Here is a 287396-nt window from a genome sequence, read left to right as displayed (position 1 = left end):
TCCATTCCCTGCTGCAGGGAAAGAGCAAATTAGCCAAGATGGTGTGGTCAGGCTCTCTCACCCCACGGCCTCTTGCTCTTGCCCCACGCTTTGTGAATAATGGTTGTGTAACAGCTGGGGGCACTGACACCACTGCGTGTGTGCGTCACGAAGTACTCGCTCGGCCACGGGCTACTGCTGTTCTGTAAGCATATATAAGCTTCCCCTGGAAAGCCCTAGCAGGCTATGCTGTGTGATATTCCAGCTGCTGCCAGGGCTGTGTCAGCCAGGAGAGAATAAACGTGTCTGCAGTTTCTACAGCTCCTTGAGTCTCCTTCTAGCTTCTTAGCTTTCGCCTTGCCTACCCTGGGCTCAACGAACAATGCTCACAGCAAGACACAGCGAGACAATTGGCATCGCGAACAGGATCAGCAAGACACCTTGCTTGACGATATCAGTGGGGCTGGGGTCATTTCCCCATTTCTCAGATGAGGAAACTGAGGCTCGGATGCTCCAAGGCCTCACAGGGAAGGTGTGTGCCTATGCCCACAGCAGAAGTCAGTCTTCTGTTCCAGCACTCTCCTGTGGCCTTCCTCCATGCCCACTGCTCTCACTCCCGCTCCAGCGCCCTCTGCTCCCCATCCAGGCCCCAGCAGCAAAGGGAGCAACAGCAGAGCTGTGAGTTGCTGCCGGGAGCAAAGAAACTCAGGGCAGCCATACCAACTTCCGGGGCTGGGCCTCCCAACTTCTTCACAAGTTCCCCAGGAAGAGTCCCCTGGAATGGGGTGCCGGGAACAAACTTTATAAAATTCTCCACAAGCAGCCAAGCGGAACCTATTTTCCCTCACAATGCAATTAACGGCACCAACATTTACAAAATATGATTACAAGCGCTTTGGTTAAGTAGAGGAAAGTATATTAGATAGCAGCGAGGGGTTGATCTTAATGTGCGTTTTTTCGAGAGACTTGCATTTTCTTTGTGCAAATAAAGAGTCCCTAAATTCTCCATAGGCACTAAAATCAATGCAGTGGAACCATGATAACAAACACGGGCTCCACTTTTTGCTACATCCCCCAATTAATTAAGCCTTTCACGGGCATGTAATTAGGAACATTAGCAAGTCATAAAATTGCCGTGAGTCTTTAAATTATGTGCTGGCCCTTAGCAATTTGTTTTTAATTCCTTCTGAAGACAATGGCACTGCGGGGCCCAATACATCTTCCGAGCGGCCTCCTGTGCGCTCCTTTATTGAGGGAGGGCCGGTCTGCCGGGGGCTCCCCTCCAGGCAGCCGGGGTGCCCCAACTTCGTTCCCGAGCCCTGGAGTGCTGTGAGACTCCACTTTCTTCCCCTCTTCTTCCCCACACCCCTTTGATTCTCCTGCATCCCGCCCTCCGCACCTTTCCTCCCTTTCCTCTCTTCCTTTTGACCTCTTTCCCTCCTGCGCCTCCTCCTTCATAGCTTTCTTCTCTCTCCTGCATCTCTTCTTCCCTGCTCCAGCTTCCAGCCCCCACCCCAGCCCCAGGCACCTCCGCCCCATTCCCATCCACCTTGTAAAGGACCCTCAGAGGCCACATCTAGCCTGACCTGCCACCTCTGATCTGATTTGTGGCATCGGTTACACTCCTTGGGAGCCAAACACCGAAGCAATCCAGAGGTGTTGGAGGAATGAGGGGCAGGGGTTATGACCCCGCTCCCAACACCCTTCCTCCTCCGAAGGCAGGGAAAGTGGGAGGCCTAGCAGAGGGCCATGGCGTCTGGCCTTGCTGGCAAATGCCCCTGAGAGGGTCTCCACTGGCTTTTCACTCCTCTGCCAGGAACCCTGTGACCCGACGGAGTCGGAGAGCACTGCTCCCCAGCCCTGCACCACCCAGAGTTCCCTGCCCTTCAGATCGTTTCCCTCCCAAGCTTATATCCACCAGCTCCAGGACTTAGGGGAATTAGGTCTCTGGGTTCAGGGCTTCTAAACCCAGCCTTGCTCATACATCCTCTACCCAAACCTTCCTTTTCTGCCAACTAGAGGTTTCTAAGTTATAATCAACATCCACCAGAAGATAACGTGGGGCCTGGTTAGCAACTCCCCAGGTCCACTGGCACAGTCCAAGCCTTCTCCAAGGTTTGCTGAAATCTGGGGAGAGAAGGACTGACATCTGGCTGGGCTCCCTCCTCCTGCCTCCATACTATCAGCATCCTCTCCCAACTCCTGGAGATCACAAGGCTTCTGGGGTATCTTGGAATCCCCAAGGTTTACAATTAGGAGGAATATTACGAAAGAGCAAGTGAGGACCACACCGAGCAAGGGACTGGGGACAAGAGACCTGCTCGCTCAGCAGTCAACCACCGCGAGCATCTCTGGTTCACGGCTTCCATGGGGTCAGTGGCTCCTCTGCGTCTCAATCTCTTGTCAGCTTCTGCTCTCACTGTAACCTAGCTCTGTTTTGTTTTGTTTTATAGTGCTGTGTGGCATGCAGAATCCCAGTTCCGCAACCAGGGATGGAACCTGCAGTCCCCCAGTGGAAGCACAGAGTTTCAACCACTGGACCACCAAGGAAGTCCCCCAGAACTAGATTTTTCTTACCGCATTTCTCCAGTGTGATGGACATTACTAGTGCTCGATGGTATTGGGTTCTGCTTGCCTTCTGGATGAGATTGTATTCCTGGCCCCAGTGAGGTTAAGCAAGGCTGTGAAACTTACATGGGCCAATGCAATGTGAGCAGAAGGAGTAGGTGTCCCTTCTGTGTGTGTGTGTGTTAGTTGCTCAGTTGTGTCCAACTCTTTGCGATCCCATGGACTGTAGCCCGCCAGGCTCCTCTGTCCATGGAATTCTCCAGGCAGGAATACTGGAGTGGGTTGCCATTTCCTCCTCCAGGGGATCTTCCTGACCTAGGGACTGAACCCAGGTCTCCTGCATTGCAGGGCGATTCTTTACCATCTGAGCCACGAGGGAAGCCCATATGTGTCCCTTCTGGGTAGAAGCATTTTGGAGCTGATCTTTAATTCTGCGTGTCTTCTTCCCCGGTCCCCCACGGAAGCACTTGCTGATATGGAGGTGCCCTGGTGGCACTGGCTTGAAATGCTCAATCCACATCTGGCGGCAGCTGCTCCGGAGAACTGCCCCGACCCAGCAAAGAATTCACATGAGCAAAAAGTAGATCTTTGTCATGTTAATCCCCTGAGATTCAGGTGATATCTGTTACCACAGTGTAACTGAGCCAGTCCTGACAAATTCGCCAATAAAGAGCCTCTGGCAGGTCCAGCTAGGACCAGACCTAAGGTCTAGTGGGGAGATTAGCTGTCTTTGGGTCAAATGCATACCTTGCCTCAATCGAGGAAAACAGTTCTTCAATTTATGTTACTCATACTCAACAAAATAAGCATGTAACTTATTAGCAAGGCTGTCAGTGGGCTGACCCCTGCCCACCATCCAGCCACATTTCCTGCCACTCCCAGCCCTGCTCCACATCTCAGGCCCAGAGACACTGAGTATCTCCTTCTTCCCTCAGTATATGAAGCCAGCTCTTTGTACTTGCTGTTTCCTTTGCCTAAAATGCTTTTCCATTCACACCTCCTCCTGAGGAGATTCTGATTTTTATCTTTTATATATCTACCTATCATCTATTTATTTATTTGGCTGCATCAAGTCTCACTTGCATCACACGGGATGTTTTATGGCAGCTCTCAGGCTCAGTAGTTGGGGCGGGCTGGCTTAGTTGCCCCGTGGCATGTGGGATCTTAGTTCCCCGACCAGGGACTGAACCTGTGTCCCCTGCATTGCAAGGTGGATTCTTAACCCCCGGGACGACCAGGGAAATCCTCTACTGATATTTAGAGTCCCAGGTCAAGGCTTAGAGCTTCTTTGAAGTCTTCTGTGGTTATTCACAATCCATACCCTTCATGGCACTCTGCACATCTTCTGTCGTAGACTGCTCACGTGGACTTCTACTCATTTGCTTATAAGTCCATGTGCCCGGTCCTCCCTGGACAGTAAGGCCCTCCTAGCACCTCAGGCCTCCGCTCCCTCCCACACATTACTGCCAACAACCAGCTCAACGAAGCCAGCGTTTCTTGATGGCCTACCACTGTCCCGCACCCTCTACACACCATACCCAGCTGTTATCATCTTCAGTACTTCAGTACTTCAATGCATCCTCCAGAACCTCTCCATCCCACGCCTCCCCTCGTGTGTCACCCTGTGTGCACACTCAGTCATGTCTGACTCTTTGCAACTGTAGCCCACCAGGCTCCTCTGCTCATGGGATTTTCCAGGCAGGAATACCGGAGTGGTTTCCCATTTCCCCCTCCAGGGGATCTTCCAGACTCAGGGATCAAATCCAAGTCTCCTGCATTGACAGGTGGATTCTTTACCACTGAGCCACCTGAGAAGCCTACATTTCCCCTGAGGGTCCCGCAGTTTCTCAGTCATACTCTGTCCAATGAATAATGAAATGAATGAATGAATGAATAGGTGAATTCTGACTTACACATACAGAGGGCAGGTCTTCATGGAACACATCCATGAAAGCCCACCTCTTCCCCGAGTCATATGTGCCTGCTTTAAAAACTGCCCAGGTTGCTGTGCACTGGTCTGGGGTGTTTGGTTGTTTTTTTCCCTGGGATTTTCTTTAACTGAATTTCTAAACTTCACATAACAAAGTTGAACCACTTCAAAGCGAACAATTCAGAGGATTTGGTACAGTCATACATCAGCTCTATCCAGGCCCCAAACATTTTTCAGAACCCCAGAAGGAAACCTTGTACCCTAAAGGGTTCAAAGCAGTCACTTCACCGTGGACCTTCCCTGATAGCTCAATTGGTAAAGAATCAATCTGCAATGCAGGAGACCCTGGTTTGATTCCTGGGTTGGGAAGATCCCCTGGAGAAGGGATAGGCTACTCACTTCAGTATTCTTGGGCTTCCCTCGTGGCTCAGCTGGTAAAGAATTCACCTGCAATTCAGGAGACCTAGGTTCGATCCCTGGGTTGGGAAGATACCCTGGAGAAAGGAAAAGCTACCCTTTTCAGTATTCTCACCTGGAGAATTCCATGGACTTTATAGTCCATTGGGTCACAAAGAGTTGGACATGACAGTGACTTTCACTTTCAGAAGGAAACCTAGTACCCTAAAGGGTACAAAGCAGTCACTGCACAGTGGACCCTTCCTACCTGGGCACCTTTAAGCCAGGGAGTCTGGGATGGGCAGGGGTGTCCCCAAGGGGAAGGACATGAATTCTCCACCCCCAGCCCCCTACAGTGGTCACACGCAGGCATTTCCTGACCCGAGCCAGCAGCCTCTGAGACTTTCCAGACTTCCTGCCCCAAGCAGGGCCCACTGGCTAGCTCAATACCAAGGCAGGTGGGGTGTCCCAGGAACCCAGAGCCCAGGGCTCTGCTGGGCCCATTTCCAGGCAGCTGCATTCCCTCAGGATGGGGAGCCTGGCGAGCAGAGTCTAACCTTGAGTAAGTGTTTTCTCGTTGTCATCCGCAGATCTAACTCTGAGTCTGCCGAGAATACTCGGCAGGGACATATATTACACCTAGAGCTTTTTATCTAGCACATGTGACCCTGCCCATCATGAGCTGTACATTTTATTCTCACTGGTGGGACAAAAACCACCTCCTACTGCAGCATATATCAAGGGGAAGAATGTTGAACTTTCTTTGCATTAATATAAATAGCTGTTTAGGCCTCATTCCCCAGCCCAGGACCCTCTGCGCACCTGTCCTTCATCTACTCTATTTGGCATCTGGTTCAAGTTTGGTTTATTTAGAGCCCAGGTCGGCAGGCTTTTACATATTAAAGGTGCATTTTAAAAGAGCATTTTCTATTCTAATTTGGGGGAGCCAAGCTCTTTAGGGCTTTCGGGAGCGGTGTCCACCTGATTTACATTTCCCCCTCTGAGCGGAGCCACTGAGGCACATTAGAATGTAAATAATAGTGATGGATACATGTATCTTTAAAGATCCATTTTCACTCCAATTTTTTCTCTCTTTGTGGGGAGGGGACCAGCCAGGGAGGAATGGAAGTACCCAGACTGTTGGGGCAGAGGAAAGAAAGAAGAGGAGGGAAGGATGCAATGGGTTTCTTGGAAAGGCTGGTCCCGGGGAGGAAAGGTTGCAGTTCAGAGGACTGGGGGTGGGAGTCGGGGCAGGGTTTCTGCAAGATGGCAGACAGCAAGCCTGGCAGGACCAATCCCTTCTTTGTCTTGGGAGAGGCTACTGCATTGCAGTTAGGCCAATCTTCCAATACTGGCTCCAATGTGACTTTGCAAAATTCACTTCACCTCTCCAAGCCTGAGTATACCTCTTAGGCTGTGGAGATCAGCATAACTATCCCCTCTAGGGCTGGCATGGGGAATGCATAAGACGACAGCTATAAAACACAGGGTCCCAAGCATGCAGTCGGTGAGCAACTTAAAACATATCAGCTATTGTTTATTATTGTTTTCCTTGTAAATTTTGTCTATCCCAAGACCTAGGGCCCTGAACATGGTAGACACTTGATTGGTGTGTATGAGTTGGACTGCCCATTCATTCAATGTTGAACATTTTACCTGGGGGATTCCCGGGTAGCCCAGTGGTTAAAACATTGCATGTTCACTGCCAAGGGCATGTGTTCAATCTCTGGTGGAGGAACCAAGATCCCATAAGAGGTGTGGTGTGGCCAAAAAAAAGGAAAATGTATCTGGCACCAACTCTGGGCTATGGACTTGGCCCAAGGCCCTGGAGAAAGATGACTGAGGCCTGGTCCCTCACCTCTATCCACCTGCCACTCTCACCAGAGCTCCCATCTAACTACCTCTTCAGGTCCCCATCTGAGTGATGCTCTCTCTTGCTTTCAATGCCCTGGGTCCAGGACCTCTTCTCTCCTATTCGTTTCTAGAATAAGTCTCATTCACCTCTTCCAGGAAGCCTTCCCAGCTCCCCATGCTAGATGAGGTGCACCCTTCCCATCACTTCCCTCCACCGCACTGCTAACCACGCTCTGTGATAACCCTTTCATGGGTCCAGATGCCATACGGAGCGTGAGTTCCAGGGGCAGAGAGAAAGATTGTCTTATCATCATTCTATTCCCAGACTCACAGTAGGTGCTCAACAAATGTTTGCTAAATGAAATGATGAATTTGATGCTTTCAAGGGAATCACAGTCTCAGCAGAGGCAGACCTGTGTACAAGTTGTTACAGGGCAAGATGAGCTTGGAAGGGGCAGCTGGGTGAGTCCAGAGGGCTTCCCAGAGGAGGTGGCAGTGAAGAAGGGCCTCGAAGAATAAGGAAGGGCTGGGACTTCCCTGCCACCTCCCAAGGCTGCAGGCATGGGTTTGATTTCTGGTCAGGAAACGAAGATCCCACATGCCGTGAAGCAACTAAGCCCACATGAACACAACTACAGAGCCTCTGTGCCGAAACTAAGATCCCACACAGCCAAAAATAAATAAATAGATTATCTAAAAAAAGAAGAAGAAAAACCACAGGGGATAAAGTCTGGGGCCCTTGCTCATGAGCCATCTTTGGGGATGAAGGGTCAGTGGAGACAGGGGACAAAAAGCAGGAGAGGGGAGGAGAAAGCAAAGAGAATACGTTTGGGTGCTGGAGGTGCTCTGGATCCAGAGAAACAGGAAATTAGGGGGAGGGAGTGGGAAATTGGAGCTGGGACAGCAGGGGAAACGGGGATACAGAACGGGTGGAGGCCAGTGAGCCTGCCTGGGAGGAGAGGAGAAAGAATCAGGAGGCGGGGGGGGGGAGGCCAGGAGGCAGGGAAGGCGATGAAGACGTTCTTTCATCTTCTTCCTGGAGGGAAGGGTCGGGCTGTGATAGGGGGAATGACGGAAAGTCTCATTGGAGCTGTTGGTCTGAAAGAATTTGTCTTCGGAACAAGCTTTTTATCAGTCAGCTCTAAAGATCAGGATTCCTCAGAGGCCTCTCCGTCTTCCTCTCTCTCCGTCTCTGCGTCTTACCCTCCTTGGCCAGCTCGCTCAGTCTCCTGGCGCAGCTCACGTCCCCTTTTTTCTGCCGCTGTCTGTCTCTGTCTGTGCTTTTCCCTGCTCCTGAGACCCTCGCCATCTCTCTGTGCTGGCCAGGCAGCTGGCTGACAGCAGGGCAGGCCCTCCTCAGACGCTCAAGGGGGCCCTGGGGCCCAGAGGGCCTCGGGCAGAGCCTAGGGCCAAGGCCGTGGGTCTCCTTTGGGCAAGTCAGGGGCGCTCTCTGGACGTCTGTTTCCTCCTCTATAAATGGACAGGGGCGGATGCCGTGACCCCGAAGAAAACTGAAGTAGTGGGTGGGTGGGAGTGACAGTCCTCCAGGTGGGGACAGCCTTGGGGCGGTCCAGGAAGGGGACACCTCAGGGGGTCTTTACCTTCCTTTATCAAACCAGGTGCTGGGATGGGGGCCTTCCCAGAGGCCTACAGGTGTGTGCTGACTGACACCCAGACCTCACCAAGGGAGGGGAAGGGAGAGGCTGCGCCTGTGATGGGGGTGGGGATGGGGGGCGCTCATCAGGGCTACATTAAGACCTTTAGGGGACTTCCCTGGTGCTCCAGTGGTTAAGACCCCTGTGCTGTCAATGCAGGGGTCATGAGTTCAATGCCTGGTGGGGGAACTAAGATCCCACAGGCTGGGCAGTGTGACCAAAACATTAAAAAAAAGAAAGAAAGAAACTTTAGGTGGGCCTCCCCAAATGTAATTAAAAAACCCACCAATTCAATGATAAATAGGTATAAGGAAGGCCAACAAATGTCTGATTCTCCCATATTACTATGGGCTTTCTAAGGAATATTTTCTTTCCAAAATCATATTTAGGTGGCCCCACTTGGCTGATGCTCTCAGCCCACCTGGTGTTTGACCCAGCACAACCCACCAGGACATTTCAAACCTAGAAATTGTGGGTGCGCCAAGGGCACAGCCACAAAACCCCTGTTCAAGCTACACTTCAGACAGTGAGGTGGGCGCCGAGGGCGACAGGCCTCTTTCCTGGGGAAGATGCATTCTGGCCAGGCTAGGGGCCCTGAGTCCCTGGGAGGAAATGGGGGGACAGCCTGGGTGCCATGGGGGCCCTGGCCCCTGCCACATACCCCCTCCTCCCTCCCAAGTCAAAGCTATTTTTCTCATCATGGCCAGTTGTCCAGGTGTGACTCTCACCCACCCTGTGTCCACAGCAAAGGCAGGTTTGAGAAGAAAGAAGGGATGTGGTCCTGACACCCTCCACCCCTTGGCCCCACCAGCAGGCCTTGGAGGGGGGATAGCAGGAGCTGGCGTGGAAGGAGTTAAAGAAAAAATACTCCTAACACTCGATAAAGATGGTAAGGTGGACTGGATTCAGGACCATCACAGTCAGCAGAGGGACCGCTGTGTGGGATTTTGTGAGGATTTGGGGCTCAGCTCCAGATACAGCATCAGCAAGTGGGACTTTGTAACCAAAGAAGCCAGGTGCGGGGTGGGGGGTCAGTGGACGGAAAACTACTAAGAGGAAACGTCAGGGATAAGGAGGGGTTATCAACTCACCAGGATTCATGCTGCATTCATGCTGCAGACAGGCCAGGGCAATCCGACACCCCCTGAGGAAGGTAGAGGGATGAGGACCCAATCAGATATGGGGAGGGGGGAAGGGGGACTCTTGACAAACTGACTTAACCGTGTGTGTGTGTGTGTGTGTGTGTGTGTGTGTGTGTGTATGTGTGTGTTCGCGCGCGCATGCGTGCTCTGTCATGTCTAACTCTGCGACCCCATGGACTGTAGCCTCCAGGCTCCTTTGTCCATGGAATTTTTCAGGCAAGAATACTGGAGTGGGTTCTTGCTAAAAGTGGGCTTTACAAAGAAGTGCGCAGATGAACCTAGGAGAAGTTTTGGGAGCCTGAATACGGTTTGGAAGAGCAGAGAGTGTCTGACAAGGGGAGGGGGAGCCTCTCGCTGGGAGCACCACCTGGGTGGAGTGTTGACAGTACACCCGGGATCTCCCTGTTAGGGGAAGCACACTGACTGAAACCCCGCCCACCCTGCCCAGGCGGCATGGTAACCATTTGCCTGAGCTATTTCACTACGTCCTGGTAGGGAACACGAAACTAACAAGCCACCGCCAACCAACCGGAAGAGTTCGGGAAAGGTCCAAGGGAGGCACCACGTGTCAGACCTCCTCCCAGAATCCTCCTTGCTGGCGTCCATCTTGGCTGAGCGATGCGTGTGCCTCCGGGAAGGACCCTGAGTCACAATGATTGGCCAGAGACAACCCGGAAACTAATCTCATCCCCATAAAACCTGAGACTGTGAGCCACATGCCAGAGCAGTTCTCCTGGATTCCCTTGCCCTCCTGCTGTCCGTCTGGGCGCCCCTTCCCAATAAAGTCTCTTGCTTTGTCAGCAAGAGTGTGTCTCCTCGGACAATTCGTTTCTGAGTGTTAGACAAGAGCCCACTCTTGGGCCCTGGAAGGGGTTCCCTTCCTGCAACATCCCCACCTGAGTGGAGGAGTCTCAGCTCCATGTTTCCCCGGGGAACACTGAGGTGTATGCCAGTGTCACATGGTGATCGAGGGGAACCCAGGCCAAATCCAACATGGCACGAAGGGTGTTGGCTGGAAGGCCAGAAGCGGGGAAGGTGGCGGCCTGGACCACTGCCTTTTTCCACTTGCCTCTCCTGGAGTGATACCGTTTTACGTTCCCATCACCCGCATCCAAGATAACCTGGCTTTTATCTGCACCCTGGCTGATGGCCTGCAGCCCTCTCATCTCCCACCCCTGGTGTTAATGCTAAAATGTTAATGATTTGGTTTTCTTTTTTGGAAGGGATAGGGCCTGGGGTCAGGGGTTTACTTTGAACCACCAGGAGCTTTCTTCTTCCAGTTATGACTCTGGGCTCCGGGCCCCCAATCCAGGAGGGTCTGTGACCTGGGGAAGAGGGCGAAGGGGGATGAGCAAAGGGTGGCCTGGGTGTCAGGCCCAGGAGGCAGCTCCAGAAGCCCCGCCCCTGGGTCAGGGACTCTAAGCCACCTCTAAGGTACCCACCCTCCAGAGCTTGGGGATGACCCTCTAAGGGCACCCAGGTCCTCTTGCTGTGCCCAGCCCTGCTTTTTCCAGGCACCCTGGGATGGGAGGGGGCCGGGCCCTGGGAGGAGCAGGGAGCGGCCAGGCAATGTGTACAGAGAGGCCTCAATTTCACAGGGCTTGCTCCTGAGCGAGTTTCGCATAAAAGGATTAAGGCGAGAGGAAGTGCAGAGGAAATGGGGTGTTGGACACCTTGTTAAACGGGCTGTCAGGGCTCCCCAAGCGTGGGTGCTAACTCTATTCCCTGCCTCCGCCGGGCGCAAGCCAGGCCATCACCTGAGCGATCAAAGAGAGAGGCTGGACCAGCCAGAGAAGGGAGGCCCAGACCAGCAGCCCCTGAGCCACTCCCAGCGCCGCCCTGCACCCCCCCGACCCCGCCCAGCACCCCTCTTCCTTCAGGCCTCACTCCTCGAGGGAATTCCACTGACCCAGGGAGAAGGGGAAATGAAAGCTCAAAACCTCTTCTCACCTGGGCCTGGAGAGGGCTCCGCCCCTGGGATTAAAGCACAGCACGTTTGAGGGTACGAGGGGCTGGGGGCTGGGGGCTTTGGACCTAATGATGATCATTTCCTCCCTTATCTTAACACTGAGGAACATTCTTTTTCCTGAGCTCAGAGAATTGGCTCCGGTTGTGAACGACTCTGATTGGATCAGCACTCTTCCTGAAAAGATAAGGGGGTTATCGGGATGGGGGGCGGATACTTCCTCAGGGAGAAGAGCTTCGTGAGGACCTGAGATGGGTGAGGGGGACGTGCTGTGGGGAGGGGGCACCCCGTGGCCCGCGGGCACAGGCAGCTCCTGCAGCAGTGCAGGGCAACCCTGCCTTTGTCTGTGTCTGTCCCCTGCCCTGTTTGGACTGCCTTCTGCCCACCCAAGCTGATTCCTACTCATCCTGGTTTAGGGTTCACAGCCCTGGTTGAAGCTTTAGGTCACCTGGAAGATACTGAAAACTTAGCCAAGGCCAGAATGGACTTGAGACAGATGAAACCAGAATCTCTGCTTTGGTGGGAGGTGGGGGGGGCTCAGGTATTGGTATGGTTTTCAAAACCCTCGTGGTGAGTCTCAAATGCCACCACAGTTAAGAGATGCTTGTCCAGACTTCCCTGGTGGTCCAATAATTAAGACTGCGCTTCTAATGGAGAGGGAGTGACTTTGATCCCCGGTCAGGAACTAAGGTCAAGTTGGCTTCGAGGTGTGGCCTGAAAAAAGAAAGAGAGAGAAAAAGAGATGCTTGTCCAAGGAGCTTTCACTCAGGATTCCAGCCTGGGTTAAGCGCCCACCCGCTCTGTTTCCTCCGCTCCCTGGGGCATATCTTCACGAGCCACACCCACCAAATGGTGGTTCTCTGTTTACTTGTCTGTCTAGACCCCCCACCCCAGACTGTGAGCATCTGATTGTCGGGGCAGGGGCCACTCACCATTGTCCCCTGGGGCTTCTTCATCCTGCACGTGGCAGGCAGTGTAAACCCAGCCCAGACGGCGGGAACCCGGAAGCAGGACTTTGTCATCTTTCTATCTCTGCTCCCTGTCGCAGCGGCGGATTAGTGCCCGACAAAGCGACACCTGTGTGTTGACTGAATGATGGTCAATTTCTCCCCTTGGAGGTGTGGGGATGTGGGAAGACTTAGCAGACACACCCTCACCTTGGCTATGATTGGAGGGAGTGAGGGCTTCAGGACAACCGCTCCTCTGATCCCACCATCACCCCCATCACCCAGTGACTTTTATTTCTTTACTTATATAGACATTTTTCTTTTCTTAATAGTTATTTATTTGGGGCTGCTCTGGGTCTTGGTTGCTGTGCTTGGGCTTTTCCTAGTTGTGGCGAGCAGGGGCCACTCTCTAGTTGCCGTGCACAGGCTTTCGAGTGTGGGCTCAGTAGTTGTGGCTCAGGGAGTTCGTTGTCCTGCAGCTTGTGGAATCTTCCCAGACCCAGGGATTGAACTCGTGTCCCCTGCCTAGGCAGGCAGATTCTTAACCACTGGACCACAAGAGAAATCCCCCGATTGACTTTTAAATGTTTTCAGTTGGGGGAAGTGAGAGTTCGGGTCTGTAAAGGGTGGTGGTGGTTTAGTTGCTAAGTTGTGTCCAACTCTTGCGACCCCATGGACTATATAACCCGTCAGGCTCCTCTGCTCGTGGGATTCTCCAGGCCAGAATACTGGAGTGGGTTGCCATTTCCTTCTTCCAGGGGGTCTTCCAGACCCAGGGATCAAACCCGGGTCTCCTGCATTGCAGATGGATTCTTTACCGACTGACCCACCAGGGAAGCTCTGTAAAGGACCAGACAGTAATTACTTTAAGCTACACCAGCTGTTCTGTCCCGGTCACAACTACTCTGCCGTGACAGCTCAGAAGCAGCCACAAACCATACATAAGTGAACGGACACGGCCATGTTCCAATTGTACCTTATTTAGGGATGCTGAAATTTGAATTTCATATAATTTTTATGTGTCATGAAATTTCTTCTTCTGATTTTTTTTAACCTTTAAAAAAAGTCGTTCTCAGCTTGTGGCCCTACAAAAACAGGGTTGGGCTGACAGGATTTCACCAACGGGCTGTCATTTGCAGATTCCTGATGTCTATGATACCGTCGGTCAACGTCCAAGCTTAGAGTGGAACACTGCTGTCCACCCAGCCAGTCCCTGAGTCTCCCAGGGACCTGGGCCCTGCTCACTGCCACTCAATAAGACAGAGGTGTGTGTGAGGGGACCCGATCCTGTTAGGCATGGGGGGGCGGGAGCGTGAAGCCGATGCATCCCAGAGACATGCTGATGAGTAATGCGGTTTCACTTCAGGTCATTTCCTAAAAGTCAGTTCCACTTTGCACGTGAGGACGAGAGCAGGGAGCTTCAGAACCCACTCTTGGGGCCTCCAAATTAAAAGCCAAATAGGATGTAGCTTTTGCCTCAGCTGCGTCTTCATCTGTCAAGAGCAGTTATCTTCATCGTCCGCCGCTGGGGCTGTTACTGTCACTCACCCCTGCCCGGCACCCGCCTCATTGTCTCCTCCACTTGGCGCACCCCAGCGAGGGGACGGGTCCATTCATGGGCCCAAGACAAGATCCCGCTGGCTATTCCAACCAGGAGAGAGGTGAGATTGGGGGCCCCAGAGGGAGGACCCACCCAGCTGGGTCTTTAGAGAAACCTGCCACTGCTGGTTCAAACTTCTAGCCAGAGCCTTGCTACGTGGGGCATGGGCCAGACTCTGGGAGTTTCTCTCTGAGGAAAGGGCTGGGAATTCTGTATAATGGCCCAGCTATCTTAGAGAAAAGTGACATAGTCCGATACCCCAAAACTGCCAACTCCAGGACCTTGGGAAGAGATTGAAAGGAAGATGGGAAAATGGATGGGAACCCAGAGAGCAAGGGGCTCTGAGTCACACCCTCAGTCTGAGTCGTGGCTCAGACCTTTAGCTGCTGTGTGACCTTGGGCCAATCACTTCACCTCTCTGAGTTTCAGCTTCTTCAAGCAGGACCGTCTTACCAGCCATGTGCCTCTCAGAATTGGACAAGAAGCCTAGGAGAGCATCATGGGGGCCCCAAAGAGCCACCACTATTCAGGGCTGTGAGTCAGTGTTTCGGGGACAGCCTGGGAGCGGTGGGTAGGACCCCCGAAGTGAAGGGGACCACCCTACTCTCCTCCCACAGTCGTTTAGGGAGGGGCCTTGGAAGCCGTCTTAGACTGTTTCTTTGTCTCCTTCCGAGAACCAGAACTGTCAGACGAATTGGTATCAAAAAAAAGGTACTCTGTAATCAGAAGACTTGGGTTAAGATTCATCTCCTCACTGCTATGATCTCTGGCAAATGAGGCTCAGGATTCTCGTCTGTGAAATGGAAATAACATGTCACTGGGCTGCAGGGGGCAAGTCCTTGCTGCGAGTGTGTTAAGTCACTCAGCCGTGTCCAACCCTTTGAGACCCTATGGACTGTCACCCTCCAGGCTCCTCTGTCCATGGGGATTCTCCAGGCAAGAATACTGGAGTGGGTTGCCATGCCCCCTCCAGGGGATCTTCGAACCTGCATCTCTTGGATTACAGGCGGATTCTTTACCCACTGAGCCACCTGGGAAGCCCGGCAAGTCCTTAGGAGGGTGAAAGTGCTTTGCTCACCTAGTGGGCTGCACACGAAGTCACACAGACTTGTGTGTCCCCTTCTCCTTCCAGCCAGTCATGGGGGTCCCCCCCAACCCTACTGACACTCCCACCCCACCCCATCCCACCCCGGGCCTTTTGTCAATGCCGGAGCCTGTCCTAGATGCCCTCCACTTGATTCTCTGGAGAATGGAGATGTCTTCCCTTTGACTCAAACCATCTCTGGGATGCCCTCACCCCCTGAGTCAGACCAGGATGAAGCTTCCAGCCCTGCTCTCTCCCCACCCAATGGCCCTGGCCTGTCACCTTGGACCTCAGCCCAAGTCATCCAAGGTCTTGAAGGTGGCCTCCCTGCCTTTCTGTATGAGAGTTTCAGGCCCCAGGTCCCACACTCCAAGTTGGGGTGCCCCCCCAAGACAACCATGCCCTGCACACAGTAGGTGCTCAGGAAATGTCAGCTGACCAACTGAAGGCGTATTTTCTCAGCCTTTGATATAACCTTGTTGAGAGCAAGTGAAAGTGAAAGTCCCTCAGCCGTGTCTGACTCTTTGTGACCCCATGGACTATACAGTCCGTGGAATTCTCCAGGCCAGAATACTGGAGTGGGTAGCCTTTCCCTTCTCCAAGGGGTCTTCCCAATCCAGGGATCGAACCCAGGTCTCCCACACTGCAGGCAGATTCTTTATCAGCTAAGCCACAAGGGAAGCCCAAGAATACTGGAGTGGGTACCCTATCCCTTCTCCAGCAGATCTTCCTGACCCAGGAACGAACTGGAGTCTCCTGCATTGCAGGAGGATTCTTTACCAACTGAGCTATCAGGGAAGCCCCAAGAGGGCCATAATCGCCTTGCTCTTGGGGGGCCAGCAGGATTGAGATGCCATTAGGGGTTCAGGAATGAAGATGTGGGATGGAATGACTCAGGATCAGTAAAATAATGGTCCTTCTAATGATGGGTTGAAGATAGGGATTTTCAGGCCCTGCTTCTCTAAGGGGACGTGCAAGAGATATGTTGTCTCCCCCACTCCTTTTTTTTAATCGCAAGTTTATTTTTTATTTCTATTTATTTATTTATTTATTTTTGGCTGCTATGGATCTTCGTTGTGGTGCTCAGGCTTCTCACTGTGGTGACTTCTCTTGTTGCAGAGCATCAGCTCTAGAACCCTGGCTCAAGAGTTGCGGTACACTGGCTTAGTTGCCTGGCAGCTTGTGGGATCTCCCTTGACCCAGGATGGAACCCTTATCCTTTGCATTCGCAGGCAGATTCTTAACCACTGGACCCCCAGGGAAATCCTATTGTTTCCCTTGAATGGGATTTTTTCATTCATTCATGCACTCAGCAAGCCCTCCATCCCTACCATGTGTAGCCTCCCTGGCTGTTAAAAATCAGCACATTTTCTTGGAGGAGAATGAATGTGAGTGGAGGTGGGGAGTGCAGAGAGGCAGGTGGGGGGCTGGCTCTTTCCAGGGGTGTTCAGCAGTGAAGTCAGGTGCTGCGGTTGACAGTGAGAGGAGGGGGGCCTGGCCTGAGGCTCCCTAACCCAGCTCCCACCCTCCACCCTGGCAGTGGGGCAGTGGGAAGAGGACTGGTCAGGGGGCCCCTTGGCACCTAGCTCCAGAAACCCAATGATGCTGGGGTAGGGAGGGAGGGATTTGATCTGAGTTGACCCCTTTAAGGCCTGGAGATAGGAGGGAATGTAATTTAGGTTTTTTTAAAAAAAACAAAACACCTTTGTGACTGAGGGTTCTCAACTGGAACAGCCCGACAGCTGGGCCCAAAGCCAGGAGGTAGGGCAACAGGCAGGTCCTGAGATCTGGTGACCCTTTGATGCCCTCAGGAAGGTTTTGGGCAGGGGAAGGGGGCACTGCTGCTCCCACCACTCCACCCCTACCCTGGCCAGCCTCCTGAGCTCCACCGTGTCTCTCTTCCTCCAGCCTCGAGTCTCATTACTCTGGGGTGTCAAAAAAGAAAGGGCCTAGGTGCAGAAACTTCCTGCAGGGGAGGGGTGGTGAGCATTCACTGCATGCAGCAGCTCAGCCTCTGTGCCTACTGCCCTCGACCCCTGCCAGGCAGCCCCAGGCCTGTTCAGTGCCAGCGAGAGGTACTGAAGATGCCAGGACAATGGAGCAGGGCCCGTCCACTGTGACCTCAGCAGAGCACAGAAACTGCTCGAGATGATGTGGACAGGGCCTCAGTGGCGACATCCATGGGCGCTGTACAGGCTCAGAGATGGGAACAGTTCCCTCTGCCTGGAGCCAGAAGGAAGAGGGCAATCCAGCAGGGTCTTGATGGTTGAATAGGAGTTTGCCAGGCAGAGAGATTGTGGGAAGGAACCTTGGCAGAGGCAAAGCAAGCAGGGGTGAGGGAAGCTGGGCTTGAGAAACAGAGGCTGCGCTGTAGGAGTGGAGCCAAATGCCCGTGTTTGAAGTCCAGCTCCACTTTCTAGCTGTGTGCCTTTGGGTGGTTTGCTTGACCTCCGTGTATCTCCATGTCCTCATCTGTTAACGGGTGCTGATAACAGCTATGGTTGCCTGTAATACTATTTACCACTCTTGACCATCTCCCTTTCCAGGCACAGGTAGGGGTTATCCGTTCCTGGCCACGCTGTGGTTAGAACTGGCTGTGCCAGGTCTTAGATGTGGCACGAGGGGTCTTCCATCTTCACTGCCACACGTGAACTTCTTAGTTTCAACATGGGAACTCTTAGTTCCCTGACCAGGGATCAAACCCAGGTTCCCCTGAATTGGGAGCTCAGAGTCTTAGCCATTGGAGCACCGGGGAAGTCCCAGGAGTACCGTTCCCAGGCCCGGATGTTTCATGGTCAGCGGGAGGGTCTCTAGAGCTCTGGAGTTTGCTTTCTGGCATGATGCAGCGCCCAAAGACGTTAGAGAGGCGACCGACCAAATGGCCCGAGTCTCTAAGTCTCTCCGATGAGCAGACGCTGGCCACGCACACTGGACACGTACTTTACCAGACAACCTTGGTTATTGGAGTCACTGACACTCGGGCGGCGTTTGTCCCCCCTGCGTAACGTGGCCCGTGCTGACTGAGGGTCATGACCGGGCTGCCGTGAGCTAGGACAGGTAAAGCACGGCACCCACAGCTTTGGCACTTCACGTTCTGCACCTGTGAGCTACTCGTGCTGTCATGTTTGTTAGGGAGGTGGGGGGGGTGGCCATGCGAAAGAGTAAGATGGGAAGCAGAGCCTGCTCGTGAAGCATCTTGAACACAAGGCTCAGAAGCTCGGGACAGAAGCCAGCAGAGAAGCAATAATGATTTTTTTAAACAGAAGAATGACATGCTTTACAGACAGTTCAGTCCAGCGCTTGGCAATTGGCAGGCCTTTAGTAAACACTTCTTGAATGAATGAATGAATGGATGGAGGGATGAATGGAGTTTGGAGGAAAAGGGACCCACGAGGACATCAACTCAGCACCCACGTATCCCATGGAGAGGTTTGGACTCAGAGCAGGTGCCAGGCCACTGGAGGGGGACCCACAGCCAGGCACCAGGCTTCCGAGTCCTCCCCCACTCGCCCACCCCCACCCCTACCCAGGCAGGCAGCTCCGTAGGCACCGAGGCTGGTGTGCAGCGTACAACACCGCCTCATAACTCAATGTGTTTATGATGAAGCGGAGCGGTTGTTTGGGAAGACAGCCACTCTGACACCCACCAGCCCCTAGGGCCGATGCTGAGATTTCTCCTCCACCATCCCCTGCTTAACACGCCAGCTCTCTCTCCCACACTCCGCTCCCCACGCCCCCATCGATGGCACTGATCTCTCCCCACCTCGACCGACACACACACCCCCCCTCCACCTGCCTCTCCAGAGCTGCAGCCGGGAGGAAATTTATTGCCGCCCCAGACTGCTATGGGCAAATACTAATAAAATGCTGTTTTGCTGCAATTTGTTTAATTGGCCACAGAAGAGACGTCTGGAGCACGTGCAGGCTCTGCCTGCACCCGCGCGCCTGGCTGGTTCACACATGCTCTCTGCTCTCTGCGCCTGGTTGCTCCTGGCTGTGACCACTGAGGATGGGACATTGGGGAAAAGGGGGATTGAGGAAGAGGGGAGGCCAAAGGAGGCCGCTGGACTGGAGAAGGCAGGAAGGCGCCCACCTCTAGCAGCTCGTCTAACACTTTCCCAAGTCCTTTTGCTCTCCCACAGCCCCCCGAGATCCTGATCAGCCAGGCTGCCTGAATTCAAATCCTCCCACCTCCTCTTCTTTGCTCTGTGCCCTGAGGGGCTTCCATGGTGGCTCAGACAGTAAAGAATCTGCCTGCAAAGCAGAAGATCTGAGTTCGATCCCTAGGTCTGGAAGATCCCCTGCAGAAGGAAAAGACAGCTTTTCCTGTGGGAGCCGCCGGGTTGAGAGGAGCGTGGCCTTCTCCTCTCCCCGCCATGGCGTGTGCTCGTCCACTGATATCAGTGTACTCCAAAAAGGGGGAGTCCTCTGGCAAAAATGTCACTTTGCCTGCTGTGTTCAAGGTTCCCATTCGACCCGACGTTGTTAACTTTGTTCACACCAACTTGCGCAAAAACAACAGACAGCCCTATGCTGTTAGTGAATTAGCAGGTCATCAAACCAGTGCTGAGTCTTGGGGTACCAGCAGAGCTGTGGCTCAAATTCCTAGGGTTCGAGGTGGCAGGACTCACCGTTCCAGTCAGGGCGCTTTTGGAAATATGTGTCGTGGGGGCCGCATGTTTGCGCCAACCAAGACCTGGCGACGTTGGCACCGCAGAGTGAATACAACGCAGAAGCGATATGCCATCTGCTCTGCACTGGCTGCCTCAGCCTTACCGGTGCTGGTCATGTCTAAAGGTCATTGTACAGAGGAAGTTCCTGAACTTCCTTTGGTGGTGGAAGATAAAGTTGAAGGCTACAAGAAGACCAAGGAGGCTGTGTTGCTTCTGAAGAAACTTAAGGCCTGGAATGATATCAAAAAGGTCTATGACTCTCAGTGAATGAGAGCTGGCAAAGGCAAGATGAGAAACCGTTGCCGTATCCAGCGCAGGGGACCCTGCATCATCTATAATGAGGACAATGGTATCATCAAGGCCTTCAGAAGCATCCCTGGAATTACTCTGCTTAATGTAAGCAAGCTGAACATTTTGAAACTTGCTCCTGGTGGTTATGTGGGACGTTTCTGCATTTGGACTGAAAGTGCTTTCCGAAAGTTAGATGAGCTGTATGGCACTTGGTGTAAAGCAGCCTCCCTCAAGAGTAACTACAACCTCCCCATGCACAAGATGCTCAATACAGACCTTAGCAGAATCTTGAAAAGCCCAGAAATCCAAAGAGCACTCCGAGCACCACGCAAGAAGATTCATCGCAGAGTCCTGAAGAAGAATCCACTGAAAAACCTGAGAATCATGTTGAAGCTTAATCCATATGCAAAGACCATGCGCAGGAACACCATTCTTCGACAGGCCAGGAATCACAAAATCCGCATGGATAAGGCAGCAGCAGCAGTAGAAGCCAAATCAGATCAGAAAGGGGTTCAGGGCAAGAAACCTGTGGTGGGAAACAAAGAAAAGAAGGCTGTTGGCAATAAGAAGCTGAAGAAGCCTGTGGTGGGAAAAAATGCTGCAGGGACCAAGAAACCAGCAGCTGAAAAGAAGCCCACAGGAAAGAAACCCACCTCAGAGGAAAAGAAGGCTGCTGCTTAAACTTAAATTTGTTTATTCCGTAAATGCCGAATCATTTGGGACAGCTGATTTTGAATAAAGAAAAGCTTGAACAAAGAGGCAATGAAAAAAAAAAAAGAAGGAAAAGACAACCTGCTCCGGTATTCTCGCCCGGGGAATCCATGGACAGAGGAGCCTGGCAGACTACAGTCCATGGGGTCGCAAATAATCAGACAAGACTGTGACTCTCTGAGGCAAGCTGCAGAACCTCTCGGAGCCTCCAGCTTCCTCATCTGTAAAACGGGAGTGATGATAACAGCATTCTGAGGATTAGATGAACAAATCCATACCCCAAACCCCTCAGAACAATGCCTGGCTTGTAGGAAGCACAGAATCAATGTTAGGAATCTAGACTGCTTGGGTTCTAATCCCAGCTCTCCCATGTGCCAGCAGTGGGCAAGTTATCTAACCACGTTGTAGCTCAGTTTCCCCATCTGCGAAATGGGAATAACCATCACAACTGCCTTATAGAGTTGTGCAAAGGTTTAAAAGTTAATGGTTGTACAGGGATTAGAACAGAGCGTGGCACATGGCAAGAGCCCAGATGTGTGAGCTCTTACTCAACAGCCCGTGGCAGTATGGGCAGCTCAGTACTCTGGCTAGCATGTTTGGGAAGACTTGGAACCCCATGTTCCTTCACTGGAGGGAATTGTAGAGTGAGGACGAGTCCCCAGAGATAGGAATTCCCAAAGGCAGAAAGTTGGAGCTGGTTCGCAGCTAGCTGGCCTGGCTGACAAGGTAGGGGAAGATCCTATCTCCCAGGGGTTGGGGAGGGAAATGACCTGGCTGCAGCTTCCCAGACGGAGCCCTGGGGCTGGGCTGCTGCTCGTGGGGTCAGCTCAGCCTTCCAGCTGCTCCCCTCTTGGCCCCTGGCACCCACACCCTGGCAGCAGGCACCCTGCCACTCGCCAGATGGCACCAGGCAAGGCTGGAGCCTGGGGGTGGGCGACAGGGTTAGGCCAGGCTGTAGGCTAGGGCACCCAGGTCTTAGGACAGATGGTTGTGTCTGTCCCCAGCGCAGGATGCTGGGGGCAGGTTGCAGCAGCCCCCTGCTCCTGACAAAGCTGGGCTTCAAGATTTCCCCAGGATGTGGCCAGAAGAGTGAGAGATGGGAGTTGGGAGTCCCCAGGTGGGTCCCTTTTCTTCTTTGAGTCTGTTCCTCATCTCGGAGAGAAGAAGTCACCGAGGTGATTTATCTGATTACTCAGGTGAAATGGTTAACCCGAAACCTGGAGCCCAAGAAGTCCTCTGTGTCTGTATTACGACTGCTATTGCTTCACAGTAGGGCAGAGGTTAAAATTGTGAACTTGGGGGTCAGACAGCCTGAGTTCAAATTCTGACTCTGCCGCTTTGCAGCTGTGTGACCCTGGGCAAGGGACTTAACCTCTCTGCATCTCCTTTGCCGTCTCTAAATGGGCTAGTGATAGACGGTGGTTGTTGTGAGGGTTAAATAAAACAGGATTGAACCCTTACTTTGTGCCCTGCCAGGTATGTGCCATTTTGCTCCGCTTTTCAGATGACAAAACTGAGAGGGGTGGAGACCCTCACCCAAGATCCCATCACCAGGTAAGTGGCAGGCTGGTGGCATTTCCAGTCCCTGTGTCCAGTGCCCTGTATCTAATCCCGTGTGTGTTCAGTCGCTTCAGTCACGTCCGACTCTTTGCAGCCCCACGGACTATAGCCCGCCTGACTCTCCTCCGTCCATGGGATTCTCCAGGCAAGAATACTGGAACGGGTTGCCACGCGCTCCTCCAGGGGATCTTCTTGACCCAGCGATCGAACCCACGTCTCCTGTGTCTTCTGCATTGCATGCAGATTTTTTAGCGCTGAGCCATGGGGGAAGCCCTTATCTAATCCTGCTACTGCTAAGTCGTTTCAGTCGTGTCTGACTCTGTGCGACCCCATAGACGGCAGCCCACTAGGCTCCTCCATCCCTGGGATTCTCCAGGCAAGAACACTGGAGTGGGTTGCCATTTCCTTCTCCAATGCATGAAAGTGGAAAGTGAAAGTGAAGTCGCTCAGTCGTGTCTGACTCTTAGCGACCCCATGGACTGCAGCCTACCAGGCTCCTCCATCCATGGGATTTTCCGGGCAACAGTACTGGAGTGGGGTGCCATTTCCCCCTTAAACGAGGTTCCCTGTTGCTGGCTGACTGATGCCCATGCCATGCATACACTCATGCACAGGCATGTTCTAGGTGTTTCTGGTAACCTCGGTTCAGCTGGCTGAGGAACATTTGTCCGGAGAAAATTTGCCCCTCCTGAAGAAACCCGTCACCCTGGTACCCAATTCACACGATCGGTTATACAGCACTGTACTGTACATCACGCTGCTTTTACTCTTGTTTCCGGGCTTGAGATAAAGGCACTGCGCTACTGTACTCCACACGTTCTGTAAAGCACACAGAAGCACGAGCACTTGTAAAGGACACACGTATGTGACAGTGTATGCCAGGCACGTGAACTAACACGTGATTGGACAAGCGAGCACACGTCTGCATCTTTGAAAGTTCGCAACTTGAAGGTTCGTATGTAGGGGACTTATTGAACCTCACTTTCCTTATCTGTAAAATGGGGATGACGATGAGAGTACCTGCCTCAGAGGTGTGTCATCAGGGTTAAAAATGAGTTAATATTGGGACTTCCATGGCAGTCCAGCAGTTAAGACTTCAGGCTTCCAATGAAGGGGGCAAGGGTTCAATCTCTTGGGGAACTAAGACCCCACATATCCTGTGGCCAAAAACAAACAAAACTCTATGCCTGTGATAATAGTTACACAACTCTGTGAATACACCAAAAATCATTGAGTCGTGTAAGTAAAAAGTAAGTTGTATGGTATGTAAATTATAACTCAAAAACTTCTCTAAAAGATTGCTAAAAAAACAAAGAACAAAGAGTTAATGCCTGTGAAGTCCAGGAAACAGGGCATAACCCACAGGCGGTCCACCCATCTGGGCCACTCGATTGCTCCTGCCCCGTAGCAGTTTCTGTTAGTCCTATTCTGGGCTTCCTGTTGGCCCGCCCCTACCCTGGCACACGGCAGGCAGGCAGCCATTCAGTGCTTGTTGGTTTGTTGGCCAGATGAGTGGCTGTGTGGGGCCCGGCCTGCCAGACTGGACGGCTCTCAGGACAGCATTCCCAGCCCAGCCTCTGCGGCCCCCGGTCCTCCTGGCTCACTGGGGATGGTGTCATTTGCAGCCCCATAGAAAGCCCCACCCTACTCTGCCCTGGTGAGCGGGTCTTCCCCACTGCAGCCTTGGCCCTGGTGCTCTGTGCTGCCCTCCCTTCTAGACTCTTCCCGCAGCCTCCTCCCTGCAGCCTCCCTGCCTCTGACTGCTCCCCTCTCCGATACAGGCATAATCTCCAAGCATGGCTCCACTCCTGCTCTCTGGCCTGTCAAGGCCCTTCCCCATGAGATGAGGGGCTTCTCAAAGCCGGTTATACTCAAATTGTACAGAAGAGAAAACAGGACTTCCCTGATAGTTCAATGGTTAAGAATCTGCCGGCCAATGCAGGGGACACAGGTTCAATCCCTAGTCCGGGAAGATGCCACATGCCGTGGGCCAACTAAGCCCAAAGCTATTGAACCTCTGCGCTCTGGAGTCTGTGCCCCGCAACAAGAGAAGCCACCACAGCGAGAAGCCCTCATACCGCAACGAGGAGTAGCCCCAGCTCACTGCAACTAAAGCTCACACACAGCAGCGAAGACCCGGTGTGGTCAAAAGTAAAATTAAAAAAATTTTTTTAAAAACATAATTCTGTAAAGCAATTATCCTTCAATTAAAAAAAACAAATTATTTCACAATTTAAAATAAATAAATAAAAAGAGAAAACAGAGGCTCCACCAGGGGGGATGGTACCCCCTCTCACAGTCCTGAGTGAAGGCCGCCAGGAGAGCCAGGAATGCAAGAAGGAGGGGAGGAGGGGACGCCCATCAGTCCAGGCCTGGGACTGAACAGATGTGTCCTAGGTCTTGTCCCCAGCCAGGAACATTCCCAGGTTCTCTTCGCCCTCACCCAGTCTCAGGCATTAAATGGCAGGGGAGGAGGGGGAGGGCGGAGCCTGCCCTCCTGGCTCTGCAGAACCCGGTGCAGCCAGCTGTGGCAAGCAACAGCTGGATACACACACCGGGACGCTCGGTCCCACGCCCTCTGCCAGGCTGGGCTGTTGGAGGGCAGGGGGAGAGCCTGGATCTGGGCAGCCACTGGGGAGGGCAGTGTGGCTGCTTTTGAGGCTCAGGGGGAGAGGTGGAAAGGGGAACGGGAAGCCAGAGGAGCGCTCAGCCAGCCCTAGAGCCCCAGGTGTCCTCCAGGAGGCCCCCAGGACTCAGGCAACCCCACCCTGGCTCGTGGGTTCTGTAGAGGTGGCCCTGATTGGGAAACTTGTCCCTACTCTGCCTCACTGGGGAGTGGGCTGAGGCAGCAGGAGAGAGACAGGAGTTCACGAGACAGGTCCCAAGAATGAATGGGAAAGGTAATCATTAAGAACAACCCAGGCTGTAACAGCAAACATCTGGAAACAACAGAAGAATTAACGTATAAATTGTGAAATGGCATAAGATACCATGCATGCATTGCATTGGAGAAGGAAATGGCATCCCACTCCAGTATTCTTGCCTGGAGAATCCCAGGGATGGGGGAGTCTGGTGGGCTGCTGTCTATGGGGTCACACAGAGTCGGACACGACTGAAGTGACAGCAGCAGCAGCAACCATGCATGCATGGAGAATGACCCAATGTGGGTGATTCTCCATAGATAATGTTTAGTTTTGTTTTTTTAAAAGGAAGTCACAAAAGAATCCATAAAGTCTGGTTCAAAAATATACAAAATTATATCATATGTTATTTAGGAATTGTCCATATGTGATAAAACTAGAAAGAAAACACAAACAAAAGTTTAAACACTGGTTGCCTCTGGAGAAGAAACTTCGTGTGGGATGTTGCTGCTGTTCAGTCACCAAGCTGTGTGTGTCTCTTTGCGACCCCATGGATTGTAGCACACCAGGCTCCTCTGTCCTTCAGTATTTCCCAGAATTGGCTCAAATTCATGTCCACTGAGTCAGTGGTACTCTCTAACCATCTCCTCCTCTGCCGCCCCCTTCTCCTTTTGCCTTCAGTCTAGCCCAGCGTGATGTGATGGGAACTCAACAAGCTTTGAAAGCTTTGGAAATGAACTCTTCTTAAACTGGGATGTGAGTGAGTACAGGGTGACTCTTTTATTATTATTACCATCATTCAAACAGCATATGTATGTTATTTACATGTTCTTTTGTACAAACAGTGTACTTCACTTTAAAAATGAAAGTTAAAGGTTTAAACCATATATCAAAACTATCAAAACATTAAAGAACAATTAACAAAGTGAAAAAAAGAAGAAAAACCCGGGGGGGGGAGGGGCTCCACGATCCCTTTAAGTCCCTCTGAGGAGTTCAAGGGAACCGGGAAGAGCAGAGAAGCTGTCAAACACTTGTTCCTTCGCAAGTACGGCCTCCACTGAAGGGAGCTCAGAGTCTACTGGAGGAGACAGACAGAAATCAAGTTCACAGGCAATTCCCAGTCCATATTTTTTAAAAATAATTTTTATTTACTTATTCATTTGTTTGGCTGTGCTGGGTCTTTGGTGCTGCAACTTTCTCTAGTTGCGGTGAGCAGGGGCTACTCTCTAATTGTTGCACTCAGACTTTTCACTGAGGTGAAAAGCAAGCTTCTCTTGCTGCTGAGCACAGATTCCAGGGTGTGAAGCTTTCAAGAGCTGTGGCTCCCAGGCTCTAGAGCACAGGCTCAGTTGTGGTGCGTGAATTTATTGCTCCGTGGCATATGGGATCTTCCGAGATCAAGGATCAGACCCCTGTCTCCTGTACTGGCAGGCAGATTCTTTACCACTGAGCCACCAGGGAAGCCCCCAGTCCATGTTTTGAGGGCTACGATAAACGCGTGCAAACGCTCGTGTGGAAAAGCAGGCACCTAACTGGCAGGGGTCCAAAGAGGCTTCCTGGAGGAAGTGACCCCAGATTGAGACCTGGAGGATGAGGAGTGTGCCATAAAAGGAATCAGGGCAGAAAGGGGTGTTCCTAACACAGAAGAGTATGAGCTAAGGCCCAGAGCAGGGTGAGGGGGGCATTCCGAGGAACCTAGAGTCCAGTGTGGCCTGGAATGGCTGGAGATACAAGAACAGTGGGCCAGAGCCAGCTCTTGGAGCGTTAAGATGTTTGAACTTCATATGAAGGCCTTGGAGGCCCTGAAGGGTTTAAACGGAGGAAGGACAAGCTCCAGTTTACGTTTGAAGAAGAACACTGTGACTGCAACTGGAGAGCAGACTGGAGGCAGGGAGGCCAGGAAGGAGGCTGTTGCAGTAGTTCAAGATGGGCTGGATCTAAAAGAGATGTGTAAGACACAGAACTGGTGGGACCTGGCAATGACTGGCTGGTGTGGTGGGAGAATAGGAGGTGCCAAGGGGAAGGTTCAGGTATCTGCTAGGCCCAGTTATGGCTGTGGTTTCGGTCACCAAATATGGGACAGCAGGGTATGAGCAGGGCTGGCTGATAGGAATGGAGCAGAATCTGGGTTCAACTTCCCTTGTGGCTCAGCTGGTAAAGAATCCACCTGCAATGCGGGAGACCTGGGTTCCATCCCTGGGTTGGGAAGATCCCCCGGAGAGGGGAAAGGGTACCCCACTCCAGCATTCTGGCCTGGAGAATTCCATGGACTCTATAGTCCCTGGGGTTGCAAAGAGTCGGACACGACTGAGCAACTTTCACTTTTGGTCCTGGAGAGGGTGAGGTGCCAGCCCCTCCCATTGTCCCTGTGCCCTGCAGTTATCCCCAGTGGTTCCTCCTTGCCCTGTGCTCCAAGCACCAGGTCCGAATCTGAGCACTGGCTTGCCCAGCATGCTCAGCACGTCAGCAGGTAGGGAAAACACAGAAATAGCCAGCCACCTGGCTCTTGCCCTCCAGGCCCTTCCAGTCAGCAGGGGAGCTGGGCCACGTGCACAGATGGTGGCAACACAGGTCTGGTCCGAGTCAGAACTTGACTGCTTTTGACCGAGGCTGTCTGCAAGGGCAGTAAATGATTAAGGGCCACGCGAGTGGTGCAGATGGAACGGCCTCCACGGCTCAGAGAGGAGGGGAAGCCCTCCAGGATAGGGGTTCGGGGATGCAGAGGGGCAGAGCTGCCGGGCGACTCCAAGCCAGGGGAGTGAATTCAACGTCTCTAACCTGGATGACTTTGGCCAAAGGGATGTATCTGTCTGGGCCTCTGTTTGCTCAACTATAAAATGGCAACAAGATACAAAGATCAAGCTTTCTATTCCCTAGGCAGTGTGAGATCAACAGGGTTATTGTTTCGTTGTTGTTCAGTCACTAAGTCATCTCCGACTCTTTTCGACCCTATGGATTGTAGCCTGCCAGTGACCTCTGTCCAGAGGATTCTCCAGTCAACAATACTGGAGTGGGTCATCATTTGGTTAGTGGACCCAAACCATCTCTGGCAATGTTAGGGGGCTGAGGTCCACTCTGCCCTGGTCATAGGGTTTGTTCTGGAAGCCAGTGCTTTTAGGATCAAGCAGACCAGGGACTCACTTCCCTGGTGATCCAAGTGTGGAGTTGGGACTCCACACTTCCAAAGCAGGGGGTTTAATCCCTGGTTGGGGAACTAGGATTCCACATATTTGGGGGGAATGGCCCAAAATAGTAATAATAAAATAAAAATAAAATAATAAAAATAGAATCAAGCAGACCAGAGTTCAAATCCTGGTTCTGCTATTTTTCTGGCTGGGCACCTTTTGGGAAGGGACATAACCTGTCCAGGCCTTGGTGTCTGTAAGACGCAATGGATGCTCCTGCATCCCGGGTGAATGAGATCACCATCCAAGTCAGGGAAGGGACCCAGCATTGGTACCCACTGTCATGATGGCACCAAATCTCTGGGACAAGCTCACGTGGGGCCCCAGATGGCCCAGGGCCCTGGCTATTCTTCACCACACACCTCCCCGACCACACAAGAGGTCATCGTCAGCCCCTGTTTTGCCATCCTGCTTGGTGGGGGAGGGGGCCCCAAGTCCCCAGCAGCTCGGGCCCAGATAACACACAAGCCAATGGGGACCCTGTGGAAACTTCCCAGATAAACGCTGCCGCCCCAGATAACCAGGGCCTATCAGCCTCTCATCTTGTTCTCCAAACCTCGCTGCTGGTGATAAAGGGATTGTGCAGGACCGCACCTGCCCGGGCCCAGGAGGGAGCTTCTCACAGCGGTTTTTTTCCCTCCTACTCTTATTAACAACAAATGTTTGGCTCCTTCCAGGACAGACCAGACCTCTGGCCGCCAAAGTCTCCCGGTTCAGCTTCCCCTCCCTGCTCACATCTTTGCAAAAGGACCTTTTGTCCCCTCTTTCCACAGATGAAGGCGTTGAAGATGAGATTAGACAGTGACTGGTGAACGAGTTTTGTTTAGGGGTCTGCACACGTGGGATGTCCTCTGATAGCACTTACTATGGATGAGGTGGGCTTCCCAGGTGGTAAAGAACCTGCCTGGCGAGGCAGGAGACATAAGAGACGTGGGTTCGATCCCTGGGTCGGGAAGCTCCCCTGGAGGAGGGCATGGCAACCCATGCCAGTATTCTTGCCTGGAGAATCCCATGGACAGAGGAGCCTGGCAGTGGGCTACAGTCCATGGGGTCGCAGAGAGTTGGACACGACTGAAGCGACTTAGCACGCACGCATGGAAGAAGTAGAGCTCATCAGATCCAATGGAAAGGATTACTGTCTTCTTTTGTTTCCATTTCGCCAGTAAAACAACTGAGGCTTAGGTCACAGACACAACTGGAAATAAATCTGGAACTGAAGCCCAGGGCTGAAGACACCAAACCCTTGCCCTCTGCACCCTGTGCCCAGAGTCTGCCCTGAAACTGGCTGTTTCTGGGGCCCAGAAAGGCAGCCGGTCTCCTGGGCACAAGCAAAAAAGTCTGAGCCACGACTGGAAGCTGGCTTTGGGCCAGTGCTGCAGTGCCAGGCTAGAACCTGGGCCTCGTGGAGCCTCGCTGGCCGCCTGACTCTCAGGTCTTCACATCCCAGGGCAGAAGTAGCCTTGGAGGTCCAGTAGAGCAAGGGTCTGGTGGGACAGATGGCGAAAGGGAGGCAAAGAGATGGGGCGTGATGTGCCCAAGGTGATCCGGTGAGTGAGTGCTTGGTTAGCAGATTTTAGCTTCCTGTCATCCCCACTCACTGATTTTACAGATGAGGAAACTGAGGCGCCAAGAGGGGGAATGACTTACAAAAGGCTCCATAGGTAATTAAAACAGAGCTGGGAATCGAATCAATCTGCAGCGCAAGGCTGTCTTCACTCTCCCATGTTAGTCATGCATGACCAGGTACAGACGCTTACACGAAAGCACAGCTACAGGCTCTCCTGGACGGAGACTCAGATGCACAAGTAAGGGGCCACCCAGGTGAAACCAAGACTCACCCACATTTCCAAGTATGCACGCTCAGGCTGACACTCTCACGACACTGTGTGGGACCCACTGTCCACCTCCCTGCCCCAGGACCTGGAGGTGACACTGCTGACTTGTTCTCACTCTATCCTCCTCTCTCACCCCCCCCACCCCACTCCTGCCAGACCCCCCACCTCCAGAACAGTGCCAAGCCAAAGAGCTCCATGCTGGGCTTAAAAAGGGCACTTAATTTTTCATTCTTAAACGCTGAGATGCTCTTGTCTTCCAGCTTCGCCCAAACCCCTTGGTGGAGATGGATGGGGGCGCGGAACACAGTTATCAGAAAGATTAAGCCGGGACTTGTCATTTTTTTATATCACGGAGAGCAGTCAGCCCTACGAGTGATGTCCTCCACTCCGCCAGGATGAGTCCAAAACCTTTAGTGCCAGTAGTAAAAAAGACTATAAAAAACACCATTGGAGAAAGGGTAATGATGAAATTTAACTGCTCCCGATCACACACCTGGGGTCCGCTCGCCGTGGACCCGGGGGTTCGGCCACATCATCCTTTACTGCTGTGTCCTTGTCTGGGAGTTTAAGGTCCTTCCACTGCACCAGAACACTGTCCACTGCTGGGACCCTGGGGCCTGTGTGTCCCACCCGCCCTCCCTGGCCAGGAGCACAGAGAGGGAGGGAGCAGGACCCGCTCAGTCTTGGGAGGCCCTAGGGACCATTGAGCTGGCAAAGGGGGCTTCCCTGGTGGCTCAGCTGGTAAAGAATCTGCCTGCAACGTGGGAGACCTGGGTTGGATCCCTGGGTTGGGAAGATCCCTGGAGAAGAGAAGGGCTATGCACTCCAGTATCCTGACCTGGAGATTTCCATGGACTGTATAGTTCATGGAGTCGCAGAGTTAGACACGACTGAGGGACTTTCAGTTTGTGACACTTGTGAGATGGCAGAGGCGGTCTTGGGCTGGATTTCTCAGGAGTCCCCCTGAACCACAGCTGCTGTTGAAAACTGGTGAGAGGCGAGGCTGTGGTGGGCTCTGATTTAATTTCCTTCCTTTCTTCTTTCCCAGCTCCCTCTCTTTTCCTCCATCTCACTTTTATGTGCCAAGGACTGTGTTACATCCAACATGGGTACCAGGGTCTTCCATGGCTCTTAGGACACAGGAAGACTCCACTCACCTAATTTCTAGTGATCCCTTACTCCCGTCCCCCTTGCCCCACGACCCCATGCATGCAGCCCCTTTATCCCTCCTAATGCTCTGTTCTAGTGTATCGAAGTGCTTCCAAATAAGTTGCTCTTTCCAGCCTCTGAGCTTTCGTGCACGCTGTTCCCTCTGCCTGGAATACACCTTGGTTGACTCCTACTCTTCTGCCGGTCCCAGCTGTAACTTCCTCCAGGAAGCCCTCCAGGCTGTTCTCCTAGTGCGCCTTAGGCTTCCCTACCAAGAGCCCCTTTGGCTTCCCCCTTTGCCCTGCAAGCCATGTCCCATCACAGTGTATTGTCATTGCTTATTTCACTGTAAGGTCTGTGATTCTGAGTTTGAGGATTTAGTGGTGAACAAAACACACACGATCTCTGGATCGTGGAGCTCCTTCGTGGAGCTTATATTCCAGGGGAAGTGAGGGGAACGGGACCATCTGTCTTGTTCAAACTTTGTGGACTTGTCATTAAGATGAGATTGAGTTTAAGCCTCAAAAGGTTGGTATCATCCAGACTGCACAGCCAAGAGCCCTTGGGTCACCTAGTTGAAGAACAGCAGGACCGAGGTTCAAGGCCAGATCCGACGGGCACCCAAGCCATGGGGTCTCCATTGCACAATTCTGCCTCCTCTCGCTCACCCCACTCAGACCTCAATGGCCTCCTTGGCATGCCGGACACGCACTTGCCTCTGAGCCTTGTCCACGCTGTTCCCTTGGCCCGGAATACTCTTCCTGCAGAAAACTTTAGGCTCACCCGCTCACCTCCCTCGAGTCTTTGCTCAAATGTCTTCTTCTCAATAAGATCTTCCCTGATACAAGTGCACACACACACACACACACTCTTATGCCCTCCCACCATCCTCTGCATCTTACCTGTTGTGTCTACCTGACTAGCATGTTAGTTCCTTCGGACAGGAATTTTGCTGATTCTGTTCGTTCTTATACCTCTAGTGCCTATAATAGGTGCTTAGGAGACTCTTGTTTAGGTGGATGGTTGGGTGGATGTGCAGATGGATGGAAGAGATCCAAAGCTGAGTAAGGCTGAGTCCCAGCCCTGAAAGTCCTTGAAGTCCAGCCAATGGAGAGGGACTGTTTCCTGAGTGAGTTCAGTTCAGTTGCTCAGTCGTGTCTGACTCTTTGCGACCCTATGTACTGCAGCATGCCAGGCTTCCCTGTCCATCACCAACTCCCAGAGTTTACTCAAACTCACGTCCATTGAGTCGATGATGCCATCCAATCATCTCATCTTCTGTTGTCCCCTGCCATCAATCTTTCCCAGCATCAGGGTCTTTTCAAATGAATCAGTTCTTTGCATCAGGTGGCCAAAGTGTTGGAGCTTCAACTTCAGCATCACTCCTTCCAATGAATATTCAGGACTGATTTCCTTTAGGATGGACTGGTTGGATCCCTTTGCTGTCTAAGGGACTCTCAAGAGTCTCCTTCAACACCACAGTTCAAAAGCATCAATTCTTCAGTGCTCAGTTTTCTTTATAGTCCAACTCTCACATCCATACATGACTACTGGAAAAACCATAGCTTTGACTAGACAGACATTTGTTGACAGAGTAATGTCTCTGCTTTTTAATATGCTATCTACGTTGGTCATAAATTTTCTTCCAAGGAGCAAGCATCTTTTAACTTCATGGCTGCAGTCACCACCTGAAGTGATTGTGGAGCCCAAAAAGATAAAGTCTGTCACTGTTTCCATTGTTTCCCCATCTATTTGCCATGAAGTGATGCCATGATCTTAGATTTCTGAATGTTCAATTTTAAGCCAACTTTTTCACTCTCCTCTTTCACTTTCATCAAGAGGCTCTTTAGTTCTTCTTTCCTTTCTGCCCTAAGTGTGGTATCATCTGCATATCTGAGGTTATTGATATTTATCCCAGCCATCTTGATTCCAGCTTGTGCTTCATCCAGTCCAGCATTTCTCATGATGTACTCTGCATATAAGTTAAATAAGCTGGGTGACAATATACAGCCTTGACGGACTCCTTTCCCGATTTGGAACCAGTCAGTTGTTCCATGTCCAGTTCTAACTGTTGCTTCCTGACCTGCGCACAGATTTCTCAGGAGGCAGGTCAGGTGGTCTGGTACCCACATCTCTCAGAATTTTCCACAGTTTGTTGTGATCCACACAGTCAAAGGCTTTGGCATAGTCAATAAAGCAGAAATAGATGTTTTTCTGGAACTCTCTTGCTTTTTCAATGATCCAATGGATGTTGGTAATTTGATCTCTGGTTCCTCTGCCTTTTCTAAATCCAGCTTGAACATCTGGAAGTTCATGGCTCACGTACTGTTGAAGCCTGGCTCGGAGAATTTTAACCATTACTTTGATAGCATGTGAGATGAGTGCAATTGTGTAGTAGTTTGAGAATTCTTTGGCATTACCTCTCTTTGGGATTGGAATGAAAAGTGACCTTTTCCAGTCCTGTGGCCACTGCTGAGTTTTCCAAATTTGCTGGCATATTGAGTGCAGCACTTTCACAGCATCATCAAATAACTCAACTGGAATTCCATCATCTCCACTAGCTTTGTTCATAATGATGCTTCCTAAGGCCCACTTGACTTCGCACTCCAGGATGTCTGGCCCTAGGTGGTTATCTGGGTCATGAAGATCTTTTTTGTATACTTCTTCTGTGTATTTTTGCCACCTCTTCTTAATATCTTCTGCTTCTGTTAGGTCCATACAATTTCTGTCCTTTATCTAGCCCATCTTTGCATGAAATGTTCCCTTGGTGTCTCTAACTTTCTTGAAGAGATCTCTAGTCTTTCCCATTCTATTGTTTTCCTCTATTTCTTTGCACTGATTGCTGAGGAAAGTTTTCTTATCTTTCCTTGCTATTCTTTGGAACTTTGCATTCAAATGGGTATGTCTTTCGTTTTCTCCTTTACCTTTCCCGTCTCTTTTCACAGCTATTTGTAAGGACTCCTCAGACAACCATTTTGCCTTTTTGCATTTCTTTTTCTAGGAGATGGTCTCGATATCTGCCTCCTGTACAACGTCATGAACCTCTGTCCATAGTTCTTCATGCACTCTGCTACTGCTACTGCTAAGTCACTTCAGTCTTGTCTGACTCTTAGTGACCCCATGGACCGCAGCCTACCAGGCTCCTCCATCCATGGGATTTTCCAGGCAAGAATATTGGAGTCTATCAGATCTAATCCCTTGAATCTATTTCTCACTTCCACCGTATAATCGTAAGGAATTTGATTCAGGTCATACCTGAATGGTCTAGTGGTTTTCCCTGCATTCTTCAATTTAAGTCTGAATTTGGCAATAAGGAGCTCATGGTCTGAGCCACAGTCAGCTCCTGGTCTTGTTTTTGCTGACTGTACAGAGTTTCTCCACCTTTGGCTGCAGAGTGAGGGGTGTCTAGTAGAGGCACGCGCAGAGAAGGAGCCGCACGGCCCGCACTCGCCCTCCCGCCTCAGGGCAGGGCCCTCTCCTGACGCTGCACCTCTCGGACGCCCAGGCTGAGGGCTGCAGGCAAACAGCGCTCCGGTTGGCCCAGGGTGGGCACACTGGGAGGCGCTGTGTGAGCCGGGCCCTGGCGCATCCCTGGCTCTGTATCTCTCTGTTCTGGAGCCCCGCTGGGGGAGCTGGGGGAGCTGGGGGAACAAATAGAGGAAATGGAGCTTCCCGACCACAGAGCCTGCAAAGGTCTGTTCCCAGGGCCCAGGTGGCTCGAATACCAATCCAAGACCCCACCCTTGTGAAGGGGCTAATTAGGAGGTTGGGATTAACAGATACATACTAATATGTCTAAAATAGATAACCAAGGACCTGCCGTACAGCCCAGAGAGCCATACTCAATATCTTGTAAAAATCTATGATTAAAAAGAATCTTAAAAAGAATGTATATATTTATTTAAATATATAAATATATTCCTATTTATTCAAATATATTCCTATTTATTATATATATAAACATATTTATAAATGTGTAGATATATTTATGTATTTATAATTTCAATATTTTTATATTTACAGTCATATTTGATGCTTTTGGACTGTGGTGTTGGAGAAAACTCTTGAGAGTCCCTTGGACTGCAAGGAGATCCAACCAGTCTGTCCTAAAGGAAATCAGTCCTGAGTATTCATTGGAAAGAGTGATGCTGAAGCTGAAACTCCAATACTTTGGCCACATGATGCAAAGAGCTGACTCATTTGAAAAGACCCTGATGCTGGGAAAGATTGAGGGCAGGAGGAGAAGGGGACAATGGAGGATAAGATGGTTGGATGGCATCACCGACTCGATGGACATGGGTTTGGGTGAACTCTGGGAGTTGGTGATGGATAGGGAGGCCTGGCGTGCTGTGGTTCATGGGGTCACAAAGAGTCGGACACAACTGAGTGACTGAATTGAACTGAATATTTATAAACTTACATTTATACATATATATTATTTATTTAAATATCTAAATGTGTTCCTATATATTTCAATATATTCCTATTTATTTAAAATACATATATTAAATATAGACATTCTTTTTTAGATTCTTTTTCATCATAGATTATTGCAAGATATTGAGTAGAGTTCCCTGAGCTATGTAGTAGGTCCTTGTTGGTTATCTATTTTATATATATTAATGTGTATATGTTAATCCCAAACTCCGAATTTATCCCTTCTCAGGGGTGGGATCTTGGACTGACATTCGAGCCTCCTGGGCCCTGGGAACAGACCTTTGCAGGCACTGTGGGCCCAGGAGTTCCATTTCCCTACTTCCCTGGTGGCTCAGTCAGTAAAGAATCTGCCTGCAACGCAGGACATGCCTTAGTGACTAAACCACCACCATATATGTATAAATATATAACTGAGTCACTTTGCTGCACACTTGCAACTAACCCAACATTGTAAATCAACTGTATCTCAAAAAAAATCCCCGCAAAATAAAATCATAACATGAGGGGAAAAAAGACCCCACCCCGACCTGCCAAGGGACCTTGAGCAGGTCACCTTCTCTCTCAGAGCTCTAGTGTTTTCTCTCCCATAAAATGAGGAGATTTGAACACATGAATTGCTCCAAATATTTTCAAGTATGAGGATCCGCTTCAAAATATTTTTATTGAAGCATCATGTACATACAGAAAAATACACACATCGTATGTGATGATAATGATATTTCACAAAGTAAACATGTTCATGTGACCAACACCCTGATCGAGTGGTAAACATTATCAGCTCCCCAGCAGCCTCCTTGGGGCCCTTCCCAGTTCCTATCTCCCTCAAAGGCAAAGATTCTCCTGCGAAGATAACCCTATAGATTAAGTTTTGCCTATTTTTGAACAACTCATGAATCTCCTTTTTAAAAAACCTTTTGGAGTATGTGCTGCTTCCCTTGTAGTTCAGCTGGTAAAGACTTTTTATTTTGTATTAGAATATAGCTGATTAACAATGTTGTGATAGTTTCAGGTGGACAGCAAAAGGACTCAGGCATACATAAACATGTATCCATTCTCTCCCAAACTCCCCTCCCATCCAGGCTGCCACATAACGTTGAGCAGAGTTCCCTGTGCTATACAGGAGGTCCTTGTCGGGAATTCATTTTAAGTACAGCAGAGTGTCCATATTCATTCCAAATTCCCTATCTATCCCTTCCCCTCGTCACAAGGATCCCTTCTTAACCTTACAAAACACTTTTGATTTCAGTACCTATGGTAGCCAGCCTCTGAGATAACCCCCAATGATGCTTACCAGCTTGCTGGTATTCACACCCTGAATAGTTCCCTCCAGCATCGAAGCAGGTGGTCTTAATGATCAATAGAGTATGGCAGAAGTGACAATGTTTGGCTTCTGGGCCAGGTTATAAAGTGCACTGTGGCTCTGCCTTGCTCTATTGAATCACCAGCTCCGAGGAAGCTAGCTCCTGTGTTATGGCGATCTTGTGGAGAGCTCCCCTTGAAGAGGAACAGAGGCCTCCCACCCACAGCCAGCACCAACGCCAGTCATATGAGTGTGTCACGTGGGAAGCAGATCTTCCAGCTCCGGCGTAGCCTGCGGAGGGCTGTAGCCCAGGCTAACATATGATTTAACTTCATGAGAGATCCTAAACCAGAATTGCTGGCCAAGTCACTCCTGAATCCCTGACCCATGGTAACTGTGAAAGCTAATAAGTATTTGTTATTATTTTAAGCTACTAATTGTGGGGGTATAATTAGTTCATAGCAAAAGATAAGTAATATGGTATTCATTAATTGAGCAAATACCTAATGAGCCAAACCTCTTAGGCTTTCAGGAACCCTTTGAAGGAATCCTCCTTTAAAATTGCTTCTCTGGTGGCTCAGATGGTAAAGAATCTGCCTGAAATGCAGGAAACAGGTTTGATCCCTGGGCTGGGAAGATGCCCTGGAGAAGAGAATGGCAATCCACTCCAGTGTTCTTGCCTGGAGTATTCCAGGAACAGAAGGGCCTGGCAGGCTACAGTCCCTGGGATCGCAAAGAGTCAGACATGACTAAGTGACTAACACTTTTAAAATTATCTTAACAGTGGACTTTCCTGATGGTCCAGTGGTTGAGAATCTGCCTGCCAATGCAGGGGACACGGGTTGGATCCCTAGTCTGGAAAGATTCCACATGCCAAGGGGCACCTAAGCCCATGCACAACTACTGAGCCAGTGCTCCAGAGCCCATGCTCTGCAACAAGAGAAGTCACTGCAATGAAAAACCCATGTCCTGTAACAAGGCGTAGCCCCAACAGCTAGAGAAAGCCCCAAAGCAGCAATGAAGAAGACCCAGCGCAGCCAAAAAAAAAAAAATGATCTTAGTAGTATCTATTCACACTTGAATAAAGGGCCTTCCTTTTGATGCATGACAAACGCATGGTCAGACCCAAGACTGCAATGACCTCAAGGGTCTGAGGCCCCCAGGACTGGGCCTGGGCTGGGAGCTACCACTGACTCAACTCATTCCCATAGCTCTTTTCCTGCTACAACTCCCGAACCAGAGACTTTCAGGAAGCCACCCCCCAGTTCCAGCTCCCTCTACATTGTTTGGTGGTAGAACATGATCAAGAGGACCCCAAGCTTTGGTCTGAAGCAGTCCTGTGGCCAAAGCCTGGTGGCACCTCTTCCAAACCTGGGTGACCTCACACAGGCAGCTGTACTTCTCTGAATACAGATGCCTTGCTCATAGGTGGCTGGATAAAGCAGAAATAGCACGTGCCTCATCACGGTGACACTTTGGGTACCCTCAAGAGGCACGGCAGCTGTCGTGATCATCAAACCACAGACTGGGGACTCCCCTGGTGGTCCAGTGGCTAAGACTCTGTGCTCCCAATGTGGGCAGCCCGGGTTCAATCCCTGGCCAGGGAACTAGAGCCCACATGTCGCAACTAAGAGTTCGCATGCCAGCAACTAAGACCTAGCATAGCCAAGATAAATAAAATGTTAAAAAACCCAAAACAGACCATCGGGTGCTCCCAGGGGTGTCAGAGGACTGTTGTCTCCCTCTGGCCTCAGCTGACATTTGGTCCTATTTGGCTGCCCCATGTGCTCACACCCTCCTGGCTCATCGGATCCTGGGCAGCGAGTCTATGGGGCCAGGTGAGCATATGGCCTGGTGACCGAACTTGGTTGGAGACCGGTCTGCTTCCTCTCCCTCGTTAGCGTTGCCCGGGGGGCCTGCTCTCTCCTTAGCAGAGGCCTGGATGACGAAGGCCACAGCCTATTAATTGCGGTGACAGTGATAAAGGAAGAGGGGGAGGCTGCTATTTGTCTTGCCCGTAACCTCTCGCATCATTCCAAGATGAATGAAAACTCATTTTCTGCTTTGATTCGGTCTAATTTCCCTGGGCCCCCTGGGCCTGGTTGGGGGAAGGGACTCACAAGCCCCTGCTGAGCAGGAATGGTGGGGAGGAGGGGGAGGGTTCGGAGGTCACAGAGGGAGGAGGACAGCCTCCATCCACTAGGGAGCAAGGACATGCAGAGGGAGTGGTGTGGGCATTCGTTCATGAGGCACCAAGGATATGGGGCCTGTCCAGGTGATAACTGATTGAATTCTCAATCCTGGAAGAAGGGACTCTGCTGCCCATTTCATGGATGAGCCAGTAGTGGTGGTAGAGAGAAAGGGGCTTAGGATACGGAGCAGGGCCCCTGGGCACAGGTCTTTCTGTGTCCCCCATTTCTTTGATTATAGGAAATAGCCTTCATTCTGCCTTCTCTGAGTTCCAATGGATAGGTTCAAGCAGTTGTTAATTAGGGAAGGGAGGGGATGCAAGACCAGGGGAAACAGCCAAGAGCATCCTTGAGACAAGGTCCTGGTTCCCTGTCAACAGATAGACACAACAATATCTTTAGATATTTTGTAGATACTGAAACCCCCTCCAGGAGGGAGAAATATGGCATGCTGCCCACAAGCATGTAGACTCCAGAGCTGATGGTCCTGAAGGTTGATGATGCAGATGCCTACTTACCTCACCATCAACTCATCAGAAGAATGTCCATGAGCTGATCATGGCTTCTTTGAACAATTACTATAAAACTTGTCACTGTCTTCTACAAGTTGGGACACACAGTTTTGAAGGCATTAGTCCCTATGGCCCCTTTGCCTGGTAAAGCAATAGAGCTATCCTTTTCTACTTCACCTAAAACTCTGTCTCTGAGATTTGATTCAGCACCAGTGTACAGAGAAGCTGAACTTTGGGCATCGCTTAAACAAGGTCAGACAGCTAGTGAGGGCCATCTTCCACTACCTGATGAAGTATGTCCTGCTGATCATTCCATTCTACAGATGGGGACACTGAGACTCAGAGAGGCTCATGGCTAGCCACCTGGCAGAGCTGGGATACACAGCTGTATCCTGTTCACTCCAGAGCCCAGCACTTCACCATGACCCTGGCCTGCCACAAAGCAGATTCATCAGAGAGGGTCTGTCCAGTGCCATCACCAGCTCTTCCCTGTCACGCACCACATCACCTTCTACCTGGATGAATGAAGGACTTCATCTGAACAGAAGGTCCTAGACGGGAAGGACCATCCAGGTGGGGGTGCATTCTCCACTGGGGACAGAAGCAGACAAGGAGGAAAAAGGATGGAGGGTGGACCTTTTTTCCCATCAAAGAGCAGAGACAGACTGAGGCCTTCTTGGAATAGCTACTTTCTTTTCTGTAATATGGAGCTAATAATGCCTGTGTCCCAGGTCCATGGGGTGGCTGGAGAGGGGATGATGAGAATGTGTGAGAAGGCGCTTCACACCTGGTACTTCCTCTCTGTTTGTGGAAAGGGAGAGGGAACCAGTAGCCCCCAGCGGTTTAAGCTGCTTTATCCCAGATCAATTAACCATATGTGTGGGGGTCACCTGTCTGTGAGTCCCTGCACCCACCTGCCTGGTCGCTTGCTGCATCCCAGTGTCCCCTCTGATGGTCCAGAAGTCCGACGAGGCCCAGAGAGTAAGAGGGGCCTGGGTCCCCCGACCTGTCTGCTAAAACGGCCTTATGGCCCCAGCAAGCCATGTGGACTGTGAAGAAGATGGGAGATGCCCGCTTGGTCTGCTTCACAGCAGAAACTCAGGAAAGTATTTTGAACATCTATGCGCTTCCCCTGTAGCTCAGTCGGTAAAGAATCTGTCTGCAGTACAGGAGACCCAGGTTCAATCCCTGGGTTGGGAAGATCCCCTGGAGAAGGAAATGGCAACCCAATCCAGTATCCTTGCCTGGAAAATCTCATGGACACAGGAGCCTGGTGGGCTGCAGTCCACGGGGTTGCAAAGAGTCAGGCACGGCTGAGAGACTAACACTTACTTACTTACTTACATACAACATCCTTTCGGGGCTTTGGGGCAAAAGGTGGAGAGGTTGCCATTGGGAGGAAGTTTTAGATGGTGTGATACGTGAATCAGAGTGTGGGTTCTGCAGTCAGGCAACCTGGTTTGAATGCTCTGCCACTGACTACATACTGTGTGACCTTGGGTAAGTTACTTCGCCTCACTTCCCTTACCTGTAAAATGGGATAATAATGATATCTCTGTCGTATGATTATCAGTCAGCTTAGGTAAAGCACTTAGAGCAGTGTTGAGTACAGGTCAGCGTCTGGTTGGTGTTCTGACGGGCGGCAGCCGAGAAGGTCTAGTCTGGGGTTGGGATGGCCATGAGAAATGAGGCAGCTGACTCCACTTGAGTCCGCCTCCCCCACCTCCTCCAACAAAGTCCTCCCATCTGGCCTGGATCTGAATTGCAAATGGCCTTCCCTTTCCCACCACTCAGGCTCCAGCTCCAGCTGGAGACAGAGGAGTCCAGTGAAGACAAGTCTCTGCCCTGCCGCAGGCCAGTAGCCTGGCTTTGTCTCGAAGGGTCTGCAGGCGGAGCCCTCAGACCGGGGCCCAGTTAGGACCACCTGGCCTGGCGTTCAAGGCCTTCACAGTCTGCTTCCTCCTTCTGTCTCTGCTTTTGTAAGAAATCTCTGCTCTTTCTTTCCCCTTCCCCCTATCTCCAGGCTCAGCTCCATCTTCCACTACCTGATGGGGTATGTCCTGATGGGGTATGTCCCCATCATCCCATTCTACAGATGGGGACACTGAGACTCAGAGAGGCTCATGGCTAGCCACCTGGCGGAGCTGGGATGCACAACCTTACCTTATTCACTCTAGAGCCCAGCACTTCACCATGACCCTGGCCTGCCACAAAGCAGATTCTACAAAGCATAAAGGAGAAATGCCTTCTCCGGAAGTCAGGGAGCCAGGAACTGTAACGAAGGTGTGAAGGTCACTTATTCACTGATTTGGTATTTACCAAGCACCTACTTGGTGCTGGGCGCTCAGAGACAATAGTGATGTCACGAGACTAGCATCAATGATAACAGAAACATAATGACTGTAATAATGTCATAGGTGCTGGCATTTCCTGAGCTCCTGCTATGGACTCAGCACTGAGCTAGCTGTTTTGTATGCAGAGCTCCAATCCTCACCGTAGTCCTACAAGATGATTCTATTATTTTTTTTTTTAATTTATTGAAGTATAGTTGATTTACACTGTTGTGTTAATTTCTGCTATATAGCGAAGTGGTTCAGTTGTACATATATATACATATTGTTTCTCATGTTCTTTTCCATTATGGTTTATCACGGGGTATCGAACATAGCCCCCTGTGCTATAGGATCTTGTTTATTCATCCTATATGTAAGAGTTTGCATCTGCTAACCCCAAACTCCCCATCCTTCCCTCCCCCACCCACCCTCCCCCTTGGCAACCGCAAGTCTGTCCTCAATGTTTGTGAGTCTCTTTCTGTTTTGTAGACATATTCATCTGTGTCATTTTAGTCCACATGTAAGTGATACCATATGATGCTTGTCTTTCTGACTTGCCTGTCTTAGTATGATAAGGCCCATCCATGTTGCTGCAAACAGCATTATTTCATTATTTTTCTTTTTTATGGCTGAGTAATATTTCATTATATATAGTATATTCCTGCATATATTTATATATGCATATATATAGGTGCATACTTATACATACAAATATATATCATGAATATATATATGAATGGATGAGTCAACCAAGGCTCAGAGAGCTCGGGTGTCTAAGGTCACACAGATTTCATGCACCCGAGTGAGCATTGAGCCCTGGCCTGTCTAGGATAACAATAACAATGATGGTGATCACTGCCTTGCATATGTTGAGTTCTTTCTGTGTACCAGACAACCGTCTGCTGAACTCTCAAAATGACAGCATAACATTGAGGAGGAGTGACAAGTTTAGACTCATTAAGCTGCTTCATTCACCTGCTTCCAGGCTTACTGGGAGTAGAAGGCCTGGCCTCAGTCTCTTCCTGCAAAATCATGAGCAGCCCACAGGGTTAGGAGGCCTGGGTTCAATGAGGATCTATAAAGTGGGAAAATACTACCCAACTCACAGGATGGTGGTGAACATCTGGAACATTCCTTATTAGGTAGGATTAACATTTTCTAGCCTGAGAATGGGCCTCCCAGCCAAGGTATCTATCACAGGTCCCAAAGCATCCTGTCCTCCTCCCTCCTTGGCCCCCACCTTCACCCCTTGTGGGGCCCTCTGTCCCTCCCCACCCCCGGAAGCTCAGCCACTTCTGCAAGGGAGTATCTGCTGGATTTTATTTTCTTCCACCAAGTTGTGGGTGGGGACATAGCAGAGACATTTGGGGTTTCAGGTAACGGAAGACTCTGAATTTTAAGAGAAAAACGTGGGAGGGGAGGAGAGAGAAGAGAAGAAAAAGAGAGATACCAAGAAGGAAAGACATGAGATGAAACAGCAGAACAAAACAAAAAGACCAGAACCAGAGCACCAAGAAACCGACGGACAAAACATAGAAAGAAAGATGGAGACGAAACAGAGAAAGGGCTAAAAAGAGAGAAGTAGCCAAAGCTGGAAAGATGCTGCCAGAGAAAAAGTGGGTCAAAGAGAAGGGTCCCTCAAGCAGATGGGCAAGGACAGGGACAAAGCCACCTGCCTTGGCCCCCAGCTGAGCTAGGCTTTCAGGCTCCAGCATCCTGCTGCCGAGAGAGAAAAGCCTCTTCTCCCACATTCGAATGAATTTGATATTCAATCAATGAAGATTAACTCACCGAAGGTAAGGGAGGGGGGTTTTACATCCGTGAGGAAGTCAAATACGATTATGCAGATGAGAAAATTATCCTGAGATGAGGCGCATCTCATATATGATAATTCCGGGAAAGGCTGGACTCCCACCCTGATTAGCATATCTTCAAGACCAGACCGGGATGGGGGAGGCGAGGATCCAGAGATGGGCATTGCACTGACCAGGAATCCCACTAAGAGAAGTTGGTCAACGCTGTCAGCTCCCTAACATCCTTTTCTGGAAAAGAAGACCCTCAGCTTCTGTCAGGGAAGACCTTAATGAGAGCTTTGACCCCGCAGTGTCCTTTGAAACTCTTTGGACCTCAGCTTGCTCTTGAAAGAAAAGAGCATTCTAGAGCAGGTCTTTTTGAACTTTAGAATGAGTGCAGATCACCTGGAGATGCAGCCTCTGATCCAGTGGGTCTGGAGTGAGGGCCTGCATTTCTTTTTAAAAAAATATATGATTTTTAAATATTTATTATTTTATTTTTTTATTTGGCTGAGCCACGGCATAGTTGGGGCATTCAGGGTCTTCCATCCTCATTGCTATATGCAGGATCTCTAGTTGTGGCATTCGAATTCTTAGTTGTGGCATGTGGGATCTTAAGTTCCCTGACCGGGGATCGAACCCAGTGCCCCTGCTTTGGGAGTGTGGAGTCTTAGCCACTGGACCAGCAGACAAGTCCCAGCGTCTGTGTTTCTAACCACCCCCCAGGTGACGCCAATACTGCTGCTCCACACACCACACCTTTAGAGGGTCCAGCTTAGTGGTGTTCACCCTGGTGGCATGTCAGGGTCACTTGGGGAGCATTTAAAAAACTGGCCAATGCCTAGGGTCCACAGCAGACCAATTAAATAAGAATCTCCTGGAGAAGAGCCTGGGCACTGGTGTTTTTTAAAAGATGATTCTAATGTGCAGTCGGGGTAGGGAACCTCTGGCCTAAATGAAGACTAGGATTGTAAGAAGGTCATGGATCTATTCTGAATCTCCAGGGACCATCATGCTCCCAGACTCTCAGAAGCCACAGATGTGGGTGGGGCCGTGGAAGAGGAGGTGAGTAACCCGGAGTGGGGCTGAGGACACTGCCCTGGGCCCGCTGGAGAGCCTTGATGGTAACTACCCAAACCAGCCTTTGTGTACTAAGTACTATACCTACTCAATACAACACGTATATTCTCTACTACATATACTCTTGTGTATATACACATGTGTTCTCTCCAGCCCTTGAGTGGAGACATTATCATTTCCATTTGACAGAGAAGGAAATTAGGCTCAGAGAGGCAAAGCGAGTTTCCCAGGATTGTAGAGTCAGGACTTGAGCCTGTCTAATTCTGACCCCCAAGGCCCACACTCTTTCCATTCTAGCCATGCCTCCCACTCCCTGGATCACCTTCCCCAAGGAAGTTAGTAGCTGATCCCCGGTCCGTAAAGCCTGACGGAGCCGGTGAAGGAGGCATCCCCCCTCTGCCTGCTGTGCCTGAAGTCGGCTGTCCTCATGTGGCGGAGGGGAGTAAGTAAGGACTTGGAAGTCAACAGCCCTGGGTTCAAATCCTTCTCTGATAGCTGTGTGACCATTAGGGAGTCATTACCTTTTCTGAGTGACAGACAGGCTCCTCCTTGGCCAGATGGGATGGCGTGGAGTAGACACATGGAGACAGAATAGAATGGAAGCTGGTTGAGCCAAGCCTCAAAGTTTCTAGAACTCGTGGCTCTTCACTCCCACCCTCAGAAGCTCTAGAGCCAGAGCCTTGGCCCAGTGACCACAAGCCCCTCCTCCAACACGGACAGGGGCCCAGTGCCTCCCAAGTGATGTTTCAGGGCCCAACGAGGCCTGGCTGAGTTGTGTCTGGTCTGGTAAGCACTGTCCCCATGATATAGATGGCTGTGACTGGACCTTCTGCCCAGGAGCCCACCAGGGCAGGTCTCCTCTGCCTCCCCAGGGAAACTTGGGGTGCAGCCCCCAGCATCTTCTCCAAATCAGATGTGCTATTACCTGTTGGTAAGCAGGGGTGGGGGAACCCTTGAGTTCCTCCCTGTAAAGAGAGGCACTGGGCTTGGGAACCTTCCAGCACCAGACGGCTTTCCCTTCCTTTCCCAGGAATTTGCCTCAAAGAAGCATCCCATGTCCATGGCCGCTGAGTAGGGTTGTATTCACACCAAGGGCAGAGTAGGGCAGGAATCCAGCCTCTGATTGGCTCACCAACCTGTGCTTCTCTTGCTAATTGTCACCGAAACACCCTGTGCGTCACTGGGGAAGAACTTAACATCAGTGAGCCTCAGTCTCCTGGTCTGTAAAATGGAGCTTTAATGGCGCTGCACGAAGGTTCATCCCCTGCCCACCTCCCTCTGGTTTTGTGTCCCTACAACCTCCTCTCACTGCCAACCCCACCCAGCACCCTGGCCCCAGCCCTTCTAACAAACAGCAATCTGGAGTGGGGGATGCCCTGGGTCGCCGTCAGTGGGGGCCCCAGTCCCCATTCTGTTTCAATCTTCACACAGCTACCCAGGATCTCCCCTGGCAGCCAGGACAAGTGGAGATGTGAGCGAGGAGAGAAGGAGAGAAAGGGAAGGAAAGGGGCCACAGAGGGGGACTTGGAAGCTGTCGGCATGCTCTCGGGTCTCTGTCTCCTGTGCCCACTGCCCTGTACTGCCTCTCTCCATGTGTGCTGGGTGCTTGTCTGGGCAGCCGTGTGTGCGTGTGAGTGCATCACAGTGGCTTCATGCCTGAGCATGTCGTAGATCTCTGTGTGTCTCTTGCTCTGTGTGTCTATGTATCTCTGTTCCTGGTGTGTGTGTGGGTCTGGATATGTGTGTTGGTTGGGTGGCTCTGTGAATGTGTGTGTCTGAATGGGAGTATATTGTGATGTGTGTGCACACAAGTGTGTTTGAGCAAGTGTGTGTCAGTATGTGTGGGTGTGAGTCTGCATGTCTGTGTGGGTGCACATCATGGTGGCTGTGAGGATCTGAGTGTGTGTCCAGTGAGAGTAGATTAGTGTAGAGGATGAGCGTCTGGCTGGGGTGCATCAGTGTCTGTGTGTGCGTATCTCTTTGTAGGCATCGGTGTGGGTGTGCATCAGTGTGTACACACTATCTATGTGTCTAGGTGGGCGTGTATCTGTGTGTGGTAGGGTGTGAATATCTGAATGTGTGTCTTGGAGGGTTCCTGAGTTTGCCCGCACATCACCACGTGTATCTGCTTATCCATATACATGGTGTAGGGTATGAGTGTGTGTGTGTGTGTGAGTGGGGTGTATCAGTATGGAGGGGCTCTATATCCTATGTGAGACTGAGTTGCTGTATAGCAGAGTGTGGGACATGCATATCTGTGTGTGTCTGTGTGGGTGCAGCACTGTATGGAGTGTGTGTGTGTGCCCTTGGGTAACAGCATATCTCATATGCTCATGTGTGGGTCTGAATGAGTGTGTTGCCGTGTGTGGTCGTGTGTGTATCTGTGCATGAATCACTGTGGAAGTGTCTGAGTATCCATTTCTGGAAAGTAAAGGGTGTTTATCTTCGTGTCTGAATGGGGCGTATCAGTGTGTGTGACTGTCTGCGTACGTGTCTCTAGATCTGCGTATCTTGTGGGTCTGCACCTCTCCAGCTTGGCTGGGCCCAGGCACCGTAAATCCATCAACTCCACATGATTTTGTCAATCCTGACAGCTAACTTCAACATGACGACAAATCTGGCCCCAGAGGATATTAAGCAAAGACACATGAGCCTATAATTTTCTGCTTCCACGTGTGAGATGCTATAATAATCAAAAGAAAATGAGTTTCTAACTACCCCAGCTCTTTGTGCTGTTGCCTTCATGCCGGCTGCACTAATTGAATCACCCGGCACCACTGTATCAATGGTAACTTGGGTATTGGGGGGTAATCAGGCGTGTGGGGGGGACCAGCTTGGTGAGGTGAGGGGGCTTTTGTGAAGGTCCCATCTGCCTTGTGTGCCAAAGCCGCCCGCCGCCCGTTCGCATTTGGCTGGACAAGGGAGCGACGGAAGGGCAGCCCCCACCCAGAGGAGGGTGTGGGAGGGGATGCCTGCGGGAGGGGGCACCTATGCCCAGATGCTGTGGCTCTGGCCCCTTGGTCCCAGAAGGGGAGCTGTGCGAAAATAAAAAGGATCTAAACTTTGGAGATTGGCCTGTTGTGGTTGTTTAGTGGCTAAGTCATATCCGACCCTTTGTGAGCCCATGGACTGTAGCCCACCAGGCTCCTCTGTCCATGGGATTTCCCAGCAAGAATACTGGAGAGGCCATTTCCTTCTCCAGGGGATCTTCCTGACCCAGGTGTTGAACGTGTGTCTCCTGTGTTGGCAAGGCAGATTCTTTACCACTGAGCCACCCGGGAAACCCTGGAGATTGGCCTCCCTGGGTTCAAGCCTGGCTGAAAGTCCTTCTGTCATCTGTCCTCTGAGGCGGTTTCCTCATGTAGAAAACGGGATGACCATCTAACTCACAGGGATAAGGGAGAACACACAGATTAGGCACAGAGGAGGTGTTTGGGAGTCGTGACTATTTTTGTTGTTATCAATGTTTACAGCACTTTATCGTGCCTTAGCATCACGGTATGAGACAGGGCTGGTTATCCCATTCTACATCTGGAAAAACTGAGACTCAGAGACGTGAAACCTGATCACTTGAGACACAGCTCTCTCTATATACAGTTGTAGGGTCTGAAGCAGGGTGTGTGTGTGTGTGTGTGTGTGTGTGTTTTCAAAGAGGAAGGAAAATAGTTCCTGGTGGCTTCTGTAGGGCCCCCACCCAACAGTCCTGTGACTCAATAAAAATAATAATCAAGGAGTCCCCTGGTAGTCCAGTGTTTAAGGATACACTTTCCAATGCAGAAGACACAGATTCAATGCTTGGTTGGGGCACTAAGATCCCACATGCCACTAGGCAACTAAGGCGAACTAGAAAAGCCTTCACTCCACAACAAGGACCCAGTACAGCCACACACACACACAAAAAAACCCACTATAATAAATTAATTAATTAAAAAAATAGTTGTTCACTCTTGTATAGCACTTACCATGGGCCGTTTACTGTGTATTAACTCCTATAACCCTCATCCTGAGTTTGTGAGGTAGAAAGGCAAGTACCCTGTTTATGGATGAGAAGACTAAGGTACAGAGAGGCTGAGTAACTTTCCCAAAGTCACATGGGTGGCAGGTGGTAGAACTGGGCTTCAAGAAAGTCTGTCTTCAGAGTCTTCACTTTAATCCACCACTTGCTCTTCTTAAAGATCCAGCTACGCTCCCACCCTCTCTTTTGTTCCTCAGTCTTCTAAACCAAATCCTTCATTTGCCTCCAAGCAACATACCTCTTTACCCAACCAAGGGCACATTCCCCCTGAAACGAGCCTCCAGAGTGGGATGGAAATGTCCCCATCCCCAAACCCACCGTGCGTCCCCACATCAAGGTGGGAGATCACCCCACACCAAGGTGGGAGACCACCCCACACCAAGGTGGGAGATCACCCCACACCAAGGTGGGAGATCACTCCACACCAAGGTGGGAGATCACCCCACACCAAGGTGGGAGATCACCCCACACCAAGGTGGGAGATCACCCCACGCCACTCTTCGGCGTGGGCCCCGCTTCCAGTCCGACAGCAAGCTGTCACCAAGCAGCTGCTCTGTACCTAGGCAGGGAACCGTGGGGAGGAGAGGAGGGCTTACAAAGAGGAAATTACTATAACTATATTTCTGTACAGCCTTTCAGCTTCCTTGGTGGTGCAGGTGGTAAAGAATCTGCCTGTAGTGCAGGAGACCTGGGTTTGATCCCTGGGTCAGGAAGATGCCCTGGAGAAGGAAATGGCTACCCACTCCAGCGTTCTTGCCTGAAAAATTACATGGACAGAGGAGCCTTGCAGGCTTGGCGGGCTACAGTCCATGGGGGTCACAAAAAGTTGACGCAACTAAAATTTTTACTTTTACTCTTTGCAAAGCTACGAATAATAGAAAACAAACAGACTTTGGAGCCAGGAAGGTCTGGGTTCTGATTTTAGCACTGTCATTGACTGTCTGGTGGCCCTTGGGCTTGTTACAGAATATCTGTGACTCAATTTTCTCAACCATAAAATGGGAACATTTCTCCCAAAATATCAAGAACAATGCAAAAATATCTGCTCTTATCACCCCCATTTTACACTTTACTGGAGACCATAGACAGTGCAATAAGACAAGAAAAAGAAAAAAAGACACACAGATTGGAAAAGAAAAAAGGAAAACCATCTTTATTCACAGACATGATCATCTTCACAGAAAACTCTAAGGAATCAACTCTCTCCACCAGAAAAAAAAAAAAAAGCTACTGGAGCTAATGAATTTAGCAAAGTTGAAGGATACAAGGCCAATATACAAAACCAAGTGTATTTGACATGCTAACAATAAACAATTAGAAATTGAAATTAAAATGGGGACATTAATCCCATCTCACAAGGCTGCTAGAAGGGATAAAATGAGATAATATTTATCTTGAGGCATCTAGCTCACCTACTTTCTCATAACTTTGTTTGGAGGTGGAAAGAGAAAGGCTGGTAGAGAATCTCACCTAACAAGCATCCCCTCCTATCTGCACCATGACTGGGAGGGAATGTTTCTGATATGTCCTTAGTAGTTATGCCAATTACAAATTTTAGGGCCTTGTTGATCTATAAATCTGGGAAATTGGGGGTGGAAAGGTGGCTCATCAAAATCTTGGGGCTCCTGGGAAATATATTGCCATGCATATGTGAGCATTGTCCATCAGGTGGTTTGCCCAGAGGAGGAACTGAGGAACCACAGCCTGTGTGCACTCTGCCTCCTATCCCTCCTTCTGCCCTTCTCATCTTTCTGCTAATCAACATTTCTACTGAGCCAGGCCCAGGATGTCCAATGCAACCCAGATAAATCTTAGGTCAGTCTCAGTCTTGATGATACCCAAAAGGAGCCCTAAGAGCTTCCAAAAGCACTGATTGGCAATGAAGTCTTTACCAAACCCTTTTGGACAAGCAGCAAAGTGGAGAAGAAAATCACATCACATACGACATACAGCAAAACTCTCTCAAAAATCCTTTTTTAGCTCTGTCTTTCCCCAAAGTCTTGTAGGTCGCTGTATCTCACACCCCTTTTTTCCTTTGTCTCTTCTAAAATTTCAGTTCTACTCTTTTTTCCCTCCACCACATGCCAACTGCATTGATTCTAGTCTGATCCAGCTTTTACTGCTAATAACTTTATGCTGTTTTTGGGGTGGGAACTTTATAGATGTGCCTATCATCTGATCAGCTCAGACGTGGGAATGTGGGGGGTGGACAGTAAGTGCTTTAAAGGTAAAGTACACCATAACATTTTGTTTCCTGCTCATCAGAAGCCTTCAAATGTCTCACAGCCTTGCAGGGGGAAGATGAATTTAAATGGTTATACCATACACAGTGACACTTTCTGTGGGATAGGTCCAGCACCCAACATGTGCAAAGAGATGGCCTGATCCATTTTGGGGCATGCGCCCAAGAGGAGGTGGCACTGATCCAGCACTTGGAAGGACAGCTCGGCATTCATCTGATGGGAGGACGGAAAAGAAAGGGGAAAGGAATGGGCATTATGCCTCATCTCCTGGTACATGGCGTCCGTTAACTTCTTTATTAATTACACATCCACTGCAATTATTTTGGGAGGTGGGTGTATATTAATGTTCCCCTTTTACTGATTTGAAGATTGAGGCCCAAAGGAAAAATTAAGTTCTCAAAGTCACCTAGAGAGTATTTGGCACAAGTAGAATCGAATGCTGATCTCTATGGCTTCAAAACATTTATGACGGGCAGGTGGATAGAGAGGAGGAGAACTTCAAATAGCCCCGTGTGTGGAGGGCTAAAGGTAGGAAAGAAGACTCTGGTCATCACGTATAGGAGACAGTGGGGTACCGACTGGCGTAAACAACACACCACCATTGGTGACAAGGCGGGAAAGACTATGAATGTGTATCTGCTCATTTTTGTATAACAGATCTCTGCAAAGATACCCAAGAATTGGGGATGTTGGTTGCCTTTGGGGTGGAAACTAGGGATGAGGGAGCCCTGGGGGATGGGAGGGGGCCATTTCACACTCCCTTATATGCTTTTTGAAACCTGAATCATGTGAATGTGTACCCTGTTCATAAATAAACCACGTTGTTCTTAGAACATACACATAAGGAAAAGAATAAGCATTATGCAGCAACACTAAAATTCGAAATAAAACCATGCCCAGACGTTGATCATGCACTTGAGGGGGCATGAGATGGGTCGCCTCTGGGTCTAGAGCTTGACCCTGGTGGAGAAGGGATGTGTGTGGGGGCCTGGGGAGGAGAGCCCTGGTGAATCTGAGTCAGCAGTGAGGCTCACTCAGCTCGCTGGTGTCTGGATGCTCCCTCTCCAGCCTGATGGGTGAGGGGCTGTCAGATGGAGGAGGGGATACAGGAGAGACGTCCGAGATGGGACGGGACATTTGGGCAGTTGGGGCCGATTTGTTGCCATTTTCACGGGCAGGCTTGGGAATTAAGTGGCATGAAATTGAGCACAGATAAGGTCCCCCCCTAGAGACAGGGCAGCCCTCGCCCAGGCAGGGAGAATGCAGAGGGGGCGGGGGTGGGCGGGGTGGCCAGGCGCCACGCTCGGCTGCTTCTGGGTGCAGATGGAGGGAGAATGGAAGGGGGCTGGGCCGGCTCCTCCCCCCAGACCCCTCCCCGCCCTCCTCTCCCTGCAGACAGGCAGAGGGTCTGCCAGACCCCAGCGTCTGCCGAGCCTGGGCTGCTTCCCTTGTGCCCAAGGACCCCTGGGAGTCAAGGTTGGGGGTAGCGGCCAAGCAGGAGCCCCATTCAGACCTTCTTGCTTCTCTCAGCATCTCTCTGCTGCCAGTTGCCCAGGATGAGAACTTTCGGGAGACAGAGAATCTGTCCCCTCTTCTGGGTGGGAAAGAAGTGAATGAAACAGAACATCTACTGGGGAGCTAAGGGGACCTGGGTTCCAGTTTGTGTTCCAACGCTGTGGCCGCCAGTGAACAGGTCATCTTTTTCTAACGTGCTCAATTGTGTCCAATCCTTTGAGACCCCATGGACTGTGGTCTGCCAGGTTCCTCTGTCCGTGGAATTCTCCAGGCAAGACTATCGGAATGGTGTGCCATTTCCTACTCTAGGGGATCCTCCTGACTCAGGGATTGAACCCCCATCTCCTGCATCTCCTGTAGCAGCAGGTGGATTCTTTACCACTGAGCCACCTGGGAAGCCCCCTCCTTATCTGTAACATAATACTAACTTCCAGCACATATATGACCATATATTTGATCACATGTCTGGCATTGTTTTAAAAGTCTTGTATACTCTGGCAATTCGTTTGATCTCAAAAATAAATACCTTATCAGGTGGTAATTTTACCACTTACACTTCCATTGTAAAAATGAGAAATCATCTGGCCAGGGAGTGGTGAATATGGAATTTGCTATTGAACGTTCTGCTACTTCAGGGAGTCAAGGGAAAGGGAAAGGGAAATGAGACGATAAGGCCTTCCCTGGTGGTCCAGTGGTTAACAGTCACCCTTGCAATGCAGGGGGCTTCCCTGTTAGCTTGGACAGTAAAGAATCTGCTTGCAGTGAGGGAGACCCAGGTTCGATCTCTGAGTTGGGAAGATCCCCTGGGGAAGGGCAGGGCAACCCACTCCAGTATTCTTGCCTGGAGAATTCCACAGACAGAGGAGCCTGTGGGCTACAGTCCACGGGGTCTCAAAGAGTCGGACACGACTGAGCCACTAGCACTTTCACTTTCACTTGCAATGCAGGGGACATGGGTTTGCTCTCTGGTCAGGGAACGAAGATCTCTCATGCTGTGGGGCAACTAAGCCCGTGCGCCCCAACTACAGAGAAGGCTGTGTGCCTGGAGAAGCCCACTCACCACAACAAAGAACCAGTGCAGCCAAATAAAAATAAGTGTTTTTTAAAAATGAGACCATGAACATTTATCGCTTAACCCATGGTCCATAGGCAACCCAGAGCTGCTGGCTTCCCTTCAGTGGGGAACTGGAAGTTCAAATACAAAGCGTCAGAACCAGAAGGAAGAGCCTGAACCACCTTGATTGCATTCTTATGGGCTGCTGCTGCTGCTAAGTCGCTTCAGTCGTGTCCGACTGTATGCAATCCCATAGACGGCAGCCCACCAGGCTCCCCCATCCCTGGGATTCTCCATGCAAGAACACTGGAGTGGGTTGCCATTTCCTTCACCAATGCATGAAAGTGAAAAGTGACAGTGAAGTCTCTCAGTCGTGTCCGACTCTTAGCGACCCCATGGACTGCAGCCTACCAGGCTCCTCCATCCTTGGGATTTTCCAGGCAAGAGTACTGGAGTGGGGTGCCATTGCCTTCTCCAACTCTTGCAGGTTGGAGAGATGGAAAATGAGGCCCGTAGAAGGGAAGTGACTCGTACAAGGTCACACATCAAGTTGGGGCTGGGCTAGGACTGACGGGCTCAGTGACCCACACCCTTGCTCTTTCGGGGTCCTGAGGACAGTCTGGGCCTTTGGGGAGAGTGGCCGACCCTCTTTCCCACGAGGAGAAGCCTGGAATTTCCATCTCCATGGGGGCTGTGAGCTCCGAGTCCTCCCTCCCCAGGCAGAGTGAGACCTAGCCCCCAACCCCCGTCGGGGTGAGGGGCACAGACAGCCTCAGTCTGCCAACCTGGCCCCCTCCCCCTGGGCAGAGCAGTGCCCTACAATTAGGAAGGCTGTGTTTGCCTCAGCACCGGGCCCGACCAGCCCATGAAAGCTATGAGGAACCCCGCAGGTGGCCAGGGGGAGGACAGGCCCCATGGTGCTTAATAGGACCTAATCTCCTCCAGTGTTGTCAGAAATGAAAATGAAAACAGCCGCGATTTTGTGGTTTAAAAATTAGCATGTGTGCCTACATAGTAAGCCCCTGGCCTGCATTACCATACAGATTTATCCCAGGCCCAGCACGCGGGCAAAATATGTAATTACACACAGACTCGGGGTGGCAACGTTGCTCCTCTTCCCCATCTATATAATATGGGTTTTTCAAAATGAGACTCCATCTGGAATTTTGTGAGGGCCTGTATTATGAAGGGGGCTTCCTTCCAAGAATCCACCTGCCAATACAGGAGACACAGGAGACAGGGGTTCGATCCCTGGGTCGGGAAGATCACCTGGAGGAGGCGACGGTAACCCACTCCAGTATTCTTGCTGGAAAAATCGCATGAACAGAGGAGCCCCGAGGGCTCTAGTCCATGGGTTAGAAAAGAGTCGGACACGGCTGACTGAGCACATGCACATTTTATCAGAGATGCTGCTGGTGATGGATTTGGGAAGAGGAAGCGTCTCAACCTCAATACCAGTATGTGAGGAGCGGGTACATAGACGTGTCTGTCAACTGAAGAACCACCTCCCTGGGCCAGGGGAAAGGAAGGCAGGGAAGGGAAAGCTTTACTAAAAATCACTGTGCTGACTATGCTGCAGGTCCCACCCAGTGCTCCCATGCACATTCTCTCTTTTCATCAGCACAGGAAGCCCGAGAAGATTGTATCTTTATGCCCACTTGAAAGATGAGGAAACCGAGGCTGGTAAATGGTGAAGCCCAAGATTCCAACTCATGTCTCCAGAGTCTACGCTCTTTTCAAAATGCTACATATGGCCCCCAACCGGATTAGGCTGTCTTCATCGGACCAGTGACCTTAGCTGAAGTCATTGCGGAAGGAAGGGGTGATGGATGCGGGAAAGTAGGCCAACGTTCAACCATGAAGATTTGAAGGGCAATCAGGGTCTTCATGTTGGGAACTGGTGGTAGGAAAAGAGAAAGACACAGACCCCAGCTATTAGCACAGAAACTGACGCACAGTAGATATAACAAATGAATAGTTGATGGAATGAATGGACCAAAGCCCTAAAAGAAACATCAGTGTCAGGGCTTCCCTGGTGACTTCAGTGGTAAAGAATCCACCTGCCCATGCAGGAGACTTGGGTTTGATCCCTGGTCTGGAAAGACCCCACATGCCTTGAGCAATCGAGCCTGTGTGCCACAACTATTGAGCCTGTGCTCAAGAGCCCTCGAGGTGCAGCTACTAAAGCCTGCATGTCCTAGAGCCTTGGTCTGCAGCAAGAGAAGCCACCACAATGAGAAGCTCCCACAACACAACTAGTGTAGCCCCCGCTTGCCACAACTAGAGAAAACCCTGCACAGCAACAAGGACCTGCCACAGCCAAAACCAAATAAATACATTTAAAGAAAAGCAAACTTTAAAATCTGTGTCTTCATTCAATATTGGGTGATGGACAATGTCAAGATACTGCATGAAAAGAATAAACCAACATCCCCAATGTGGGATCAATGTCCCCATCCAGAATTGGGTAGGAAAGGGAGTTGACATTCCAATGGAGGGATCAATACTCCAATGAAGATTCGGTTGAGGTAATCAGTGTCCCATGTGGGGATCAATGTCCCAATACAGAGTTGGTTGAGGAGAATCAATATCCCACCATAGGGATGGGTAAGGGAAGCAACATCCCAACGTAGAGATCGATGCCCCGATTCCGTCAGTTAAGAAGAATCAATGCCCCAATATCAGGATCAATGGCAGTCAGTGTCATACAAAGATGAGCATGACAGTCCACGTCCCCATATGAGATCCACAATGGCCAAAGTTCCACTTTAGGGGTGGACGGAGGTTCATGTCCCAGTATAGACATCAGCTTGCCAATATGGAGAACAATAAAATAGCTATCCATGACTTCTACTTCCCTAGGGGGTTTTTCCTTCTCTTATTTGCTTTAAAGGGGCAGTTCCCAGGCTCCCTGGCCCTTTTGACCCTCTGGCTCAGTCTTCCATGGAAGAAAAATTGAGAATGGGATCAGTGTTCTGCCTGCAACATGGTCCAGCCTGGTTATCCACAGCAGTTCCCCTTGGAAGGCTCCCATTCTCTCGTCTGTCTCCAGAGCCAGCTTGCAAGTGTGTGCAGAGAAACCCACCAGCCTGGGAGAGGCTTCCTACTTCACAGAGAATATTTCCTGCAGGGAGACCAGACCTTGGGCTGTCCAAGGCTCAGCACAAATCAATAGTAGGTAACATACAGCCACAACCAGTTGGTTCTTGCCTCATTGGACTGGTGCGTGAGTGTGTGCTAAGTAGCTTCAGTCATGTCTGACTCTTTGCAACCCTATGGACTGTAGCCTACCAGGTTCCTCTGTCCAAGGGGATTCTCCAGGCAAGAATACTAGAGTGGGTTGCCGTGCCCTCTTCCAGGGATCTTCCCGACTCAGGGACTGAACCCACGTCTCTTACATCTCCTGCATTGGCAGGCAGGTTCTTTACCACTAGCGCCACCTTGGAAGCCCCATTGGACTGATACACATCCAAAAATCAGTCATCGTGTTATTTAACATTACACCTGTCATCTAAACGATTGCCTCCCCCCATTTAACAGAAGAGAAAAGCGCGGCCCAGAGGAGCAAACTGACTGGCCTCAGAGAAGTGGCAGAGATAGACGAGAAGCATGATATCCTGTCTGCCAGCCCAACCCTTTTCCAGTCACATGAGGTTGACATGACCGAGGCCCCCCCACCCATTGTCAACACCCACACCCTCTGCCCCCACTTAGGTGTATTCTGGGAGTTAATCATACAGTTTAGGAAAGGGGGTTGAAAGCATAGCTCCCCCAAACCTTCACTTTCCTGCATCTTCCCCATCACTCCTCTAACCCCTAGGAGCTGGGGGACAGGATGAAGTTCCCTGTTGCTCTCCAAGGTTGGAGATGTAGTTGGAGGGTGAGATGGGTAAGCCACACAGCCTCAGCCACCGCAGGGGCTTAAGGGGAGGGAGTGACTCTTCTGCTCAGACAAAGGCTGGCCAAGGCATCTGTCGGCTGACTCTTGTGTCTCGCAGCTGCTCAACAGTCAGACTCCAGGCAGGTGCCAGTTTGTGGAGGGAGGGGAGCACGGCTGCAAGTGCTCACATCCCACTTCCTCCTCTCACAGCCCCACACCCCCCACCTCACACGCACACACAGGCAAGGCCTCCCGTTGCCCCTCCTGCCCCAACAAGCCCACCCTGTGCCCCTGAGACCCAGCACTTTGGGGGCAGGACCCCCAGCCCTCACGGCCTCCCCCCACCGTGGACTCCTCCTGCCAAGCCCGCTGCCAGCGCCCTTGGGGACCTTTGCCCAGCCAAGGAGGAGCTCGGAGGAGGGGGGAGGTGTCTGGCGGGAGATGGGACCTTGTGCTTAATGGGATGTCTCTCCTTTAAGCTTCTCTGGCTGGGATCAGGGGCTTCCTGGAGACCTCCTAAGAAGCTGGAGGCTCCAATTCTTCCAACTAGAAAGGTGGGGAGGCCAGATACACAAGCTCACAGAGCTGGGCAGACATGGATGGAAGAGTGGGAGAGCCCATGGTATTGTCAGACTAAGGGAAAAGAACGGTGTGTGTGTGTGTGTGTGTGTGTGTGCTACACACGTGAGAACACACCCGAACACACAGGCATATTCGCCCACATTTTTGTATATACACATGCGCCTGCGCGTGTGCACACACACACACACACACATAGGGCTATGTGACAAGTTGGAAAAGTGTTTCAAGTAAGTGCCCAGTCGGAGCTCGGCACACTCCAACTTTTCAAAAATTTTTTTATTTACTTACATATTTATTTATTTAAGTCACACTACCACCCCCACTCCCAATCTGAGAAGAAAAAAATTTAAGGCAGCGGAGACTCCTCCATTTAGGCGACTAATTGTAAAATCTATTTTATTGTCCACATATTTTATTTTTAATTCTATGGGCAGAGGAGAATATGGTAAGGGCAGCAGGGGAGGGGGATGGATGGGGGGTGCGAGTGGTGGTGAGTGTTGCCCTGTCAAGAAGATGATGCAGGAGGAAAAGAATATTTCCCTGAAAGCTGCTTAGATGGAAAAAAAAAATGTATAAATTTTATATGGAGATGCTCCAAGCCCCTCCCTGGCGCGGTCCTCTTGACCTCTTCCTCCCCGCACCCAACCTCCCAGCCGCCCCCCTCTGCTCCTCCCTGCCTGCTCAAGCCTGCTCTTCTCCCCTTCCTCCCTCCCCCCACCCTCCCTCGAAGCCCCCGCCCCTCCCCAGGGCCCCCTCCTCAGATGCAATCCCCCTGCTGTAATTTCTGGGGGAATTGCTTCATCTCGGGTGCAGATATATTTGTGTCAAGGTGCAGCTGCACAGATAGCCTTCCTCTATGCATAGTAAGAGGGTTTCAGAAAGAGAGGTTGTGCCCAGAGCAAGGCCTTATCAGAGCAAGCTGCCTGCCATTTATCTGATTCCCCATCAAATAGGAAAACGGGCCTCAGGCTGCTGCTTCCACTTTCCTTGGGAAAGCCACGGGGGGAATAATAATTTACTCCAATCTTTTTGTCTCCAGCACTCACCTTCAGCCTGACACAGCCTGGGGTCTCTCTACCACTCCCCATCGTGACCCTGCACCCAACACAACCAGCCTGGGGGTACCGATCCCCTCAAGGGCCCATCCCAGGACACCCCCAGAAATGCCCTTGCTGGTTGAGTGGACCTTCATAATGGATTGGCAGGAGCTGGAGAAGATACCCTTTGGCATCGAGGGGCGGTGGGGGGTAGCGTAGACACAGGGGAAGGGAGGCAGGGACACAGCAGGGAGTGGGGGTGGGGAGGCTTGGCCTGGCTGCAGGGGGGCCTGGCTCCCTTCCCAGCCCCCACACACATGCAGATCCCCCACCAGCACTCACTCTGAGTGTGCGTGTGTGCCCGTGTAGACAGGCGCACGCATGTGTCAGTCTTGACCCTGTGAGCATCCTTGTGTGAGGACCTATCGGTGCCTTTATCTGCGTGTGTCTGTCCATCTGTGTCTGGGGCGGAGACGAATGGAGCACCGGGGGCAGTTTCTGTTCCATGAACTCCCGTCTCAGTTGTCAATCCCAACAGGCGAGAACCAGCCCGAGAGGGGATGCCAGGGACTGTGGGAAAGCAGAGGGGTGGGGGGCGAGCTGGGGCGAGGGAGGGGTCCCAGCCAGCCTGGCGCGGTCATCGCGACGCCCTCCCCGGTGGAGCTGCTCCAGGGAGCAGCAGGCAGCCCATCTGGTCCAGGAGCCGCAGAGAGGTAGGCGCTGGGGAGGGGGCCGCTCCCCACAGGCCAGCCATAAATCATGGTTATGGAGCCAGGGGGCAGGGGGTGGGCAGGGGCCAGGGGGCAGCTGCAGCGGCACACACACGGGACCGGGCAGAGAGGCCAGGGTCAGGTGTGGCTGTAAATCGTCACCTAAATGCTTCCAAGCTGAGGCTAATCAGGGCGCAGTGACAGCACACACCCGGCCCGGCCCCACCGGGCCCTGGGGGGCACACTCATGTCTGCGCAAGCATATACACGCTCACAGATACAAAAGCACGCCCGCACAAGGCCTACCTACAGAGCTGCGCTCGCAAGGCACCACACCTGGATACCTAAGGACACAGGGGCAGGCCCAGCTTCCTGCGGCCGTGTATGCCTGTTCTCCACCCCCAACAAGCGGAAACAGTGTTGCACCTGTCTTCATTCACACCCAAGGACATGGAGATGGCCCAAGACACTCCGTACGGGCACATACACACACAGGTGAGCATGCAAAGTACTAGGCAGACTGTACAACACCCAGAGCAAGTACAGCTCTGGGCCAAACACCCACAGGAAGAAAGGAACAGGGAGAGGTAGATATGCCTGGTGGATCCCAGTGTCTGGGTTCTCCCCCAGCCACCCCCTCGTCCTGCACCCCCGGAACCAGGCCCCCATTCCATTCAGCAGTCCTCTTTCAAATGTCGGTCTTTCCTCTGCCCAGAGCTCACACTGCTTGCTCTCTCCCTCCCCCAGTGCTGGAGTCAGACTCATTTCATTCACCAGCATTTTAAAAAATGTATTTATTTATTTTGGCTGCATTGGGTCTTGGCTGCTGCAGTGAGCAGGGACTGCTCTCTAATTTCAGTGCGTGGGTTTCTCACTGAGGTGGCTTCTCTTGTTGCAGAGCGCGGGTTCTAGAGTGAGGGCTCAGTAGCTGTGGTGCAGGGGCACATTTAAAAAAATTAAATGTGCATTAATTTTTTTAAACACCATCCTTAAAAAAAAATAAATAAATAAACACCATCCTTGTAGAGAAGGGGGACAAAAAGAAACAAATGTAGAAAAATATGGGAAAACCTATTGAAAATATGTTCATTTCCCCAGTACCCCTCGACTCCCCCTTGCTCTGTGGTATGTGGAACCTTCCCCGGGCCAGGAATCAAACCTGTGTCCCCTGCATTGGCAAGTGGATTCTCAACCGCTGGACCACCAGGAAAGCTCTCACCAGCACTTATGTAGCGCTACTCTGCCCCAGGCTCCGTGCTAGGCTCCGGTGGTAAGATCCCTGCCCTCCAAAAGTTAGCAGAGAAGAGAGAGAAATGAGTCCTCAATTACAGCTTGCTGCACAGAGAGCCTAGCCCAGTGCTGTGGAGGCACGGAGGAGGAACGTCCCCTCCAGAGTGGAAGAGGACAAAGAAGACGTTCTGGAAAAAGCCATGTCCCAGCTGAGGACTAATGACCAGTGGAAGCCTGTCAGATGGAGAAGCGGAGCAGAGGAAAGGAATTCCCACCCCACTCCACCCCCCACCCTCAAAGCATGACCCATCATTAGCAGTGGGTACCTGCTGGAGGGAACAAAATAAGCCATTAAGCAAGTGCTGCACCCCCACGAGGCACCCACCTTGGGGACTTGATGCTGGCAGTGAGAACCAGTGAACCCCCTCACCTGGACCCCACTGGGGACACCCAGTTTCATTTCCCAGTGTTTCCCTAGGGACTCTTGCCCTGATGCAGGGAGAGAACCGATAATTGGACCAAGTCTTCCTAGCAGGTGCCACAATCAGCTTATATGCAGGGTGAGGATGGGGGTGCTCATGAGGGCGATAGTTGGCCGTGTCCACTGAGCCTCGGGACAGGGACCCTGAGCCCTCTCACTTAGCCCTGTTCACTTTGACAACCTGCTCAGCGTAACTCTCCGAATTCCAGGGAGCCCTTCCTAGGACCAGCAGCGGAGAGGGAGTTGAAATCAGGACTCTGGAACCCGCCCCCCCCCGCCCCCCCAGGCTCAATGCAACCATTTATCTGCTGGCCCTATTGGACTTCCAAACAGGACCTAATTGAACAAAGGACTCCATGTGTGGAAACCATTAATCCATAGGACGAAGTCCAAAGTCAGCTGGGCATTCAGTACCCTCCCCAGCCTTGCTCCCGTGACGCAGACTGACAGTCTCCGCCCGGCCCTGGGCACCACCCAACTCCCCTCATCCCTCCAGCCCCTCCTCGCCCACCAGCCCCACCCACCTCAGACCCCCACCCCTTCCTGTCAAACTCTAACTCATCATTTTAATTTTTATTTTAAACATTCCTTGAGTGCCTGCAACATAGTACTGGTCACACGGGCACATTTCATATCCTTTATAAAATTCTGGGAAGTGTAGCCTCATTTCACTAGTGAGGAAACTGAGTCTCAGAGAGCTTAAATGATCTGTTCAAGGTTACGGTCACCTTGGGAAAGGCAAGGGAGAGGTCACTCTAGGGCAACATGAGCCTCTAGGCACAGGATCTGGGCTCCTTTCTTCCCTCTCACCCCAGAGTGGCAGTGGTACAAGGCAAGAGAAGAAAGAATGGATTTGGAGGCGGGGGTGGGGTGGCCAGTGACTAGAAGGAGTGGAAGAGGAAGAAGAAGTACTGGGGAAGCACATTGACTGAAACCACCCACCCTGGCCAGGCATCATAGTAACCATTTGTGTGAGTTATTTTACAACAGGCAGTCCTGGTAAGGAACGTGGAACTAACAAGCCACCACCAACCGGAAGAGCTTGAGAAAGGTCAAAAGGAGATGCCACATATCCTTGCACCTCCCAGAATCCTCCTCGCTGGCGTCCATCTTGGCTGACGATGCATGTACCACCAGGAAGGACCTTGAGTCAGAATGATTGGCCAGAGACAACCCAGAAACTAATCCCATCACCAAAACACCCAAGGCTGCAAGCACATGGCAGAGCTGTTCTCCTGGGTTCCCTTAACCTAACTGTTCTCCGCCCAGGTGCTGCTGCTGCTGCTAAGTCACTTCAGTCGTGTCTGACTCTTCGAGACCCCATGGACTGCAGCCTATCAGGCTCCTCCGTCCATGGGATTTTCCAGGCAAGAGTACTGGAATGGGGTGCCATCACCTTCTCCGCCACCCAGATGCACCTTCCCAATAAAGTCTCTTGCTTTGTCAGCACGGGTGTTTCCTGAGACAATTTATTTCTAAGTGTTAGACAAGAGTCCACTCTCAGGCCCTGGAAGGGGCCCCCCTTCCTGCAACAGAGGAGCCAGGCATCTTCAGAAGTAGAGTCTTGGCTGAGGACTGGGAACCTCCGGGGCAGTTGTTGGGGGGCGCGGTGCTTGTAGGTCACATTTTCATAAATGGAGGTTGTTTGTATCTTCAGGCTTGCCTTGTCTCCTGCCTTGATGTGGTGGCTCTTGGAGGCCAGGCATCTGTACGTTAGGGAGGCAGAAAAGGAGAGAAGGAGAAAAGAGAGCAGAAGCTCTGGGTTCTCAGTCATGGTTCTGAACTTCTTGAAGTCTCAGTTTTCCCATCTCCTAAATGGAGATAATAATAGCATCTGTCCAGGATTGTGGAGAGAATTAAATGTGACTGAGCCAGGAGCCTGCACATAGCAGACACCTCCCCCTCCCCGCCTGGCCCAACACACACACACGCAAATGCCAGCAACTTCCTCCTGACCTGAAGGCATGGGTTGAGCTGTATGCTTCTTGATGGACAGAAGGGACCGGAGTGGGGTATCCTGCCCTGGGGTTGCCGGGACTGCAGAGAGGCTCTGTTCTGGGCCTGGCTTGCAGGTGACATGGTTGAGTGTGGGCAGGGAAGTGCTTACTTTTTGATCTGCCCTTCTGCTGGCGGTCCTCTCTTGCTTCATGAAAGGCCCAGGCACCTCTGAGTCTATGTAGATAAAGAAGATCAGGAACACTGAAGCAAGGGCTTCCTGGTGGCTCCACAGTGAAGAATCTGTCTGCCAATACAGGAGACACAGTCTCGATCCCTAGTCTCAGAAGATGCCACATGCCTCGGGGCAACTCAGCCCATGTGCCACAACTACTGAGCCTGTGCTCTAGAGTCTGGGACCCACAACTGCTGAAGCCTGTGCACCCTGGAGCCTGTGCTCCACAGCAAGAGAAGCCACTGCAGTGAGAAACCCGCGCACTGCAACTAGAGAGCCGCCCTGCTCACGAAAACTCGAGAAAGTCCACGTGCAGGAATGAAGAGCCAGCAGAGCCAAAATAAATTAATTAAAAAAAATTTTTTTTAAGAAAAACATTGAGGCAGGGATTTCTCTGGTGGTCCAGTGGTTAAGAATCCAACTTCCAAGGCAGGTGATATGGGTTCAATCCCTGCTCAGGGAACAAAGATCCCACAAGCCTCAACTGCTGAGCCCACACACCACAGCTGGAGAGCAGACATCCTGTAACCAAGACTCAACACAGCCACATAAATAAATATTAAAAAAGAAGGAAAGAACGTGAGGCAGCCCTTTTCCAATGGAGCTCGGCTGGTGAAGCAGCCTTTACCCACCTTGTCTCCTCCAAGCCTCTGCTGCCTGCACTGATCCCTGGGAGTGGGAGCAAGGCTCTTCATCACCAACACAGACAACAGCCTGATACAAATTGGCAGGCAAAGGAGGGAGCAGTCGATATGGATTAGCACGAAGGGCCTCCCCTGGCCTGGGGCCTCAGGCTCCCATTGATCAGCTTCTCGACCAAAGAAACCAGCTCGGCCGATGGCTACTGGGCACCAGGAGGAGACCCAGCTCTGTCTCCTACCTCACCTGGCCACAGATCCCTGCAGAGCTGAGGGCCCCCAAGTGGGCTGGGTCAAGAGGGGTCAGGAAAGCAAGAAGGTGTGAGAGAGCCCAGCTGGCATCACACCGCCCACCCCACCCCAGCCGAGGGAGTTTTCTTGGTGTTGAGAAAATGGTCAGCAGTTTGTCACAGTCCACTGACTCCAAACAGCCCTCTGGAAATGTTGAATTTAAATCCAAGCAACAGATACCCACAAACATGCCCGTCACTCCTCCCACCCCTTTCTTAAACACAAACATAGTTATCTCGTGGCTGTACACACACCATGTGAATCCACTCAGTCTGGAAGCATTTATTGAGGAGAGGCACCACACGAGCCAGGCACTGCAACTACAAACAGCTTCGTGCTCTAAAGGAACATATATTCCAAGAGGAGAGATGAACATGGCAAGAGGTCACAAAGGGCAGGGGAACAGGTCCAATTACAAGAGTGCAAGCCATCTTCAAAGGAAAGAGGGATTCACTCTAGGGTCATGGAGAGCACTTCCTAGAGGAGGTAATATCTTGGCAGGGTTTCTAAGGATGAATAGGAGTTTGCCAAGTAGATAGAGTGACAAAGGGTTTGTCTCATTGCCTGCCTCCTGCCAACATCTCTGACCATACAGAGATGTGTGTCTACCTTTTTGCTAACTCTACACTTTCCTTTATGAGTTTCTTTAACCCCTAACACTCTCTATGCTGAGCCAGTTGCCTGAGATGTTCTTGTCCTCCTTCCATTGACTACTTCCTGTTCAACCTTCTTTTCTTAAAGAACTATGGATTTCTCAGAGAGAGCTACATGCTGCCTTCTACATGCTGCCATGGAATCTTTTGTCTCCTTCTCCTAACTCTCAACACACTTGTGTTCACTTGTTTGCTCCACAGAAGGCAATGACTATGTCGTACCCATTGCATCTAGGATAGTGCCTGACACATGTCAGGATCTCAATGCATGTGTGGGTGGATGAACAGGTGAGTGGATGGATGGACAGATGGGTGGATGAATGGATGGATGGATGGGTGAGTGGATGAGTGAGTGGATGGATGGATGGATGAATGGTTGGATGAATGGGTGAGTGGATGGATGGATGGGTGAATGGATGGATGGATGAGTGAGTGGATGGATGAGGAATGCATGGATGGATGGGTGAGTGGATGAATGGATAAGGTGAGTGGATGGATGGTTGGATGGATGGATGGATGGATGGGTGGATGGATGGATGGATGGGTGGGTGGATGGATGGATGGATGGATGGGTGAGTGGATGGATGGATGGGTGAGTGGATGGATGGATGGGTGAATGGTTGGATGGATGGGTGGGTGCATGGGTGGGTGGATGGATGGATGGGTGAGTGGATGGATGGATGGGTGGGTAGATGGATGGATGGATGGATGGGTGGGTGGATGGATGGATGGATAGGTGAGTGGATGGATGGGTGGGTGGGTGGATGGATGGATGGGTGAGTGGTTGGATGGATGGATGGGTGGGTGGATGGGTGGGTGTATGGATGGGTGGGTGGATGGGTGGGTGTATGGATGGGTGGGTGGATGGATGGATGGATGGGTGGGTAGGTAGATGGATGGATGAGTGGATAGACAGACAGATGGATGAATAGTTTGTTCAAGGAATTACAAGTACATGAGAATTTAGAACTTCAGAGGCGTGTAGAGTACAAGGCGGAGAAGGCAATGGCAACCCACTCCAGTACTCTTGCCTGGAAAATCCCATGGACGGAGGAGCCTGGGAGGCTGCAGTCCATGGGGTCACACAGAGTCAGACACAACTGAAGCGATTTAGCAGCAGCAGCAGAATACAAGGGGATGATGGGAGAATTGTGGCAGATGACAGTGAAGAAGCTGGCAGGGGTGGGAGTTTGGCAGGCCTTGTGACCCATTTTGAGCACTCATGGCCTAAGGAGTGAATTCTAGAACATGAGCAGTACAAGATCTCTTTGGGATGATGTGGTCCTAACCTTCATTTTACAAATGAGGAAGCTAAGGTCCACAGAAGAAGTGGGAACTTGCTCCCAATCACTGTGAGGGTGAATCAACAGCTCCATAGGGATTATACTCCTGAGATTGATCTCCTGGTCCAGGGCACACTCAGCCCCCCACATCCCTGGAGGGATTAGGAGGTGATGAGGTCACCCTCACTGCTGAAGGACGTGTACTGAGTACACACACATGCACACACAGCACCTGTACCCACCAGAGCAGGTGATTAACACCCAACCCAATCAAGCTTAATCCAAAAGGACAGATTCTTGGTCTGTGTAAGTGCGAAGGGCAGGTGGGGCTGCCTTTGGGTGCAGCTAGATTTAGGGACTTAAGCAATATCATCAGATCTCCTCCGCTTCTCTCTACATGCCACCCACATTCTTGCCTCCTCCTGATGGCTTCCTCATGTTGGGTCAGGGACCGTGGGAAGGGATAGGTCATGTCCCATTAAGCTGGTATGGGAGAGGAAGGAATCTTGTCTCTCTGAGAATCTGTATTGAAAATGCCAGCGAAGTATTCTGATGGTTCCAGTGCAGTCCAATCCCATGGCTGGAAGGATGGGGCACTATGATGGAACAGGTCTGGATCTCATGTCTGTGCTGGAGGCCAGGAGAGGGCATGGTCCAGGGACTGGCAGCTCATCAAGTGACATGGAAAGGGGAGGGTGGTACTCTAGAGGGAAGGGGTGCTGTTAGCAGCAGAACAAGGAAGGGGTACGGAACCAGCTTGGCAGATGGCCACAGCAGTGCCCTCAGAGTTCTGGATAACCAGGGCTTATTAGAAAGAGTACTTAGCAATAATAATAATGGCAACAATAATGATAACTCTTAAAGGATGCCATGCAAGTTCCTCTGCATACACTGTCTCACTTAATTTCATTTAAACCTGGAGTGAGAAGACCCAGGTTTGAGTCATAGCGCCACCATTGACCAGCCCCGCGCCTTGTCTCTGAGCCCTTGTGGACCTGGCACCCCATGGGAAAATGGGAAGAGTAGAGCCCATCTTCCTGGAGCCCTTGGGGGTTCTCTGTAAACCTCAAACATTGTGTACATCAGGCAGGAAGTGATCACAGATTCCAGGTGGAGACAAGGAACAAGGAGGTGATTTTAGTGACCCAGAAGTGTTCAGGCCAGAGGAGTAGCAGGCTGGCTTGCAGGCTGATGTGACAGGAAGACCAGGCCCTCCCAGGGCACAGGAAGCCCTATTCTGGGACCCTCTGGTCTGGCCAGTCTTCACTTGGGCGATGGGGGTGGAAAGAGGAGTTAATGGATTACAGGGCTGGGCAGGAAGAAGAGAGGATTTTTCATTTTAAAATGTTTGGAAATAATTCATATTTGCTTTGCAGGACGCCGTTGTGCGCTGTCAGCTCTGTAATAACTTCTAGGCCTTTATTTATTGTTTTGCCTTAATGATTTCGTGTTGCTCTGGTGTGGAGAATTCACAGTGTCTTCCAGTGGTGGCAGGGCCTGGAGGAGGAGGTCACACTTCCCCACAGGCTCTGCCTGTCCCCCTGGAGATGGCAGAGCCCAGAGCAGGAGGCAGTGGCCATCCAGCTTGGTGTTAAGGTGCTTTATCCTCCGGGGCCAATTCTCATGAGGCCCGATGGAGCTGGAACTATTATCCCATTTTACAGAAGGAAAACTGAGCCTTGGAGCATTACAAGACTTGCCACCTGACTTATGTGGCCAAGCTAGGGTTTAAACATATTGCTGTTGTTTAGTCCCTAAGTCATATCCAACTCTTGGTGACTTCTGTGGACAGTAGCTTGCCAGGCTCCTCTGTCCATAGAATGTCCCAGGCAAGAATACTGGAGTGGATTGTCATTCTCTCCTCCAGGCTGTCTTCCCAATCCAGGGATCAAACCTGTTGCTTGCATTGGCAGGTGACCACTGAGCCACCAGGGAAGCCAGATTTAAATGTATATACAGATTTAAATATATATCCATGGATATACTATCCACTCCAGCAATCTTGGGCTTCCCTTGTGGCTCAGTTGGTAAAGAATCTGCCTGCAATGTGGGAGACCTGGGTTCAATCCCTGGGTTGGGAAGATCCCTTGGAGAAGGGAAAGGCTACCCACTCTAGTATTCTGGCCTGGAGAATTCCATGGACTGTATAATCCATGGGGTCGCAAAGAGTCGGACATGACTGAGGGACTTTCACTTTCCATGGACAGAGGAGTCTGGCAGGCTACAATCTGCAGGATAGCAAAAGAGTCAGACACAACTTAGCAACTAAATGACAACAACCGTCATATTCCATCCTTCTATATATTGGTGGGTCTTCAACTTTGATATATACAGGATCACCTGGGGAAAACCTTTAAAACAGCAACCCACTGCAGTATTCTTGCCTGGGAAAACCCACGGACAGAGGAGTCTGGTGGGCTATAGTCTATGGGGTCACAAAAAAGTCGGACATGACTTAGCGACTAAACTAGGACCCACTGTAGAGACTGGGCTTTTGCGTGTCTATAATGGGGCCTGGGGATCGGTATTGAGCAGGCTGCCCAGATGGATCACAGCCACGTTTGGATACTCAACTGGTGGCTGAGGCCCTGCTAGTCACACACTTGGACCCTGCCCTCAAAAGTTTCGGTCCCACAGTCGGCCATCTCCCCAAGGCCCATCTCTCTAACAAATGTCCCATTGGCTACTCCAGTCCTCCTGTCCTTCTCCAACCCATCTGTGTCCCTGAGAGCAGGAACTCCCCATCAGACCTCTAGCCCCTTCAGGGAAGCCAGGAGAGGAAGGGGAGGGGAGGGAGGAGAGGCTTGCTTGGTTGCCATGGTGATTCTCCACCTCCCAGTCTGTGGGGGAGGCCCTTTCATTGTGAGCCTCCAGCCAAGGCCTGGAGGGAAGCAAGCTGTCCTGGGCAAGGAGGAGGCAGAGGGGAGGGAAGAGGACTCTAGTCACTGGGGAGGGAGGCGAGGAGAAGGAGGGGTGGGGAACAGGGTGGGGGACCCTGGGTCTGGGGCAGCAGGAGCAGAGAGCCAGCCCCTCCAGATGCTGGGGCTGCCAGCCTTCAGCCAGGGGGTAGGGAAGGATGTGTGCAGGAGCTGAGGCTGACAGGGCCTGATGCTTCCTGAGCCCGGAGCTGGCAGGAGACCCCGGGCAGGTGGTGGCAGAGATGTAGGGACAGACGAGACAGCCAGAGACTGGCACCGGGCAGAGTCAGGGCCCCAGGGCTGGGGAAGATCAGGGCTCTGAGGGCAAAGAGGAGCTTTGGAAAAATAAAACAAAGCAGTAGAACCCTTCCTAGACCCTGCGCAGCAGCCCAGTCCCACCCCTAGCTGGGCGGGAGCTGGCTCGGCCTGGGATCCCAGCCCGCTGGCCTCGGCTGCGCTGGGCTGGCAAAGCCGGATGGCACAGGCTGCCGCTGAGGCAGATGGAGCGAGGAGGGGGCCTGACCCCCAGCCCACCAGGGAACGGCTGGGTTTGTCTGTTCTTTGGAGCCCTCCCACTGCTCCCCACCCCCTGGCCCCAAACCTCCCGCCTCTGGGAGCATGGCTGGGGAAACGAGAAAAAAAAAAAAAAGGCAACCTCTCCAAGCCAGCATCTCTGCCTCCTCCCGCTCGCTTTGGCTTTCTTTCCCTGCCAATAGCACGTACCTCCTACCCCCAGCCTGGCTCTGGCAAAGACCAGGACTCAGGGAGTGCGGTGTGAGTGTGGGGGCTGGGGGAGAGCTGGGGGCCCGCATCCTAGATGGGAGAGAAAGGAAGCAGAGGGGAGAAGGGAAGCGGCTGGTGGGCTGCCCCCACCCCCTGAAGCAGCACTCACTCGGCACCGGGCCCCATTAAGCCCTTCACGCAAACTGACTCACTTGGTCCTCCCAACAGTAATCAGTAGACGCTCTTATTCTGATCCCCAGTTTACAGATGAGACACGGAGGCAGAGGGAGTTGAATGACCTGTCCAAGGTCACAAGCTAGGAACTGGCAGAGTGAAAGTGTTCGTCGCGCAGTCGTGTCTGACTCTTTGAGACCCCATGTACCTACGGCAGCTCGCCAGGCTCATCTCCATGGGATTTTTGAGACAAGCATACTGGAGTGGGTTGCCATTTCCTCCTCCAGGGGATGTTCCAGAGCCAGGGATCAAACCCAGGTCTCCTACACTGCAAGCAGATTCTTTACCGCTGAGCCAGAGAAACCCATAGGAATTGGCAAAGGAAGGGTTCAAACCCAGGAAAGGTTCCAAGTTCATGCTTCAAGCTCCCCCACGCTACTGCCTTTCACTCCACCCTCACATTTTTAGTCTATTTCCTTTTTTTTGGCCTCGCTGCGGCTCATGTGGGATCTTAATTCCCTGACCAAGGATCTGCACCCCTAGCACTGGAAACACAGAGTCAAAGACAGGACCCCTACGTGAGTCCAGTCTCCCCATTTCGTTTTTCCTCTTTTGCCCTATCTTTTCTCAATATTTCTCTAACCAGCCTTTATTCCTTCAGGTAGCGTGTTCTTTTCTACCTGGGGCCCCAGCCAGTACCATCGCATGACTGACTGATGCAAATACATCCATGTGTGGACACAGGGGCATGCACACAGACACCCACACGCGTGACTCCACATGCCCGTGAACACGTACGTGCTCGCACCTTTACACAATTAGCACGAGCATCGTGTGTCCACATAGATGTGCACAGGCCTGTATGTGGATACATGGTCACCCATTAATCCACATTACAGGCCACACCCTGGGTAGATAGATCTTCAGTGTTCTCACCAACAGAGTGTTGCTGCTGCTAAGTCGCTTCAGTCGTGTCCAACTCTGTGCAACCCCATAGACGGCAGCCCACCAGGCTCCCCCGTCCCTGGGATTCTTCAGGCAAGAACACTGGAGTGGGTTGCCATTTCCTTCTCCAATGCATGAAAGTGAAAAGTGAAAGTGAAGTTGCTCAGTCGTGTCCGACTCTGTGTGACCCCATGGGCTTGCAGCCTACCAGGCTCCTCCGTCCATGGGATTTTCCAGGCAAGAGTACTGGAGTGGGGTGCCATTGCCTTCTCCAACAGAGTGTTAACTGTGGCTAAATAATCCTCAACAACAGTCGAGCCAAAAAAATCTGTTTGGCTTTGCAATAAAGTGCTGCTTGGCATATGGGGTTTTTGGCAATTCATGTACCTTTCTAGGTTTAGCATGGGCTGATGTGGCCTGCATGTGTGCAGCTTGGCAGCTGGGTTCCAGCGTAATCAACCCCAGAGAACAAGCCAGATGCCAGGCCCTCAGCAAGGCGCCTACTAGAAGTTCTCACCAGTCCTCCCAGCAGCACTGCGGCAGGTCCTGCCGCTCCCCTTCAGTAGGTGAGGACCTGGAGACTCAGCGAGTGGCTGTTTGCACACGGGGAGAAAGAGGACTCGAACCCCAGGTCAGCCTGAGGGTCTGCAAAGCTTCAGTGGCTGCAGGTGGGTCAGTGAGCCAGACATGTGATTTCCCAGGCATGCCTCATCCGTCTGGAATGCGGCTGCCTCACCGTCTGGTCACGTCTGGGCCCCTTTTCTGCGGCCAGGCTGCTGGGCGTGGATGGGCGGCAGTGGGTTCAGGCTGAGCCACCCTCTAGAAGGTCCCTCCCAGGCCGTGTGCAAGGAGGTATGGAAAAGGCCTTCCGGGGACAGTGAAGACGATAATGACAGTCCAGACTGACTTATCACCCACCACCTAGATTTAAGCATATCTGTTCCTCCAGCATCTCTTACATACCTACTGTGTGCCTGGTATTTTATTAGGCTCTGAGGACAATGCAGACAGAACTCTGCCTTCCTTCCAGTAGCTTAGGACAGTTTCCAGGGATGGATATAGCTTTAAAATGAGTTTTAAAGAAACCTAATGCTGTAAGACAGAAGCAGGAAAAAAAAAAGTGAGAGATCACTTCCAGCTTAAGGCATCAAGGCAGCCCTCCTGGGAAAGGAGGTGTGTGATGGGCATTGAAGAGTAGGGGTTCACTCTTCAATGCCCAAGGGAGGATAAGGGGGTTCTTGGTGTCCCAAGGAGCACACTCCAAGGTTCAGGGGAGAGATTGGCAGGTAGGCACAGAAAGAGAAGGTAGCTCCATTTTTCTGGGGCAAATATCATGTGGAGGGAGTGGTGGAAGGTGGGGTCAAAGAACAGATGATTCCAAGACCCAGGACAAGGAGTTTGGACTTTACGGACAATAGGGACTATTAAAGACTATTGGTCACATCACTAATTATTAGAGAAATGCAAACCAAAACTACACTGAGTATCACCTCACACTGGTCAGAATGGTTATCATTAAAAAGAGCCTACAGGACTTGCCTGGAAGATTCTGCACTTCCCCTGCGGAGGACCTGGGTTTGATCCCTGGTCACAGAAGTTCCGCATACTGCATGGAGTGGCCAAAAAGCAAAGAAACCAAACATGTGGCCAAGAAACAAAGAAACAAGAAGTCTACAAATAGCAAATGCTGGAGAGGGTGTGGAGCCAAGGGAAGCCTCCTACACTGTTGATAAGAAAGTAAATTGGTGCAGCTGCTATTGAAAACAGGGTGAAGATTCCTCAAAAAACTAAAAATAAAATTGCCAAATAATACAGAAATCCCACTCCTGGGCATATATCTGGAGAAAATTATAATTCAAAAGATTTTTGCACTCCAATGTTCATAGCAGCACTGTTGACATTAGTCAAGACATGGAAGCAACCCAATTGTCCATCAACAGATGAATGGATAAAGTGTAGACTGGAATAGTGCTCACCCATAACAAAAGAACGAAATAATGCCCTCTGAAGTAACATGGATGGATCTAGAGATTATCACACTAAAGTGAAGTAAGTCAGAAAGACACAAATACCACACAATATCACTTATGTCAAACTCAAACTTAACACAGATGAACTTACTTACAAAGCAGAAACAGACACACGGATGTTGAAAACAAACTTATGGTTACCAAAGAGATAAGGAGGTGGAGGAAGGATAAATTAGGAGTTTGGGATTAGCAGATGCAAACTACTATATTTCAAATAGGTAAACAACAAGCTCCTCCTATATAGCACAAGAAACCACAGTCAATATCCTGTAATAAACCATAATGGAAAAGAATATGAAAAGAATATGTATATATATGAACAACTGAGTCACTTGGCTGTATATCAGAAACTAACCCAACATTGTAAATCAGGTATACTTCAATTTTTAAAAAATTATTGATCAGAGGAAGCCCTCAGAAACTGGATTTAATATAGAAAGACTAGTCTAGGGTTGTGAGCAAGGTAAATTGGAAATGCACATACACACACACACACATATACATGTGCATCCTCAGAAACGGTGTAGGTACATGTGTCCACAAAGGTACAGGATTGACTCCTGAGCCCAATTCTTTTTATTTTTTAAAAATATTTTTCAAATTCTTTTTAAATTTTGAATTGTCTGTTGATTTGAATAGATAACACATTCACATGACCTAAAATTCAAAAGGAATCAAAGAAAATACACTGAAATGTCAATGCACCCCCCACTCCACGCTCTGGGCCCCCAACTTCTCCACCTAGAAGCAAGTACACTGGCCATTTTGGGAGCCTCCTTTCAGAAATGTTCTATGCACAGACAAGCAAATATCAAGCTTCCTTTTTCTTACACACATTTTCCTGCAACTTGCTTTTCTCATTTAATAATATATCTTGGCAATCCTTACATACCGGTACATAGAGAGCTGTCTTTATCTTTTTAACAGCAGTATACTATTCAATTATAGTTGCACACTTATATCATTTTTCATTTTTGGCTCTAACCAAAAATCTTGCACTGAGTAACCTTGAAATATGTCATTTTACATATTCATCCATCCACTCATTCACTATTCATTCAACAGACATTTATTTGAGTACCTACTATGTGCTGGTACTAAAGACAGAATAGTGAACAAAATAGGCAGAAGCCCCTGCCCCAGTCCAGGGTAGATTTCTCATGTGCATGTGTGAGTAAATCTTCAAGATACATTCTTAGAGGTGGACTCTCCAAATCAAAGAAGGTTGAGCGTTTTTACTTTACTTATTTTTGGCCTCTCTGGGTCGTCATTGCTGTGCTCGGGCTTTCTCTAGGTGTGGTGAGCAGAGGCTACTCTTCATTGCACTGCAAGGACTTCTCAGTGGGATGGCTTCTCTTGTTGCAAAGCACGGTCTCTAGAGCAAGGATTCCATAGTTGTGGTGTATGGGTTTAGTTGCTCTGGGGCATGTGGAATCTTCCCAGACCAGGGATTGAACTCGTGTCCCCTGCACTGGCAGGCAGATTCTTAACCACTGACCACCACAAGAGTCCCAGTGCATTTCTAAACTGGGGGAGATAAAGCTACATTTCTGCCTGGAGGGGTGGTACCTATTTACCGCTGCAATGTAGAAGAGTGTTTCCTTGCCCTTTCAAAACAAAATATTATCAAACTTTTTGATGCTTTCCAATGTGACAGGTGAACATGATGTACTTAAATTCCCTTTTTTCTATGGTGAATGTAGATCAATATCTTTTCATATATTTAAGAGCAATTTTCGAGTCCTTTTCTGGCAGCTCTCAACTATTCTTTGTTCATATTTCTATTAGGTTGTGGAGCTTTTTCATATTGATTTGTGAATGCTCTTTATCTATTAAGGACATTAGCCTTTTGCTGGCGGTATGAGTTGTAAATAACATTTCCCTAGCTTATCAGTTGTACTTGGACTTGACTTATGGTGTTTTTTTTTTAAGTGCAGGCTTTTAAAAATGTAAAATAAAATTTATGAAGAATTCTGCCCCTTCCCAGGCTTGCCTCCTATGATCAAATGTTTGCTAGGGTTGAGAGAGACATAGGTCACAATAACATGATCTCTGCTTCCAAGTTGGGTGATTAATAAAAGCACAGGTTCTAAGCAAAGGAAGATGACAGTCCTACTGTGTTCTGATGCCCCATGTCCAGAGATCTTTGGGCAAAGAGGAGCAAGCTCAGAGGAGGGTAACCAAGAGGGTGAATAGGCTTGAAATCAAGTCACATGCAGGATGGTCATGAAACTGTGACTTTGAGCCTAGAGAAGGTCGCTATGAATATAGCGACCATCTGGGGCAAGGGGAACTGACCACATGATGCCAAATTGGGGTCTATGTTGGAAGCTCTGGGAAGCCAAAGTGTTCGTTAATGATGCTCTTTCTAAGACAGAGCTGTCTGAAAGTAGAATGGCCTACTTTGTGAGGAAGTGAGTTTCTCATCATTAGAGAGGTACAAGTGAACACTGAATGACCACCTACCAGAGGTACCAGGAGTTAGATCAGATGTCTTTCAAAACTTCTAATCCTGAGAGCCCATAATTCTATAAGACCATCAATCCTAAGAGCCCATAATTCTATAAGACCATCAGGAATCTTAAAATTCCTCAGATGAAAAAGGGTGGGGCCAGGAGGTGGGAAACTAACATGTGTTGAGAACCTTTACTTTGTCCCAGGTACCTTGACACGTATGATTGATTTAAAAGAATAAGGACCAGAGAGACTGAGTGATTCACTCAAGGCTGCACAGCAATAGAGTCACAGAGTCAGACCTGGAACCCAGGTCCTCAGACCCCAAATGTAGAGCTCTCTCCACTGAACCACCTGTTCTTGTTTAATAAACACATGTTTATTGCATGTCTGTTGCATTCCTCCTCTGAATGGACATTAATGTGGTCAACAAGAGCACATGACATGCAAGCTATTGGCAGAATCACAGGGTCTTTGCTCCGCAGAAGGTCGCTGCCTTCTGGGCAAGTACGGGCATCGTCTCTGCATTGCCTGGCTCCTTGAGAAGGCTGCCCTCTGGAGTTGTGCAACATGGTAGCCTTGGGTGGGCCTATAATGAAATAAGAGGCAGTTTGGTAAGTGCTGTAACAAAATGCAGATACAGAGTGCTACACTGGTGGTCCAGTGGCTTAGACTCTGCACGCCCAATGTACGGTGCCCAGGTTTAGTTCATAGTCAGGGAACTAGATCCCACATGCCACGCCTAAGAGCGCGCACGCAGCAACTAAAAGAACCTGCAAGCCACAATAAAGATGGGCGATCCTGTGCGCCGCAACGAAGATTCAGTGGGCCAAATAAACAAATAAATATCTTCTTTAAAAAAGAAGGAAAACAAGTGTGGTGGGAACATAGAAGGCATAATTATATCTACCTTGGAAGGGAATCCAGGAATACTGCCCAGAGGAGGTGACATCTGAGCAGGGCCTTGAAGGATATGTACTGCAAAAGAACAAAGAGCAAAAGTGAATAATTTCTGTATTCACTCCACAGACCTTATTGAGCAGCTACAGGTTGCCAGAAAGACAAGAATAGTTCACTGTGCGATGGTGGGGACAGACACATCGCCAATAAGTTGCCATAGAGGGTAAGTGCAACAGTGGAGACACATTCTTGCTGTAGAAGCGAAAGGAACTCCCTCCGGAATAATATGGGGGTAGGGCAGGGGTCTGGAAAGGGTTCTGGAGACACGAGGCCTGAGATTTTTGTGGGGAGAGAAGTAGAACATTTCCAGGCTGATGTTTAGGGAATCGAGAGAGATGGAAAGGCATTTCCAGAGAAGGGAACAGCCTGGCAAAGTTTCTGAGTCTTGAAAAGATCATCGCATCTTCAGAGACCCGCAGCAGAGTGTAAAATGCTGGGCTGATGGAGAAGCCAGGCAGGAGGTGGAATGGCACACAGGCTTAAGGCAGGACCTAGCAGGTTTCCGGATGAATGGGGAGACAGGGTTGGTGTGCACGAGGACTTAGCAGGCTTAGCAACCTTCTTCAAAGCGGTGGCCCAGATTGAAAGCTGGAAGAGGAAAGTGTGAGCCATAAATCCCCAGCTCCTCCTGCTGTGCCCAGCGCTGCGGAGCCCGGAGTCTCCACGGCTCTCCAGTCCCACCGCTGTGACCCCAGCTAATCCAGCCTCCTGGCCCATCTGACACTCACTTCCACTTAACATTTTGTTAGCGACTCTATAAACGAGCTCTCCCTGACCTTCAATCCCTGGCTAATTGCTGGTTTCATGTACAAGACTAGCTTAATTTTACGTGATAATTACCTGAGAGTGGCGATACATATGGCATCGCATGTTCGAAATGTCAGGCCTGGAAAATTACCAAGTGGCCGTAGTCAGGGGCAAAGGAGGAGGCAGCGGATGGTGGGGGCCTTGGAGAGGCAGCCCGGGGACAATGAGCCACAGGGGGAGAGAAAGAAAATGCCCGGTGCAGACAGAGCCCTGAGAACTGGGCTCCAGCTTACGGGAGGAACCCAGAACGCTCTGCTGGCCCCAGTGCACCAAAGGAGCAGCACCCACGTTTCACAGTCTCACACACACAGCAGAGAAACTCGGACTAGGTCAGAGGCACAGCTCAGGCACGCTCTTGGTTACCCACCTGGCAAATGTTTATGGAGCACCTACTCCGTGCCAGGCAGCGTGGACACTGGCACAGGTTTCAAATCCCTACCCACTCGAGGAGGGACACTCGGAGGGCACGTCTGGGTCTGTCACAGTTGTCTAGAGGGATGCTCACGGTACCGAATAAGCCAGGCCTGGGAATCTAAGTGACTGGCAATTCCCAACACAGTCCCTTTCGATAAAGAATTGCCCACCCCAGGTTAAGATTTGATGCTTTCACAGCCAAGGGTCCCAGGTTTAATCCTTGACTGGGGAACTAAGATCCCACAAGCCATGAAGGGGGGGGGGCATAAAAAACAAGAATTACCCACCCTAAACCAAGCTGACAACCCCCAGCTAAGCCAGGCCACAGCCATGAGGAAGCCAAGGGGCCCCAACCCTCTTGGATTTTACACACAGAGAAGCACCATGATGGCAAGCGATTATAGTGCATAAGATGAGAGTAAGAAGGAGGACTAAAGGCATTTAGCTGGTGGACTAATGAAGCCCAGGGTTCAGAAAAGAATTCCTTTAAGATGCGCCATTTGTCTCCCTAGCATCTCAAGTTCATGCTTAGTACCATGCTTGGCACAAAGACAAACATACCGACTGGTGTCTGCGTGTCTGCACCACGTGCCACACACCTGAGTGCACGCGTGCTCTACAGGGAGGTGGCCCGGGTTCACTTTTGTTCTCATCATTCCAGAATCCAGGGCAAGGCAGGTGAGACCAGGGCCCTGGGGTGGCGGGACAGGTGAGTACCGGCCAAAAAGGAGAAAGGGGCCCCCTGGCCAGCTGGGAGGGCCCTTCCCCAGGAGGCACGTGTACACACACACTCACACACACAAAGGCCACAGGATAAAGTCAGAGGAACCATCCCCAGATTAAGGCAAGTTCTCAGAACCCCTTTAGCCTCTTCACCCGTAGAATTGTGGACGCCTGAGCTGTGCTGGAGTAAATTACTTGCTTAATGAGATTTCAATTAACAAAAACAAATTAAAATCACTTTGGTAATTAAGCTGCTGTGAACCTCGCCAGCAGCTCTCCCTCAGACCTCAGATATCCATGGGGAGGGAGCTGGGAATGGAGTCCACTCAGCAGCGTTAAGGCAGCCTCGGCAGAACCAGGAGCTCCCGGCCCTGGGGAACCCACCTCAGGAGCCACGGCTTCCTGGAGCGGCAGAACGAGAAATGTGGATGCAAGGGAGGAGGCAGCACCCAGCAGCTAAACTAAACTTCAAATTGTAGCCCTGCCACTTGGCTGTGTGAGCTGGGGCGCATTAGTTGGCCTCTCTGAGCCTCAGTTTCCTCATCTGTGAAATGGGGGTAATAATAGTGCCTACATCGTCGGGTTGTGGGAGGAGTAAGTGAATGAATACATGTAAAACATTTAGAAGAGGGCCTGGGGCCTGTCCTATAGCAAGGGGTTTTCATCCACTTTGGTAGCTCAAAGTGGTAAAGAATCTGCCTGCGATGCAGGAGACATGGGTTCGATCCCTGGGTTGGGAAGATCCCCGGGAGAAGGAAATGACAACCCACTCCAGTATTCTTGCCTGGATAATCCCATGGACAGAGAAGCCTGGAGGGCTGCAGTTCATGGGGTCACAAAGAGTCAGACACAACTGAGTGACTAACACTTTGATTTTCCCCTGTATGGAGTCAACCCTTCATAGAGTGACCTTTCCAGCCTTGCAGTTCTCATTGTCCTGACCCCCAGGCTGCTGCAGGGCAGCCCTGTTTCTCTGAGTTAGGTAAGTAAGAATCCACCACAGAGGTCCTCTTTGAGGTGAGGTTTCCTCCAGGTTCTGTCACACCCTGGCCCCATCTCTTTTCCATCAGAATTAAAAGCTCAGATCTGGGAGATAGAAAGCTATTTATTCTCAGGTAGCCTGGGAAATACTCCTTTCCTTGGGCTACAAAATCAAGGACTTCCCTGGTGGTCCAGTGGTTAAGAATCTGTCTTGCAATGCAGGGGACGTAGGTTTGATTGATCCCTAGTCAGGGAACTAAGATCCCGCATGCCCAGAGCAAGTAAGCCAGAGCAACTAAGTCTGAGCAATGAAAGATCTCACGTGCTGCAATTTAGACTCAATGCAGTCAAATAGATAAATATTTTTAAAAACAAACAAACAAAAATTGTCCACATCCTCCTACATGAGAGGCTGAGGGTCAAAGTAGTGCAGGGACCACTGGCTTCATGCCACTGATGAAGAAATTGGCTTCATGACTTAACCAGCAGTTGAAAGAGAAGAACAGATGTCAGTGCTGGCAGAAATACACATATTCAGTCTTGTGAATTTTGAATAAGAACATTTTAGAACTTTTAGAACATTTAGAACTCTTTGCTACCTTCATTCAGAGGGACTAAGACGGAAACTTAGAATTTTTAACATATTATTCAAAAGTCACAAAACTCAACGTATAGTAAGTGGAAGTCAAGTTTCAAATGCTTTCTTTGGTTTCTAAAGTTTGTAGTGCTTTACACTTTTGAAATTAGTAAAGAAAAAACTACACTAAGCCTTCTGAGATAGATATCTGTATTGTACTGGTGTCCTTCATATAGCATATATTTTATTTATATAATATGTATATACAAATATAAATACAAACAAATGTTTTCTCTGTGGTGAAAATTATAGATGGTTTTATGTGTTCATTTATTCATTCATCAATTTTTTTCATGTCATTTAACTCAACAGCAGCTTTTTTAGTGCCCATGAGGTGCCATAATCCGCAAGCCAGACTCAGACTTCATTTCAAGGAATTTACAAATTGTTGGTGAAGATGGACACTGGACATGAAATAATGAGGTGACCACTGCAGGAGAAGAAAGGCAGACTTGCAGCCTGTTACAGAAAGGGCACTCCTAGGGGTCAGAGTCTGCAAGAAACACTTATTTCTTTTGTAATTTGACTAAAATAAGACAATTCATTATATGCATATTTGTTAAATAATAAATATTTAAATTAATCCCAAGAGTCCCATAACTAGCTAGTAACAGAACTAAAAATAGACCTAAAAGCTTTCTTGTCCCCAGGAAGATGGATTTTGTTTTTTCAATCTGACACCAATACCCTGGATAGTTCAAACAGCGTCCCTATCTTGAGTAAAAAATATCCCAAGGTGGGCAACAGAGGTGTCTGACAGAGGTGGTCCCACCATCTATGCCCCTGTCAGACCAAGGAGGGGTCCCTTTCACACGTCCATGCCAAAGGGAGGAGGCATGTATGTGTGTGTGCACACACGCACGCATCAAACAGGACTTGGGTCTACGGCAGTCTCACCCTTCATCATTCATGGAACAGGACTCCAAGCCCGGCTTGATTTCATCAGCCTCCCCACCCTTGGAACCAGGCTGACTGCTAGTGCTCTTTCAACCTCCCCTGGGGAACACCCAACACCCAGAGCATCCCCTGCTTGTTCCTCCCGCTTCCTGAGAAGTGCTAACCTTCAGCCCCTCCCCTGTGGCCCCCCTCTCTGCCCTGGGGTGAGAGGGGCGGGGTGCCATCCTCCAAGCTGGCCCCCACCTGGAGATGTGGCCAGAAGGGTCGCCCTCTCCAGGCCCAGACTCCATGTATCATATTTTGTGCTGACTTCAGGCAACCGAGAGAAGAGGACACAGAGTTGTACTTTCCAAGTAGCTGGAAACCCTTAATCAATGTTAATTGGCTCTAATTAGCATATGTTAATTAATGATATTTACTACAAATTAAAGGTATGAGTGCTCCCAGAGGGTTTCCTGTTCATCCAATTAGTGCCAATTAGTTGCAATTAACACGTGTAAATGAGATTTCATTGAACCCAAAACAAACAGCACAGAATTTCTCAGATTCCCTCGTGCACCTTTCAGTCAGCTAGGGATTGGGGTGGGGGCGGAGGGTGAGAAGGGAGGGGAGAGTGGGGAGAGAGAAAGACAGAGACCCTTGGGCCGACCTCCTGGAGCAAGAGGCTGACTCTCCATGCACCAGGGAAGAGAGAAGGAAGATCCAAGTTGGGCCACCAAGCTGTTGGACAAGCCTGGTTGCCCCAAGGGAGGTCTCAGGCTTTGACCTTGAAGGACCTCGGGTCTCCTGAGGGCCAAGGGCCATCCCTTGCGCATCTCTGTACCTGCCAGGACCTCACCCAGTGCATGGAATACAGTAGGTGCTCAGTAAAAAATAGCACCTACAGAAGGAAATGGCAACCCACTCCAGTATTCTTGCCTAGAAATCCTATGGACAGAGGAGCCTGGCGGATTATAGTCCATGGGGTCACAAAGAGTTGTATATACTGAAGCAGTAAAAATTGGAAGAATAAAAGGTTGGTTTCTTTGCGTTAGGGCTTCCCTTGTGGCTCAGCTGGTAAAGAATCTGCCCGCAATGCAGGAGACCTGGGTTCGATCTCTGGGTTGGGAAGATCCCCTGGAGAAGGGAAAGGCTACCCACTCCTGTGTTCTGGCCTAGAGAATTCCATGGACTGGATGGTCCATGGAGTCACAAAGTGTCGGACACGACTGAGCGACTTTCACTTTCACTTTCCTTTTCATCAAGAGCCAGTATCGTTATTTTTTCATATTTATTTATTTTCTTTTTTGACTGTGCCGGGTCTTCACTGCTGCACACAGGCTTTCTTTAGGGGCAGCAAGCAGGGGGTACTCCTTAGTTGCGGTGCATGGGCTTCCTGTCACTGTGGGTCCTCATCCTGTGGAGCACAGGCTCTAGGCTCACAGGCTTCAGTGGTTGTGGTGCTCAGGCTTAGTTGCTCCATGGCATGTGGAGTCTTTCCGGACTGGGGATCAAACTCGTGTCCCCTGCATTGGCAGGCAGATTCTTAACCACTGGACCACCAGGTAAGTCTCAAGGGCCAAATATCTTCAAATATAAAGCTAAGGGATGCAGTGACCAGGAAAAGATGTAGTGTTCTCACCTCCATGAAGTCTTCCCAAGAGCTCTACCAAGGAGCAAGACGCTACTCACCTCTATGATATCATTTTGGGGCTTCCCTGGGGGTTCAGTGGTAAAGAATATGGCTTTGCATAAAGAATATGCATATGTCTGTGGAAAGTTTTCCTTTACTGTTAATGTTGCTATTTCCTAACTTTATTTCCTTTTTACTTAACCACTACTTGGGACTTAAACCATTGTCAAGGGGATCAGTGGATATATAACAGCCAGAAGGAGCTACCATGGACGGTGAAGTGCTCCCCCAAGTTCTCAGCCCCACAGAACCTTCCTTGAAGCTGTGATGTAAGATCTAGCTCCCAATAGCGTGTTCATCCCTAACTCACTTTGTTACATCAAACCTTCCATTAAAGCTGACATGTTATTTTACAATATCTATTGTTCATGGGTGTCAGGCACATTTCCAAGGGCTGGGGAGACAGCACTGAAACAAAATATCTAATATCTACAAATCCCTGCCCTCGAGGTGCTCATACCCCCTCCTGTATTATTGCCATCCTGGTTGGAAATTTGAAGTATCTAGAGTCAGAGAGGGAGAAGGCAATGGCACCCCATTCCAGTACTCTTGCCTGGAAAATCCCATGGATGGAGGAGCCTGGTAGGCTGCAGTCCATGGGGTCACACAGAGTTGGACACGACTGAAGCGACTTAGCAGCAGCAGCAGCAGCAGCAGCAGCAGCAGAGTCAGAGAACTTAGGTTCATGTCCCAGTTCTGTCTCTCAGCAGCTGGGGAAGGTATTTAATCTCTCTGGGCCTCAGTTTATTTATCTGTCGCATGGGTGCAGTAATATCTATCCACCTATCTTACAGTCATGTTATTGGGAGGATTAAGCTTCCTCCCCTGGCCCATGCCTTGGCAGGGCAGAATTTGGAGCTAAGCCACATAGAAGATGAGAGAGAGGAAGGCAAAACTCAATCTGAGCACACAAGTGGAAATCTGATTAAGTGTACAGTTAAGTCATCTTGTCTCCCCCTGCCTTGCTAAGTAAGTGGAGCAGGAAGGAAATGGGTTCAGAAAGGGAAGTACTTCCTGGGTCACACAGATGCTGAGGCCAGAGCCCAGACCTCTGGCTCCACTTGGTACATCCTCCTTCATCCATGGCCTTTCTGAGTGATGAGACACATGAGCGGGATCCAGAAAGGATCTCCCCAACTGGCAGGAAGCAGGGATTGGCCACCCATGCTGGAATGAGCTTGGCCTGAGGTGAATCTTTGCATACCAGGCTCTAGGACCCCTTCAGCTCAGCCAGGCTGCCCCCAGCCAGAGACCATACCCCTGCAGCTTTGGTCCTGTCACCATCTCAACTCTGCCCTCCATGGACCCCCAGACAGGGTGTTTAAGCATTTCAGAGTGCCTTACTGTCCCCTTTATAAAGCAAGAGAGTCTGCCTGGATGACCCTTTTTTAAAAATATTTTTTTATTATGAATGATTGTTAAAGTCTTATTAAATTTATTACAATATTGCTTGTAAGTTTTGGGTTTTTGGCCATAAGGCATATGGAATCTTAGTTCCCCAACCAGGGGTCAAACCCACACCCCCTGTGTTGGAAGGCAAAGTCTTAACCACTGGACTGCCAGGGAAGTCCCTAGATGACCTTTTTTAGACCTAATGTTCTAGAACTTTGAATCTCCTCTGAAGAATCCAGGTCTGGCTTCGCCTGTATATGCCCCGACAGTCTTAGCTGATGAACGATTGAAGAAACCCTTGACTTCCTCTTCCTTTGGGGATCCCTCCACCTGTGCTGGCCTACTGGGTCCTACTCGGTCCTCTCTCATCTCTCTACATCCTTCCCCCAACCCAACCTTCTCCCGGATAGTGATGAACCACCAGACATGGTCCCCAAGACACCAGGCCACAGAAAAAGCCCTCCCTTGCTCTAATCAAATCAATTAGGAGTCTAGTGGGAAGAACGAGAGCACTGTGGGGTTTGGGGTTGGTTTGTTTTGGCTCCGCTGGGTGCTGGGTCTTCACTGTGGCCCACAGGCTCTTTGTTGCAGTGTGCAGAGACTTTTCTAATTGCAGCTTGCAGGCTGAGGCTTAGTGGCCCTGCGGCATGTGGGATCTTCGCTCCCCTGACCTGGGACGAACCCACATCCCCTGCATTGGAAGGCAGATTTCTTAACCACTGGACCACCAGGGAGGTCCCAGGACTGTGTTTAATAAAAAGAGCTCAGCTGAGTTATCTTCCAGGAGGGGTGTGCCAAGCTGTGGAATAGGATGTCTGCAGGGGCTCTTCCTGGGGCTCAATAATTCTTCCCCAATTATGCACCCCAGCTCAGAGACAGTAGGAGATATTGGGGAGGGGAATCCAGAAACAAGCAGAAAAGACCCTTTCCTGACCGTGCCTCCTTCCAGCAAAAATAGAACCACCACTACCCGATGCCCACCAGGTGCCAGGCACAGTGCAGGGCCATTAACCTGCATTATTTCCACGTGGAAGGGATGGTGTTTGCACCGTTTTCATTTCCAAGTCCTATGGACATCTTGCGCTAGCTTTGGGACCGATGATCTGCCACATTTGGCCATGGAAGGGAGAGCAGGAAGGTTGCAATGAAAGATGGGGAAAAGAACCGCCTGCCGAGTCCCGCCCGCCTCCAACCCGCATGCGCATGTGCGCCACACACGTACACCCACATGAACCGCTCTCTTGCACACACCCGCTCCTCACTCCTGGCCAGATGGACACTGGCGCTACCAGTTGGCAGAGGATATATCCTGGGGGAGGAGGCTGCCGCTAAGAAGGCTGGATGAAGACGCTGAAGAAGCCGGGGACACAGCGGGTCCTCTGTTTGCAAGGACAAGAATGCTGCCTCCCAGTCAGGAGCTTTAGATGCCCAGAAAACTCTAGGGTGGAGAAAAGAGACACAGGCAAAGTGTCTACTCTTTATTCCACTAATGCCTCTTGAGAAGTGATATCTCTGTAAAGGCAAAGTTCCTGAGATGAAGCTTAACATGGCCACTTTAGGGGAAAAAAAACCCACCAAAAACCCTGTGCTCCAGGAATGTAACAACAGAAAATAATTAAGGTCTAATAAGGTCAGTGTTCCACCTTAACACCTTTTCAGTTCCAGTTAAAACCTCTACTAATTTGCCAAGAAAAACCAGCCTCACTTGGGTCTTATTATTTGAATCACGTCCTGTCTCTTAATTTAAACGAGAGACTCACATAAGGATTTTTTTTATTTTAAATTACAATGCCGACTTTCTTCCAGTTGATTACGGTATATGACTCTCTGTTGGAAGGCCATTATTTTTTGCTATGATTTACAAAGCATTTAGAGCGAAATCAATGTAATAAATATTGAAGTATTGTAATAGATAATTCCATATATTTAACTAGAGACACAGTTCGGCCCTGGTTTGGGCATCCAGGAAAGGGAGCAGGGAGAGGATGGGGTGGGAGAGTGACCTGATGCTCACGCTAGGGGTGACATCTTTTTTTCTGGACTCATTTAGCCTCACTGAGCCTTCCCCAAGGTCCTGTACACTGAGCTTGGGGCCATGGAGAGTTGTGGGATGCCCAGGACCTGTCCTCTAGTGTCACAGACTCTTTAAAGAAATTCCCCTGCAAAGGAGGGGGAGAGTGATGAAGGCCACCCTAACCTGCATACGGAGCCCTGGGATGGGAGAAGGCATTCAGCACAGTGAAATCCTGAATGTTGGGGGAAACAAGACTGGAGTTGGCTCCTCTAGCCTCTCCCCTTCCTTCCCTCTCCTACTCAACTCTCTTCTCCCCTTCCTTCCATCTCCTCTTCCCTCACTGGACTGTCTCTGGTCTTCTGGCCATAGCCAGCATCTACGGGCCCCTGAGCTGGTGAAGCTCAGTGTAGAAGACACAGCCCAGCATTCGCAGCCCTGAAAGCCCTGGATGCGGGAGAGGTGTGAAGGGGGAGATGGTGCCGCAGTCTCCACCGGCACTCTTGCATGTGACCTGGGGCCAGCCCCTGTGGTACAGACCCCACGGCCAGGAGATGTTGATCCCCTCCAGGCCCCACAGCTGTGGACGGTCAGATTTGCCCCATCTGTCCAGGGAGCCGGGCTGGAGCACAGGGTCCAGAGTAGAGGTCCAGACGGCTTCCCCACGAGCCCAGCTGGGAAGCCCTCCTGCCTGCCCCTGCGCCGCCCACCCCGCCAGTCCCAAAAGGTACCCAGGAGCAGGTTCCTTTTCTACTCCATAACCCACCGCCCCAGAGGGAGCATCCCCCCACCCCCGGCTTCTTCCCATCCTCAGACTCATTGCACATGGGTCATATGTCTGTTCCCATGTCGGCTCTGCACCCAGGTTCCAGGCTTGATTCAGAAACTCACGCCCAGCAGTGAGGGAGGCACGCAGGAAACAGCAGCCTATGGGTTGGTCTCAATAACACACCCCTGGTGCAGGCAGTGTGCTGTCTGATGAGCTATTGGAGCACGGGGGAGGCTTTCATCGAGGTTGTGTGAACTGTACAGTGCCAACTGAGCGACTGAGCGTGCACGCACTGACAGTACAGTGCAGGCTTGTGATGGACCAGTAGCTCATGCACCCCCGCACATGCATGCGCGGCGCGCACACACACACACACACACACACACACACATCTGGCAGATCCCACAGGAAGAAGATGTATTGTCCCTTGCCTTCCCACCCCAAGCCTGAACCCAAGCCCCAAGTCCCTAGCTCTGAACATATTCCACTATAAATCCCAGGAGGGCACATGCAGTGGGGGAGAGGAGCAGAGAAAGGAGATTTACAGCAAACTTGCTTCCTGACACCTCTCTGGCCCATCCCATAAAATAACAGTATCAATAGATAAATCACAGAGTCTCAGGAGACCTCACCCTTGCCCGTATGGGGTCTTTGGTGGGAGTCAACAGGACAAGGGCAGAGGGATTCACCCAGCTAATTCTCCATGATACCAGGAGTCCCCGATGGCCTGGGATGGGAAAGGGGAGGAGGTCTCAGCTCTAATCCTTAGAGTGTGAGGAGGTGGAGAACGGGGTGAGGGTAGAGGCCAGGAGCTTTCATCATCCAAAACAGAGCAAGGCATCTCTAGATTCAGCATGGGCTTTGAGCAAATCTCAACTCCAGTTCCTAGTGGTGTGCCTTTGAGTAAGTTACTTAACCTCTCTGGGGCCCGGTTTACTTTTCTGTCAAGGCAGGACGTTGACTATCCACCTGATAGGATAAAGTGCATTCCTTCCCCTCTCCAGGCTGCAGTGTTCCATTTGTAAAGTGGGGGGACATGGAAAGTCCTTGGTCTTTAAGGCTCATCCCTCCCAAACATCATAGAGCCCAACAGTTAGGACCAGCTTCGAATGGGCTCTGTAACCAAGAGGAGTGGGCAGGGTGGAGCTGGAAGCATGAGGTGGGTGTGGCCACACAGACCGGGCAGAAGATGTCACCATCCGGGAGAGGCCAGAAGGGCTCCATCTGACCAATCCCCACAGTTCTGACCACTCCAAGCCCGAGATCCCACCCCATTCGCATTACAACCTGGATAGCCATTGATGGGGTGGTGGGACGCATTGCAGCGATGAACTTTCCTCCAGAGGTGGGGGCGGGTGGGCGAGTCTCCACTCAGCCTCCTCTCTTACTTGTGGAGAGACCCCCTGGCTTCCCTCCTGCCTGTGCAGCCCCTCCTCCATGCCCATCTTCCCCCTGCCCTTGGCACCTTCCACCAACCAACGGTGCAGCATGAACCCCAGTTCTTCCCAATCTTCCAGCCCTGCCCTCCCTTCTTCCATCCCTCCTCCACTTCTCCCCCATCCTCCACCTTCTTGATCCCTTCGCTCCTCTCCTCTCCTCCTCTGTGCCCTCTCTTCTCCTCTCCCACTCCTGTTTCTGTGGTATATTTCTCCCCCCTCTTCTCCACTCCCCTCCCCTTCACTGATTCTTCCCTTTTCATCCCCTCCTGGCTCTCCTGCCTTCCCCTCTCTCTGGGTCTGATTCAGAGAGCCAAGGTGGCACTACCTTGGGGGAGTGAGCATGTAGGGGGGAGACAGTGGGGGGCTGGAAGGGGGCACGCTCTGGCCTGAGCCCCCCCCCCAACCCCAGTATCGCTTCAGCGGCAGGAGGATGGGAGTTCACCCGCAGGGCAGCTGTCAGCAGCTCAGTGGATGGATGAGTGAAAGTGGAGGGGGTGGGGAGGCGAAGGTGCTGGGGAGGGAGCTGTCTTCAACAAAACAGGAGTGTGGTGGGTAAAATAATGGGGCTGTTTAATAACAGCCCCACCCGAGGCACCTCAGCCCCGAGACCCAGCCCTCCTGCCACCTCCCTCTAGTCCCATGCCCCACCCCACCCCCACCCCATCCCAGAGGCCTGTGAGTTTCCCTGATCCTTTGGGCAGGCCCAGAGGCCCTCCACCAAGTCTTGGGACCCCTGCCTCTCCACCAACCTTCCCCATCTTCCCCCCATGGGAGGAGGGGCAGGTGGGACTGGGACCCCCCAGGCGACCTGCTTCCAGAGTCATGTCTGAGCAGATCAGCACCCCAGAGCTGGCAGGCCTATTAGGAGGCCTTTGTGGAGAAGCAGGCTGGGGAAGAGGAATGGGGATTTTCCATTCTCCGAGCGACTAAATTACACAGTCAGGGGATCAGGGGAGAACTCTGTGCTTAAGCTGCTCTTCACGGCCCAGCCTCTGCCCTGGCGCTCAGCCTCCTGCGTGCTCAGCAGGGATCTGAGGGAGCCTTGTCGTGTCTGTTTTGGTGGTGTCTTTTCTGTGATTGGAGTCAGCCTTGAGAGCAAAACCAAGTCTCATCTCTTCCCACCCCACCCCCCAGAGCTATTACACCAAAAAGGGGCTCAAAGGGGACCAGCTTGCTACCATCTGCACCAACCCTCACTTTCCATGAAGACCTTGGGTCTGCTGATCAATCCAGAAGTGTGGCTTGGAGAGGTGAAGTGACTTTCCCTAAGTCTTACAGCGAGCAAAGGGCAATTGAGATGGTTTCCTGACTGTGGCTCGATGTAGAGGAGAAACCAGGCCCATGCCAGGGACTGCAAGGAGCCCAGGACTGCTTTTCTCTCTTACTAGAAGTGAGCTTCATCAGCCCCGACATCAGCTTGCAAGGAGCCCAGGACTGCTTTTCTCTCTTACTAGAAGTGAGCTTCGTCAGCCCGACATCAGCTTTAAAAAGAACAGAGCCTGCTCCCATTTCGTCTCCGAGGCTGCAGGGGGCCAGACCAAAACAGATGGTAGAGGGCAGGGGAGGGGAGAGGGGGTGGAAAGGAGATTAGAATTAAAGAATCTGAATTCTTCAGGCCTCATCTTAGCCTTACCACTGACTTGCTGTGTGACCTTGGGCAAACCAATGCCCCTCTCTGAGCTTCAGATGGCCTATCTGCAAAACTGAGGTCACATCTCTTTCAGGATGATCTTGAAGGTATTGGAAGAGCATCCCTTGGTGCATATTAGCTGTTCGAAATGATGGTGAGAGCAAAATCGGAGGTGATTTCATTTCTTTTACCCAGAGTGGTGCCCATTCCCTGAAACAAGAGGCTCCAGTGCACAGTCAAGCAACTGGTACTTCCCACTGGGAGGGCAAATCCATCATGTTCAGCAACTATTGGCCTCCCCCACCTGGTATAAGGTTATTGGGGGGTCATGCCCCTGTGCCCTGTGTGCACTTTCTAGAAAGAGGCCCAAAGCCCACTACCCTAGCCCCATGTGGCCCCTAGAGGCCTTTGCTGACTAAATGGCCTTCTCCGACCTTCCCAATGACCTATGTTCTTTCCAGCCAGAAAATTCTATGACCCTGTGACCCCTGAAAGCCCTGCCCTGCTAATGGTTTTATGATCTTCTCTGCGGAATCCTCTCTCTGCCCTCTCTAACCCCCAGGCCCCTTTCAGTAGGTCCTAGTCAAAATAAACAACATTTATGACCAGAGCAGGATTCAAGGTCCACACTGCAAACAAACGCAGAGCCCTTTGAAGGTGCCTGGGGAATCCATCACAGCCTGGGGTGTGATGCTCCCCAGGCCCAAGGGGAGGTGGGTCCTGGGAAGGGGCACAGGCATGGGAAGCCGGGCTCTGGATCTAGGTTTAGAATCTGAGGATCCTGAGCTGCGTCTGGCGCGCCCTCCTCAGCACCAAGCCCGGCCTCCCTGCGAGGGAAGGCGGTGGGGGTGGGGAAGGACTGGGAAGACCCAAGATGTCCACTGTGATCAGCAACCTTTCTGAAAGAGGTGGGGGACTTCCCTGGGGGTCCAGTTGTTAAGACTCTGTACTTCCAATGCAGGGGGAGCAGGTGCAGGCCCCCTTGGGGGCCAGGGCCAGATTGGGTGTGTTAACCGGGGAGAAAATGAAAGGAGACAAAAATGAATGAGCTGGGGGGGAAATTGAGGCAATCAGAGAAAAAGCAAGTATGAGCAGATGAGAGGGTGAGAGCCCAAACCACAAGTCTCAGGGCCCATCACTGCCTCCAGGGCTCGCCTGAACAGTGGAGCAACAGTAGGCAGCTTGGGACAGACTTCCTAAGGAAGCAGATTAGTCTAAACATGGGTAGGAGAGACATCAACCCAGCCTGGCCTGCCTCCTGGGCCAGCCAGCAGGCCTACAGAGAGAGGGAGATTGTGGGCGAGAGCAAGAACCTTAGTCCATCCTGAGTCTCTCCTGGAGACCCCTAACTTGGACTTCAGGGAATGATGGCACTGATGGAGCAGTGGAAGCCCCACGTCCAGAACGAACCCCTCTTCCTCCGTCCCACCCAAGTGAAGGGCTGAGCGCTGCCCCCCACACTCTATTAACCATCTTCTGACTGCGAAAGGGGCCCACAGGCAGCAGCCCACTCCTGGCTCATCTCAGCTTCCCGCTGACCACGTGGATGGGCCGCCTCCACTGGACGCCACGTCTCCCTGCAGGTGCGGCTGTGGGAGCAGGTTTGTTTTCTTCGGGAGGGACAGGATCTGCCTGGGGAACTGTGGTTGCAGAATATTAAGGTAGGATTCCCAAAGGCCCGAGTCTGAGAGCAGCTTTCTAGGACATGCAGCTCAAGGTTTTTTCCTTCAGCTCCGGCGCACCAGCCTCCAAAACTGGGGCACGGGCCTGGGGGCTGGTGTTCTCTGACTCAGGGCTGGAGCTGGGGTTGGGGGGAGGTATTTTCCCCTGGAGACCTGTGCCTTATCATTTACCCTACTAAAAATACCATGCTGCCCAACAGGTGGGGTGAGGAGCTAGACGGGAAATATGTGCAGTTAGCAAGGTATCGATCACATTTATCAGGGACCCGCTTTATAGTATTTGCATCTGTGGCAGATAATTAATATACCGAAGGCTGGAACAAAGGTGGAAGGAAGCAAAGGAGGAGCTGGAAAGGCAGGCCTGGGTTTCTCCAGCATAAATAGTTTGTTCGAAAAACCCTCCTCCTAAACTGAAAGAAGAAGAATTTCACTGGCTTTTTATGATCTTATACAAGTGAATTAGAACTTTTAGCTGAGTACCCTGGTGCCCAGCATGGTGCTTTATAAATAAAAGGTCCTCCATGGCATTAGGTTTTAGGCCTACGAGGGCCGTGGAGAGCATCTAGGCCAGTGGATCTCAACATTGGTTGAATATAGAATCACCTGGGGCATTTTTTTAAAAAATGAGATGCCAGACACCCACCTCCAGAGAGTTTGATCTAATTGGTCCAGGCGGAGCCCAAGTGTGTGTGTTATGGTTTTTTTTAAAGCTCCCAAGATGGTTCTACTTTGCAGCCAAGGTTGAGAACCACTGGTCTGAGCCAGTACTTCACTTAACAGATGTAGAATCTGAGGCCCAGAGACCAGGTTACCTAGGCTTACACAGGGCGAGGGCCACAGACGCCAATCAGACGCCTTGTTTGTTAAATGAGCAAACAAAAGACTGATCCTCTTTTGGAGGCATCTCTGTCTGCGGAGACCAGCTGCCCAACCCCCTTCCTCCCACGGCCACATTTTCATATTCTTTTCATCACAAGCTGGGCAGACTACCATCTTGACGCTGCTTCTCGTGGCCTCTCATCCTGAAGGCCTTGGGGCTTATCCAGGGCAAACATCTGGCTCAGACGTTGTCCACCATGCCTGGAGCCTTGGAGAGGCACAGGGTACTTGTAGCACCATGGCCACAGGAAGTGTCAGTGTCTACCCAAGAGCAGGGGGGTGTGTGTGTGCAAACGCATCCATGTGCACAGATATACACCTGTGTGCAGAGGACTCTTCTGCATGGGGGCACGCATCCTTCCAGGCATGTGGGCACTCTCAGTGAGAACATTTATGTGTGAATGTGTACATATCCACATGCAGCATGGTACACATGTTCACAGTAGCCCCTGTCTACACAGCAGTGTAAGTGCATCCCGCAATGCTGGTGTGTGTGTCCGTAATGGTGTACAAGTGTATAATGCTGCATCTACGTGTACAGAATATACATTTGCATTTATCACTGGAGACTTGCATGTAACAATATACACGTGGCTGATTGGCTGTGTGTGTGTGTGACCGGCAGTCTGTGTGTGGGGGGCACAGGTTTATGTGGAAACAGAAAAGGTGTCTGCTGATTCCATCATTTCTCCTAACGAATCACTGGGTAATACACATATGGGAAAACTGTATCTTTCATGCTTAAATATATTTCCCCACATACAAACGAAACGCGGTGTTCTGCCATCTAAGATGCTGCATGTAAACATCATGTATCATTGATAGAATTCAATAAGCCATGCAAGGCCCCGTTAGCATTCCTTAAAATTTTATTTAACACTGTTTCAGCCAAGCAGCGTTGGGCCAAGTCTCGTACACACTGTGGATTATGGGTGCAAATGCACAATTTGTAGGATATAATATACAACACATGTGAAGCGTAACAGCGAAGTATCACCTAAAAATTACAAAGGTCTCCATCTTTCTTTGGGCTCAACTTAGTCCCCTTCCTTCCCCAAACCTGATTAAAACCCATTCCTTCACACTTCCCTAGGAGGTCTCTGCATTTGTGGTGAAGAGAGATAAAATGGCGGGTGAGGATTTAGGGTGGGGGAAGAGATAACACTCTAAGACCTGGTCTCTGGAATGTTTCTACTCCTCCCCAGTCTGTCAGAGGCAGGCTCGAGCCCCAGCATGTGTTACAACACGGAGGCTGAAGAAAGCATCTTTATAGTCCCTCGGGTTGACTGAAAAGTTATTCATTCAGAATGAGTAAAAAGAGCATCGAACTTATCAAATTGATAGTAAATCCTTCATTAAAAGATTCATAGGAATGGTTTCCTGCTTCTCTTTTTTTAAGGGGGAACTACGTCCTCTCTTGAGCCCAAAGGAGAATGACCTTGCACATGGTTATCGGCCTGCCAGCCCCCCTTTCAAAATGTGGGCTGGCCATTTGCCTGAAACATCAGCTAAATGATGAGTGGCCTGAGAGAACAGGAAAACTCAGGAGCTGGGAAGATGGGACCCAAACCAGAAAGTGAGCAAGAAAATGGTGGAACCACCAACGAGGGGCCTCCACGCTGAAAATGCTCCTTGACCAGCCAGCCACTGGGCAGTGAAGAGAGGTCAAGGCCCCCTGTGGATACACGCCCATGTATAAGACAGATGACTAACCTACTGTATAGCACAGGGAACGTGACTCAGCGCTCTGCTGCTGCTAAGTCGCTTCAGTCGTGTCCGACTCTGTGCGACCCCAGAGATGGCAGCCCACCAGGCTCCCCCGTCCCTGGGATTCTCCAGGCAAGAACACTGGAGTGGGTTGCCATTTCCTTCTCCAATGCATGAAAGTGAAAAGTGAAAGTGAAGTTGCTCAGTCGTGTCCAACTCTATCGACCCCATGGACTGCAGCCCACCAGGCTCCTCCATCCATGGGATTTTCCAGGCAAGAGTACTGGAGTGGGGTGCCATTGCCTTCTCCTACTCAGCGCTCTAGGGTTACCTAAATGGGAAGAAAATGCAAAGATGGGGCTACGTGTATACATACAGCTGATTCACTTTGCTGGACAGGAGAAACTAACACAGCACTGTCAAGCAACTAAACTCCAATAAAAATGTTTTAAAAAAAGATCCCGTGTGGGGCCTCCGAGACCCGTTCTCTGGGATCTCCTCTTACCACCTCTGGGTTTCATTTTGACTTGACACCAAGACTGAGACAAGGAACTGCCTATACCTACCCGCCTGTGTTTCTGTAACTTCCCTCCAACTGAGCCTGAAGGGCCTGTGAAGTCAAGACAAGCAGCCTAATTTGAACAGCCATCAGACCCCCCCCACCCCACTCCAACTCCCCAACTCCTCTGCCACCCACAGCAAAGCGGTCATCAGAACTATCTTTCCAGACAGTCCCCCGGCCCCTCTCCGCCAGCAGCGATACCAGCCAACCTGCTCGAACGCCAGCACCAAAGAGGACTGTATGGTCTTCACATGCTGAAGCCTCCAGAGCCTGGTGCTGTGAGCTGGCTCCTGGGTGAATATAGAAAAAAAAAAGTTTCCTAATATTTAGATTAGAACTTAGAATGGGAAAAAGCGCCCATCAATGTGTGTGCCCCTCTCTAACACACACACACACACACACACACACACACACACACGGCCACACAGACAAATCATGAATCATCTCTGTGGCTGAGCATTTTAGCGTTCAGTAATATTCTCAGAGGCCCAGGGTTTTCCGGCAAATCCCAGGTCTGTGCACAAGGACACTGCATAAATCCCTCCCCTTATGAAAGGCCAGTCTGAGCAGATGGGACCACTCCTAAGTAAACTGTGGAGCCCTCCCCATCTCTGGAGGAGCGGCAGGGGGCCGGCCCTACCAGCCCAGAGATCAACAGAAGCTAACGTTCTCATCCCCAACTTACCTCTCCGAGGGAGGTGTCCGTTTCACCACATAGTCCTCCCTCTGCTCCCCCAAGGGGAAGGCAGAGCCCGAAGGGGACTGGCGGAAACCCCTGCAGAGCAAGTGGTGGCCAGAGTCGGGTAGGCGAAGATGAGCATCGGAGAGCAGGCCAGGGTTGGAGGAGGTGAGAGGCCAAAGGACCCCCTCCAGGCCAGGTTCTTCCTGTGTTAAGTCTGGGGAAATAGCCTCAAAGCAACTCCACTTCTTGATAATCTGCCTCATTAATATTTATTCAACAAAAGAGTATGTTTAAGAAGAAGGAAGGGCCAGGTAATTAAACAGTCAGCAGAGGTCGAGGTTTCCTCCACCTCGTTCTCTCTGGCCCCCTACCTGCAGCCTAGGCCAAAGATATATGCCACACCGATCACCACTCCAACCCCTCTTCAGCTCCCCAGGTATGTCAGAAAGACATAAGGCAGGTGGATGGAGAGAGAAAGACAGACCTGGGCACCCCCAGGTGCTCCCCAGGAAACGCACGGACTGTGAAATTACACCAGGGCTGGACAACTTACCACCACGCTGGAACCCTTGGGGTACTGAAATAATTAACTTGCTAATCAGCTACACCTTGCTCTTTCCTTTCTTCCTGGAAAAATAACAATTGCAAATCGCCTTCACATCGGGTTCCTGTGTCAGTCACTTGGAGACAAATGATGCTCTGGAAGAAATACCCTCTTGCCTGCGTGTAAACTGAACCGGGTCCTACCAAGTGAGGCCTCTTCCCCCTTCTCCTTCCCCCTCAACCCCTCGCACCAGGTGTGGAGGGGGGCCTGGGGGAGGGGGACACAGAGACAGAATGTTTCTGGAGGGGCAGAGCTTTTTTTCCATCCACGGCACAAACCTTTGCCATCTCCGCTAAGCTTTCTTGAATTCGGCCCTCTTTAGCCTGCTCGCCGGCGCTAAACAGCCAAGATCCATGTGGAGAAAAGAGGATTGATTAGAACCGTAATAATAATCCCTGGCATTCGTCCGGCTTTAGCGTTTACAAAGTGTTTCCACACATTATCTCATTCGGTCAGAGGAGGCCGGAGCTGGAGGGAATCTGAGCAATCACGTAGCCCAATTCCTGCAGGTTACCGATGGGGAAACTGAGGCCCCAAGGGGTTGAATGTCTTCCCCAAAGGCCACAGCTAAGCATAGCGTGGCCAGGTCCTCATGTTCACTGCCTAGAGACCCTGGGCCGTCTCCCATCCTCTGAAAAGAGGGAAAGGGCGCGATCACCTTTTGGGTCCACTGTGGATGTAAACCAGGAAAGCAGAAAATTACAAGAGTAGAGCATGGGCACCAACAAAAGCCGATCTCACAAGAAATGGTTTGGGGGTCCTGGGAGTGGAGGAGACTAGTGAACACACTTCCCCGCTGTCTCTGTCCCCTTGCCTCCCTCTTCTGTCTAGGCTTCAAAATATGAACATGGTGCAGTTTGGGATCTAAGGCTTAATTCGGCCACAGGTCCCCGGGGAAGGTGTGGGAGCGGGGGGTGCTTTTCTCGGATTTAAATCTGGCACCTCCACTCCCAGGAGTCACAGCACGAGGGGCTCATGTGTGCACACATGTCCACTCAAGACACTGGATTTAGTGGCGAAAAACAGGCATCTTGATCCTTTCCCAGATCAGATGATTTGCAAATTAATAGCTCTCCACCCCCTCCCCAGGCCTCACACACACACACACACACACACACACACACACCCCTCCCACCACTCCTGGCTCTGAGGAGGTGAAAAAAAAGATTTCTGGTGAAGAGAGACACAAGAGTGGAAAAATATCAGGTAGGGGCAAGGAAGCAAACTGACACTGGATTCTGGAGGAAAACACTTCTCCGTGAGTGGCAGGAGGGTATTTCGATGCGGGGTCTTGGCGTTTCCTTGCCCCCGTGGCCCGAGCCCCCTCGGAAGGTAAGCGGTTCCTTTGTGTGTTCGTTTATTACTAAGCCCAACTCTTTTCCTTCTAAAACTCCTTCTTCTCCCTGTTGAGCTGACCATGCTTCTGGATTTATGAAGAGAGATGTTTTAGCAGAAATCCCCCAGAGTGGCCCATCAGCCCTAAATCCCAGGCCCGCTCACCCCCCCAAGACCCCATGACACACAGCATGCCAACACGGCTTCCTCTTGCCTATGCATTAGCCATCCATTGTGGCAACCTGACATCTCTCACACATAAAACCGTAAGAGAGAAATAAAATATCTGTCTCTTGGCGAAAATAAAGCTTTGCCTCCCTCCTGATGTATAGGATATAAAATAAAGCCGCGGCTCCAATAGTGGCTTTTCCTTATGCCGGAGTCGCCTTTGCACACACGGAGACAATGAAGACGGATGGTTTGGGACGAGGCCCAGCCTCCTGGGGCCGCCTTCACCCTGTTTTATGGTCGTCTCTCCCCCTCCTCCCTGTCCGTCTTTTTCTTTCTTCTTCACTTTCTTTCCTTTCTGCTGCGGCTTTGCCTTTCATTTGCCCTTCTCTTTCTTTCCTCTGGAACTTTATTCCTCTTGTTCGCTTTCTTTCTAAAGCAGGGAGACAAGAACCGAGTTGCTCATCTTCCCTGACGCGCCCGCCATCTCTCCCCACCTCCTCCTTCTCCAGACCCCCAACTCTCTCCGGACTGCCAGCCCCTATGACAGATCTTGTTGGGACTGCTTAGGGACCTGCTTTGGTCAAATGTACAAACTTTCCCCAGGGACAATTAAAAATGTATTTAGTGGTGGTGGTGGCGATTTTCCTTTTCGCCCTTGAGGAACTGCCCTCCTCCCTTTCCTCTCCCTCGACTCCGGTGGTTTGTGGATCTCAGCAGTTATTTATTTAGCCTCCGAGGAGCCAACAGAGCAAAGCTGCCACCTCAAAGGGGTGAGAGTTGACATCTACCTCTCAAACCCCAGCCTCAGAGCTGCCTCATCAGACAGACCCTGTGGGCCTTGGGCTCCTTCTGGCCAACTCAGCTGCACGAGGTTTGATTCCAGTGCCTCCAGATCTGCCGCGCCTTGTTCCCCATTCCTGGGAACTAGCGTGCAGTGTGAGGGCAAGAAGAGGGGTCCCTCCCTGGGCTCACACAGAGATGGAACTGCCACCCTCACAATCACAAACGTAGTCACCCCACACACACACACTTGACACTCCCTCGGTGCACAGCGGCCACCTTTTGTCTCCTCCATCCCAGAGACCTGGCTCCCACCAGGTGTGCCTTGCTCCCCTCTGTGTCCTTCCTCTGTGTCTCCAGAAGCTTCTTCCCATCCCTACCCTGACTTCATCCCTTGGGCTGCTTCCTGACCCATTCAGAACCTCACCTGCTCCGACAAGGGATACAGGATACATCCCAGGTGAGGGAAGAGTAAGTAGTGCCTGGAAGAAAAGGGGGTGCTAGGTCTGGGTTCCTGGGTGAGCAACAGGGAAGGAGGGGGAGCTTTGGTGTTGCAGGCAGAGTCCAGCAGAGGGGCTGTGGGTGGCTTTCAGCCTCTGAAATTGATGAAGGTGTGTGTGTATGTGTGTGTGTGTATGGAGGGCCCCTGGTCACCCCTAATTTGAGAAGAGCTTTATTAATGCAAACACAGATGGAGCTGGTGAGGCAGCAACATCTATTGAACTCTGCCCCTATGGGGGGCAGGTCCAGAAAGAACTCAATCCTGGTCACAAAGCTTTGGGGTCTCTCTCTCCACCTGGTATCTCTCCAGATATCAGCAGCGACCACCGCCATTAGGTAAGGGGAGAGAGTCAATTAGTGAGAGGATTAATTACTCCAAGGCACGAGCCCCGTTTGTCTTCCTTACCGGGCGCGAGTGTGTTCAGACGGAGGAACACGGGCACGCACCCAAATACACATTGTTGTCACGCCGTCTTAGACGTTTTATTTATTTGTTGGATTCCTGCCCAGAGCCGCTCACACGCTCTTCCATGGGCTCTGAGTCTCCCACCCAGCAGGCCGCCTCCTTTTCTCCTGCCTCTGATCGGCTGTCACACCCGGGACACCCTTCAGTCCCCCCTAGGCGCCTGCAGGCTCCTGGGCTCTGAGCCTCACTCACCCTGCCACCTTTTTTGTTCACAGGGTGCCTTTCCATTTCTTTTCCTCCACACATTTCCCCCAGTACGGCTTTCCTCCTTTCATCCCCGCTTACTTTTCCACGGTCCTTCTCTTTCCCCCTCTGGGCTTCTACGCCCCTAATTCACTGTTCCTCTGCCCTCACCTGTCTTTTTCTCTCTCTCTCCCTGTCCTGCCTCCTCCAGCTCACCCTGTTCCTCCCAGGCTGTCCTCGTCCTTTGCAGCGGGGAGGTGCTGAGATCACCACGCTCGACCTGGCTCCCTGCTTGCGTGTCCAGGGTGCCTCCAGCCCTCGTGGGAAGCCCAGTGTTGCTTACCCAGCCTGAGCACACACCATGAAGGCCTGGTTGGGATGCTGCTGCCCTTTCCCGGCCTTGAGGTCCCCGCCTCCCCTCACCTGGGTCTTAGAGACGTGGCTGGAGGAAGGAAGTACCCAAAGGCGCAGCAGGGTGACAAGCCCCCCAAACTTCTCGTCTTCAGTAGTGCACTGACCCTGTAATCTCAGGATTTCTTTCCCGGGGAAAAAAGGAGGTAATACTGATCCCCCAACCCCACCCCACCCCCATTCGCACACACACACTTACTACGTGGTTCTGGGCAGATTGTGAAAAAAACCAAAACTAAAGTGCTGCATGCAAGTAGGTCATTTCCAGGAGAGAGTGTGGGAGTGAGACTAAGGCAACCCAAAGCAGGAGCAAAGAAAGGAGACAGCAGGAGAGGTTGGATCAGATCCCCGGACTCAGGCCGGCTTCCAGGACTCCACCAGTGGTGTCCTCTAGAGTCAGTGCGGAGTTTGCTTGGCCTCCAGGACTATGAGGGTCTCAGCCACGCCGGGCTCACTCCCTCCTCCCTCTCCCTGGAAGGTGGTGGCTGGCTGCGCCCTATTGCAGCAGGCCAGCACAGGGACCCAGCCTGCTCCGCTGCAGGCGCCCCCTTTCTTGGCCTTACCGCTGGTTTCTGGGGGGTGGACAGGAGCACAATGGGTGAGGAGGAAAGCAGCCAGGACAGTGGCCCGTGATTAGAACCAAAAGCAATCAACCAAGCTGGCAGACTCGGATCCTTGGGCCTCCCAATCCCTGCATTGGGAAGGAGGTGACATGGGACTTGGAATCAAGGAAGAAAGGGGGTACAAGAGAGGGCACCTTCAGCCCTCCAGCTGCAGGGTGGCTGGGAAGAAGCGGCAGGACCCTTCCATCCCGCGTTCCTAGGGCCAGGTGCCACCTCTGGGGCTGGTCTTGAAGGTGATTCTCATAGGAGAAACCTGTGTTGTGAATGCCACTTCCTGGGCCCTGTGGGGCCTTTTCCAAGAGCACCTGGGATGAGGTTCAGAGCATGCTGCAGCCGCTGAGCGATGACTGGGCAGCAAATTGCCCCCCGCAGCACCCAGGGCAGAATTTACAACCCTGGCAGCCGAGCGAGTGGTGTGCATGGTGGTGGGTTCGGGAGACGTGGAGAACTTTGGGTGGAAAGCGCTTGTGGGACTTGGGGACGCAGGCAGTAGGGGCGGCAGGTGAGGAGGTGAGGTTGGGGCTCTTTGCCAAGCAGACAGGGGTTTAAAAGCAGAGCTGAGCTGACAGGCTTCGGAGGCCGCCAATTTGGAAAGCTGGGTCAGTTTTCTCGCCGCGTCTCTGGGATCAATTACATTTTAAAATAAAAGCTCAATGGAAATGGAGGGAAAACACATTAATCTACTGTGCTGTCGCCTTGGAAGCTTTAAAACTGGGCTTAAATTTCTAGAACCAGGAGCCAGGAGGCCCTCTCTGAGTTGCTCTCCCCAACCCCCTGCTAGACTCGCGGGTTAGTTCCCCAGGACCTGTTTACTGAGTCATCTGGACACTGGGGCCAGAGAACCTGTCCCATTCAGAGTCCTGTCCTAGCCCTCAGCTCCCCTAACCCACTATCGGAGCGCAGGGAGGGACCCTCTGTCCCCCTACTCGAGCTCCCTGCACCCCCAAACGGGTGCAGCAACGTCTTCCAGCCCATTCTAAAGGCGGCCGCAGCGGACCTTGGGCTCAGGAAGGGCCGGCAGCCGGGTCCAGCTGTCGCGCTGGAGGTCCCCACCCACCGCCCCCCACTCACCCCCGCGGTCCCTCTACTTTGCATAAGAAGGAGCCCAGCTGGGGCGGGGGCGGGGGCGAGCCACTCGGGACAGGGTCCGCTATAGATTCCAGAAAGGGGCGGTTCACTTGAGTGCGCTGGTGGCGAGAACCAAGACAGCTGGGGGTGTAGGGGAGGTGGGGAGAGCTGGGAGACAGCTCAGAGGACACCCCCCACCCCCACCGCGGGCCTCACCCAGCGCAGCAGGCTGGGAAGGCACCTCTGGGTCCGGGTAGAGGCGGCGAGGACCCCAGCCACGCAGCTCTTAGCGTCTCCCGGGGTACCTGAGTACCGGGTACCACTCGGCTGGTTCTTGGAAATGCACGGTCCGCGGCAGGAGCACAAAGCCAAGTTGCATCTGGCACAACTAGCCTGCTGGGTTGGGGAACAGCGTGGCCCCTCCCCAGCTCCGCCCTGAGCCCGGGCCTGGGAGAGATCCGAGGAGGGTGCTGTTGAGAGAGAGCGAGCTAGCCCCAACGCCTCCCTCCCCGCAGTGGGGAGCCAGAGCCCAGGTGTGTGTGGAGGGGGTGCGGAGATGGCGAAAGGGGCCTCCGATCCAGAGGTCCAGATGGGCGGAGCGCCAGAGAGGCGCACAGCCGGCCTTGGCTCGGTTTCCAACCGAAAGGTGTCGCGGGCGGCAAGGCGAGGGGGCTGCCAGCGGGCCTCGGGGGTGCAGGGCCGTGCGGGCGGAAGCTTAAGGATGGAAAACAGTGTTGGCAGAGTCCTAAAACCCCAATGTACCGAGCGCAAACCAAATTCGCTGTACGGGCTTGCCGGTTCGTTCGAAGAGGGTATTCCATTTGCAAAGAACTGAGTTCCTTGCCTGGCCAGGTTCGTAACAGTTGCGTTTCAGGGAGCATTTCCTCCAACTTAGCTGGGAGAGAGATGTCTGAACCCAGCCCCGCGTGTGGGGTCAAAAAGCCATTCCCCAAATACCGGCCAGACCGGGCTGGCTGGCCGCCCATTTTTATTGCCTTCTACACTTTAGCCGAATGCGCCTTCCTAACGCTCCTTCCGCAAAAAACAAAAACAAAAACAAAAACAAAAACGAGGAGCAAATGCGGGTTTTGCCTAGCCCTGCCACCTTCAGATTTCACTTCGGAAGAGATCCGGGTTAAGCATAGGAATGGTGCTGTCGAAACGAATTTGGTATTTGGTGTTGGCCGCGGAACTAGAGTGATTCTTCGAGGCTAAGACTCTCAGGACCCAGACTCGGCCCGCACTTCTGGGAGAACCTGGCCCCCGCGGGCAGTGGTCCCTAGTTTGTACTCCGAGGAAAATGAGGAAGGCATGGGCTCCGTAAGACGCGAACTACCGGAGGCTGTGGTCTGCACTTGTCTGGGGAACCTGGTGCCAAGCTTGTCTGGGAAGCTGGAGCCTGGAAAAGGGGAGACGTGGAGGCCGGGCCGGTTCTCCGCACATCCCCATCCTTCTCAGTCTCCGGGTGGAGTCCCCAGGACGTCGCCGTTCCCTCCGTCACTACCACCCCCACCCCCGGCCGCCGCTATTGCCCCCACCGTTTCCCGCCTAGTCGTTTGTTTTCGTCTGTAAAAGGTGTCTCCGGATCACAGTTTTCTCGCAACTTCTCGCCGGGGTAGCAACTCCTCACCCGAGGCGCTTCCCCACCCACTCCTTTCCTCCCCCCTCCCCGGCGCCGCGCCTCTGGTCTCCCCCGCCCCCACCAGGAAACCGCCGGAATCAACTTTCCAAGACGGCACTGCGGGAAACAGACACCCAGATCTCCCAGAGCCCCGGAACCTGTGGACTTTGGATGGATTAGGGGAGGGGGCACAGAAGGAGCGACTAGAGGAGAGAGATTCTGCTGCCAAACGCCCTCCCCTCTTCGCCCCTAAAGACACGCGCGGTGCCCGGGGCAAACTTCTAGGCCAAGAAAGCAAGGGTGGCGGTGGGGAGGGACCCAGCACCAGCTAAATTGCAAAGCCAAACAGTGCACCTGGGCCGCCGAGGCTCCCGAAGCCAGCTGCACCCCAACCTCCAACAAGGCTCGATCTTGGGTACCACCCACCCTCAGGGCAGAAGTCTGCCCTCTGCCTGCTCCCACTCACGCGCTCTCTCAGTCTCTCCTACCGCAAGCGACGCCTTACCGGAGCAGGAGGGGACCCGGGCACCTCGCTGCCCGCCGCCCGCACAGCGCAGGGCCGCGGTGGCAGTCGCCACTGATCCTCGAAACGCGGTCTCCCGGCACTCTCCCCAGCCGGGAGATGCAGGATGGTTTACAGAGGGACCGCGAGCCGCTGATTGGTCGTAGGCCGCCGTGACGTCGGCGGGCGCTGCATTAAGGCAAGGGGGCTTCCAGAGCCCAGCCAACAGCCGGGAGCAGTGACCGAGCCGCCGGAGCGGGGAGAGACGCGCCGGGGCGGCGGACTGGGCCAGGAGACCAGGGACAGAGGGACGCCTGTCCGGGGACAGCCGGCGACAGCGGCGGCCCAGGCCGAGCTGTTCCAGCCGCGCACAACTGTAGCCGCGGCAGCAGGACGTTTTTGTTTTGTTTTTGTTTTTAAAGCTCTTCAAGCTACACCCCCTCCCCCCGACTCCTCCCGCTGCAAAAAAAAAAAAAAAAAAAAGGAAGGAAAGAGGCTAGAAAGGAAACACAGATTTGCTACCCCAACGAAAAACAGAGGGGGAAAGGAAAAGAAAAGAAAGTCCAGAGACTGTGGGGTTTGCACGGAGGCAGCCGGAGCGTGGGCCAAGCGATGTGGGGCTGCGCGCCCAGGAGGCCGCGAGTTGCGACTGGAGCCACGATGCACGGCCAGGCGCGGTGAGGAGCCGGACGGCACCCCCTCTCCGAAGGAGACCAGGCGCGGGGAGGGCTGTCCCGCGGAGACGGAGGCCGCCCGGCAGGCCACTGGCCGAGGTGACAGGGCTGGGGCGGTGGGGAGCGCGCGCGCGCACCTGGCTGCGTCCGCGCCTAGTTGTCCCTCTCCGCTCTCGGTTGACAAGAGAACTCTTCTCCAAAAGGGGGGAAACCTAAGCAACGACAACAATCGACAACGAGATCTTCCTCCGGTCCTCCCCTCCTCCCTCCCTCCGCGCCTCGGCCAGCCCCTGCTCCCTCCTCCCCCAGGCCCACCGCGGGCGCCCAGCGCGTCCCGACCCGCTGAGCGATGCCGGCAGTTTAGGATCCAAAGCTTCTCTATTCGCTTGGTTCTTTTCTTTATCGAAAGAGGAGGGGAAATTCAGGTGGCGGGCAACCCGGCACACACACACACACACACACCCGCCCTCCTACCCCGACAAGAGCAGATGCACTTTGCCTTCCGACAGCTCTACCTCAAGCCCGAGAGAACTCAGCGGCGCTTTCCCCGCAACCCCGGCCAGCCGCGTCGTCCTTCTCCGACTCCGGTGTGTTTATTTATTTCCGTTCCCGTCGCCGTTTTCGGTGACCTTCACTCCTCCGCGGGCTCTGGGCTTGAAGAGTCGCTTAGCTCGCCCGCCTGAGACTCTTTTCCTCGCCCTGCGAGCTGCAGCGGCGCTGCTGTGCCCCGGAGGCCCCGGGACTGCCCGGCTGGACACTTCTCCGAAGCGGCGCCCCCCACTCTCACGCCCCCATCAGCCTTCCTCCCTGTCTTTGATTTTCCGGTGCGGGTTTCGGTTTGCCCCGCCAAGTCTGTGTCCTCTTTTGTGGAGAGGCTGGGGAGTTCCCGCCGGTCGTCTTCGTGAGTCATCTCCTCGGCTCTATCTTGCGCTTCTCTCTCCGGGCCTCACCCGACCAAACCAAAGACCATGGTGCACTGTGCCGGCTGCAAAAGGCCCATCCTGGACCGCTTCCTCTTGAACGTGCTGGACAGGGCCTGGCACGTCAAGTGCGTCCAGTGCTGTGAATGTAAATGCAACCTGACCGAGAAGTGTTTCTCCCGGGAAGGCAAGCTCTACTGCAAAAACGACTTCTTCCGGTGAGTACTTCTTCCCTCGCGCGCCGCCTGGGCCGCTCCTTCCCCGCGGGCCCTTCCCAGCCGGCTGCGGATCAGAGGTCAGCGTGGCCGCGGCGACCCGCGTTGGGAGCTGCCTTTGGAGAGGGGCAGCTACGTCCCCGGGGGCGGGGGTCCCGCCTCTTGGCCAGCTGGCGCGCGCTGGGCGCCGAGGATGCGGCCTGCTTTCGCCCTGGAAATTGTGGGTCCGGGCTTGGCTGCACGTGCCTGGGAAGAAAAAGAGTCTGAACTCGCCTCGGAGCGAGAAGCTCCTCCTGGCTTGGAAGGAGGTAGCTCAGCCTCAGAAGGTGTAGCCCCGCGTCCTGTCTTTCCCCTAGCAGATCTGTCCAGCAACTGCATTCTTCCTGCCTCCCCGGTTGACTCGTCCTCCAGATTGAGCTTAGAAGCCCCGGCTAAACTGCATCCCACTACCTTTTCCGTCCCCGAGAAGTCTTGGCGGGAACCGCAGAGCCTTTGGCATGGCGCGTCCAGTCGCCTGCGGTGGCAGCGACTGTGAAGAGCTCGGGCCCGGGGGCCTATCTTGCACGGCCCAGGGTCTTCCTGACACCCGATGGGCCGACCTGGCCACACTACTTGCACTGGTAGCCTGTGAAGTGCCGGAGGCTGCAGCCTGCAAGACGACCTTCCCGGGCTGCCCGCATGGCCAGCAGGTTCGGCCTCCACGCAACGCCGACCTCGGCAGTGAGGCGAGGGCTCCGCTCGGAGCTCTTCTGGGCTCCGGCTGCCACCGCAGGCCACCTCCTTGTGGAGACCTGGGGGAAAGCGGAGACCTGGCTCGTTGGAGCCGGAGAAGCCTCCCAACAACCCTGCTCCGCTGAGCATTTTAACTTACCACCCTGCCACCGAGTCCACACAACACACAAACCAACAGAACTGGAGCAAATTCGAATTGATCCTCCTTTAGGCCGGTCTGAAATATCCGTTTCCTTGGCTGACTTAGTCTCTGATTTTCTCTGAGTTTGTGGTGACAGATCAAACTGGGGGACAGAGGAGGGGTTCGAAGCCACCCAGGTGGCTTTGCCCAGAGGACCCGGAAGCGCTGTCCCCGGTGCATCCCGCGGATGCGCGGCCCTGGTGGCGGCGGCCCACGGAGCAAAGCGCGGTCCGCTGGTATTGCCGAGAGGAAGCGCAGGCTGGGCCTCTGGCCTTGGCCCGCAGTGCCCGGCCTCTGGCTACTGGCGAGAGCCGAGCGGGGCAACGGCGAGCACCGCAGGCTGCCAGTGGGCCCCAGAAGCCTGCCTCCCGCGAAGCGCATCCCGGCACCTAGAGCCGCGACGCGGTCTAGCTTGAGCCGACCAGCCGGACTTTGGGCTGGAACGCGGCAGCTCCCAGGCTGTGGCCGTCCAGGCTCTCCGCGGCTGTTTGTTACCCGCGGTGAGACTGGGGTTCTTTTTCGACGAAAGAGGCAATGCATAGAAAGCGGCGGTGCTTGGGACGCGTTAGAATGGAGATCTAATTTGGTTTTTTGAATCTAGTCGGAAAATCTAATCTGAAAATCGGGAAAGTGAGGGAGGTGCCCTCAGAGCTTTTGTCTCTGGGACAAAACGGGGCAGGAGGCTAGGGGTGGTGGCGGCTTAAGCTCCTTGCTCCCTCATTGTAACCATGTGTATTTCCTCCCTGACTTTTCACTGGCACCCGCGCTCTCTCCTCCTGCGTTCTGGCCTGCTTAATCGGCATTCTACCTCTCTTCCTTTTCGGCTCTTTCTCTCTCTCTTTCTCTCCACACCCCTCCCCCCATTCTTCTTCCTCTACTGTCTCTATCGCCTTTCTCCTGCCCTCTGGCTTCCCTCGGCCCAATCCCACCCGAACCCCCCACCCCCCTCAGGTGTTTCGGTACCAAGTGTGCTGGCTGCGCGCAGGGCATCTCCCCTAGCGACCTGGTGCGAAGAGCGCGGAGCAAAGTGTTTCACCTGAACTGCTTCACCTGCATGATGTGTAACAAGCAGCTATCCACCGGCGAGGAGCTCTACATCATCGATGAGAACAAGTTTGTCTGCAAAGAGGATTACCTAAGCAACAGCAGTGTCGCCAAAGAGAACAGCCTCCACTCGGGTGAGGACCCGATGCCCGGCTCCTTCCGGGTGCGTGGGTCTCGGGGGAGGAAGGCCCGCCACTGGCTGCTGCTCACCTGTCCCTTTCCTCTCCCCAGCCACCACGGGCAGTGACCCCAGTTTGTCTCCGGACTCCCAAGACCCGTCGCAGGACGACGCCAAGGACTCGGAGAGCGCCAACGTGTCGGACAAGGAAGGGGGCAGCAATGAGAACGACGACCAGAACCTGGGGGCCAAGCGGAGAGGGCCTCGCACCACCATCAAGGCCAAGCAGCTGGAGACACTGAAGGCCGCCTTCGCTGCCACACCCAAGCCCACGCGCCACATCCGCGAGCAGCTGGCTCAGGAGACCGGCCTCAACATGCGTGTCATCCAGGTCAGGGCCGAGCATGCCACTTAGTTCCCTCGAGGTGCAACCTGCAGGTTGACCCTGGGGGTGGGGGGTGGGAAGCAGCTTTGAGGAGCAGAGCGAGTCCCTGGAGGCTGGCAGAGGGGAGGGGAGAGGCCCAGACACCCCTACCCGGCTCCGACTTTGAAGTCGCAACAGAAGTGTAGGGCATCTGGAATTCGCTAAACCTCCTCCTCTTTCCCGTCCAACGCAGGCGATAGTGGTAAGGATGGGAGAGAGACGGGGGAGGGGGGGCATGAGGCGGGAGGAGGGGGCACCGTCCGGACGCGGCGATGAGAGTACCGACCTATTTTTCTGTCCTACCACCCCTATCCGGGAGGAGCCGAGCGGTCGCTGTGCATCCCGGGATTAATCCGTGGTCTCAATCCATGGTCTCCCTCGGTGTCCCCGCCCCCAACTTTGTGGGTCTCTGGCTCCAGTTAAACCAGCCCCCCCGCGCCCCCCCCACCCCCGCCAGCAGACCTCCCTCCAAAGAGAGGTGGGCTGCCCAGGTTTGAAGGGAAGGTGGTCGGCGGGAGTCAGTTCTGCCGCGGCCCTGCCTGAGTCGCCTGGGGACCGGAGACGGCCATCCAGGCAGCTGCGCCGGTGCGCGCTGTGAGATTTTGAACCTGCGGGTGGTTCGGCCCGAGTCCCGAGCCCAAGGTTAGGTGTCCGGTGCCTGGCGGCTCTTCGAGGCCATGGGGAGATGTGCCTGGGAGGTTGTGTGCAGTAGGCGCACCATGCAGGCTGCCCTCCGCGGAGACGCTCTGCTGTGCGCTCTTAGGCGCAGGTGAAGGGGAGGTTGCTTGGTCATGCCTCTAACAGTGAGAGGCTAGGGACGAGTATGTCTGGCACTGGGAGATCGTGCGTGGGTGCGGAAAGGAGGCTGTGGGTTTTGGTGTCACTGTCTTCGGGAGACTCAACAGGAGGCTGTTTGGATCTCTGTCACTATCATGCGGGGTGGGGGTAGGGGTGCTGCCAGGGTCCGTGAAAGGGAAGCCGTGTGTCTTTGGGGAGGTTAAGCGCCTCCGCGCATACAAGCTGCAAGTGTTTCTCTGCGATTGTTAGAAACAACTCCAACTGTCTCCTGTTGGGCAGGGCGGCTTGCCCAGGTACCCCTGCCGGGAATCCTGTCCACCCTTGGCTCAAAGGCCACCCCGCGTGGTTCTACTCGAAGACACGCACCCCCCCCCCCCCACACACACACCATATACAAGACACAAAACACACAGCTGGGAATCCGCTAGCTGGGAGGTGGAACGGTGAGGGGCCAGGAGAGGCCGCACACCCGAAAAGTCGGAGGTAGGGTCTCCAGGGCCTCACCCCAAGTCGTGTGTGCTTCAGGTCTGGTTCCAGAACCGACGCTCCAAGGAACGGAGGATGAAGCAGCTGAGCGCGCTGGGCGCCCGGCGCCACGCCTTCTTCCGCAGTCCGCGCCGAATGCGGCCGCTCGTGGATCGCCTGGAGCCGGGCGAGCTCCTTCCCAACGGGCCCTTCTCCTTCTACGGAGGTGGGTGCGCGGGCCGGGGGCAGGACGCGGGCAGGCCCGGTTTCGTTTCGTTGGAAGCGGGCGGCAGCGCGGAGGCGCTCCTGGCTTTCTGCAGGAGAAGCGGAGAGGGCGGGAGAGAAGGGTGGAGGCTGGGGAAGAAATGAGGCGAGGCAGTAAGACCGGATCGAATTCCTGGTCCTGAATGAGGCTGGTGGGCAGAGAGGGAGCAGCTCCCGCGTTTGCACCCGGGCTTCCTCCGTGCGCCCAGCCGGGCAGGGGAGCCCGGCGAATGGAGAGCCCCGGCGTTGCCCTCCCCAGCCCCGATAGCGCGCCTTCGCGCTCGGTCACCCCGTCCCGCCCGGGGCCCCGCCCTGACGTCCCCTCTCCCCGCCGCCACCGCAGATTACCAGAGCGAGTACTACGGGCCCGGAGGCAACTACGACTTCTTTCCGCAAGGCCCCCCGTCCTCGCAGGCTCAGACGCCGGTGGACCTGCCCTTCGTGCCGTCGTCCGGGCCTTCCGGGACACCCCTGGGTGGCCTGGAGCACCCGCTGCCCGGCCACCACCCGTCGAGTGAGGCGCAGCGGTTCACCGACATCCTGGCGCATCCTCCCGGGGACTCGCCCAGCCCCGAGCCCAGCCTGCCCGGGCCTCTCCACTCCATGTCCGCCGAGGTCTTTGGGCCCAGCCCACCCTTCTCGTCGCTGTCGGTCAACGGCGGGGCGAGTTATGGGAACCACCTGTCTCACCCCCCAGAAATGAACGAGGCGGCCGTGTGGTAGCGGAGTCGCGCACGGCCCGCGGAGCTCGCGGTTGTACAGAAATGAACCTTCTATTTAAGAAAAAAAAAAAAAAAAACAGGAAAAAAAAATCATACACAAAACAGAAAAGCAAGTCATCCCCCGCCCCTCCTGCCTCCAGCCTCGGGGACCATTTTCCGTCTGGGGAGACCGGATGGGAACGGGGGACGCGAAATAGGATCCGGATCCGCCTGGAGGTAGGACGGGGATCCGAGCGCTGGCTGGCAAGGTGCAAACTCGGGCACCGGCGGCGAATCCAGACCTCTCCCCACCTCCCACTGGACCCGGATCCTCGGACCGACGCCTCCGGCGTGAGCTTGGGGCCGGTGGGCCGCAGAAAAACACCCACGGCAGCCGCAGGGGCGGCCAGTCGGGTGGGTGACGCCCGGAGCCGCGGGGAGGGAGGCTGCGCCCGAAGACAGTTGAGCTGGGCGAAGCGGCCAGGGGCGCTCCGGGCCGGCCAGGAGACATCTCAGGCTCTGAGACATCTGTTAGAGTTGTCTCAGAGTTCAGCAACAGCGACCACAAACTCTTATAGCTTCAGAAACGCCGACCTGCTGTGCATCAGGTGGGACTATATATATATATTTTTTGTCTATCTGGGATTTTTGGTTTTTTTGTTTTTGCCAAAATTGCAAAATTCTAAATGTAAAGCCCTCAGTATCAACTCTTCTACCTTCACAAAGCTCTACACACACAGACACACGCAGACACACTCGATACTATGGTCTCCAGCCAGACCTCTTAGTAAAATGACTTGAACATCAGCTGTACAAAAGAAGTATTCTACCTTCACAAACACACACACACAAAATTTAAAAAAAAAGACTATTGAACTAAAAACAGTCAACTGTTTACGTATAATGTTAAATTCAGGAGTTCAGTGTTTTACTAATATATTCTGTTTTGAAACCTCTTGTTCAAAACAAAATGTTTTGAGCAATTAACCAAAATTGTTCATTTTTTTTTTCCCTGTAGATGTTCTGATTTGCAGGGCTCACAGCTCACTGTGCTAGTATGTAAAAAGGTGTTGTTTACACAAGGCAAAGAGAAAACATGATATTCAGACACTTGCCAAATAGCATAATTATAGCACAAATACTGTAAAGGTGCCTGGCACCACAACCTGAAGAAAGTGTTAAAAAAAAAAAAAAGTGTTACAAGGTTTAAAAAAAAAAACATCTTTGCTAATTTTTAGTCCTGTTGAACATTCATGGAATTGTTAATATGACTTATATAGACCCACACAGGTTTTATTTTTGTGTCTTTAAAATAAAAGTCCAGAATATTTAAATTTTATGGTCAAATATGCAGTCAACAGCTGCTACTTTTTTTCTTTATAAATTAAATTTCTCATATGTCTTTTATTGTTCTGATAAACCTAAGCTTGTGTGACCTCCAGTGCATATTAGACCATTCACTGTATGAAAGGAAACATGTTGAATAAATTTGTGAGTTTTTAATAAAAATAGAAAATCTGATGTTTAGATAATCGGTGTGTTATTTTATGTTTTGACAACTAGCATTGACCTGTGATGTGATGGGGAGTGGAGTGATCCCTCAGAAACCAGGAGGAAGAGAGATAGGACTAGGGGGGACCTGTGTTCAGCTTGACTGTGGTTGAACCCCCTGGCTAATGCCAGCCACGCTTTTCTCCGTGCCTTCGTGCTGTTATTAACTACAGATTTGCATTCGGTGGATTGTAATGGATACATCTGAAGATATGTTTGTTGATAAGTTAATATAGAATTGGAAATAGAAATCAAATCCATGGCTAAAAATGAGTGGTCTCAGTCTGTGATTAAGCATGAGACCCCACGCCCTCTCTCCTTTCCCCCTCTAAACAGGTAAAACCTGACTTGTGAATGTCAGTTACCTGTAAATAGGTGGTTAGAGGTGGTACTTTTCTGTTTCATTTCCCATAGATAATCCTGCTTTCTAATTTGGTGGTTTGAAAGATAACATAAAATGAAGGTACAGCACAGCTAGAAATGAAATACTTTAATCCCTTTCACAGAACTGATATGAAACAGTTGTTTTATAGTATTTGTTTCATTTGAAGTTCCCCAGAAGGAAAACTGTTTTGCTTGGCACAAGATACATATTACTTTCTCTGAAAGATGAGCAAAAAAAACCAATACAGAAATCAAATTTCAACGGAGAGTTGCCAATAGGTTCTGAAAAGTAGTTCAACCTCTTCCAAGCCTTCAATAAACATGGAAGGAATTTAAATATTTTATCTGCTGTGAAATACGTGTGTGTGTTTTACTATCAGACACTACTTAGAGTTCCGGAATTTCTTTTCCATAATCACCTAGATTTCAGTCTAGATTCTTTATTTCCGTATTAAAAAAAAAAAAAGGGTTTATTTGAAATGGTGTGCAATTTCCAGTGTTTTCATATTTTGTTAAGACACTACCAAGTGTATCTTTCTTGCTAAGAAGGCTTTAAAATAAGCCATATTTCACTGCATCCACATGACAGCTTATCCAATGAGGAGGACTATCAGGGTGGAATCTGACAGTGTTCTTTCAGAAATCCAAATTTATGAAATACTGGGAAGACTTTTGAAACTCCTAGCCTCTGCATGCAGCACATTTCTTTATCTATTTTGTATGTAATCACTGGATCGCCTTGTTTTTGCCCTTTTAGCATTTATATACATTAAATCATAGCCAACTTATTCATTATAGCCAGCCTCCTTTAAAGACATTCATTTAACTCAACGTATGCTCATTGGGAAGCTGCGTTTTCCTATCAAGCCTGCTGAATTATTTAGCAGTTTCATTGTGGAATCGGGTACTTGATAAGAGGCGTTTTAGAGTTGGCGCTCCGTGTGGATGCACTTCTCTCTGACTCGTGGATCCCAGCAGCAGCTTAGTCTTTCCCACTGGGCGCTGTATCCAGAACCCTAAGGAGGCCCTGGACAGGTGGCAAAGTTTAGCAGTCAAATTTGCAGCCGCCCAAGAGGGGGAGATCTAGGAACGTCAAGGATTGTTCTCATGCCCATCAGAGCTGTGCCCCCCACCTCTGGCTCTGAGGTGCAAAGGAGTCCAGCACCATCCACGGCATGTTAGGAGCTCCGGGGAGATGCCTTTAAGGGCAGGAGGGGAGCGCCGGATGGTCCCCTTCTGCCCTGAGAGCTGAGATCGCAGTCTCTTCTCCTTCCTGGGCTTGGCAGCCTGGTTTCTCCCCGCAGCCATCTTAGAGCCGCCACCTCTAGCCACCTGCCCTCAGGGTTCTAGCCTGCTCTGGGTGAGGGAGGCAAAGCTCACCCACCTCTCTTTTCCAGAATGGGGGCAAGTGGGAATTGCTTTGGGGTGAGACGAGGTAGGGGAGGAATATTGGACAGGCACTGGCAGGGGCCTGGGACCCTGGAGAGTATCTGAGAAGAGAGAAGGGTAAGCACCTGGTTTCCCTAAACTCTTGAGCTCCTGGAACAGACAGCTGATTGGGACAATGGGGTAGGGGTGATATCCAATATCACCCTTGCCTATCGTCTGCCCTTCCTACATCTGTCTGCCACTTTGCAGCTCTGAGGCAGTAGGCAGAGGAACCGTGAACTGGGAGACCCTCTGACTGTCTTCTCCAGAGAGGACTGTTCTTTTGGGAGCATGCGCCCATTTATTCCTTTGCCTGTCCTCATCTCTTTTGCTCACATCACTAGGGTTTACATTTACTAGCCAGGGTTTACCTTTTTTCTAAGAGGTAGAGTCTTTAAAAACAGCCCCTGCCGTTGTCCATCTTCCATCTCCACTTCCACCCCCATCAGGAAACCCCTCCTCCCTTCTCAGGAAACCAGAATCAAGCCAGGAGGGCCCCCAGAGAGGGGTTTTTAGAAGGTTGCTGCCTCGTGCATCTCCATCTCTCAGCGGCATCTCAAGTCCTAGGACTTCTTTCCTCCACTCCTAGAGTCCCCTCTCTATCCTCAGGATGGGGTAGGAAGGCGGGGGAAGCATTTTGGGGGCCCTGAGATATGTGTTAACAGGAGTAGGGTGGTCTTGATTTCTTCTTCAAAAGGCTTCCCAAGTCAGTGGGCACCTGGCCAGAAACCAGAGTAGGGGAGCAGACATTTTCTGCCCAGAATTATCCAGCAGTGTCCTGTTTGCATGACAGCTTAGAGGTGGTCTCTGCCTTGATTCACCTCCTCCCTCCTCCCTTTCTCTCCCTCACCTTTTTTTTTTTTTAACCCCAAGACGAGGTTTCTGAGCTTTATCAGTGTCCCAAATAGGAAAGGAAGAGGACTGGGGGAGATAGTTTCCTAAATGTGGGGTGAGGGAAACATTTTTGTCCTTCAAAGCCCAGGGCGATGGCTGGCCCAGCCAACTAAGTATGCTTTTGCTCTGGAGGCCCCATTGCAGGCACCAGACTGCAATTAAAGGGGCTATGTTATTTGTGTTTTTGCTTTAAAGCTGTTTTCTAGACTGAATTCTATTGCAGGTGATAAAAAGCAGTTCTCCTTGCCTCGGTGCCTTGCCTAGGGGTGCTCCCATCCTAACCTGGAGTTCATTCCTTTCTGACTCTGTGAATGTCAACCCTGAGGGCTGTCCTTTCCCCCCACAGCCACCTAGGAAGCAGCAGACGTGGGACACGTGGCCTTTTGTTGCTCTTGACGCTGGTGGTGTATGAAGACCAGGGAAGTCAGGGACCCACACTTTCCTTGGGTTACATGGGAGACACTGGAGAATTGGGGGCTCCCCAAGCTTCAGCTGTTGGATCCAAATGGTCCGGGCTGCTTCCAGGAAGGGCAGGAGGCCACCCCTAACCCTGTTTTCTGAGGCAGTTTGTTTAGGAGCTTCAAGGTCTTTACAGGTGACCTCAAACAGACACTGTAAGGGGAGACCACTTTGTTCTTCCCTGATGATCCCTTTTTACAGCTTCTGTTTACATGTTTGTTTGCCCTCCTCAGCTGATCACCACCAGGGGAGAATCTAACTTACTCATCTTTTGTATCTCATTTAGCAGTGCCTGCCACATAGTGGGCAGTCAGGGAATGCATGATGAAGGAAAGTGCATATAAAGGGACTGTATTTTTCTATGTACCTGGGTGCAGTTAAATTGATCCCATTGGGTCTTTATATTTTGAGTCCATCTCTGCCCCTCTAACTGTGACCTGAATTTTTCCCCATTTGTGCACCAGTTTCAAGTGTATGCCCTTATCTTTGAACAGCCAGGTTATCTATCCTGATGGGTATGCAGTAGAGTAGTCCTCACTTCGCCCCCTTTTCCCTACACAGACAAGGCTACTTGGGAAAGTTATAGAATCAATCTTTATTTATGCACAACCATAGCACTTTCTGTAATAATTATTCCTATTAATAAAGATGCCAGCAGTCCACCGCACACTTAACACATGCCCATCCCTTAGGTAGGATTTCCAAATCAGGACTACCGGTGGGTCAGAGGCGTGCGCCGGGCCCCAGACTCCTCCACATTGTGAAACGCCAAACCTGCTCTGGATCCCAATCTGTGCTTGCCCTAAAGTACACGTGAGGCTCGAGACGCTTACCCTTTACTCCTCCTGTTTTCCAAATCAGTCACCGCAGGTCATGGCTACACTACACTTTATTCCCAAGCAAATCTCGGACAAATCTCGAGGCATACTTTACGCAAGAGGACGCGAGCAGCGCTTCACAGTCTCGGCTCTGGGCCAGCGGCAGCCACGTGCCCTTGCGCGCTCCCGCGCGGCCCAGCCCCTCCCCCCCCCGCCCCTCGGCGCAGGCGCACACCCACACGCCGCAGCCTTCCGGGCGCGTGCGCCTCCGTCCTAGCAACGCCCGTAGTGACGCAAGCCCCGCCCCCTCCCGAGAGCCTCCCGGAAGTTGGCGACCCGGAGCCGGGCGTGCGGCTCGGCGCGTCCCTGACGGTGCGCGGGCATCCGTCTCTCAGGCGAGAGGACTCGGCAGGGAGAGAGCGACGTTCACGAGCGCGGCGCCGGGCGAGGCCTTGATGACCATGGCGGGACCGCAGTCCCTGGCGCTGCAGCTGGAGCAGTTGTTGAACCCGCGACCGCGCGAGGCGGATCCTGAGGCCGACCCGGAGGAGGGTGAGGCCTGACGCGGGCAAGGCCACGTGCGGGGCGGCGGGCCTGGCCCCGGGAGGACTTGGGGGGCGCGTGAGGGGCCGGCGGCTGGGCCTTGCCGCTCAGCCTACCCTCCTTTCCCCCTGCTCAGAGGAAAACTGTTTCCCGGGAAGGGGGGCCCCCTGGGACTCGGGGAGGAGAGCGTCGGGATTCTCCTGATGTGTTTTCTGGACTTCGTGCTCGGGTGGGCGGGGCGCCCGGAGCACTCGGGCTTGGGTTAACTGTTGATCCAGGGCTGTGGCGGACAGCCAGGTTGGCCTCGGGTTGGTAGTCATCTTTCAGGATGCCCTTACTGGCATCGCATTAGAAATGAGGAGAAGGAAGTTTCATTCTTTTAAAAAAACAAACTGCCTGCCTCTGATAACTTACTTGGAGGATTGAAGGAAGAAGTAGGCGTCCGTGGTGCCCCTTAAGCCTTTTCAGGCCTCAACACGCTTGCTTAGTGGTTGACGAATAAGGCAGCCCTTCTGTAAGCTGCTGTTCAAAGTCTAGTTGAGAGTAATCCTGCTTTAGGCTTGAGTCCGAGAAGTGCGAGGAAGGGAGAATACAGAGGGATAAATGAGAGTGCTGGACCGTTTCTTAGGAATAATCAGTTGAAGGAACTGAGGTTGTTTAGCCTGGATAAGCAAAGAAAACTCCTGAGGCATGGGCTGGAGTAGGATACAACATGATGATGGCTGACTTGAAATATCTGAGTGACTGTCGCGTGTGGAGGAGGAATTTAGACTTAGTTTTCTGTGTTCCAAGGCCTGGAAATATATCTTTCTAGTAGATGCAGAGAGTCAGCTTTCTGTTCAGGAATAGTAGCAAGGTAGTGTGAGTAGTCTGGAGGTAGTGAGGTCCCTGTTCTCAGAAGTTGGTGGGGATTTTGCAGAGGACTTTCAAGCATGAATTTAAAGGGTTGAACAGGGTCGCCCTTAAAGTTGGTTCTAACCAGGAGGTTCTGATTACTTTTCCCCCTCCCCCCACAGCCACTGCTGCCAAAGTGATTGACAGGTTTGATGAAGGGGAAGATGGGGAAGGTGATTTTCAGGCGGTGGGTAGCATTCGAAAGCTGGCATCAGCCTCCCTCTTGGACACAGACAAGAGATATTCTGGCAAGACCACGTCTAGAAAAGCTTGGAAGGAAGACCATTGGGAGCAGACTCTGTCAGGCTCATCTGGTGAGTAGACCTACTTGCATGTCTTTCCTAATTTGGGGGGTTAAATCTTTTTTTCTTTTGGGTGACCACTGCACAGCCACTGTCTTAGGATGCCCCCACTTACTGTCATTGATTCGGCATTAGAAATGGCCCTCTGAAGTACTTAATTTCACTTTGTAAGGAATCTAAAGCCTAGAGCTATTAAGTTGCTCTATTCCTAATGTTTACACTAATGGTTCACCCTGAAATGGAGTGACAGAGAAGGCCTTCCGTATTTAGATTTTGGAGAGGGCTATGTGTTGGGCTTCCAAGGTGGCACTAGAAGTAAAGAATCCGCCTGCCAATGCAGGAGACGTAAGAGACGTGGGTTTGATTCCTGGATCAGGAAGATCCCTGGAGAAGGGCATGACAACCCACCCCAGTATTCTTGCCTGGAGAATCCAGTGGAATGAGGAGCCTGGCAGGCTGTATGTAGTCCATGGAGTTACAGAGTCGGACATGACTTGAAGCAACTTAGCACACACACACACACACACACGCATGTGTTGAAAAAGCATTGTGTCTGATGAGCATGCTACTCATAGATTTTCCTTTGGTTTGTCAAGTCTTGCATTGAGTCACTGGGTAATATTGTGACACTCATTTCTTTGCCATTGTAAAACTTTCATAACCCTTCCCTGTTCCCTGCAAGAGTTAGGAGGATGTGGGCTTATAGTTTTAAAGATTGTGAGTTTCTCTGAGTGGGAGAAGGGGGCTGGATGTGGTGATTCGTGAGTGGATGCTATTCGTTTTCCTGTAGAGAGGTCAGAGGGACCATGTTGAGAACCCACAGATAATATGAAAGAAGTAATCAGTCATGCTCTGATATCCCTGATTTAGGCCTTGAAACAGTTCTGGGTACATGATCATCTTGTTTAATCTTCCCAGCAGCCCTGTGAGGTTGCTACTGTTTATCCCCATTTTGCAGATAAGGAAATTGAGGGGCATATGTGTTACATAACTTATGCAAGGTCATATATCTAGTAAGTGCAGCCCAGAACTCAAATAAGTTAGTCTGACTCTAAGATCTATACTTTAAACTACTATCATACATGTAAAGAACTTAAAGGATTATTTCTCTTTACTATTTGGAACTGTATAGTTTTCACAGCCTTCTGTGTCTTGAGTCTATATATTAAAGTATATCTGATATTCACTTAAAGAAGTACTTAAGATCTATTATGTTTTCATAAAATCTTTGTTTTATGAAGAAAGTTATTGGTAACAGGCCCCTGTACAATTATGCTTCCCGTATGTGGGACCTTTGTGTTCTGCACTGAAAGAGATTGGATGATCAATGATGATACAGAAAGACCTGTAAATATCAGAAGTAAAAGTAATTTTTTCTATAATTTAATTTCTATAATATAATTCAGATTTTTCTATAAGTAAAATCAGAAGCCATAACTAATATTCCATTTACTGAAGGATCAAGTTTAGACACCTTCCCATGGAAGACAAAACCCCTCCTGGCGGGACTTCTCTGGAGGTCCAGTGGTTAAGACTCTGCACTTCTGTTGCAGGGGGCACGGGTGGCTCCCTGGTCAGGGAACTAGCATACTGCATGTGTTCGTGCTAAGTCGCTTCAGTCGTGTCTGATTCTATGCGACCCTATAGACTGTAGCCTTCTCTGTCCGTGGGATTCTCCAGTCAAGAATCCTGAAGTGGGTTGCCATGTCCTCCAGGGGATCTTCCCAACCCAGGGATCGTACCCACGTCTCTTACCTCTCCTGCATTTGGCTGGTGGGTTCTTTACCACTAGCACCACCTGGGAAGCCCTGCATGCTGCGTGGCATAGCCTCAAATTAAAACCAAAAAACCCTGAATAACTCTCTGAGCTCATATCCTAGCATCCTGCACCTCAATGTACTTAAAAAAAAAAAAAATTAGTTAATTTTTGGCTGTGCTGGGTCTGTGTAGCTCCATGTAGGCTTTCTTTAGTTGCAGTGCATGGACTTCTCATTGCAGTAGCATCTCTTGTTGCAGAGCAAGCTCTACAATGCACGGGCTTCAGTAGTTGCGGCGCACAGGCTTAGTTGCCCTTTGCACCAAACAGCATGTGGAATCTTCTGAACCAGGGGTCGAACACTTGTCCCCTGCGTTGGCAGGCAGGCTTGCAAGCAGTGGCTCCCCGTGGAATTCCCTCAGGACACTTTTGTGTGCTGGACCTTTGTCTCTGCTGCTTTTCCTTTCCTTCCCCTTTCTCCGTCTGATGAGCTGCTACTTATGCTTAATAAGTAAAGCTATAAGGTATCTTTCACCTGAAGCCATCTCTCACTATACTAACGACACTGCAGCGCGGTTGTTGGTTGTATCTACCACTCCTAGCAGACTGTGAACCCCTCCCCACAGATTCTGCATTCTATTTGTCAGTCTCTAGTTTTTATCCACGGCTGGTTCATAATAGGTGCTTAATAAGTATTTAATAATAAGCATCACTAGTGTGATAGGGATTGTGCTATTGAGTTGCACTGAGTATGGTAATACTTTTTTTTTTGGACAGGTGCCATAATCCTTTAGGTGAAATGAAAGAAATGGCCAAGTATTTGTTTCAAGATTTTCCTTTTCCCTCCCTCGTTTAGATAAAGAAATATCTGATGAGGACGGGTCTGCAGATGGAGATTCAGAGGGCCTGGGCCTGGAGGAGTCCGATGAGGAAGCCATGAGTGCTGAGGATCAGGAGGGCGGGGACGAGGGGGACAGCAGCCTGGCCTGGAAGAAGAGGAGCGGGAGCCACTCACAGACATCGTCGGGCTTCAGTGTCCAGAGCATCAGTGACTTTGAAAAATTTACTGAGGGAATGGACGACCTTGGTAGCAGTGAGGAGGAAGAGGAAGACAAGGAGGAGAGTGGTATGGAAGAAGGGGAAGGTGAGGAAGACTCTGAAGATGCGAGTGAGGAAGACAAGGCCGAAGCCAGGGCCAGTGAGGACGACGGGGTGGTGATGACCTTCTCTGAGGTCAGAGTTTCCGAGGAGGTGGAGAAAGGCCGAGCTGTGAAGAATCAGATAGGTTTGTACACTGCTTGTTTTTCAGAGTGTCTGCATTTGCTCTCCGTTTTGTTTGTCTGTTTGTTTTAGGCAGTTTGCTCTCTCCCTTGTGTGTGTGTATGTGTGTGTGTGTTAGTCACTCAGTCGTGTCCAACTCTTTGTGACTCCGTTGACCGTAACCCACCAGGCCCCTTTGTCCATGTAATTCTCTAGGCAAGAATACTGGAGTGCGTAGTCATTGCCTTCTCCAGGGGATCTTCCCAACCCAGGGATCCAACCCATGTCTCCTGCACTTCAGGCAGATTCTTTACCGTCTGAGCCACCAGGGAAGCCTTTGCTGTCTCCTGTGTCTTGTGTCCTGCCAGTTCGTTGGTGACGTGCCCCACTTACCTAGAGGCCTAAAGCACCATTCCCCTGTGCTTGGCCCACCCCTGCTACCCTCACCTGCTTCGCTGGCTCTGCCCTACTACTTCAGGCGGCTGAGGAAGGTTGAGGAGATGGGCATCTTCTCTCGTTGGGCTGTCGATCCTTTCTCTCATGTAGCAAGTCAAGATACTGGATTTATCCAGATATCTCATGCGTCCAGATACTGGATTTATTTCCTGTAATAAACAGCGTTTCCATCGCATGAAACTGATAAAGCCGTGCTGTTTAGAGGCTGTTTTGATTTCCGGTCCCTCCCCTACTCCCCACCTCAGGAAGATTTTATAACTGAGAAATGGAATTCTATTTTCTGTCTCAGCACTGTGGGACCAGCTCTTGGAAGGAAGGATAAAGCTGCAAAAGGCTCTGCTGACCACCAATCAGCTTCCTCAACCAGATGTTTTCCCTGTCTTCAAGGACAAAGGTGGCCCAGAATTTGCCAGCGCCCTCAAAAACAGTAAGAGTACTCATGCTGCACTGGGATGCGCAGAACCCCGGGGGTTCATTGGGATCTACTGTGATTGTATTCACAGCACCACAGAGTTGAGAAGACTTGGCTTTAGTGATGATGTAACATAGTGATTTTTAAATTAAAAAAGATAACAGTATAACCCTTTTGTCAAATGAAGGCAATTTTGATCAAGACAGATGGAGTTCTGTCTATTCTCCTTATTTCTACCCCAGATCTCACATGCCCTCCCCCTCCCCTTGGTTTTGAGTTATTTTAAAAAATTTTTATTTTAAAATCTTTAGGTTTTTTGTTTTTTTAAATGTTTATTTATTTGACTGTGTTGGGTCTTAGTTGGGACACACAGGATCTTCGATCTTTGTTGTGCCGTGCTGGGTGCTTCAGTAGTGGTGTGAGAACTCTTGGCTGCAGCATGTGTAATCCAGTTCCCTGACCAGGGTTCGGACCTGGGAACCCTGCACCGGGAGGGCAGAGTTGTAGCTACCAAACCTTGAGAGAAATCCCTGAGTTACTCTTTTAATGCTCAGAGAGAACCTGCTGGTACAAAACGAAAGGGAGACAGTAAGTGACTAAACTCAGTTGGTTTAAGTTGTATGTCATGTGCTTAAAGGATGCCTTGCTTTGTTGGGTAGTTTCTAGAACAACATACAGAGATGACCTTACTTCTGTCTTCCTCTGAGTTGCATAGAGTGAGGAGAAGGTAGGGACCACAGAAGGAGGAAAAAGTTGTAAAGAACTGCTGGTCTGTGAAGTCCCAGAATTTTAGAAAAGGAGTTTAGCAATTATTTTCCAGATGAGAGAACCAAAGGCCATAGTTACATAGCCAGATCCCACCTGGCAGAGACAGACTCCTCCAGCCTTTTCTGCCTTCCAGTCTAGGAGCCGCCTGCAGTGTGCTTGTGTGCCCAGCGGCACTGAGGACTGGGGCTGAGCAAGGTACGGGCTGCTGGGATTGCCATCCCTTGTTTGTAGGCTGAGACTTAGTGGGTTTTTTTGTTTTTGTTTTTTTTAAATATTGATTGATTTGGCTGTGCTGGGTCTTGGTTGTGGCATGCAGGATTTTTGGTAGTGGCAGGTAAGATTTTTACTTGCGGCATGCGAACTCTTGGTTGTGGCATGTGAGATCTAGTTCCCTGACCAGGGATTGAACCTGGGCCCCCTGCATTGGGAGTACAGGGTCTGAGCCACAGGACAACCAGGGAAGTCTTGAGGCTTATTGTTGTCATTTGCTCTTTCCAGCTTGTTTTTATAATATCATGGAGTTTGAATGAGAAGGGTCCTGAGGAGGACATCTGATTTGGTGTCTGCCTCTTGGTAGAGTCACCTTAAACTGTTCCAGATAAAAGTGTAGGATTTCTAGGGTAGGAGTCCTGTGCATCTTTCTCAGCGGGGACTACCGCGTTTAGTGGGGAATGACTTCCAAGCGGCCAGTCTTCAGATTGTGTCCTGCCACACTTGAAGTCAGGAACCTGCAGATACTGTGAGGGTGGGTCTTTTGTAAGCGGCTTCCCAACTCTTCCCCCCTTCCTCCCTCAAATAAATGATAGCTTGATGGTTTTTAGCATTTTTGAGGTTTTTGGAGCATTTCTTTGCTATTTTTAATGCCCTAGTGCCCTAATTTCCCGTATGGAAATTTGGAAGGAGACCTCAACTGCTCTAGATTAAATGTCTTCAGTGTTTCCTAATGAAGCTTTTTCCGTTTTGTTACTCATTACTCTTCTTGCTTGAGCCAACCCTCTCCCCACCCCCCTTTTTGGGATTCATCTCAAAATGTAGGTATTTTAAGGGTTAGTCAGTGCTTGGTTTAAGGGACACATTCTTACTCTTGGATGCAGTTTAGTTTGTTTAGCTATTTTACTGTTGTGTAACTTTTATTTTTGCAACAGTTCAAGTCTTTTTAATCTGTCTCTTTTCCTACTTAACCAATTGCTTCTTTGCCTCATTGGTGCATTCTAGTTAATCTAACAGATGTCTGTCAACCTGACTGAATGGGTTGCAGAGGAGAAGGGAGAAGAAAGGAATATTTGTTTGGTATCACATAGTCTAAGATGGGAGGGTGGAGAGTTTTCTTTTTTTAATTTTTATTAGAGTATAGTTGATTTACACTGTTGTTTTAGTTTCATGTGTACAACAAAATGAATCAGTTATACATAGACATATATCCACTCTTTTTTAGATCTTTTCCCATATATTATGGAGTATTGATTAGAGTTCCCTGTGCTCCACAGTAGGTGCTTATTAGTTATCTAGGAGAGTTTTCTAATTACCAGAATTGCTATGCATCTGAAGGGTAGCTAATTTTTGTTTTTACCTTTATGACTGTATAATATTTGTGTGTTTCCCTATTCTGTGAACAGAGTTTAAGAAAAACTTCTTGGTTATGTTACTCTGGATGAACAATTTATACAATTTATACTGTATATATATATTTATATATATATATATATATATATAGCTGGTGTGGAACATTGGCTGAATTTGTACTGACCCCAAAACAAACCCTGGAACTTATTTTCCTTAATTAAATCTCTTTTCAATTTGGTTGGTCTTCCAGTAAGGTCAGACTGCCTGGGTTTAGATTCCATCTCAGCAGTGGATTAGCTGAGTGATCTTGAGCAAGTTACTTAACTTCACAGTCAGATGGGGATAATATGATTGTGAGGATTAAAGAACATGATCGATATCAAGCATTAGCACAGTGTCTGGCACACTGCACACCACGAATGTTAGGTACACATATTCTCTTTTTTCTGCAGAAAGAGTTGTCTGGCAGTGTTCAGCCCTCTGAATAGTGGTTATCAGTGTAACTAACCGTCATCCCTACTGTCTCCAGTGTTTTTTTTTTAGTATATTTGGTTGCCTTGGGTCTTAATTGCAATACCCAGGATCTTTCCTTGCAGTGCACCGACTTTTGGCGTGGGAGCTCAGTAGTTGCAGTGCGTGGGCCCAGTTGCTCTGTGACATGTGGAATCTTGGTTCCCTGACCAGGGATCAAACCCGTGTCCCCTGCATTGCCAGGCAGATTCACTGGACCACCAGGGAAGTCCCTTCAGTGTTTTTTGACTTTTTACCAGTGTTCGAATTCCCTATACAATTTATTTTTTATATTTTTATTTGTTTATTTGGCTGTGCTCGGTCTTAGTTGAGGTGTGTGGGATCTTAATTTCCTGATCAGGGATTGAACCCAGGACCCCCTGCATTGGGAGCAAGGAGTCTTAGCCACTGGACCAGCAGGAAAGTCCCCCTTATATAATTTAAATGAACCATTTGTTCTTGAAAATGAGTAGTGTTCTATTCTACTGTGATACTTACAATTCAGCCTCGGCCTCCTATGACTTAAGAAAAAGTGATCAGAGATTTCTTTATTGCCAAGCCCAGTTACTACCTCCCTGGAGCATTCACCCTTTCCTTGAAATTATTGCCCTTTGGTTTTGGTGCTTCCACATGATGTGTGGGTTCTCCTGTGTTTCTGATCCTTTCTCATCTCAGCCTCTTCTTTTATCCTCTCAGTGTCAGTTTCACCACATTTAGGATCTTCTTCTTAGGCTGTGTTTTCTTGGCGTATTCTCTCCACCGCCCGGTCATTTACTCTCATAGTCTTAACAACATTCTCTAAAACAGAGCGGACTTCCAGCTGTATTTAAGCCAAAGTCAAGTCCTGAGCAGCGTGCCTTTGTACCGTAAGCACCTTGAACTCTACTTTTCAGAAACTAAGCATATCTCTCCTTTCTTCCTCAGTGCTCTTGGTCCCCAATCACGCTGGTATTACATTTAGTGATTATAACTCTTGCTGTGAAATAATTTCAGAGGCATTTTGGGGGGATATTTTTGTAGTTACATCCCACGCCAGTACTCTTGCCTGGCAAATCCCATGGACTGAGGAGCCTGGCAGGCTGCAGTCCATTGGGTCGCTAAGAGTCAGACATGACTGAGCGACTTCAATTTCACTTTTCACTTTCATGCATTGGAGAAGGAAATGGCAACCCACTCCAGTATTCTTGCCTGGAGAATCCCAGGGACAGCGGAGCCTGGTGGGCTGCCATCTATGGGGTTGCACAGAGTCGGACACGACTGAAGCAACTTAGCAAGTGGTAAGTCATGAAGTAACCATATCAAAATTAAGAGATTTTCCATGCACAGAACCATTTCTTTAAATAGGTGAGCTTTTTCTCTCCGATTTTCTTTTAAAAACTTCTGGGTATGGGGAGGGAGGAGGGAGGAGGGTTCAGGATGGGGAACACAGGTATACCTGTGGTGGACTCATTTCGATATTTGGCAAAACTAATACAATATTGTAAAGTTTAAAAATAAAATAAAATTAAAAAAAAAAAAAAGACAAATATCTATGGGATTCTCCAGGTAGGAATACTGGAGTGGGTGGCCATTCCCTTCTCCGGGGGATCTTCCCAATCCAGGGATCAGGCCCGGGTCTCCAGCATTGCAGGCAGATTCTTTACCATCTGAGCAACTCAATGGATAGGAGTTTGAGCAAACTCTGGGAGATAGTGAAGGACAGGAAGCCTGGCATGCTGCAGTCCATGGGGTTGCAAAGAGTCGGACATGACTGAGTGACTGAACAACAACAATATAAAAAAAGATAATTAATAGGGACCTACTGGTGGCTCGGAGGTTAGGGCATCTGCCTGGGATGCGGGGGGCCCGGGTTTGGTCCCTGGGTTGGGAGGATCCCATGGAGAGGGAGGTGGCAGCCCACTCCAGTACTCTTGCCTGGAGAATTCCATGGAGGGAGGAGCCTGGTAGGCTACAGTCCATGGGGTCGCAAAGAGTCTGACACGATGAGCGACTTTACTCACTCACTCACTGTATAGCATAGGAACTCTACTTGATACTCTGTAATTGAGTCCCATTGAGTGGACATATGTATATGTATAATTGATTCACTTTGTCATAACCTGAAACTTACCCAACATTGTAAATCAACTACAGTCCAATAAAAATTATTAAAAAAGAAGAAAAAAAAATAAATAAAAACTTCTATCTGTAGCATTAGGAGATGGTTCCTTTATGTTGGTGGCAACAATATATAAAGAAGAAGGCAAGATACTTAAGGAAACCTCCAGCATGAGTATATCTAAAACTTTTCATTATGGAATATATCAAACCTATATAAAAGTAGAGAGAGTTGTATGTACAGAGAACTTATACACCATTACCAGTTAAGCAATAATCAACTCATGGCCCATCTTATTTCATCTGCTTAAACTAACTTTTCTTCTACTTCTGCTTAATTTTGAAGCAAATACCAGACAGTCTGTCATTTTATCAGGGAATCAGCGTGGTCTCTGAGAGAAAAGGATTTTTTAAAAAATCACAATACCATTATCCCACACAAAAACGCTAATGGTGATTTCTTAATTAAGCACAGCTGGTTTGGATGGAGAGGAACTGAGAGAGCATTCCTGTAACAGGCGCTCTCCTGTCTTTTCCAGAGTTTGCGCTGTAGCTTTAGATGAAGTGATTACAGGAAAGCCAAACTTCAGCCGTAATAAGTTGACCTTTTAGCGAAATGCATGTTATTAATGTATTTAATGAGATGCATTACAGACTGCAGTGAGCACCATGTTTCATTACAGGTCCAAAATGCAATATCATTAAAGACCTTTAATAGAAACAGTGGTTGACATTTTGATATTTCCTGTAAGCAAACCGCCCCCCACCCCGCCCCCCGCAAGAACACAGTATAACATGATATAAATATAGAGGAAATGTTGAGTTTTTTTTTCACTTGCTTACGAGTATGACAACAAATTCCACTATTAGTAAATTAAATTTTCTTTGCCCTGCTCCGCCCTGTCTTCCTAGTTCCCATCCTTCCCATCTTCTAGTTCATGTTCACCCTTATATCTCTCTGTGGCCCTTCCCTGGGCCCATCAACTATTTTGACTTGAATAGACTAAATATTTTAATGCCAATTTGACCACAGCACTAATAGACACCTTAAAGAACAACTTTTAAAATTTTGAGTAAGTCATCGCCATTGGAATCTTGATAAATAAGGTTCTGTTTTGGTTTTTATAAATTATATTTATTTTTAAGTAGGCATTGCATTCACATGGCTCAAAATTCAAAAGACACTAATGACGCTATAGAAAAAATCGTCCTTTCCACCCCATACCCCTGCCACCCAGTTCCCTGTCCCATAGGCAACCAGTATTGTCAGCGAAATTCCCCCCTTGTTAATTACTTAGTTGCCTTAGGTGACAAATCCATGAACATCTATTTCAGTGTTCTCTCAATTAACACTTTATGGGTTCATGGCAGAGTTCTCATGAATGATCTGTAGAACCCTGGAACACTCTTAATTACTTGGGATGGGTTTAAGTATTGCTTAGGAGGAAGGCACCCTTAAGCTTCTCCAAGTGTAGTGCTGGGTAGGATTAAGGACCCTTATTACCTCAGACTTCATCTAGCCAAGCTGGTGTGAGGAAGATTGATCTTTTTGTTTCAGCTGATGGCTATCATTTTTTAAAAAATAGCTTTACTGTTCTAATTATATAATTATGTCATGCCTACTTCAAAAATTCAGAAAATACTTAAAAGCATAAAGAAGAAAATAAGGATTACCTGTAATCTTACCGCCCAGAGGTAACCATGGTTGTCATTTTGATGAATATCCTTTCAAACCTTTTTCTGTGCTCACACACACACACACACACACTTTTAAAAAACAAACATAAAATCTTATGTACTATTTTATAAGCTTATTTTTTCTACTTAATATATTATTTCGTGTCACTGTATTTCGATGTATATCAGCATTTTCAATGGCTATAGAGTATTCCATTTAATAGATTTATTGCAGTTTATTTAGCAGATCCGTATTGATGGATGCTCAGGTTTATTTTAGTCTTTCACTTTGATAAAGCATGCTTTGATAAACACCCTTGTACATACATATTTGTGCATTTTGTCTAAAAGTAGTACTGTCCAATATAAATATAGTGCTAGTCACATACATAATTTCAAATTTCCTAGTAATCAAATTTTAAGAAAGAGTGAAAAGAAACAGGTAAAATTAGTTTCTGTAGCATATTTTATTTAATGGAGTATATTAAAAATGTGAGTTAACATATAGTCGATATATAAATATTAATGAGATAGATACCTTACATATGTACTTTTTATGTCAGGTCTTTGAAATTCAAAGTGTATTCTGCATTTACAGCTCATCTTGAATTGGACTAACCACATTTTGAGTGCTCAGTAGCCAGATGTGAGAGTGAATACGGTATTGGGCAGCATAGATCTGCATTCCTGTAAATTGGATTGCTGGGACAAAGGGATTGTACTTCTGTTTCTTTTTTAGGCTTTTGGAAGATATAGCCAAATTGGCCTTTAGAAGAATTGTAACCATTTAAGTTCTCATCTGTAACAGTTGTTTTCCTCTAGTCCTGCTGCCACAGAGTATTATTGATCCTCTTATTTTTCCTAAACTCTAGGTGAGAAATGAAGGCAGTCATTTCTTGGTAACTTTCTGTTTAATATTTACACAATACCTGTTGACCTAGCTTTGAAATCTATGCTGTTTTTGGTGTGTTTCTTAGGGAATGAGTTCTACATAGGAAGACTTTTGGTCCCTATTAGGCTGCTCCTAATTTGTCCAATGTGGTTCATTAGGCATTTATACTATGTAGAGAGTCAAGTGGGGTCAGCAGAGCTGGTGCTTTTCCAAAGCGACCAAGTCGGAAACCAAGCAGAGTGTTAGATTCAAACGCCATGATTCCACCCACCCTGAAAAGATGAGCCCTACGTGGCGCGTGGAGCTATGGAAGCTTGAAAAACTGCTGCAGCCAAGCTGGTCAGAACATTTGTTTTATTGTTGTGGGTTTGGGGAATTAGGGTTGTCTTCAACCCTAGAAACAATCTTTAATAGTAATGAGTAGCTAGATAGGGAAGCAACCTGAACTGGTAGTGTTGGTGGTCGTAGTTAGTAGAAGTCATAGTAAGTACTAGTAGTTAGTAGTAGTCGTAGTAAGTACTAGTAGTTAGTTGTAGTAGTGGCAGTAATGTAACACATGCAGTAGAGTTACCTCATCCACTGGATTCACGGTGAAGTCGGACATGTCCGTGTGTGTCGCAGCCTCTTTGTATGGACATTTCATGAACTCACTTTTAACCATATTTGCCTGACCAGAAGAAAAAGGGAGAGAGGAGCCGCTTAAGTAGTGCGTGTGGTTCTTCTAGCTGTCTTACTCAGCGCGCTGGAGGAAGTGTGGGTGGCAGCTGGAGTCTTTGGCCCCTGCAGTTATTTGTTCGGGTACCTCTCCAGTGAGCATCTTGTCAGACAGACTGCGAGTCTAGTGGTTACAGTTGCAGCCTGCAGGCTTCATCCAGCATGGTCCCCAAATGTAATCGTCCTGTGTTTAATGGACGAAGCGGCTGTCGTGTTTGAGGGGAGAAACCGACCATGTTGAACTTGGAGAGAGACTGTGGTGGTGTACTTCCTGGGCAGTTTTAGGAATTTGTAAAGTAGTTTTGTGAGAACTTGATTTTGGCTTTATGCCCAGACTTTATTTTTCTTTATTTATTTTCAAACTTTGAACTTTTTATTTTGTATTTGGGTAGAGCTAATTGACAGTATTATGTCAGGGGAGCAGGAAAGGGACTCAGCTATACATACACATGCATCCATTCTCCCGAAAACCCCCTTCCCATCCAGGCTGGCACATAACACTGAGCAGAGTTCCCTGCGCTGTACAGAAGGTCCTTGTTGGTTATCCATTTCAAATATACATGCTCAGACTTTAGAACCCGGCCACTGCATAAGATACTACTCTGTTATTATTATTTATGTCCTAACATTTATTCTTTTTTTTTTAATGTGGACCATTTAAAAAATCTTCATTGAACTTGTTGCAACACTGCTGCTGTTTTATGTTTTGGTTTTTTTGGTTGTGATGCATGTGGAATCTTAGCTCCCTGACCAGGGATAGAACCCTCACCCCCTGCATTGGAAGGGACCACCAGGGAAGTCCTTAACACCTATGCTCAAATCTTCAGATTAAAATTATACGTGAATATGATAAACGGAAACAGTCAGGAAGACAGTCCTTTGCCTTATGTTCAGTCTCGTTCTATTTCATTTTCCTTTTATAATATTAAATAACTTGTTTATATCTATTTCTTTATCCTTTGGTATGAAAGATTAGAATGCTACTGACAGGTTAAGACGAAGATTAAGCATTGACCATGTCACTTAGCAACACGGTGGCCATCTGTGACCTTGATGAGCAGTTTTGGTGGGATTGGAGGGATACAGGCTTGACTGGGATGCATTTGTGAGAGGACAGGAAAAAGGAATCTAAGATAGTGAGTATAGACAGCTCTTTCTAGGAATGTAACTGTAGAGGGGAGCAGAGAAATGGGACATTGGATGGAGAAGGATGTGGAGTCAAGAGAGATGTTTTGTTTTTGAGATGGGAGGAATAACAGCATGTTGGTATATTGGTAAGAACGATGCAGCACCTCCCTGGTGGCCAGTGGTTAAGAATCCACCTGCTAATGCAGGAGTCAGGGGTTCGATCCCTGGTCCAGGCAGATTCCACATGCTGCAGGACAACTAAGCCCACATGCCACAATTACTGAGCCCATGCTCCGTAACAAGAGCAGCCCACAACTAGAGTGGCCACCACTTGCTGCAACTTGAGAAAGCTCATGCACAGCAATGGAGACCCAGTGCAGCTAAAAAAAAAAAGTGCTGTGCACAGGGTAAATTGATGAGGCAGGGGAGGGACAGCTGCTGTAGCAGTGTCCTTAAGGAGGTAAGTGAGATGGACGAGGGCATGAGAATGGTGGCCTTTGCTAGTCGTGGGGGCACTCTAAGTGTAGTGACGGGTGGGAAGCCAGTATATAAATAGGCAAAGATAGAAGTCTGGAAATTCTCTTCCGTCGGTTGTTCTATTTACTTTGAAAAAGAAACCAAGGTCGTAAATTGCAAGTAATAGAGGAGGAGGTGGTAGCAGTTTTGAGGAGAGGGTATGAGGTAGTCATCCCATCCTTTTTCCACAACCCCTTTGCATTCTGCCATGCAACCACGGTTTCTGTGCTCTAGCTCAGTCAATAAAGAATCTGCCTGCAATGCAGGAGACCTGGTTTCGATTCCGGGTTTGGGAAGATTCCCTGGAGAAGGAAATGGCAACCCACTCCAGTATTCTTGCCTGGAGAATCGCATGGACAGAGGAGCCCAGCAGGCTACAGACATGGAGTTGCAAGAGTCGGACACAACTTAGCAACTAAACCACCACCACCCATAGGTTGAACCTAGGAGTTGAAAATAAACAGCATTTGCCTTTTTTTGGCAATAAGCAGCATTTACAATGTGTTACTATCCTGTAAATAGAGCGGTGAAGAACTGGAACATCACTTATTCATTCCTGTTTGTTCAGAGGCCTGCCTCCCCAGCTGTGCAAAGGAGAGCGTTCCTAGTTGCACAAGTTTGTAGTTCAAGTAGATCTTTTGTAACCCTCCATCAGGTGCTTATAATCATGCTTTATTTTAGTTTGCTTCACATTTGGACTGTTTATTATATCATTTTTTCTCTAGGTCTCTATATATTTCCTTCCCCCACCCCCCCGCTTTCAGCTTGGTTTTATTGTCTCAGTTACTTCTCCCCGATCATGCTGTCTCTCCTCCTACACTTTCCCAGTTTGTGTGGGTTGTTCTCTGGGACCAGTGTGCTGGATCCTCTTGGGACTTCCTTTCCTTGCTCTTCTAGGGTGGAGCTCTTTTCTGGCTCTCTTGTATTCCTGTATAGTAAGTCCCCTACATACATACAAGTTTGGTTCCAACAGACTTAGCCTAGGTACCCAGCTAACACAGTCGGCTATATAATACTGTATTGTAATAAGTTTATAATACTTTTCACGTAAATAATATGTAAAAAATAAAAATGAAAGCATTTTTAATCTTATAGGATGGTACCTTGAAAAGTACAGTAGTACAGTACAACACGGATTTCCCAGGTGGCGCAGTGGTAAAACAATTCCCCTGCTAATGCAGGAGATCCAAGAGATGCAGATTTAACCCCTGGGTCGTGAAGATCCCCTGGAGGAGGAAATGGCAACCCACTCCAGTATTCTTGCCTGGGAAACCCATGGACGGAGGAGCCAGGCAGGCTACAGTCTGTGGGGTCGCAAAGAGTCAGACAGGACTGCTCACACATGCACAGCACAGCAGCTGGCGCACAGGGGCTAACCTTTGCATCTGTGGAAGTTTGTAACTGGAATGCTTGTATGTAAGGGAACTTACTGGATCTCAGTTTGTCAATTTGTTGCCAAATATTCATGGGGAGTCAATTATCTGATTTCTCCTAGATTTAAAAATACTCTGCTCTCATTGATCATTGAGATGTTCTTAATGGATGGGGTATACATTTCTGGATTGAAAATTACTTTGTCTTAGAACTTGAAAGTACTGCCCTGTATGAATTTCCTCTTGTTACTGCCAGAAATTCCCACAAGCTTGGTGGCTTAAAACAGCACAGATTGTTATCTCATGTTTCTGGAAGTTAGAAGTCCTAAAACCCAGGTGTCAGCAGGGCTGTGCTTCTTCCAGAGATCCTCGGGGAGCTCCTGTTTCCTTGCTTTCTCCAGCATCTTGAGGCTGTCTGCATTCCTTGGCTCGTGGCTCCCTTCCATCTTCAGTACCAGTGATCCCATCACACCAGGCGTTGCTTTTCTGATTTTGATCCTAACCTCTTCTCTCTGGTAAGGACCTCATGTTTCCATTGGGCCCACCTGGCTAATTCAGGCTACTCTCCCCATTGCAGATCCTCAATTTAATCACACCCATAAAGTCCTTTTGCCTGTAAGGTAACGTATTCTCAGGTTCTGGAGGTTAGAATGTGGACATCTTTGGGGGCCATTGTTGAGCCTACTGTCTGTCATCCAGGTATTGTCCAAGAGACAGTGGTTGCCCGTTTGAGTCTCATTCCTTTGCAGGTGACTTGTTTTTGTTAGGGCTCTTCTCTTGATTTTCTGAAACTGCCTAAAGTGTTATCTAGCTATGGTTCCTTTGTTATTCATTGTGCTGAGTACTTACTAGGCCCCTTTAGTCTGAAGACTGTGCCGTCCTTCAGTTTGGGGAAAAATGTCTTTAATATTTGTTGAATAATTTTCTTTCCTCATTATGTCTGCTCTCTTTTTTTGCAACTATATTTTTAATAGCTAAAAGTTCTTTTGTTTTTTGAATGCTCCTTTTTGGGTAATTAGTGTACTTAAAGTATGTTATGTACATTTAAAGCTGTTTGTTTTATATTCACTTTAGTTCTTAAAAGTATTCCTATCTCTACCAGCTTTTCTGTTTACTCTGGACTTTTTTCCTCTCTTCTAAATTTTTATCCAAGTTATATCTGTATATAAAGAGTCAAGTAATTCTATACATTCTTATTATGAAAACTTATCTACTGACTGTACACTCCACCCCCTTGCCATAGCCCGTTCTCCTAAAGCAGCAGTTACATTTTAAATTATTATTATTTTTTGAGTTCATGAATTTATCTCTCAATCTCTAGTTGACATGTTTTTGTTCCTACTCGATCTTTCAGTTTTAGGCATTATTTATTGACTTCTCATTATGAAATGAGGATTTAGCCCTCGTTGCTTCTACAGTCATGCACACTGTCTGTCCCTTCCTGGTTATGTTGTAATTTGGTTAGATCAATAGTCAGTGTTTACATTATTATGTCTGTGTAAACACTGTTCACAGCTGAGCCATGTAATATATATACCATGATTATTTTTCCTTTCCCACACACCATTTTGTTTTCTAGAGTTAATAATTGTTACATTTCTGTTTATTTTGTTTTCTCTGCAGTCATTCAAGCTTGAACTTTTCTCTAGTTGTCTCAGTCTCCCCTCAAGATAATCAGTTGCATCAGATCTCCTGCCAATTCTTCTTCCTAAAGAAGTCTTTCCCAGAACCCTTTGTTTTGTTCCCTGTAATTTGATTTATTTATTTTTTGGCTGCACTGGGTCTGTGTTGCTGCGTGTGGGCTTTCTCTTGCTGCTGTGAGCGGGTCGAGTCTTGGTTGTGGGGTGCGGGCTTCTCATGCGGTGGACTGTCTTGTGGGGCGCGGGCTCTAGAGCACGGGCTTGGTAGTTGTGGCGCATGGGCTCAGTTGCTCCACAGCACATGGGATCTTCCCGGACCAGGGGTCAAACCTGGGTCTCCTGCTTTGACAGGCAGATTCCTTACCACTGAGCCACCAGGGAAGCCCTCCCAGAACCTTTTGACCTGCCCTTCTCCAGGGCCCCGCCATCATGCGGGGATCACCCTTCACCACCATCCTAGGGGTTACCTTCGCTTCCTGCTTCTGTGGATCTCCTAGTCAGGATTTTTCTTGGCTTGCTCCCTTACTTTGGTGAAGCAAATGTTCTAGTAGCTTGTTGAGAAAGAGTGGAGAAGAGGAAAACTTTTTTTACACCTTGATTGTCTGAAAGTCCCTTTACTCTATCATTACAATTGATTGACTTGCTGACTGTGTATAGAAGTCTATAGACTATTCCCTTGCCTTCCACCTTCTGAAGTTGCTGTTGAGGAGTCCAAAGCCATTCTGATCTTTGATCTTACTACTGATTTTTCCTCCCCATAAATTCTTTGTCCAAGGAACCTTGGAATTTCATGATGCTGTGCCTTGGCGTGGATGTACAGGCCTTTTCAGTCTGGAGGCTCATTTCTTTCAGTCTTGGGAAATTGTCTTGAAATTATTTTGTTAGTGATTTTCTTCCTTCGGTTTTCTCTTCTTTCTGGAAGGCCTGTAGTTTGATGTTAGACTTTTCCTCTGATTTTCTTTCTTTTTTTTCTTTCAGTTTCCTAGTTCTTTTTGTCTTTTCTTTCTTTTCTCCCCTCTCCCCACTTCCTAAGACATTGCTTCAGCTTTATTTCCTCATCTACTGAGTATTTTTATATCTTCTGTCATCCTTTAATTTTACTGTTACTTCTCTGGGGATATGCCTGGTTTGTGTGTGTGTGTGTGTGTATTTTTAAAAGTTCTTCTGGCATAGTCTGCTTCCTCCAAGCTGCTTTCTTTTGTTTAAACCTGGTTGTAGTATGTTAGATGTTTTCCTCAAATACTTGGTGATCTTTTGTCTGCTGTTGACTTTCAAGAGTGGGGTACTCAAAAGCTGATGAACAGTTTTGTATGTTTGGGCAGGGCCCTTTGTCCATGGTTTCTGTTGTAAAGTGATCTGTCTGGGCCGTGTGGGGAACACCCATGTCAGCATCTTCACATCTCGGCTCTTTATGGGGTCTTAGCTGCCAGAGGACTTCTAATCTCCTGCCTGGCTGCCAGCCTTGTAGGAGGCCGGTAGGCTGGGGGGGTCTCAGCATTCAATCTGGAAACTACGCTTATTCTTCCTGTTTTGAGAATTATGCCCTTGCCTCAGCTGTGTCTGATGTCCCCCTGTCCAGAGATGCTAATGTTTAACTCTCTTCAAAGGATAAACCTCTCAACTTCTGCCTGAGTAGAAAGAGGTGTGTTGACTGTAACCCTGCCTGCCTCTGCTCTTCTAGAGGTGCTGGTTCTTCAGTCTTGTGAGGTTGTGTTCATGGACAATGGTGGAACTGCTTCCTGTTCTTCTCTACCGGCACCAGAGTCAGCTTGCTCAGGTTTGCTACGTCAGTTATTTGTCCATCTGCTTTTTTTTTTTTTTAACTGGTTTATTGAGGTATAATTGACATATATTGAACTGCATGCAGTTCCCATTTCTCTGCTCCCCTTAAAGTATTCCCTGAAAGAGTCGTCTGTACTCACTGTCTTGAATCCCTTTCTTACTCTTATGAGCGCATTCCATCAAGTCCGTTTCCTTCTCACTCCGCCAAAACTGCTCATCAGGATCACAGAAGACCATCACGTTCCTGAGTTAAGTGGTCAGTTCTCAGTCCTCATCTTACTTAACCTGTCAGCAGCTTCTGTACAGTTGGACCTCTGTGTACACTCATGAAGCCATCGCCAAGAGGCAGACATGGCTGAGCACACACACGCGTGAAGCCATCGTCACATCAAGATAATGAACGTATTCCTCATCCCCAGAAGTTCCGCAGCCTCTTTGTAATCTCTCCTCCTGCTCCTCCCATCCCTCCGCAACCAGGAATCTGTTCTCTGTCACTGTAGATGGGTTTGCGTTTTCTAGAATTTTGTATAAATGGGATCATGCAGTTTATACTCTTTTTGTCTGTCTTTCACTCAGTGTAGTTACTTGGAGATTCAGCCATGCTTTTGCCTATGTCAGTAGTTCATTGCTTGTAATCCCCGAGTCCATTGTCTGGATATAGTATATTTGCTTTGTTTTGTTTCTAGTTTTTAGCTGTTATGGATAAAGCTGCCATGAACACTTGTGTGCATGTTGTATGGATATATACTTTTGTGTCTCTTGAAGGACTAAGAACGGAATGGCTAGGTCACATGGTAAATGTGTCTAATTTTCATAGAAACTGCCAAGCTGTTTTCTAAAGTGGTTAGACCATTTTACAATCCTACCAGCAGTATATAAAAAATTCCGCTTGCTTCATATCCTCATTAACACTTGGCATGGTCTGTCTTTTTAATTTCAGACATTCTAATAATCGTATAGTCCGTTGGCTTTTTAGCTTCCAAAACTTAGTTGCTGTCATTCTCTCTCATCCAGGCATATCTCGGAGATATTACAGATTTGTTTCCAAACCACTGTAATTCACTTAAAGTGAATATTGGGATAAAGTGACTCACATGAATTCTTGGGTTGCCAAGTACATATAAAAGTTCAGTGCAGTTCAGTTGCTAAGTCGTATGCAACTCTTTTCAACCCCATGGACTGCAGCACACCAGCCTTCCCTGTCCTTCACCATCTCCTGGAATTGGCTCAAACTCATGTCAGTTGTGGAGAAGGCAATGGCACCCCACTCCAGTACTCTTGCCTGGAAAATCCCATGGACAGAGGAGCCTGGTGGGCTGCAGTCCATGGGGTCGCTAGGAGTCGGACATGACTGAGCAGCTTCACTTTCACTTTTCACTTTCATGCATTGGAGAAGGAAATGGCAACCCACTCCAGTGTTCTTGCCTGGAGAATCCCAGGAACAGGGGAGCCTGGTGGGTTTCCGTCTCTGGGGTCACACAGAGTTGGACACGACTGAAGCGACTTAGCAGCAGCAGCATGTCAGTTGAGTTGGTGATGGTATCTAACCATCTCATCCTCACTAGTCCCCTTCTCCTCCTACCTTCAATCTTTCCCAGCGTCAGGGTCTTTTCCAATGAGTCTGCTGTTCACATCAGGTGACCAAAGCTGCAGCTTCAGCATAAGTCCTTCCGATGAATATTCTGGGTTGACTTTCTTTGGGATTGACTGCTTTGATCTCCCTGCTGTCCGAGGGACTCTCAGGAGTCTTCTCCAGCACCACAGTATGAAAGCGTCAGTTCTTCAGCATTCAGCCTTCTTTATGGTCTCTCACATCCTTACATGACTACCAGAAAGTTATGTATGTACTATACTATTAAGTGTACGGTAGCATTATGTCTAAAAAACTACATACCTTAATTAAAAAATACTTCAGTGCTAAAAAACACTAACCATCATCTGAACCTTCAGTGAATCATAACCTTTTTGCTCGTTAGGGTCCTGCTGTGATGTTGATGGCTGCTGCCTGATCAGGGTGGGGGTTGCTAAAGACTGGAGTGGTTGTGGCACTTTGTTAAAATAAGACAACACTGAAGCTTGCCACATCAATTGACTTTCCTTTCGTGAATGGTTTCTCTGTAGCATGCAGTGCTGCTTGATAGCATTTTATTCACAGTAGAACTTCTTTCAAAATTGGAGTCAGTCCTCTCAAACCCTCCTACTGCTTTATCAACTAAGCTCATGTCGTATTCTAAATCCTTTGTTGTCATTTCAACAATCAATGAAGTCCACCATCTTTTATGGACGTGGTTTGTAGCGCCCAAAATAATGACAATAGTAGCATCAAAGATCACTGATCAAGATCCCATAACAAATATAATAGTGATGGAAGCATTTGAAATACTGTAAGAATTGCCAAACTGTGACAGAGGCACAAAGTGAACAAATGCTATTGGGAAAATGATGCTCAATGAAGGGTTGCCACGCACCTTCAATTTGTAAAAAACACAGTATCGGCAAAGTGCAATGAAACAAGGTATGCTTGAACTTGATCCTTCTTTTGTGGGTTTATTCCTTTTAAATTTACTTTTAGCCAGTGGAATAGAATAGTGAGTTCAAAATTAGATTCACACAAATACAGGCAATTGGTTTTTTACAAAGGTACAAAGTCAGTGAGTTGGGAGAGAATAAATAGTCTTTTCAACAGGTTATGCTAGAACAGTAGTACATTCATTGGCAAAGAAAAAAGAATATAGCTCATACTTTATACAAAAATTAACACAAAATAGTTCATTGACTTGCATGTAAAACGTAAAACTAGTGTTTTGAAGAACATGTGGGAGAAAAATCGTCATGATCTTTAGTTAGAGTTCTTAAATCATCAAAAGCGTAATCCATAAAAGAACAAATTGATGATTAGGCTAAATCAGAATTAAATCTTTTGCTCTGTGAAAGACGCATTAACAGAATGAAGAGACAAGCTACAGACCAAAGGAAAATATTTGCAAATCACACATAATAAAGGATTTATGTCTAGAATATATAAAGAACTCTCAAACCCAACAATAGAAAATACCAAAAAAAAAAAAAAAAAGGCAAAATATTTGAACAGAAACTTTACCAAAGAAGATATAGGATGACAAATAAGCACGTGAAAAGATGTTTATTTAACATAATCATTAAAATCACAAGATGCCCCTGTACACCTATTACCATGACTAAAAGCACATACCTGACCACACCAAGTGTCAGCGAGGGTGCAGAGCACCTGGAGCTTCCTTGCGTTGCTGGTGGGAAGGCAAGACGGTCTAGCCATTTTCTAAGAGAGCTTCGCAGTTTTGTTTTTTTAATAAAGTTAAATGTATATTTACAAGATGACCAGCAGTCCTCCTCTTAGATATTTTCCCTAGAGAAATGAAAACATACATCCACATACAGACTTGTATGTATGTGTTTATAGCAGCGTTAATTATAATCACCAAAAACTTTGGAAACTGCTCAGATGTCCTTCAGTGGGCAAATGAGTAAACTGTGGTATAGTCTTCAGCAATAAAAAGGAGCAGAATATTGATAAAATGCAGAATTGTGGATGACTCTCAAAGGTATTATGCTAGTGAAAGACACCAGTCTCAAAAGATTATATACATTAATGTTCCCTCTATATGGCATTTTGGAAACGGTAAGACTAAAGGGACGGAGAACAGATCAGTGATGGGCGGTGGTTAGGGGTTAGGGGAAGGGCTTGACGACCAAAGGGGCAACCTTGCTTTCTTCTTTGTTTCCTGTATGTTTCTGTTCACCTCTTCAGTAGCCTCATTTCTTTCTTTTAAAACTGATTTATTTATTTGTGGTTGCATGGGGTCTTAGCGCAGCACGGGGGTTCTCTAGTTGAGGCACCCAGGCTCGGTAGTTGCAGTGAGCAAGCTTAGCTGCCCTGCGGCGTGTGGGATCTTAGTTCTCCATCCAGGGTTCGAACCCGTGTCCCCTGCACTGGAAGGCAGTTTTTTTAACCACTAGACCACCCGGAAGTCCTAACCTCGTTTCCTTGGAGTGTTTCCCACCTGTTTTGCCAGTGGCTTGCCTCTGAAGCCTTCAGCTTGGCTGGTTTGAGAACACTTTGCTTGGATTGAAGGCGTCGTATAAATAGTGTGTGCTTATTCCCATATAACTCTGGGAATATCTCTTATGGTAATGGGTACATGATGCAGTACTTCTCAGGGTGGAGGGATGGGCTGCATCAACCTGTAGTGTCATTTTCACCTGAAAAATATATCTCTGGCACTAAAAACTTACCCAGGAGAGAATAATAGATGACGCAGAGCTTCTAGATTTTGATGTGGGTTAGAACTGAAAAATGAGATGTCTTTAAACTCCTTTCCCTTTTCTTCTCTGATAAGTGATATAATGTGGTTTGGACACTCACAGATTCCTGAGATTCCAGGTTCTGGTTGATGATTTACTGCAAAATTGCTTATAAATTGAAGTAGAAAATGTTTTGCAGACCTGGCAGCTTTCTGGCTTCACACCCATTTGTCACCCAGCATTTCCCTTTGTGTATAGAACAAGAATTAATTAGGCTGCACTGCAGGAAAAGTTTATGGCTATAATTTATATAGGATGAATTTCTTTTTAAAGAGACAGCATTGTTTCGTTACACCTATGTACATATAAGTGTGTGTATATATAAAGTAGGTTTTTTCCCCTTAAAGCAGTGTCTGTGAGCCTTTGGAGTGAACACTCATTTTTCTGCTTAACTCTAGACGTTAGTGGAATAGATGCTTTTATGGTGATTGCTTTCTGATGAAACCGTTGGGGTTTTTGTTTCTCATTTTTAAAATCATTGTATACTAGGGAGCGGGTCTCAGTTTTAGGTTTGTGTTTTTAGACATTGGTCAGACTTGTCTGGTTTCCAAAGCTTTGTATTCTTTTGGTTTCTTGGAAGACTTTTTTTTAGGGTCTTGCTCATTCAATTAATGTTTTCATAATCAATGCAAGTCAGAACTTGCAATTTGTTCCTGATTTGCACATTAAAGAGCTCCATTAATTAAGAATCCTGGTGTTTGGCATGTTCCCGCAGGATCTGTGCATTATTTACATGGTAAAAGTGCAGGATGCAAGTTTTCTCCGTTGTAGTGGCAATTGCAGTTAATCCTGCTTTTTCTTTCTTGCCTTTTTAAACAAAACAAAACAAAACAAAACACCGTTTTTTGTTTTTTTGCTTTCGAATAACATCACAACTCATTGAAACTCCTTGAGGATACATTGTACCAAAACTGGAACAAGTGATCCAAATGAGGGGGCACAGGAAGAGCAGAAAGTAAATCAAATCCTTTGTTTAAAGGGGAAAAATGCCTCTGGAAGAGGTAGATTCTCTGTGTTTGGTTTTTGTTGGATGTTTCACTTGGCTAAAGGTGGAAGTGTAGTTCTGTTTACTGTGAATTTGCAGATTACCCCCCCTCACCCCCGTAATAGTAGTTGTATTGATAAATGTGGTTGCCTTTCATAACCCAAATAACCCAGACATTTAGATGAACGAACTCCCTATGCTTATGTCAAGTAAGCTGCTTTATAATATTCCAGTTTTGAGTTTTTCAGCTTTTTCATGAAATCACTTTCCAGAGTGTTTCCTGGTACCATTTCTTTTGGAAGCCTTGGTCAAAGCTGGAGGTGGTCTCCATCCTGATGCATTAGATGGTGTAAAAGCAGTTGGAAACATGAAATCAGATCACTGGTTAGCAGGTTCCTGCTTTCCAGTTTCAACCGTGGCCAATGCTTACCCTACTCATAATGTATTTCCCCATGAGTAGCTAGTCCATCTTTAAAAGTACTATGAGAAGCTGCAAAGCTTTTTTTGAATTAGTGGAGACATTCTTTTTCCCCTGGTATTTATGAAACTTGTTAGGGATTTTATGAGACTTAATTTGTCCTTTTACTACTTTTCCATTACATTATATATGTAAATTCTTTACATATATCTTTGTATATATAAGGTATATATAAAATCTTCACTGTAAAAAAAAAAAAAAAAAAAAGCATAAACAGTGGAGATGTAGGTAAAAGAAGAAGTTGAAAGTTCTTCCACTCTCCCAAATCCCTTTTCCTCCTTCCCAGATAAAACAATGGGTGGGGGTGTGTATTCTTCCAGACATTTTAATATTTATACATTTTCTTCGCTGTACTTCTCTTTCCATTAAATGTTAATGGACATTTGACAAGGAGAAGAGATTGGGGAGAAGGTGGTATGGGGAAAAAAGGCTGTTATGCTGCTGTTGTTGTTTAGTTGCTCAGTGGGTTTCTAACTCTTTGCAACCCCGTGGACTGCAGCCCTCTGAGAGGCTCTTCTGTGCATGGGATTCTCCAGGCAAGAATCCTGGAGTGGGTTGCCATTTCCTCACCAACTATTGTTACTTATAAATTTTTTTAGAGAAAGTCGTTATGTCACAATACCTTTAAGCTATAATTCTCTTATAATTATTATATTTATTGTTGTTGTCGTTAAGTCACTAAATCATATCTGTCTATTTGTGACCCTATAGACTATAGCTTGCCAGGCTCTTCTGTCCATGGGATTTCCCAAGCAAGAATACTGGAGTGGGTTGCCATTTCCGTCTCCAGGGGATCTTCCCAACTCAGGAATTGAACTCACATCTCCTGCATTGGCAAGCAGATTCTTTACTGCTGACACACCAAGAGGTGTGTTATTAGCTGTCCCCGAATAAGTTTGCACATGTGAGTTGCTTTGAATGTTTGTTATGCTTGGACTGCACCTGACTTTAGTGTGAGTTCTTTGGTAATTTTTAATGAGCTTTCATGTAATATTGATTATTTTGCTTGGCGTTTAGTCTCAGATCTACCAGATTCTGTTTTTCTTGAGGCTGTTGAGTAAATCTGCCTCCGGCTAAATCCAAAATGCTGCTATTTTAAGAAGAGTTTTTACTAGCTGTTCATACTCTCGTGCAAGGAAAATTTTTACAGGTAGAGAGGCTGTTCAGATCATCTTAAAGATTCTTACATCTTTAAGATGGCACATAGTCCATACTACATCCATGTCAGCAGTGGTAAGGGTTTGCAGGGAGGGCAGAGACAGATGTGCTAACTCAAATAATTAGAAAGCATTTCCGATGACTTCAGTAGACTCATGATATAGAAGACAAGAGCATGAGTGAAAAGAAATCAAAAGCAACGTTTTGAGAATCGGGATGATTAATTCACTTCTGTTTTGGTGTTTGGTTGTGCAGGTACAATGCTAGATGCCTCTATCCTGTAAAATTAGTAAAAATACCTCCCATTTGTTAATTGGCACTGTTCCCCATGCACTGTGTTAAGTTGTTTTTTAAAACATTTATTTATTTGACTACACCAGGTCTTAGTTGTGACTTGCGGGCTCTAGTTCCCTGACCAGGGATTGAATCCGGCCCCGGAATTGGGAGCATGGAGTCTTAGCCAGTGGACGACCAGAGAAGTCCCTATGAAGTTCTTTATCAATATCTCATTTAGTTCTCATTCTCATTTAGTTCTCTCTGCAGCCTGTGAAATATAACTGTGTTGTACAGAAGAAGAAATCAACTCTTGGAGAGGTTGGAGTGACCCGATCAAGGTCACACACTCAGGGGCAAGGCCAGTAAGAGGTCTGTTTTGCTTCACAACCTCTGCTCTAGGCCATCACTATGCACATAGTTTAATGCTAAACAGTGTTCCTCCCCCCCACCCCCTTTAAAAGAAAGTATGAGGGAATAGATAAAGTGCCAAAGCTTAAAGGAATTAAGGCAGGAGAGATATGGAGATGAATTTGTAATAAGACAGAAGGCTTAGAATGAGTAGTAAATGTAACCTTCAATTTTTCTAAAGATACTTTTTCGGGAGAGAGTTAGGAGGGCCCTTGGTTAATTGTCTGATCCACTTCCTCCCCTTATGCAGGTAAGCTTTTTTTAAATGATGAAGAAATAGACAAATGTGTTTTTCTTATTATGTATGTGCTACATATTCATTATATAAAATTTAGAAAATGGTCAAGTGAAAGTAAGGAAATATTCTTCCTCAGTCTGAGCAGTAGAGTTATGTACTTTTAAAATTTTGATATATGGTATAAATATTTTCTAGTTTTCTTCCCCTCCGTGAGTGTAGTTAGGACAAAAGTGGAACAGTGTTCTATATTCTGTTTTGCAGTCTATTTTCTTCTACTTAACAGAGATCATGAATATTTTTCCATGTCATTAAATATTGTTCTACAGCATTATTTTTAATGGCAGCATAGACTTTCCATCATGTGGGTAGCTTAACTAGTTCTTTATTGTTGGACATTTGGATTGTTTCCAGTTTTTCATCTTTATAAATAATGCAGTAAATATTATTGTTAGTAAATCTTTACTCACATCTGTGATTACTTTGTTTCATAAAATAAATTTCTAGATGTGGAATTAGTATGTGTTCCGAGAGGATATACACAGTTTTAAGGCATTTGATCTTTATGGCCAAGTTGCCCTCCAGAAAAGTTGGATCAGTTCACATTCTCACCTTCTTTATATGAATGTCAGTTTCCCTTATCCTTATCAACATTGGGTATTACAGTGTTGTTTCATCTTTATCACTTTGATAGGTAGAAAATTGTCTCTGCTTTTTTTAATTGACATTTAAAAAAATTTACAGTTCCCAGTGTTTAATAGGGGTAAATAGTTTTCTTTCATTCATTGGCCCTTGGTATTTCTTTTGTGAATCATGCAGGGAAAATCTTACTTTATTTTATTTTTATGTTGTTATTTGAAATTTTTTTTGTTTTTTGGGTTGTATCAGGTCTTCATTGCTGCACTTGGGCTTTCTCTTCTTGCCGTGAGTAGGGGCTACTCTTTGTTAGGGTGCTCGGGCTTCTCATTGTGGTGGCGTCTTGTTGGGAAGCATAGGCTCAGTAGTTGTGACCCATTGGCCAAGTTGTTCCTTGGCATGTGGAATGTTTCCCGATCAGGGATTGAACCTGGCTCCCCTGCATTGATGGGCAGATTTTTAACCACTGGACCACCTGGGAAAATTTTAAATTAGTTCTAAGGATGTGTGGTCTTCCTTGTCAGTCAAATATATAGCCACTTCTAATTTCTCCTGCTTTTATTTTCATCTGTTTCTTTTCATTCGATTATCTTGTTGATAGGAAAAATTATATCTACCTCAGAAGACCTCTTTGTATTCTTGAATTTATTTATTTATTTAGTCTTTAAAAAAATTTTTTTTGTATTTTGATTGTGCTGCACTGCATGTGGAATCTTCGTTTCCCAACCAGGGATCGAGCCCACATCGCCAGCAGTGGACGCATGGAGTCTTAACCACTGGACCCCCAGGGAAGTCCTTATTTCATCTTAATCAGTTTTTAAAGAAAATTATAGAAGTGAAGTTTGTTTGTAGTAAAAAAATTTTTTTTTCAAACAGTGCTGATTATCCCTCTCCTTGTGACCTAACAGTTCTGAAATACGTAACAGAGACTGTGAAAGTCCTTTTTATCCTTCCAATTATTAGTGCTCTTCACAGAGAACTGTCTCTAGAAGTTTGGTGTATATCTTTCCACATATGTGTGTGTTTAGTTGCTCAGTTGTGTCCTACTCTTTGCGACCCCATTAACTGTAGCCAGACAGGCTCCTCTGTCCGTGGGGTTCTTTCTCCAGGCCAGAACACTGGAGTGGGCTGCCATTCCCTTCTCTAGGGGATCTTCCCAACCCAGGGATTGAACCTCGGTCTCCTTCATTGCAGGCGAATTCTTGACCATCTGAGCCATCAGGGAAGCCCTATTCTTCTGGATACTTTATGTCAACTTAAAATTTTGTAAACTATAAATGAGATCATATGGATACATTGAACTAGAACCATCTTCTCATGTTGATAAATATGTCTTACCTTTTCTTTCTTTTAAAAAATGCTATCTTTATTTTCATTTTCTTTTTCCTGAAGTACTTCAAAGTAATCATCAGCATGTCATTTTGCTTCTAAACACTTCTGTAAATGGCTCTTAAAAAATAAGACTGTTTCTTGTATAGCACTATCATCTCATCTAACCAAATCAATACTTTCTAGCAGTCCTAAATAATATGTCCACTTTGTGCTCAAATTACTTCAGTTATCCCCCAAAGTATTTATGGTTCAGTGTATTCAAACCAAATTCTATTTATACTTATCCTTTTCCGCAGCTGCCCAGAAAGTTATCTGTGTAAACTAAATTGATTTAACCAGTCCCCTGTAAATGGGCACTTAAGATGTTTGCCTGTTTTTACCTATTATAAACAGTGCTAAACAAATAGGAAAAGGAGTATGTCAAGGCTGTATATTGTCACCTTGCTTATTTAACTTATATGCGGAGTACATCATGAGAAACGCTGGGCTGGAAGAAGCACAAGCTGGAATCAAGATTGCCAGGAGAAATATCAATAACCTCAGATATGCAGATGACACCACCCTTGTGGCAGAAAGTGAAGAGGAACTAAAAAGCCTCTTGATGAATGTCAAAGAGGAGAGTGAAAGAGTTGGCTTAAAGTTCAACATTCAGAAAACTAAGATCATGGCATCCGGTCCCATCAGTTCATGGGAAATAGATGGGGAAACAGTGGAAACAGTGTCAGACTTTATTTTTGGGGGCTCCAGAATCATTGCAGATGGTGATTGCAGCCATGAAATTAAAAGACGCTTACTCCTTGGAAGGAAAGTTATGACCAACCTAGATAGCATATTCAAAAGCAGAGACATGACTTTGCCAACAAAGGTCCGTCTAGTCAAGGCTATGGTTTTTCCAGTGGTCATGTATGGATGTGAGAGTTGGACTGTGAAGAAAGCTGAGTGCCGAAGAATTGATGCTTTTGAACTGTGGTGTTGGAGAAGACTCTTGAGAGTCCCTTGGACTGCAAGGAGATCCAACCAGTCCATTCTGGACTGCAACCAGGTCCAACCCAGATCAGTCCTGGGTGCTCTTTGGAAGGACTGATGCTAAAGCTGAAACTCCAATACTTTGACCACCTCATGCGAAGAACTGACTCATTGGAAAAGACTCTGATGCTGGGAGGGATTAGGGGCAGGAGGAGAAGGGGACGATAGAGGATGAGATGGCTGGATGGCATCACCGACTCAATGGACATGAATTTGGGTGAACTCCGGGAGTTGGTGATGGACAGGGAGGCCTGGCGTGCTGCAATTCATGGGGTCGCAAAGAGTTGGACACGACTGAGCAACTGAACTGAACTGAAATAACATTTTTGTATGCATCTCTTTGCTTTCTTATCTGATTATTTCTCTAGGATTAATTTCTAGAAATGGAATCATAGGGTCAGGAGGTGTGTGTGAGTGTACAACTTTGATACATTTTGCCAAGTTGCTTTCTGGATCTGTTGTGCTAATTAAACACTTATCAGCTGTGCATGGTGAGGACCCCTTCCTCACATTCTTGCAAGCATCAAGCACGATCAGAAAAATATCACAATGTGATATTTTTTTTTAAGTGAGGCTGAGCAATTTTTTTTTTTTAATGTATTTGGCCATTTGAATTTTGGAGACTGTTAATCCGTTTCTTAGCATCTTCCTTTTCAGTTTAAGCAAATATTCTTATATCTTGTCTTATAGGACCTGCTTTTCATCTGTATGATCTAGGCCTTCTTTAGTTTCTCCACTTTGTTTTTTTCAACTGTGGGAATCAAATCTAGATACAACATTTTAACAGAAACTCACTACTTTTTTTTTTTTTTAATTGTGCTGTGGTAACTGAGGAGGATAGTTAACGTCATTTTTTTGGAATTGAAAATTTCCTGTCACTTTGTCTCCCAGTTGGTTTAGATACATAACCCATATGGGTACATTGATCTAGAAAATGAAAAATGTGCAGTTTCTTTTATTTATTTATTGTTTGCAGTTTCTTTTTTAAAGCTTGTAGTAGTGTTCATTTCTTCCATCTGTATAATGGTGATATAATAATAGTGCCCACCTGAAAAGAATGTCATGAGGACTTAAATAAGTTAATACATGAAAAGTGCTCAGGTTATTGCCTGGTACTTAGTAGGTCCTTAATACGTTGCTAGCTTTTAATTTTAGTGATGGTAGTAGTTTTTTCCTAGGCTATAGCTCCATGGCCACAGTATATATTTCCCTCTTCATCAAAGGGTTATGTAAATAAATACTGGTACTGTACTTATAGTCAGACTTCCCTGGTGGCTCAGACGGTAAAGTGTGTCTGCGTACAATGTGGGAGACCGGGGTTCAAGCCCTGGGTGGGGAAGATCCTCTGGAGAAGGAAATGGCAACTCACTCTAGTATGCTTGCCTGGAAAATCCCATGGGAGGAGTCTGGTAGGCTACAGTCCATGGGGTCGCAAAGAGTTGGACACGACTGAACAACTTCACTTCACTTCATACTTAATAGTCACTGAAACGACTTAGCATGCACACACACACTTGTAGTAAGTTCTTTGGAGATTTAAAGTACACACACAAAGCACATGCCAGGAAAAATATTAAGACATCATTTTTCTTCAGTTACTCATTCAACAACCTGGAGTCTGCCATTTGCCAGCGCCCAGTTTGCCAAGGCTGAGCAGTTCAGTCTCTGCCTCAGGACGTTCACAGCGAGGTGTGGGGATAGGTAAACAGCTGTTAAAGCATCATTTAAATGTTATTACATGAAAGCAACCTCTCAACGTGTTTCATTTTTGGGTTGATAAATAAACAGTGCTTACCCTCACTAATATTAAAAGGGACTTAAATAACATCATCTTTTACTTTCTTGGTGTTTTTTAATGAGTGAATTTGGCTGTGCTGGGTCTTCGTTGCAGCCTGCAGGATCTTTAGTTGCGGCATCCAGACTCTTAGTTGCAGCACGTGGGAAGCTAGTTCCCTGACCAGGGATTGAACCTCGACCCCTTGCATTGCAACCACAAAGTCTTAGCCACTAGACTACCAGGGAAGTCCCTTTTATATAAAAATAAAAGTCATCAGCCTTTGATTTTCTGGGCTTCGGTTTATTCCAGTGGCAATAATGACAGTTTTCATGGGAGTGCACTGTAACATGCCTAACAAAAATTGCTAATTAGTTTCAGGTATATAAGTTCTGAACTCTGATACTGTATAGTTGATATGTTCAAATGAGAAGTTAAGTTCGATTACCTTCCTTCTGTTGACAGAAGGGCGGTTTACTGAGGACACACAGTGTTGAAAACAGTGAACAGGGAGTCCACATTTTGTCAGTATCCAGACTTGGAAATGGCAGTGTAGTTGGATGTTCTTTCATCTGACCTGGTCATCATTTCTCTGGAACTGAAATATCTGTAGAGGGCTTTTCATGGCCAAAATGGTGTGTTAGCTGCTAGGGTGACGGTATGCACCCTGTGTCTGAAGGAGCTTATAGCATACACAGCACGATATGTGTTGTAGCAGTGATGTGAGGGATACTGGGAGAGAAAGGATTAACTGCGTGGGAACCCCTGTCTCCAGACCCATTCTGTACAGAGACTTTGGGCACTGGGCTCAGGACAGTTCACTACCGAAAAGGCTGTTTATTTAAAGGCTTTTTTAATATGAAAGGATCAAACTATTTTACATGAAACAGAAGGTTACTTGCATTGTGGTCCTCATTTTTAATACATTTATTCACTTCAGAGTTTACTTTAAACTTTAACTGTATTTTAAATTGTAAGAGTAATATGTGATATCAAAATATTCAAACAGTTCAAAAGTGTATCAGATAAAAAGGAGAATATCCACAGTCTCCCTGGGTGACTCCTATTAGACAGTTTGTAAAGAATTCCTTGTAAATAAAACTTGGATTTTAAGTACCTCATGCTCTGAGCATTTCCCCTTTTCTGTTTAAAGGGGAAAAATAAATTTCCCTTTTTAGAGAAGTCCTCTGGAACAATGGAGGTTGTCTAGGAATGGTGAAATGGAAGGTAGCTAGTAGATTTCGGGAAGTCCATTGATCAGTCAGATTGCTGTGTCCTGTAGGGCTTTTTAAGGATTTATTGACACACTTCATCAAGGTGTTTGAGAGAGCATTCAGGGAAACCTACGAAATTCTGCAATTCTTTTCCCTCCCTTATAAATTCATGCCTGGTCAGAAATTACAGCTTGAGTGGGATGTCCCTCCACAGAACTCAAACGCACACTATCTATCATGTTACTTAGCACGGCAGTAATGTAAAATGGGAAGGATTTTTTCCTTTTGGTTTCTTTCTGTGAAGGGGCTCACCCAGCATATTTTATCCTCTGTCTCTCCATCTCTCTCTTATTTCAACTTCCACTTACTCCCCAATTCCCCACATCATTCTCTTAAGAGAAAAAAAAAATAAATTTTGTCCACCGAGTCCTCTTTCTTATTTGATTTAAAAGGTCTTGGGTTGAATGTTTCTCACAAAAACACTTTGCATTCAGAATTAGCCCATCAAATCGTTTCCGCCACAGACCCCTGCACAGGCTGTGTGCCTTCCGCTGTGGGGCCCCCCAAGGTCGGAAAACCCAAGGCTGCCTTTGGTTTAGTTGTCATGATTTTAGAATATAAGTCCCCACGCCCTGCTTTGAAAAGTTATCCTGGTGGTGATTTTGTACCATAAAAAAATCCTACTTTTGGTTCACACACAGTGGGACAGAACTTCTGCTATTGCAGTCAAAACCACGGTCCTCCTAAGAGCACATTCATTTCTCTAAACCAGGGGGTATGTATGTGCCCATTCCTAGGAGCCACAGGAGACGTGGGTTCAATCCCTGGGTCAGAAAGATCCCCTGGAGGAGGAAATGGCAACTCACTCCAGTATTCTTGCCTGGAGAATCCCATAGACAGAGGAGCCTGGCGGGCTACAGTCCATGAGATTGCAGAGTCGGACCCGACTTAGCAACCAAACGACGACGACACATCTATATGTGTGTACACCTATATGAATGTATAAAAATTCTACTTGGGCTCACGTTGGAAATGATATTGACTCATCCACATGGTGGGTGTTAAGGAATCTGTAACCTGCAGTGCTCTGTCTTAGTGGTAACGGCATCCTGCTTTTGGAATATAGAACAAGCCCAAACAGTAATACTGACAGAATTCGGAATTATGATACAGTGGAGCCTTCACGTAATTCTTTGTTGAAGAAGTTAGGGCCTAAATGTTAAGGCTTATTGTTATTCCGAGTTGATAATCTCTGCCTTGCTTTAATAATTTTTCCTCATGCCTGGGTAGCCCGCGAGTTGCACAATAATCACTCACACAGCTTTGTAATCAATGCCCAAAGTAATAGGATTCCTCTGGCCACCGGCAATTAATAAATTTGTGTCTTTTTTAAAACACTAGCAAGTCGGGCCTGAAATACGACTGACTGGCTCTCCTCATTTGCATATTTATTGCAGTGGAAAAATTCTTACCAGATGATTGATGCCGGGCCTGCCTCTTGAATTCCAAGCAGCACGTTATTATGAAATGAAAAATGCTGGCCATACAGTTGATTAAAGTTGAAGACAGTGGAATCGGTGTTTTTTAAGATTGTGGGAGAATTAAAGGCATATTTTAATAGATGTTGACAAGAAGTGAACTAACAAAAGCAAAGCAAAGGATTTGCTTGAAAAGATTTAATCAAACGTCTTTCTGGGGGGATTAATTGCCAGGGATGACTAGTGCAAGTGGCAGGCTTGTGTGGATTTGAATGAAAAGTATTGTTCTCAGGCCAATACAGCGTGTGTCATTTTGACCTATAGTTTAGCTGCAGTTCTAGAGTTACTTTGGAAGAAGGGGGAAAAACTGTTCTTGCAATCTGTACCTTCTAGCTTAATGTATATATCCGGGAATAAGAGGAATGTAGGCGTTTATATATACTTGCACATAAATAATTGTATGTTTGCATATTTGCTTTAAAAACAATGGTGTGGATATTTAAAAACTGCTAAGGCGAGCTTATTTTACTTTATGCATTTGCTGTCCCCATTGCCCTCCATCTCCTCACCAGAAGTTTTACTTATTGGTTTATAATCTAATTAACGAACTGTGTGCCCATGTCCAAACTTATTCTCTGCCTCCAGTTTTGTTTATGTCGAACAGCCTAGATGAATCAAGGAAAAAAATAAAGCTGTTAGGTGAAAATGGTTTTTAGATTGGTGACATTTTATATATAGAATGCTTGCATATGGGCAGCATGTAAATGAATACTTAATGTGGGAATGTATGAATACTAGTTCTGTCTTAGCACTGTAGATCACAGCAAGCAGAGCCCGAGGTTTTCGCTGTATGAAAGATGCCGATTTTGTGATAGTAATATACTTTATATTTTATAGCATTTAAACATTTGCAGCATACCTTAATATATACAAGCATTTGTTATTTTTCGCCTTAGTTCTGCAAGATAACCAGGCAAAGGATTATCTGCATGGTGTAGATGAGATTGTTGAGACTCGAAGAGATTAAATGGGGGGGTCCACTCAGTGGAAAATGACTAGTTAGGGATAGTTTCTGTTCAAATCCAGGGCTCCTAGCCCTCAGTAAAATACTCTTTCCATTTATTCTTTACTTGGGAAATTATTTCTAAGGCTGGTGCCCGGGTGCTTAGTTTGAGTCTTGGTAATAAGGTCAGTCATGTGTTCTTCTTAATCTCCTCGTAAGGCAAAGGCCTCTGGAAATGGACCAGGTAGGACAAAATAAACATATGTGTCCTTGCCAGTCTCTGTTTGCTTTGTGGCCACGTGCCAGGGGGGAGAGAGAAGACAGTACGCATGCATCTCTGCTGCTTTTCTTAGCTTTGAACTCTGGCAGAGAAACCAGAGGTGAATTACAAAGTGTTGATTCCATTCCCTTGATGATTCATAGGGTTGAACAAGTGGAATTCAACTTTGTATGAGTGATAGAGTTCTTTGGTTTGGTTCGTTTTGGTCTGGGGCTGGAAGAACTCACTGTGGGATCTGAGCCTTCAGGGGAGCGTCTTTCCTCACCCGGGTCAACTGTGGCTTCGAGGGAGCCTGCCGCGTCCAGCAGAGGATTGCTCACTGTTTCTTCAGGTTTTACATAAAACTTCACTGGAAGGAAGTGTGACCGTAATAGTGCAAAGAAACGAGAATTGGGTTCTGGCTTCTAAATCTCTTTAGAGGAGGTTGTCCATGTATTGACCACTGATGACTTGACTTTGATAAACTTTTTTTTTTTTTGGTGGTGGTGGTGGTGGTTAGAAGCACAGAATTGCAGATTTCATCTCTGGTAGGTCTCCTGACACTTTGATGCATGGTGGTGCTATCCCTGAATGGAGCTTAAATACTTCAGGGCTACTTTCTGACTGGGTGAAGGGGTGTATAAAATGACGACGTATGAGAGAGTATTAACAGAAAGGCACACTTTGATTTACTGATATTGGCTCTGTGCCTTCTCGTTGGATTGATATGCTGTCTAATATATCTGCAATGGATTTTTTTAAACTGACTTGAGCAAAATAAAAGGGCTTGTGTAGCTACTTGAAAGTGGCCCTTAAAAGTAGTGGTCTCTGTGTTGGATGTTTTCACAATTCTTGGTTATGTTACATGTGAGAGTCAAATTATGACTTACTTGTTGGAGGCAAGCAGCCGTAAACATTATGGACTGCCTTGCAGCTGCTTCTCTGCATGGTTCTTGATCTCCTATTTTAGATCATGGACACGTGGTACTTGGAGGAAGTAAGGGACAAGTACTTGTTTTTCCTGTTCTTATAATTATTTTTTATTGTGGCAAAAAGATACATAGCATGAAAATTACCATTCTAAGTGTACAGTGCAATAATGTTAAGTATAATTACATTGTTGTACATCCAGTCGCCAGAACTTTTTGATTTTGTGAAACTAAAACCCTGTACCCATTACATAAGAATTCTCCATTTCCCTCTCCCCCCAACCCTTGACACGCACCATTCTCCTCTCTGTTTTTATGAATTAGACTACTCTACATACCTCGTATACTGGAGAAGGCAATGGCACCCCACTCCAGTACTCTTGCCTGGAAAATCCCATGGACCGAGGAGCCTGGTAGGCTGCAGTCCATGGGGTTGCTAAGAGTCGGGCACGACTGAGCGACTTCACTTTCACTTTTCACTTTCATGCATTGGAGAAGGAAATGGCAACCCACTTAAGTACTCTTGCCTGGAGAATCCCAGGGATGGGGGAGCCTAGTGGGCTGCCGTCTACGGGGTCACACAGAGTCGGACACGACTGAAGCGACTTAGCAGCAGTAGCAGCAGCAGCTGATACCTCGTATAAGTGGGATGATACAGTATTTGTCCTTCTGTGACTGACTTATTTCACTGAGCACAGTGTCCTCAAGGCTCATCCATGTTGTGGCATGTGTCAGAATTCCCCTCCTTTTTAAGGCTGAGTAACATTCCGTTGTTCTTTCAGACTAGGCGCCAGACCGAAGGATTGTAGATGACTTTTTCTGTGTAGAGATAGACTGGGGAGGTAGAGTTATTATTACTTCAGCCTTAAAGAGTACAGCTCAATCGCCAGTATATTCACCTTGTCCTGCCACCATCATCACTACTGTCCATTCCGAAAACTTTTTTCTCATCCCAAGCTGAAACTTTGTGTCCATTGAACAGGAAGTCCCCATCCCCACCTCTCCCCAGCCACTCTTCTGTTTTCTGTCTGTGAATTTGACTGTAGTTTTAGGTTCCTCCTGTAAGCGTAATCACACAATATATGTCTTTTTGCAACTGGCTTATTTCACATAGCCTAATATTTTCAAGATTTAGTCTTGGGAATTTTGAGGACCACTTTGCAGATGCAAAATTGATTTGTGGTTTCACTTTGGAGAATATGGGCTGTCTTACAAATAGCTGTTTCTCGAAAAGGAGTAAAAACAATGGTTCATACTTGCATAGAATTGGGATGAGATGAGATTTCTGTTTTCATGGGCTTCCTTACAAGTGTTAGTGTCTCTTGTATTTTCTTAAGTTTCTTGCTATAACATACTTTCAGAACCTTAGCTGTTATGGGCTCTCTGTTTATAATTGTCAGCTGTTTTCATAGGTGCTCACTGATGGTAACATAGTGTTTGTAGGTGCCATTTTTATTCTTTGCTTTCCTCACTATTGTAATTATTTTCCGTACACACACACATACTTTTGCATCATCCCAGTTACGCTTACCACGTGCACGTGTGCTACGTTGCTTCAGTCGTGTCTGACTCTTTGATGCCCCGTGGACTGTAGCTGCCAGGCTCCGCTGTCCATGGGATTCTCTGGGCAAGAGTACTGGAGTGGGTTGCCGTTTCCTCCTCCAGAGGAAGCTTCCTGATCCAGGGATAGAACCTGTATCTCCTGTGTCTCCTGCATTGAAGGCAGATTCTTTACTGGCTGAGCTGTCTGGGAAGTTACACACTTAGCACATTTAGACTTTAAAGTAATTCTTGTCTTTAAAATTGTTATGTCTAAGACTTCTCTGGTGATCCAGTGGTTAAGACTCTGCCCTTCCAATGCAGAGGGTACAGGTTTGATGCCTGGTCAGGGAACTCAGATCATACATGCTGTGTGATGTGACCTAAAAAAGAAAAAATTGTTATGTCTTTATTCTTTTTTTTCTTCTTGCCTACTTCTCATCTGTTTATACTTAATCCATTTCCCTAAAACTATCAGAGGAATAATTCTGTATTATTTTTTCCTCTTGAGAATAATTTTTTATCATTATATTTGGTGGAAAGTTTTGTTAAAATTCAGAGCAACGGGTTGAGAATCTTGGGTTGGAACACAAGGCATTTTGGATTTCTTCAGATATTGCAGGTCCTCCCAAGTGATATGGATATGTACTGATTATAAAAGGATTAGAATATGGAATTTATAAATGATAAATGATCAAGGATCTTACGCTATTTATAAACAGGGAAGTTGTATTTATATAGTCTTATATGGAGATTATTGGAGGAATGCAAAGGAGCTGTTAGGTCACTGAGTTCCTTCTGACCAATTCAGGGGGACTTTCTCAGGTAAGCTCTTAGCCTTATAGTGAAATGGGATGCTACAGCATGATCTGTTTGGAGAACTGGTCTGAGTCATGTGTTGGTGTCCCAGTGATAAAATAGGTTGGGATGCAAAATAGTGAGGAAGTTACTCAGCAGAAGCAGAAGAGTTAGAATCAAATTGATAAAAATCAGATAAACGGAAGTTTGTGTGAGCTGGTTAGTCTGAAATGTGAACAGAAATGAATGTGCTGCTGCTGCTGCTGCTGCTTAGTCGCTTCAGTCGTATCCGACTCTGTGCGACCCTATGAACTGCAGCCCGCCAGGCTCCTCTGTCCATGGGATTCTGTAGGCAAGAATGAAAACTGGAGTGGGTTGCCATGCCCTCCTCCAGGGGAGCTTCCCGACCCAGGGATTGAACCTGGGTCTCCTGCATTGCAGGCAGATTCTTTACTGAATGAGCCACGAAATGAATGAATGAAATAAAGCCCAAGAAATGAATGTAAGGTCTGCTAAATGAGAGTCAGGATGCTTGAAAGAAGATTATGTTTCCTTAAGGGAAAGAGGGAAGGACTGATAGAAGCATAGCCAGAGACAAATGGACAACTCTTAGTGATAATACATATGGAAAACACAGGATTTAGCCACTGATCGAATATACTGAATACCGGCACCAAAATGTCAGTGATCGCCTATGAAAATTAAACAGAGACGAGAGAAGCAGACAAAGGAGAAGGATTGGATTGGAAGAAAAAACTTTTGTTTCTGACATGGGGTGTTTGAGGGAGTGATGGAGCATCCAAGTGGAGATTTTCTTAGTTGCTGGAAATGTGAGAGTTTGATTATAAAGAGATGTCTGAATGCTATCAAAACATATCTAGTAATTATCAACGTCTAGTTAGCCCCTTTAGTAGGATTAGTAGGATTATGCTGATAAGGAAGGTAAGAGTGTGTTTCTCAGAGAGCCAGTTTTTATTCTGAAAGTTCTTGGTCGTAGATGTTACATTTGATCCCAACCAGCCTTATTATGAATACATCCTGTTGGCTGTGAGAACTGGGTGAGAACACGTGCCCGATGAGCAGATTTCCAATACACAATTCAGTACACTGAACGATCCAGAGCCTGGGGTTCCATATCCCTGCATCCAGCCAACTTTGAACCAACGATATTTGGAAAGAAACTAGTGTGGAGATTCCTTAAAAAACTGGAAATAGAACTGCCTTATGATCCAGCAATCCCACTGCTGGGCATACACACTGAGGAAACCAGAAGGGAAAGAGACACGTGTACCCCAATGTTCATCGCAGCACTGTTTATAATAGCCAGGACATGGAAGCAACCTAGATGCCCATCAGCAGATGAATGGATAAGAAAGCTGTGGTACATATACACAATGGAGTATTACTCAGCCATTAAAAAGAATACATTTGAATCAGTTCTAATGAGATGGATAAACCTGGAACCTATTATACAGAGTGAAGTAAGCCAGAAAGAAAAACACCAATACAGTATACTAACACATACATATGGAATTTAGAAAGATGGTAACAATAACCCTGTGTACGAGACAGCAAAAGAGACACCGATGTATAGATCAATCTTATGGACTCTGTGGGAGAGGGAGAGGGTGGGGAGATTTGGGAGAATGGCATTGAAACATGTATAATATCATGTATGAAACGAGTCGCCAGTCCAGGTTCGATGCACGGTACTGGATGCTTGGGGCTGGTGCACTGGGACGACCCAGAGGGAGGGTAGGGGAGGGAGGAGGGAGGAGGGTTCAGGATGGGGAACGCGGGTATACCTGTGGTGGATTCATTTTGATATTTGGCAAAAGTAATACAATATTGTAAGTTAAAAAAAAAAAAAAAGAAGTACAGAAGAAAAAAAAAGAAAGAAAAAAAAATGTCAGAAAGTTCCGAAAATTTGCAGCACTCTTGACAACCATTTCCACAGTATTTGTATCATATTCACAACAATTTATGTAACATTGACATTATACTAGTTGTTATAAGTAATCTAGAGATGATTTGAAGTATATGTGAGGATATGGGTAGGTTATATGGGTTATATGCAAATTAGGCCCTTTGATATAAGGAAGGGACTTGAGCATCTGTGGATTTTTGCTACCCAGGGGGAGAGGCCCTGGAACCAATCCCGTGAGGATACAGAGCGATCACTGTATTGCGAACAGGAAGTCATTAACTTGGGTGTGTGTTCGTGAACAGGAACTTTCCATAAGGGTATATGCTGAGAGCAGAGAAGACAATGGCACCCCACTCCAGTACTCTTGCTTGGAAAATCCCATGGACGGAGGAGCCTGTTAGGCTGCAGTCCATGGGGTCGCCAAGAGTCGGACACAACTGAGCAACTTCACTTTCACTTTTCACTTTCATGCATTGGAGAAGGAAATGGCAGCCCACTCGAGTGTTCTTGCCTGGAGAATCCCAGGGACGGGGGAGCCTGGTGGGCTGCCATCTACGGGGTCCCACAGAGTCGGACATGACTGAAGTGACTTAGCATAGTATAGCATAGCATACACTGAGAGACCAAATGAATGAGGTGGCAGCTCACACCAGAGGCAGAGAAGATCTCTCAGGGAAGGGAGGTGGTGGTGATAGGAATCCTAGGACTAAGTTGTGCTTCTGGGGGGAAAAGAGAAGGTATTACTTAAGGAGCCAGTTGATAAAGGGATAATCCAAGAGGCAACTGTAGAAGGATAACTGAGATAACACCAGAGGAAGAAAATGATTGCTTATGATGACAGACAAGGAAGGATTTTGTCAAACTTAGTAAATTTAAGAACTCAGAACTTATTGCAGATGTTTTAAGTTTCTTACACATGTTTCCTTGCCTGTTCTCCACAAGGACTCTAGGAGGTAGGCACTGTTACTATTTCCTTTCAGGAATTCTGCATTTCAGAGAGTTCTTAGGCCCGGCCAGTCCTGTACTCCTCTCCCGCCCAGCCAGTACTACTCGGGAGGCAGGCGTCAGAGGCATCACCTGCTTTGGAGCACTGTAGGTAATTAACTGTTCCTTTTCCCTGCTTTATTTCCCAGGTCACAAGGCACTTAAAGCACTGTTGAGGTCATTGGTAGATCTCCAGGAAGAGTTGCTTTTCCAGTACCCAGACACTAGGTATCTCGTAGATGGGACAAAACCCAAAGCAGAAAGGTAAGGAGGAATGGAACTATGGAATCTGTCTTTTCATCTGAATATTTTCCCACTGTTTATAAAGTCAGGTCCTTCCAGAAGATATCAGACTTCTTAATGTTAGTAAACTATTAATAGAAAGAGCCTCTCACATTTAATTGGTAGCCAGGATGGCATATAAATTGGAAATTATCTTTTGGATTTTTATGTGTAGTTGTGCCTAATTGTGTTTGTGCATGTGTGCATGCTCAGTCGCTAGGTTGTGTCCAACTTTTTTGTGACCCCGTGGACTGTAGCCTGACAGGCTTCTCTGTCCATGGGATTCTGCAGGCAAGAATCCTGGAGTGGGTTGCCATTCCCTCCTCCAAGGGATCTTCCCAACCCAGGGATCAACCTGTGTCTCCTGCATTGCAGGTGTATTCTTCACCACTGAGCCACCTAGGGAGCCCAGTTACCTTTGTAAGCTTCTGCAAAAAACTTGCCTCTGGGGGTAGGGGGCTGCACCTCTCGGCTTGTGGGATCTTAGTTCCTCGACTAAGGATCAAACCCAGAGCCCTGGCAGTGAGATCACTGAGGCTTAACCACTGGACCACTAGGGAATTCCCCAAACTTGCCTTGTTTTTTAGATCTAGTGAAATTATTGGTGAAAGCACATTTTTAGTATGAATGCTTAATTGATGTTTACGAAGCCCTTTGTTGCCCATACATGGAATTGCCAGTTGCAACCATCGACTTTTTAGTAAGGGAAGAGGCAGTTATTTTGACTGGTGGAAACCTTTTGGAAAATAGCAGAATAAACTTTTTTTTCCCTTCCTGAAATGATCACACCTGATGAAGGGTCACCCGCCTCCTTGACCTCTCCCTCTGGCTGAGCCTGCTGCAAGTGATACCTGCCTGTTGTTTTCCGTTGCACTTCTCTTCCGCTCCACTCCTTTCCACTGAGTTAGTTTGAAGGACAGAGGAGAGGAGCTCTCTTGTAGGAAGCACTTCCTGTGTGTTGGGGTCGGCAGTCCATAGAGTGCAGCTGGTTCTAACTGGAGGCTACGTTCTCAGGCGGTTGAGGGCATTGCAGTCTAGCTTGGGTTCTGTGGCCTATCGCTTTGAGTTTTCTTCACATTCTGCTTCTCTTCATTTGGTTCAACTAATACTATTCAGCTTTCCCGAACAATTGGTTACAGAGAGACATATTCCCCTTATTGATTTGGGGATTAAGGTCATAAAAGTATGATTATGTGTTTAATTTTTAAAGACCCTGCTATAACAGTATAGGCCTGGTTCATGTGCATTTCTAATAATGTTTTTAACAACCTCATTTACTTTTATGGTTTTCTTACCTTTTAAAAATATTTTTGAAACCACCTATTTTTATGTTTATTTGAAAAAGTACAGAAGTTTTTGTTTGACTGTGTGAATGCTCTCTTACAACAGAAAAAAGCCATACTCTTTAAAAAAAAAATTTTTTTTTAAATTTATTTGTTTGGCTGCGTGGGATCTTTAGTTGCCACACGTGGTATCAAGTTCCCTGACCAGGTATCGAACCTGGGCCCCCTGCTTTGGGAGCACAGTCTTAGCCACTGGGCCACCAGGGAATACTCCTGACTGCACATGGGCCTAGGTTTTACTCAGGTAACGTTTATTTACATTGGATTCTTACTGGGTTTTCCAGTGAAGAGATTTCCAGTGATGATGAAGAGCTCGTAGAGAAGAAGAAGCCGCAGAGGAGGGCCCCGACAAAGAGGAAGCTGGAGACGGAGGACTACCCCAGCTTCATGGCGAAGCGCTTCGCCGACTTCACCATCTATAGGAACCGCACGCTCCAGAAGTGGCACGATAAGACCAAGCTGGCTTCTGGAAAACTGGGGAAGGCAAGCGTGGGTGCCTGTGTGTGTGTGTATGTGAGTGTGTGAGGCAGGTCGTGGCAACCTGAAGCGGCTGTGAGAAATGGGAGCTACAGCTCCCTTATATGGATGATGCCTTGATGTGGTAGTCATCCGTCATCTCTGTGGAAAAATTTACTGAACTCCTACCACTGAGGTTTATACCATTCAGGCGTGGGTTTTCAACTTTATTAGTAAGGAGTGTTTTAAGTCTAGAAATGGTGGCCTTGTAAGTGTTGGAAAAACAAAATACCTTAAAGAAACAGATTTTACCACAATTAATATTAAAGGAGCAGAAGTTAATCTCTGTGTATAGGAAAGAAATGTGACCTGCTTAAGACTAATTTTTAGTTTTTTTCTGAGAACAATCACAGCCATTCACCCACTCAGCCTTTAACCGAAAGCCCCTCCTGGAAAGAGGATTGTCTGTTTCTCTGCTGACACAGAAAGATATAGAAACCAACGTCACTGGCTTCTGCAGAGACTTTGCGCGTTATCTGACACTGGTTGATATTGTTGCAGGGTTTTGGTGCCTTTGAACGCTCAATCTTGACTCAGATCGATCATATTCTGATGGACAAAGAAAGATTACTTCGAAGGACACAGACCAAGCGTTCTGTCTACAGAGTTCTTGGCAAACCTGAGCCAGCAGTCCAGCCTGTCCCGGAGAGTCTGCCAGGGCAGCCGGTAAGGACTCTGATGCATGGTGATTACGGGAGCAGTTCCTAAAGGAGGCTAATTAACTGGACGATCTGCTCACCTCCTTGTAGGTATTCCTTGGGGTATAAGAAATAAACGAAAGAAAGGGGGGAAAAAAGCACTGCTTTGTTTGAGAAACTGAGATGATGTCAGAGGGGAAAGTTTTTAAAAAATGAAGCCACTGGGGCACAGTTCTTGAGGTGCTAGACTACTGTGTTACCCCTTTGCCTGGCAAAGAAATAAAGCCACTCTTTTTCCTAAACAAAAAATAATAATGAATAAAGCTATTATTAACTTGTGTATAGCCTTCTCTTAATTTTGAGTTTGATATGAGTCTGGTCATGGAAGCATTTGTAATTCAGTTTTTAAAATTCAGTTTTAAAGCTTCTTCTTTAGAAGCACTAATATTGAGTTGAGTGTGTACTTTAGACTTTCCTTTGCATGTTTATATGCTCCAGGAAAGGATCCAGAATTGGAAGAGGCAGATTCTTCTGTCTAAAGGAAACTCTTTTATTTATAATAGAAATATATACTTAATATGTATTTCTTAAGTTCAGAAGAATTTTAAATGAAAAGTAAAATTCCCCTAGTCTGAAAATTCCACTCCTTAGGTTTAACCAATGTTCATAGTTGTAACAAGCTTTTAGGTATTTTCTACACACACACACACACACATAACACATAATGCATTCATAAAAATACGGTTTTTGGAACTTTCCTCTTGGCCCAGTGGTTAAGACCCCATGCTCCCAATGCAGTGGGCATGGGTTCAGTCCCTGGTTGGGGAACTAAGATCCCACATAGCCTGCACGGCATGGCCAAAAAAACAAAAAAAAATTGTCTATTTTTTTTTTAACTAAATGGGATGGATATATATGTGTGTATAAATATATAAGTTATACATACAATCTTACAGCTTTCTAAATTATTCTAGATATTTTTCCAGGCTGTTACGTAGAGATCTACCTCATTTTTTCTAATGGCTAGAGTATTCCATTGTATGGATGTGTGCTAGAATTTATTTGAACAGTGGATATTTATGTTTTCTCTAGTTTTAGAAACAGTACTATAAGAAACATTCCTGAGCATTTATATGCTTTTGTTTTTATGTGAACATGTGGATACACTTTTAGAAGTGGAAATATTAAGGAGAATATGCATTTTAAATTCTGATAGATGTTGTAAAATTGCCTCAAAAAGGCTGCTGTATTTTCCGTTACTGAAGATTGCCTGTTTTGGAGATGAAAAATGATGTTTTTTCATCTCAATTTGCTTGTATTAGAATGAGATTAAATATATTTTCATATAACCATTGAGTATTTGTGTTTTTTCTGTCAAGTGCCTATTAATGTTTTGCCCATTTTTCAACAGCATTATTTTTGTTCTTTAATTGTGAGAGCTCTTTATATCTTAAGGAAGATAGTGGTTTTACTGTTCTACACATTCTTTATAGTCACTGCATTACTTTGTTAACCTCATTGGGATTCACTTTTTCCTTCTCGCTGATGTAGGAGATCCTTCCTGAGGCCCCTGCCAATGCCCACCTGAAGGACTTGGATGAAGAAATCTTTGATGATGATGACTTTTATCACCAGGTATGATTTTTACACTCTTTTCTTTTGTTATAAATCAGGCTTTAGCATTTTAAGACACCTGATAGAATTCTCTGACCTAAAGGTAGCTATCTTACCTTAGAAGGATAGAGTCAGACAGGGTTTCTGAACATGTACTCAGAATCGACTTGCTGTGTAGTTCTAGATGTGTTACTTTGGTTTTATATTTTTCCTCCTGAAATGAAAATAGCTACAGCTTCTTTGTTAGTTGTTACAGAGTGTAAGTTACTGTAGAACAGTTTCAGTGTCTTTGCATCAGGTGACTTATTTTCTCTCAGCCACTTTTGATGATGTTCCTGGAGGATTTATTTTTTGTTTGGTTTCTTGTCCTGTTACTAGCAGGTAAGGACATGGGGTTGAAAGTCCAGGATCCCAGAATTCTTGAATTGTGCTTCTGCTTCTGTCATATTACATCTCTTCTCTTAAAACTTCCTTGTGTGTGTGCATGTTCAAATCAGTTAGGTACATATTGAGGTTGCCTGCCACTGTTGATTATAATAATAGTGTAGTGCTTTGAAAACAGAAGGAATTGCTAGAGGTTGAAATCTAGTCCAGTTCTCAGTGTCTCCTCACAGTCATTCCCCCTGTTCTTGCTCTGCCCCTGCCATCTGCTGTCGTGCTGATCTTTCTGATGACGGTTGTACCATCTAGGTAGACTAAAATCTGGGCTAGTCTAAAGAACTAAAATAATTTCCTCTAATCCTGGGTCTCTTATCAGTCATACATCTTAATGAAACGTGCTGTAGGCTGTCCCCTCTCTAGCTCTGGAGAGTCAGGGATGCTGTTCAGTTTTGGTTGAGTCATTATTTGTCACAATGATCCTTGTTAACTTTTATGGAAGACTTTTCAAATGCTTGTTGGGGGTGTAGCTGTAATGATGGTCCTGTGTAGTATATGGAAGTATGAAGGAAGGAACACAGGAAAACTACACTGTGAAGAAAGTAGAAAAAGTGATTCTGTATTGAGGAAACCTCTGGTTTTGCCCTAAAAAAGAGAGAGAGAGATTTTAAAATTAATCTTGCTGTTCACTCTCACTCTGATGTTCCATAAAATTATTGCTGTGCATCTTAAAAGTAATGATGGGAGGGTGGAGGCAAGAGGATTGGTGTGTGGCCCCAGGTGTTCCCAGTCAGAGGTCTTGATTCTTTTTTCCTTTTTTTCTATTATAATGTCCATTTGTCAGAAGAGTGGGGAACTCTGTTTTGCTCTAGACTGTCTAAGAGAGTACCCGACATGGGATACTAATGCTGTGTGAATGTGTGAGATCATGGGAGACAATCCAAAATGTTCCAGTCTTCATTAATTGAAGTGTACATTGTTCGATAGAAAGTGCATCATAAATTAAATAGACCTAATGAAATAAACTGAAATTACTGGGGGAAGCTGCTTCCACTGGCAATCCTTAGTCTGAAAGATTTTTTTTTTTTTGGCCTGGAGGTCTGCTTAAAAAGAAATAGCATTACTTGATTGGCCCTTCATCCCAATTAATAATTTTAACTTCGATAAATTCTGATTTCAGTTATGACTAGTCACATCTTCGCTTTTCCCCTTGCTGGTTAATTGGGGTGCTGGGGTTAATCTAAATTAAAACTTAAACTAATAGAGGTCAGCGAAGCAGCTGAAACACCTGAGTGAAACAAATGGGGCTGCCAGGCACAACTTTATCTTGGCTGTTTCCCAAGAGGGAAGTGGCAGCAAATTGGAGTTGTTTCAGCCTTCTGTAAAGGTGAATGATGGGTGACACTTGTGAATGTACAGCATCTCCGGAAGCATTCCAGATTGCTTTGCTGCCGCACCAACTGCTGCCATCCACGCACAGTCAGTAGGAGCTGGACCAGTTGCCAACATCTGGCAGCACAGCAAGGAATGGGTGCAAGGCTTGAAGCCCCGCAGATTCTAAATATGGTGCTTAGAAGTGTGCAGGCTTTAATCACTTACCACTCTTTGGCAGCAGGCTACGACAGCTTATCCCAGCCTCGTACATCACAGTCGACATCTGCTGAGCCGCCAGGCAGCTGCACATTCATTTTCTTTTCTTGCCTTTTCTCTTTGCCTCCTATTCCTCTTCTTCTTCGAACTACCCCCCTACTTCCCCTCCCCCCAACCCCATCCCCCGCCTGCCTTCAGTTTTCCTCCCCCTCCCCCAATATGCTTCTTGGGAGAGATGATCTGTAAAGATTACCGCTTCATTGTGTGCAAGTAATTGTGGTGATGCCAGGCCCTTGACAGACACAACGTAGCACCTGTTCTGCTGACCTGGTTAATTTCTTCTGTTGAGTGGGATTTACCAGAGATTGGAGCTGAAGCCAATTCAATGATAAGGCTAAAGAAAATGGCTGTATGTTTCCTGTCACCTCCCAATTAAATTGGCTTCATAAAGTGCTTTCCTTTATTTGTCAGGGTAGTAAGCCTGAGCTAAGTGTTGCATTCAGAAGTGGTACAATGTATTATAATGGGCTGTGAGTTTTCATTTGTGTTTTTTGATGCGGTGGGTTGTTTGGAAGAGCTTGGTGGTGAATATAATAACGTTTCGCCTTTTTTTTTTTTAACCATACTTGAAGCCAGACTCTTTGGGTCCATGTTTTGTAAGGAAGAGATTATAGCCACATTGAATTTTAATGTTTCATTGTAAGGGTTTAAAGGCTTACTTGGTTAAGTCATGTGTCTCGAGGCTGTGTAAATGGCCCTCACCACTGAGAATGGTGTTTAGGGTCAGAATACACACACTCTCACTCTCTTTGTTTCATAATGGGCCTTAAATCACTACAACTTAAAAAATATGTCTGTGTTATTTAATAAAGGTACATGAGAGTGTGTATGTGTATGTATAAGCAAATACATATGGAGTAGGGAGAGGACTGGAGAGTATCAGATACTGTAATGGTACTTCTTTTGAGCTGAAAAGAACCTCACAATAATGAGTCCCTGAGACATTAAGTAACTTACTGAAAGTCACATACTAGTACTCGATCCAAGATTTTTTAGGCCAAGCCCTGTTCTTCCCATATCTTTGTTTCTTAAATATTTCATTTGTGAGCCACAGGAAGACTTCACTATAGTATTATGCTTTTCGTTTTGTAAATAACTGAGCTTCATTTTCTTAGAACCAGAAGAAACATTATGTTGTGTTAGAAAGTAATTTTTTTCTCCCTTTGAAGGCAAATGATTTATTGAACTCCTGGTTTCTTAACAATTTTAATGAAAACAATTAACCTTCTAGTTGTGTTCCTGATTTGTTTGGAGTTGCTGAAAGCTCGGAGTGTGCCCAGTGGTGACGATTTTAGGAGGGAAACTGTTGACAGGCTTCAAACGTTGCTGAGTTCTCACTTGCTGGTGGGATCAGCTCCCATCTGGCTCAGGTGTTGTTAGAGTTCATCCCTAGAGATTATTTCATAAAATATGAAGGTTACAAATGACCATGAAGGAAGGGCCATGTTTTCAGTGTCTGTTGTTCATTTTCATGATCCCGTTTGCAACTTTTTTTTTTTTTGACATTAAGTGCTTTTAAGGTTGGAGAAGACTATGGCACCCCACTCGAGTACTTTTGCCTAGAAAATCCCATGGATGGAGGAGCCTGGTAGGCTGCAGTCATGGGGTTGCTAGAGTCGGACACGACTGAGTGACTTCACTTTACTTTTCACTTTCATGCATTGGAGAAGGAAATGGCAGCCCACTCCAGTGTTCTTGCCTAGAGAATCCCAGGGACGGGGAAGCCTGGTGGGCTGCTGTCTACAGGGTTGCACAGAGTTGGACATGACTGAAGAGACTTAGCAGCAGCAGCTTTTAAGATATGTTGTCTATATTGCCATTTAAAGTTGATTTTTGACTCGATAGGCCTGAGTTCTCAAAGAACGGAGGAAGGACTAATGTTTACTGAACACTAGTAACGTGCCAGTTCCTGGACTGATTAGACAGGTACTTGACTCATGTCTTCATTTCATCCTCCCAGGATTCCCAGGTTGAGCTATGACTGTACTCAGCAATAAGCTATAAAGTGACTATAAAGTGACTGAGTTTTTTTTAAAGCATTAAAAAAATTTTTTTTTTTAAATTATTGCTGCCCACAGGCTTTCTCTAGTTGCAGTGAGCGGGAGCTGCTCCCCAGTTGTGGTGTGTGGACTCCTCGCGGTGGCGCCTGGTATGGAGCACAGGCTCTGAGTGTACAGGCTTCAGCTGCGGCGTGTGGCCCCTGGAGCATGGCCTCGCTGGCGGTGGCGCCCTGGCAAGTGACTGGGTTTGTTCTTTTCATAGCCGAGACCTCAAATTAGTTTCTTGTCACCTCGTGAGGTATTTTGCTCTGAAAGGACTAATTGAGCTTAGATATTGACGGGTCGATACCTGGATTTCTGAGGGTTCATTAGGGTTTCATATGTTGCTTCTAACTCTGTTTAGTTTTGATTTGGTTTGTCCTGTCACTTTGAATTTAACCAAGAGCAGCTGGAGAAAGACATAATAGATTCTGTTCTTTTGATGACCACTTTGATGGGTTAAATTTTTCCTTTCATCTGCCATCAGGACATGTCTATAGCTGACCCTGCCACATGCTGGACATATGTGTCTAAGACATTTGATAATGTCATAAACAAGTAATTACTAATTCAGTGAACTATTAAAAGTCGATAATGTTAAGAAATAGAGAAGAGGCAAGCTTTCTGACATGGTTTACTTCAGTTAAATTGGTGAGTGATTAATATGGATGGCTGATAGGGTAGCTTTAATTGTATGCATTTAGATTGTAGTGTGAATAAGGGATGTGTAAGGCCATTCCTATGGTTAACGGCCATACAGTGTTCTTGTTGGCATGTGTCTTTCCAGTGGTTCGGTTGATGGCTGAGAATATGCTTTAAAGTCTGATTGGAACCTACTCCTTTTAATTTGTTGCTGGAAAACAGATCTGTTCAGAGCAGTATTTCATTTTTAGTTTGACTTTGAGATGTTGCTGCTATTTGAGATGTGGATAGTGTTTCTTAAAAGTTTGATAAAATTTATTACATGTATATCTTCTTGGTGACTTTAGAGAGGATGTATATATGAAGTGCATAATTTTGAAAACTGAAATTATGGCTGAAGTTAGAGCAGAGAGTTAATCAGTTAGGTTTCTTAAGATGTAATAAAGGAGTTGAAAAAACAAACCCCAAACCAATATCAATGTCTAATTAAACCCCAGTTTTAATAATTACAAGATTATGTTTTGAATCTATACAAGAATTTTATTTGAGATACATTCTAGTTTCTGTGTTTCCATTGTCTGTCTGTCAGTGTTTAGTCCCAAAGATAGTATCAATATTGGCATTTGATAGCTAGTGTGGGCTTGCTATTATGGAGCCTGCACACACAAAAGCCACATTTTAAATGCAAGGTCGAGAAATTTCATCAAACAGCAGCGTCAAGGGAAGGCACACACGCCTGGCCCTCATTTCTTTCAGTTCTCTTGCTTTAAAAAAACACCGGAGCATGACTTTGGTTCTACTGCTTCGTGTAGACAAAGGTAAAACCTCAGAACAAAGCCTAAAACAGGCTCCATTTGATGGAGCCAGCTAGGAAAGAAAGAAGAATTGGCCTCAAACCATTGAAGAAACTTTTCAAATGCAAGTGGTCCCGTGGTAGTTTACTAGGCAAATATGTGGCCAAAATTGCCTTTTCTATACTCATGTTAAACCCAGTGTGAGCTGGTTAAGTGTTAGACACAGGATTCCAGCAGTGTTTGAGTAGACTCCAGCGAAGAGTTTGGCACTTTAGAAAGGGGGCACTACCTGTTCACCAAACTGGGCCTGGTGTCGTCTTGTTTTTGAATTATATTCAGTGTATGTAGCTCCTTAAAGCTTTACTGTAAAAGTAAATTATAGGGACAGTGACTTAGCATAAAAGGGGAAGTTAATAAACAGCTTTAAAAATTATGTGTATTGTAGATCTAGCATAGAACCTAATTGCTCTGAAGTTAGATAGTGTCTCTGAAAATTGTCCATTCCAAACTGTCTTTATACTGGAGCCTAGGGGACTAGGGTAGGATCGTCTCGTCTTTAGACACTTAAATCCAGGTGGTGTTAGTCCCTGTTTGATTTTCTTATTTCTTATTCACTTACGTGTGGCTGCCCTGGGTCTTGGCTGCGGTGCATGGCTTCTCATTCAGCGGCTTCTCCAGTTGTGGGGCCGCGGGGTCTGGTGTGGGGGCTTTAGTAGCTGCAGCATGCCGGCTCAGTAGTTGTGGCGCATGGGTTTAGTTGCTCTGAGGCATGTGGGATCTTCCCCGACCAGGGATTGAACCTGTGTCCCTTGAATTGGCAGGCAGATTCTTGACCACCAGCGAAGTCCTGACTTGCTAGCATATTACGCTGCCTTTTGACCTGACACACTTAAAAGTCCATTTGAGTGTTTTCTTTTCAGATTCATAACTGTTTAGGAAACTGAAGATCCAGAATATTTGTTCATACTGTGACAGTTCACACGTGTCACTTTCATGCGGTTATGGGCTTCTTTCACTAATTGCTATACCAGATGCTGGTTTTACAAAGACTAATAAGACAAACCCCTGCCCGAGGAATTTGTCATCTAATGAGAGCAAAAGTGAAAGTGTTAGTCACTCAGTCATGTCTGACTGTTTACGACCCCATGGACTGTAGCCCGCCAGGTTCCTCTGCAGGCAGGAATACAAGAGTGGGTAGCCATTCCCTTCTCCAGCGGATCTTCCCAACCCAGGGATCGAACCTGGGTCTCCTGCATTGCAGGTGGATTCTTTAAGGTCTGAGCCAGCAGGGGGAGTCCTAACAAGAGCAGAATTCTCAATTTTGTAGTCAGATAGCTCCTCTTTCAGAGTATGACTTTAATAAAATTTAAATGAAGAAAATAAATGGTGCACGAGAGCAATCAGGTCCTTGATATGAAAACATACATGTAGCTAAGACTGAGCTCCCAATGCAGGGGGCCTGGGTTCGATCCCCGGTCAGAGAACTAGATCCTACATGCCGAACTAAGAGTTCACATTTCGCAACTAAAATTCCTTCATGCCACAGCTAAGACCTGGCACAGCCAAATAAATAAATAATGTTTAAACAAAACCAAACCATGTAGTTCTGTAGTGCTGTCTTATCACAAATGTGCCTCACATACTTGTTGGCACACAGGTTTTTCTCTCAACAGACTCCTAATTCCTAAAGTCATGTCTCAGTAACTTGTAAAAGACCCTAAGACATGCTGTTAGATATAAACTCTGAATAATATTATAAATTCACTATTTTCCAAGAATTTAGTGATTTTTAGAAGCCAGTATTGCAAATCTGATATCCACTGAAACTTATTTCAGGTTAGAGAAGCCTTCAGGGAGATACTGCTTTGGGAAAGATCCCTGATCTTCCCCTTGCTTACAGAAAGTAATAATAAAACCTTCCTGCTCCCGGCCGGGGGTGAAGGGGAGAGCATTCAGGTTGGTGATGGGTACTTAAAGGTTCGTTTTGCCATAGTCTACCTCTGTGTATTTTTTTTTAATTTTCTGTAATAAAAAGTTGAGAAGAAAAGTCTTTCAGATTTCTTTCTTCCTTCCATTAATTGATTCAGCAAATATGTGAATATCAACTATGTATTTATCGAGTAACTGTTGCTCTAGGCTGTGCTATCTGATGCAGTAGCCACTGGCCACATGTAGCTATTTAAATTTCAGTTGTAGCTAATTAATTAAAATAAAGTTGAAAATTCAGTCTGTCAGTCATGCTAGTCACATATCAAGAGCTGTAGCCACATATGCTAGGGGCTATTGTGCTGGACAATGCAAATAGCGAACATTTACATCATCACAGAGGCTTCCCAGGTGGCTCATTGGTAAAGAATCCACCTGCCAATACCAGAGACTTGGGTTCAATCCCTGGGTCAGAAAGTGCCCCAGGAGAAGGAAATGCCAACCCACTCTAGTATTGTTGCCTGGGAAATCCCATGGACAGAGGATCCTGGCAGGCCACAGTCCTTGGGGTCACAAACAGTCAGACAGGACTGAGCACACACATACACATATCATCACAGAAAGGTCTGTTGGAGCTCTGTGAGGGGCTGAAACAAAGCAAAGGCCTGCCCTCTGTCTTAGAAACATTCATTCAGTCTTAGAAACAGGATGATACTGCAGTGGAAAACAGTGAAACTGGGTATGGATGAAGGGGCCTAGGACAGGGACGGGATGGTTACTGTTTTCAGGTAGGATGGTCGGGAGATTCAGTGATACTTGAGCAGAGCCCTGAGGGCAGTGCACACCAGACCATGAAAGTTCTGGGGGGAAAGGGAATGGCGAGTGCAAAGGCTCCAAGGCCCTGCCGAGGCTAGTGTGTTCTAGGGAATAGGGAGGCCTGTACCCCCGGGGTGGGGTAGGTAAGAAAGAGTGGGATAGGAAAGCCATAAGTCAGAGCCGTAATGGGAGGCCAGGTCCTGAAGGAGCTTGTAGGCCATCCTAAGGCTTTGGCTTTCACTAGGAAGCCACTGAAGAGTTTTGAACAGAGGAGTCACATGATTGGACTAATATTTTTGACGCATCACTCTGATGTGTTGAGAATCAATTCTAAGGAGGCAGGGTGGCAAGCAGGAAACAGGAGGCTCTCATGATAGTCCGGGCAAGAGATGGCGGTAGCTGGGACTGCGATGTTTTAGAGGGAGTGCTGACAAGTGGCTGGACTCTGAATTTATGCTGAAAGTTGGACTGATGGGTTTGGCTGATGGATTGTGTGTGCAGTGTGGGAAGAGAGGGATCCAGGATGACTTTAGGGATTTTGGTCTGAGCAGTTGGATGGATGAAATTGCTATTTACTGAACTGGGGACAAACAGTGTGAGAGAAGCTAGTTTGGAGAAGGAATTGGAACTCAGCTTCGGTTACACTAGATTCCACACCCAGCCCCACCCCGACCACATGGACCTATGCTGACTTTAATTATTTTTATTCCAAATTGGTTATATTAAGATATCACTGAAGTAGTCATAGGGAATTGTTGAGGAGGTAGTTATGTATATAATTTTGGAGTTCATGAAGAGGTCTGAACTGAAGAGATGAATCTGAGAGCATATAGATTGTGTTTAATACCATATATGGATTGTATATCTAATACCAAATATAGATTGTATCAGCATATAGATTGTATTTAATACCATGAGACTGGATGAGATCACCTAGGGATTGAAAATGGAGAGAAAAAAAGAAAGAGATGCAAAGCCCACATCCTGGGGCATTCAACATTTTGAGGTTGGGGAGATGAAGAGGATCTAGTATAGGTGTTGGAGAAGGTGAGAGAGAATAAAGGAGTGATTTCCCAGGTTTCATATCAAAGTGATTCAAGGAGGAGGAAATCCAGTATCATCCTGATACTAAAACCAGGCAAAAATGTCACAGGGAAAGAAAACTACCGACAATAGAGATACAAAAGTCAGCAATCTACTAACCAACTCACTCCAGCAACACACATAGGCAGGAATACTGGAGTGGGTTGCCATTCCCTCCTCCAGGGGATCTTCCCAACCCAGGGATCGAACCCGGGTCTCCCACATTGCAGGCGGATTCTTTACTGTCTGAGCCACCAGGAAAGCCCCCCCACCCCCCAAAAAAAAAAAAAATTATATACCATAACTAAGTGGGATTTAGCCCAGGAATTCAAGATTGTTTTTTTTTTTTTTAAATTTTATTTTATTTTTAAACTTTACAAATTGTATTAGTTTTGCCAAATATCAAAATGAATCCGCCACAGGTATACATGTGTTCCCCATCCTGAACCCTCCTCCCTCCTCCCTCCCCATACCATCCCTCTGGGTCGTCCCAGTGCACTAGCCCCAAGCATCCAGTATCGTGCATCGAACCTGGACTGGCAACTCGTTTCATACATGATATTATACATGTTTCAATGCCATTCTCCCAAATCTTCCCACCCTCTCCCTCTGCAACAGAGTCCATAAGACTGTTCTATACATCAGTGTCTCTTTTGCTGTCTCGTACACAGGGTTATTGTTAGCATCTTTCTAAATTCCATATATATGCGTTAGTATACTGTATTTGTGTTTTTCTTTCTGGCTTACTTCACTCTGTATAATCGGCTCCAGTTTCATCCACCTCATTAGAACTGATTCAAATGTATTCTTTTTAATGGCTGAGTAATACTCCATTGTGTATATGTACCACAGCTTTCTTATCCATTCATCTGCTGATGGGCATCTAGGTTGAACATCAAAACTCAGTTAATGTAATCAAATGTTATAAGGGCCAAAAACATGATCATCTCAATAGATGCAGAAAATTGTTTGACACCCTTTTATGATAAACACTCAACAAATAGGGATGGAAGAGAATTCCTTACCTAGTAAGGAACATCTGTGAAAACCTGTAACTAACATCCTATTCAGTGGTGAAAGACAGAAAACTTTCCCCAAAGATTAGAAGTAAGGCAAGGATGCTCTTGCCACTAATATTCAACATTGTACTGGAGTAAATTAGCATGGGCAGTTAGAAAGAAATAAAAGGCATCTAAGTTGGAAAAGAAGAAGTAGAAGTATCTCTTATTTGCAGTTGCCATGATCCTATATATAGAAATCCCAAAGAAGCCACCAGAAAACTACTCAATCATGAATTGCAGGATACAGAATAAACACAAAAAAATCAGTTGTGTTTCTCTACACCAGCAGTAAGCAGTCTGAAAAGTTAAGAAAGCTATTCCATTTACAATAGCATCCAGAAGAGGAAAATACCCGAGAATAAATTTAACCAAGGAGGTAAAAGACTTACATTGTTGTGTGTGTGTGTGTGTGTGTGTGTGTGTGTCGTGTGTGTGCGTGTGCGCACTCAGTCATGTCCAACTCTTTGTGACCCCATGGACTGTAGCCTACCAGGCTCCTCTGTCCGTGGAATGTTTCCAGGCAAGAGTACTGGAGCAGGTTGGCGTTTCCTACTCCAGGGATCTTCCCAGCTCAGGGTCTGAACCTGTGTCTCTTGCATCTCCAAATTGGCAGGCAGATTCTTTACCATTGGTGCTACCTGTGAAGCCCAAAGACCTGTATGCAAAAAGTTATAAACTTTGCTGAAAGAAATTTTAAAAGACTTAGATAAATGGAAAGCCATCCCATTTCATGGATTAGAAAAATTCTAATTTATGGATTAGAAGACTTAAGTATTGTTAAAATGACAGTACTCCTTAATTGATATACAGATTCAACTCAATCTCTATCAGAATCCCAGCTATCTTTCTGCTGAAAGTGATGAGCAGATCCTAAAATTGATATGGAAATACAAAAGACCCAGGATAGCCAAAACAATCTTGAAAAAGATCAAAGTTGGAGGACTCATAGTTCCTAATTTCAAAACTTATTACAAAGCTATAGTAATTAAGATGTTGTGGTACTGGTATAAGGTTAGGCATTAGATCAATAGAATACGATTGAGAATTCAGAAATAAACCTTTACAGTTATGGTCAATTGATTTTCGACAGGGGTGCCAAGACAGCGGTGAGAAGTCTTTACAACAAATAATGCTAGGACAACTGGATACCCACTTGCAGAAGAGTGAAGTTAGAGCCCTCTCTCATTCCTACGCGAAGATTAACTCTTAAGTTGATATATACCTACACATAAGAGACCGAACTATAAAACTTTTAGAAAAAAACACAGGAGTAAGTCTTCATGACTTCGGGTTAGGAAATAGTTTCTTAAGTATGACCACAAAAGCACAAGTGACAAAACAGAATAAAAACAGATACGTTGAACTTCATCGAAATTGAAAACTTTTGAGCTGCAAGAGGTCCTACTGGAAAAGTGGAAAGACCCACAGAGTGGGAGAAGATATTTTTACATTGTCTATCTGATAAAGGACTGGTATCTAGAATATATAAAGAACTCTTAAACTCAATAATAAAAGCAAATAACCTACTAAAAAATGGCGAATGATCTGAATAACCATTTCTCCAAAGAAGGTATTTAAACGACTAGTAAGATGCTCACCGTTACTAGTCTTTGGGGAAATACAAATCAGAACCACAGTGAATACTACTTTGATCACTAGGATAGCTATGATCAAAAAAGACAGATGATAACAAGTTTGGGGAGAATATGGAGAATCTGGAACCCTCATACACTGTTGGTAGAAATATAAATTGGCGCAGCCTCTATGGAAAACAGTTCGGTAGTTCCTCAGGTCAACCATAGAGTTACCATACGACCCATCAGTTCTACTCTGAGGTTTACACCCAAAAGAAATGAAAATCGTATGTCCACACAAAAACTTGTACAAGAATATCTGTAGCGTTATTCATAATAGCCATAAAGGAAACAACCCAAGTGACCATCAACCGATAAACAAAATGTGGTATATCCATATAATAAATACTATTCAACCATAAAGAGGATGAAGGACTGAAACTTGCAACATGGTAAACTTTTGAAAACATTATGGTAAGTTAAGTGAAACAAGAGAGTCACAGACCATATTTGTATGATTTATTAAATGCTCCGAATAGGCACACTTTATAGAAGCGAGGAAGTGGATAGGTGGTTGCCTAGGGCTGGCAATATTGGGGGTGAAATGGGAGTAGCTGATGAAAAAAAAGCCAGTCTTTTGACAGTGATGAAAATATTCTGAAATTGATTGTGATGATGGTTGCACACCTCAGTGAATATACAGAACCATTGAATCATAGTCTAAATTGGTGAGCTCTATTGTATGTGCATTTTATCTGAATAAGGTTTTTTTTTCTGTTAAAGAAAAGAGTGACATACTGTGTTGAATGTTGCAGATAGATCAAATAAGGTAAGGAGTGAGAACTGGCTATTTGGTTCAGCAACGTGGAAGCCATTGGGACCTTCACAGAAACTGTTTTGTTTGAGTGTTGAAGCAGGTTCAAGAGAGAATGGAGGGAGAAAAGTTGGAGGCGGCATAGACAGTCTGGAGAAAGCTTGCCCTAAAGGGGAGAAATGGGCAGCAGGGGTCAGGAGTGGGTTTCTTGTTTGGGTTTCAGGTAGATGTCCTCTGTATGTTGCTTTTGTTGTCGTCCTTTTGTTTATTTTTCAGGCTGTGCAGGGTCTTTGGTGCTGTACACAGGCTTCTTGTCGTGGAGCGTGGGCTCTAGAGCCCACAGCCTCAGTAGTGGCAGCCCTCAGGCTTAGCTGCTTGTGGGATCTTGGTTCCCCAATCAGGGATCCTGTATACTGTTTTCTGATGGAAATGATCCCGTAGAGGGCATCATGCACATTTCAGGAAGGAGGTGAGAGTGGCTGCTGCTGTGTACACAGGTTGGTACACAGAGGGGTTGGTCTCATGGGCAGCTCTTGTGTAGGTATGGGCATGAGGACAGAGTGTAGGAACTCTTGTTCCCAAGGAGCTATGGGGAGGGTAGTATGTGAGGTTCTTACCTGAGTGCAGGGTCTGGAGGTCTGAGAAAAGAGAAGATACGGCAGAGTCTTCGAGCAGAGCAGGAGAGTGTAATTGGGAGCACTGGAGACCTGTGTAAGGTTAGTGGAACCAGTTCAGTCCATCTTGTCTGTTTCTCCACTCATTGCAGCCGTATGGATGCGGTACTGAGATTTAACAAGCAAATACAGGTACATAATCCCTCACCTGCAATTCTGACACCGAACACTTACAGTAGTGTGCTTGTTTGTTTTTGTAAGTTTGGTGGCAACATCTGAATGGTTCTGAAGCCGTATTAACCTATGAAAGTGAAAGTCATTCAGCTGTGTCCGACTCTTTGTGACCCCATAGTCACAAAGTATAGAATTCTCTAGGCCAGAATACTGGAGTGGGTAGCCTTTGCCTTCTCCAGGGGATCTTCCCAACCCAGAGATTGAACCTGGGTCTCCCCCACTGCAGGCAGATTATGTACCAACTGAACTACTAGGGAAGCCTGCGTATTAACCTGTGAGGCTTTATTTATCCCACTAGGTGGGGATACTCATGTATTTTGCTGCAGAGGTGTTGATGTGTTTGACTTTGGGGTGCTGCCCCAGGCTTCGCTGGGGCATTTATGGTACATACACTGTATCATCACCTTCCCCCAAATCCCAAAAGCTCTGAATTCCAGGACACATCAGTCCCCGAGGGAGCGTATGGCATACAGACCGTGGATCTGAATGACCAAGGGACAGCTCGCAGCAGACTTGAGGGCGTTTACCGGAAGTGACCGTCCTGGTGGACGGTGGCATCGCATGCCCATGAGTATGGAGAGAGGCGAGCACGTGAGGAGGAGCGGGGGAGGCATGCTGAAAAGGTGGCAGGATCAATGGGCTATTGATCTGAGCAGGGAGGAATACTGGAGTCTGCAGGCTAAAGGGAGAATCCTGGAAGGAGAGGCTGAGGTTTGTTTCCTCTGGGCTTTTAATCCTTAGAGGACATAATGCAGAATATAGGTTAGCACTGCACTCTTGGTTCCTTGTAAAGCCTTTTTAGCAAAACAGTCTCTAGTTCTGAACGACTTCCTCTTCATTCTTTGAATACAAATGTTGCATAGCATAGTGTCATTATACAATAGAATACCATATAATGCCCAGAAATAGTCAGTGATTGATCTAGTATCCAAAAGGATGTATAACCCCTCTCCTCACCTTTTATTTTATAGATAGGAAAAAAAACCACATACATATATATATATATCTATATATATATATACACACACAAGCACACACCAGGACGCCTATCCGTTTACCAGGAGACAGAATCCTGGAAATGGGGCTGTGGGAAATTCTAAACAATAGCACTCCTGGTACCTTGTCCCTTTTGGTATAGATTAGGAAGAATGGCTTAATACAGTCACTTAATCCTTGTAAAATTTTTTTTATGTATGGGAAGAAGAAAGGAAAAGCAAGTTCTTTAGCAGTCAAATTGCCTAATTCTCTCTCTGTCTTCACGTATCAGAGCTGAATACTGGTAATGATTTACTTACACTTCTAGTTAATAATTAGACATTGGGAGACACTATATATCATGCCTAATGGAATATATAAGGTCTGATGAGAAAGTTTTCTGTTTTGACTAATAAATTTTAACCCCTATGGCCAGGCCTGGTGAAATATTACGGCCTTCGAAATATTTTAGAACTTGTGCTGAGGAAACAGTGTGAATTTCCTCAGCGAATGAATTTATCATCCCTTCCAAATCACAGGCCTTAGCTCCAGCTGTGGAGTGGAGGCACGAGGCAACGCTGAATCAGAAAGTGGAAAAACTAATCAAATCCTTAAAAGACCGAGGGCAGTGAGGCAGAGTTAAGGCTGACTTCTTCAGCGGTCGCCTCGAGCGGTACATTTTCTGATTTTAGTAACCAAAGGTGGGCTATCTGGAACTTCAGTAGGAAGATGCACTCGGGTTTTTATTCACGCATTTGACTTCCCTCCGTGCTTCTCTCTGTTATTAATATTATTCTTGTAAATATTGTACTTGCCGCTGCAGAAGTGGGATGCTTTTCATCTTTGATCCAAAGATCTAGAACTTAACTCTTTCCTTTCAGAGATACTATCGAATAGTCACTGTGAGCAAGGCAGTGTGCAGAGTTCTGAAGGAGGAGAGAATTTTGAGTGAGACTGTGACTTACTTACCCCCAGGACGGTTACAGTCAAGCAAAGGCGCTGTAAACAACCAGAGTGCTGGGCGAGGGAGTGATAAAGAATTCAGGAGAAGGGAGATTCTTAACGGTCTGGCAGAATCAGAGAAGGCTGCGGGGAGGTGATGGCGTTTGATCGAGGCCTTTGTAGAGGGGTGGATAGGATGCTGCAGAAGGTGAGGTGGAGGGGTGGCTGCGGGAGCAGAGGGTGATGGGGGGTGGGTGCAGGTCCTGGAGAGCGAAGAGCAGTTAGTTGTCCTAATAGAATAAATGGTAAAGGAGAGGATCACTTGTGCCTGAATTAATCATGGTTTGGTTTGGAAAAAGTCCTTCAAATAACAGTCTGCTTTTCAGGTATTGACTTACTACTGTTGTGAGTTTTTTCTGTGCTTTTTACACTTTCTCCCTTTCATTCTGATTTTCCTTCGTTACACATCCTATTTGTTATCCACTGTTGGCAATCAGTAGAAAGGAACTTTGAATTATCATATTTGCTCATTGTTATTGTTAGCAGCTGTGGTGATTCAGCTATGGAATTTTTTTGTCCCAAATTGAGTTCTGTCTTTATCTCTGAGTATCATTATCTGATGTCAACAGTATTTTAATTTATTGAACACTTGCATTTTGCAAAGTGCTTTACTTTTATCATCATTTAAGATTGCAAATCAACTTTATGAGGTACAGTTATTATGAGGAAACCGAGTCTCAGAAGGGACAAATAACTTGTCCCAAAGTTCGCATCTAATAAAGGGCACAGAGCCCAGGTATGTCAGACTCCACAGCCATGGCATTTTACAGACTTACTGGGCGGTGTTCACAGTTACGTTGAACCATGGGGCAGAGTTGAAAACTCATACATAGAATCATTAGATCTTAGAAGGTGGGAGATGGGCACCTGCAACTGGGATTTGACAGACTGATAAAAGAAACACTGATAGCAGAAAACACTTATGAAATGGATTCCCACCTTTATTACAAAGATGTCAAGACACAAGTTGGTAAAAAGACCAACTTGAAGATACTACAGAAAGAATCAGTGTATGACGGGGCATGGGGGAGATGGTTAGAGGAAGAGCAAAAGACCTGTTCCCGCTCTTCTTTTCCTGAGAAGAACCAACTCTCTCCCTTGGGAAATGAGACCCAAGACGGAGGCAAGATCGACATCATTTTAACAGTAAAATAATGAGAAGTGTTTTGAGATTTTTTTCATTCATTTGGATTAAGTAGTTTTTTAAAAAATTCAGGTTCTCTTGGGATGGTTGAAAAAAGGGTAATCCCCACGCACTTAAACCACACAGTTCTCTAGGCCCTGTGCAAGACGTGGAGGAAAGAGAATGCTGTTTGAGGAGGAGGAGGTGCTGGTAATCGTGCAGGCACTTCAGTCTTGTCCGACTCTTGGAGACACTGTAGACCGCAGCCCGCCAGACTCCTCTGTTGATCGGATTCTCCAGGCAGGAATACTGGAGTGGGTTAGCATGCCCTCTTCCAGGGGAGCTTCCCAAATCCGGGATCGAGCCCGTGTCTCTTATTTCTCCTGCACTGGCAGGCAGGTTCTTTACCATTAGTGCCAAGAGATTGAAAACCAAGAGGTTCCCCAGTTGCTTAAGTAGATAGTGGTACTCTGGATTAAAAGCAAGGTATTACACAGTATGATTGCTTTTGTTTAAAAACAAAAGGAGTCTGTGTGTGTGTGTGTGATAAAGTAAATAAAAATTTGATATTTTCTGCCAGAAACAATTCCCTCACTCTGTGCATGTATGTATTTATTGAGCTCCTTCAGTGGGCCAGTGGACAGGATAGAGTGGTGAGCACACTGTTACATTCTCTGCTTTCTGTGAAGCAGTCGGCTAGGGGAGGAAATAGACATTAATCATGTACTCCACTAATAAAATATAAATTAAATACATCAGGAATATCATGTGGATGTGTATGGAGGGCTGCAGTTAAGAGAGGCTTTCCTGAGAACGGAGGTAATTGAGCTGAGATTTAGCAAGGAGGTAGAGAGGGTGGCGCAGTGGTCAATAATCTGCCTGCCAGTGTAGGAGATGCAAGAGACATGGGTTTGATCCCTGGATCTGAAGATCCCCTGGAGGAGGGTATGGCAGCCGACTCCAGTATTCTTGCCTGGAGAATCCCATGGACAGAGGAGCCTGGTGGGCTGCAGTGCATGGGGTCACGAAAGAGTCGCACACGACTGAGTACACACGTGGAGGGTGTGATGTAAGCCAGTTAGTGGTTAGGGAAGCATGTTCCAGGCAGTGCACGTGCAAAAAGGGTTCCAGAGACACCTCTTGTCTTTGTCCTTCTGGCCACATGCTCTCATTTTACTGACGCACATCTTCCTGTGAAAGAGCCTGTGGAAGGTAAATTATTGAGTCCTTGCCTGTGTGAAATGCTTTATGAACTCTCATCCTTGGTTAGTGCTTTGGCTGTGTATGGAACTTGAGGTTGAAAGTCATTTTCCTCAGCATTTTGAAGGGTTTGCTCTGCTGTCCTCTGACATCTGTTATTGCTATTGAGATGTCTAATCCCATTTAGATTTATGTTCCTTAAGGTTTCGGATGACTGTATAATTCATTGTCAAGACTGGGACCCTTGAGGTGCTAGCCTGAAGAAATAGCAGGACGGGAGACTTTAGCCAGGACTCTCTGTGGTAGATGGGGCCATATAGTCACCTTCCTTACATGTGACCTATTCTTCCTCTCACCCTTTAGGATCTTTTCTTTGCTTCTGGAGTTCCATATTTCATGATGATGTGTCTTATGAAAGGTTCTTTTTCCTTCATTGCACTAGGTTGCATTGGGTGGTGGTTATTAGTTCATTCCCGTCCTTCGATTTGGGGAGGTTTTCATAATTATTTCTTTAATAATTTTCTCCCAGCCTTTTTTGTTAGGTAGGTGTTTAACTTCCTGGATTATCCTCTAAGTTATTTTCTTCTTTCACAAATAATCAAGAGATAGAGATTTTTGTACATTTGTCTTCCAGTTCTGTTGCAAATGTTAAATGTTTCTTGTGTTCAGTCTCCCATTGTACTCTTCTGTCACAGCACCCCATTCTTGTGGAAGTATGTTTCTCTCACTTCTCTGAGGGTGTCCTCAGAGAGGAGGAGGAGGAATTGTGAGTTCTTTTTCTTTTCTTTCTTTTGTCTGGGTGTGTTTTGTTTGTTCCTTGTATTGCTTTCTTAAGTTGCTTTTTTCCCGTTTGCTTTGGTCTCTGTCTGAGGCTTTCCTCAGATGCAGGTGATCCTTAGCTGTCGCTTCATGTTTCAGAGTACAGCATTCTAAAGTATCTCTGAAACCTGGGTGGAGCTTTCTGTCTCCTTTGTATGTAATTTTGGTAACCTCTTGGTTCTCAGAACTTGGAAATCTTCTTTTCTGGGGAGCTGGGGGATGACCATGCAGTTTCTCCAGAAAACACTCCCCTGCTCTTCTGCCTAGGAACTTGTCACGTGGTGACAGTGTCCTGGGCACAGGGTGGGGAAGGAGACAGAAGGTCCCAGACGTCAGCCTTCGGTGCTTCGTATCTCTCAGTTTGGAGCTTCTGTGACTCCGTTTTTCCAGAGAATCGAGCCTCCTTCCCCCCCGCCCCGGTGGACAGTCACTTGGCCACGTGGACACTCCATAAGGCCCCATGGTTCTGCCCCTGCCCTCCTTTTAGGGGAGCCGCCCTCTGAGCTCCTGCTCATGGGGGCTCCATGGGCCTGATTCACTCACCTTCATTGCCTGTGGGCCCTCGGGCGATAACTTCCTTTTTGCTCTTCATCTCCTGACTATCTTGGAAAATTCTGTGAAAATGTACTCTCACTAGCTCTCCCTTTCCTCTTTTTTCCTTGTGGGTTAATACATCTTTTTACTTTTTCCTCCTCTACTGTCTCTTGGAGGAGTTGAGAAGGGAGACGAGATAAACCAATGTGTTCAGCCTGCCATTTTAAACTGATTCCAGCATGCCTTTTTCCAGGCAGAATATGGTAACTGCTGGTTAGATTCTGATAGTACTGTCAATGTCATTCCTTGCATACGTGGTTATGGGTCACATAGGTTTTTGTGGGCTGACTGGGGAACCCACCCACATGTATGATTTTCCCCTAGAACTAGAGAACAGACTAGAACAAAAATATTTCACACACCTCTCCATTTTCCAGATCACATAGAAAATTACAGATACTGTATCATTATTGTTGAAATGAAAACCTCTGGTAACTACCACAAACCTTAATTTTAATGGAAAAGTTTGTTCCTAAGTGAAGCCATAAAAATTGAACTAAGAGGCAAAGCTAAATTCTTCCATCAGTATCCCTAAAACTTCATTTTTCAGCAACTTTTTGGAAAGCAGTATTCCTGATTAAATTTAAGCCTAGTGTTAGTGAGAGCTGTGGGAAATGGCAATAGCCAGGAGAAGAGTTTATTTACCTGAATTTTCTTGCTGCTTTCTTATTCTTGCCTTGCACACAACACAGTCTTCTCACACTGAATAAATTCATCGGGCTGCATGGATAACCTAGATTCAGCCAGACAGACCAGTAAAACTCTCTTCCTAACCACAAGTGACTAAGAATAGCTGTGTAAAGCACCAAGGTAATGAAAATGCAACCCAGAATATGTAAAGTGCACAGGGTGCTTGAGAGTAAATGCTGCACCAGCTTGGTGTTGGAATCGCAGGGACTGCTGTGCGTGTCACACCCCCGCTGCGGGCGTGGGGCTCCTGTTTCCAGCCGTCTCCATTGTGCTGGGGCAGCTTTTCCTGAGCTCCCAGTGGCTGTCCCCAGTCTCAAGGGATCAGAGACCGTTAGGAAAACCAGGAATGGTGGCTGTTCTCTCTTACATGGCTGGAACAAGGTAAGGGCAATGAGATGTAGTCATTCCATTATTTATTTTCCTTCCTTTTTTGAAAAAAATATTTATATATTTTTAACAGATTGATGATTGCTTTGCAATATTGGTTTGATTTCTGTCACACATCAACATGAATTAACCATAGGTGTACATATGTCCCTTCCCTCTTGAATCTCTCTCCCACCTCCCGCCCTTTCCCACCCCTCTAGATTATTACAGAATAAGCCCCACTGGGGCTTCCCTGGTGGCTCAGATGGTGAAGAATCTGCCTGCAATGCAGGAGACCCAGGTTCAATCCCTGGGTTGGGAAGATCCCCTGGAGAAGGGAATGGCAACCCATTCCAGTGTTTTTGCCTGGAGAATCCCATGGACAGAGGAGCCTGGTGGGCTACAGTCCATGGGGTCACGAAGAGTCGGACAGGACTGAGCAACTAGTGCAGTGTGAGTTCCCTGAGTCATACAGCAGATCCCCATTGGCTATCTATTTACATATATACATTCATCCACGCTGCTCTCCGTTTATCTCACCCTCTCCCTCTTCTCCTCACCCTTGTCCATAACTCTGTTCTCTGTCTGCGTCTCCATTGCTGTTCTGCAAACAGATTCATCAGTATGTTTTCCTTCCTTTTTATTCTTTTTCTTTCTTTAAAAAATTTTTTTTTGTTAAGCTGTCTTTCCTCTGCCTGCGCAACCTTGCTTTTGACAGGATGTTGACTAGGAACCAGAGCCCATTTTGGCTCAGCCTTAAGGGCAGCTGTTTACAGAGTAGCATGTTACACGGGGCTCCTGTGTCGAACGTCTGTGTAACACTGGATTTGGATCTTGTATCTAGCTGCCAGAAGTGACTGTGATGAAGTAGGGGAGATAAACTGATAGATTGGCTGCCAGAAAGATGTTGGGAGTCAATCAGATAAACAGGGCAGAGAAATAGCTTGCTGTTTTCCAGTGATAATAAAACAGAGGCCTCCGGTCCCCACATTTTTAAACATAATTGCTACGGTAATAATGTCTAAAATAAGCAAATGAAAAAACAGCACAGGGTGTTTTTTTATTTGCGACTGAGATTGCCTTTTCCCTTTTGCAATAAAGATTCATCCTATATGGAAATGAATATTTTCACAGATTTGTTTTCCTTCTCCCAGTGCTCACTTACATAAGCAAATGACAATTAGAAACTGAACTGCTTTCGTAGGAATTTATCCCTTCTTTATTCCCCTCAGACTTAGACTGTTTAACTTGGTGAACTATATATATGTTGCTTCTGTGCCTTACCTACAAAATAATTACTTATGTTTGTGAAGAAACAAGTTTTAAAGTCAAACCTATATTCTTGACTGGTGACAAGCCGGAAGGGGTTTATTTTTAGGATTTCTTTCAGAAGATTTTTTGGAATTTTAATCTCTGTTGCTGTTTCCCTGCACCGCATAGCACTTGTATAGGAGAGATGATAATCTAGTTTTATTATTATAAGTTGAAATTCTCCTCCTTTAATGTCTAACTTTTAAATTTATTGCTTCTCCTAGCTAAGACTTTTTAAGATCCAATGCAAATTCTTCATTGTGTGTGAGAGCTAGAGAAGTAGACGGAGCTTGCACTCGGGGGACTAACCAGGATTAAGAGGAGAGCTGGAGAGTGGTTTATTTCCCATGGAGTTAGTTGTGTGCACTGAGAGACTGGCTCTCTGGGTTGTGTTCAGAGTACAACTTTCTTTAGGTTCCCTCTTAAAATTACTATGACTGTATATGTGTTGGTATCATATATGGTTGGGCTTCCCAGGAGGCTCAGTGGTACAGAATCTGCCTGCAATGCAGGAAATGCAGGTTTGATCCTGGGTTGGGAAGATCCCCTCAAGTATTCAGAAGATCCAGTATTCCTTACCTGGAAAATTCAATGGACAGAAGAGCCTGACGGGCTACGGTCTGTGGGGTCGCAAGAGTCAGATCTGACTTAGCAACTGAGCACTGCTTTGCAGACTGCATGGTTAAAACATTTATTCATAAGCATGGTAGAGTATCAGGTATGGAAGGCAAGAGCAGAAAGTCCACAGTTCTAATTATATCCAGTAAAGGCTTTTTGCCTAAAGAAGACCATCCTGACTGCTGGGGTTATAGGTCAGAAGTTAACCACATACCATTATCTTGTGGGTGAGAAGCCGATGCATTTTCCTTTTCGCCACCCAGCCCTTCCCACCTGACCTTTTAAAGATTCTCCATTGATATCAACAAGGAGGACAAGACTAATCATAAAAACAACGAAGGGGATGTTGCATACTCATTGATCCGTTTGAGATGAACTGCGGGACAATAAGTCTTCCAAATGGACTTCTGCTCTCAGTTATTGCAATAGCCACCTTTTTAAAGATGTATAAATATGAAAGGGTTAATGGGAATTTGGTCATGCTCTTGCCACTGGGTTGTCCCTTATTGATTGTAGTTTCAGAGCTGTCACTGTGCCATTCAGAATTCCTCCAATGCCCTTTTAAAGTCAGTTGGTGCTGGGAGATGATAAATAAGTCACCTGCTTTCCTTTCTCCCCTAGCTTCTCCGAGAACTCATAGAACGGAAGACCAGCTCCTTGGACCCCAATGATCAGGTGGCCATGGGAAGGTAATTTGGATATGGCTTTCTGTTCATATAGGCAGCCTGTGTAATAGTTTCTCCATCTGAGTCCCCTTAATTCTACTTCCAAGGCAACGACTGGTTCTATAATTATGAAAGCTGGGTGTTCCTCGGTGGCCTAGTGGTTAGGATTCCAGGTTTTCTCTACCTTGGCCAGGATTCAGTTTCTGGTCGGGGAATTGAGATCCTGTAAGCTGTGTGACGTGGCCAGCAAAAAAAAGTTAAGCATGATAACAAGAGCTAGACAGACAAAGTGATGGAAATTGTTTCCTCTACATTGCCATAACTTGAATGGCAATTTGAATGAGATTACCAAATATCTACCTGTAAAGGGTTTATTTTAGGGTTTGTTTCACAAAGTCCATTTTAAGCTCTTTGCATTGAAATTAGATCTGTATCAGTCTCTGATCAGTGGATAAAAATGTGTGCTCTCAGCTGTCAGGACCTGGCACTGGGCACAACCCATTCCTCGCTCTGTGAGTCTGCTCTCATTTAGACCTCTGCCCCTTCAGTGAAAGCTGCCGCAGAATTAGACGTGGACCTCGGCAGCATTGCCCAGATGTCAGGGTAGGATGGAACACAGTGAAGGAAGGAAGACCCTTGTGTGTATGCTTCATCCTGTGGTTGGAAAACAAAAAAGACATTTAAAGTGCTACCTAATGAATAGTGTACATTTAAATAGCCATGAGCCGTAACTTGCAAGAGCATAAATGGAAACCAAAGCTGCAGGTGTCAGAATGGGATTCTGGGGAAGAGCAGCATTCTGAGAGATCACAAGGAAAAATTTGTGCTGATGAAATAATTTTATGTGAGTAAAACCTTTGAAAATTAGGATAGGATGTTAATATTTTGTATATCACTGGAATGCTATAGAGAGCTGTTCACTATAAATTTAATGTGATCGAGCAAATTGCATTTAAGTGGTGATTATATTGTACATCTATCTGACTTTACAATAAAATAGATTATGGTAATTAAGATTATATTAAGATTACAGTAATTGGATTTCCCTAGATTTTTTTTTTTTTTGATGTTGAACTTTCATTTGAGTCAGGTAAGATGACCAGCTGCTGCTCTTTCTCTGTTTTCCCCCCACATTTTGTTCATATACACAATTTATGAAGATTTTCTTAGCCCAGTATCCTTTATTTGAAAACGAATTTCTTTTAATTTAAAATGACTTGCTGAAAATATGACTCTTGTTTGGATCCTGATTCAAACAAACCAACTGTAAAATTGAGACAATCTGGAAAATTCAAAGACTGACTGAATATTTGATATTTAACTTTTTTTCGGTGTGACAGTGGTATTGAGATTATTTGGGGGCTCCTGGTATTGAGATTTTTTTGGAGGTGGGGGGAAGCACTTTTAGCAACACATTCTGAAATAATGTAGCTGAAATGAAAATTAAATAAAATGACTATAAAACTAGTATCAATAGTAGATAATTCTTAACACTTAGAAAAAATGGAAAGCACAAGGAAAAGCAGCTGGGTATTAACAATGGGAAAATTAGATTTAGAGAATTCACATGTTCAAACCAAACAGCAGGTGCAATATTAGTCATAGAATAGGCTGTGCAGCTAAACATCAGCAGCAAACCCAAGCACCTACACTCAGTGCGATAGGTTTCCCTGCAGACTGGTAGATTTAGTGCTTGCCACAGTAACTCCACATACTAAGGAGCGTTGTTCACCAAATCTGCTGGAGAATTTCCCAGCTGCCATTTGTTTTTTTTACCGTTGCACAAATCCTCTTCAATCAATTAGTCGCTTTGGCCCCAGTCTGTCTTGAGGAGCTTGGTGTAGGTTGAATGATTTCTTTATGCAGCGTTGTTAGTGAGAAAAATTCTGATTTGTCAACACATGTAACTATTTCTGTTGATGATGCATAATATCACTTGTGAATTTCCCAGGCAGTGGCTTGCAATCCAGAAGCTAAGAAGCAAAATCCACAAGAAAGTAGATAGAAAAGCCAGCAAAGGAAGGAAACTTCGGTGAGTTACTTTTTAGAACAGATGTTAACATTGTGTGTTGTTACTACTTCTTTTGCATGTTGCCTATGACATTTTTTTCTATTCTTCTGATGATTCTATGTTTAAGGAGCAGAAAAATCACTAGAGCAATATTTGAGGCTTTTTTCAGATTCAGTTTTTCTTACTCTGAAATGGAAAGATAGTGTCAGTTACTTTTTGTTTTACTGCTGTGAATGAATAGGTTGAATAATATTTGTATTTCCCTGAAAGAGACATAATCAAAAAAGAAGACAAGAGAATTGAAATTGCCTTAGTTTTGAAAAATGATTTCCTTATTACAATGTAAAAATTGTACTTTGGAGTCTTATTTAAGCAGAATTATATTGGTCCATTTTCATGATGCCATACATGTACCTAGTATGCTAAAAAGATAAAAAATAAAGGCTTCCAGAGATTGTTAACACTGTGCTTAAATGAGATGAGGAGTGGAACTTTTATGAGAATATAGAAACATATCTGAGTGGAGGAGAGCCCTCAAACCTGTGAGCCCTTGAAAGTCTTAAAAAGAATGGAAACAAGGAACCAGAGTAGAAGTGACATTGGTGTGCTTTCAGATTGAGATTCCTTGTAACTATTTTTATATATTACATAATATCACTCACACAAGGCCTCAGTGTCGAAGAAACTACTTGTAATTCAAGTGCACATTGAAAAAAAAATCTTAGACTCATTGTGTTAGGCCAGTTTTAGGCAGATAGCTAATCCCACACTTTTGTTAGAGCCTGCCTGTCATTAAAATTATTTCTGGACAAATGTGGATCTATCTCATTTTTAAGTATCTTCAGAGAAGCAGATTCTACTACTTTAATTAACCTGTTTTAGTATTTAACAGAACTCATCAGGAAATGCTTATTTTTCTTTAAGTTTGAAGAAGTGCAAAGTAGCTTTTCATTATCTTTTGACTGAAAGTCACTCTTCTTAAATCTGAATCTTAAATTGTTACAGTTTGTTTAACTTTTTTCATGTGCTGAAGTTTCCAAACCTTTCTGCTTCTCCCAAGTTTGTTTTCAATGTACCTACCAGTTAAGAGCATGGACTCAAGAGCCAGACTCCCTAAGTCTGAATCCCACCTTTGATACCAATTAGTAGTTACTCTGAGCAAGACCCTTAAACTCTCTGTTCTAGTTTCTTCATCTGTAGAATGGGGGTGATAATAGTACCAGACTTGTAGGGTTGCTGTGGGGATTAAATGAGTACGTGTATGTACCGCTTTTAGACTAGCACCAGAAACACAGCATGGGGAGGGCATGGCAGCCCACTCCAGTGTTCTTGTTGGAGAATCGCAGGGACAGTGGAGCCTGGCGGCTGCAGTCCACAAGGGCCACACAGAGTCGGACACGACTCGAGCGACTAACACAGTACAACAACCGGGACGTAGCAAGCGCTATGTAAGTGTCTTTGCCATTATTCCTATCATTGCTACTGCTGTTATTATCCCAAGACTGGATCAGTCTCCTACTGGAATGTTCGTTTACTTGCTCACTCACGGACGTGTCTCACTGGTACCTGTCTCTTTTGTACCCCCATCCCTGATAGGATTTAAAGAAGAATGTTACTACTGCTATGTCACTTCAGTCGTGTCCGACTGTGTGACCCCATAGACAGCCTCCTACCAGGCTCCTCTGTCCCTGGGATCCTCCAGGCAAGAACACTGGAGTGGGTTGCCATTTCCCTCTCCAATGCATGAAAGTGAAAAGTGAAAGTGAAGTCACTCAGTTGTGTCCGACTCTTAGCGACCCCATGGACTGCAGCCCACCAGGCTCCCCCGTCCCTGAGATTCTCCAGGCAAGAACACTGGAGTGGGTTGCCATTTCCTTCTCCAATGCATGAAAGTGAAAAGTGAAAGTGAAGTCGCTCAGTCGTGTCCAACTCTTAGCGACCTCATGGACTGCAGCCTACCAGGCTCCTCTGTCCATGGGATTTTCCAGGCAAGAGTACTGGAGTGGGGTGCCATTGCCTTCTCCTAGTACTTTGTAATTGATCAGGCTGAATAAATACCTGTTCTTTAATTTTGAGATTAGACTTTTCTCCAATACTGCACTTTTAAAATTGTAACTTTGAAAAAGACATATACCTTATGTATGTTATCACTTTCATGTGGAATCTAAGAAATAAAACAAATGAATGTACATGACAAAACAGAAACAGGCTCACAGAGGGAACAAATGAGTGGCTCTCAGTGGGGAGAAGGAGGGGTGAGATGGGGATATGGGGATTAAAAGACAAACTACTGTGTACAAAATACAATGGCAGCAAGGACAAATTGAACAGCACAGGGAAGTATAGCCATTATTTTATAATCACTTTAAATGGAGTATAATCTATAAAAATGTTGAATCACAATGTTTTGTATCTGAAACTAATACAGTGTTGTAGATCAAATATACTTCTAGTTAGTTAATTAATTAATAGCTCTGTGAGGCTTTAAATGTTCTCTTGAGGGAGGAGCCAGGATTTCAGTCAGGAGACTGGCTCTGTCTGGCTGTATGATGTTGGTTGCTCTTTATTCTCTGAGCATCACTTTACTCATTTAATAAGTGGAGATACTAATCCGTGTGTGTGTGTGTGTGTGTGTGTGTGTGTGTGTGTGTGTGTGAGTGAGTGAGCCTGTCAGTCGTGTCCAACTGTCTGTGATCCCATGGACTGTAGCTCTCCAGGCTCCTCTGTCCATGGAATTCTCTAGGCAACAATACTGAAGTGGGTCGCCATGCCCTTCTCCAGGGGATCTTTCTGATCCAGGGATCAAACCTGGGTTTCCCGCATTGCAGGCAGATTCTTTACTTACTGTCTGAGCCACCAAGGAAGCCTGATTTGGTTTGAGGGATGGATTTGATTTGAGGATTCAAATAATGTGTATATGTCTGGTACATAATAAACATTTGAAAGTGTTAGATTCTTCGATTTCTCTTGTGTTTATCTGTTGGCATTGCTGTTGCAAATATATGGTCTTTAAAAGAATTGAAAAGAGCAAAAGATGTCTTTTTTCATTATTGTATTTTTGTGAGTTTTAAAGCTGCTAGGGCAAATATCTATAATCGTGTGTCCCTTGAGGGCAAGAATTGTGCTGATTTTTTCAAGTTAATTCCAACCTTAATGCCTACTGTAGTGCCTCACAGACATGTTTTTGGATGATTATGACAGTAAAATTAACCCGCTTATCAAGTAAGACTTTCTGTGAGATGCAACATTCACACTTCACACTGAGCAGACTAGGAAGAGTTATTAGCCTATGGAAAGGCCAAAAAGAATAATGTTTGCCAAAACACAGGCTTGAGAATATCCCCGTCTGTTTTGAGAACCAAAGTTCATTTGTTTTGGCAGAGACTTGAAGTAAATATGGGGGAATAACAGGAGGTGAGACTATGTGAATAAGAGGGTGCTAAATCGTGGTCATGCTCGACATTTGGACTTTATTCTGTTGACTGTAGCAAGTCATTGAAAAACAAGGAAGCCTGAGCAGCTGTCAGAGCTTGGAGCGTGCATCGCAGCTAGCTGCACTGCGGGGCCCTAGATCGGGGCCTGGGAAGACAGAGGGCAGTAGGGCAAAAAATGGGGACACTTGCATGCGGCCTGTGGTTTAGGTTATGTATTGCACAGATGTTAATTTCCTAATTGTGGTAATGACATTTGTATGAGTTGTTACCATTCGAGGAAGCGAGGTGAAGGTGCACATGAACTCTGCACTATTTTTGTAACTTTCCCATAGGTCTACATTATAGCACAGCACAAGAAGTAAAAAGAAAAGTAATAAATAAGGTCACATGCTTTGAATTGTGTTGCAGTTTCATCACCTGTATTCATCAAGGCTTTCTTTGTGACCATGAACATGTGGGATGTGGTCAGAATCAGTGATGTTCATATATAGCAATAACGACAACTAACATTTATAAAACTCTCTCTGTCGGGCACTGCAGAGCAGTTTACATGCAGAAGTGGAAAAGACACAACCTCCGATGCTAAAATGTTCAGGTTTGAAATCTGGCTCTTGCACTTACTGGCCTTAAGACCCCTTGGGCAAGTCACTTAACATCTCTCTGTGCTTCGGTTTCCTCATCTGTCAAGCCAGTATGATAATAGAAGGCACATCCCATAGGACTGTCATGCAGATTGAAATTAGCTAACTCATGTAAAGTACTTAAGAAGATAAGTGACTCACCCACTGTTACAGAGCTAGTAATCATGAACGTAGATTTAAGCTAATTGGTCTGATTCCAGAGTCTACTTCTAACCTGTGGCTCTTGAGTTGTTTCTCTGGCCAGGACTTCTCAGGCACCGAAATGATATCTAGGCTATATTAGAACTCTGCTGTGAAGGTTTTAACAAAGGGCCTATGAGAATAGGTTTAGTTGCTCAGTCGTGTCTCCGACTCTTGCAACCCCATGGACTGTAGCCCATGAGGCTCCTCTGTCCATGGAATTCTCCAGGCAAGACTACTGGAGTGGGTTGCCATTTCCTTCTCCAGGATAGATGGGAATACATGTCGTAAATAACTTCCTTTAAATTAGACCCCCAGAAGAGCTGGTGGTGTGCCAGCTGTCATCACTGGTGCTAGGTTCCACCATGGGCAGCCTTTGCTCTTTGTTTGTGGTTCAGTTCAGTCGCTCAGTCGTGTCCGACTCTTTGTTACCCCATGAATTGCAGCACGCTAGGCCTCCCTGTCCATCACCAACCCGTGGAGTTCACTCAAACTCACGTCCATCGAGTCAGTGATGCCATCCAGCCATCTCATCCTCTGTCGTCCCCTTCTCCTCCTGCCCCCAATCCCCCCCAGCATCAGGGTCTTTTCCAATATGTCAGCTCTTCACATGAGGTGCCCAAAGTATTGGAGTTTCAGCCTCAGTATCAGTCCTTCCAATGAACACCGGACTGATCTCCTTTAGGAAAGACTGGTTTGACCTCCTTGCAGTCCAAGGAACTCTCAAGAGTCTTCTCCAACACCACAGTTCAAAAGCATCAATTCTTTGGCGCTCAGCTTTCTTCACAGTCCAACTCTCACATCCATACATGACCACTGGAAAAACCATAGCCTTGACTAGATGGACCTTTGATGGCAAAGTAATATCTCTGCTTTTTAAGGTTGGTCATAACTTTCCTTCCAAGGAGTAAGCATCTTTTAATTTCATGGCTGCAGTCACCATCTGCAGTGATTTTGGAGCCCCAAAAAATAAAGTCTGGCACTGTTTCCATTGTTTCCCCATCTATTTCCGTGAAGTGATGGGATCAGATGCCATGATCTTAGTTTTCTGAATGTTGAGCTTTAAGCCAACTTTTTCATGCTCCTCTTTCAGTTTCATCAAGAGGCTTTTTAGTTCCTCTTCACTTTCTGCCATAAGGGTGGTATGTTTGTGGTAGGGTTGGAGAAAAAAGAAATATCATAGCAAAGGTGAACACTGTCTTGTGGAAACATTAATTTCAATGATAGCAGGTCAGTGGCATCACCCTGGTCAGATTGGGTGTTAGCAGTTTGCTGGTTGGATGCTAGAAAATAACTTAAAAAAAAAAAGAAATATGCTGGTTTGGGGAAATAATTATAATTATTAATTACCAGTATTTTACTCAGCATTATCTATAAGTGGATTTGATCCTGATTTAAGCAGAATCTTAATGTAAATGAATTAAACTCTCAGGCCTTTAATAATGAAATGTCATACTGTGTTTTGTATTTGTCTGTTCTTCTGCAACAAAGTTATATTTATCTCTTAATATGGTTGGTAATTTTAATACTAAAACATGCATCCATCCTCAGCACTGAGATGAGGTAAAAATGCATTGTATTAAATCATCTTTTATCTGATTACTACTTAAAAGCCTGTCCTTCATCATGCAGTTACTAGTTATTGAATATATTGTATTAAAGTGTAAAGGTATTCCACAGAGCAGTGCCATCCAGTAAAAAGTATCTTTACATGTGTAATTTTTTTTATTTTTCTTTTTAATTGGAAGATAATTGCTTTGCAGTGTTGTGTTGGTTTCTTCCGTGTATCAGGATGAATCAGCTGTAAGTATACACATGATTATACTCCTTCCCGGCCCGCCCCTCCAGGTCATCACAGAGCCGCAGGCTGCACTTCTCTGTTGCACAGTGACTTCGCTGGCTCGCTCTCTCACACCTTGTGATGCGTATGTCTCAGTGCTGCTCTCTCAATCTGTCCCACCCTCTCCTTCCCCGACTGTGTCCACGAGTCCATTCTCCTAAGTCTGTGACTCCTACTCCTGCCCTGCAAATAGGTTCATCAGTTACATGTGTAATTTTCAATGTTCTAGTAGCCGCAATTTAAAAGGGGGAAAAAGAAATGTGTACTTAAGTAATAATGCATTTCATTTAGCCCAATATCTAGCTAATATTATTTCAACAGTTTATTGTTTTAAAATTATTAGTGATATTTTACATTTTTTCCATCTGAATTTTCAAAACCTGGTGCACACTTCCAGTGTTCAGTAAGCCACATGTGGCCGATGACTCCTGGGTCAGACAATGCAACCATTGGGTATAGTTCATAGTCTTTGTGTAGACAGTGAATTAAACCTGTCTTTGAACATAGCCAAGAATAGTTTTCATTTTTTCAGATGAAAAATGAAGTTTGGTGAAGCCTAAAAGACATTAAAGGGCTTCCCTGGTGGCCCAGACGGTAAAGAATCTGCCTACAATGTGGGAGACGTGGGTTCGATCCCTGAGTTGGGAAGATCCCCTGGAGGAGGGCATGGCAACCTAGAATGGATAAGCAACAAGGTCCTACTGTATAGCACAGGGAACTGTATTCAAAACCCTGTGATAAACCATTATGGAAAAGTATATGAAAAAAATGTGTGTGTGTATATATATATATCAGTTCAGTTCAGTTCAGTCTCTCAGTCATGTCCAACTCTTTGTGACCCCATGGACTGCAGCATGCCAGGCTTCCCTACCCATTACCAACTCTAGTAGCTTGCTCAGACTCATGTCCATCAAGTTGGTGATGCCATCCAGCCATCTCATCCTTTGTCATCCCCTTCTCCTCCTGCTTGCCATTTTTCCCAGCATCAGTCATCAGGTCATCAGTCAGTTCTTCGCATCAGGTGGCCAAAGAATTGGAGCCCCAGCCTCAGCATCAGTCCTTCCAATGAATATTCAGGACTGATTTCCTTTAGTTTGATCTGATCTTCTTGCAGTCCAAGGACTCTCAAGAGTCTTTTCCAACACCACAGTTCAAACCCATCAATTCTTTGGCACTCAGCTTTCTTTATGGTCCAACTCTCATATCCATACATGACTACTGCAAAAGCTGTAGCTTTGACTTGATGGACCTTTGTTGGCAAAGTAATGTCTCTGGTTTTTAATATGCTGACTAGGTTGGTAGTAGCTTTTCTTTCAAGAAGCAAGCGTCTTTTAATTTCATGGCTGCAGTCACCATCAGCAGTGATTATGGAGCCCAAGAAAATAAAGTCTGTCACTGTTTCCATTGTTTCCCCATCTATTTGCCATGAAGTAATGGGTCAGGATGCCATGATGTTCATTATTTGAATGTGGAGTTTTAAGCCAGCTTTTTCACTCTCTTCTTTCACCTTCATCAAGAGGCTCTTCAGTTACTCTTCGCTTTCTGCCATAAGGGTGGTGTCATCTGCGTATCTGAAGTTATTGATATTTCTCTCAGGAATCTTGATTCCATGTTGTGCTTCATCCAGTCTGGCATTTCGCATGATGTACTCTGCTTATAAGTTAAATACACACACATGTATATATGTACACTGAATCACTTTGCTGTACAGCAGAAATTAGCAAAACTTTGTAAATCAATTATGCTTCAATAAAATAAAGAAAAGAATCTTCACTTTAGCACTGTTTATAATGCTTTTTTAAGGGGGAAGACTGTATACATGCTTATCAATAGGAGGTTTAGTAAATTAGAATATATTGATGCAACAAAATATTCTGGAACTATTAAAAAGAATACAATATGACATAGTAGAAAAACACATAATGCATGAGCATATTACGTTTATATTTGTCTTATATATGGAGAATGCTACAGGCAAACTTAACAGTGATTATTTCTAGAGATTACAGGGGACTTGTCAGTTCTTTCTGTATTTCTGAATTTGTAATTATATATTACTTTTTATAATTAGGAGATAATGGGCATAAAGAAAGTATGATTAACAGAGATTTTGTTTTTGCATCTTATAAGAAGTGAAGAATTGGAAACAATACAACTGTTCAGAAATATGAAAATATATTTATAGTACTTGCTGGAATTTTGTATACAGCTATGGAGATACAATGCTAAGTGAAAAAAAGAATAGGAAATTGTATTGTGTGGATTACTATGTAAAATAAACATAATTAACCAAAATACTAATAATATTAATAAATATTAATAATAGTCCTTCTGTAGATAAAAGAATATGTGTGCATTTTTTGTGTGCTTAGTTGGTTTTCCAAATTTTCTGTAATGGATTTATGCTTTTTTCTATTACTCCTGTAATGGGAAAAATCTTATCACTATTAGTCTTTAAAATTGATTTGTTAAAAGATTGAAATTTGGCAGGCTTGGCTATTTGGTGGTAGAGAATCAAATTCTTTGATGTGTGTAAAAATGTTTTTTAAATGGTGAAACATTACACATATGTTATATCATTTTTGTGTGGATAGTGTTTTGCCCAAGAAGAGGTTTTTTTTTTTTTGGTTAGAATTTTATATGACATGTCCTGCAGCCTCTTCTTTTATAAATAGAAAGGGGTACCTTCTTTGAATTCTCTTAGCTATAATTTGGTCTGTATAAGGTCAAATATTTCTTCAGCCTCCTTCACCAGAGGATCTCAAAGCACTTCGTATAAAAATACCTCTTTTTTCCTACTGGTGGGAGATGCAACTGACAAAACTTCCATTTTTATAGCCCCTTGACTGACGTGTAGGGAGTAGACTCCTCATGCACTCAGTTGTGCGCCTTAGTTTAAGAGGGGCGAAATGAACGATCTGGTGGGACTGGTGAATGAAGGTGGTTCTGGAAGCCTTTTCTGACTCAGGGAACCCATGCTAGTGAGTGATGAGGTGTTCCATTTGGATGGTATGCCACTGCCTCTGCTCCCGACTGAAAAATGATTAGGATATATGCAGAGAAGGGGACAATGGGGTAGTCCGTCCTCACCATCTCTTGTCTGGAGTGATGTTTAAGGCTTAGTGTATTGCTTCAGGGCACAGATGATATAATGGAGTTGTGTAGAACTACTGTCATTTACAATGTGCTTTTATCAGACTTTTCTCCTATAGCATTGAGGAAAAAGGGTTTTTATGGTTGTGAGTGGCACATGCCTAGAAACTGTTCCCTGCTCCACTCTGGAGCCAGATATTCTTGTGATCATCTGGAGTTTGTTACCTCATAGAATGTGTTTCCTGTTCTAGGTTAATAGTTACTAATGTTGCTGCCTGTTTGTTTCCTATTTACTTAGGTTTCATGTGCTTAGCAAGCTGCTGAGCTTCATGGCACCTATTGACCATACCACAATGAATGATGATGCCAGGTGAGTAATAGATTAATTATATGTCTCAAATGGCTTCATGAAAGCCCAGTATTGACCTGTGCTAAAGCCTGTCGCCCTCTCTGTTTCTTCTTATCAGTTAACCATTTGTCATCGGCATTGTTGAAAGGGTCCTTGTAACATCTCTTCACTCCCATAGTTACTGTAAAACCAAAACAAAATTTTCGTAAATCTCAGTGCTGCCTCTGGTGGTTTTTTGTTTTTGCTGTTTTGTTTTTAACATTAGCCACCTGCTTTGGCCATCTGAGCTCTTCTCTAGAGAGATGGGTTAGGACAGCGCACACACACTTGCTTCATGTGTTTGGGATTTTATGTGTATGTTCTCCTTTTAAAAATGGGTGTAGAGCTTGCTCTGGGGATGTGTATTATGTTGTGTTTGTTCAGGGTACTATTGAGGATTTTGGGTTTTTTTTGAGTATTTTTTACAAAAGAAGTACATGCTTATTTTGAAAAATGGAAATGTGTACACAAAAAAATGTATACTCATATAATTCAGAGATAATTAAAGAATTAACTATTTTTTAAAGAATCATTCCTTCTATATTTATTAGTTGGCATTCTACTACAACATAATATTTTTAGAACTTTACTTATCTAGCCATATCTCTTCTCTATTTTTTACATTCATTTATATCAATATGGACTCATGCTTTCCTATTTTATTCAGTTAGTTAGAATCTGTTGCTGTCATTGATTTTGGTTTAAAATTGTCTCAGATTAATAGAGGTCCCTTCAAGCGGGTTTCATCTTTTTGAGATATCCCCAGTTATTCACTGAGCACTTCTTAGTTTCTACCACAACAAGGTATTCTAGGATCATCTCACATGTTCCCATTTCCAGTCCTGGAATCAGTCTTTCTCCAAGGAATGCTGACTGTTTTTAATGGAGTATGGTTTTTAGAAACCAGGTTCTGGGCGCTGAGATGCTCGTTGTTCTAGGCATCATCGTTTCTAGGTTCTCTCAGTGTGCGGAGATAGGACGTGTGTGTATCACATACACATACATATGCACAGGGTATTACCACTTTTAACATCTGAGGGTATTTCTTTCAGTCTTTATGGTTTCCCTTTTAGTATGTTCTTGTTTTTCTTTTTATGTAATTAAAATTATATTCTACTCTTGTGATCTTTTTATTTAAATATTTTGCATACTCTGACCATTTAGTATCATTAAAATTATTCAAAAATTTAAGTGACTATGTAATATCTATTTTAGCCATTCACTAATTTTTGGAAATTTAAATTGTTTTAAATTATCATTGTTGTAATGCTGTGATAGATGTTTTAAAACATAAATCTTTACCAAGTGATATTATTAGTCATAATGTAGGCACATGTGGATTTTGCCAGCTTTATCCCTCAAGCTATACTTAGCCTTTTTATTTGAGAGTATTTAGTTTGCTACTAAACTCTAAACTCCATCAGATTTCCTCCCCTTGAAAGGTAGTAGATATGCAAGTTTAGTTGAACACAGTGATGATTAATTTTTTGTTTGCTTTTGTTCTGATGACAAAACAGCTTATGGATGAATCTGAGTGCATTTATACTCACGTCTTTGTGACTTCCTATGCTTGTCTGTGAATGCTTATGTCTAGCTGGTTTTGCTTGTTTTGTTTTAGGTTTTTTGTTTTCATTTATTTCTTGATCTAGTCTGTTTTTAAAAATAATAAGTGAAATGCATGCTTCTTAGATTCTCTGTCAGGATGACATGAAAAAATTACTTCAACAGGAAAGGAAAATCAGGTTCTTGTAAATGAAAACAAACCCATTCAGGTAACACTATTATTCCAGACATAAAGTGAAACCTAGTTTAAATATTAGTGGCATCTTTTGAATACAGTACTACTGCATCATTTAGAAATCAGTTGTTATTCCTAGTTGGGATTTTACTTGAGTCATCTGATACCCCAGGATACTTGTTTTCCAGAATCTAATTTATTTACTCATAATTTTTGAGGGCCTGCTATATTCTAGATGTAAAGATAACTTGAAGGTGACTTTATTATTAAGGATTATGTTGAGCTTGATGTATAAGAAACAAAACCTGACTACAAAGGCATAAGCAAACAGGAGTTTATTTTTCTGGCAGCATAATTCTAGGGGAGGCAGGTAATGACTAGCAGTGTTTTTCCCTCCTCAGTGGTGTTGGGGCCAGCATCTCTTGGTCTTTCCGCTGTGGTCCCAAGGTGGCTTCTGCAGCTTTAGCCATCAAACATGCATTTCGGGTAGGAAGGAGAGGAAAGGAGTGGTGTCAGCCACATTGATTTTCTTTTATCAGAACAGTAAAAGCTTCTCAGAAAGACCGCCAAAGACTTCTCACATCTCATTGGCCAGAACCCTGTTACGTTGCCACTTCAATAGAGCAGGTGAGAGAGGAGGTGATGGGATTGTGTTTGCTGGGCAACAGTTGATGTGGCATTTGGAGTTTGTACGAAAAAGAAGCTGTCGCTTGTGGACGTTGCTAATTATCAGCATTGTTCTCAGCTGGTTTAGCCACTGTGTGTGTGGCAGGGCGTTAAATAGAGGTCTCAGAGCTGGAGAACCCAGCATACTCGATCTGCGTGGCTCCTGAGGACGCTGAGGCTGGCACATGGGCTCATGCTCATGCTGCATGGTCTGGATAGGCCAGACAAACCACAGGCCAAATAAGTGGGCATTCGCTCTTTCTGCTTCAAATATCAAGTCTTACAGAGCCGGCCGGTAGTGTTACTTTCTCTTAGGAGGAAGGCCTATTTTGTTTTTGTTTAGATAATTCCATAAATGGAAATAATCTAGTACTGTACTGTTTGGTTTCCCACTTTGTGTATACCACAAAATGCTGAGAAATGGAAAACTTTCTTTTCAATATCAGTGCATAGTACTTTTCTCTAGGTGAATAATTTTGGTTTTGCTAAATTATAGATATGCCTTTTTTTTTTTTTTTTAAATGGGGTCTAGATTTGTTGAAGGTAAGCCTCTGGGGAAATCCAACCCATTTTTACAGTTGTATCTGTACAACAGAGTTACAGATATGTCATTCTTGGTGCACATGAATAGAGAATATTTAATGATTTTGAGGTAGAGAAAGGCTTTGTAAGCAAGACGCCAAGGCCAGAAGCCACAGAGAAAGGTATTGGTAGATCTGACTACATGAGTCAATTAAAAAAGATATCAAAAACAAAGTTATAAGTATATAAAAAAATTATAAAGAAAAAGTTCAGTGTAACATGACTTTACCATGTAATTATGCTGTGTTAAGAGTTTTTACAGATCTCTTATGGTACATATACACAATGGAATATTACTCAGCCATTAAAAAGAATACATTTGAATCAGTTCTAATGAGGTGGATGAAACTGGAGCCGATTATACAGAGTGAAGGAAGTGAAGAAAGAAAAACACCAATACAGTATACTAATGCATATATATGGAATTTAGAAAGATGGTAACAATAACCTTGTATACGAGACAGCAAAAGAGACACTGATGTATAGAACAGTCTTTTGGACTCTGTGGGAGAGGGAGAGGGTGGGATGATTTGGGAGAATGGCATTGAAACATGTATAATATCATATATGAAACGAGTTGCCAGTCCAGGTTCGATGCACGATACTGGATGCTTGGGGCTGGGACGACCCAGAGGGTTGGTACGGGGAGGGAGGGGGGTTCAGGATGGGGAACATGTGGCGGATTCATGTTGATATATGGCAAAACCAATACAATATTGTAAAGTTAAAAAAAAAAAAAAAAAAAAAATATCCCAATACAAATGGTGGGTGAAGCATGTTAACACTCAAACGTAGAAATTATAAAAGAAAAATTGCAAATGGCAAAAAAATAGATTGTCAGTCTTATTAATCAAAGAGATGCAAATTAAAATAATGACACTTCATTTTTTCTTATTAAACTGGAAAGCATTAGAAGGTTGATAATCCCCCATGCTGATGGTGTGAGGAAGCAGACACTTTCATATACAGTTGTTAAGAACGTGATTGGCAGAATCACTCTGGAGGGGTATTTGGCAACACTTAAAAATTTTAAATGTAAGTGTATCTGTTGACCCAGAAAAATCCACTTCTAGCAATTAACCTAAGAAAATAGCAAGTTGGCAAATATTTTTATATAGAGTCTTTACTGCAACATTGTTTAAATGGAGAAAAAAATTAAAAAATCCAAATGACCATCAATAGGGAACTAGTTAAAATGAATCACAGAAAAGAATTCAGTGAAGTTATCAGCAACTATTAAAGGAATAAGTGGAGCTGTATGTATTAGCATAATGTTTAGTGTAGTAAGTAGACTACAAAGTACTGTAGTATAATCCTACTTTTGAATAAATAGACATGTGTGATCAAAAAAGAGTGATGCCTTTAAAAATATGCTGTTATGGAAATATCTCCAGATTATTTTGTTAACTAGAAAAGAGGTTTTTGTAATCTCCATTTATGTTTTAAAAATAAAAATTAAGCAGCTAAATACATACAAATATGTGAATATATATGTTACAGAACTTACATTGATAATATTTAAAATACCTATGGGGAAAGAACTCATGAGGAACGGACAAAGGGAGATGTTTTACTTTTCATGCTTCTGTTTTGCTTTAATTTCCTGCCATGAGAATGAGACCTGGTAGTCGCGGCTCCCAGGCTCTGGAGCATGAGCTCAGTAGCTGTGGCACGTGCCCTTGGTTGCTCCGTTGTGTTTGGGGTCTTCCTGGACCAGGGGTCACACCCTCGTCTTCTGCACTGGTATGTGGATTCTTGACCGCTGAGCCACCAGGGAAGCCCATAGCAAGTTTCCTAGCCCTTTTGGTAGAGGCCGCTCTACCTGTGGTTCCTCCCACACCCAGATCTGGAGAGAGAAGCCCTCCTCTTCTTTAGTTGTTTCTTGGGTCCGGGTTATCGCCTCACACATTTGCCTGAGTTAGATTAATACCCAGTATTAATAAAGAGAGGACAAGGAGAGAATCCAAGTGCTGTTACTTCGCCTTGAATCCTCCATGTCGTTTGTCCACTCTGAGCTCGAAAAATCTGCCCTTGGTGGAACTGAACTGAATTGAGACCAGAGCATAGCTCTCATTAAGGGAAAGAACGCAGAGAGCTTTAACACAGGGTATTAGAATATTCTTAGTGAAGGAAGAATTACTATCTGTAAAAGGATCTTTACAAAGATAATGAGCGGCATCTTCATTTTATTTCGCCTGTGGTGCAGTCTGTGTAGTGTTATCTATTTAGGTAATTTCTGCTGATACATATTCTTTTCTCATGCTAGGTGATTTACTCTTCAAGAAATCTACTTAAAACTCTTTTTAAGGTGTGGAGTAGCCCAGTTTGCTCCTGTATTACCAGAATTCCATTTGGGGGCATCATCTAGGTAAACCTTGCATACTGATTCACGTGACTTTACACGCCCTCAGGTTTCCTTTGTTAGTGAAAGTCTCAGGTAACCACTGACACTTCATACCACCCCGTTAGGAGGGAAGCAGGGGGTTTCTATTGCAGGCCTGAGGAGTGCTTCTGGTACTGAGAGGAAAGAAGAGAAACCCCACTTTGCCCCCATATCACGTGTCTGCATGCAAGCGAGGAGGTTACCACGAGGCTAAAAACGATCGCTGGCGTTGCTGGACCCTCGGGTGCTCTTGGCATGGGGCAGTGCCGCTCCCGTGTGCCCTTCACACTCACCTGTGTGAGGAGGGCAGAGTAGCATGTGATTCTGAAGCAGCAGAGTTAATCCATGGGCTGAGGAGAACAAAGGCCTTGTCACCTTGATGGCAGAGAATTCCTCTAAATGTAGTGTCGCCACCCCAGGAGCAGGCCAGTATGTTACTTGCATGATTTACAGGATTGCTGTTCACCTCACTGACTGTTGAGGTTATTCCACGCTCACCAAGCTTATCAAGGATATTTTAGAACCAGCTTACACTACACGGCGGCAAGCCCTGGAGTGCTGTTAGACCAGAGGGAGGGAGGGCAAAGCGGAAATTCAGGTGGCCTTTTATTATGGTTCTAACGAAATGAAGAATTTGTCAGTTGTGGAAATAATCACCTGTGTTTTTGTCTGTATTTTTGAGAGACCCTCCAAGTTAGACTTTTTTCTTAAATACTTTTAAAATTTATTTTGGCTTTACTGAGAGTTACGGCACGCAGGATATGGAATCTTCCAGCTGAGGCATGCAAACTCTTAGTTGCCGTGTGTGAGACCAGTTTCCTGCCTACAGGTTGAACCCAGGCCCCCTCCATCAGGAGCATGGAGTCTTAGCCACTGGACCCGCAGGGAAACCCCCGAAGCAGACTTTTATTTATTTATTTTTGGCTGTGCTGGGTCTTCACTTGCTGCTCAGGTTTTTTTTCCCCCTCTGGTAGTGGAGAGCGGGGCTACTCTCTAATTGCAGTGCGTGGGCTTCTCATCCAGGTGGCTTTTCTGGGGCTCGCAGGTTTCAGTGGTTACAGCACAGGGGTTCGGTAGTTGCGGCTCCTGGGCTCTACAGTGCAGGCTCAGTAGTTGGGGCCCACAGGCTTAGTTGCTCCGTGGCATGTGGGATCTTCCTGGACCAGGGATTGAACCCATGCCTCCTGCATTGGCAGGCAGATTCTTTACCACTGAGCCACCAGGGAAGTCTCCCGAGGCAGACTTTTAAAGAAGTTTGTTGTTCTTCATTTGCCACGTTGATGGAGGTCAGATAGTAAAATGCTGGTGTAAAAAGTAGGAGAAGTAAATTCTGAGTCAGACTCTGAGACAGGTCACGATGTGTTCCTCCAAGCTGGCCACGGCCCCAGTTCTGGGAAGGGGGCTCATGGGAACTGCTTGCTCTGCCACTGTGGGTTTTATTGTCAGCACAGAAGCAGGCCAAGCAGCAGCAGTCAGCTTGCTGTCCCCCTAAGAAAACTGGTGTTTTCCTTGCATTTAACTGCAGCTTCAGAGAGCAATAAGCTAAATCCAGTTTAGGTACTGCCCATGAAAAGGGTTAGGTTCTTGTATTTTCCTAAGAAGCTTTTTTCTTGTTACAAAAATGATAGCAATCTCAACATTTTGTAGGTGCTCCATCCCTTTGCAAGGAACTTAGGTTCTCAATAGGAACAGCAGGAACTTTCATTTTGGCCCCCTTTCTTTCCTTCCCAGTCAAAAACCACTTTTCCCCACACCTTCCAGAAAGCTCCTGGCTTTAAAAAGAACAAGGAGAGAGTCCTTTAATGATAACCGCTAAGCACCAAATACATTATTGTTTTACATCTGAAGTTTTAGAAACGTACAAATGTGATCCAGCCTTGTAAAGTGCTTTGTCAACATCACTGCCACGTTGTTCTTGAGGTGCCTCCGTATAATAGAATTTGTGCAGGCAATTTATCTTCTTGCGCCATTTTTAAAGCGGGTGGGTCTGCACCCTGAGTATGGGCATATCATATCCATGGCATTCTTGTCGCCCTAATTGGTAACCCAGAAGTTACTTAGACCATTTTTGATTCCCCATTACCTACTTTACCCACCCCCATACACACTTCTTATTAGACATAATGCGCTGAATAATGGTGAAATATTTCAATGACGTTAGCTCAGCATTTGAGAGCACATTGTCTAATATCCCCAGAAATACCCTCCACAGAGCAGTTTTCGTTGCTGAAAATCTTGCCAGCAAGAATGGTTAAGATACAGATGTTTTCTCTGAGGTTTCTTATCTCCTGAAAAGACACAGGTTGTTCTGACAGGTGAAACAAGCCCTCGCAAATATGCAACACTGATCTAATCAGCGGGAACGCTTGGACGGGCCCTGCCTCTCCCCAGCATCATTAAAAGCTCCCATTACTCTTTTATTAGAGGCTCCCTCTCTTCCTTATCAGATTACAGAATGAACATAACTCCTGGCAGTGATTTGATCTCTTGTTAAAGAGGATTACAGCTTTGCATTAACTCGGATTGACACAGTTTATAATTCACTTGTTGATACTCGGGTGGGCGGCATCCCATGTTTGACGCCCCCCAGCAGGGCCAAGGGGCAAGGACTCTCATATATCATCATTAAAGACGGCGTCCTGCCAGAGCGAGGGGGCCTGAGGCCTTCCACCTCCAGAAAGGACAGAAGGGACATTCTCAAGTTCAAACCTGACACTTGGGCCAGAGTTTTAAAAACGGCTGCAAAGAAGGCGCTGCTCTTGTTTCTTCTGTATCTTCTGAAGCGCTCCTGTTCAGTCTTCACACAGTTCTAGAGAATTTGCATTCTCTAATGGAAGCTCTGGTTGCAAGCAGGTTCTAAAGAGAAAGAAAAGCACATTTTCTAGAAGGAGATTGCATATGCTGAACAGATTAAATCTTTGCTCAAAACAGGACTTCTTGACTATAGTTCTCATTTCTGCAGGCAGATTCCCACCATTTCTTCAAAAGACTGTGATTCTTACTGTTTTTTCCCAAAGAGATGTTTCACATGCATTAAAGTGAGTGTAAATGTTTCTCTTAGTTCAGTTCAGTTCAGTCGCTCAGTCGTGTCCAACTCTTGCGACCCCATGAATCGCAGCACGCAAGGCCTCCCTGTCCATCACCAACTCCCGGAGTTCACCCAGACTCACATCCATCGAGTCAGTGATGCCATCCAGCCATCTCATCCTCTGTCATCCCCTTCTGCTCCTGCCCCCAATCCCCCCCAGCATCAGAGTCTTTTCCAATGAGTCAGCTCTTTGCATGAGGTGGCCAAAGTACTGGAGTTTCAGCTTTAGCATCATTCCTTCCAAAGAAATCCCAGGGCTGATCTCCTTCAGAATGGACTGGTTGGATCTCCTTGCAGTCCAAGGGACTCTCAAGAGTCTTCTCCAACACTATAGTTCAAAAGCATCAATTCTTCGGCGCTCAGCTTTCTTCACAGTCCAACTCTCACATCCATACATGACCACTGGAAAAACCATAGCCTTGACTAGACGGACCTTTGTTGGCAAAGTGATGTCTCTGCTTTTGAGTATGCTGTCTAGGTTGGACATAACTTTCCTTCCAAGGAGTAAGCGTCTTTTAATTTCATGGAACTATTATTTTTAAGTTGTTATATTCTATTATTATCATCTTATAAAATGTGATATTGTATAGATGCTGTGTTAGACACAATGAACTAACATGCAGGTGGGCAGGCAACAGGTAATGTTTTTCACCTGAATTTAGGTGAGTCATCCATACATGCTATGAGTACATTTCCCACGGCAGTCACTGAGCCACCTGAGCAGCTTGGGTTGCTAAGATGCGCATCATCTCAGTTTTTAAGTGTGTTCATCCTTTGCTCTGATTTATCCGCCCTAAGTCTGCCACCCTGTTTCTGGTTGGCAGTGAAATGACATAGAATGATAACTTCATATTCAACCTATTATTACTATTATTTTTGGTCAAGCCTCGTAGCTTCCAAGATCTTAGTTCCCCGACCAGGGATTGAACCTGGGCCCTGGCAATGAAAGTCCAGATTCCTAAGCACTAGTCCACCAGGGAGCTCCCTCATATTCCACTTATTGAATGTTTACTGTATCTCAGACACTGTACTAAGCTCTTCACATGTATTTTCATCCAGTCCTTATAAGAAACCACTGAAGTGGTTGACATTATCTACATTCTGTGATAAGAATACTGAGGCACAGAGCAATTAAGTAATTTGCCCAAGATAGCCAAGTTCCGAGCGGAACTGGTTTCTGCATCTGGGACTGTGGCTCCTGACCCCTGCCCCTGTTCCCGAGACATCAGCAAGCTTTTAGAAATATGTGGGAGCGATGTGCTGAAGGGCAGCTTGCTCCTCGCCCCCAACCCCACCACAAGCACACATACTCAGAGCCTTTCTCTTCATTAAAAACTGGTTCAGAGTAAAACAACTTTTGCTTTCTGTTATAGTAAAGATGCTTTCTTTTTTAAAAAATTATTTATATTTGTTTATGGCACGCTGGGTCTTCCTTGCTGTGTGTGGGTTTCTCTCTGCGGTGAGCAGGGCTGCTCTCTGTTGCGGTGCACGGGCTTCTCAGGTGGTAGTTCTCTAGCTGCAGAAGCGGCGACTTCTGAAACTACGGCACAGGCTGTAGGCACGTGGGCTCCCGTAGCTGTGGCGTGGGCTTAGTTACTCTGAGGCGTGTGGGATCTTAGTGCCTGACCGGGGATTGAACCCCTGTATTGGCAGGTGAATTCTTAACCTCTGAACCACCAGGGAAGTCCCTAAAGATGCTTTCTGTGTGGGAAGGTTTTGCCTGTCAAGCCATTCACATTGTGGTGTAAATCACTGAATTTGCAGGCCTGTTCTTATGGTCACCCTGTTCTTTGATGACAAAGACCCTAAGCCTCATAATTGGCTTTGAAACCTGGTCCAGTGTATTCAGTCCTTTTGCTCTGACAGTGCTCCTGGTTTCAGGGGCCTGTCACCTACTTTCCTTAGAGACTGTATTCTTCCCCTGTCATAAAAACAAGACATGCTTATAGAAGAAGATTTGGAACATATAGAAAGGACAAAGGAAAATTCATGTTATCTGCCACTGGGAAAATAATATTATTAATACTCAATTATTACTATTGTTAATACATTAATATAGTAATAATATTTATACTTTTATTATCTTGCAGAACTTTTTGTGTATATATTTTATAAAGACCTATTTGTATGTTTGAATCCCTTCTTTTTTAAAAATTTCATGTATTTGAAAAAAAAATTTCATTTATTTGGCTATGCCAGGTCTTAGTTGTTGCATGTGGGATCTAGTTCCCTGACCAGGGATTGAACCCAGGTCCCCTGCACTGGGAGAGCGGAGCCTTACCCACTGGGCCACCAGGGAAGTCCCCGAATCCCTTTTCTCAGTTAACTATTACAAGCATTTTTAATGGCATATGTTTTTTTAAAGGCATCTTAAATAACCTTATAATATTCTATTATGGAGTATTTATTCTTGGACATTTAGGTTATTTCTGTTTTTATTTCTCTTTAGGATAATGCTGCAGTGAGCATATTGATATAGAAACCCATGTTCTAAGGTTTGCTTGTATCTTTAGAATAGCTTCTGAAGAGTAACAGGGTAATTTCTGGACCAAAGGCATAAACGTTTAAAAATTTTTTCATTGAAGTACAGTTTATTTTCAGTTTTCTGGTGTATAGTAAAATGATCCATCCATATTTTCTAATGGTTCATAATGGGTTGTACTGATTTCTGTCCCGCGCCCCCGCCTCCTGAGGTTCGTGTCATTTACCTTTGCCGATGCGAGAGTGCGTTGCGGTGGCACTTTACTGGGGCCCACATGGCACTAGGCGCTGGGCTAAGTATCTAATGTTTATTTTCTCATTTAATAATAACCTTGAAGAGCATGTATGTTTATTAATCATTTATATTTCTGTTTTTAATCCTTTGTCCATTTTTTTTTCTTTGGGTTTAATTTTTCTCTGCAGTTTGTATGAATTCTGTATGTGATGATTATATACCATATTACCTGTTTTTGTAGATTTCTCCCTTTTTGCTTACCTGTTGGTATTAGTGACTTTATTGGTCATATATAAATTTTATTTTTTATGTGATCCAAAATATAAGTTCTTTGTGGTGTTTTTCATTGCTTTTATGCCTTGGCATGGGTTTCTCAGGTGGCTCAGTGGTAAAAAACCTGCCTGCAATGCAGGAGACGTGGGTTTGATCCCTGGTTCAGGAAGACCCCCTGGAGAAGGAATTAGCAACCCACTCCAGTTCTTTTGCCTTTAAAATCCCATGGACCGAGGAGCCTGGTAGGCTACAGCCCATGGAGTCGCAAGGCGTTGAATGTGACTGAGCAACTTCACTTCACTTGCAATATTCTTGCTGGGAAATCCCATGGACAAGAGTAGCCTGCTGGGCTACAGCCCATAGGGTCGCGAAGAGTCGGACACAACTAAAGCGACTAAGCTCACACACACTTGCTTGGGCCTTCCTTCCTGGATTCTAGGACCAGCTGTTAGCTGATATTTTTCTGTGACTTTTGTCTGATTTCTTTTCTTACTTTTCATCTGCTCGGAACTTTATTGTCATATGTTGCCCAGTGGTCTCTGCACTCCGCTCCTACTGCTTCTTTGTGAGCCCAGAATTTTTTTTTCCCCACTTCTTAGCATTTCACTTTCACTGTGACACCAACAGCCTCTTAACCACAGTCTGGTCGAATCATTTCTGTGTGTCTTTGCCAGATTACACCTTCCTAAAATGTCACTTAGGACATGCCACTCCTGGTGGCCTACTGAATAAAATCTGAGCCTGCCACCAAGGCCTGTGGTGACTTTGCCCTGCCTCCTTTCTCTCCTTGTCACCTGGTTCAGTGTGCACCCTCTGGTGCTGTCCTGCTGGCCCCCCAGGTCCCGGGACACCCTCCCGCCCGGATACCTCCTCACCCCTTCCCCACCTCCCCTGTCCCACCTCTGTCCTTTCCTGCTGCAGGGCCTGTGGTCCTTGGTCCACACCAGCCTTTCCAGAGGGACTGTGCTGATTCTCCACCACCCACTGAGTAGGGGCTCTTTCGTCTTCAAACCCCTATTTTATTTGTTTCTAACAGTACTTAATATACTTCACAAAAACATTTATTAGGGTGTTTTTTTTCTTGTTAAGAATGCTTAATTTATAAGTCAAAATTGTACGCATAAGTTTACTATCGTCCCGTGTTTGGTATTATCAAGGCTTTATGCTCTTACGTTTGGGTTAATATATTTTGATTCCAGTTGAATGCTGCCTTACTTACTATATGGGCTTCCCTGATAGCACAGTTGGTAAAGAATCCACCTGCAATGTAGGGGATCCTGGTTCAATTCCTGGGTCAGGAAGATCCACTGGAGAAAGGATAGGCTACCCACTCCAGTATTCTTGGGCTTCCCTTATGGCTCAGGTGGTAAAAAATCCACCTGCAATGCAGGAGACCTGGGTTCGATCCCTGGGTTGGGGAAATCCCGTGGAGAAGGGAAAGGCTACCCACTCCAGTATCCTTGCCTGCAGAATTCCATGGACTGTATAGTCCATGGGGTCGCAGAGAGTCGGACACAGCTGAGTGGCTGTCACTTTTCACATAGTTACTGTATAGCATTTCTGTAGCACAAGTTTTATTTGTAAAACAAGTCAAGTCTTTGCCCAGTTGATGTCAGCCTTCCCTCGGCTAGAAAGCTGACTCCAGATCCTTGACCACCTGTTCTGCCCCAGCTCACAGGCAGGATCACAATGTGACCTTGAAGAAATCTTCTCTTTGGGCTTCTGTTGTTCAGTCGTGTCCAACTCTTTGTGACGCTGTGGACTGTGGCATGCCCAGGCTTCCCTGTCCTTCACCGTCTCCTGGAGCTTGCTCAGACTCATGTCCATTGAGTTGATGATGCTACCCAACCATCTCATTCTCTGTCATCCCCTTCTCCTCCTGCCTTCAATCTTTCCCAGCATCAGGATCTTTTCCAGTGAGTCAGCTCTTCACATCAGGTGGCCAAACTGCTAGCATCAGTCCTTCCAGTGAATATTCAGGGTTGATTTCCTTTAGGATTGACTGGTTTGATCACTTGCAGTCCAGGGGACTCTCAGGAGTCTTCTCCAGCACCACAGTTCAAAGCATCAGTTCTTTGGTGCTCGGCCTTAGTTTCCTGCTTTATAAAGTGAAAATAGTCCTTCTTGCTCATTAGATTCTTTTTTAAAAAACATTTATTCTCTAATTTATCATTTATTTTTAGCTGTGCTGGGTCTTTGTTCCTGCACTCGGACTTTCTCTAGTTCTGATGTGCAGGCTTCTCACGTGGCGGCCTCTCTTGTTGCGGAGCTTCGGCTCTGAAGTGTGAGCGCAATAGTTGTGGCCCGTGGGCTTAGTCGCTCCGCAGCATGTGAAGTCTTCCTGGACCAGGGATCGAACCCCTGTCCCCTGAATTGGCAAGCAGGTTCTTAACCACTGGACCACCAGGGAAGTAAGTCCTCATTAGAGAATGAAATAGTCTTTGTAATTTTTTGTTTCTGAAAGGACTGTTTTGATGATACCTGTACAAATAGTTACTTAAACAAAATTTGTGTTTTTATACATATACCTATTATGTCCTTGTTCCTTTGCCTCCAAGACAGACATATCTTTTTGTACCTGAGAAGAATTAGCTATAGGCCTCCTGTCTAAAATACCTTGAAAGGCCTTCAGCTTATGAGTCTATTGCTTGTAAGTAATTTGCTGGTAAGATGATTTTAGCAATCCGTCCTGTAAGACGGATGAACAAACTTTTTTGCCTCTTTTACTAAGATTGCTCCACAGTATCTAACTCTTAACTCTAATACAAAGATCTTCATTGACCCAATAAACCCATCATAGGTTGAAAATATCGTAAGTTGAAAATACAGTTAATACATGCCTAACCTGCTGACATCACGGCTGATCGTCGCCCACCTTAGACACGCCCAGGACACTTCCATTAGCCTACAGTTAGGCAGAGTCATCCAACGCAAAGGCCTATTTCATGATTAAGTGACTTGTCGATTGTGTCATTGACCGAATACTGTACTGCAGGTGAACGGCAGAAGGGCTGTCTGGGCACAGAGTGGTGTGTGTCGTTCGTCCGTTGTCACCATCACGGGAGGGTCTGCCCCACGTCCCAGCCCGGGAAGAGAGAGGTTACAGTTCAAAATTCGAAGTGCAGCTTCTACTAAACGCACGTTGCGTTCACACCATCGTCAAGTTGAAAGATCTTTGAGTCAAGCATCTTTTTATTTTTTTAATGACTGTGCTGGCTCTTGTTGCTACTCAGGCTTTTCTCTAGTTGAGGCGAGTGGGGCTACTCTCTAGCTGTGGTTGCGGGCTCCTCCTCATTGTGGTGGCTTCTCTCACCGCGGAGCGTGGGCTCCGGATGAGCGCGCTGCGTGTGCAGCTGCATGTGCAGTGTGCAGGCTCGGTTGTTCCAGCTCCCGGGCCCTGGAGCACAGGCTCAGCAGTTGTGGCGCACGGGCATAGCTGCTCCATGGCATGTGGCGTCTTCCCAGACCAGGGATCGAACCCGTGTCCCCTGCCCTGGTAGGTGGCTTCTCCACCTCGGAGCGTCCAGGGAAGCCCCGGTCAAGCGTCAGGGACCGTCCTCACTTCGCTCTGTTCCCCTAGCACTCTGTGCCCAGACAGTTCACCAGCAGCGCAGGCCCTGATCCACTGCGGGCTTTATCTCCACACGAGAACATTGCCCCACCCAAGGGCCAGCTCCATGGTTTGTTCTTTGCTCGTGGCCAAGCTGGAAAAGCCCAGAAATAGAGTCCAGCCCTGGGACTTCATTCTTTACCTCGAGGGTTTTGGAAGTCGTTTTACTTAGGGTGAGCCCTGGGAAAAGGTCACAGTCTACACCACAGACGTGTGTTGTATGAAGGTCTTCTCCTGCCCATCTTGGCTGTGATAGCCATACTGGGTGTGGTTTCTGGTGGCCCTTCTACACATTACTAGTTACCATGGAAACAGAGTGTATGGACAGGGCCCTGGGTTGATCAATTCTCATTGTAGGACAGTTTTTTTTTTTTTTTTTTTTTTTTTTTGGACTACTCTCAGGATTTTGTTTGGTTTAAGAAGAAAACAGCTCTGGAATGGCTCCTGTATGTGCATTAACAAAACATAATGGTCCCTGGTTTCCTTTTGTTATTTTTACTGTTGGTTTTAAGTGTCAAGCCAAAAAAAGGATATTTAGATAAAGGGCATCGCCTGAGTGTCCTTTGAGTTGCAGGTGCTGGGGAGCAGGCATCTGTAATGGGAAGCTATTACTAACTACCCTGGAAATGAGGTCTTGAATGAGCCATAACCACACCTTGTGTTTTATCCATTGTCTCCCTCTGGGGAGCAGAACACTTTATAAACATTAACTCTTTTACCCTCTGGGCACCTCCACTTAAAAGGTAAATAAGACTGAAGGCTCTTTCCTCTCCAATATAGATGAGGAAACATCAGCCGGGAGAGGGAGATTACTGGCTGGAGGCAGGGGAGGCATTTGCAGCCCAGGGTGTTTGGCATGTCCTCCCGCCACCCCCCTCCTGCCGCGGCAATGGACCCCAACACCCTGGTGGCCTCTGACAGCCAGTAGCTGCCCCGCAAGGTTCCCCTTTCTGCCAAGGTTCCCCTTTCTGCCTCTCGGAGGCTAGTGGGGGTTGGGCCCTTTGTCTGGTGTGGAATGTGAAATGCAGCAAAGAGGACCAATTGTTCCTCACTGCTTTGTGCTCCTTTATAAGAAAGAAGAAATCAATACACATTTTCTCCTGCATGCACTTGGCAGCGCTCGGCCTCCCTGTCCGCCTCTCCGTCCTGCAGGGGAGGCAAAGCCGTGCAACACAGCGGACTCCCCAGCTTCCAGGGGCAGAAACGCGAACTACTCATTTTGCACAGAGCAGTCAGACTTTTAAAAACCAGTCCTGTAACTGGCTGAGGTCATCAGACTGCTGACTTCAGTGACTGGCTGGTGATCCGAGGTGCTGGAGTGGGGAGGCGGCCCCAGGGTAGATACCCAGAAGCTCCGGACCCCTGGGCACTCCCCTGGGGAAGGTTTCCCTGGCAGGTGGCTGGGAGAAACCTTTTTTCCAAATCTCTCTCTCGATACACAGAAGAGAGGAGCAAGTTCTTTGAAGGAAGACATTAAAAACCAAACAGGATTGACAGGTGGAGGGCATCAGTTTGCATTTTGTCATTTAATGGAAATAAACTGTCCAAACAGGACCCTTAAGGTAGGGGCCTTGTAGAGAGCTGAGACAGGAATCTTGCAGATTTTATTTTTTAATCAGAAAATGTGGTGTTGATCCCTATAACTTTGTAGCTTCCTGCCATTAAACAGTTAAGTGTGGGACATGACTTATAACAAAGGTAGTTTGTTTTTTAAATGTTTTTGAAGTACAGTTGATTTGCAGTGTTTTAGGTATACAGCAAAGCGATTCAGATATATGTGTGTATGTATGTGTGTATATACATAAATAGACACATATATCTCTTTTTCATATTCATTTCCACTGTAGGTTATTATAAGATATTGAATATAGTTCCCTGTGCTGCACAGTAGGTCCTTGCTATTTATCTGTTTTATATATAATGGTGTGTATCTGTTAATCCCAAACTCCTAATTTCTCCTTCCACCCCTTTCCCCTTTGGTAACGGTAAGTTTGTTTTCTACATTTGTGGGTCTGTTTCTGTTTTGTAAATAGGCCGCTTTGTATCGTATTTTTAGATTCCACATGTAATGATACTGTGTGCCATTTAACAAAGGTAATTTAGGGGGCAGAACAGCCTCGCGGGGCCTGGTGAGGTCTGCAGGCAGGTTCTTGGGTACAGTGCTTCCTTCGCACCCAGGAGATCGCTGGGGCTGGAGTGTGGATGGTTTACCAGGGAAAGGGAGGAGGGCCGAGAACAGAACCCAGGGAAGGGCGGTGGGGGGAAGAGAAAAGGATGAGGGCAGAGCAGGAGCAGCCAGGGTCTCCCCCTGTCTCCCCCTGGGCGGAGGCGTGGGGGGGCGGGGGCGGCTCCTGGCCCCGGGCCCTGCAGTACCCTTGTGTCCTGCGGGCTGAGCTGAACCCAGTGGCTCGGCATCCCGAGCTGCTTTTATGTTCGGATAAAAAAAGTCTCTGCTTTTATGTTCGGATCAGGACTGGTTTTTTTTTGGTCATGTCAGCCCTTCAGCTTAGCACCAGCAGTAATGGAATGCCTTGCTGAAACTCCGGGTTGACCACAGACGTCTTCGCTGATTCCTGTGTGTTTTGACCCCCTTGGAGTAGCTGAGAGAAGGATCACACACCGCCCCCCACCCAGGCCCTGGGTCGTTGGGCAGCGGTCTTGATAGGGATACAAATGTAATTCAGTGTCAGCCTCCCCTTCCGTGCGGCTGGAGGAGGTGATTCACGTCTAAGCAGTGAAGCATCCCGTGGCTTTTAACAGGAGCTGTTAGAGGGGCTGCTGCTTGAACAAGGAGCTTCATCTTCCTGAAGCCAGCAGTCACAAAGCCGTAAACACAACACCGGCCAACTCTATTGCCAGGATCGTGGTGGCCTGACGTTAATATTAAACATCTCCAGCAAGGCAGAGAGCTCCCCAGCCCAGCCACAGAATAAAAATAAATAAAAATAAAGAGAAAACCCCGCTAAAAGCAGTGAGATGATTTGTCGTCCTTCCTCTGTGAGGCCATTTGTCTTCTTTCGCATCAAATCTGTTATAAAACAGTCAAACTGTGAAAGTGGAAATCATCCCAGGAATATGGAATATTAACGCACAGGAGAGGAGGCGACATCCCTTTTGTCGAGAGGTCCCTCCTCACCCTGCGGCCCCACCTCTTCTTTTTTGCAAGTCCCACCAAGGTAAATTATTTTTCTTTAAAAGAATTTGAAAGACTTGAAACTAGTGGTAGGATGACGGAAGTTTCAAGTGTTTTGCTTCCTTGTTTAAGGGGAGTGAGTTTGTAACTGACAAGGGAACAAGGAGGGAACACGGGCGGGGAGAATGCTCTGCAGACTCACCCCTCGCGTCCTCTCACCCATCGTTCCTCCTTCAGTTCCTTTGTCTGGGGCCTGAACCTGCGTCTTTGAACATTTATAAATCTCGAGTCTGATCTTTAGGAGACAGGCCAGAGGTCACATGTCACCATCTGTAATTTAAAGCTGTGGGGCTAAAAGCATTTGCAGAGGTTTGAAGGACCCAGTTCTGACCTGACCAAAGGAGCGAATTGGAACAGACCTTCCAGAGTCTCCTTCAAGCGCTGGGGAGGATGGTGAGGCGAGCAGAGGTGATGGGGAATTTATGGCCAGTTTGCCGGAGCCGCTGGTTGCCTGGTCTACTGAGAAGTGCGTCGTGTGCTGCCACCTTGTGGCAGATCTGGGCAGCTGCGGCGAGCTGTCCTGTAGCTTATGCAGCGTTCAGCCTGCTTCTGAAGGGAGGTTTGTCCAGATGGAGGTAATTAGTGATAGGTAAGGGCGTTCTCTGAGTTACTGTTACTCTGCTCACTTGTCCCTGTTAACAGCCCTCGATGAGAGAATATTGCTTTTTTCTCTTTTCACCTTTCTTGGCTTTTTCTGTGTATTGTTTTAGGGCATGCAGTTGTGCTGCATTTCAGGGGAGAAGCCACTCTTTGTTGCTGGGGATGCTGGGAGGAGAGGGAGGGAGTTAGGTGCTGACCTGTTGGCTTTACCCAGGAACTCTGAGTTTTCTACGCTTGTGATCTTTTTACATCACTGTGAGTGGCACTCCCTCCTTACAAGATGCACTTCTGTGGCTTCACTGGCATTGCCTTCCTCACTGTCCAGGCTTCCTGAAAGACAGAGTCTTGACCCGGGGCTCTGCCCCACCCCCGGTCCCACCGCTGTGTGTGCACACGGCCCCCCACCCCTGATCCCACAGCTCTGTGTGCACACGGCCCCCCACCCCTGGTCCCCTTGTGTGTGCACACGGACCCCCACCCCCGGTCCCCCTGTGTGTGCACACGGACCCCCACCCCCGGTCCCACTGTGTGTGCACATGGACCCCCAACCCCGGTCCCACTGTGTGTGCACACGGTCCCCCACCCCCGGTCGCACCGCTGTGTGTGCACATGGCCCCCGGCGCCTGGGGCAGCCACCTGCCATCTGGATCCACACAGTTGCCCCTCTTAGGCCATAGAACCAGTTCTCAGACATCTTTTTCTCACCTGTAAAGTCTCTGATACAGAGTAGAATGGATTTGGGTGAGAGGAAGCAGGAGGCGTGAAAGATGCAAGAAGGTGCCATCTAGTCCGTAGTGTTTAGGAGCAGACCCTAGCAGCTGGGTTAGGAGGACCCCTTGGTTTGGTGCCAAGTGATCATTGGCAAGACAGGTTTTTCCAGTTGGCTTGTGGAATGCCCTGGACCTGCCTGCACACAGAACAGAGAGACTGGGAGCTCTGTGAGGGCAGGAAAGGATATGCTGAACACAGAGGCGATGATAGAGCCTACCCTGCACGCCTGGGCCTCCTGGACCGTCCAGACCCTGAGGTGGCTCAGAGGGTGCAGACGCTGACTGTTGGGCAACTGGAGGGCTCAGAGGGGTTCTGCCAGGCCGGCAGAAGAACCCCAACTTTGGCATAGCGGGATGGACTGTTTCTTTCCACCTGGAAAAGACCAGACTTAGGAGACAGCAGTAGTTGAAATGCTGCCCCAGGGAAGAGCTGTCCCTGCGGCTTTAGACGGCTGGGCCATGGGTGGGGCTCCCACAGTGGCAGAGGGTGGCCCAGCCAGAGGAAGAGTGTTTCCACATCTCCAAATGGAGTGGGTTGTCCCAACAGAGTGACTCCATATGGTCACCTTCCCAACTTAGTTTCTGCCGTGTCATTCCTATTTTGATAATCCTGCAAAAACCTAACAGATAAGCATTCACATGTATTTTGTGAATCTGTTATACCTGTGTGTTACACTCTGAGACCAAGGAACCATCCTCACCTGATACAGGTTTATAAGCTTCCACAGCACTAACAAGTAAAATGGTTTGAAACACAAACATAAAAAAATCCTGCATCAGTAACATCACCAATAATTATTAAAAGCCCATCTGCTGTCAGCAACCACGGTGGTCAGTGTAAGTTTCTGCTCGGCCGTGTCTGTCCTGACACGATTTGGGTTTAATCAAGGTTCTGCTGGACACGAGCGCTATTGTGATCAGAGCCTTAGTCTCCCTTTCCCTTTGTGTGTTTCATCATCCTTGGATTCGCAAGTGTATGTCTAAGACGTGGAGTCCTGCAGAAGCACACGGCACAGGCCCTCGGTGTGCAGGGCCGAGGCGGGGATTACCGGGCAGGGTGGGCCCTTGTGGGATGCATCTTGTATATTTAGGGAGGAACCCCCCACCTCACCAGTGGTGAAGCAACTGATGAGCAGTGTCAGATTAATCAAGGACAAATTCTGCATACAGTTTTAATCAGGAAAGCAGCAGTTGTCTCCACTGGCACTTTTGGAAGAATGGCTGGAGTCCCGGCATGTCGTACTTGCTCGGAGACCAGGAGGTACTTTTGGAGGTTGTGCAGGTTTCTTTAGGGAGCAGTGCGCTGGCTGCTTTCTCCTCTGCCTGCTTTTCAGGCCACAGGGCCAGGTGGGTGTAGCTTGGAGGTGTCAGGGTGTGGCCGGGGCAGCTCCTTTGGTCCCAAGTGCTGCAAGCTCCTGACCTCTGACCGCACCCCCGCACAGGTCTCTGTGGGCTCAGAGTGCCTTTGTCCTGGGCTGTGCTGCAGTTGGTGAGGAGTGCGTGCGGCTGGACTGCACCTTGACACACGTCCACCCCCTTTTCCTTTAGGGCCCTGTTGAGCCTTGCCCGCCACTCAAGTGATAGCATCTCACAGCCAGCTTGACTGGGCACACTTAAGTCTCTTTACCTCACATAATAAATAAGCTGAATCCTAGTACACACACACACATACACACACACACACACATTCTGTCTTTATGGAAAATGGCTGCTAATCCATGATCATTTTTTTCCAGAAACAGGTTTTATGATAATATAGTAAAAATATTAAATTAGAAAATGCCTCACTAAGGGTTATAAAACCTTACTACACTAGAGATAGGTAATTATCCCCTCTACAGCCTAAATGACAGTTTAAAAGAAATAAAAATGTTAGTGCTCATTACTTGCTTTTGTAGGTTGCAATAAAGGGTAAGTTAAATTTTAATTCAAGGAAGAGCCCCTGCTATCGACCTTCTACCTTAGGTCCAAGTCCTGTTAATTACTCTGTGGGTTATTCTCCAGCATGATACCCCATTAATACATTTCCGACAGTGGACGTTCCCACTGGCCATTGAGGCCGAGAGTGTGGGGGCGGGGTAACAAAGGGGGGAAGGTATTTCAGCTCGGTGATTCAAATCCGGACTCTTAATGTGGTAAGGAGCAGGAATTATGTATTAAGGGAAAAAAACCCAACTTCATTATGCATAGCCTTAAGGGGACCTCAAGTATTAAACTACACGCTTACCCGGGAGAATCGGGTGGAGACAAGGTTAACCTGAAGGATTGATAGTTTAGCTTCTCTGCCTGGCTCAGTCCCGGTAGGAAAGATGCTGGGGTTGGGACGGGCGGCGGGGGGCGCTCTGCAGCAGAAGGCCGGCTGGCCCTCTGTCCCACACGGCTTTTCCTTACCCGGTCCTGGTCTTAGTTTTGTTTTCCTGGCTCTGGGAGGGGGACCCCAGTGTGTCCTGTTTCCTTCCACATGCTTTTCCCTCCCCCGAGCCCTGGGTCAACCACCCACCTGGGGTGGGGGCACCGCTCAGTACCCACCCCGCCCCCCCACCTCAGTCTTCCCCCCGGGCCACAGAGAGATCTTCCTCCCCTGGGAAAGGAGATGCAGGGAGTTGGCAGGAATCAGTCTCCAGCTCTTTCCCGCAGCGGTCCTGGCCAAGCGGAGTTGCAGGTTCCCCTCCTCCCTTGCCTTTCACAGTTGCTTCACTGGACATGAAGCCCCTCCCTGCCCCAGAGCAGGGGAACCTCAAAGGACCAGTCAACATATTAGGGCAGGGACCACGACTGGCCGCGACCCGGGTCCAGGTAACAGAGCCCTGACGGCCAGGTGCCTCCCGGGTCTTTATTCTCAGCAGAATTGCAGGAGAACCTAATTGAGTTGTCAGCTGATATATCATTAAAACTAATTTTTGGTGGGAGAGCACTGTGAGATTGGGGGAAAAGGGCGATTAATTCAGAAGGAATTGAAAGGACTGAGTGTCACTGCTATAACAAAACTCTCCTTTCCCACATCTGCTTGTTTTCATGGCAAGGTTTCTCATCACTGATGGCTACGAAAGCTAAAAAGCAGGACAGAATCGCTGCTGAACCTGCTTTCATCCTAGCGATAAATAATACTCATCCCTGGAATGGGAATGGAGGGGGAAGCCTCATCCATGTCATTAAGAGATAATTTCCAGTAACATTTTACACATATTAAAATGTACCAAAATTATACCAAACTTTATTTTATTGTTATCGTATATATCAGTTGTAGCCTAATAATAATTACAGTGATAACACAGTCCAGAAGTATAATTTTTCAAAATTAACTTAGAGCTTTATGGTCCCAAGAAATGAAAATATTTTTGTTTCAACTTTTTAAATTTCAAAAAGTGCATCAATTTGCATACTTATTTTTGTGGCCAAAAAGTATCATAGAGTAATCAATAAAAGACTTTCAAGCATAAATCAATTATATTAAGACAAAAACCTATAGGGAAAAATCAGATGGAAATCCGAGTTTAAGAAGAAACAGATGCTGTAAAATTTCCAGGTTAACGAGTTTGTTTACTTGTTTAAATGAGCGGTGATGGATATCAGATCAGTATAGCACATAGGGTCCGTGGGGTGCATTACAAACAGGATGCAAGTTTTATTTTAAAAGTTAGTATGCACAGTTTTCTGATGATTATATCCTTTGTGCCTATTAACATTTATCGAGAAAAATATTATATATCAATTTAAAAATGTGCGCAGGGGCTGTGGGATTTTGGAAAGTTGTGTAGGGGCTGTGCAGAGAGGTTGAGGACCAGACCACAGACCCCACCCTCATGGCGGTGCGTTTCCCACCTCCGCCCCGGGCAGGCCCTCTGCAGGGAAGAGGGCCGGGAGCCGAGCCGAGCAGCTGGAGTTTGGGGGGCTTCATCCTGGTCATGTTCTTGGACCCCAGGAGGGTCAGCTTTGTCCATCTCTAGAGCTTTAGAGTAGGCCTGAGGGTCGTGGACAATAGGTAGGAGATGGGAACAGAAAAGTCTCTGAGGAGGCTGTTGCCACCTTCTTGGTGAGAGATGGTAGGATCTGAAATGATGGAGCCTGGAGGAGCAGGGACGTCTGAGATACTTTGAGGGTGAAAACAGTCCCTGATTGGTGGTCGTGGGTGAGGAGGACTTGGAATTGATTCTCAGGTGGGAATAATCCCTGACTTGTGTTTTTTCTCTCTTTGCTGTAAAATATATTTTAAGAATGCAGACCACTCTGCCGTCCAGGTTGCTTTGCCATGAACAGCTGCATATGTTTGTCAGCCTTGCCCACCTGAGTGTGAAATGATGTTCTATCAAAACATGGGTTTCAGCATCTCCCTCTCCGCTCCTGACACGTGAACCCTGCTGCGGGCAGTGACTGCCGCGTGGCCCCGGCGGTTCGCTGATGTCGCGGCGCGGAGAGGAAGCATTTGCTCAAGGGTAATGATGGGTCTGGCGCGGGCGAGGCTAGAAGGGGTGATTATGAAAGGGCTCCACAGCCGCAAAGCCACACCGTCCTCTTTGTCACGGCGACCCTCCCCTTAACACTGTTTAATTTCTTTGCGGAAATGGCCGCAGAGACTTGCACTTATCGGCAGGTAGGCAGGCCATCGCGTGAGCAAGTCACGCCTGGCCAGGGCAGGGCTGTCTTCTGTGTGATGGAGCCGGGGATTCAGAAGCCACTGCCTCCGGAAGGAGGCTGCCCACCTGTCATTTGCATGCGGTCCGAAGCTGCCTTCCCCTTGTGTACAGGTCGGGGCCGTCTGGGCCCGAGCCGGGCAGATGTGTATTGCTCAGGGACAAAGAGACCCTGTGGCTCTGGGCGGACCGCAGCCTTTGTTGTCGGCCCAGGGGCACCCCGGTCGGCTGAGGGTACCGGCAGGTTCCTGCCATGACGTTCCTATAATAGTATGGGAAACCCACTGTTTTCTGGCCACTTTCCCTGCCTGCCCCGTGGTCCCTGGCATGACAAGGTTACTTGACATTCGTTGCTTCAGTGGTTCCTTCTTTAAGATTTTTCCATTTTCAGAGTTTCAATATGCTAGTCCTGCTGCTGGGGTTTCTAATCAGAGTGCCTCTGTTGGGCTTCCCAGGGGGCTCTGTGGTAAAGAATCCTCCTGCAGTGCAGGAGGCTTGGGTTCAGTCTCCAGGTCAGGAAGATCTCCTGGAGAATGGGACGGCTACGCACTCCAGCATTCTTGCCTGGAGAATTCCATGGACAGAGGAGCCTGATGGGCTGCAGTTCATGGGGTCGCGAAGAGTCAGACATAACTGAGCGACTAACACTTACACTGTTGGTACCCAAAACTGTAGCAGGGTGAATTCAAACAGACTTGTAAGATTTTGTGTTGAAATGTAGCTGGACCAGTAATAGCTGTCTGAAGCATGGGGGGTTTTTTGCTCCTTTTTTTGAAAATTAGATTTGCTGATGATGACTCTCAGGTAATAAGAGCACTTCTATCAGCCAGCCTGTCAAGGATGGCAGGCTGTGGCTTTTGACAACAGAGTGGGTAAAGCTTTCTCCCAAGCTCGTTCACTCACTGGTCTGTGACCTCTGCCCCGTGCCTGCCCTCCTTCCCCAAAGGTAGAGGCTTGGTCCCTGCCTCCCTGTGGTGTGACCCGCCTGGAGGCTCGTGGCTCCTCGAATCCCAGGGAGACCTGGCCCTCAACTCAGGGAAGAGTTTTGGGCTGCTGGGGCCCGGGGGCCCTCGACCACCCCTGCCGGGCGGCAGAGACACAGGTGCAAGTCATCTGTTCCTTTTCAGGGACCCAAGACCCTGGCATGTTACGGGTATTATTTTTTTTCACGTCAAACCCAAATTTAGAAATAAATTAGCCAATCAAATTACCTATTCGATGGAGGATAGTGGAAGGGCGGGGTTCGGGGAAGAGCCCCTGTGCCCAAGCAGCTGCACGCGTGCTGGTAATTGGAATCTTGTTGCTGGGTCATTTTCATTGTTTTTCAAGTACTGCCAAGTCCAGGAAAATGTATGAAAACTAAATTATATCCCCTACATCCCATGTCTGATTGAATCCTCCTCGTGTGGCAGTCTCATACATCCTATTAAAATATTCAATCTTGTTTTCTTACTTGAAGAGCTTGTCTGTAAAGGGCAAACTTATAGAAAACTGGTTCCCTGGAGACAGGGTATCCAGCCACGCCGGACTATTTACATATTCTGCTGTTTGGCCCATTCCAGGTTCTTCCCCTCCTCTGTGTTTGTGAAGAAGAGCTGTGGGATGCATTTTTAATTATGCAGCTGTGTTTTCAATTGAAGACTCAGATTGGGGTATTTCCCAGCTTCCTGGTTCTTTTCTAACCTTGAAAAGTTAAACCAACGCATTAACCAGTTTGTTTCATTTGTCTTCCAGGACAGAGCTGTATCGATCCCTTTTTGGCCAACTCAACCCCCGTGATGACAGCCACGGGGCCTGACGGCGCCTGACGGCGCCCATCTCTCCAGCTCGAGGCCTGAGGTGGGGTCGCTGCACACCCTGTCCCGGTGGAAGGCTGAGGAAGCCATGGGCTGTAATCCTGGGAATATGCGCTGTCCAGAAGGCAGCCTGAGGCGGGCCAGGAAGCCTCTCCCCACCGTGCTTCCAGAAACAAAGGCCGCTCCCCCACTCCCCACCCCATGGCCTAGAACCACCACAAATAAAGAGTATTTTTACTGTTGCCGCAGCCACATGTGATTCCTTCAGCAGCACCAAGTGAGTGATTCAAGCTCCTGCAGGGTGACAGGCTCTTTGTTTCCCCAGCCCAGTGGCCTTCTCTCACAATATAAAACTTCACAGAAGGGGGACTTCCCCAGGGGTCCAGTGGTTAAGACTCTGCTTCCAATGCAGGGGTCGTGGGTTCAATCCCTGGTGAGGGAACTTCAGTCCCACATGCCTCAGGGTACAGTCAAACATTCTAAAAAATAAATAAAATGAACCCAGGATTTGGGAAAAACAACTTCACAGAAGGAATAATCCCGGGGCAGAGGCTGCTCTCAGGTGGGTAATGTTCAGCAATTGATTGTGGCTCTGAGGAGCAGGCACACCCGCCCCGCACCCTGTCAGCTGCGCCTCGGTGGAGGTATTTGTCTGTCGTTGCTCAACAGCAATCTCTGACTTCTTTCTTGTTTCCTCTTTTCACGCATAAAGATTCTTCCAGAGTCCTTTTCCATTCTCACCATTCCTAAATCACTTTATTAAGATCAGCTCTGGTGTAAATCCAGCAGGAGGAAATGATTCACTTGTTTTTCATCCAAAGGTCAAAAGCTGAAAATTAAATCCCCATGAGGGGGATTTATTGGCCTGCTGTGGTCAGTATGCAATGAGCTGATCTTGCATAAGTATGTGTACGTGCCCACACGTGAGGCTGACCATCTCCCGGGTCCTGTGCCCCCTCTTCAGAGCTATGGGATTAAAGGAATACTGGCTCCAGGCATCTGAGCGCAGTTGTAGGTAATGTCTAGTCATTGCTTTTACAGAGTCAGGTTTTGGTATTGTTTTAAAATGTCAAAACCAAGTGACAGATTTTTGTGCCCAGGCATCCCACGTTATCCTTGACTCGGTCCAGACACAGCGCCAAGAGGCTGGGCTCCAAATGAAGTGAGTCCGAAATGCAATCTGCATCACAGTTTAGTATTAAGGTGAGCATCTGGTGGGCTTGGGGTGGGGCAGAGGTGGGGAGGAGGAGGGTTTCTCTGTCTCACAGTAATTGGACCTTGGTCCATCCTGACATGTTTTTCTCCTCTTGGGCTTGACTGTCAGGAAAATGTTTAATTTTCAGTGTGTCTCCAGTTACTTAAAAGATCAATCAACAAAAATAGATTTCCCTCACTTTCACTCCCTTCAAAATGATCACTTTTAAAAACACAGATCATCCAACCCCATCCATCCAACTTGAGGATCCCGGATAACGCATGTTAGAAAAGCAGGTGAATAACCTCTTCACTGGCCACCCAATGCAGACCCACGTTTCCTAAAGAGACAGAACCTTTGTCATAGTCATTATCCAATGGAGAAAAAGATTTAAACAGGTACTTCAAAATGTTTGGAGTCCATCAGGTTTAATTAGAATGAATTAAAAGCCAAAGAGATGAGAAAGTGGACAGAATTTTCAGTTAAGGGAGGCTTGCATTTTAAAATTCAGAAGACCACCCTCCTTCCAGCCAAGAATAAATTGGATACTATTTTAATTGACACGGATACTGCAATTCAGTAACTGTTACCAGAAAGATTAGTTGATTGATTTGCATTTTAATAAAACTAATACTTTACATTTTGGTGGCTAATGCTGATTTTGAAATGAGTTGAGAACCGTTATCAAAGAGTTTCAATCCGGGGCCCTTTTTTCAGTGTTGACTGAAGCATTTCTCCCTTTTGTGTGAAGTTTGCTTATTTCCTTTTCATCCATTTTGACACCTTCTTGCACGGCGCTCCTAAACCACAGCCCCTGAAGACACCACCAGAGCCACGAGGAAGCCACAGGCCCACCCGGCCCAGGTTTGCGCATGGGGCCAGAGCAGGCCGTGGGCTGTTCCCTTCAGGATGGAGAAGATAAGGCTGTCTTCTTGTCTTAGTTTATTTCACGTCAAAAATTACAGAAACGTGGAAGGAGCAAATGAAAATAAGACTTGGCTATAACCCCATACTTTGGTCACCTGATACAAAGAGCCAACTGTTTGGAAAAGACCCTGATGCTGAGAAAGATTGAAGGCAAAATGAGAAGGGGGCAGCCGAGGATGACATGGTTGGATAGCATCACCGACTCAATGGACTTGAGTTTGAGCAAACTCCGGGAGATAGTGAAGGACAGGGAAGCCACGCCTGGTGTGCTACAGTCCAAGGGGTCGCAAGACATGACTTAGTGACTGAACAACAACAAAAATGATCCCTCCACTCAAAAAGATCCCCTTCTTGTTAACCTGTGTTCCTTCATCACCCTCGCCTGTGTATACACGCTGTGGTACCCAGTGGCCTCTTCTCGGGGTGGGGAGGGTCCAGGGAGCAGTGCAGGTGGGAGGCTTCATTTGTCCTTCTGGACTGTTTGAAATGTTACCCTTTTCAAAGCAGCAAAAACAAAATGCACGCGGCCCCCTCCACCTAACATCCATACACCACCCATTGAGAACCACCCATAGGTTGCACTCTGCATTTTATTAGTAGTACTACAAGAGAAGGTTGTTTCCACGTTTTTAAAGATCTCACTGAAGTATTTTAATTGCTAACTAATAATTCCATTAGTCTTTGCCTACTAAACCAAATCCCCCTCTTGTTGAACACTTAGACTGTTACACTTGTTTGCTATTATGAATATTGTTTCAGGAGAATATTCCTGCATAAAGCTTCTTTGTTGTCCTTTGAAATTATTGTTTTTCTTGGCGTGGATCTTCGGGAGTAAAATGAACCAAGTGAATGAGTCCAAATATATTGAAAGTTCTGACAGAGGCTTGTTCTAGGGCCCACCTGCTTCTCACGTGCCGTAGGCTGGGCCGTCTGCAGTGAAGGGTGTTGAGAGGCAGAGAGGAGGTCGGCCCTGGACTCTGATCCTGGGGTTTATTTCTTGCTCCCCAGGGAGCCCTTGAAATCAGCGTCCTCCTCGGGGAGGATTAAAGAGCTGCGGCCTCTCGTGCTCCGAGATGCTCCAGTGAAAGATGGTGGATAAATAGGAAGTGACACTAGCCTCTCCCTCCCCGGCCCCCGTGTGTGTTTTCTAGCCGCTGGATCACACGCTGTTCCCCCCTCTCCCCACTGGCTTCCTGCTCTTGCTACCTTCAGCGCTTTCATCCCGGCGGTCTCTTTGGTGCATTTTCCTTGCCTTGCGTGAGTTTGTGTTCCTCCCCACACTGCCTTTAGGGTGTAGCCAGACTCTCCATGGTCACTGGCCAAGAATGCATGTTGAGCATCGTTCAGGAACCCTGAGAGCCCACAGAACACCGGGGAACGTCGGTTCTGACAAGTTCAGCAACAAATTCTGTGTCTCCAGTTTAGGAAAGCCGATTGCTTTCAGTGGTTGAGTTTCCTGGTCTCCACATACAACTTGTCCGGGATTACTGTCTCTTGGCCTCTTACCATTTCATCCACAAGGAGCTGACTTTGAGGCTCAGTGGATCCGAACCTTCCCCACCATGGTGCGGTCACCGTGCATGTGAGACAGCAAGATCCGTGCCTCCCTGGGCCAGGCTCACAGGTGACACAGCTACTTCTCAGGGGCTAAGGGTGTCGTGGGGAAGCCCGAGGTTCCTGCTACGGAAGTGTGGGTGTTCTGTGCCAGGGCGGATGGCTCCCCTCTCCTGACATCCTGATGGGCTGCACTTGGCGTTCAAGAAAGGCACGTACAAGCAGTGAGCCTTGTCTAAAGTGAATGAACTTTGTGTTCTGCATCTGAGTTTGTGTTTTTAATTTGTGTGTGTGGGTGTGTTTGTACTGGGGGGACAGTTGTGCTAGGAATTAAGTTGAACTTGCCTTGGTCATTCTTTCTGTTTAAATCTTACCTGTCTCACTTTCTCTTTTTTTCGTTTATTCTTTTTCTTCATAACATTTTAAAAATAATTGCCAGTAATTTGGTAAGTTCATTAACTAATCCTTAAGTCCTGGGGATCCATATCACCCTGCTGACTTGCAAATATTCAATTTGTTCAACAGCTGTGTTGATGAAGCCCTCATTACCTGCTCCTTGTCTGGAGAGGAGAGGGATGGTATAAATGCAGAGTGAGTATGCCTTATCTAACTTTTGTTTTTCTTGTCTGTCTATAGATTTCCTTTACCAGCCCCTTGCCCGTCATGTGGGGTCTTTCAATAAAGTCGTCGCCTCAGCGGCATTTATATTCCTGAGAAGTTTGCTCGGTTTATTTCCCTGGTCCAGGGTTCTCAGTCCATTTGTTGAGGTCAAGGACACTGAATTCTCAGGAAAGAAAATTTAAAAGAATGGAGAGAGAGAGAGGAAAAAAAATCCCAGATTACTGATAGGGAAGAAATGGAATCTAAGGTCCCCAGCAGGAACGGTAACACATAAAGATTCCTGCCCAGCCTCCGCTCACCCCGTCTGCCTCTTTATGGCGGGGCTGGAAATGAGCCGGGGTGCCCTGGACCGGCAGGCTCCCCGCCCCATGGTGCTGGCTGCTTCTGCCGCCTGACCTCCCCTCCCTGGGTGTTGAGGGGTGTGTGCCCCGGTTCTCACATAGGCTTGGAAGCACAGAGTTCGTCCTGCAAGGGGCTGGTGTGACCTTCTGTGTCAAGGACAGATATGAACAGAAGGTGGTGGAGTGGGAAGAACATTAGATCAGAAATCAAACCTGCCAGGGTGTGACCTGGAGGAAGCCTGTTGACCTCTGAGCCTGGGGTGGGGCAGGGGCCCTCCTCACTGCGATGAGGGTCAGCCACCCTGGTTCCTGAGGCCGCCCGGTCCTGAAGCCGCTGTCTGCATGGAAAGGCGTGTCTTGCCTTGGGTCTAGCACGGATGCAGGAATGCTTTTCTCTCCACTCCTCCGGGTGGGTGTTGACCTCTTGCTGTGTGCCCGGTGCTGGGGGAGGTGATGGTGGCGGAGGACTGTCTGGACAGGTGACCTGAGCCCCAGTGGGGACTTTCTGTCCAGTGAGTCCTGCAACCTCTAACTTCAGTCTGATCGGACCCTTAGCTGCACTGGATTTCCTTGTATTAATGGTGGGGCTCCAGCCCTATTTCAGGCCAGGGTCACTTTCCCGGGCTCCGGTCCTCCAAGGTGAGAGCTCGGCCTCGTAAGAGGGCAGCTGCCGCGGGGCTCATGGGCCCTGGCGCTTGGGGCACTAACACCCGCCTCTGCCTCTGACAGCGCGGGCCCAGGGCGCCCGGGTGTTGGTGTGCAGGTGAGGCCGATGCTGCGCACCAAGTGACGCGGCTCCCCAGCTTCTGCCTCCACCGCGAGGGCACCTCCCAGCTCCGTGTGGCTCCTGCTTCCTCGTGGCCGGTTTGCCTTCCGCTCTCCTCTGGGGAGTCCCGGAGAGCCTCTTCCAACCCCGAGAGCATCCAGAGCGTCTAGACCACAGCCATGCAGTTGCGCCTCCCGGGAGGATGGTAGAACCGCCCGTAGTCACTGGCGACGTGTGGCCTTTGAGCCCTTGCCGCGTGACTGGTGGGAGAGCGAGTCTACACGGGTATCTCTCGGTCTTCCACGTGCACGTGTGCTAGGTCACTTCAGTCGTGTCCGACTCTGGGCGACCCCACGGACTGCAGCCCACCAGGCTCCTCTGTCCATGGGATTCTCCAGGCAAGAGTACTGGAGTGGGGTGCCATGCCCTCCTCCAGGGCATCTTTCCGACCCAGGGCTGGAACCAGCAGCTCTTAAGTCTCCCGCACTCGCAGGCGGGTTCTTTACCACTGACCCACTGGGAGGCCCTTCATGAGTCTCAGCAGACGCCAAAGCTCGAACCAAGGGAAGTGGAAACAGACGGGGCGCCAAGAGCTGCCGCGGTCCGGAGGCCCCGAGTGCAGCCAGCCGGGTCGGTGCCTCACTGCAGGCCCGGGAGGGTGACCCGGGGTCTGGGGAAGCGGGGGTCTCACGCCTCGACGCCCAGTGTGGCCACAGGACAGATGGGGAGCTTGGGCGCGAACCGAGAGCCGGCTCCCTGAGGCCAGAAAATTATTCTCCAGTTTGACTCTTGTGTCCTTTAAAGTTGAAGCGCAGGGCACTTGGTTTCAAGAGTTAAATGTAAGGCTAATACGGGGCACTTTCAGTGTGATAACTTGGAGTTCATATTGTTGGGGGAGATAAGCAGCGGGAGCAGGTGCTTCTTGAATTCACTTATCAGCGCTCCGGCTGCCCAGGCGCTCTGATGCTGCGGGCGCGTCTCGGAGTGAGGCTTCTTGGGCCCCCAGGGCCACCGTTTCATCTGCCAACCTCGCAGGTGGGGTGAGGCCTTCATTCCCAGGGGTGCGGAGCGGGGAAGAGGAGGCGGGGGTCCCCGGCCGCCCCGCCCGGAGCTCGCTCAGCCCCTCGGAGAGGCTGCAGTTTAAGGTCACAGCCTGATGCTCGTGGAGGAGAGTGAGAGGGGAGGGACTCGAGGCCTAGTTCTCGGTTATATAATTAAGCCGAGATGTTCCTTCCTGAAGGAACAAAAAGAGGCCAAGGACAGCTTAATTGAAACCTGGAGATTGCTTCTCCAGGAGCGGCCTGAGCAAGCGGGCCGAGGCAGAGCGTCAGCCCTGGCGGGTGGGCCGCGCGACCTCGCAGGCCCTGGGCCCTGGGCCCGACGCCCGCCTCCGTGGTTGGGGGGCGCGGGGGGCGTTACTGGGCGCGGGAGCCTCCCCTTGGCTTCCTGGGAGTTGAGCCTTTAGGTTGTTCAGGCCCCAGTGGGGAGGTATGGAGGGGAGCTGGCCGCCCTCACTGACCCTTCTCTCGCCCTGTGGGTCCCTAAACGGCATGGAGTAGCCCCACCCACGGACGGTCTCCAGTGCCTTTAAAAGGTGCACCCCTCTCGTTCCTGAGCGGATGAGTGATGGCGCAATGGTGATGCTTTACTAGCTGCAGACAGGGCTGCTCCTGAGAACCCAGGCGTGTCTCATACCTGTTCATCCACTGGCTCCAGACGGAAAGGACTTTCCTCCCATCTCCTTCCCTCTCCCCCACCCCTAGAAGAGAATTTCAACTTTAAGACAAACAACTTCATTTACAAGTGTGTCTCTAATTAGCTCCAGAATTAGGAAAGCTGAGTTTTCCCCCATAGATCGGCTAAACCCTCGAGGGAGACTGGTGGGATAGAGAGAATCGCGTTTCCAATTATTTTGTTGAATTGCTAATTTAGTTATTGTGCCTGGTGTAATTGTGATGGGTATTGGGTGTGCAATTCAATTTGTTTTAAATATTTGTGGGAAGGCTGATCAGTAATGGAGCTGACCTATTTTGTGGCCCAAATTGAGGGAAAAAAAGACTAAAACACAACAGCCACAAAGATATAGTTTGTTTCCATTTTTATTTTGATCTCTCTTATCCCTCTTAAGACCACTGATGCAACAAAAGGATTAAATTCAAAGATGACAGCACTTTGATCTTCTCCTTTGAAAGCTTAACTGTCCTTGGTCGTTTAATATGCAGATATTTTAGGGTTGGCCTCAGATGCAAGGCTGGAGTTGAGAGGTTCTGCCTCCCAGTGTGTGCCTAAAAGTGGTTTGGGGGCTTGCCCGTGTGTAAGGCAGAGGAGGTGGCGTCTGTAGCCCCGGGAGCTAGTTGGTCAGCTGCTGGGGCACCTTCCCTCCAGGCAGTGCTGCTCTCAGGGGCCGGAGACCCCGAGCCCCACCCAGGCAGGGCTGCACCTGCTCTGTGCTCCTGTGACCAACGTTAGGTGTGAAGTCCTCTCACCGCTGACTCTGACGCCGGAGGGGCTCCTTGATGGCCAGCCTCGTCTGAATTCCCCTCTTCAGGGTCTCCCCACCACTCAGCCAGCGTCTGGGCCGGGGGAGTACCTGTGATGTACACTCTTTACATGCCTCTCAGGTGCCCAGTCAATCAGCCCGGTCTGGGCCAGGAGCAGGGCTTGTGGGCAAGAGCATCTCCCGGGGCTCTGCTGGGACTCGAGGTCGTAGGAACAAAGTGCAGGACTCTGCCTGCTTCTCGGGAAGCGTGCACGAGAGTACCAGATGGTGCAGCGGCCAGTGCTGCGAGCAGCCTAGGAGCCCCCCACCAGGTCCCTGCAAAGCCTTCTCAGACGCAGGCAGGATGTGGTTGGGCAAGATCAGAGGGTGGCAGACCTGAACAGATTTGGAGGAAAAGTAGTAATAAAATGCGTCATAGCCGAAAAATGATCCTAAAAAGATCATCCTGTAATTCGATTAACTTAGGCACCAGGGTCAGTTTCTGTACTTAAGCTGCCGAATTGAAGTTTACACTTTGTTCCTATGTGAGAGATCACCAGGGCCATCAGAAGGCACTTCACACGCAGGTGGTCTTGTTTCTCTTTGAACGAGCCTTGCTCCAGGGCCTGGGAGGGAAGAGCTGTGGGCACAGCTCTGCATGAGGAGGATCTGAGTCCTGTGGGAAAACTAACAGGAAGATGGTCAGTGCACAGGCAATGCTGACTGTAAACGTTTCCCTGGGAAGTCTGGGAGGCTGTCGCAGAGCAAGCCAGCAGCATCGGGAGGAGGAGTTAGTAAAAACAGCAGAGGCAGAAGGGCAGACTGTTGGGTATTGCTGGTAAGGTTAGTGCACCCCAGCCCCTTGCTGGTTACAGTTTTTTTGCAGCTTTGATATTGAGGTGTAATTTACATGCCATAAAATCCACTCATCGTAAAGGTGCAACTGGGGGATTTTTAGTAGGTTTGGCAAATTGTGTTGCCCGTCAACACACTCTATCCATTTTAGAACATTTCATCACCCTAACAGCTAACTCTGTGCTGGTTTGCAGTTGATCCTCAAGCCCGTCCCTGCCTGAGGCAATGACCGGACTGCTTTTTGTAGCTATAGATTTGTCTTTTCTGAATGTTTCGTATAAATAAGATCACACACTATGCAGTCTTTGTGTCTGGCTTCTTTCACTGAGCTTAAGGTGCATCCACGTCAGAGCATGTGTGGGTAGTTTGAGTCTTTTTATCACAGATGGGCACCACATTTTGCTGACCTCTTTGCCTACTGATGACCACTTGGGTTGTTCCAGACTTGGGCCGTTACGTGTGAGACTGACGTAAATAATCACAAGTCTTTGTGTAACCTGTTTTCATTTCTCTTGGCTGGATACCTAGGTGTGGAGTTGCTGGGTCACGTGGTAAGGTTACATTTAACGTTTTGAGAAACTGCCAAACTGTTTTCCACGGTGACTGTGCCACTGTACACTCCCAGCGGCCGTGTGAGTTCCAGTCGCTCCACGGCTACACTTGTTACCGTCTGCATTATGATTATAGCCGTTCTAGTGAGCGTGGGCTCTCACTGTGGCTTTAATTTCTATTTCCCTAGTGACTAGTGAACTGCTATTCATGTGTTTGTCGGCTGGGTTCAGTTGCCAAGTCGTGTCTGACTCTTTGTCATCCTGTGGACGGCAGCCCACCCGGCTTCCCTGTCCTCTACCATCGCCCAGCGTTTGCTCAGATTCACGTCCATTGAGTCGGTGACGCTGTTTAACCATCTCATCCTAGGCCGCCCCCTACTCCTCCTGCCTTCAGTCTTACCCAGCATCAAAGCCTTTCCAATCACTCAGCTCTTTGCATCAAGTGGCCAAAGTATTGGAACTTCAGCATCAGTCTTCCAATGAATATTCAGGACTGATTTCCCATAGGATGGACTGGTTGGATCTCCTTGTAGTCCAAGGGACTCTCAAGAGTCTTCTCCAGCACCACAGTTTGAAAGCATCAATTCTTCGATGCTCAGCCTTCTTTAAGGTCCAGCTCTCACACGTGTACATGATTACTGGTAAAAACCATAGCTTTGACTATACGGACCTTTGTCAGCAAAGTGACGTTTCTACTTTTTATTCATATATTTACCTTCTTTGGTGAAGTGTCTATTCAGATTTTTTGCTCATTTTAATTGAGTTGCTTGTCTTATTGCATCATAAGAATTCTTTATATATTCTGCATACAGATACCCTATTGGAAAATGACTTGCAAATATTTTCCCCAGTTTGTAGCTAGTCTTTGCATGTTCTTAATGCTGTCCTGTGGTCACATATGGATGTGAGAGTTGGACTATGAAGAAAGTTGAGCACCGAAGAATTGATACTTTTGAACTGTGGTGTTAGAGAAGACTCTTGAGAGTCCCTTGGACTGCAAGGAGATCCAACCAGTCCATTCTAAAGGAGATCAGACTTGGCTATTCATTGGAAGGACTGATGTTAAAGCTAAAACTCCAATACTTTGGCCACCTCATGTGAAGAATTGACTTATTGGAAAAGACCCTGATGCTGGGAGGGATGGGGGCAGGAGGAGAAGGGGACGACAGAGGATGAGATGGCTGGATGGCATCACCGACTTGATGGACGTGAGTTTGAGTAAACTCCGGGAGTTGGAGATGGACAGGGAGGCCTGGCGTGCTACACTTCATGGGGTCGCAAAGAGTCGGACACACTGAGCAACTGAACTGAACTGAATGCTGTCTTTTGAATCACAAACATTTAAAATTTTTGATGTTCTAATTTATCAGTTTTTTTTCTTTTATGGATTGTTTTTGGTGTCAGATCTAAGAAATCTTAACCCACCCAACCCAAGGCACCAAAGATTTTTCTGTTATACTCCAGAAGTTTTACAGTTTTCACTCTTATATTTAGGCCTATAATCCATTCTTAGTTAATTTTTGCATATGATGTGAGGGTCTAAAACTAAACTTTTTGCATGTGCGTATCTAATTATCCCAGAATCATTTGTTGAAAAGATTATTTTTCCCCTCGTCGAATTGCCTTAACTCATTTGTACAAAATCAATTGACCATGATGTGAGGATTTATTTCCAGACTCTTAATTTTGTCCCATTCTACTTGCCTGTTTTTATACCAGTGAAAGTTTTTTATAATTGGGTAGTTTATGTTCACATTTTTATTAAAATCATTTTGGCTATTCTGGGTTTGTTGTATTTCCATACACATTTTTGGACAAATTTGTTAGTTTCTCTAACAATGCTTGCTGGGATTTTGATAGGGATTACATTGAGTCTATAGATCAATTTAGGGAGCAACGCCATCATAGCAATGTTGACTTCCATTCATGAACATGGAATATCTCACTTCTATTCAGCGTTTCTCAGCAGGGTTTTATAATTTTCAACATACGAACCTTGCGGTTCTTTTGTCAGATTTATTCCTAAGTATTTTATTGTTTTCGATGATATTGTCAATGAAATGTTTCATTTTTGAATTGTTCCTTGCTAGTGTATAGAAATGCCATTGTTTTTTCTGGTGGTGGTTTAGTGATCTTGTCCCTGTGACTTTGTTGAATTTGTTTTAGTTCTAGTTTTTAAAAATAGATTCCTCAGAGGATCATTCCATCTGTGAAAAAAGACAGTTTTAATCTTTCTTTCCAATACATGACTTAAATTTTCATTTATTTAGCCTGTTCCACTGGCCCGAACCTCTAAAACTATGCTGAGTAGAAGTGGCAAGAGTTGACATTTTTGCCTTATTTCTGATCTTAGGAATAAAAACATTTAGCCTTTCACCATTAAGTTTGACATTAGTTGAGGTTTTTTTTTTTTTTTTTCCTGGAATGGGTGTTGGATTTTATGAAATGCTTTTTCTGCATCTGTTGAGATGGTCATGTGGTTTTTGCCCTTTGTGCTTTTAATATGGTGTATTAGTTAATTCATTTGTATGTTTGCCCTCCTGGGACAGATCTCACCTGGCTGTGTTGTATAATTTTTTTGAAATACGTTGATGGATTCAACCAGCTAGTATTTGCTAAGAATTTTTGTGTCTTACATCATGAGACATATTTCTCTGTAGTTTCCTTTTCTTGTGATGCCTTTGTTGGCTTTGATTTCAGGGTAATACTGGCCTCTAGAATGAATTGGAAAGTGTTCTTTCTTCTTTTTTGAAAAATGTTTGTGAAAGATTCATATTTCTTCTCTAAATATAGCAAATTCACCAGTAAGACCTTCTAAGACTGAGCTTTTCTTTGTGAGATTTTTAATTACTAATTTAGTGTTTTTTTTTTTTTAACCTCTTATAGGTCTATTCAGACTTTGTTTATTCCTAAGTCAGTTTTGGTAAATTGTGTCTTTCTAGGACTTTGTTCATTTAAGTTGTCTAATTTGTTGACATAGAGTGGCTTATACAATTCCTTTATTATCATCTTAATTTCCATAGGGTCACTAGCAATATCTCCTGTTTCATTTCTGAATCTGGAAATTTTGTCTTCTCTCTTCTTGTCAATTTAAAAAATCTTTTCAAAGCACTAACTTTTGATTTTATTAATGTTTCTCTTTCTTTTCTGTCTCATTAGTTATCACTCTGATCTTTATTTTTTATTCATTCTGCTTACTTTGAGTTCAGTTTGTTCTCTTTTTTCCAGTTTCTTAGGATGGAAGTTATTGATATAGGAATCTGTTATTGTTGAATTATCTATTTTTTCATTTACTTCTGTTAATTTTTGCTTTATGTATTTTGGGACTCTGTTTTAGCTGTGTATGCATTTGAGGAAAAAATGGACACAAAAGTTACCGATAACTACATTAAGTTTGAAAAGACTAAACAGGCCAATCAAAAGACAGGGGCTGTCAGACTGGATGCAAAATAACTCAACTCTTCCGGGTCCACAAGAAACATACTTTAGATTCAAAGACAAATAAGGTTAAAAGTAGAGAAAACCCTGTATCATAAACAGGATGGAGTGGCTGCATTAACCCTGGAAAAATATAATTTAAATATCGCTGAGACAAAAGGAGGAATTACAGTGATTAAGCACTGACCTCTCAGGTGAAGGTGTGAGTCGCTCTGTCACATCCGACTCTGCAACCCCATGGACCATAGCCCGCAAGTCGGACATTCCCTGTCTTTTGACTGGGACTTTCAAATTTCGTGTAGTTATTTTTTGTTCATTTTCTCCTCCCTTATGTCTTCTTTTGTGTTAAATACTATGCTATTTTAATTTCATTATTGTTGCTTTTGCTATATATATATATTTTAAATTGTGGTAAAATACTTAAAATTTACTATCTTATTTAAAAATTTTTTAAATTAATTTTTTTGGCCACACTGTGTGGCATGCGGGAGCTTAATTAGACCAGGGATCAAACCTCTGCTCCCTGCAGGGGAAACGCCGACTGTCAGGGTAGTCCTTAACCATTTTAAAGTGTATGGTTTAGTAATGCCAAGTATATTCCCACTGTGGTGTAACAGAGCTCCAGAAATTACTCAGCTTGCAAAAGCTGAGATTCTATACCCATCAAGCAATAACACCCCGTTTTCCTCTCCCTCTGCTGCTGCTAAGTCACTTCAGTCGTGTCCGACTCTGTGCGACCCCAGAGACGGCAGCCCACCAGGCTCCCCCGTCCCTGGGATTCTCCAGGCAAGAACACTGGAGTGGGCTGCCATTTCCTTCTCCAATGCATGAAAGTGAGAAGTGAAAGGGAAGTCGCCCAGTCGTGTCCGACTCTTCGTGACCCCATGGACTGCAGCCCACCAGGCTCCTCCGTCCATGGGATTTTCCAGGCAAGAGCACTGGAGTGGGGTGCCACCACTGTGCATTCTTTTTCATGAATCTTGGCTACTTTAGATATCTCATATAAATGAAATCCTACAGTATTTGTCTTTTCTTGTGACTGGCTTATTTCATGAAGCATCATGTCTTCTGCTTTCAACTATTTTGTGTATATACCTAGAATTTGGATTGTTGGATCATATGGTAATTCTATTTTTAATTCTTTTGAGGAACTGCCATATTGTTTTCTATAGTGGTTGCACCTTTTTACAATCTCACCAACAGTGCAAAGGGTTCTAATTTCTCCACATCCTCACCAACAGTATTTTTTTTTTCCATAGAAGCTATCTCAGTGGTGTGAGGTGATATCTCATTGTGATCGACTTGCATTTCTCTAATGATTAGTAACGCTGAGGTGCTGAGCATCTTTTCATGTACTTTTTGGCCATTTATATAGAATCCTAAGGGAAACATCTATTCAAGCTGTATGCCCATTTAAAAATCAAGTTATTTGGGTTTTTCTGTTGAATTGTAGAAGTTCTTTATATATTCTGTATATTAACTAAGAGATGTATGATTTGCATTTACTATGTATTGTTAAGTTATTTTCTTAATGGTTGTTCTAAGGAGTACATTGTAAGCTGAGATAAATACTAACTTCTGGTAAAATATAGAACTTTGGTTTTTATATAGCTTGGTATTTCTTCCCCTTCCCTTTGTCATCATATTTATTATATTTTCATATGCTGTAGACCCCCAGAATAGAGCAATATAATTACTGTTTTATGTAACTGTATGCCTTGGAGAAGACTCTTGAGAGTCCCTTGGACTGCAAGGAGATCCAACCAGTCCATTCTAAAGGAGATCAGACTTGGCTATTCATTGGAAGGACTGATGCTAAAGCTGAAACTCCAATACTTTGGCCACCTCATGCGAAGAATTGACTCATTGGAAAAGACCCTGATGCTGGGAGGGATTGGGGGCAGGAGGAGAAGGGGACGACAGAGGATGAGATGGCTGGATGGCATCACCGACTTGATGGACATGAGTTTGAGTGAACTCTGGGAGTTGGTGATGGACAGGGAGGCCTGGCATGCTGCGATTCATGGGGTCACAAAGAGTGGGACACGACTGAGCAACTAAACTGAACTGATGCCAACAAAGATTCGTCTAGTCAAGGCTAAGGTTTTTCCAGTAGTCATGAATGGATGTGAGAGTTGGGATTATAAAGAAAGCTGAGTGCCAAAGAATTGATGCTTTTGAACTGTGGTGTTGGAGAAGACTCTTGAGAGACCCTTGGACTGCAAGGAGATCCAACCAGTCCATCCTAAAGGAAATCAGTCCTGAATGTTCATTGGAAGGACTGATGCTGAAGCTGAAACTCCAATACTTTGGCCACCTGATGCGAAGAGCTGACTCATTGGAAAAGACCCTGATGCTGGGAAAGATTGAAGGTGGGAGGATAAGGGGACGACAGAGGATGAGATGGTTGGATGGCATCACCGACTCAATGGACATGAGTTAGAGTATTTTACAAAGTTAAAAGAGAACACACAATTTACTCATGTATTTGCCTTTTCGAGTACCTCTCTTCTTATCTTTGTGTGAATTCAAATTACCACCTGAAATTACCTGGATGATTGTCTTTAATGCTTTCTTAATGTACTTGTATTTGGTTTTGGCTGTGCTGGCTGTCTTGCTGCACAGGCTTTCCTGTAGTTGCGGCGAGCCGGGGCTGCTCTTGGCTGCGGTGCTCGGGCTTCTCATTGTGGTGGCTTCTCTTGTTGCGGAGCATCGGCTCCACGACCCTTGGGCTTCAGTAGTTGTGGTGCAAGGGCTCAACAGTTTTGGTTTGCAGACTCTAGAGCGCAGGCTCAACCACTGGGGCGCACAGGCTTAGTTGCTTCATGGGATGTGGGGTCTTCCCGGACCAGGGATCAAACCCGTGTCTCCTGCACTGACAGTGGATTCCTTACCACTGAACCACTCGGGGAGCCCAGCTTTAATTCTTATAAAGCAACGTATCTAGCAATGCATTCTCCCCCTTCGTTGGTGGTGGTGGGGGAGAGGGGAATGTCTTTATTTCATCTTTGTTTTGATGGATCCAGGATTCCTGGCAGACTGTTGAAGAATTTACAGTACTGTGAATATGTCGGCTCACTGCCTTGGTTTCCATTCCTGCTGCTTGTCATTTTTGTTTCGTTGTTCCTCTGTACCTGGCGAGTTGTTTTTCTCTAGCTTCTTTCCAGAGTTTGTCTTTCAGCAGGTTGGCTGTGAAGCGTCCAGGTAGAGATCTTTCTGTGTGTAGCCTCCTTGGGAGGTACTGAGCTTCTTGGATCTGCCCGTTGTTTCCGTCCTGTAGGAAGGTTCTGGCCGTGATTTCTTCACGTATTCTCCCTCCCTGTTTCTCTTCTCTCCCATGGCATGTCTGTTACACATCACTTGTTGTACCTGATGTTGCCGTATGGATCCCTGAGGCTCGTTCATTCTTCATTCTCTCTCCTTTCTGTTCTTCACACTGGTTACTCTCTACTGCTCTATCTTCAAGTTCAGATTCTTTCTTCTGTCTTCTTGAGTCTACTACTTAGTCCCACTAGTTAATTTTTCACTTGTTATTATACTTTACAACTCTAGAATTTTTAAATTGTGGTAAAATATACGTAACGTAAGCTACCATTTTAAGTTTTTAAAAGAACAGTTCAGTAGCATTAAGTACATTCACTTCATTTTGCAACCGTTACCACTGTCCCTGTCCAAAACTTTTTCATCATCCCAACTGAAACCCTACACCCATGAAATGACGACTCTGTTTCCTCCTCCCACAGTCCCTAGCAACCCCTCTTCTTCTTTCTCTCTGAATTTGATAATTCTAGGATACTTCATATCAGTGGAATCACATAATATTTCCTATTTTGTTTCTGACATAATGTTCCTTCCGTATCTTCAGGGGTGAAGGCTCTCTTCTTGTCTGCGTTCATCTTGCTGTATCCTCACATGGCTACGTAAGTACTTGTTCGTATGGGCAAGAATGCTGTCGGCTTTTCTTCTAATTCAGGGCCTAGATGTCTTTCTGTCTCTCTCCACCCCAAAAGGCCAATCACAGAACCAGCATGTTTGGGATCAGGCCCACCATTCAACCTCCTCTGAGCTGCCGTCTGTCTCATCTGCTTAAAAGTTGCTAATGGGCTGAGCCCACTAGGTGGATCTCAGTCCTCTCAGAGTTGAGGCTCCATGATCATTCTGCCCCTCTACCAACCACAGGGAATCCCATGTTTGGGGAGATTTTGCTTACTGAAATACTGCTTTTATGAAGATCTCCTGTCCCCAATATTTATTATTATTAACCTCCCATTGGAGCTTTTGGCCAGCATGAGGTAGCCAGGACCCCTTCCTGGGTAGGTAAATATTAGCTATCAGGAAAAAAACAGCATCATGAGCTTTTGGCACCCAACCGAGACACATGTAAAATTTCTAGAGTATTGAAAATAGTAGACAGACGCCCATTAATATGTCTGTGCCTCCTGGGGTGGCCTGGGCTTACTATCCTGGGTGACTCCTCCGGCTCAGGGACATCCACACGTGGAGCTGAGCTTGGAGCCAGATTTCTTGGTGCCCAAGGCTGTGCTCTTGTCATTCAGTGAGACTCATTTCTACATCTTTATGCCATCTCCCTGTGCCCCCAAAGCATCAAAGGTGCCCCACTCTCTCCAGGAGCATGCTGTTTGCTGGCCCAAAGTTCATCGTGATCTGTTGCCTGCTTGCTTTCCAAGTTTCCCTGTCCTCCCCCAGGCGACTGCTGTGCCCCTCCCAGCACTCCTGCTGTCTCTGGAGTAACTCTGCAAATGCTGGAACCTGACTAGGGACGCCTGTCTTAGTGTCCCAGCTGGAACTTCCATCTCTCTGCCCGTAGGCTTTGGCCCTTCATCGTCTGCACACTCGTGGTCCTTAGCACTTTCAGCCTCAGCATGTGGATCGGGACAGGCCTGAGTTTTACCCTTCTTGTGCCCAAGCTGAGGAGCCAGCGTTTTTGTTTAAATTTATTATTTATTTGGCTGCACCAGGTCTTAGCTGCGGCACGTGGGGTCTTCTAGTTACAGCACACAGGATCTTTAGTTCAGGCATGTGAACTCTTTAGTTGCCACACGTGGGATCTAGTTCCTTGACCGGGGATCAAAGCCGGGTCCCCTGCACTGGGGGCTCGGAGTCTTAGCCGCTGGACCACCACGGAAGTCCCGGGAGCCAGCACTGGCGTGAAGGCTCACCTCCCGCTCAGCACTTCTCCAGGCCTTTCACCACAGCCTGGCACTGAGCCTTGCCCGTCAGGCGCGTGGGGCGCGTCCTCCCTGGGGTGGCCCTCATTTGTCGCTGTGTTCTTGTTTTCCATCTGGGGAGAGGGGTGGGCCCACGTTAGATCGCAGAACACTGGCTCTTTGGTCTGCTCCTGATTATCCCAAAGTAATACCACTGGCTGTTTCACATTTTTGTTCATTAAAAACATGGATGAAGGAAATGTCGCTCCCCAGCAGACGAAGACGCTGTAGGATCAGGCAGATTCCTGGAGGCAGCGGCAGGATCTTCCCATTCCTCTCATGACCTGCCTGGGAACCACTGACCGGGGCTGGCTGGGCACAGGGTCGGCACCGGGTCTACACAGAGTCTGACCAGGAGGCGGGAGGAGGGCCCAGGCCTCTGTGGGGACCAGCACTCCCCGCCGAGGAGAGCCGCGGCCTCCCCCGGGCCCTGAAGCTCCCTTCTCCCTCCTTTCTAGAACATCTAGCTTGGGGTGGTTCAGACTGATAGCTTTTAAATTGTTTAAGCTCATTTTTGAAATAGCCCCCCCTTTGCTTTGCTGTACATCCTCAACAGCGGTGGACACTGCAGTGTTTAATAGTCAACTAAGGCCACTGCTCCTCTCCTGCCTCTTGTGGCCACGCCTTTCTCTGCAGATGTTATTCCTGCTTCAGAGAAACTGAGGCAGAGGCTGAAGGCACACAAGTGCGAGCTCCCTGCCCCTCCTGCCTCTTTGTGCCCCAAGTTAATGTTCAAAAGGCATAAAGTCGCCAAATCATTCGGAGAAGCTAAAACTGCTCCCTGTGACAATGGTTTGCTAGTCAATTCACCCAGAAAACAACACAAATCGTGTCAACTCAGAGGTTCAGATCTTCATGTTCATGTCAAGACCAGTGAAACCACCCAGCCCGTCAAGGGAAGGTGGACCCGAAACCCGCCCAGCCTGGGAACGGCATCCCTGTGCTCAGCCTGGGTCACACTCTGCGGCGGGGCTCGCCTGACAAAGCTCCCTGGAACCAGAGCAAGGTGCTGGGCCGACGTGACGCACGGTGGTGACTGGTCTACCAGTGGGGAGGTTTATTTCAACGGAAAGGGAAAAGAATACATTTGACTGAAGTGCCGTGCTCATCAGGCTGCGCATCCACTGACTCCTCAGTGAGACCGGCGAAGGCTGCTTTGTGACTAGGGGGACAGACAACGCGGTGAACTCAGGCGGGCCTTGGTGGGTCACGCTCCTGCCTTGGCAGCCACGCGTGTGCAGTGGTGGCCTCGTGTATGAAACGACTGTGCTGACTTGTCCTTAGACAAGAGCCCTGTGCAGGTAAAGACCTAAAGTGGGTGCTCTGGGGATGAAGGAGTGAGCATCACTGAATTCTCGAGACGAAGCGTTCATTTAACATGTCACAGTTTGGTGGTGGAGAGTAAACATGCGTCACCCACCCAGCCCCTGAACAAACGCCAGGGCAAGCACAGGACCTCACACCACCTATAGGCGTGTGGAACTTTATTTATTGTAGAAAAGTATAGAGGAATAATCTGGTCAAAGATGGATCCAATTCTTGCTGGGTAAGCAGACACCAGCCACAGTGGACACTCTTCCTGGACCGAACGTCGTCCCCACCTTCTCCTGCCCAGGATGGCGCTGAACCCTGCAGCAGGGCCGCCGGGCTGAGGCTCCGGGGCCAGACGGCCACACGTCCGGCCCCACGGGGCCTCTCTGCACAGGCGGTTCCCGGGGACGGGGAGAGGGGCTCTCAAATTGTGCGTGAACTGGAGGGTTAAGGCTCAAAACTGGAGCGGGTACGAAGGCATTCACACCCCTGCTTCTCAGGCGTCTTACTGAGTTCCTCCTTGGTCATCAGCGACAGATGCGATAGCTGCGCTGTAGGAACCGGATGCTCGCCCAGCCCTGCTCACCTGCCACTCTTGATTTAGGAACACCAGCAGGTCCGGGATTGGGAAGCTCTTTCCTTGAATATACTGGTGGTTGAAAAGAAACTCTCCATCGCCCGTGAGCAGGCCCCTGCCGCTGGCCGGGGAGGGGCCCATGAGCCCGGAGGACAGCAGCACCATGAGGGGGTCGTAGTCAAGGTTCCGTGGGTCCTGTGTTCCCTGGAAGCCCCCCCACGGGGGGGAAGGCCAGTTCCTGGAGCCGAGGGCCCTGATGTCAGCGGGGCACCTTTCCATGGCTGCACGCACTGCCTGTGCGTTCGAGGAGGAGATGAAACCCAGAGTGAGCAGGAGCGCCCGCTGCTAGAAGGGTGGACCCGGGAACAGAGGCCGGCCCCGCAGGCATGCCTCACCCCGTGACTGTCAACGCCCAGCTGGATGCTGCCAGCCTTCCGCATCCTACAGAGGCTAGCCAGCCCGCCCTTGCCGCCTGGTTTCCGTCAGGGACAGGAGGCAGCTCCCCAGCTTCTCCTCTGCCAGCCTGGACGGTGGCACCGCCAGTGGGGCCCCGGGCACCTCAGCTGGCCATGCGGTCGCCCCTGGGGCCGTGGCAGGTCAACCTCCCCGAGGTCATTCTCAGAGAAGGGGACCCGGGCGGGGGCCCCGAAACCAGTAACCGTCACTCGGTTTCTCTACTTCTCGATCACAGTTTGGCCCGTCTTTGAGTTCCGCGGACCTGCAGACCTCACACTCTGATTTGCCTTCCTAAGCAGTGCCTTGGTGCGAGGAGACTGGGTGCCCGGCGTGTACCCGGCCGGGTGCGGGATTGGAGAGACAGCAGCGCGAGGATCCCCCTCCCCGCTCCTGTCCCGGCCCTCCTCTGCTGCCAGTGGCCGCAGGCTCACGGGGCCAGGGCGGCCCTGCTCGGGCGCAGGAAGGCCTCGTGGTACGTGCTGTACCGTCATTGCCTCTTAGGTTCGGGGTGGGGACGGGCCTGCGGCCACAGCCAGGGTAATAAATACTGAACGGGGTGGTGTGGCCCGCGGCCCGACATGTCGTGCGGAACCGGAGTACATCGCGGGGAAGCAAAAAGCCACGTGACTGCAGCGCTGGTCTCCTGTGCCTGCTCATTGCGGTGGTTTCGGGTGTGACCAGCGCTCTGGCCCTCGGCGCCAGAGGCAGGGCGGCGATGGGCAGAAAGCTCTTCCTACGTTGACGGCGAGTCCATCGTCGAGAGGATCCGAACGACTTCTGCTCGCTGGGTGGGCGAGATGTGCTGCGTCATGTGGACGATGGAATCCATGGCGACCTCTGGGTTGGCCTGGACCAAGCTGGAAGGGGAAATTGGGGTTGGTGAGACCGAGAGAGACAACCGTGCCTGGATCAGTGGAGCTTTAGAACCGCCGGAGAACCTGCTCCCGGGGTTCACCGTGGATCCGGCAGCCCCTGCCTCACCTCGTCTGTTTTCCTACTCGAGACAGGCCCCCCCCCCGCCAATAGCGCAGTCAGTACCGGATGAACTGCAAAAGCTCCACTATGTCAGAAAGTGCGGAAGTAACTTAAACCAAAACCAAGACTGGGGCATGTCACAATGATAGTGGGCCCTGCATGAAGCCGCTCCCACTGGCTAACCCTGGGACATGTGGGGCATCAAAAAACGAGTTAAAATCATTGAGAAGATGGAAGACACTCACTGGTCTATACCAATAATGAATATATAAGAAATGGGGGCGTGGAGAGGACTTTTGCTGGCGGGAGAATCGGGGTGGTCACAGATGACTGGAGCGCGTGCAGGAGTTGGAATGTTACCATTTTGCAACCTCGCTGTAAACACTGGATTGGGCATGACTCACCCCCAGTGCTAAATGTAAAGCAGAAGTTCTGATGAGCAGGAATCTGCATGGCCTGTGTCTCTCCACAGACTGGTTAGTAGGTTTGAGGAGAAAGATCAGGAGTTGGACAGTGGGGGAGTCGAGCAACAGCTCGACCAGGAGATGGAAGCTAACATGGGGGCCGGCAGGTGACGTCACGCGCCCTCAGACGTGGCGCCCCGTGGGCCCCACCCTCACGGATGTGACATCCGGGCTGCGAATGCACAGCCTGAATCTAACCATGAGGAGTCACGGGGCAAACTCAAAACGAGCAGTGGTCTACAAAGGGTGGTTTAGATACAAAGGCGTGGTGGTCAACTTAGAATCACTTTACATGGTTATGTCAGGGACTAGCCCTATTAGCAAAGGCACACTGAAGCACTGGGGGTAAAGGGCCATGACGGGCCGTGACAGATGTAACTTACCTTTAAATGGTTCCGACAAAGGAAGAAATGCACATATGAGAGTGCTTATTCTTTTTACATATAAAACACACACAAATGACACAGCAAATGAAGAATGGGAAGAAGGGACAGTTAGGGAGCTTGGGATGGACATGTACACGTGCTTTATTTAAAATGGATAACCAGCAGGAACCTCCTCAGAGCACAGGAAACTGCTCCGTGTTAGGTGCAGCGTGGAAGGGAAGGGGTCTGGGGGACCGTGGACACGTGTATGTATGGCTGAGTCCCTCTGCTGTTCTCCTGAAACTGTCACAATGCTGTTAATTGGCTGTACTCCAATATGATGTAAAGTTTAAAAAAAAACTAAAAATGATACAGCAAATGAGGCAAAATGTAAATAGCAGGCACGTCTGGGTTCAGATTTGTTCTCTGTACTGTGTTTAGCTTTGCAGTTTTTCTGTAAGGGAAATGTAGTCGAAATGAAAAGTTCAGAAAAATGTCCCCTGCAGTCTCTGCCACCCAGCCCGTGGAGGAGACAGGAGCCTCTAGAACACAGCTCCCTCTTGGCTGGGGGAGGGGAGGAGGTGGTTTCCTAGGAAACCAGGATGCAAAGAGCTTTCCTCCCAGAGCCATTCACCCAGTTTAAGGATCTGCATCTGGAGCTAATAGTTGGACATGGTGAGCTCAGCCATCATCCCTAAGTGGCCCTGGGGACCAGCCGCTGAGTGAGTACGGTGCTCCTGGACTCTGCTCTGATCTGATCAGTGTCTCAAACAGAAGGGGCCAAAAAGACCGTGCGGCATCGTCATCTCGCCGTTCGTGCAGAAGTCGCTCGTTCCCCAGAAGTGAGCCCGCCTCTGCTGAGGAGGCCCCTCCCTGGGGTCTCACCTGCGGATCTGCTTGAGGACGTAGTCTCTGCTGATGTACTTGATGTTCTCTTCAATCACCGAGCGGACGCCGTCTTCCTCTGTGAGCTGTTTCTCCAGCCACTCCACCAGATCCTTGTTGTTGTCCCAGACATAGGCCTGCGAACAGATGATGCCTGGTCAGATGCCAGGGGCCCGCCCAGGCTGGACACCCTGACTGTTCTACATCTGGGAGGGCCACTGCATTAGTGTCCTCAGCATAAAAGAGTCATGCCCAGTTCCTCCGTGACGGCTGTCTCTGTAGGAGGCGGTGGAAGCAAGCCTCAGGACAGGAGCCGTCCTCGCCCTCCCTGGCCAGCTTTCTGATGTGACATGCACGCCTGGAGAATCTACCTGGGCACCGAACAGAGGCATCCGTGCTCACAGGGATGCTGGTGCCGCTGTTTTGTCTCTGACTGTTTAGTCAAGAGCTGAATGGGCATGAAACACGTGTGGGACTTCCCAATTTTGTCTCTGTTTAGTCAAGAGCTGAATGGGCGTGAAACACGTGTGGGACTTCCCGATGGTTAAGACTCTATGCTCCCGATGCAGGGGCCCAGGTTCAATCCCTGGTTGGGGAACTAGATCCCATACACCACAACTCAGAGTTCGAATGCCAAAGTCAGGATCCCAAGTGCTGCAGCTAAGACCCAGGGCAGCCAAATAAACAAACAAATGCTGAAAAAAGAAAGAAAGCAACTTGTGCTTTTTGAGGAGCTGAGACACGATTCCTAAGCATAGGACTCCGGTCGCCTCCGGCCATGGAGTCCGAGGCGGCCAGAGGCGAAGGGGGTCCTGCCGCCGGGTCAGAAACCTAAACCCCGGTTCACTGTGCAAGTTTCCCGAACGGTCAGGACGTCCATCACCCCGAAAGTCTCGACACACCACCTCTCACCTCCTCCTTTCAAGATCATTTAGCCAAGCATTTCCCAGGTAGTTGACTCCATAATAATTCAGGAGTGTGTTAGAAACCTAATAGCCTTCTCCTGGCTCTCGTCTCCTCTCATTTTCTTTACAAATCATTTAGGAATCGTTTTGTTAATGGTTTCCGGAAAACCAAGTACTGCCATTAGGGCTCATTCATATTTATGTCATTTTGTTTGGGTAATTAAACACAAAGCTCGTCATTTAAAGGTGCGCTATCCTCCTCTGTTATCACTAACCGAGTCAAAGTCAGAATGACAATGAGTTTGGCGCTGTAATTTAATAGGTGGGCGCATTAGGGAGCTCGGGAGGTGGCCCAGGAAGCCTGGATACCCGCGAAGGCGCCCGCACCGCGGCTGGGGTGCAGGGGGCCTGCCAGGCGCGGAGGGTGCATCCTCACACACCCCGCTGGAGGCGGCATGTGGGAGGCCAGGAGCTGCGCTGCTTCCCAAGGGTCCACGCCGGGCCTTTAAAAACAAGGGTCTCTTCTCAGACCCCCCCACCCCCGTCCCCATCTCTGCCTTGGCTGGTGAGCCCGCGGGGGCTGGTTGGTTATTATATACCTTGTAACTGACTTTCACGTTTCTAACGGGTCTTAAGGAGTCCTTCACAGTGGAACAATTAAGGAGCCCCAGGATTAAGGATCAGTGAGGCGCCTTTTCTAGTTCTTTTGTCCATTTCCTTTGCTGGCCCCAAATTTGCCCATCCCTGCTTGTCATCACTGGTGAGAAGGTCAGTTCTCCTGGTCAGGGCGAGGCTGAGGGGAGGTCATGCCCCAGCTCCGTGCATGGGCAGCATGCTGGCACCCTGAGGCTGAACGGCAGGCGAGTACTTTGTCCTGAGAAAAAGGAGGCACCACACCACTCTCCATCGACAAGGGTCGGGGTGGCGATCGTCCCCACGGCGCGGTGCTCTTAGCATCACGTGCCAGCCCGTCCACCCCACTCGCGGACGGCGTGCTGACGTGCCCATCTCCACCGTGGTAATCTGGACTTCTGCACATGCCCTTACTTACGAGGATTTAGGGGGAGGAAGAAAGAAAACAATGCATGCTTCTTGGGTTTCAGAATGGGGGGGTGGGGAAACCTAGATTTACCCAAGAATTCCAAAGCCTTTAGTTTAGGAGAATATTTAATACTCTTATTAATCATTTTTAATCCGTTTGCTTTTAATTAAGAAACAGCATGATGCTTTCCTATCAACATATGCCAGGGAGCAGATTAATTGTGGCTTAAGATAACTCTCCTTGATTGGTGTAATGTATTAGCTAACGAGATGCCTGCTTCTAACGATGCTCAGACGCTGCGCTGGCAGGCCCGCTGCCCTCCAGAGAACATGGCTCTCCCATCCCCTCCTGCAGCCACAGAGTACGCTAGGTGTTCAAACACTGGAAAAGTTCCCAGATAGAATTAAAGCAATACATTCCCAAGGTTTGGAAAATGTAGGCCCCCTTATATGAACGGTTTGCTGGTCACTCAAAATATGAGTGGACAATGACCCCCAAGTCCAACCCTGGTCAAGTGTCAACTACAGCACTGAGCGCACAGCAGCCACGGGGTCACGATCCTGGTCAACAGCGTTTTTAGCAAGAATCAACAAACGTAGGCACTGCAGCCCCACGCGGATTTTTTTAAAATAACAGACCTGGGAGGGTTTGCTCTGCTATTGTGAGCAAGCTTCTCCCACCCAGGGCCAGGGAGTCTGCAGTGCCTCATTTGCCCTCCCAGAACAGAGCCATGAAGCTCGTCACTCCATCCAGCACGGCCGATGCTCTGCTGTCATCATTTCCCTGAAAACGTGCCTGACTACTCCCACTGTGGATTTCAAGCAGCTGCAACATGCTGGGCTGCTCATCTCATGACGGGCCTGGCCCCGTATGTTACCTGCCTGCACTCATCCCAATCGCAAAGTTTTAATACCAGTAAAGTATTAATGATTAAAGGTCAGAACAGCATGGCCTTACAGTACGTGTTCAGCAGGCACTTTATCTGGCTGTGCATCCGTGGGTCAGTATCTCTGGCATTACTCGGCTCACTAATTATGTGTAGTAATTAGTCTATCTTACAAAATCTAAATGACTTGTTGGGAAAGTTTCATTCCTAATGTATCGGATTGCTGTTAAGGCCTCCTTACGTGGTGGTGCAGCAGGGCCTGGGGGTGAACAGGCCGCAGGCTGATGGATGTGAGCCCGAAGCCCAGGCCTCATAGATAATTCACCTCGTGAGCGGCCTGGAGACGCCCCTGCGAAGTGATTTTCTTTTCCCTGAGGCTTTGGAGGACGCTAGTGGTAGCCCCGTGGGCTGGGGCGGCCGCTGGGCCTCGTTTCTGGGAGCCGCCCCAGCCCCAGCCCTGCTGCCCAGGTTCCACCTCACCTCCTCCCTTCCTGGCCCTAAATCAGAAGTTTGGTGCCCAAGACTTGTTCACGGGAAGCTTGGGGACAGTGGAAATCAGGTGGCCCTACCAGTGGTGCTTCTTCCTCTCCCGACTTCACGAGGGCCTCCACTGGCCATTGGTCTCGTTTGGGAATGCAGAAGAAGAATGGATTTGCAGCTTCCTGGGTGGTAAGGGAGCACCATGGCATCCTGGATCTTGGACAGATTAGGGCCAAGTCAAGGGCTTCCCTGGTGGCTCGGCAGTGAAGAATCCGCCTGTCTCCAGAGGAGTCCCCAGTGCAGGGGACTCGGGTTTGTTCCCTGAGTCAGGAAGATCCTCTGGAGAAAGAACTGGCGACCCACTCCAGTGTTCCTGCCTGGGAAATGCCATGGACAGAGGAGCCCGGTGGGCTCCAGTCCATGGGGTCACAAAGAGTCAGACACGACTGAGCAACGACAACAAGAAGGCCGAGAGCTGCTGAGTGCACGGGGCGCCCGGCTCTGTTTCTAGCCGCGCTGTTACTGAGCCCGCCTTCGAGCACGCCACGCTGAGGGGCCAGGAGGAAGCCGAGCTCCAGACACGGGGCTCGGTCCTTAAACAGTGTCGTTCAACATGCCCCGACCCTTGTGAGACAAACAACATCCCTATTTGACACGTGAGGAAGGGACGGTTAAGTACGTCTGAGCCAGCACATGGCAAAGCGGGGATCCAAAAAGTGTTACGATTCCAGAAAACACATCCTTCTCAATTTCTTCTACTGGAGCTTGGATGGGGTTGGGGGTGGGGTGGGAAGTCAGCCTGTCTGAAAAACCACACACCTTCAACTGTGGATCTGAGAGTCAGCAGAGGAAACGTGCCTGAGAGACATGTGTGCCTTGCTCTTACAGCCAGATTGGACCTAAGCTCTTGTTATCTTTTCAGGGAACTGTGGCGATGCTTTTCTTCTCCCTGCAGTCACACTACGAACCGTAAACCCCACGATTTCCTACAGTGGGACTGCCCCTGTGGATTCAAACAGTCCCACAACTCATGGCAACAGATTCCTCTCAGGGAGACAAAAGAGCTCTACTCCTCAGTTATACAGCATCACAGTGTCTTCAGACTTGCTGTCCCAGAATCTCTTTATTCAGGACTAAGATTTAAAGCAAAGAAAAGGAATTTCTATGAAGAAAAGAACGTACAGCACGCCCACAGGCACCCACACTAAGCGCCCTCCTCACCAGCAGCCACAGTGAGGGTCCCAGGGGCCAAGCCAGGCCCCAGGCCTGGAGCGCCGGCAGCGCACAACGCCCACCCCGTCTGAAGAACCGGGGGAAGGTGCGGGTTTTGAGGTGCTCCCAAGCACCGAGCAGGCTTGGCCCCTCCGAGGCAGCCACACAGCTTTTCAACAGGACAACACTCTGCTCTCAAGGGCGCTGCAGACTTTATCACCTGCCTCCCACTAACCCGAGTTCTGCTGAGCCTGCAGAATCCAGAAAGAGGTTTCAAAGCCGCACAGAGGGATCGCCCACCCTTCCTCTCTCTCTCCCCCTGCCCTGACTGCTCCGGGGGACGCTGTCTTCTGTAGATGGGGGGAGCGATACATTTGGGTCCCGGAGCCTCTGGTCTCCCCTCCTGAGCTGGGGTGTCTTCTGCACTTGACCTTCAGCCAGGAGCGTGTCCACATGGGTGGCTGTTCCCTCCATCGACAAGGGAGGGGTGACCTGCTTCCCCGCCAGGCCACCCCCGGGGGGCGGGGGGCTGGGGCGCCCCCAAAGGGCCTGTCGCTGGCTTCCGCTCAGAGGGGGCCCGCCTTTCCATACCCTTGTGCCCGTCGTGGCCGTCAGTGACTAAGGCGGGAGGAAGGCCCTCTCCCGGCGGCCCGCGCATACTCCATTTACCTGGCCGGTCGCTCTGAACTGCACAACCACCTCTTATTTTACACTTGCGTGACTTTCAATGCCAACTTCCACACGAAGTTGCCAGTGGCCACTGACATAATCGACTGACCTGAACCTGAACCGCAAGTCGCAGAAGGCTGTCCTCCCCGGCTGCACATCCGAAACATTTATCCAAGGCAGTAAAGAAGAGGGGGGACTTAACACAGGGGGATCTCAGAATCACCCCGACCCACTGACTTTAAAACTGACAGCAGGCCCTGGAACTGCTTCCTGGGAACAGTCAGCGGAGAACTCAGGCGACACTTCCCGGGAGGAGGCCGGCGAGCCTACCATCCGGCCCTCCAGGCAGCCCCTCAGCAGTGCTCTAAGCTAGCAGTCACCAACTGTTTTCCGTCACACGGCTACCGGGAAGAGAGAAGTGTATTTCCAGCACGTACTACCCATATGCTGATAAAATGTATGTATGATGTTTATGATTCAGTCCAGATAGTCACTATGAATACAGGTTGACTGCTTCTTCTTAGTAAGAATAAATAGAAATAAAAGTTCCGACTTTTCCTGCCCATCTTCCCGTGGACAGTCTTGTGCAGCCCAGGGTTCCAGAGGCAGGAGCTGGGGCCTGGCTGTCCCGGCCGCAGCCCCGGGGCAGGATGGCTGGGGACGCGGCCTCAGTGGGTGCTGAGCCCAGCCCGCCCCGCACTGTCACCCCCGGGAGCTGTGGACCTGAGATCGGAAGACCTTCAGCAGGAGCCTTCGTGCCCACGTCAGGGTCCCACCCCTCAGCACCGCCCCTGAGGGGTGGCACGCCTCACACAGGTCCCACTGCCGTGAGACACTCAGCGGCTCCCGCAGAGCCCAGGACAGCCCAGCCCCTCTGCACGCTCCCCCAGCCTCGCCACCCCAGCTCCGGGCCATCCCGAGTACCTGCGGTGCCCCATGCGCGGCACCCCCGCCATCAGGCTCGGAACGTGCTGTTCCTTCTGCCTGAGACGTTCCTTCCTCCCCAAGTCGAGCTTTGCCTCTGCTTCCTTCCTACTCTGTTTTCAGGTCTCTGCTGAGACATCACTTCTAAAAATCTTCCAGACTCTGCCCTCCCTGCCCACAGAGCGGGTCAGACTCTGCTTTGCCATGGTTTGCCATGGCAGGTTTGCTCAGTGGGCTCAGCGAGGACAGGAACAACGTCTGCCTCTCTCCCTGGCCAGTATTTATTGATCGGAAGCATTCAGGAAGGTTTGCTGGATGACTGAATGAGCTGCAAGGAACGCCTGACCGCCCCTCTCCCAAGCCGTCAGGACGTGTTACTGTGGGGAGGACATAGGCTGAGGCCCGTACCCCATCCCCTTCCGAGGCTCAGAGACTCCCAGACGCTGAGCCGGGCGGTGCTGGGGTAGGGGGTAAGGAGCGGCGCGAAGGCCCCTCCGGGGACGCGCACCTACCTTCACGGTTCCCTCCACCTCCACAAACCAGCGCCTTAGCATGGCCTGGATCTGGCCGTCTGTCAGCTCGGGATTGGCATTGTGGATTTTCTTCTTGACCAGGTCCTCCAGCAACAGCCGCCTCAGCCGCCAGTAGAAGAAGGTGCGTGAAGTCTTCCAATCCAGGATGTCCTACCCCGGGACAACAGAAAGCTCAGTCTCCCGAGCTCGGTGCCCAGGCCGGAGGCACTCCACAGGCACAAACCCTACTCTCCAGTAAGTGCCTCGGAGACCTGAGAGCCGGCCATGAGCTCCCAGCCCCTGCAGATGTCTCCCTGGTTCAGAGCCACAGCCCCGCGCATGCCCGACTGCAGCACCGTGCAGGGATGGGCCTGGCTGACGGCAGGCCCACACGTGACCGAGATGTTCTGGGGCGGGGGGTGTCTCGAGTTTCCAGATAGCCAGTATGTGGGGCTGGTTTTGAGCAGATAGCTCAACTTGCATGCAGGTTTTGGTTTCCCCGCTGGCCCAGATGATAAAGAATCCTCCTGCAGTGCAGGAGACCTGGGTTCCATCCCTGGGTTGGGAAGATCCCCTGGAGGAGGGCATGGTGACCCACTCCAGTATTCTTGCCTGGAGACTCCCAGGGACAGAGGAGCCTGGCGGGCTACAGTCCACGGGGTCACCAAGAGTGAGACACGACCGAGCGACTAACACTTCACTTTAAATGAGGACTGGCTGCTGCTGAACTTGACCCTGGAGGAACCCACAGCCTGAGGACCCCTGGGGCGGCTGTCCCCAGGGCACTGCGTAGGACTCAAGATTCCCGCCAGTAAAATGGAGCCCGCCTCCTGAGTCGTCCCCAGGAACCTAAATCATGAACTGTTTTAGGACGATTACGGGCATAGCAAAGGGACAAGGTCTCCTCTGCAGAAGAGAACACGGGCTCCTCCACACACGAGCCGACAGCTCCCTGCGAGGGAGCCCGTGTGCGCGCGCCAGGCGGACGTGGGCTGGCGGCATGTCTCTGACAAGCCGGTCTCAGAAGCAGGGCTGCGTACTCACGTTAATGACCCCTTCTCCTGCATGCGGCCCGGGGTGTCGTGCAGGTCTGCAAACTGCACGGCCACCTGGTGGTAGATGGGAAGGAGGAACTCCTCTCGCTCCTTCAGCTTGCTCTCCAGTTCCTTCCGCTCAGCCACGCTGAGCTCGGGGGTACCTGCGAGGGGACAGACCGTCAGGGGCAGGGGGCCATGGTCCTGGGGGCTTGGGGGCCCGGCTCTCTGCTGTCTTCGCTGCCTCTGCTGATAACTGGACCCCGCAGACACCAGACCTGCCATGGGGCCCTTCCCGGTGGGGGTGAGTCACGAAAGCAGCCTCCGGGGGGCCCACTCCCCAAGCAGGTGCCAGCTGCCTCCTGGAGGCCTCTCCCCATCTCACCGACAGGAGGCCCCTGGTCCCCACGAAGGCCACTGTCCCGCGAACCGTGAGCAGCCCCAGAATGGCCACCCCACCCGGAGCGTGGACCAGCTGGGGACGCCCTCCGCCTCCGTACACCCAGCAGCAGCGCTTCCCTCCCCACGTCTGGTCACCTGCCCACCCCGCCAAGGACCTGCTGTCCTCAGAGCTGGAGCTGCCTGGCTTCACAGCTCTAAACTCATATTTGGATACTCTTAACCTGAAATTTGTCAGAATCCACCCCAGTGAGAGCCTGAAACACATGTTTCATGCTGGCTCGGTGGATTAGCCTGCCTCCTCGTCTCCTGCCTGGGTTCTTATGGCCAGAGCCAACCCCTGACCACCGTGACAAAGACACTCTAGTTCTTGGGCTAAAAGAAGAGGAGGAGAAAAGAGAAAGGTAGGGGACTTCCCTGGTGGTTCAGTGGCTGAGACCTCGTGCTCCCAATGCAGGGGGCCCAGGTTTGATCCCTGGTCAGGGAAGTAGATCCCGCATGCCGCAACTAAGACCCACCCGGCACAGCCAAATAAACAAAAGACAGTCCACAAACCCCATCTGGATCACCCAACTTACAAGCACGTGGCACCCTCACTCAATAGCTGAGACCGTGGAATTACTTATAACAAGGAGCCTCCCACCCCTACTCAACAGTATCCCAGGAGAGGAGCTGCCCCGTTGTACTTTTTTCCCTAATGACTCTCAGAACGAGACTTGCAATCAATACCGAAAATTTAGCTGTCTGCCTAGCAAGGACGCGTAAGTCTAGCTGAAGGAGCAATAGGTGACAGCCCCTGGTGTTGGTGACAACCTGAAGTGCTTGGTCACCAACGCTGACAAACGACTGCGTGGCCACAGGTGACGGCATGCAGAAGGGAAAGGCCTGTTTTCAGCACGTCCATCTGGAATGGGCCTTGCTTTTTATGCCGCTATGAATCACAAGCCGTAAACAGCCTTGGGCTGCTGAGCGAGCTGTAAGTATCATCCACAAACACATGTTAATAGATCAGGGGTGGAACTCTAGTACCTAGTTTCAGGTTTATGAGGTTTTTGGATACCCAAGCCCACTCTTTTTGTTTTCTTTCTTTAAACCCATCGCTACTTTGAAGCTGCGATGAGCCGTGGGGAGGGCGATCCTTCCTTGGGCTCTCACGCTGATCGATCACATTGGGCCCCTGGCCCTTCAGCAGCCTTCTTTCCAAAGCAGGAGCATGGTGTGACAACAGCGGGCCCCGCACTGTGAGACGAGACGGAGGCCCGTCCATTCCAGTCTGGAGAATTCCTGGGAGGAGAGCTGACCAGCTTCTTCTGAGATGAGACGGTCACGGGTATAATACCCTTGATAGGGAAGCAAAGATCTTTTCTTCTCCAATAAAAGGAACCAAGAGACTCCTTGGAGAAATGGTTGATTCCAGGGCTGGAGCAGGAGAAATATTGAGATGAACTTGGAACATACTGTCACAACATGTGGGCAAGCACTCAGAAACCGCCCGGGCGTGTGACAAGGGTACAGGAGGGCTTCCCCGGTGGCCCAGTGGCGATGAGTCTGTGCCTCTGCTACAGGGGGTGCAAGCTTGATCCTTGGTCAAGGAACTAAGACGCCACATGCCATGTGGCCAAAACAAAATCAAGAACTTCTTAAAAAAAAAAGACACAAGAGCCAGTGTGAAGGTGTTCCAGCAGGCTAAATCTGGGACAATTTGAGCATCGGGCTGAATATTTATGGAATTAAATAAGAACCTGTAAGTCACCCTGACACATGTAATTAAATGGAAGAGAAGGGGAAAGAACGCCCTCCCTCTCCCCAGACCAACAACTAATAGAGAAGGAATGGCAGAATTAGAAAATCACCATTTTACAGCCATCACGGTCATTGATTCTGCCAAGAATTATCAATAGATACTAAAACTAGTGCGTGAGTGTTTGACGAGGAACAGGATATTTACATAGTCTCAAAGTATCTCCTTACAAATTACTTATTAATTACAAAGGGGGAAGATGGAAACGTTACAGTGGATTAACCCAGTGAACAAAGCCTTAAACAAGGAATCCAAGCTGACCAGCACCAAGAGCAGGACAAGCTGACGTCACGTGCCTCTTGACAAAACGTCCTGAGAAGGACATGACATCACTTTTGCAATATTCCTGCCAAAAGTGCATCATCTCTAACCCCAGGGAAACCTAACACAGACCCAAATGGCGGAACATGCTACAGAGTGACCTGGACTTTCTAAACAATGTCAAGATCGTGAAAGTCAAAGAAAGGGCCAAGAACTATCCCAGATTAAAGGAGACAAAATCCTGGAGGACAAATTACAACATGTGCTGAGATTAGATCTCAGATCTGGAACAAACAAACAAAAAAGCTAGAAAGGCTGTAAAGACACTATCAGGACAGCTGGTAAATTTTAATATGAATCATGGATTAGACAGTAGTACTGTATCAATGTTACAGCTTCTGATTTTAATAAATGTATTTTGCTTATGTAAGAGAAAGTCTCTTCTCAGAAACATACACAGAATACGTATGGACAAAGGAGCGTGATGTCTACAAATGATCTCAGACGGTTCAAACAAAGCGCATACATGTGCGGGGAGAGTGAGCGAGGCAGCACATGGATGTGAAAATGGTAAAGCGAGTCAGACAAGATGGCAACAGCAGGTGAATCTGAGAAAAGGGCATCTGACGTCCACTGTACCATTCTTGTAACTTTTCTACAAAATTTTATAAAATGGAAAAAATTAGAAAAATAAGTGCCACTAAAAAAAAAAAGTTTATCTTGGCCCCCTAGTGCGTATAATCAGTTAACCAAAGCTAATACATACAGGGCACGGCTCTAAGTGCTTTTCATCCATTAACCTGTTTAATCCTTACAACGACCTTATGAGGCTGCCATTCCTATTATTCTCATCTTACAGGTGAGGAAACCGGGCCCTGCTTATTTATGTAACTTATCGAGGTCACAGAGCTGGAACGGGGCCAAGCCAGGCCCTGCGTGCAGCAGCTGGGCTCCTGAAGCTTTTGCACATTGTGCTGTGAGTGTTCCTGGCTTATGTGTACACGTGTTTTGGTAGTGGTATCCCTTAAAACTTTAGAAAAGGCTAAATCAGAGGACAGCAGATTCCTGCCTGAGGAAGCTGAGGCGCCACCTCAGTCTCATTCCATAACCAGAGCAAGACAACGTGGCCAATGAACCCCACTCTGTGAGTGGCTAGGACATCGCCCCCTGTTACAGGCATACCTAGAGAATACTTTATTGCTAAAAAATGCCAAAACAAGTACAAAAACATCAAAACATAATATCAAAGGTCACTGATCACAGATCACCATGAGGAATATAATAATAATAATGAAAAAGTTTGAAAATGCAATAAAGCTAGGTATACCTGTAATTGTACTTGTTATGGTGAAATCAAATAATGCTCTCAAGCAGGAGTGCACGCTACAGGGAAATCACTGGTGAAAGGAAGAGTCAATCGATGCAGCAGACCTGACTTTTGTCTTAAGGAACTGCCACAGCTGCTCCAACCTTCAGCAGCCACCACTCTGATCAGTCAGCGGCCATCAACATTAAGGCAAGACCCTCCACCAGCAAAAGGATTCTGATTTGCTGAAGGTGCTCAGATAAATGGTGAACACTTTTTTTAGCACTGAAGTGGTTTTAAATTAGGGTAAGTGCATAGTTTTTTAAGATAGTATACTGCTACTGCACACTTAACAGACAGCAATATAGTAGCAGCGTAACTCTTCTATGAACTGGGAAACCAAAGAAGTCATGGGACTCACTTTATTGCAAGATTCACTTTATCGTGGGGGTCTAGAACTGTGGCTTGGCGGTAAAGAATCTGCCTGCCAATGCAGGGAACAGGATTAGACCCCTGGGCCGGGAAGATCCCGTGGAGAAGGAAATGGCAACCCACTCCAGTACTCTTGCCTGCGAAATCCCACAGACAGAAGAGCCTGGTGGGCTACAGTCCACGGCTCTGAAAAGAGTAGGACACGACTTAGTGAGTAAACAACAACTGGAACTGAACTCGCAATACCCCTGAGGCGCCTGGAGACCAGCAGGGAAGATCACAGCCCTGCTGGGGGCCCAGGGACGGCAGGCCCGAGCGCGTGCCTGAACAGGGGCTTCCAGACCCTCCCAGCACGCCCCCTCTAGGTCAACAACATCCATTCCGATATGTGCCCCGTGTGTAACACACACCATTTACTGAGCGTTTCCCACATGCCAGGCGCTGCACTCCGTGATTTCAGGAACACACAGCTCATAAGTCACCACAGCCCAGACTTGGGTCTGGTCAGCAGCTAACACCGCGGCTGCCAGCAGGCCACCTCAGCGTCACTGAACACCTTCCAAGTTGCTCCAGGTACACCATCTCTAATCCTTATACTGACCCAACCTTACAGACAGGGTCTGAGTACGCCAAGGCTCTGAAATGCGACAGAGACTTGCCCAACTGCACCTAGCTCTTAGGTAGAGAAGTCAGATTTACACTTGGCTCTGGCTGTCTCGGAAGCCTGTTCGTTAAATAGTACTGAAAGTGGCTAAGCAGTGACCAGAGGAGGGCAACTGGCCAGAGTCTGGTCCAGTGTTAGGCGGAGTTAAGAGCACAGCTCAGCACTGGGTGCAGAGTGGGAGGACTTCTGGGCTTAGGAACAGGGCATTCTGGGAACAAGGCCTTGGAGGGATAACTGGCCCCTTTACCAGCAGCGGGGACAAGAAGGCTAGTTCCCAGACTAACAAAATTCTCATCCACCCAGTCAAGCTATTCTAGAGCTCTGAAAGAATAATGAAATAAACCCCCTCCGACAGCCTGGCCCTCCGGAAACTAGGAGGATCCCAGAGCATCCCCTGAAGCCTGCAGGGTCTGATTCCTTTGGCGATGCCTCTGATTGTAGTTCAGACCTACCTCCCCAAAAGCAGCAAAGCAAGGCAAAGACATTAGTAGAGAAGGTATGCATTTTTAAATGCCCGTGAGAAAGATGAGTGTACTTAAAGAGGGGGAATAAAAGGTTTTCTCAATTTTATTTTCTACAAATAAAAAGGCTGCTCTTCAGCTGGTTACAGCACACGGGGGCCCCTCTCCTTGTACAGCAAAGCAGCCAGTCCCGGTAATGATTTAGGGGAGATTAACAAATATGTCAATGTCTATTTTCTGCTTAATTTAAAAGCGGCGTCTATAAAGATTTTTGACTTCTGAACCCTGTTCTCCTGGAAGAAAGGAGGTAAGAATGAGGAGGGGGATAAAGAGTGATTATCCTATCATTGATCGTTTGTCAGGAGCATTTCTTATTCACTGGACTATTGTAAAAAGCTAAGCTCTCGATCAATCCTGTAAGCTCCCTGTACAATTAAATATCTTGGAATGGTTTTCTTTCTTTTCTAGCCAGATTGCAGGGCCTCAGGGTTTTTAGGGAAGCAAGCCGGCGTGTGTGTGTGTGTGTTTAAGAATATGCCTCTGAGAGGAAAGTCATTCTTTCTAGAATCCTACTTTAGGACAAGGCTGAAATGGGAAAAGAGAGGTAGGTCATTCCCATGTCCTTCCGTCCCCCAAAATACAGTCCCCATGAAAACCTAAAAATCCAGCCTTACAATGAAAAATGTTTAAAGAGGGACTTCCCTGGCAGTCCAGTGGCTAAGACTCTGCACTCTCAGTGCTCGGGGCCTGGGTTCGGTCCCTGGTCAGGGAACTAGAGCCCGCATGCTGCAGCTGAAGATTCCACGTCTTGCCACAAAAATCAAAGATTCCGTGGGCCCTAGCTAAGACCTGGCAAGCCAAAGAAATAAATGAATAAGTATTTTTTAACAATGTTTAAAGAGTTAAATGCAAGAAGAGATACTATTAGTGTGATCTAATGAAAGCTAACATTATTGAGATATTCCCATACACTCATGTGTAAGTACTGTTCATCTCCTTTCATCTTCACGACAAAAGATCGCTGTGATTTCCTAGACGGGGAAACTGAAGCACACACAGAAGTGAAGCCCAAGGCCACAAAGGCAGGAAATGGTGGGGCTGGATTTGCACTTAGGCAGTCTGGCTTCAGAGTCCATACTTTTGAAATGAAACAAGTTAAACTGACTTGCAAGTGTCCACAGGACGGCAGCTCGTCAGGTGTCCCCCTGGGGCCAGGACGGAAGGAAAAGCCACCTCTCTCCTCCAGGGGGTCAAAGATGAAGAGAAGTTTCTGAGGAGAACACCGATTTCAGCAGTAGAGGTGTTTCTACCCAGCCTTGACCCTGGGGGAGACAGGAGGTGGTCGACCTTATCCTAGGCATGAGCAGAGCGTCCTATAGAGTAGGATTTTGGGGGGAGGGTGAGACCTTCAAAGTTCAGAACAAAAGTCAGAGTGGTAGGTTAAAATTTCTCCGCTCAGCCAAAGGCACTGGGTGATCTTGCAGAAATTTCTTCCCTTTTCTGAGCTGTCTCTCATTTATGGAACAACCATCCTAATCGGGCAAATAGGAAAAATATTTTATAAAAGAATGTGATATTGAATGTGTGTGTTCTTTTAATTCTTAACTTTTTTTTTTAGTCCTATGAAGAAGCCTATGTAAATTTAAACCCAATTTTAACTTTTATGGGCCCTTCTTCTTCCTCGGAAGAAAGCAATTTCTTTGATTGGTTAAATACTTATAATGCTAGAGAAAAAGGACTAGATCACCCTCCCCACTAAGCTCCTGAATATCTCAGCTCTGAGAACACACACCCATTCCTCAACCTGGAGACTGAAAAATCAGCATAAAAAAAGACTGGAATCTTATTAAGATTCTGAAGTACAAACGTAAGTAGCTGTTTAAAAAGATCTATGTAACCCCATTTTCTATGCTGAAAGAAATTTCTCTACAAAGATAGTAAGATAGGACGCAAAGAGAAAAGAAAAAAACCACCAACCCTGCAAAACGATTTCTGTACCCATAACGGGTGTGCCTTTCTTTACCCAAAAGCGTTCTTGAAAAACTGTGTAAATCAGATCCTGTTTTTAATGCCTTAAGGGAGCTATTTAGAAGGAGCCCTGCAGTGACTCCTTTGGTAAAGCAAATAATCCTTTTGTAATGGGAATAATTTCTCCCAATGTATCTATTTTTTTTCCTTAAATCCCATTTTCATATATCTGCTTTTCTTCAGAGGGAGCTATACCTATCTAAATACAACTGTATTTGCATATTGATTTTAACAGCAACCCTCTCAAGGGACATTTAACCCTGAGGTTCCTTGTTAGTGCTCTGCTAAGGTGTTAGTCCTCTACTATTCATATTTTTAAGAATCCTTATAGTCAACCCAGAGATTTCCAAGTGGGACTAACAAACAGATATTAAATATATTACTTGTCCCCTGGGCCACCCTGCACACATCCCACACAGAAGGCTCAGCAAACAGCGCAGATTCTCTGGCAGGAAGACTGGCAGTCTGTTTTCCTTCTCCAGGTTGCTCTCCCTAAGGTGGAAGGACAGGGATCTGAGTCACTGGGGACCCACAGGGGAAGAGGGTCCCTCTGACAAGTTCTGACCACCTTGGGCAGGCAGAAGCTTAGGTTCAGTCCCACAAAGGGCCTGCCGGGTCCCTCCGGCCTGATGGACTTGTGACTCACTCCTTTCTGGGAAGAGGCAAGCCCAGATGCTTCAACAAACAAAATCCGATTAGCAGATCACACCAGAAGGACCCCTTCTTCCCAGAAAAAGCTGTCACGACTGCACTAAACTGCACGAGGCCAAAGAGCTTCTGAACTGGTGCGATGAGGTGGGTTTTAAGCTGGGCCTCCTTAAGAGGGGGCTTCCCTGGTGGCTCAGATGGTAAAGGAATCTGCCTGCAATGCAGGAGACCTGAGTTTGATCCCTGGGTCAGGAAGATCCCCTGGAGAAAAGAATGGCAACCCACTCCAGTATTCTTGCCAAGAGAATTCCATGGACAGAGGAGCCTGGCTGGCTACAGTCCATGGGGTCATCATAAAGAGTCAGACATGACTGAAGGACTAACAATTTTCACCTTCACTTCCTTAAGAGGGGAGGCACAATCCCACCCTCACCTTCATGATTTAACCTTCAGCAGTCTTCCTATCACAGAGACCAGGGCTTGGGGGCCTCGATGCCCCCAGGAGGACACTCCACGTACAGCAGAGAGAGGGCCAGAGGCCACTCCCCAGGCGGACTGGTAGGGCTTCTTTCTTGTGTTCAGCTTTCCAGGCAGGGACACTGCTTCCTGCTTCAACAGGCCACACGGGCTTTTCTGCTTACGGCATCCCAAAGAGGACACAAGAGATGGAAAAGCACACGGAGCGCAGAGACTCCATCATCTCTGCTAGAGAGAGCAGCTCAGCTGAGTCCCCTTAACTCAAGGATGCGTCAGTTTCCCGTCATCCTGGTGGCTAAAGGGGAAGCTCAGGAGGGAAGCAGGCCTGAGGATCTTCAGACACGTGGATCCTCACCCGCAGTCACAATATTCCCTCTGCGCCTGGGGTGCCTCAGGCTGGAAGGCGTGGGGGTGAAGCGTAGGTGTGTGTGCAGATCTGGGCAGGGGCCAGCTCACCGGGCTGCCTCTGCCTGCCTCAGACCACCACTCCCAGGGCATGCTTCATCATCGTGGGCACAGCCGGCGTGCAGCATGGCAGGCTGCCCGGCTGTCCGGGAACAGGGCCACCGCCAAGACGTGCGTCTGGAGAAGAAAGAAGCTCCACCAAGCGGCCCCTTGGCCCGGTATTCCTAGCGTTGAGGACAGGGGCTGCAGGGAGCGTACAGTGGCTTTGCACTCGGACCGGATGGCTCCCCCTCCACCTAAATTGATGTGTCACTTCCCTCTGAACACGGGAGGAGGGCGAAGATGCCGGAGGACCGTGCATCACAGCATCAAGAGGCCAGGCTGTGCAGGCCGACCCGCTCCCCGGCCACCCTGCCTGTCCCGGAGGTAGAAAGATGTCAGAGCGAGACGGGGAGGCCTTGGCGGGCTGCGCGCTGCGTCCAGAGATGGAGTTTCATTTCCTCACAGCAACCAGACGGAGGACATGCTCCCCTCGCACTGACTCTGCCAAGCCCTGGTTCTGAGGACTCAGGGTCAGAACCCACCTGGCAATGCAAGATTCCGGGATCTGGGCCGACACTGCATTTTTTGCTGGGGCAGTTATCCCCTTTTCCTTCATCAGGGGCCAATCCACATACTAATTTCATACTCTCTGTTGTAACCAGAGAACTGTGCACGAGTAATTCACCACCACTATCCAGACTAACTGGATAAAATGACAAAAGGTCATTTTCTTAAAAATAAAATCCCGAAAGACATGAAGTTACTGTTCAGTCGCTAAGTCATATCTGACTCTTTGCAACCCATGGACTGCAGCATGCCAGGGTTCCCTGAAGTCAGCTGTTCAAAATAAAATCATTCACTCATTAAGTATTATTAATGAGTAAATACCATTTACGATTTTGACCACAGTCAGTCACCGTGCACTGGTCTAAGTGGCTGGACAGCACGCTCCCCCGGGCCGAGGCCGACTGGAAAGAGACGGGGAGCACAGGACAACATCCACTCCCACAGGCTCCCTCCTGCAGCAGGTTCCTCTCGGGGCAGCTGGGTTCAGATCACAAAGGGAAGCGCTCTTGTTTAACTTTGATCAGGCTCAGTACCCAAGGCAAATCGGAGGAAATCCTGAGAAGAGCGGGCACAGGGAACCAGAAATTCCCTCCTGGGCACAGGCGTATATTTATTTTGTATCTTGGATGACTTATTTAACGCTTCCTTCTGCCTCAATCTCCCAATCTGGAAAACTAAGTCATTTTCACCCATTTTGTAAAAGAAAAAAAGGCATTTTGGCAGTCTGCTTCTAGGCACAAAGAAAGGAGCCAGACGCTGATGTGAACCCCAAAGGAGCTGGCTTTGCGACACTCCTCCCGTGACACCGCCGCTGACCTGTCCTGTCACAAACACGCCTGAATGCCCACGGTCTCCCCATCCGACCGAGAACGCCTGAGAGACGAGACTGCTGCCACTGCTGCTTTCACGTTTCCTTCCCTGTGCCACTCGCTCCAAAGGGGGCCGAAGGCACCCAGAGCGCTCGATTCCAAACGCGGCACCTGCGGCTGCTTCTGGCGACCAGGATGGAGAGGAAAGGATGCCGATCCCCACGTTTGGAAGGTGCTTTGCAGATTCAGAGCAAACGCATGTTCATCCAATCCCGATGCTGACCAGGAAGGGGCAGTGGCCCCCACTCTCCGGATGAAAGAACGGATGCTCGGAGAAGTTCAACAACCTTCCTGCAAGCAACACACCCAGGACTTGCACACATTTATCTCACTCCACACGCACAGGCAGGAGACAGGAGATGCGGGTTCGATCCCTGGGTGGGAAAGATGCCCTGGAGAAGGAAACGGCAACTCACTCCAGTGCTCTAGCCTGGAGAATCCCATGGACAGGGAGCCTATTGGGCTGCAGTCCATGGGGGTCGTAGAGTCAGACAGGACTGAGCAACTAACACTTTCGCTTTCTTTCATTTTTCTTCCAGCTCCACTGCTCATGTCCCAGGCTGCCCCAGGCCAGAGCCTGCTTCACATTTAGCCCACTGAGGAGTCTTTCTCTTGTGCCATTTTGGTCAAGGTTAAATAAATCTGGTTTTCTTCACCGTGGATTGGAAATTGATAATGAGATGATTTGTAACAAATGATTAAATGGCCATCACTTGGGAAGCTCCTCCTCTTCCCCTTCCCACGTTTCAAAAGTTGAAAGGTGCTGGGTGAAGGTGGGAGCGATGTCACTTGCCTCCCAGAGAAGGAAGCTTCAGCCCCACACCCCTCACCCTCCAGCCTCTCTGCAAACAGATGTCAGAGAGGATCCCTCTGCCTACCACCCAGTAGCTCTGAAGGGATGATCACAGCCATTGGGGGGTTAAAAAGAGGCAGTGAACCCCCAGTTAATGAGGAGGAATTCAGCAGGCAGTGTAAGATAAATGGAGCTCTCTCTGCTTCTGCTGGAGTCAGCATGAACTGCGGCCCTGCGGCTTGTTTGTGGCAAATGGAGTGCGCGAAATATCAAAGGGCAGTGATCCAGAAGAAGACCGACTTTGACAAATTTTAAATTGGCCAGAAAGAAAACCAGCAAAAAAAAAAAAAAAGAAGGAAAAAAGAAAAATAAAGAGAGAGAAAATTATGTAATTCGCAGTGTCCTGCAACTGTGGAGTTGCTGCCTTTGTACGGAATGAGGGGTAAAAACTGCAGCAACGATCGCCGGATGCTGGGAGCAATTATGAGCATCTTAGTGAGATGCTTATCGGTGGCTGAAGCTTTTAGAGCTCTCTCTGTGTACAGTTGCGAGGAACTTGCACTTGAGCTGCAGTTACTTTAATTAAAGTGTATGGGGTTGGTCAGAAGTTAATTATCCTGTTTGGAGAAGAAAGGTGGGGGGGAGGAAAAACCACCTCAACAATTCTGGGTGGCAATAGATTTTAGAAACCTGGCCAATTTCTTGTTGTCTGTGTGCAGATCCTATAAAAGGATCAGGCTGTGCTGGGTGAGAGCTATTGGCAGTTGTTTCCTAATGGCAAACAATGGGACACGAACAGGGTTTATGGTAGCCCGAGTCGCTGTGTACAGCAAACACTCTGGAAAGCCCCATGGGCAGAGGAGCCTGGAGGGCTGCGTTCGTGGGGTTGCCCAGAGTCGGATGCGACTGAGCACACACGCTCGTGCATGGCTCAGGGCTCCAGAGTGAGGACAGGCACACACCCAGCAGCTTCTGTGTCTCTCAATGGGGCGGGTGTAGAGGGCTCACCAATGGCACTTCACTAATTAAACTGTTACTTGGAACATAAAGAGCTAGCACCTCTTGTTCTACGTCTTCCATTCACTGGATTTCACTACCTTTTAAAGACAATCTCTCTGTTCCTTTAGAAAAAAACAAAATCAAACCAAACCAACAAACAAAAGAACCTCAAGTCATGATCTTTTACTAACACAGCAAAGGTCTCAGTGGGAGACCTGGGCAGAAAATCAGTGTTTTAAGAGACTCGGAAACTCTTTCAGGCTCTGGACTCAACACAGGGCTCCCACGGTGTAGTCCAGTGTTCCAATCGCAAGAGCCTTCCAAAAGCCCCGGAAACAAGTGAGCAACCCGGTAAAAGCTGGATGCGCGGAGCACAGATGCTCCCGGGGCACTGCGGCCTGGCCTCTTCTGTACATGCACAGTGCGCGCTCTCTGCTTCCACTTCTCCAGCTCGGGATGGCCCTAGCGTGCCGATGGGCAAGGCTGTGGCTTTCCCATCCCATGACACGGACTCTTACATCCCTCAGCAATGAGGCGGGCTCGTCCAGAGAGATGAGCAGGAACAGGATACTTAGGCTGACCATGCTTTCTGCCTGGCCGGCCTGCCCCCAACAGCAGTGTACCACTAACCGTTCTGGACAAGGACATCCACAAGCCTAGAAAGATGGGCTGCTTGAACTGTAAGGAAATATCAGAAGGAAAATCGGGTGACTTTTGCCTGTTTAGGGCCCACTTCCCCTCCTATTACACACACTGTTTCATTCTACCAAGGTTCTTACCATAGAGAGGACAGTAAATAAAGATTATCATGAATTTGATCAAATGCTTCAGTACCTCTTCCCCTGGCCTATGAATGCACTCATTACAAATCAGCTGAACGGCTCATTGACTTGCCAGGAGGACAAGCAGACATACCCAATCGCTCAGCCAAGTGGATGTAGACTGGGTCCACCCGACGCATGGTTTTCACCAGATCCTTTCTGCGGAATTTGATTTCGACTGTTCCTTCCGGCTCCAGAACGGATCCCCTGGATCAGAGAGAAAAGAAGGGAGACAAAACAGAAATAGAGGCACTTTAATGAAAGGAGACAACACAGAGAGAGGCCGGTTACTGTCTGTGGACCAGGAAATAGCTTCGCTATGGTTCTGCCCACCCACGGTTCACAGAAGTAACCCCGGAGGGGAAGAGCAGGCACCAGAGAGTCTAAGTGGGCTTCGAGAGAGGCCTGGCAGAAAGCAAATAAATTCATTCTCATTATGACATCAGTCTACTTCCATCTCAAAGGGAGAAGATACAGGTTCCACCATCTACAGGTGAGAAGGGTGAAAGAAGTCACATTTTCCAGAAAAAGAAAAAAAAAAAAAGTTGATGTAGGTGCAGTGACAGTTGGACAATCTCCATCATGCATGCTGTGCAACGAGGGGAGTGGGTGCCGACCAGTCCCACGCACGCACGGCAGCCTGCTGTTTGCACTCGGGCTCACGGGGCCAGGCCAAGCTGGGGAGGAAACGGTCAGCCTGCCACCATGGAAATGACAGGCCGAGGGGCTTCAGGGTCACTTCCAGTACATACTGATGACATTCTATTACCAGGAAGTTCACCCTAAACACCTTTCTTTTAAAAAAACCTTCTACACATTAAAAAAATAATATACATATGTATATTGTTTTACATATATATAATTTTTGACGTGTAGAAGGTTTTATTAAAAAAAAAAAAGAATATATATATATACACACACACACAGTGACTTCCTAGGTGGCGCCTGTGGTAAAGAATCTGCCGATGCAGCAATGCAAGAGACGTGGGTTCGATGCCTGGGTGGGGAACATCCCCTGGAGTAGAAAGTGGCACCCCACGCCACTCTTCTTGCCTGGAAAATTCCATGGACAGAGGAGCCTGGCAGGCTACAGTCCATGGGGTCGAAAGAGTCAGACACGACTGAGCGACTAACACATCACCGGTTGATATGTGTATGTGTATATGTGTATAACCTGGTATCAGATCAGAGGCTAAGCTGGGACTTAAAGGTCAGTCCTTAAGTATAGAACGTTAGCACAGCGATTTGACAATAAAACCACTGGATTCTCTTAAGCAGCTATTGAAATAAGAGGCTGAAATTTGGGGGAAAGGGGGGAGACGTAGGTGCTCTAACAAAATGACTGGATATAGGGACTGGCGTGGAAAATGTCAAGGAAATATGATGTAAGATTATGAAAAGGCTGAAAACAGATCATGAAAGGAAGTTGGATTTGGTCCATTTTGTTTCAGGCGCCGATGCCTAACAGAAGCTTGGGGTTTTCACTGCAGTTCTCTGCGAGCTGCGAACACTGCTGTCCAAGCCTCGAGGGAGGCACTGCCCTGGGGGAGAAGCTTGGGTTGGAACCACAGAACGTGGGTGCCGCGAAGCACCTCGATGGTCATCCAGCTCATCCCACAGACAAGGGGAAGCAGCTCAGGGAGAGTGAGGACCGCTCCGATTTCCCTCTAGCCTGCGGCAGGGTCTGGTGAAGACTCCAGGACTCCAGACTAACAGCTCAGTGCTTCTGCCCCACCTCGCTGTAAGCCACCTCTGCCACACACCTAAGAAGGAGATAGTGAGGGACTTCCCTGGCGGTCCAGTGGTTGAGATTTCGCCTTCCAATGCAGGGAGTGTGGGTTCGATTCCTAGTCGGGGAGCTAGGATTCCACACGCCTCATGGCCAAAAAACCAAAACATGAAATAGAAGCAATACTGTCACAAATTCAAAGGAGACTTTAAAAATGGTCCATATTAAGAAAAAAAAAAAAATCTTAAAAAAAAAAAAGAGACACTGAATAGGTCGATGTGAACAACCAATAGGAGACTCTCTCAAGTTGGAGGGCCCGGATGGAGGATTTCACGGTAAAAGAATCGAGGGTGGGGGATCACATGGGAAAGTCTGACTCCAGCCTGGCTCCCTTCTCGTGCTGGCGGATGCTACCTAGAAAGCCTAGCTTTGTGACCCTGGAGCCCTCTGGGGACAGTCTGAGTCAGATAAAGGCCCCTCGGTTAGACAAGCTCTCCGGAGGACACCCGACAGCGGGAGGCTCCCCAGGGGCAGCGAGAGGAAGCAAGGAAGGAGCACTACCTGCTCTCGCGGTCCGCATACATCTCCATGTGCCGCGGGTTGATGGTGGGGTCAATCACCACCCAGGAGCCGCCTCGGAGCTCGGCCTGAGGCGGGATGTAGACCATCACGGGCTGCGAGCACTCCCGTAAGCCATCCACGATGTAAGCGCCGAACTTCAGCACCTGGTCGTACATATCTGGGGAGAAAGAGACAAATCAAAGGCCATGAAGCGGTGCTTCCAAACACTGCTCCCGTCACGGTACACGGAGAAATAAGGCACTCGTGGCCAGAGGTGACAGGTCTGCGGTGCAGCCACCCCAGGTCCTGGAGACTAAAGCGGCCAGTGTCCCCAGCTGTGTCCTGTTTAAGACCCCAGGCGATCTTCCAAAGCACGCCAGCTGTGCACTGTCTGGGTGTCCCTGGTGGTCTACGGGTTAAGAATCCGCCTGCCCATGCAGGGGACACAGGTTCGACCCCTGGTCCAGGAGGATTCCACATGCGCAGGGCAACTATGCCCGTGTGCCGCAACTGCTAAGCCTGTGCTCCACAACAAGAGAAGTTACCGCAACAAGAAGCCCAAGCAACACAACGAAGAGGAGCCCCTGCTGGCCGCGGCCAGAGAAAGCCTGCGCAGTGACGGAGACCCAGCACAGCCAAAACGAAAACAAATACATCTTAAAAAAAAAAAAAGTGCACTGTCTTTCGTGAGATACAGGGTGCAGGCCCTGTGGGCTGCATCTCCATTTTACATCTCCCCTGAATTTCTGTACTCAGGTCTCACCGCATTAATTCACACTCGCTCTACCAGTGTTGAGTATTTTTCATGTCAATATGTGATCTCTCTCACTACATTAAGTTTTCTGAAGGAACTATTCAGCTCTTTTCAATTCTTCTCATGATACTTAGCATATGATAAGCCCTCCGAATGCACAGCTAATGGAACTGGATCCTTCAAATATTTTATCTCCAAAAAACTGCATCTTCCGTCTTTGCATCCCCAGGGTCCTGGCCGGTGCCTGGAACATAGTGCTCAGTAAGTGTGTGCTGAATAAATGAACGAGTACATGCATGCTTTGCAAAAAACACAGTGAGAAAGAAAAAATTATCAGCTGCATTTTTATCAGGGTATCAATGAGAGAAAAAATTTTAAATGCATATGTATTTATTGGAAATATCACACAACCACAGGAAAAGAGGAACCACCTCTTTATTCTGCAAAAGAGCATGTGCTGTAACACCCCTCACCCCCACGCCCCCACCCAGCCAAGGCCAGAAGCAGCCTGAAGAAAAGGGACCCCTGGTGTGAAAACAGAGGCAGTCCTTGGAAAGCAGGATCCGGGATCTGTTATTTATTTCCCAATAATTTATGGCTTTTCCCCATTTCCTAGCTCACTGAAGTCTAAACACTGCTAAAGTTTTAGGTTTATGATTCCAGATGTTTAATGAGTATTTCAGTGGAACCACAATGGATCCTTTGAAACACCAAATAGCAGGTTCAACTGAGTTCAAACTTTCCTATCAAAGAGAGGATCTCAATTTGGAATAAATCAGTCTGGAAAGCCAAAGCAAAGAAGGATTTTTTTCAGGAACTTAAGAGCAGACCAAAGAGAAATTGCTTTCATTGTAGTTACTGGCAAATTAAACTGCTACCTTCTCCAAAGTAAAAACGGCCTTCTCTCTATATGAATCATCAGTGAGCACGAGGGACCTGTGGAGGGAAGTGCGCCTCTCTCCACTGCTCCAACCTGGCTGGCTGGTCTGTGAAGGAATCCCCCCAGTTCAGAAATTGCCCCAGGAAAAACTCCCCATTCTGTGTGGAATGTGAATGGTCATACACTCTGTATATATGATCAGAACAAAGACATTTATTCCTTTGGGAGGAAAGCAAAGATCCAAAAAATTTACTGCTAATTACACAACTGCTGTATGAAGAGCAGGGCATAAAGGACTTTAAGCGCTTTACGCTAATTCCGTGGTTATGAAAATAATTGCTCAGTTCAAATTATTTTAACTAAATTAATTCTTTAGTGGATATTTCAACCAGAGCTACATAATAAAATAATTGTGTAATTAGCAGTACATTTTTCAGTGCTGCCAAGAGTATAGTCTCAGAAACTGAGTAACAGAAAGGAGTGGCCCTCAGTGGTATCACACGCGGAGAAGAAATGGGAAGCGGAGATAAAATGACCAAGTGGAACAAAAGGAAATGGCACAAAACAATCGTTCCATGTGAAAAACAAAAAGTAAGTTAAGAGGTAAATGACTGCGTTTCCAGCCTCTTCGCTCACTTCTGTTGGGTTTGGGTGTTTTAAGTCTTCACTGAATTTGGTACAATATCGCTTCTGTTGTTTATGTTCTGGTTTTTGGCCTGTGAGGCATATGGGATATTAGTTTCACAAACAGGGATCAAACCTGCATCCTTTTGCATGGGAAAGCAAACTATTAACCACTGGCCTGCTAGAGAAGTTGGCTCTGTTAAAGATGTGTCTATATCGAAATCCAGCTCTGTACTGTGATGAACAGATCCGGCTCCCAAAAAAGGAGAGGACTTTATTCAAAATCTACTTTCCGTGTATAATTTAAAAAACCTTGATTTTGCGCATAAGCAAATTGTTTGGGATAAAGCTGAGTATGCGTGCATTTTATTTTTGGGAAATGGACTTTGGTCCCTCTTTTTATCTTCACAGCTAGCTTACTGTATACCAGGAAGCATGACTGCATGTACACACACGTATGAACCAGGAGCATGACTGCAAGTACACACACGTATGAATCAATCATCAGGAAACTCTGCTTCTTCTTGAACCCAAGTGACAGGTGAGTAAACTGAGCTTAAGCAAGTAAGAGGCAGAGTTGAGACTCTGAACCCAGATCTTTCTGGCTCTTGTAAGTCCACATTCTACTACTACATTCTTTTTTTTTTTTTTAAAGAGTTTTTAAAAAGATTTTTTGATGTGGACTATTTTTTGAGTCTTTAATGAATGTGTTACAATATTGCTTCTATTTTATGTTTTGGTTTTTTGGCCACGAGGCATGTAGGACCTTAGCTTCCCAACCAGGGATGGAACCCACACCGCCTGCTTTGGGAGACGAAGTCTTAACCAATGGACCACCGGTGAAGTCCCTTTACTGCTACATTCTTAGCCCACCACTGTTAATTCAAGTAAAGAGCATGAAACCAAAATAATCTGCTGTCCTGGATCTGCTGCAACAGCTGAGTCAAATGAAAGCCTGAAGAAAGACATGAATAAATGAGTATTTCTGAATTTTGCCTGGAATTTCGATTCTGTTCGGAGATAGCAGAACTTGTACTAGCAGCTTTGTGCTGGGCTTGGATCTGACTGCCAAACAATTATCTTCAGGCCTCCAAGACCGTGAGCAGAAAAGAAGCATCAAGCTTCACTGAACCTGACAAGTTTGGGACGGAAAACAATGCCCCCATCTAACCTGGACCATCAACAGCCCCCCTCAACCCCCACCCCCGCCAATCCAAACCATCAAAACACGCAGAAAGCAACAAAGGCTGTTAGAATATAATAAACACACGCACAAACTCTACACACAACATGCTTGTACTGGGTCCCAGCTGCCCCAAACCAGACATTTCTGTAAGGCAGGTTGAAGCGCTTAGCAACGATCTGAATCACATTTGTTTGAAATCCCTTCATATTTCAGAGGCAGAGCAAAAGCACAGCCAGAAGCAGCAGGGGAAGGGGGATCCCCAAGGGTTTCGGCTAGACATCAGTCTGGGGAACTGCAAAGCGATGCATATGCTGACTGTCAACTCTCGGAGCTGAGAAACGCAACGGGAATGGAAAATACTGATAGGTTCCTCCTCGGAGAGGCGGGAGCCTGCGGATTTCTAAGTGTTCTGGGCAAAACCCATCTGCATCAATGGTGATCACGCAGCCTTCCCAGGGTGTTCTCGGCACCCCGGCACCAACCCTGTCTGGGGCCTTCATTGTGACCCAACGGGGATACTCCTCAGTGGCCACATGTACCAAACAAGAGAGGAGGGTGGGAGGGTGCTTCCACAGCGCCCCACTCTTTCAAAACCGAGACAGATCTCATTGGCTTGGGGCGAGATTATCTTAGGAGCTGAAGGTAAACGTCAGGCGTACACAGGCTACAGACACATCACGTCTCTTATGAGTTCATTATGGCTGGCTGACGTGGTATTTCAACATCCAAGTAATCAGAGACTTTAAAATAGACTTTCATTCCAGTTAAAGTTTTCAATAAATGTGGTTTTTTTTATTGTTATTTATAACCTGTCCTGGGAAAAAATAATAAGTATAACATGAAAAGCCGACTGAGAGTGACCCTGTAGCACCAGCAGTGAGGCAGCTTAATATCACTGGGATTTGCATCCTATCAAGCTATTCATGCTGAGGCTGGGACCCTGGTGCTAATTTCTAGTAAATTTCACGCTTGATGTCTCCCTGTTGTGGGTCATTGCCGGTTCGTCTAAATAAACTGCTTCCAAATGGCTCTTCCATCTAAATATTCAGCCAGTTTTTATAATTTAATTTTGCATTATGCTGAATAGCCTTCCGGCCAGATAGAGCTCATTGGGAGAAAAAGCACCAATACCATCTTGACATGCTTTTATTTATTTATTTATATTTTTACTGCTCGAATTAGACCTCCTAGGCCGACTAGTAAAGAGTTTTTTTTTTCCCCCTCCACTAATGTCAATTTTCAGCATAGCAAGAGCTGTCTCTAATCTTTTCCTACTCATTACACACAATTTTGGAGTCATTTTACCCACAGTGCAGTCGGCTCCTGGCTGTGTGTTTGTGTGCACTCAGGGATGGCATAATTGTTTATTTTCCCTCCCTGCATAATCCCCAGCCAGTATTGAAACCCAAACTGCAAACATCTCCCCAAGGGATATGGAATGACTCTCAGCTTTGGTCCCTTTACATGAGATAATATGTAGGAAACATCCTGACCTGTATGTAAATATGAGGGGGGAGGCTGTTCCTCCCCTCCCACTGCCACATTCCTCTCTATCTTCCCCAAAGCTTATTTGTCTTAAGCGATGTGTAAATGAATGCAGCAGCACCACAAATTCAGAAAACACAGCTGATCTTGTTCCATATCAGGCTAATAATTCATTTTTGATTAGGGATGGGGGTGGGGATGGGGACGTTCTATTTAATGGGTATAGAGTTTTATGTCAGGGATGATGAAAAAGTTTGGGGTATAGAGAAGAGTGATGGTTACACAACATTGCAAGTGTATTTAATGCTGACAAATTATACATTTACAAATGGTTAATATGACAAACATTATGTTATGTATATTTTACAATAAAAAAACTGTAACTCATTTTCTGAGTTCTTGCAGTTTCTTGTCACAATCATCCCAAAGCAGAGGGGAGGTAGGTGGACAATTATACTTTCTCAGGAACCCAGATGTTCTATTCTTGGGATAGTATAGGAGGTCTTGTTCTGGCTCGTGGCTCTAAACTGTGCTGCAGGAAGTAAAATGGATCTGTGTTCTCATTTCTTAGCTAAACGATCTTGGGAAATTTACTTAACCTAAAGTCTCAATTTATGTAAATTGTGGATAATAATATAACTCACCCCTTAGAGGGGCTTGTTGTGACGATTATGTAAGATAATGCATGTAAAATGGTGAGTGCGGTTTCTGGTGAAAAGAGCTCAATGAATCTTAATTGTTGTTGCTCTTATGGTTACAGGGCGAGCAGCCAATCTGGGGCAGAGCCAAATGTGCAGGAGAATTAAGCTTCCCCTACAAGCAGCACATTGCAAACTTCTGAGCCCTAAATTTGTTGGGACAGAGTAGCTAGGCTGACTTACTCCTAAGTAATGTCAGGATGAGTGAATTTTTCATGGTTTCCTAGAAAAGAGGTAGCTAAGGAGGAATAGCATTTGTATTCTCTTCCAAGTCTTAAAGTTTTTTTTTTTTTTCTTTTGCTCAGTCATGTCCAACTCTTTGCGAACCCATGGACTGAAGTCTGCCAGGGTCCTTTGTCCACGGGATTTTCCAGGCAAGAATACTGGAATGGGTTGCCATTTCCCTATCCAGGGGATCTTCCCAACCCAGGGATCAAACCTGCATCTTTTGTGTCTCCTGCACTGGCAGGCGGGTTCTTTACCACTAGTGCTACCTGGGAAGCGACTTTTAATGTAAATCTTACAGCCAAGGGGTCTGGGATCAAGGGAAATCTGATGAATCTCAAACATACATACAGGAAAGGGATTCAGAGACTTCCCTGGCAGTCCAATGGCTAGGACCCTGGGCTTCCAAAGCAGGGGGCATGGATTTGATCCCTAGTCAGGGGACTGAGATCCCACATGCCATGGGGCATGGCCATAGAAATGAAAACAAACAAAAAAATAAACGAAAGGGATTTCAGCTACCTCCCCACCCCCACCCCCCTATACAGCATCATTCTCCTTTGAACACTGCAATATTTTATTTATATATCATGGGTTTAACTTTCTGCACAGGACATTTTTCTTGACTCCTGCAGGCAATGACTTTCTTGACTTATTTTTGTTTTCTCTGAAGCAGCATAGCTAGCTCCCTGCACGTAGGAACTCAATAAAAACGTGTAGGATTGACTTGTTTAACCTAGACTCTCAGTATCTCATGGTGGTTCCACTGATTTATTATCTTGGTCAAAAAATAATTCACCTTGAATAGGAATGTATGCAAACACTAACTTGCATGTATAGTCCAAGTCTCCCCAAACAAAGTGCAAGATGGGGCAGTTCTCCGGTAAACGTGGACAAAGGGGGCCTTTTCTACTAAAATAAAACAAAACAAAAAAACCCCACAAAAATTGCCCTGGCTGTCTACATTTGGGTAGGGAGGCTGGCCATCTGTGCAGGGGTTTTCCTGGCTGAGGAAGGGAAAGATGTTGGCAGAAGGCTCTCACTCCCTCCACACACAGCTGATGATCTGAAAGAGGATAACTTCTCCGGGCTTTTCTTCCCTCAAAGGCAAGAGATGCTCCTGCCCCAAGCTACTCTGGGTGCTTTATTGAGTTCGTTCCCTCACATATTCTCTGCCTTCCCTCGGATCACGCTATTCACTTCACAGGATCGACTCCCCCCTCCCTCTCCTCCCCTAATCCACTCTTGAGCTCGCCCTGAGTCAGTCCTCTCTGGCTTCCACACAGCCGTGAACCTCTAGCCACTGGAGACAAAGCTTCGCGACGCTGGGAGGGAGAGTACGTTTGCCAGAATCGTCCATGGTGGCCCCGCACACAGGAGTCTCGGTAATCGCAATTCGGGCACGAAGCAGGGCCTTCCTAATCATGGTCTAATGCGCTGGAGTCACAGGCCCGCGGCTGCTGTCAGATCATCATAAAACACAGCACAGATTGCCACCGACAACACCCTCTGGTATCGAATTTGTTCATTTTCTCCTGATGAGGGCTAATTTCAGTATCTATCTTAGTCGGGGTAGAGCATTAAAGAGTAACACCAACAAAGAGAATGGCCACAAAAGAGGCATAAGGACTTAGCACGACTCAGGACCATCAGAAAGTCCACTGCTCACTAAACCTCCAACGGCGGTTCACCTAGATAACCCTAGTAGATGGTTCTGAAACTTTGTATGGAGCAGTTAAAAATGAATTTTCCCATTCAAGTTACAACTCGGAAGGTATCTCAGAGCGTAACCCCCCAAGGAGAAGGCAGTGACACCCCACTCCAGTACTCTTGCCTGAAAAATCCCATGGACAGAGGAGCCTGGTAGGCTATAGTCCATCGGGTCACGAAGAGTCGGACACGACTGAGCGACTTCACTTTCACTTTTCACTTTCATGCATTGGAGAAGGAAATGGCAACCCACTCCAGTGTTCTTGCCTGGAGAATCCCAGGGACAGAGGAGCCTGGTGGGCTGCCGTCTATGGGGTCAAACAGAGTTGGACACGACTGAAGCGACGCAGCAGCAGCAGCAACCCCCCAAAGCCTAGGGTGATGTGCTCAGGACACCCGGAAGCTCTGTGTGATATGAACACTTGCCACCTCTGCTGCAGGGTTCAGGGGCACTGGTCCCACCCTCCAGCCCAGGGCCGGACCAGTCACCTTTCATCCCACCGGAGAAGCCTCTCCAGTTGGCAAAGACCATCAGAGGCAGCCCTTCACGGTTGAAGTCCTTAATGGCCTGATACGTCTTAAACGCGGAGTCTGGGAACCAAACCTGGCCAGCCTGCTGGATAATCTGTTGGGAAAAGCCAAAGAGAAAGACACAAATAATGACACAGCTTGAAGGGGGAATCTCTTCAAGAAGGTGAGGTTTTACTGTTAAAAACTAGAAAAAAAAAAATTAAACCAAAGTTGTTCATCAAGATCAGCATCCTTCAAATAAAAAAGAAGAAAGGATCCTGGCTCTTGGACTTTGTTAAATATGCCTCTTTTTCAGCCTTGATTCCACCACAGCCCTTAGCCCCAAGGGGGGAACCTTACTGCTTCCAAGGGAAGGACGGGACCTGAGGCATTCTTGATCAATGCTTCCTAGGGCCACCTGAGGTGACCTGACTATACAACCCCAGCAAGCCCCCTTAGTCTCTACGTGCGGCCACCTCTGTGCCTGGTGCAGCTTCCCTCCTCCGCTTAGTCAGCGGCACCCACGGGCCCCCACTGCATAACCCCTAGGGAGGCTGTGAAAACCTAATCCAGACTGCGGCATTCACGTCTGGCGTTGAGGGCAGGCATCCTTATCAGTTCCAGAAGCAGCTCTGCCACGCATGTGCTTGGAGAACCCAGGACCAGTGAGCCCGCAGCATCACCTCAGCCGTCTTCCGGCAAGACCACGTTTTCCACAAAAGGAGACTTTTTTCTAGCATCCGTAAGACCACTGTAAAGACCTAAGAATTTAGCTTGTGGTGGATTCCGAGTCATCTTAAAAGTAAGCACGTGATGGTCTAGACTCATTCAAGGCTGCTGACTGTCCTGCCTGTAAAACTGGTGGTTCGCAATGCTCCCAGTATATCCACGGCTCCTCAGCGGGGAAAAGAGAGCCCCAGGCATGGGCACTCAGGGTACTAGAGGTGACCTACCTTGGCTTCAGAATCCAGGTTTGCAGGATCAGCCGGGATGCTCAGCTCCACTGTTCGGGTTTCTACGGCAACTACTCCCACGGGTATTCCTCCTAGCCTGATAAAAAACGAGCCGTGTGAGGGCCTGGTGGATGTCATCGTTACAGCTAGTCAATTATTTTCCAATCCTACGTCAACACCTTGGTGGAGGGGGAAGTGGAGACAAATGTAGAGTCGGGGGAAATCGGACTCTTCCTGGGGTAAAATATTACTTTACAGATTTGGTAAATACGGTAAATTGGAAGGAAAGCACCCTCAGAGTCACGCCTGTTCCCCAGCACAGGACAGATTTAAACCAAGGCTTGTACCAGGGAAGCCCCTTCATTAAGACTCAACAGCCTAGTACGTGTATGAGATCTTGTGCACGTGGGCGTGTGTGCACACATGTGCACGCACACACACACATTTTCAATCACTGTAATAGGTGAAATTGCTCAGTTCACAGCAGGTCTTTGGTAAAGATGGAGGGAATGGTTGGACAGGTGGTGGTAACCTGAAACTCCACTGTTACAGAGCTGTCGTTGTCTATGGACTACTAATAACGGGGTTCCAGGTAAGACGTGACGGGAGAGTAGGTCTCACCATCGGGCATATGGATGGGGAGTCTGCAGGCGTGTTGTAGGATGATGAAAGATATACACCAAGTGTCGGGAGGTGGTTAAACAAGCCCTCAACTTCCTCTTCCACTGGAAAAGAGCGAGGGGCCAGGGATAACCTTCAGAAGTAACCTTGGTGGAACAGGTGATCTATATTGGAAGGATATATTTAATCTCCATGCTCTGTTAATTAAAAAAAAGTTCTTCAGGGGCTCAAAGCCCCTGCACCTGTACTTCGTGACACCCTCCCACACGTGGTCCTCATAAAGATTTCCTAGTAAAAATCAGGAAGGCAGAGAGAAAGTGGGTGAGTGCGAGCAAGTCTGCAAGGTACAGGGTGAGTCCTCACTCTGGAAAAAGTGATTCAATCTTCACCTTCTGAGCTGCATTCCTTGGGGTTGGGGCTGGAGCGGGTTATAGTCTCTCATTCCCCACGGCATCTCCATAACAAAGTTTTTTCCGTGGAGGATGCTCTTTGGTTGTCACACTGGCTATTGGAGATGGATTCCTGTCATCACAAGACGCCTGACAGGGGCCAGAGTGGGGACCACCCACCCCCTTGTCACTTGCCTGCACTGAATCAGAACCAAAAGCCCTCTAGACAACCAGACAACGAGCGGCAGGTACACAGGAGGGTTCAGAAATATTTCTGTTCACAATGATTAACAATCCAACTGGAAACTTGTAATTGCAAAAGCCACCCTAAATCGGTAACTTATAACTTATATATTAGGGCCCATGTGACCTAATAAAGAACATCTTTATCCGAGTATTACAGTTATTTATTGAACTTGAAAACAGCTCAGAACAACTTCTGTTTTCTATTATACTTCATATAAATTTTATCAGGCTAGCACATGAAGATGCTACATCTTGTTTTATAGTGTGTCCCTGGACAAGGTGCCATGGAATAATAAAAGACAATTTACAGCCAATAGCACACATATTCCAAACATACATACCAAAGATGAGTTTTGGCAGCACTTACAGTAACAATCCCAGAAGAGTACATTTATATTTATTTCTCGAAATGCCATTGCTTTAGAAAGAAGCTGGCTGCATTTGTGTTTTATATACTTGTGAGCATGTGTGTGTGGTTTGGAGTGAGAAGCCCAGAACTCATCAGATGGAAAGAAAGAGAGTCAGGGTGAGTGTTGCAATAAACAATGGCAGAGCTAACCGAAGCCAAGCTTGACTGATCTTGCTCGTGGAACAAGCCCTGTTCTTCCCATCGTAAGTGGGAAGCATTATTCTCTTATTTCCCACGGGAGGATCTTAAAGACATTAACAAAGGTTTGGTTTATCTGAGGCTTAAAATCAGGCATGTTTTTTACGGAGGGGAAAACTGAAGCAGAGTATAGTTGAGAGATGCTTTCTCAAAAAGTTGGTCCCAGTGTCCTTCAAAGACTCCCTATAGCAAACCAATAGGTCCCAAGTAGGGGGGCTCTCTCCCCAGTGGGACTTCTCTAGACACAAAGAATAATCCTCCTTGGGACTTGGAAGCCCGTGGTGAGGCAGAAGCCTGGGATGCCAGAAAAAAATGGGAACTAGTCCCTGGGAGCCGTGGCTTGGGCCAACTCCAGGCTGACTCTTATTCAGACCCACAGGGGAAGAGCCCGTCTGTGGGATTTGCCATCTGATGGCCCCTTGTCACTGGCAGCACGAGGTCTGCTGACCGGCTGGGCGGAAACAACCATAAAGCCTAGAATTATTTTCAAGGCTGGAATCTAAATCTCCCCCCGACGTGGCATGCTTGAGAATCTGGAGCAGGTGCCACTTTTCACCAAGATAAGGGAAACTGATTGCCCCCGAGAGGCAGGTGAGCTCCAGATGTGGGTCCCCAGGGCGGCATGTCTCCGTGGCGTGGGGCCAGATTAAGATCAGCCTTGGCAGGTGCTCGTTACAGCAAGCGGCGCAGATTATTCCGTGCAGGGCTCGCTGTTGAGTGAAGCACTTCTTAGAGTGGGTATTAAAATTTAATAGAAACTTCGATTCCCCACTTGAAAAATAGAGGTATTCCTGCAAACTATTCCAGCTTATTTTACTCCTGTTTCAGGTCAACTCTTTTTTTTTTTTTGTAATTCAAATCTGATGATAAGCCAGTCTAGTGCATTTGTTACTAGAATAATCTCGATGCCCTGAAGGAACTTCTTCCGGTTACACCGATCTTTCAGGGGGGTCACATAGAGAAGTAGATGAGTCTGATTCACTGGGAACCTACTTTGAAAAGAAAATGTTTTTTGAAGGTCATAGTGGGGGGTGTCTCTGGTGAGCTATGGCTATTGTGGTTGGGCTTTACGGCCCCAGAGAGCTTTGCTTGTGGCATTATGAAAAGGAAATGTCGTCAAAACCAGACTTCAGATTAAACGCGTCGCTGGAGTTACATGCTGAATGACCACTGGAAACCAGGGCTCCAGTCAGGCAGCCTCAGGCATGACTACAATCCAGTACTCTTAGAAAATTTAGCCAAAGAGAGCATTGATGGTAAAAACCTATATAGCCCTTTGCTATTGCTGCTGTTGTTCAGTCACTAACTCCTGTCCAGCTTTCTGCAACCCCATGGACAGTAGCTCACCAGGCTCCTCGGTCCTTCACTACGTTCTGGAGTGTGCTCAAATTCATGTCCACTGAGTCGGTGATGCTATCTAACCACCTCATCTTGTTGCTTCCAAAACAAAAGGGGTCTTACCTGGCTCTGCCAACCACCACAGTCTGTGCCCACGGTTGCATGATCTCTGAGAAAGAGCCATAGTCAAAAAATCCACTCAACCACTGACCTTTCTGGGCTACAGAAGGGAAAGCAAGGAAACAGAAAATAAAGATGATCAGTTCATTCAAAATACACCAGAACTGGCGAATGGAAGGGTGGATCTGAGGGGTTATTTGGGGGCGTCTGTTGTTGTTTTTAAACATATTATAGTAGATGGAAACATTAGGCAGCTCAATGTTCATCTGCCTTCAGACCTCATCTCCTATTTCATTTGCTAGTCTGAATAAAAAGAATCATTTATCAGCGAAAGCATCATTTATTGTTAAACGATGGGGTTCAGCTAGCAGAGTTTGCGTGCTTTTAAATAAATAACCTGGCTTCTTTCGCAAAACACCACAAACATTTGTCAAAAGTCAGCCGAGTCATTAAAGATGTTTTCAAAATGTCTATCTCTACTTCAAAACTTAGCTTACAATTTTGTTTGACTCCAATGATTTCCTTTTGTTTGCTGTTGTTATATCATTATAGCACAAACTGTATTCGTGTAATAGTCATGCTCTGCATTTGAAGGGGGGAAATAGGATTAAATTATTACAGGTAATATTTTAAAATTTGATTCCACTGATTTTCTTTCAATGGAAATATGAAGATAGGGAAATGATACGTATCAATATTAATGATCAGATGAGGACCCCAATTTGGGGAAGAGCTTCTCTGCTAGAAAAGATACACTTGCTTTATTTACCGCTGACCAGGACAGTCCTACTAAAAGAAAGGGCCATGCCCATATACTCTTAAAAGGTATCAGAAACAGGAGGGTCTGATCCTACACTTAATGGCATTACCCTCCCTTGTGCACGGGATTTCCTTCACTGGCAAGACAGTGACTGTCAACATCTTACTTTAAGAGAAACAACTTCTGTTCCACAGGTCTCCATGTTTGACCAAGGCCCCATCAAAGCCTCTGCAAACAGCTGTTTCCTAGCTGCCCTCTCAGCTCATCATTTCTCAGTGAGTCTTCTAATTTGAACGTGGCCCTCCGCCCCCTAAAAACCCAAGTCCAAAACCAATTAAAAGTGGAGATCCGAGCAAGCTAACCTCTGCTGACTTAAACAGGATGGAGAGTGTTTTATCAAGACTAAACTTGTAATTACTGTGTTCTACATCCCTTGCCTCTATGGCCCCCATGTAAAATGTGATCATCCATTTCAAAATTATCTCTCTATCGTGAGCCCAAAGCTGATCGTTTAGATTCTGGACTCGTGTTGGGCGTCAGTTTGAAGAATATCGTGGCACTATCTCCTCTAATAAATGACTTTAACTTTTCACCTAGAAGATATCTGCTTTAACTTATCACAGGGAATCATCTGCTTTCTTTAACGCTTCCACTAAATTAAAATCTGAAGTCACTCGATTTGGGAGCGAGTGTTAGCTGCACAGAGACAGCAGGATGAATTGCTAGGGAGTTGATGAAAAAATATTATCCCCAAACTAGAAAACTTAGTTTATCACAAATTCATTTGATTCTGCGGTTCTCATTAATAATAGCCAGGATAATGCCCCTCTACACATGCACACACACCTGTTCAACTCCTGAAAAAGGGTTCAGGATGAGGGTTCTAAACCAAACTTCTAAGTGCCTCAGGTTATCGAAGTTTTGTTAAAAAATAATTTTATCCATTTATTTATTTTTGGCTGTGCTGGGTCTTCACTGCTGCGTGGGCTGCTCTCTTGTTGCAGAGCATGCGCTCTAGGACATGTGGGCTCGTTAGCTGCCGCTCCCTGGGCTCTATCTAGAGCACAGGCTCAACAGTTGTGGTGCATGGGCCTGGTTGCTCTGAGGCATGTGGGATCATCCCAGACCAGGGATTGAACCCATGTCCCCTGCAGTGGAAGGTGGATTCTTTACCACTGAGCCACCAAGGAAGCCCAAGATACTGAAATTTTAACTTGTATGCTTGGATCATTTTATGGTTCTTACTTCAATAATAATGATTTGGAACTACAGAATTCATTTCAAAGTGGAAATATTTTTTCTTTAAAACCCCTCCTGCCTAATATGTTGGTTGATGGAGGGGAGTCATTGGAGGGCTACAGGTATTATAGGTGGGCTTTACTGGGCCCCCTCAAACAGCAGGTCATGTTCAGTTCATCAGTAGAACTTAGAAGCCACTTAACATGGCTCTAAATTATTCCTAGGAGAACACTCACTAGGTCTTGTTCTGATTTCTCCCAGAAAAGCCCTGCATTTTATGACTGATAAGATATCTTAGGCTCATGGCTCTTATTATAAGTTTTGGTATAAAAACGAGAGGTAGGGCAAAGATTACTATGATGATTCTTCTATGTCAGAAAAACTATTTAATTTTATTAAGATTAGCAAGAAAGGGCATTGACGACAACAGGTAAGGTTTTAAATTAAAGTCAACCCCTGCTGCTGCTGCTGCTGCTGAGTCGCTTCAGTCGTGTCCGACTCTGTGCGACCCCACGGATGGCAGCCCAACAGGCTCCCCTGTCCCTGGGATTCTCCAGGCAAGAACACTGGAGTGGGGTGCCATTGCCTTCTCCAAAAGCCAACCCTACTCTGGTGATTTTTCTGTCTACAGTTAGGTTTCCGAATTGAGCCAAACTCCTAAGTATTACCTGTGTGACCTTGCCCAAATCACTTAACTTCTCTGAGCTTGTAAAACGGTCATCTCATTTTATCTCTGAGAAACAGAAAGTCCAAATAAGATAGTGTATATGGAAGTGCTTTACAGTCCCACCTAGCTTTTCCGGGGGTGCCCACATAGGATTACTAAGCTTTCCTTAGGAAGAATTATTTTTTTCTTTTTTAACTCTTTGGCTGCACAACATGGCATGGCGGATCTTAGTTCACCAACCAGGGATCCAACTCACGCGCCCTGCACTGGAAGCGCAAAGCCTTAACCACGGGACTGCCGGGGAAGTCCCTGAATACCTCTTTCTCTTTCAGCAAAGTCACAATGACTTTTAAATTTAAGGAATTATCTTCTGCATTCCATTCTTTAAAATATAGCCCTTTGTAGGGGGGTGGGGGAGGGAACAGTTGAAAGAAACATGCAAAAAAGAACATTTTCCCAAAAAGCCTAAAAAGGTAGATTCAAAATGTAGCAGGAGGATTTGGGGCTTCACGAAAGAACTTCCTGCTAAATAAGGTTTGTTAAAATCGCCAAGTGGGCTAGCAAATGGGAATGTACATTTGTCTTCAGTGGAGTGACCTCTTTTTTCCCCTGTTGTTGCTTTTTAAGCTTGGTATAAAATAAGCCCCAAAACAGAGGGATATATTAGATAAATATAGAGGAAGGGCTTGTTCTAACTCAATATAGCTATCAAATTAAAAGTTCTGTCCTCCAACCAGGGAAAGACAGTAACTTCCCAGGTGGCACAGTGGGTATGAAGCCACCTGCTGATGCAGGGGACCTGGGTTCAATCCTTGGTCTGGGAAGATCCCCCACGCTGCAGAGCAACTAAACCCACGCACCATAACTAACAGAGTCCACTTACCGCAACGAGCGATCCCACGCGCCGCAATGAGGACCCGACAGAGCCGAATAAAGAAATACAGCTTCAAAAACGACCACAGAATAAATAAAACGTCTCTGTTTACACAGGCTAGATGCTCGAAGATTCTGGTCCTATCACTCTTTGACTTTATGGGTTATATTTAACTGTTTTAAAGGTTTTTGAGACCATTAAGTAATAAGGGCTCCAATAACAGAATAAAGAGAAGAAACGCACTAATGACTACAGTGCTTAGAACTGACTCAAGAGCTGATTTCATTCATTTTTCATTTGTTCTTGACGGATTTTCTACCTTTTTCTTCAGAGAGCTGTTGTTTTTCCAGATTTCCCTCATTCCCAGGTACTTCCGGGGCTCTGTTTTCTTTGTCACATGCTATTGTGCAGGAATTGGTTAGTGACGGAAGGGAACACTGAAAGCGTGAGGGCCAGGGTGCCACGGACCCTCTAAAATACACATACTTGGGTGAGGCCGGCCTGCCAGCATCCACCGAGGGTCATACGGCGCCTTCGTGGGCACAAACTCGATGACTCTGTCTATTGGATCCTTGGAATTCAGGAGAGGAACTGAACTGTATACACTCTAGAAGGCGATGGGAGGGAAAGAGCACAGCAGTCAGTGAACAACTCGTAACTCAGCAACAGTGACAGACAAAAAGAGCAGGACCCACATACGGAAGCACACCCGTTAGTCCCATCCATCAGCTGGAAGGGACCCCAATCGAGAGCCAGGCCCTGAGAAACAGGTACAGCTCGCAAGTCTCACGTGGGAGCCTGGTAGAAAGTGGGGCGATTGGACTCTTGACTTCAGTGCGCCCAGGCTCTCTGGGAAGTCCCCTAGAGGGGTGGACACCGATGACAAAGGGGAAAGCCCCACAATGAGAACGAAGCCTTAAGAAGCTAGGGTCTGAGCCCAGAAAGGACTCAAGGCTTCCCTGGCTGGATATCATCAGAAGGGGGCCTGACCCCTGAAATCCAAAGGTGTTTTTAAAGAAAGGTAGGAGGCAAAAGATGGCTTTAAGAAAAAAAAAAAAGAAATCAACAGCTTCTAGAGAATATTCTGTAAGAAAAAAATCCTTCTCCCATAAAGGAGTCCCACATGCTGAGGCAGTGAGCTGTGGTGAAAAGGCCGGGTTCTCCGGGCCTTTCGGTGCCGGCAGCAAGCGGGGAGGACTCACCTTCGGCATGTAAGACAGCCAGTGCAGGACGGTGAACACACCCTCGAAGTCGTCACAGACGGTGCTGTGCGTCACCCCATT

At 47.7% G+C, this 287396-nt stretch overlaps 3 protein-coding genes and 1 pseudogene across 11 annotated transcripts in view; 3 read left to right on the top strand and 1 right to left on the bottom strand.

The window, feature by feature from the left end:
* The first annotated feature begins 19459 nt into the window (after positions 1-19459).
* LOC102265809 (large ribosomal subunit protein uL4 pseudogene) lies at positions 19460-20781 on the top strand (annotated as a pseudogene).
* Positions 20782-105807: 85026 nt separating this feature from the next.
* Positions 105808-110723, top strand: LHX1 (LIM homeobox 1). Its single transcript, XM_005896980.3, has 5 exons — positions 105808-105977; positions 107839-108065; positions 108163-108440; positions 109797-109962; positions 110344-110723. Exons 1-5 carry the CDS (start codon positions 105808-105810, stop codon positions 110721-110723), a joined length of 1221 nt encoding a protein of 406 aa, XP_005897042.1.
* A 5817-nt stretch (positions 110724-116540) lies between these two features.
* Positions 116541-224560, top strand: AATF (apoptosis antagonizing transcription factor). Of its 3 annotated transcripts, XM_070390515.1 has the most exons (12): positions 116542-116787; positions 117795-117986; positions 120587-121015; positions 121736-121873; positions 159448-159562; positions 161208-161406; positions 161941-162105; positions 163629-163712; positions 186636-186703; positions 188631-188711; positions 198177-198248; positions 224251-224560. In XM_070390515.1, the coding sequence occupies exons 1-12, from the start codon at positions 116691-116693 to the stop codon at positions 224312-224314; spliced, it is 1704 nt and encodes a 567-aa protein (XP_070246616.1). In that variant the 5' UTR covers positions 116542-116690; the 3' UTR covers positions 224315-224560. The 3 variants fall into 3 exon arrangements, 2 of the variants coding, with proteins under 2 accessions (XP_070246617.1, XP_070246616.1); XR_011468060.1 differs by lacking the exons at positions 188631-188711; positions 198177-198248; positions 224251-224560 and adding an exon at positions 184307-184538 and having other exon boundaries at positions 116541-116787; positions 186636-186696; XM_070390516.1 differs by lacking the exons at positions 186636-186703; positions 188631-188711; positions 198177-198248; positions 224251-224560 and adding an exon at positions 175171-175524 and having other exon boundaries at positions 116541-116787.
* A 22740-nt stretch (positions 224561-247300) lies between these two features.
* The window catches only part of ACACA (acetyl-CoA carboxylase alpha), a 283137-nt gene continuing 243041 nt past the window's right edge, over positions 247301-287396 (bottom strand). For all 7 annotated transcript variants that reach the window (XM_070390509.1, XM_070390510.1, XM_070390512.1 and 4 more), the window contains 10 exons: positions 287316-287396; positions 286600-286720; positions 282577-282673; positions 279253-279349; positions 278279-278414; positions 270228-270405; positions 268032-268144; positions 254975-255128; positions 253931-254101; positions 247301-247437 (listed from right to left, as the gene is read on the bottom strand). The exon at positions 287316-287396 is cut by the window's right edge and continues 63 nt beyond it. In XM_070390509.1, the coding sequence (XP_070246610.1) occupies positions 254053-254101; positions 254975-255128; positions 268032-268144; positions 270228-270405; positions 278279-278414; positions 279253-279349; positions 282577-282673; positions 286600-286720; positions 287316-287396 (1026 nt within the window). In that variant the 3' untranslated portion in view covers positions 247301-247437; positions 253931-254052. The remainder of the gene's footprint in view (positions 247438-253930; positions 254102-254974; positions 255129-268031; positions 268145-270227; positions 270406-278278; positions 278415-279252; positions 279350-282576; positions 282674-286599; positions 286721-287315) is intronic.

This window comes from Bos mutus, chromosome 19 (genome assembly GCF_027580195.1).
Source record: "Bos mutus isolate GX-2022 chromosome 19, NWIPB_WYAK_1.1, whole genome shotgun sequence".
NCBI classification, from domain to species: domain Eukaryota; kingdom Metazoa; phylum Chordata; class Mammalia; order Artiodactyla; family Bovidae; genus Bos; species Bos mutus.
This window is presented reverse-complemented; position numbering and strand designations above follow the sequence as displayed.

What these genes read in the sequence shown, in the direction of transcription:
- LHX1 (XM_005896980.3), top strand. Translation starts at nt 105,808, where the DNA reads ATGGTGCACTGTGCCGGCTGCAAAAGGCCCATCCTGGACCGCTTCCTC. An exon ending in TGCAAAAACGACTTCTTCCG is followed by an intron (nt 105,978 to 107,838) that starts GTGAGTACTTCT and finishes CACCCCCCTCAG; the next exon opens with GTGTTTCGGTACCAAGTGTG. An exon ending in TCAACATGCGTGTCATCCAG is followed by an intron (nt 108,441 to 109,796) that starts GTCAGGGCCGAG and finishes TGTGTGCTTCAG; the next exon opens with GTCTGGTTCCAGAACCGACG.
- AATF (XM_070390515.1), top strand. Translation starts at nt 116,691, where the DNA reads ATGACCATGGCGGGACCGCAGTCCCTGGCGCTGCAGCTGGAGCAGTTG. An exon ending in GACTCTGTCAGGCTCATCTG is followed by an intron (nt 117,987 to 120,586) that starts GTGAGTAGACCT and finishes TCCCTCGTTTAG; the next exon opens with ATAAAGAAATATCTGATGAG. An exon ending in GATCAGGTGGCCATGGGAAG is followed by an intron (nt 186,704 to 188,630) that starts GTAATTTGGATA and finishes TGAATTTCCCAG; the next exon opens with GCAGTGGCTTGCAATCCAGA.